The 220,483-nt window shown below is 25.4% G+C and overlaps 6 protein-coding genes and 1 long non-coding RNA gene across 8 annotated transcripts; 1 reads left to right on the forward strand and 6 right to left on the reverse strand.

Annotated features, from left to right (window-relative positions):
- Nucleotides 1-24,373: 24,373 nt before the first annotated feature.
- LOC122856713 (putative uncharacterized protein DDB_G0290521) lies at nucleotides 24,374-26,843 on the reverse strand. The gene is made up of 3 exons (XM_044158496.1): nucleotides 26,716-26,843; nucleotides 25,122-25,662; nucleotides 24,374-25,032 (listed from the first exon to the last, which is right to left on the reverse strand). Exons 2-3 carry the CDS (start codon nucleotides 25,618-25,620, stop codon nucleotides 24,956-24,958), a joined length of 576 nt encoding a protein of 191 aa, XP_044014431.1. The 5' UTR covers nucleotides 25,621-25,662; nucleotides 26,716-26,843; the 3' UTR covers nucleotides 24,374-24,955.
- Nucleotides 26,844-27,663: 820 nt separating this feature from the next.
- LOC122856714 lies at nucleotides 27,664-29,450 on the forward strand. Its single transcript, XM_044158497.1, has 4 exons — nucleotides 27,664-28,385; nucleotides 28,546-28,755; nucleotides 28,860-29,009; nucleotides 29,107-29,450. The coding sequence occupies exons 1-4, from the start codon at nucleotides 28,364-28,366 to the stop codon at nucleotides 29,202-29,204; spliced, it is 480 nt and encodes a 159-aa protein (XP_044014432.1). The 5' UTR covers nucleotides 27,664-28,363; the 3' UTR covers nucleotides 29,205-29,450.
- A 7,120-nt stretch (nucleotides 29,451-36,570) lies between these two features.
- Nucleotides 36,571-39,000, reverse strand: LOC122856715. 2 transcript variants are annotated; one of them, XM_044158499.1, is made up of 4 exons: nucleotides 38,253-39,000; nucleotides 38,039-38,157; nucleotides 37,886-37,948; nucleotides 37,618-37,638 (listed from the first exon to the last, which is right to left on the reverse strand). In XM_044158499.1, exons 1-2 carry the CDS (start codon nucleotides 38,923-38,925, stop codon nucleotides 38,141-38,143), a joined length of 690 nt encoding a protein of 229 aa, XP_044014434.1. In that variant the 5' UTR covers nucleotides 38,926-39,000; the 3' UTR covers nucleotides 37,618-37,638; nucleotides 37,886-37,948; nucleotides 38,039-38,140. The 2 variants fall into 2 exon arrangements, with proteins under 2 accessions (XP_044014433.1, XP_044014434.1); XM_044158498.1 differs by having other exon boundaries at nucleotides 36,571-37,638; nucleotides 37,886-38,157.
- A 1,054-nt stretch (nucleotides 39,001-40,054) lies between these two features.
- LOC122856717 lies at nucleotides 40,055-42,238 on the reverse strand. Its single transcript, XM_044158500.1, has 2 exons — nucleotides 40,339-42,238; nucleotides 40,055-40,256 (listed from the first exon to the last, which is right to left on the reverse strand). Exon 1 carries the CDS (start codon nucleotides 42,200-42,202, stop codon nucleotides 40,358-40,360), a length of 1,845 nt encoding a protein of 614 aa, XP_044014435.1. The 5' UTR covers nucleotides 42,203-42,238; the 3' UTR covers nucleotides 40,055-40,256; nucleotides 40,339-40,357.
- Nucleotides 42,239-46,585: 4,347 nt separating this feature from the next.
- On the reverse strand, nucleotides 46,586-48,133 carry LOC122856718. The gene is made up of 3 exons (XR_006374154.1): nucleotides 48,083-48,133; nucleotides 47,131-47,995; nucleotides 46,586-46,997 (listed from the first exon to the last, which is right to left on the reverse strand). It is a non-coding gene; the product is annotated as an uncharacterized LOC122856718 (long non-coding RNA).
- Nucleotides 48,134-48,616: 483 nt separating this feature from the next.
- Nucleotides 48,617-49,391, reverse strand: LOC122856719. The gene is made up of 2 exons (XM_044158501.1): nucleotides 49,267-49,391; nucleotides 48,617-49,193 (listed from the first exon to the last, which is right to left on the reverse strand). Exons 1-2 carry the CDS (start codon nucleotides 49,282-49,284, stop codon nucleotides 48,783-48,785), a joined length of 429 nt encoding a protein of 142 aa, XP_044014436.1. The 5' UTR covers nucleotides 49,285-49,391; the 3' UTR covers nucleotides 48,617-48,782.
- Nucleotides 49,392-75,773: 26,382 nt separating this feature from the next.
- Nucleotides 75,774-219,009, reverse strand: LOC122856720 (Krueppel-like factor 6). The gene is made up of 6 exons (XM_044158503.1): nucleotides 217,459-219,009; nucleotides 85,103-85,270; nucleotides 84,769-85,002; nucleotides 84,471-84,676; nucleotides 84,170-84,387; nucleotides 75,774-77,246 (listed from the first exon to the last, which is right to left on the reverse strand). Exons 1-6 carry the CDS (start codon nucleotides 217,558-217,560, stop codon nucleotides 77,071-77,073), a joined length of 1,104 nt encoding a protein of 367 aa, XP_044014438.1. The 5' UTR covers nucleotides 217,561-219,009; the 3' UTR covers nucleotides 75,774-77,070.
- Nucleotides 219,010-220,483: the final 1,474 nt, after the last annotated feature.

The raw sequence follows: 220,483 nt of genomic DNA on the forward strand, positions 1-220,483 counted from the left end.
TTTTAGTGATGTTTTTAAAATTTTTTATTGTATCGAGTTTATTGCTAAAAAAAAAAAAAAATAATAATAAAAATATAGTTTATATTTTTGTATATATCAAAAACAAAAGCAATGAGAAAAGAAAAGACATGGTACTATATTTTTTTATGGTAAAAGGGGGTTTTTAAAAGGTTGAAGAAAAAAAAAAAAAAAAAATGGGGAATGATATAGAACAAAATAAATGCAAGAAAAAGTAATCTCCCATTGCGAAACGATTTGAGTGTCATGAGACAAGAAATGAGCTTTTTTTTATATTTGTTGGCCGAGTTTTATGGAAGCCTTGCATTCGTACTTATCTTGGTTTTTTTCCACCCTCTCATTCCCCTGGATATCATCAAGTTACTTCTTTAGAGTTTCCAGATTTTTTTTCCAGTCTAAATCTTAGCTATTTTACTTTGTTCTTTTATCCCCTTTTTTACGAGCTTAAAAGGCCGCGAATTGTAAAGACACGCGACAAAATTTTTCAATAAAAAAAGTATAATAAAAATGAACAAAAAATAAAATAAAATAAACGAATTTAAGACAATAAACAATAGATAAAAATTACTTCAAGATTTGTCATTTATTTATTTTATTATTTATTTTTGCTACATTATTTTTAATTGAGATTACAAATAGATTATTATTTTTTGAATAAAAGCTTTTTTTTTTCATAAACGTTTAATATTAAATTGTGCTTTTAAAGCTCTTGGAAAATCATAAAATGAATTTATTAAGTTTGAGAATATTATGTATAAAAATAAAAGGTAAATTTAATTTTGTTATTATATGTAAATTACATGGTATACAGATGTCAGTGCCTTGACATTTAATTAATTCATAATTAAAAATTGTTGAAGGGTGAGTTCGATATATGAGAATAATAATAACACATATGTTTTGAAATTTAATTCAACACACGTGTATCATTTTCAAACACAACAAATATTATATACAAATAAAAAACAAAAAAAAAATAAAAATACTCCAGATGCTACAATATTGGATGTATAAGTTTTTTCTAAAAAAAAAACAAAAAAAAATTCGATAACTTTTATTTCTTTTTTTTTTTGTCAAAATTTTTATCTCAGCTACTTATTTTTATTTTTTTTTCTTGTCATGTTACACAGAGAAACTTTTGCAAAGACTTCTTCGTTTCGATACTCGTTTCATGTTTCTAGACAATAAACGCAAAGTCTGTCGCCATCTGCACACCCAAAAATTCGTATTGGATTGTTCAACGAAGAAGTACACTTCGTTGTGTATAAAAAAATAAAGAATATGTGTAAAAAAAAAAACGTTTTAACGCATTTGGTTGTAAATTGTTTCGCCAACTTGGCGCTGAACTTTCTCAGCTTTCTCTCAGCTTTTTGTATCAAATAGGTATGGGATTATCTGCATAGTTTTGGGACTATTTTAGTAAATTCTTGTTTTAATAGAATTAATAAAATTAGCCGTGATTTTTTTCTACAATTTTATACCACTAAAAATCAAAGTGCATCTGTTGAAAATTGAGTAAAAATTATGTTACCAGTTTTTTGTTTTTTTTTTCTATTTAATTTGTTTTGTTTTAAATATTTTTTTACGATTTATTAGCTAATTAATTATTGATATAATATTTATAAATTAATTTTAGATTAATAAAAATAATAATTGTTAAATAATCAAGTGAATAATAATTTTTTTCGATCGGAAATACAAGAAATTTCGAAATTCTTTTTTTGTAAGCTCAATCAGACTTTTTCGAGTTGATTTTTTAAGAAAATATAAAACGGATTTTTTACTCGGTCGATTTCGATACTAACTGTTGGATTGATGCGTAGTCGACTGCCATATAATATAAAAAAAAAAAAAAAAATGCAGAGTGCTTCGAGTGGATGGCTCAGTTAGATTTGATAGCCATTGCCAATAAAATGGTAGTTGAGGCATTTTCATTTTCCAATGCCACTCGATATCGAAGCTACAATTTTTTTTTCTTCTATTTTATTTCTTCAATTTCTGCATTTGTCGATAGACGATGTATTTAGCAGACTGTAAAATACGACTTTATATATATCAAAGCTTTTTTATTGTCGTCCAGTATGAATGATCGTAAATAATTTTTTTATAACTCGTATGAGTGCGTTTAAAATATAAAATGTAACAGAAAAATATTCTTCGTAAGAAAAAAAAGAAAATACATCTTTAAATCATATATATTTATTTATTTATTTAAGTGTCTAAAATAAGGGGCGAAAGTTAAGAGGGTCCGTGAAAGATTGACGGGTTTAAATGGCTACAAACTTTCTGCTCAATCTCAATTAACCCTGTAATAATTTCAAGGCTTGTTTTATTTTTAAAACAACATTTATTTTATCTCATTGTCTCTTTTTTTTTCTCTGTAATTATTGTGTAATTTTATTTATCATATACAATATTATTTTTATTTGATAACAATGTTTAAATTTATTATTATTTCAGTGAGAAAATTCACCGAGCTTTTAGTACTTATAAATATTGGTTTGGGTATTTCATGAATATGCAATTTGCCATGAGGAAAAGTTTTTCCTTTTTTTTTTTTTTTCAAGAGAAAAGTGATAAAGGAAGCTTGTGAGTATAATTTAGTTTTTCCGTTATCCTAAATACTTCAATTATCTAACGATTATATATCTTATCTCAAAATAAACTCAATTAATATGAACAAAAAAATTAATATAAAATAATAAATAAACTACATGTAAAATAAAATTTAAATAATAATAAAAATGATAATAAAAGTGACTAATTTGATCATAAAAAACTTTTACCCCAAAAATTTTCTCTCTTGAAAATGTCTTATCAAGTTTTGTACACACACAGACCACCGCATCTCACAATTTGGCCATTTGTTATATTTTAAGACTTAAAAGTTATGCGGTTGAAAAGTTTTTTCATCGATCTTGTTATTAATAAAAAAATAAAAATTATATAACGACTAAAATATTAATAATTTAAAAAATAAATAATAAAATATTCAACAAATTTAAAGTCATCGAAGAATTTAGCAATTTATTTTTTAAATTAAATAGATTTTTGTCTGTGTGTTTGTCAATGTTGGAGGATAAATAATGCAGTGAATAAAAAACAAAATAAATAAATAAAATAAAATAAAATAAAATAAAATATAAAAAAAAAAAGGGGGTTTAAAGTTAAGATATATAAAGTAAAATCGTAAGATGGTTGAGCAAAAAGCCTCTGCGAAAAAGCTCGCAAACACTCGATGTGTCCGGGTCAACCCTATCGACTCTCAATTCCTGGCCAATGACTTACCTATTGCATTTTTCTTTATCTTTTTATCCCTTTTACCATCTCAAGTCTCATGCCCGTCAATTGATTATTTAAGTCCTTTTCGACTATCTTTTTCAAAGCTACCTTACTCATTGGATTTAAAGCAAGTAAAAATTTCAATTTGTTTTTTTCTTTTTTTGCATCCCTTAAAAAAAAATACATTTCTTATTCCACTTTCTTGGTCTTGTGTATACTAACGTTGCCATCTTAAAGTCACTTTTATATCAACCTCGTAATCCTTTCCGCCTTCTCGATTCACTCTCGTATCTCGTATATTTGTAAATGCACTGATTCTCTATTCCGATTTAATTCATGAGAAAAAAAAATATAAAAAAAAAAAAAGATTAAAAGAATTGTTTTTTTTGGACTTTTTTTATCTACTCTGTTTTTATGTTGGTGTCAACTGTACTCATTCCTTTTTGAGTATAAAATAAATATAAAAAAAAGTAAAAAAAAAAATGTTGAAAAAAAAAACAATATGACGCGCCTGTTGGGGATGTAAAAAAAAAAAAAAAAAAGAAAAAAAAATTACGGTCGTCCACTCAAAAAGCTTTCTAACTTGGATACGACAGATGTCGTTGATTTTTGTTGTGAAAAAACACATATGTGCAACGATCAACTTTTTAATCGCTTGACAAATCGGTTATAATATTTTTTTTTCATAAAATTCGTTTATTTTTATTTTTAAATTTTTGATATATTGTTTCTCATTTATTTATTATTATTATTATTCTTCAAACAACATAGTAATGTAATTTTATATAATAATCCTTGAGTATTTTTCACTGAAAAAAAAAAAAAACTTTTGCTTTAGTTTGTTTGAGGCTGCGGGTGCTCTTCTCTAGAATTAATTTTGAAGCTTTCAATGTTAGAGCTACCACTTTACCACGCTTATCGTATCACTTAATACGAAAACGTATTGGACTTTCTAACCCCATACTCTTATTTTATTTGTCTCTCTTTCTCTTTTTATCTCTTGTTGTGTCTATCTGTCTTTATGTACACCCTTGTGTCTGTGGTAATAATCAAAGTACATGGTTAACAAGAAAATTTAACATTTTGCAAAGTGTGAATAATTACAGTTGACAATTTTACGGAGGTAGGATAGGTTAAAATTTGGGTAAAGGTGTTTTTTTTTTACATATAAATTATTATATTATATTAGTGTTTTATTATAATTTATTACAAAAAAAAAAAAAATAATAATGTTTGATAATATTTTAAATGATTCATCTTAATTCTACGAGTGTCTTTTCCAAGTCACCCGGGAGGTAAGACGTTTGACTCGTTTTTTTTAAAGTGGTTTCTCCAGTAGACCTATTCCACTATGTAATTACGCTTTTCGCAAGTCATAGCTGCAGCTATAACTAAATTTCGATTCGATTTTTTAGATTGCGCTTAGAGCAGCAAATCATCGCACTGCGCTCTCAGCTGCAAGTGTTCGTACTGCGCTTTTAGCTGCAAGTATACGCTTAAAAAAATAATGGGAAATAATACGGAAAATTTTACGAAGTAATCATTTATTATTTGATAGGACATTTTTTTTTTTCACTTTATTCACTATGCCACTATCGATCACTATGATTACTTTACGCTAATTTCGCACGTAGCTGCAAGTATTCGTACTGCGCTTATTACCGGAATTATTCATACTGCGCTTATAGCTGCAAGTACGAAGGGTTCAAAAATAAAAAAATTAACAAAATTAAAAAAAAAATCAACAACAAAATTAAAAAATAAATCAACAACAAAAAAAAACAAAAAAATCAACAACAAAAAAAACAAAAAAATCAACAAAAAAAAAATAAAAATTCAACAAAAAAAAAACAAAAAAATCAACAACAAAAAAAAACAAAAAATCAACAATAAAATAATAATTAAACAGTCACAGTTACCAATATTACCATTAACATATTGCCAATCGTTGAATGTATCACCTAGTCCCTCTGCATCTCCATCACTGACCAGCTGCTTCAGCAATCTTTCAAAATCGTCCCATGTCCTTTTAGCACTTCCTTCATTGACCACCTGCTTCAGAAATATTTTAGAAATTGTCCAACGTCCTCCCTGCATCTCCTCCGTTGGCAATCTGTTTCAGCAATCTCTGGAATCAGTTTTTCACGCAGTATTTAAAAACTTGACAAAATAAATTTTTTTTTTTGGAAAAGTGCGTAAAATGTCAATAAAAAAATCTTACATACTAACATACATCGCGATTGGAAAAGGGTAATAATTTATCTATTATAAATTATCACGATAGATCATAATACATCCTAATCACCCCTGTCTACTCGGTTTGAGATAGACAAGGTCGATCCATTTTGAATTTTACTCTACCGCCATTTATTTTGGCATCAAAATTTAATATGATCATTCAAAATGAATCTAAAAAAAATAATTTGGGAACGACGAGAAGTTTCAAAAAATTTAGAAACAATTTTTTGAAACTTCAAGGACATTAGAGCACTTTTCCGGGATGGGTTAAAAATTACAACTAGTCAGTCGTGATCCTGGCTTTTATTCACACTTTGTGGATCCTGACTAGAGGGACTTAGCTTATCACAGCAAACAGCAAGATGTTGTCCAGGTTATCTCCAATAATCCAATTAAAATATCCAGGTAAATTTCTCAGCAATAATCCATGAAGATAATTTCAAGTGAATGGCTCGTTCTAATCCAAAAAGGCACTTTTTACACTTATACACTTTTTTGAAGTAATCAATCACTATCGCGCACTATGATTACTTCACACTTGCATTATATTTAATATTTTATAGATTATTTTTTTATATTTTTTTTTAACCAACACTTCACTATTCGATTATTTAAACACTTTTTTTTATCATAAAAAACCACGAGGTTGTCTGCACGTGGCAGTTTCGATAATTTCTAACCTAACTGAACAAACGAAAAAATTTAAAACGATTTCACTTCGCAAACATCAGACAAACTAACCAAAACCGGAAAATTATTTTATTAATTAAATACGTTTTTTTTATACTTAAAAAAAAAATTTAAAACGCAAAAACTAAGACAAACTTACACAAAATCACAGAATTTATTTTATTAATTAAAAACTTAAACTTTTTTCATACCGAGCAACCACGAGGTAGTTTCTAAACTTTCTAACCTGACTAGACCAACCGGAGAATTTTAGAAGATGTTCACGCGGCACGAAATGAAGAAAAACTGACTAGAAATCGTCTAGAACTGCCCTTTATATACCATAGACGAAGACCAGCAATTTCTAGTTTCTATGTGCTTCACTGCGCCCTCTACAGATGAGTCACAGGATGTGAATGGCAGGTAAAAATTTGCTGAAACACGTTCGGCACAGATGTCCAGATGGAATAGAAAATTTGGACAACACATGGAGTCCAGGTAAAAAAAAAAAATGTTCAAGACAATTTTCTTGTCTTTGAAAAATAAAATTATTTAATTTATAAATTTATATTTTAAATAAAAAAAAAACTACTCTTGCTTTTTATATTTCTTCATAATAAAATAATATTAATATGAAAAATAATATATATTTTATTTTAATACCAAAACTTTAGCCATGAAAAATATTTAAAAAAAATAAATAAATGAAATAAAAATGAGCACTGTATATTATTTTTATTTTGAAAATATTTTGATAATTATTTTAAAAAAACTTGAAGGATTCAAAGATTAAAATAAGTTAACTTTTCTATATTTTTTTTTGATAATTTTTAGTGTTCTAATATAATTTTAAAGATGTGATTTCTAAGCCAAGTTATTTGCTAAATACCTATCTAAATCTTGTGACACATTGTAAAATCAGATATATGAGTTTTGTGTTTAAGGAGAATCTTGATAGTTTGGTTTAGGGTGGTAAAATTTCAACCACGATAGCTTCGTTAGTACTGTACTCAATGTACAAACACAATCCACTTTAACTAACCCATCTTATAGTATGCACAGTATCTATATACAACACAAAATTACGTGTCATATTTGAAGTGCGCTTTGTATTTTCTACACAAGACAACCTCACTTATATTACACTTGAAAATTTCATTGAGCTTTAATTTATCTTATCAAAACACATATCAACAAAGTGCTATGTATAAAATAATTAATTACATAATCATTCAAATTAAATGATCAGTATTTGAATAAAATTTTTTATTATTAAATTAATATTACAAAGATAAAATATACATTTTTAAAATAATATACATTTTTATATGCAACACTAAATTGCAATATTAAATGTTTCGTTTTTCTTTCTCACTGTCACATTTAAAATAAATATAAAAATAAAAAAAAATGTCACAATGAGTATTATAGCCCTTTTACCTTTCTTCTCTTCCCTCACACATTTGTCTCCTTTTCCTCCTCATCCTCACCTTCAAGCATCTATGTAATGAGATTATCGGATGATCCGGTAAGCTGTTTGGATGCCCTGTCTGTTGGAATATTCCAGTTCTCGAAGTCTGTGGATCCTAAAACGCTGGCCAAATTCATAGAAAGGGTGAGAAAAAAAGGGTTTGCTGGACTTTGCATGAATGGGCAGCCCAGCTGTATCAAAAAAAAAAAAATACAAAAACAATTAGTCACTCAGCAAAACATCACATAATAATATACATTGTATATAATATTTTTAAACATGTAATTTTAAATAACTCGCATGGTAAATAAAATCGAATACAATTTAATATATATTTTTCGTTCATAAATAGAATTTTGTTATAATAATCTTCTAAATATTATTATGTGTATTTATGTTATATAAGTTTTGTGATAAACCGTCATTGAATTCAGTATTTTTATTACATATATATCGAAAAAGGATTTTGTGCAATTTAATGCACAAAAGGATTGGAACATCACGTATACAGTTTGATAAATCCTAAAGTTTGTTGGAATGAGAATATATAGAGAAAATATAGAGGGGTGAGCTTGCAACGCATCGACGCCATCGATAACAAACGCCATCCAGTCGTATACGTATTTACAAGCTGCATAAATAAATGGAAATCGCTAACTGCTGTAACGCCCGAGTGCTTGCATTTCGTTTTTTTATTTTTTCTCAAATTTTGTCTCTTTTACTCATACACAAAATACCATATGCACTTATGCATTATTTTCAATTGAAAATTATACCTACATCATGTGCTTTTTCACATGTACAGTACAGCACAAAAAAAAAAACAAAAATAAATAAATTTGTGATATCTGATCAAGTACAAACAATCGGTAAAAATGTTTTTGATTTTCATCCAGCTATATTTATACATGATTATATATGATTGCCAACAGATTTTCCCATGATAATCATTTATACATATTGTCCATATCAAATATTTGCTTTATATATTGACAACAAATCTTGATTAATTTTACACGATAAAAATCGTTAAAAAAAATTGTTTTTTAATTATTTTATGATTATTAAAAAATAATTTATTTTGTGTATCAATATTAACATACTATTTCGAACATAAAATAAAAAAATTAGTCTAGTATTTTTTAAAATAATATATGTAAATTAAAGCTTTATAAAATTAAATTTTTAATAATATTTTTTACTTTGAAAATTAATTAATTCATTAATTTATATATTTAGATTATAAAATTAATTAATTTTTGTTATTTTGCATTGGTATAATATATATTAATATAATAAAAAATAAATTATGTATGCCGGACGCGTGTATCGCTTCTTTCTTTCTGGCACCTATATTCGAAATTTTGCTGAACGTTACGGGGTTGTTGAGGGGATGATTTTGAGGATAAAATATATTGGTAGTAACACGAGCAAGAGTTCCTCGAATAACGACACGGTCTGTCCAACCCACTATCCAATATTTATGATGCTCATTGTGCAACGATCATAAATTATCGTCTCAAATATTATAAATATAGTTCATCTGAATTTTCCTTTTTTTTTTTTCTATATTTCTCTTTCGGCTTTTAGATAGAAATAATTTTATGGATATGAAAATTTTCATGAATTTATTTATTTTTTTTTTTTATACTATGAAATATTATTGTTGATATGGTATACATATTTTTTTATTTTGTTTTTGATATTTGTAAATAGTTTTAAAACTGTAAAAAAAAAAATTGAGCTTTTTTTTTCTTTTTGATTTTAATGCATATTTTTTTTTTATATATGATAGAAGGGTTGAGCTTTTTTTATTTTAACTGTATTTTTTTCGTTTAAAATCACGTACGTACACTTTAGGCCTCGTGCCAAATACATAAAACACAACGTCTTAGACATACACATCTTTCGATTTTAGTTTTGAATTATCATTGATACACATTCAACACAGTATTCTTTTTTATTTTTTTGTATTATGCTCATGTTATTTTCTTGGCAATTTTAAGCTTTTTTATTTTTGTTTTTTACGATTTATTTTTTTACTGGCTTATGTTCTTCTGTTCATTGTAAATTTTTATTATCAATCTTTTAAATTCAACTCATATTTGTAAAATAAATAAAATGTAAAATTTTTAGTACTCAAATAAATTTTATTTGAATAAAAAAAAAAAAAAATATTATAAAATTGAATTATTTAGACTTTTGATAATTACAAATGTCTTGAATTTTTTTTTTATAATTATTAACTAATAAAAAACATAAATAAACATTTATTAAATTTAAATGTAAAATAAACTCTTAATTTCGATCATATTATATTATTTCATAGAATTTTTTTAAAAGCTCATGAGAAAATAAAATAATTATAAATTAAATTAAATTAATTTGCAAATATAAATCAATTATTATTAATTTTAATTATAAATTATTTATAATAATTAAATAGTCATTAATGCTTTCTAAACTTTCTTAATAGTTTTTTTTCATCAAATATATGTATTGTTATTATATGTCTTTTGTATTTACAATTCCGTGTGTATTAATTTCCAAAATATTTCCGAGATATATGTGTGTGTCTCTTTGGGATTTAATGGCTAACAGTTGAAAGCTCAAACTCAAAATTGCAATCTTAGCTGCACAGTAATCTAAACTTTCAGCTAAGTCAATATAGAATGTCGTATATAGAGAATCTTGCGTCGTGGTCTTTCGATTAATTTAAATTTTCATTAAAAAAATAAAGAAAATAAATTAAATATAATCAAACTTGAATAAATATCAAAATAAATACAAAATAAAAATTTAATTTTCATAAAATAAATTTACGTATTTACAATAAGTAAATATTTTATTTATTTCAATAAAAATTTCAAGTATTAAAGTAATGGTAATTTGACTAATTCGTATCTGATTAAATGGAAAATAATTTTTATTTTTCTTTATTACCTTTTACTTTTTATTCTAATTTTTTTATTGATTTTTTTATACCTTTTAAAGACAAGACAATTCAAAGATTTTCCATGAAAGCAAATTACCATGCAAACCGTAGAGTGAAATAATTTATTCGATGCCATCTTCTTGGATTTAGAGAGATCTTACCTTTTTTCTTGACTCTGATTTCTTTTATTCTTCCTGAGTGCTGTCTTTTCTTCTTTTTTTCTCATTTTAACTGGTACATTCGGGCCTTAGATTCGACGCTTGTCGAGAAAGTAAATGCAGAAAAAAAAAAAATAAATAAAAAAACAAACCATGGACTTGCTGATCTTAAATGAAAATGATTTCCCAAGGGTTGTGCACACGAATATAAGAAAAACTTGATGCGAGGGTATAAGCCTACAATGCTTTTTATATTTTTTTATTTATATATTTTTTTTTACCTGACATTCTTGAAATGAAACTAAATAAAATGTCACGTATAAATTAATGTATATTTTTTTTTGTAAATATCAAATAATATCTTCTTTACATTTTTTTTTATCTTTTATGTTCATTTATGATTTTTCATTCTTCCTCTGATCATTACTGATTGCCCTTGGGCAATCATTAAAATCTGTCGTTGAGTTATTTTATCGGAAACCACCTTGTGACGATAAAGATGTCTACAAAAGTGGCTGCGTTTATCGTCTTGACATCCTCCAACAAAAATACAGAAAAAAAAAATAACAATATCAATTTTTTTTTATCATTATTATCTCAACTGTATATACATCTATATTCTCGATATTTTTTTTTTCTTTTTTGCACATTATATTGGCTTCAAGGATCGTTAAACTGTAGAGATGTTTTTTTTTTTCCCTTGCATACACCACAACGATTTTTCTCGTTGAAATTTTCACTCGCTACTGTATAACGAGGCAAAAAAAAAATACATATTTAAAAAATTTAAAAAACAAAAATTACAGAAATAAAGAGCAAATGAAAAAACATATATAACTTTTGTATTTTTTTTTTTTTTTTTGGTATAAATAAATATTAAATTTTGACATGTTGATTCACGTCATGGCTCGTTTGAATTGAGTTAAATCTTTGGTCATGGAAGAATAAAAGAGAGAAGGTAAAGTGCCAGTAGTATAGAAAAATATAGGATCAGACATAAGCCCAACGCGTTTGTGGTCTTGGCTTTATATATCACGGATAAGAAAAGAAGAACTGACATTGTCATAAATCACATTCTGATATTTTTGTAGGCAGTCAAGCTTCGCTTGCGCATGTTGTCATATAAAAAGATAAAAAAATAGATGTAAAAAAAAATTGGCCAGGTTGACGCGCACACAAACATTGGGCAATTTATGATCATGATAGTACAATCCGTCACAAAATGTGGTCGAAATTGTTGACTTTATTTTTAGTATACATACATGTATATTTATATAAATTTATCATTTTTTTGTTTTTCAAAATAACATCACGATTTTATACTTGTCATAAAAATCGTTTCTTGAATTTACAGATAAAGACGTAATATACAGCTTTATCTTGACAATGATTAAGTGATTTTTTTTTCATCTATTTATTTATTTTTATGTTATTTAATATTTAAAGAATCAAAATTCAAGTAGATGTATTTTTTTTTCTTTTTATTTAATCGTGTATTATTGTAGAATGATAATGAGCTTAAAATATCTCGATTATTGTTTGTTTATGTATGCACCGGGATTTAAAATATTCCTTTAAATTGTTTTTGCCAAAAATATTTCGAGTATTTTCCACAATGGTGCACTCTTCAAGGTATGAGTTGAAATTGCACTTGAGCGCAATCACGTTCGAGTTTCATTGTTTGCTGTTTCAAACAATCGTATATACCCACATCGAATAATTAATGTTGACGTTGAATATATACACCTAATAATTATTAATGCTCAACCAATATTCATTCATACAATTTCAATTTTTTTTCAAACAATAACCATTCTACATATTTTCTAAAATTACCTTTATAAATTAATTTTTATCTTGATAATTTTAAACATATTTTTAGTTAAATAAATATCAAGGATATTTATCTTATCCTCTAGAGAAATAATAATTCAATAATGTTAAAACTTTTTTGCAATAAAAAAAAAATATATATAAGATGAATTAATAAATCAAAAAGTGTCGATAACAAGATCTGTCCTTTGATCTTTTATCCTTGTTTGATAATCTTATTAATATCCATTAAGAATATTGCATAAAGAGACTTACTACTTTAGAAATACAAAATTAAATTTTAAATAAAAAAAATAGAAGCAAAAATAAATTAAATAAATTAAATATATATTTATTAAATTTTATTAAACATCTGTATGTATTTTTTTTAAATATTTAAATTATACAAGGTATTTTATTTTTTTTCAGCATGTTCTTAGATTAAGTCTGTTGAAGTAATTCTAGTTAGTATTTTATAATTTAATTTAAGTAACATGACACATATGGAGATCGTGTATAATAGTTTGGATGTCACATGGCTTTAAAACCCTCAATTCAATGCTGATGAAGTAAATTTATATTACTGAAAACATCATGGTCTTACTGGTACATACACACACATTTAAATATTTTATATATACAATATTATAATTGTTGTCCCGTAAAATGATTTTCTTCATACTCGTTGACTCTTCATTAAATACTCAACAAATGTATACGAAATTTAATATATCACATTTATCTTGTTATTCAAATATTACATTTAATTGCTTGATTGTATTAATAATATATATAAATTAAAAAAATTAATTAAAATATTTTTATGTATATGCAATGTTTAGATATGTTTAGTTTTATTATACAAGCATCAATTAGACATAAGTAAATAGTGATATTAATTTGGGCATCTTAAGGTGGGAATTTCAAAGTCAATTTTAACTCAAATTGATTTTCAATGCATTTAAATTATATTAAAAATAAATATAAATTATATTAATAAATATATCTTGAATATTTAAAATTAAAAGCTCAAATTAAAATGGAATTTAAATATAAATTAAAATAAATTAAAAAATAAATAAATAATAGCTTAATAGCATACATAATTTATTAAAAAATATATAATTTTTTTATCTAAAATAATATGCAACTATCTTTGTGGTGTACTCGGTAATTAATTAAGATGTTCCCTTCGAAATATTCAGTCTTACCAAGAATGTAACCACAAGCACTTTGGGCAAACCAATATATTGCTAGATCGATATTATTCCTAGTCTTAACATGAAAATGTGCCTCAAGTAACCCAGATTTTAAATGACTAGTTATATTAATTTAACAGCTATTAATTAAACTAATTAACATGGTCAATGGTTACTTTTGAGGACCAATTATAGCCTCAATCAATCACATTAACAACTACGAGCTTTCATCTTAAAACAAATTTAAATACATGAATATTTTTAATATCTTTTTTTTTTTTAATAATATGATTGTTATTATTTTTTAGTATTGGAAAAAATAAATAAATATATGATATTATAAAATGTATGATAAAAAGTGCAAGCATGCATGTTATTTCGCTTCAACAAATACGACTGACATATCAAATATATTGCACAAGTCGAAAGATGTGTCGCATTTATTCACATGAATTTTTTTTTTTTTTTTTAATAGAAAAAAAAGCGTTACTTTCTTTTTTAAATGTTTTTTGTCTTTTTCGTTTTTTTTTTTTATTGTTTTTTATATTTTTCTATATGGCTTTTGTTTATTTAAAATTCTTCGGCAATAGGACTCTTTTTTATTTTGTCAAGAAGTTGAAGGATCACCTTGAAGGAGGCTTGATTTTATATTCAGTTCACAGAGGTGAAAAACGACTTGGCATCTAGACCATTTTAGAAAAGAAAAAAAAATATTATTTTCTTTTTTTTTTCTTTGAGCATTTGACTTCTTTGGCTGACAAACGTTTTTTCAAAATAAATACCAGGTAGTGCGTAAGTATACTATAAAAAAATAAAAAACAAAAATATATTTAATAATTTATCATGTTTTCATTCAATTTCTATCATTCAAAAGATAAAAAAATAAATATAAATTATGCAGAAGAATATTCTTTTCTTTTCAAAGTATTTGAGTTACCCGAACGATTGTGTTTCATGTTGAATGCAGAGTATTGCAATGTAAATATTTTAGGAAGTTTTGTCTGGAAGTCTGACTTTGTGATTTGGTATACAGTAACACTCTCAGATTGATCCACCATCTTAATAATATTTTTTATACCTTTTTACTTTTCTAGTTTAAAAATTTATATTAAAAAAAAAAAAAACATTTTGTTTACTAAAACTATTTATTTATATATAATAAATAGACGCTTAATAAATAAATAAAAAAAAAATAATTCATGAAGAAAAAATTGTGTGAGCTTTTACATGTTTATAGCAACATAATCATTTAATTTTTTTTTTATATTATAAATATTTTTCTAACGTTTGTAATATTTACAAAAAATAATATGTAAAAGCATGATTGAATAAGTCATGAGCATTAAATACATAAATAAATTTCTAATAAATATTTTTTAAAAACAAAAAACTTAGAGTGATTAATTGTTGTATTAAAAAAACTAAAAATTTTCAGTCTATGTTTTATATTATTAATGCAAATTGATGCCATGCACTCAGGCTGGTAGTTGCCTTATTAACAAGTGATCATACTATTATCAATGGGACATTTTGGCAAAGCCTTAAAAGTGTACATTCATATAAGATAACATGCCTCCTCCATTCCCGTTAATCATACTTTGATATTTCGTTAATAAACAATAGCCATTTTAATAAATAATTCATGTCTTCTTAATGAAAAACATAAACAACTTTATAAATTTATATTTATTTTATCAAATTTTTTGAGTTAAATATAAACTCAATTTTAAATTTTATTTATTTTTATTCTGTCATTGGTAATGTACTGAAAAATGTGGTTACACAATGTTACATTTTATGTGACTCCCATAACCTTCGTATTTTTCTTAAACATACACACCCTCATTTACTACCCCTTTCCAATCCGTTCATGCCTTCTATTATGTAGTATTTTTTTTTATTTTTTTTATTTTCTTACGTGACTCAATCTTACTTATACTTTGCTTCCTGCTTCCGGTCTCGACGAAAGACGAGGCACACCTGACTCCTCTAATCCATCAGTGTCCTAGAAGCTTATAACGTCTGAAGGTTTTACACCCTTCAACCCCTTTTTATTCCATTCATCTTCGCATATACACATCGCATCTTTCTCTTTGTCTTTGTTTGTCGTATTTTGTGAATTTATCAATGTACATCTGCAACTATTTCAAAACTTTTTACGTATGGTAGAGTGATAAGACTTTGAAGGACCAAAATTCAACAATAAATATACATTTTTTTCGCTTGACTTTTATACATTTTAAAAGCATTATTTTTGAATTTTTTATAAATTAAATACGTAAATATTTTTTTAGACAATTTTATGATTTATTTATCGAGTAAATTGAGCGATGAAAGAAGAGGAAAAAAAAGAGTGTAACTTATTTTACGTTGGCAGTAGATATAAGAAAAGTATAAAACGTGCGAGTCTTGCTGCGTTCATATAAATATATATACGTTAAAAAGCACGTAGGTAAGCGTTTATCCTGAAATATCCTTGGCCAGCTAACGGATATCTTACTGGTTTGGGTATATATAAAAACTCTAACAATCCAGTCACGTAAAGGACCGTCCAGCATTTTAACTCTATTTCCCTCTTCGTAACCAAAAAAATACAAAAAAAAAAATATAAAAAACCCTGCAATTTCGATTTCTCAAGATTTTACCTAACCATTGAGCATTTTTATTTATTTATTTTTTACTATGTGACTATTTTTATGTGAAAATATATATCAACAGTTTATCAATACCATCATTATTTACTTTTTTTAAAATATTAAATAAAAAAATTTTATTATCAAACGTGGCAAATATATTTTTATTTTTTTTTATTTAATATTTTAAACTAAATATTTTTATTATTATTATAGTCAGTTTATAAATAGTATTTTTATTGATTTTTTTAAATTTTTAAAAAATAATTTAGACGCTATGAAAAACAAAAGAATTGCAAAAAATATATCAGTAGAAATATCGCTATTTAGTCAGACATGAATTTTTTTTTATTTATCCACGTAATAAATATTTTAAATTAAATATATATATTTTTTTTTTGAACACTATTGTCAATATATTTATAAATCCATGTATAATTCAGTGATCCTGCGGGCCTTGATGTATTTTCCAGCAAAATGTCAGCAGTAAATTATTATTCTATCGTTCAATAACTTTTTTAAATTGTTTTTTTTATTTTTATAAAGTTGAATTATTATTCGAATTATATATTACAGTTAAAATTTCCATTAAATTGATTTTGAAATTAGAAGCTGAGAGCTTTAATTTACGTCTAATTATAAATTTTTTCTATGCTTTTTTCTCTTTGTTTGTTCTCTTTTAATTTTATCGTTGATATTTCTATATTCATCACTCGAATTCACGTACTTTGTACACTTTAAATCACCCCAGCAATGCAACATGAAGCAGTTTCGCGAGACTGGTCAAGTGTTCATTCCCGTCGCTTCATTCTCTCACAAATATCTGCTTTTAATTGATGACTACGAATTTCAAATACCCTTTCCAATACATAGGAATATATAGCATCTCACTCTGTTTTACCAATTTTACAAATTTCCATGTATTCATCTGTACGTCAATGATTGATCGACACTATTCCATCTCTGTGGTTTCCGACATTTGTATCACATATAGGCTTTCAAAATTCATCTCAAAATCTCATCAATACAAACCAAATTTATTATTTTTATTTTAAATAAATTCGATGAATTGTAGTTTTTAAAAATAATTAATCAAATTTATTTTAAAACCATTGTTATTTTATTTATATAATATAATAAATATATTTTTTTTCAATCGAAATTTAATTGACTATTATTTGTTGCTCATTTTAAAAAATGTAATGTATTTGCACTTGGTTGGTGTAAAAAAAAAAATGAGATTTAAATATTATTTGTTATTCAATTTCTCTATTTGTATATATTCTTTTTGTTGATTTTTCTTTTATCTATCTCTTTGCCACCCTTTAGCCTTAATCTATGGTGAACAAAGTGTATATGCACTTGCACTCAATAGCTCTTTTAACACTTATCTCAGTAACTCTTGTATAAATTACAAAATTCTTGTCTCAATGTTTCTTTGTCTATTTCATTCATCTATATATTTGTCTTTCTTTCTTTCTATTTTGTATATATATTCCTCTTGATCCAAAGTATCCACAAATGCATCGTTCATTCTCTTGAATATGAAGACGTGCATATAGCACTTATCGATTTTCGATCTGTGCATTGAAGCACAAGAAACGTTCTGTGATAATGCTACTATGGCTAATAACGTAAACGATAACTTAACTGCGCTCCATTCACTCTTGCAGACGAGTAGAATATTATGATCATCACTTTATACAAAATTTCTATTTATTGATTCACATATAATTTATTGAATTTTGAAATAATTTCAATTATTGATATCAATTTTCTAGTATTTAATTTTAATTTTTTATTGTTAAATTAATTTATGCTACTTGTATATATCTAATCAAGTAGATTTACTAATTACATATGTATATATTTATATTGTGTATTAACGTAAAGTACATATATATGTATATTTACAAATACAATCTTCTGTATATGATCAAAGACCCTCCAGTTTCAAACGAACCGCGTATTACAGATTAACGCGTAGTTCAATTACGTGTTAACTATCCGTTAAACCTCTTGTTCTAATGATTCAACTAACGACATTCATTAATGATTTGTATGTTGATTTCAAATTTCAATGACACTACATTATACCAATGTTTTTGTCAATGGTGTTTTTGAATTATCATCATCAATTCTCCAATTAATTTAATTCATAATTCAAAATATATATAATTTATTTAAACCATTAAATTATCTCAATAAATTTTTAAAATCTGTAATTTGTACATTTTTCATGTGCAAAAAATAACATCAAAGCTTTTTTTAATTTTTAAATTGCAAAATTAATTAAATATCGAAATTATTTTTGAATTAAAAAAATAAATAAATAACACAATTTTAAACGAGTTATTTTGTTAATTTAAATTTATTAAAAATTTTTAAAATAGATATTGAATTAATGTATTCTATCTATGATAAATAATTAATTTAAAAAAAATTAAATTTATTTATTTAAATCAATGGTGAATGTAAATTAGTGACCGCAATCAAACTGAACTCAATCTTGCTCATACAAATATAGATGAGTAAGTGAGTGAGCTTTTGATAGGGAGTTTAAGGGTAAAAGGGACAAGATATATATCTATATATAAATTGAAGATTGAAAGGGATGACTGGTTCATTCGCGTACCGCCCCTAGGATTCCGTTTTGTGGGCACAATAATTTGCCGTATATGCATACACTGGTATGAGAGATGAATTGATCGCGACGAGTAACTCGCGGTCTTAACATTAACACACGTACATTTATATATATGTGTAATTGTCTACATATATACATTCTCTGTAAGCATACTCTCTATCATTTTACATACATATCTCATTTACTCTCATGTTTGTGCTGAAGATCTATGGATTTATGCAAATTCAAGCAGTTAGAGTCCTGAGCAGCCTCTGTATGTTGAATAATGCGTTGATAAGATAGAATCCGGTGCTCATATGCTGGTATGCAACCTATCCCATTATTGATTTGTCACCCTTTGATACCACCTTCAACATCATCAACCCTCTATACAATATTGTTATCAATTAATCATCATCAAGATGTTATGGAATTTCAAATATTTCATTAAATTATACATATATTAATTTTAAAAATTTATTATCTATACTTTTTTTTTTTTTTATTTTGCTTTTAATTATATGCAAATATATTTATTTTTTTTATTTTTTTGTAAACAATAGTTCAAGTTGTTTGCATTTTTTTTCTTTTTTTTTTTCGACGCCTCGGTTGCTGATGGAACGAGCAGTTAATTAACATGAGTGTATACAACTCAAACAACTCTCTTTCCACTTTGAATTTATTTTTTCTCGTTTTCTTTTAATTAAGATGCTCTCTGATGGAATGAAAATTAAAAAAAAAAAAAGAAGTTAATGATAAAAATAAATAGATAAAAAAGTGGACTAACTAAAAAAATTATTATTATTTTTTTTGGTTTTGTATTATTAATTTAAAAGATTTATTTAAAAATTATTTTTTAATAATAGAAAAAAGAGAATATGTATATTGTAATTATAATAAAAAAAAAAATAGGTATGTATAATAAAGAAAAATATATTTTTTTAATTTAAAAAAATTATTTATATATTTTATTTTTTCAATTCAATGCTTGAATTTTTTATGGCGTGTAAATCAAGTTGAATGGAAACTCTATTACTCGGAAATGTACTGGGATTTTCACCTCCATTCACCTCGTCGTTTATTTTTTAACACTTGTTTTTTTTATTTTTATTTTTTTTTAACACTTTATTCCGAGAATTGACACGTAACGCAGGACTAACAAGGCTTTTCAATTAGAAAAATCGAAAACTGACACGCTTGCTAATGGAAAAAGAATAAAAAAAATTGTCAAAAACTAACAATCACAAAATAAGAGTTCAATATGTTTGGAATTATATATAAAATTGTAAATTTATTTAACCTGAATAAAAGTGTTAAAAAATTATTCAGTGGTATAAAATATACATAAAAAAAAATTCACACTATTTTAAATCAGCTAGATTGTAAAAATCTATATGGTTTTACAATCATAGAATTTTATAACTTTCAATTTGACGACCTACTTAATATCTAAAAACGATTCTCACAAAATGAGAATATTCTTTTTTTTTTTTTTTTCATACAGATTGGCTTACAAGATGGGTGTAAAAAATTTTAACTTCAAGACATTTCAATTTCTAAAAAATACATTTCATATATGACTGTGATATTTTTCTTTTTTTGAATTTTATTTTTATATATAAAATTTTTTTTTCATCATTTTTCTTTTCTTCAACAATGTAACACATTTTTTTTTTTTTTTTTACGATCTCAAACGTTTGCTGTAAAATCGTTAAGATGCATTTCACAATACGTCTTTACGTCAATTTTATGTTTTAAGCTGTGTATTTTAACAGCGAAAAAAAAAAGAAAAATATATGAATATTCCATGTGCAACGTGAATAAAAAAAATGAATAAAATAACTTGAAAAAAAAATTGTTAAAATATTTTGTTATTTATTTTTATTGTTAAAATAATTGGAGATAAATAAAATAGTATAGATAAAGTAATAAAAATTGATTATCATAGTATTTAATTTTGCCAAGACGGAAATTGAAAAAAATAAAAAGTTGACTTTTTTTTTGGCCACATTTGAAAATACACTTTGGCAAGATTTAAGCCAAGATGTTTACTCTTAACTCAAGGATTTTGTGATACAAAAAAATATACAGTTATAGTATAAAGCTTTGAAAACCGGAAATGCAGGTTGGATACGACTCGATTGGATGTCGTAAAGCAAAGACTTTGGTCTTGGTTCAATTAAAGCTCTGTGCAGCAAAAGTATTGAGCTTTGTTGCAACGTTCCTTGATTGAACTTACTGTACCATCCTGGATAACTCTGCAATCTTTTTTATTTTTATTTTTTTATATTTTTAGATTGTATATTTTTCACCTTCTATTTTCTCGATACGTGATATATACACTTCTCTCTACTTTTAACTCGTAAAAATACTTTACCAAATCTTGAGCTCCAATTCCACTTGCTATTTTTTATCATTTTTTTTCTTTTTAAATTAGCGATCTTCAGACTTTTTAAATTGCAGTGTCTTTTGATATTTATTTCACCTACAATATAGTGATTAAAAAAAAAATATTTATCTATTTATTAACAATTTATTAAATTGTAAATTTTAAACAATTAATATATCAAATTACCTTATTTTATTTCGATCAAATTGTTTTTTAAATATTATATTTAATTTTAAAATTTTAATTATTAATTATTTTTATTATTATTTATTTACTTTTCAAATATTATCCAAATGTAAATACATTTTAAATTCATCTCTGATATATTTTAATACAATTTATATTTATTTTTAAATATATTTTTTCTACCTCGAAAACATATAGGTACTTATTAATCCTTATTTTAAAATATAAAACTTTTGTAAAAATTACAACAATTAGTTATTAAATTAATCGTAATATATGTAATTGGTCTGGTCAGCAATGGGATAAGCTTCTTACGTTAATGCGCTTATTTAGAACACCCATATATGTTGTTGGAATACTGACGAGTTTAATTCTACAATAAAACAGGTGGCTTCAACCACATTGAAACATTAATCAAAAATATATTATCATATATTAATTTAAATAATTTAATAAACATATTTTTCAATAATTAATTTATCAAAACAAAGTTTAAATTTTGTTATTTATAATAGAAAAATTTCCATAGTTTGTATTTGAAAAAAAAAATTCTTTTAAATTAGTTTGAATGGCTATAAATTATAATTATTGATAAGATTAAATATTTGATATATAAAACAAGTTAACAAAGTTGGTTGATGGATAATTCTACTATGATTCAAGTACAAAGTCCATGTACCATGGGAGTTTGATAAACCTTTGTCATAGTAACGAGCTTGTTTTCGATAGTTTGTGGCTTGTAGTTATATCAAACTCATGTAAGAGTTAAAATATAACATAGAAGCACCCTGGAGAGACAAGCAACGTAATTAAGACGAGATACTGGATCAGTAAAATTTAACTCAATGTATCTAAGATAATGACCATGGATTGGCTTTAAATCTATCTTAAGCCAAATAGCTCAACACCTTTGTCAATAACATTAACAAATGACACTAAATAATTTTATTTCAACTATCCTAATATAAAAAGGACAAACATCATCGGTCTTCCGGACATTTGATTGGTCATTGTTTTTTTCTCACTTACTCTCATACAAATTTCTTTCTGTTTGCCTTTTTCTATTATTTTTTTATTTATTTCGTTAGCAACGAAAAAACAACAAAAAAAAGCGAGTAAACAAAATTTTTTTTGATATTTTTTTTTTTTAAATTGACATATTAAGCTAGCACAACTTTTTTAATAATTATTAGATCTTGATGCAATTAGGCTTAAAATTTTGGGCGAATTATGTGTTTTTTATGTGTGAAGAAATAAATTTAAAAGAAAATTTTTTTTCTATTTTTTACATTTTTTTTAAAAATTCAAATATTAAGCTAGCACAACTTTTTCAATAATCATCGGATCTTAATGCAATTGGGCTTGAAATTTTGTGCGAATTATGTGTTTTTTATGTGTGAAGAAATAAATTTGAAAAAAAATTTTTTTAAATATTTTCTATATTTTTTTTAAAAATTGACATATTAAGCTAGCACAACTTTTTTAATAATTATCGGATCTCGATGCAATTGAGCTTAAAATTTTGTGCGAATTATGTGTTTTCTATGTGTGAAGAAATAAATTTAAAAGAAAATTTTTTTTTTATTTTTTACATTTTTTTAAAAAATTCAAATATTAAGCTAGCACAACTTTCTCAATAATCATCGGATCTCGATGCAATCGGGCTTAAAATTTTGTGCGAATTATGTGTTTTTTATGTGTGAAGAAATAAATTTGAAAGAAAATTTTTTAAAATATTTTCTATATTTTTTTTAAAAATTGACATATTAAGCTAGCACAACTTTTTTAATAATCATCGAATTTCGATGCAATTGGGCTTAAAATTTTGTGCGAATTATGTGTTTTTTATGTGTGAAGTAATAAATTTGAAAGAAAATTTTTTTAAATATTTTTTATATTTTTTTTTTAAATTGACATATTAAGCTAGCACAACTTTTTTAATAATCATCGGATCTTAATGCAATTGGGCTCAAAATTTTGTGCGAATTATGTGTTTTTTATGTGTGGAGAAATAATTCAAAAACAAAATTTTTTTAAATATTTTTTATATTTTTTAAAAAAATTATATTAATTACATATTAAGCTAGCACAACTTTTTTAATAATTATCGGATCTCGATGCAATTGGGCTTAAAATTTTGTGCGAATTATGTGTTTTTTATGTGTGAAAAGATAAATTTGAAAGAAAATTTTTTTTTTTATTTTTTACATATTTTCTATATTTTTTTTAAAAATTGACATATTAAGCTAGCACAACTTTTTTAATAATCATCGGATATCGATGCAATTGGGCTTAAAATTTTGTGCGAATTATGTGTTTTTTATGTGTGAAGAAATAAATTTGAAAGAAAATTTTTTTAAATATTTTTTATATTTTTTTTAAAAATTGACATATTAAGCTAGCACAACTTTTTCAATAATCATCGGATCTTAATGCAATTGGGCTCAAAATTTTGTGCGAATTATGTGTTTTTTATGTGTGAAGAAATAATTCAAAAACAAAATTTTTTAAAATATTTTTTATATTTTTTTTTAAAATTGACATATTAAGGTAGCACAACTTTTTCAGTAAACATTCAATCTTGATGTTATTAGACTAAAAATTACGTGTGAATTATGTGTGATTTATGTGTAAATAAATAAATTTAAAAAATTTTTCGTCAATTTATTCATTCTTTTTTTTTTTTATGATAATACTTGTGTTTATAAAATCAATGAACAATGAACCTTTTAGAAGGTATAGATACAGGCGCGCGTAGCGCGCCAATGTGCTTGTTTATATATTATTTGAAGTATATTAATTTATTTTTTTCTTTTTTTAAACACATGACCTATTTTTTTTATGATGAAAGCTACTTTAATTAATACCAATCAACACTTGTTATTTGCCAAATACACCAGCCACTCAATTGTTCAATCGTCGCATTGCGGTAAAAGTCAACAAATCAAACAAAAAATACTCATTGATTTAGTGGAATAATAACATATTTATATTAATTATTTAAACGTACAAAAATATGCATCATTACAACTTTAAATAATAATGTTTAAATTAATTTTAAATCGTATATTCAAATATTCATGGAACATATTTACTGGAAATAATAATTATTAGTTATTTCTTTCTTTTTTTTTTTGGCTCAAAGTTACATAATATTTATTTAATACTTTGATTAATTAATTGAGCATTAATATAGATATATATTTTTTTGTGGGATAAAAATGTCAAGCTCAAATAATAATTAACTAGTGGCACTTGTGAAAATAAATCCTGGTTAAATAAATTTTACGTTTTTTGCAAATTCAATTAAAATTGAGTTGCTTGGTTATATTATTATTTTTAATCATTGAATAAGCGAAATATAAGTCCAAGAACAATAAGTCCCAATAGAACTCCAAACCATGCACCTCGTTTTCCTGAAAAATAATAAATGAAAGAAAATATGCAAAAATGATTTAATTTAGAATAAAAGAATTTAATACAATTTTATTTATAAATGACTCACCACTGCATCCAGTATTGCCTGTTGATACATGTCGAATAACATGAATTGTTTGTCCACCATCAACAGGAGGTGGTGCAATAACTTGTCCATATGTTTCACCAATATAACTTGCTGGTTGTGTTGTATAAGCTGATTGTTGAATTGGATAAGATGATTGTTGAATTGGATATGATGATTGTTGAATTGGATATGATGATTGTTGTGTAGGATACAATGGCTGTGTTGGATGAGATGCTTGAACTGGATAAGGTGCTTGTGTTGGATAAGGAGTTTGTGTTGGATATGGAGCTTGTGTTGGGTATGGAGTTTGTGTTGGGTATGGAGCTTGTGTTGGATAAGGAGCTGGTGTTGGATTTTGTGCCTGTACTGGATATGGTGCTTGTGCTGGATACTCTGTTGCATATGGTGCTGTTGCTGATTGATATTCAGCTGCTGTTGGATTTCTAACAGCTTGTTCATAACTTGGCAAGACTGTCTGCTGACCTGTTGGTGCCTGCATCTTGTTTATTTATTCACCTTCTTCTTCTTCTCGTAATAATATCTATAAAATATTAATTTAATTGAAAAAAAATAAATATATAAATAATAATCATACTTGATGGATATTAATAGTCCCAATAAATGATCCCAAATGATTAATGGACAACTTTGAATATTTAATTTTAATTGAAAAGGGGAATCGAAGGGATATTTAGTAATAGAAAAGGGAAAGAACATTTAATAATGAATAATGTGACACAGTCATTGTTTATTATTCTTCTGTTTTTTTCACGTACACGTTGTGCAGTTGAGCAAAAAAAAAATAAAATATATAAGACAAATTTTTATGAGCTTAAATAATAAGGTTCTATTTTTTTTTTCTTATTAATTTTATTGCCGAGTTTTTATGGGTTGAGGGGATTAGTGTATTTTTGGATATTGCTAAGGGGGTGGTAGATAATTTAAAGGGTGGAAAAGAGAAACATTCAGTTGTAACTAGAACAAACGTGCAACAGGTGTACAGGTGCTAGTCGATAAATTCAACATTGCCCAGCAAACAAAGAAACATTTTTATTTTATTTTTTAATGTTGATTTTATGATGATATATTTTATATGACAGTGTATATTGTTGTCATCATGTTTTTATTTATTTATTTTTGAAATTGATTGATTAAATATAAAAATAAATTTATCATTTTTATTTTATAAAAATTATGTTAAATTGATAAATGTATTTTTATAGTTTTACTTTGAATCACGTGATGAATTAGATTGACTGCTCAAAAAAAATTACAGTATGATTTATATTGATTTATATTTTAATCATTAATTTAGTGGTATTAAAAAATTATTTTCTAGACAACACAATGTCTATTGTGTTAAGTATTTAATAGTTTATAAATTATTTTTGTTGTTTGAAGTGATCAAAGTCATGTTCGCATGCACTTGAGTGGTGTAATCTCGGTCGATACAAATAGCAATGACGTAGTATCTGTCAAGCGATAAGAAAGTAAAATGAGATATGAATCATTGCAAATTTATAAAACTACAACAAAATTAAAATACTTAAGAATTAACAAGAGTTTGAATAATATAAATTATTAAAAAACTTACAGTGAGTATAATTATTTATTTTAATAATTTAATAATATTTGTTTATCAATCACAACAGCACAGTGTTTACAACTTTAACAAGTATTTGGTTGCAATGCAATGTTTAGGCTTAGCACCGGATGTGTGTGTGTTCACCAACATGAGAAGACAACTAACGCTAGCGCAATAAAATGAAACTAAAATTCAGTATTGCCAATGAAAATAAACATGGTTTCTAAAAATAAAAACCCGGGGAATTTTAAATCATTAATCAGTCCGATCGTCATTCCTAGACATAAAAATAATAATAATATATAACAGTAAAAAAAATATTGAATATAATTAATTTTAAATCAAGGCTAAATATTTATTTATATTATTTTTCGAATGACGATATTATTCAAGGCCACATTTTCATGCGCAGGTGTTAAATTATTAACACAAAAAAAAATATATATTAATCGTTAAATTATAATTAAAAAAATAATAAAATAAATAACTTTTAGAAAATTATTTTACAAATAATACAAATTATGTTTTCTTATTTGTACAAAATGAAAGTAAAAGATTAAATAAGTCATGCAGTTTGTATTATTTGTCAATTGAAGATAAAAAAAAAAAAGATAAAAAGAAAGTAAAAATCTTTTTAAATGTGCAAATTAAAAAGAGATGAGTTTTGGCGTCGCGATGCTTTGTCCCTCGTAATTACGTTGCCGGAGTGTAATACCCGACAATTACTCGCGGCGGTTGCCGTTAATTTTATCCCTAAAAATAAAGAGCTACTTTTTTTACGACGATTTTACTCCTTCTTCTATTGTACACTGAAAAATAAATTAAATAAATCCTTTAGTCTCATGATTTCTTTTTTATAAAAAAACAAAAAATAAAATCACATTTTTTTTTTTTTTAATTGGATTGTAAATTATTACTTTGTTTTTATGGCTGTTGAATAAATTCATAAGTTTTTTATTTATTGTTATTCAATATTTTTTTGCGTTAAAAAAATACTGAATATATGTGTATATTTTTTTTTTTAAACGAGAAAATTCTAGGTTGCTAATTATAAAGTGAGCGTCACATTTTTTTAATCTTTGTTTTTATGTATTTTTAATATTAAAATTCTCTCCATTCGATGATAATAGCGGGCAGTGTCAACAGTGTCAGCACATTAAGTTTGTAATCTTATTTGAAAAAAATTAAACAAAAAATATATTCTCAGTGAAATTAAATTTAGGATTATCAATTTGTGTAATTTTTTTTTTTTGTGTAAACTTTATTGAATGATTTATTTGACATATATTAAAAATAATCATGCAGATATTTTGTTTATTTTTATTTATATATTTTTAAAATTAAATTGATATATTATTTATACGTATATTGTGTGGAATCATTTAGTCGTAAATTAATAGTCGTTTGAAATCGCCTCACGGATTCAATGATGCGTGACCGTGGTGTTTTGTCCTGTTGAAAAAAAAAAAAACGGACGTGCCTTACCCAGTCGATTTTATGTTTACATTTTAATGTGAATAGTTTTAGAAGAGAGTAGTATCAAAGTTCAGTGTGTAAAGTACTAATCGAAACTACAGTCATTACTGAGAATAAAAATAGAAAAAAAAAAAAACTACTTGCTGGAGTGGAACGTGAAGAAATTATATAATAAATTAAAATGTCGCATAAAAATATTACAGGTAAGATTATGTATTATCTTGTTGATTTATTGATTGAAAAAAAAAATAAATTGATAATATTTTTATCGAACAGGATAAATATTTAAATGATAAATAAAATGTATTTTTATTTTTTAATGATAAGTATTTTAACTAATTGATTTTTTATATTATGATTTAGATTTTGAAAAATTATTTAATTCGGAAGAATTATCAGCAGCATTATCAGACACAAAAAAATCAGTGGATGATAATTTGAGTCGTCCAATTGATGGAGATGATTATTCAACAAGTTATATTGGCGCTAAAAAAAGTACATGGCCTTGTGATTCATTTCCGAATTTTAATTTTGAAAATGAAAAATCTAAATTTATAAAACCAGAAGAATCAAGTAAGTTGTTTTTATTTTTTAATCAAGTTAAAAATAGAATATTAAAGACTTGTTTCATATGAATGATTTATTTCTTCTTTTTATGTTTTTTGATTTTTGAAAAGAATTAATTGATAAGGAGAAAGCTGTGTGCATTTCATCAAACGAAAAATTTCCACAAAGTTATCAAAAAATGTTAAAAAATGATGCACTAGATAGAAGATACGCTAATGACTACTTGGAAAATAAGTGTGAACCCGAGACCTTTGCTAACAGTAATTAATTAAAGATAGAAAAAACAAAAAAATTAACATAATTATTTAATTAAAAATAATATTATTAATATAATAATTATTTTTTTTTATTTTTTAGATATTGGACCGTTCTGTTTTGTCGTTACAATGATTATTTTTTTAATGATTATTTCGCTTGTTGCAAAATTTGTTGTCAGTGGAACATTAAAAAAATAAAATTAATGATTATATAAAAAAAAAAAATATATAATACATCAATATACAGTTATAAATTTTTCATTTTATTAAAATATAATTTTTTATGCACTTTTATAAATAAGTTTATTTTTTATTAAACACAATGTACATTTATTTTTATTGAAAAAAAAAAAAACAAAAATGTTTATTTTTTAACTGGTTTTTATTGTAACCTCTGTTAAATTTTTAAATAAAAATAATACAGGAAGTAGGAGCTAAAATTGAGTACCAGACTTGAATAATTTATAATTTTTTTTTTAACATATAGCTTAAGTGAACAAAAAAAAAAAATATAAAAGAAGAGCTACTGCTCTTTTAAACTTTTTAATTATTACTTAAATTCATCACCATCATCTTGAGAAAAAAAAAAAAAAAAACTTCTTTTGATGCTTGACGAGAAAGCCTTTGAGTACCAGTGAATGATCCAGAGCTTTTACATCAAGAAAAAAAACAAAATTAATATCTTCACAGCTTTATAAAATTCTATCATTCAGTATCGTGGTTCAACTTGAAATTTTCTTTTTGTTTTGTCCAACAAAAAAAAAAATATAAATAACTGTTAATTTAAATTTTTTAAATTTATAATTTGAATTAATTTAAACTATCTTTATCGAAGAATTAATTAACTATGAGTGTGTATAAACGGATAGCATATTGAATAGTACTTCTTTCTCAATTTTCCCTCAAAACTTGTTACACTCCTCGTATATTTAATCATACATCACATAGATATAAATTTATATAGAGGTAGTTTTAACTCAACATTGCTTGTCTCGTTTGCCTCGATTATAACCAAAGAACAATCGTTCGATTGTCGTTATATATTGAATAGCTTGAACAGCACCAAACCTCACTATATACCTTTTCATCATAAACCCTTACAACCTAACTTCTCCATTTACAATCCAAAAAGGTACCCTTTAACTTGTTTCTAAAAGCTTGCATGTTAAACCTATAGTTTAACAGAACACCTGCTATTGAAACTTTTTATATAGAATTTTCATCAGCTTAGTTATAAGAACAATTATAAATAAATATATTTATTTTATATTTTTTAATCTAATTTTTCTAATTTCAGCTATTTTTATTTTTTTTACAATTGACAATTATATATTTCAGCCCTTAACTCCTATAATCAATTATTATTAATATAGATTAAAGAGCTATCCTCGGTATTTTTTTTTTATTAAATTGTCTATGATCTAAGCTAATTGAGGAAAAAAAATTATAATTTTTGAAATGGTCAAAGAGGGGTAGGGGGTGGATTTTAATTGTTTTTAATTTTTCTGACTATGATAGAGTTGAGCTATCCTTGTAATTTTTTTTCTATTAAATTTTTGGGGATCTAAGCTAGTTTAGAAAAAAAAATGGAAATTTTTGAAATGGTCGTAAGGTAGTGGATTTAACTGTTTTTAATGTTTCTGACTATGATGGAGTTGAGCTATCCTCGTAATTTTTTTTGTAATAAATTGTCTAAGATCTAAGCTAGTTTAGGAAAAAAAATGGAAATTTTTGAAATAGTCAAAGAGGGGCATATTTTATTTTTTTAAAATTTTTTCACATTCTACCCCTCTTTGACCATTTCAAAAATTCCTATTTTTTTTCCTAAACTAGTTTAGATCCTAGACAATTTATTACAAAAAAAATTACGAGGATAGCTCAACTCCATCATAGTCAGAAAAATTAAAAACAGTTAAAATCCACCCCCTACCCCTTTTTGACCATTTCAAAAATTTCCATTTTTTTTTCTAAACTAGCTTAGATCCCCAAAAATTTAATAGAAAAAAAATTACAAGGATAGCTCAACTCTATCACAGTCAAAAAAATTAAAAACAATTAAAATTCATTCCCTACCCCCTTTTAACCATTTCAAAAATTATAATTTTTTTTCCTCAGTTAGCTTAGATCATAGACAATTTAATAAAAAAAAAATTATGTGGATAGCTCAACTCTATCATAGTTGAAAAAATTATTTAGCCAACAACCTCTGAATTTGTTCTTTTTAAATACGATGTAACTTATTCAGCGTCGTAAAAGGTGAGAAAATAAGACCAATGTGTTAAAAGAAACGCCAGGGGAGCATCAGCACGAAAAACCGTTTGGAATATTGCCGCAAGGAGAATCAGAAAACGATATGAAATTTCAAGTTTGTATGTTTTTGTATGTATATATATATCTAGATGAATCTACATGAATGGTGTATGGCCAAATGATGTATCGGAAAAGCGACCATTGGCATTGCTGAGTTTTACCCGAGAAAAGCTTTTCACCCATTTTGTTGAATCGCATCAACGAACATAGCATACTTGCATGTGACTTGATATATAGCCAAAACGTCCCTTTGAATAAGCATCGGTGTGAAAATATTGCTCCCTCTGGGGCATCCGGTATTCCATCCTGCATCTTAAACTTTTTCACATACACTGTACAATATCTTTTCTACTGTCTTGGCATATACAAAAAATGAAAATATATATATCTATTTAAAATAGAAAAAATATATTGTAATATATCTGATTTGCATTTTATGTTTTTAGATTATTTCATTTATCATTTTAAATAGTATATATGATAAAAATATTTTTTAAATATTTATGAAAAATTTTTTACTCTTTTTTTTTTTTTACATATTTTCTTTTATTTTTATTTTCAACAAAGATATTTGAACAAGTATTTTTATTTATGTATTTTATTATAGTCTATAAAATTATTTAAAAAAAAAATTATTTAATATATTTATTTATCTTTGTAAAAATTATTTTTATAGAAGGAAAAAAAAGCACAAAATTTAAAGTAACGATTATTTTTATTTTTAAATTAAAATATATTTAAATTATATGCAATATATAAATAAATAATTTCAAATAAATATTAAAATTAAAAATTAAATTTACTCTTAAATAAAATTTAAATTAAATGTTAATAAAATTTTTATAAATACCAATTTAAGTTGATAAAAATAAAAATGACATAAAAAATTATCTGATAATATAAAATAATAATAATGAGATAAAGATGTTTGATAATTACTTAACGTTAATCAAGACTAAGATTTTGGTGTAATAACATTTTAGGGTTTGTTTCCCTATTATCATTGAAGTATATAACATCTTGAGAAGCCTCTATTCATGTGGTAGTTTGAAGATTCTTGTACGTTTAGTTTGGATACATAGTATGAGAAGGTTAAAGATTGCTTAAGTACAAGTTCGACGACCGCAATGACAATGATTCGGTTATCTTTATTCTCTTTTTCTGCGTGTATGTTTATATACGTACATGTATATACACATTGCAAAAGCACGAACGGCATCATTGAAGAGAAGTCTAATCTAATGGTCAGTCGTTCTTGGCAATTACCAAAGAAAGTGGCACACGCGAAATGTACTTGTTCAAATGTCTATGTATATATGTCTCATGAGAAAAATGGTTTGAGGTTTTATGTTGCACCAACTGTTTTTATTATTATTATTATTTTCTTTTTTTTTTTTCTTTTGCTTATTTTTTTTTATTTTCTATTGTCTTTGTGGAAAAACATTTAGACTGTTTGTGAAATTACAAACGGAAGCTTTTGGAGGGTAGAAAATTGTTGGTGGTTTTTTATTTTTTTAATCGAGATTCTAATAATCTGATTAATAAAGTTTCTTTTTATTGTATACTTTCTGTAAAATAAAAATTAAATTTAGGAAAAAAGATAAATGAATTTTTATGTTTCAGTTATTTTTAAAAAAATGATTTTTGTTTTTTATATATATATATATATTTTTTTTTTTTTGGATTTTAAGGGATGATAAGATAAGCACAAGATTTTTACTATTTATTTTTGTTACTTTGTAGAAAAAAATCTTAATTTTATTTATAAAAAAATTTCAAAGAGAATTTTAAAAAGTATTTTCTTATAAAAAATTTCTTTGGTATCAACTTCGTTATCAAAAGTTTGCATCAATGTCGGAAATCTTATCGACCTTTTTCGATTTTTTTTTTTTTTAAAGCTTTTTATGTAGTCCAGATAGTGCATTTTCTATATTCATTTACATTACGACTAAAAACATTGAAGAATAAAAGCACAAAAAAAAAAAATGTTAAATTAAATTTAAAATAAAAAACAAAAAAATAAAATAAATACCAATAACATAATTTAATATTTTATTTACATTTTAAAATAAATTCTATATGAAATTATTTATTTTATTTTTAAAAAATACTCTTAAATAAAAATTTTTTCAAAAGAAAAAAACGAAAATCCAAATAGACATAATGAGTCAACTGAAAACTGTCTTTTAAGATGTTTAAATTGAGTAAAAGTAGAAAATTTGATGTTTTTGTGTGTACTTGATGAGTGTATTTGAGTAAAAGTGCTTTTATCCACAGTAAGTCAGTCTTTTTGGATTATATTCCAGACGATGTTTGCTCGTCTTCGTCACGGTTTGAGTAATTTTGAAATAAATTTTCACCCTTCAATCCTCTAACCTATCTTTTCATCTCTTTTTAAACCCTCCTATTAACTCCCCATGGACAACATCAAAGACCACCCTCATACCCCAACAATTCATCTACACTCTCAATGCGCTGTTGCATTATGTAAACTATACATACTCAGGTTTACCTTGTTGTATGTCAGTACATTGGATAACTCGGCACATTTTGCCCTTCAGCATTTCAACCATGTAATTATACTCACGGCATATATAGTCGCGATTGTACAACAGGACTCCACTTTTATCTTCTTCTCTCTTTCTCTTTCTCTATCTTTCATTTGGTTTTCATTTTCATGTTTATATTTGTGAATATATAAACATGAATCTATATGCTTTTATATTTTTATAATGTTTATACCTTTATGTTAATTAATTTAATCATCAAATTTACTTACATATAGAGAAAAAAAAATTGTTTGACGTTAATCAACAGCTTGTCTATTTTAGTGGTATAATTGTGGACAAAGTGTTCAAAGTATTCAAAGTGTTTGTGGAATTATTTAACTATTATTATTTTTTCCTTTAAATAAATATAAAATTATTGATTGAGTTTTTGTTTTTTTTTTCTATTTTTTTAATCATGCTGCTGATTGAATTTTTAAAATAAAATTTATCAAAGACTTTTATTTGTTTGAATGACGACAAAATTGTGGACTAAAATATTTATAATTTTTTCAAATTGAAAAAATATTTACTCGGTTATTTTTCTTTAATCATTTGATTGAAAATACATTTCTTATGTGTGTGTAAAAATAAAAATAAAACAAGTAAATGAAAATGTCAAAGTCGTTGAGTTGTTGATAGAAAATAATTCACTCAGTATTTGCCAGGATATACAGATGAATTTAGCTGAGCATTTAGTGAACTTTAGCTTAATTTTGACTGAAGAAAAAATTTTATACTAAGATGAAAAGAATTTGGGTATGGCTTTAAAAATATTTTTGCTCATTCACAGTTTTGTCTGTATTTTTAGAAGCTATTTATTCTAATATTTGCCTCGTCGTGTTAACCTTTAAATTTGTTTGAAAAAAAAATAAAAATATTAAGGATATAAAAAGGCGTCTGAATATTTTGTTAGTAAAAACGTGAAAAAATATTTACACAACGAGATTTAAGATATACGACAACTTTAAATATAAACCATTTTTCCATCTTTTCATATCAACACTTTTAAATTCTGAATACTCCACAGCAACTTTGTATACCTGAAGAAAATATAAATAAAAAATGAAAATTTGTTCTGTTTGTACAAATCAAAAGAACATTTTTTTTATATTTTTATTTTATCATGTCTGGGTCAGAGTATTTTTATATTCATAGTAAATCCTCAAATAAAAAAACAGATTTACAAAGCACAAATCATAAAAATAAAATAAATAAATAAAATTTTCAAAAGTGTAAAATACAATGTGCATTCCACTTGTAGCTTTCGGCACATTTAATTAATTACACTCAATTTTTTTTTCCTCTCTTATTTATCTCTTGCACAAGAGTCATTGTCTCTCCCCAATTTAAAATTTCTTTCGAAATTATGACAGTTTTAAATTTTAATAATTATACAAGCTGAGTAGAAATTTTTTTATTTACAAAAATAAAAAATATACCTTCATTATTTTTACATTTTTAACTGATAAATGTCCTTACATTATTTTATTTTTTTTTTTTCAAGAGAGATTAGTACAGAAAGACGATTATAAACCATCCTGTTATAAAATATCCAACGACCCCTCAGTGAAATACAATCTCTTGATTGTTCTTTTCTTTTTTTTAATTTTTTCTTTTTCACTTGTTTTATTTTAGTACTAAGAAACACTTATTTTTAACTGCTATTTTCCCCTATTTTCTGATTCATCATCTGTCCATTGTATATACAACAACTCTTAAATGATAAAACATTTTCATTTATTATTGAAATGAATAAAATATTATACAATTGAATTGTAATAAATTGTGAAACAGGAAAATTATCAATTATTCTTGACAAATTATTTTGCCTTATTTGAATACATAATAAAAATATTTTCTAAAAATAAAAAATAGGATAAAAAAAATTATTCGATAGTATAGAATGCAGAGTGGTGAAGAATGAGGGTGAAAATATATATATAGGAATAGTGGTGTCTCTAATGAACTCATCGACAAACGCAGAGGGAAGGTTTTGCCCTGAAACGTCAGCCCCAATGAATGAATTTCGCACGTGCCTCTTACAATAATAAGTATTGGAATTTCGTAATGGAAGCCATCGATGGAATATCCGAGGCGTCAGTTTCAATACCACCAAACACTTTCTCACTTTTTTCTTATTTACTATATCTTTGTCTCAATCGAAAAATAAAAAAACAATAAATTGAATAATACAAAAAATAATCAACAAATTTCTTTGTCAATAAATTGTAAATAATAATCATTATCTTAACAATAATAATAACATAAAGAAACAAAAAAGGAAATAGATAAAATCTACAGAATTTGAATTGTTGAGGAAATAATTTTGAAAAGTACGTGCGTGCTTGGTTGAAATTATTGTGAACAATTTGGATAGAGGAAACGGAAGTGTGACTCTAGAATAGAGGGAACCACATCAATTGGCAGATGGATAAAGAGAAGGATAGAGGGTTTGATAGTTTGAGGGTAGATTGGCAAGAAGTGAAGTGGTGCAAAGAGAAAGAATTTGGTTGGTTGGTTCGTAATCAGTGGCATCGTGTACAGGGTAATGCGCATCATGTATAGGATTTGCACTCGGATCACGTCGTTATTTAACGAGATTACGTCGTTAACTGAGCGCAGGGGGTATGTGCACGACGAGAATCACTGTAGAAAAGCACATCCAGAGAGAGTCACTCTTCAACAATATGACATTGAGCTTATAAATTTCTTTTATTTTTTTATTTTTTTTTTTATATTTTATTCCAACTTTGTAACAATGTGAAATTTATCATAACTAAGTTAATTTATTTATTCAATTTATATTGTTAAATTAAAATTAAAAAAAAATATATATGAAAAATGAATATAAATATTTTTAAATTGACTGTATTAATTTGTGTCATGACGTATAATATGACAGTCATATTGATATTACTGTGAACAGAGAGAATAAATATTTTGGTCATAACTTTAATTGTCAAAAATAAATAAAAAATAAAATAGCTAGGATTTAATAATGTTGAGTAAGAGAAAATAGTTAGGGGAATGATTTTGGTTGGTGCAGAGACTCAAGGATTGACTTGAGTTGACTTGGGGGATAGACGATGAGTACACAGTCGTGGGGGATCTGTACACAGAGGTTTTGGGTGTCCTCAATAACCAAGAAGGACAAGCATTGTGTCTGGACTCTATAACAGAAGAAAGCCTCTCTTGTTGGCTTTAACTTTATATAAGCTCATTTTTTTTTTTTTTTTCTTTCATTACAATTATTTTGTTGACAATCAGCTTCTCTTTTTTGTTAAAATTTGTAATTATTATTATTTTATTTTTAAATTTATTTTTTAAATATTTCACGAAACACAAGTTGAATGTTTAATTTTTTTTAAACGTCAAAAAATAATGTAAGTGGATGCTTATTTTATGTAGAATTTAAAAAAAAATAAAATTATAAAAACAAGTGCGGTATAGAGGGTAGAGTGAAATATATATATAAAAAAAAAATTAGTCTGCGTGTCCGGAGTATTCACAATGCAAGACACTGAGCGTCGGACAGACAAGTTCTATTTCAATTCTACCCAAGTTAATTGGAATTGTTTGCCGCAGACACCGTTGGTGCCGTTTTGCGCGCACAGCTTCTTCAACAAGATTTTACCTCCTCATCTACCTCATCTACCCAACAAACAACCCAAGCATTTTGAGGTGGATGAAGACACTTGTTGTAGTAGTAGTAGTAGAGAGGTTATCATCATCAGAATTAATTTCCCTTTCTGTTTTCGTTAACAAAATGTGTTCTGGAAAAAATAGAGAAAAAAAAAATTATTTATTTTCTACCAATTTCTTTTTTTTTATACTCTGTTCTTCTTGAGAAAAATAAATTAAAAATATAAATATAAAATAAACCGCATATTAAAAATACGTATTTATTTTTATTCGTAGTTGTCATGAACGTAACATGTGATGATCCAGCCAAGATCTTTGGTGGCAAACATATCCATTGAAATTCTTCACGTAAGTCACTTTTTTTTTATTTTGACTCACCCTCAAACTGTGTGGTAAACTTTTATCACCATCAACGCTTGGTTGGCTCTTTTCCATCTAACACTTGTACAAAAAATAACATATATACATAAGTAAAAGTGGTGGGTATTTGTGGGTACAGTGTCGTTTATTCTTCTTGAAAAATATATATACAAAAACTACTCGTAAATTCAACGAACGGTGAAAGATCCGAGTGACTCAGTTGTCCTAGTGTATATCATCAGTAAGTGGAAAATGTTGTATTACTTTTTGGGTTTATGCACCAGCTAACCCTTTTAAAAAATAAATAAAATAACAATATGTTGACCAGTTTGTTATATTTTATTCCTTTTCTTGATGTGTAATTTATATATAATTTAATACAAACTCTGAGTCAAATAGAGGTAAAGTTTCTTCAACAATTCAATGGCACACATTGCCTCAATTCCATCTTGATTTGCCCAATAATAATGTCTATTTAAAACTGCATTATTTTTTATTTTAACACAAAAATCAATAAACAATGGTGATTTTAAAAGTTGAATTAAAATTTTAAAACTTTTTGAGCTAGTTAGCTTATCTCGTAATAAAAAATGTAATTCATCTTGAGGTAAAATTAATAATATTTTATTTATCATCACAGTTAAACCACCTGATGCAATGCATGAATTTGATTCTTCAAATTCTGGTAGCGATAGCCATGTATTAATTATTGTGTTATTTAAATTTTCTAAATTAACACCAAGATGTTGGAGAATTTTTAATAGCATCATTGTTTCAGGTATACTTTTAATTTCTTGAATTATAAATTTTTTTTGTTCATTTATAAAATTATAAGTTGTTGACATTTGTTTGTCATATTTAAAATAATCATCAAGTATTTTTTTTATTTCTAACATTGGTATTAATTCAATAATATTATTGAAATCTTTTTCGAGGCAAAAGTCATTGACATTTAGGTTATCAATGTCTTGGGAATTTTTTAAATCTGAATATTTATTAATTAAATATGCCACTAGGAAAAATGTTGTGATTACTGATCCAGCAATAATGTAGTTCATTTTTTTATTTATGCCAAAAAGGATTTATTTAGAATTTTGAATTTAAAAGAAATTTTTTTTTTTGTCAAATTAATGTCATGTTGGTTTTATTCAATCAACTGAACTAAGCAATTAAATGTTTGAATTTTATTTATTTATTTTTAATGTTTACAATATGCTCAAATACATTTTTTTTTTTTTTATAAATATTTTTAATAATTTATTATCAAGCTTATTTAATTTTTAATAATTTTTATAATATTCTAAAATATCTAGATACATTATTTCCATAAATATTTTTACAAGTGATACTCGTTGATATTTTTTTTTCTTAAATACCTTGTCACTTGACTTGAATAATTTTTTTATCAAGAAAAAATTTTTAAATAAATATTACAAGTATGTATAATTGTTTTTTAAATAATGTATTAAATTATACATGACTTAAATAATTTTTTCATGATAAAATACTTTTTTTAAATAAATATTTACATTTTTTTTTCTTAGAAAAATATATTTCTTATATTATTACTTTGTTGTAAAATTAAAAAAAAAATAGCTTAGCAATTAATTTATATTTTTCCAGAATTATGCATGGCTGATTCTGTGAAATTTGTTGGACAGCAATTATGATTTGGGCTATCACCATGATTAAAATTACAATTGATTGTAATTGCTCCTGCATTATACAAGACAATTATTACGACAAATTCTTCGATAACCATTACAGTTAATTATAATTGCTCCTAAGTTATACATTGATGAATACGTGACAGTTTTTAGTTGGTTATAGCTAAAAAATTTTCATGTTGATAATACGCAACAAATAAACAAAGTTAGAATATGGAAAGTTATACTTGATGCAATCAATTAATTTATTTGGGTATTAAATTTATTTGTTTAGGACCCATGAATTTTGTATATTCGAATATGTATTTAGTATTAAATACACCAACAACGTCAACACAATAATAAATTGCATAACAGTTGGTCCTGGAAATCTCAGCGTTTTTCACTTGAAAAAAAATATAGTGTATATAGATATTTTGGTTAAATACTTTTTAATTTAGGATTATTCATGAGGCTGTTGAATTTTAAAGTTAATTTATTTTAAAAAAATTAAATTTATTCATAAAAATTTTTGCTAGTTTATTTATATATTTATTAATTTATTTTAATTATTTTTTTATATTATAGAAATAATAATATTTACATTATCAAATTCAAGACATTTAATCTGTAGTGTTTATAATTTATTTATTTTTTTATAAAAAATTTCAACATCTGTAATAAAATTTCTCTTGAATAACTTGAATTTTTCCGATGAAAATTATCGTAACTCATAGCTTTTCCTGCAAAAATTTAAATAATTTTTAATCATATTAATAAACTAGTAATTTAAATTCAAATTTATTTATTTTTAAAAACACTTGCCCATTTTTGTAAAATCATTTTATAATACTTGACAATTTGGAACTTGAGGTAGCTCAATTTCTAAAATATCTGTTATCAAGTCAGAAATATGTTGAAGATTTATTCCATGTTTAGCAGCTTCACAGCAAAGTTCAATGAAGCTATTATTTTCTCCAAGAACATCAATCAAATGTTTAAATTCTGGTGACTTGAAACGATTGATAAAAAATTTAAATTCCTCTGAATTATTTAATTTTTCTTCATACTTTTTTTTAATTTCAGCGTATGGTAAAATTGCACGAACTTCATTTAACATACCCTGTACACCAGATTTTCTCAACATTAAAATTTCCGGTTTTGGATAAGCAGGTACATCAAGAATTTCATTAAACAAATTAATTGTTTTAAAAACATCAACACCAGATTCTTCAACAAACTTCAAAACATTATAAATATCCTTTTCATTTTGAAGTTTAACAAGAAGACCTTTAAATTCTTGTGATTTTAAATATTCAGCTGCTTCTTGTACTTCCCTGTCTTGTGCTAAATATCTCATTCCAATTTGTGCTACTTTAAGAACAGGTATAACTCCAAAGATATCCTTAATGTCATCTTCAACATTACGTAAGTAAATTTCTTCTCTCAACAATGGTGAAAAATTATCAACAATAAAACTATCAACTATTTCAAAAACTTCATCAATATCAACACCAAAATCTTCAAGTTCTGACACACTGTTTAATATTTTTTCATTAGCAAGAATTTTTTCAATGAATTCCTGGAATTTTGGTGATGTCAAACGTTCATGAAGATATGCAAATTGTTGATCTGTTTCAACTTTTTCATAGTACAATGCTTTGACATCATTAATTGGTATGACATTCAAGACATCCTTAAGAAGACCACTAACACCATATCCTGATTTAACAAAACGCCTAGATGGTACATACTGTGGTAGTCCAACGTACAAATGAAGTTCGTTTATAAGATCATAAACATCAACACCTGATTCATCTAGATACTGTAAAAATTCACGTACATCATAAATTTCTTCCAGGCTGCGAACTAAATCACGAAAATCTGGTGTTTTTGTGTATTCAAGGACTTCTTGAATACCTTCATCTTCAGCAACATATGTCAATGCAATTTCTTCAATTTTTTCAATTTGTATTACATCAAGAAAATCCTCAAATTCAATGTATAATGAACGTGTTAATTTAATTGGCTTTGATGGAAATTCAAGGCCAAACATTGTTGCTAATACATCAGCAACAGCTTCAACATTAATTCCAGCTTCTTTAACACGATTTAATATATTAATAACAACTTCATTTTCTAACATTGTGTTTACTATTTCTTGTAATTTACCACTTTGTAAACGTTCAACAAGTTTTTTAAAATCTTCTGATGTTTCAAGTTTTTCATAATACAGTGCTTTTATTTTCTCAACTGGTAGAACTGATTTAATATCTTGAATTAATCCATTTACACCACCTGTTATTTTTATCATTTTAGCTTTTGGTTTGTATGGTGGTAAATCAATCATATCATGAAATTTATTTAAAACTTTATAAACATCTAGACCAGATTCTTGAAGATATGCATAAAATTTAACAACATCATCCATTCCTTCAATTGTTTGTATGAGTTGTTTAAATTCATTACTTCCAATAAATTCAATTGCACTTTGTACTTCATCATCATGTTCAACGTATTCATAAAAAATTTCAGTTACTTTTTCTGTATCAATTAGTGCTAAAAAATCTTGAAGATCATCATGAAGTGAAAGATTTATTTGTAGAGAGCTTAAATTTTTTTTAATTGGTGTTGAATTTATTACAGCTGTTAGTCCGAAGACCAGCAACACTGCTAATGAAAACTTCATCTAAATAAAAATAATATTAATTAATATAATGAAATTTGGAATTTAATTTTTTTGATACTTACACTGAAGTAAATGAATATTTTATGTGAATTATTTTTGATGAGATTTTGTTTATATACTTTTTTAAAATGTGATGATTTGATAATTTAATTTAACGAAATTGATAAGATTACAGCAATCAGACATTGTTCGTAGAATTAATTTTTATTTATAGCTTTAGGTTTTTTTAATTTATTGCTTCCACAAATCGAATGAAATATTTATCAGTATATGATTTTAAAAAATAAATTGTCCATGAAATTTTGATTTAATCTGACAATTTAATACGAAATAAATATACTGATTAAATCTTATCTTTTTATTTTTTTTTTTTAATATTTCATTTCATTTTGTCGGAGAGAAATATATATTTTTTTTCTCTTCCTTTTTTACTTTTGTTTGAGTTATTGAATTCAAATCATTAGAACTTTATACTCTTGATTATTTCGATTTATATTTGTAAATAAAAATCGTCTTCGTTACGTTGAACAATCACGCTAAAGTTTTTTTCAAGATGAAGAAAGAAAATATTGAACGAGAATGTAAAGAGTCACCATTTGTTTTAAATGGCCCGCTCAATAAGTAAAAAGTGGAATAGCCGTTTCTCTATTTTCTGATGTTTGAGCAGGTGTTACTAACTTTGAAAAAGAACAAGACTTTAAAACTAGAGATTGCATTTTCTTTTTTAAATTTTTATTTCAAAAATTAATAAAAACAAAAATAAAGTTTAAAAAAATTTTATAATGCACTATATAATAATTAAATATCAAAGAAAAAAAATTGTAATTAAAATTGTTTAAAATTTAATAACTATACAATTTTAGTCAGTGTAGATTTTGACTTTACTTAAAAGTAATGAAAATGTCAAAATGTATATTACAGGACATCTTGTTGTTGAAGTATAACTTGTAAAATTTACAACTGAATTGTTCCATTTATATTTTCTTTATTAACTTGTTCTCTATTTAGTAAAATGACAAAGTAGAAAATATTCAAGTAAACTTTTATACTTGCTAAATTAACTAAAAGTAATTTAAAAAATAATTATATTTATCTTTTTTTTTTTTTAATATAATTCAATAACAATATTTACATTTATAATATCAATTATTATTGCTAATTTAATGACACTTTCATACGATGATTTCATTTAATCAAATATTTAAAATAAAATAGAAAAAAAAAAAAATTACGTTAAAAAAAGGTCATTGATCAAATGCACTAAAACATTTTGCATTTTTATTTTTAATTTCTCAATTTAATTACATCTTGATGTAATGACTTTTATGGAAATATTTTATTGCCTTTATTATTTTTCTTAGAGTCATGTTAAATTATTTTCTCGACTTCTGACAAGCAGATGAAGAAACTTTTTGGTTGCAACCTTCACGACCTCTTCTAGGGTTGTTTTTTTTTTTCTTTTTCTTATTTTTTTTTTTCTGATATTATAGTGGCACGTGGCAGTAACTGCCTCACCGTGTTGCTTGTGTCATTATACTCGCAATAGTCTGCACAATCATAGTACAAATTTCACATAGCGTGAAACACAAAAGATATGAAGAAATAAAGAGTCTTTCCATAAGAGTCATTTGGATTATTAAAAGGATTTCTTTTTTTTTTTTTTTATTATATTTTTCTCACATCAATGTTATTGTTGTCGTTTTTTTTTTTTATTTCATTCAATTGTTTTGCTTTTTTTTTACTTGAAATCTTATATATTTATTTTTGCTACTTTTATTTTTCTAATCAGAAATCTCAAGTGTGGACAAAGTTCGTTCAAGTAGAAAAAAAATGAAAAAAAAATTTTTGATATCAAGTTTTATCAATTCTATCTGATGATTGATTATCCAACGAAAGTTCTGGAAATTTATATATTTATTTTTTAATAATAAAAAATCTTGTATTATATTTTTTATAATAAAAGTAATTTTATTTGTTTTTAAATTTATTAGGAAAAAAAAAGGAGAAATTGTTTGCAATAAGGATGAATATTAGAATGTTGATATTAATGTCTAAATGTTTTGTGGTTTTTGAAGGAAGATGAGAGTTGATTTATAGAGACAATATGAAGTTTAAGAGGGATGGTGAATTACACTGGGAATTGAGGAAAAGAGACAACTGGGGACAGAGAAAATACCAATTGGTAGTTTGAGCTAATCAGTTTAGTTTTCTGTAACTATTTATGGAAACATAAATAATCACTTGACTGATATACACATAAATTGTCAACTTAAATCATCAACAAATTAATAAAATTATCTAAATTGTAAATTACAATATCTTAGATTTAAATTGTCAAGTAAATAATTATGGTTATCATTTTATTTTTATTTAATCAATCAAGCTGAGTCATATGTTTTTTATTGACTTGTTTTTGTCAATTGACACGTATTTAGATAATATTTGTGTAAAGATAAAATTTTATTGATCAAAATGCTAAACGTGTATTACAGTTTTTAATTTTTTAACTAAATTAAATTAATTTTTTAACTAAATTAAATTAATTTTTTGGTAACTTTATTAAAAATTCAATAGAAAAAGTATGACATAATTTTAAAAGTCACCTTTTTGATGTTCATCGTGTGATAGACAATGCATGCAAACTGTTTGAAGATTTATAGAATAATTTAGCTATGAAAAAAAAATGTGTGGTACCATAATGTTTAAAAAAAAAATAGCGATATTGAAATTTTTTAAATTGATAAGGACATAAAAAAATAAAACATGAAAAAAAAAAAAAAAATATGTTTATGCCAAAAATTTCGACCTTGATTTTATCTTGTTTGTCAAATAACATTGAACATTTTTAACTCTTCTAATTTATCACACATGTGTTTTTTTTTTTCTGCTAAATAATATTTAAAATTTTAATTTAAAATTGAAAAATTAATATATCATTAATTTTTTTAAACATTTAAATAAATAAACTGATTCATTTAATAATGTTAATATTTTTTTTATTGGTTCATTTATAAATTACAATATATTTTTTCATTAAATTTTATTTATAAAACCCTTCACCTTGAATTACATCAATTATAATTTTTTTTTCGACAAATTTTATTATTGAATTGCTTTAACAATTAATTGATACTTCTCCAGTATTATACATACTTGTTTTTGTAACAGTTTTAGGACAACAATTTTTACAACCACAATTAATAATAACATCTCCGGAATTATACATTGACGAATATGTTACTGTGTCAGGGCAACCTTCACAGTTGATAATAAAATCTCCGGAATTATACATGCTTGAAAAGGTAATGGTATCAGGACCCTTGTAGCAATTACGTATAAATGTCTCATTACTATAGATACTTGAATATGCTATGCCACCAGTACAATCAGATCCAGATGCCTGAGCTTTTATCAGACTTATTAATCCACATATTAACATCAAGGTTTTAATAAACTTCATCTAGAAAATAAATAAACACCAAACAATTATTTAGTATTAGTATTATCAAAATATACTCAGTTAATTTTAAAATTTCATCAATTTTTAACAATAAATATTTGTAAAAGCTCAATGTACTCTTTTATGGTTGTGATGAATTTTTAAACGTACCTTGTTGATGGTAAAATAATTAGAAAAAAATATTTCAGGCTCTTGAATTGATTTTTATTTTTAAAGTGTGTATTAAGAAGCTCAAGACCATAATGGCAATATAAAATGTAAGTGATACACTCAGAAAGAAAAGGGGGAATTAAAAAATTCCTATCCGACTATGACGTGACATGTTGATAAGGAATTTATGTTTTGTCAGTAGGGTAATGTGTATAATAATAAAAAAAATTACTAGGTTTCTATAGCGACCTCGAAAAACCAAGTCGACATACAAATATCCTGGCCTTGTATTATAACTTATAATATACACTTTAAATATGTTTTATTTTTAGCAGAAACTATAGTCATTTTATATTTATTTATACTATCTATTTTTTGTATATAAAGTAAGGCCTTGTGTTAACATTTCTGCATCGATAATTAGAATTTTCTTATCTTGTTATTATAAATTCGTTAAAAAACAACACATTATGATACCTATTAAAAAATAAAAGGAATCAAAACATTTATTTTAGATGAGTAATTGCGATAACGATTTAAAAAAAAATAAAAATTATGTACAACTTTGCATGTGAAAAATAAATACAAAAAAATTAGATTAAAAATAAATTTTAAATATTTTTAAATTATATATTAAATAATAAATACAAATTGAAATTATTTTATATTCATGGATTTTATTTTGCATGGTCATTTAAAAAATATATAAAATAGAAATAAAATATAAATTTAAAATTTGCATAAATATAATTTATAATTATTTTTATTGTAATTTAAATTTTAAATAAATTTCTTTATTTAGCAATCGGTATATTAACAATTGATTATAATTTCTCCAGTGTTATACATGCCATTTTCATCAACAATATTAGGACAACACTGTCTACAACTACAATTGATTATAACATTTCCAGAATTATACATTGACGTATACATAACTGTATGAGGACAGCCTCTACAATTAATAATAACATCAGCAGTATTAAACATACCGTTAAACTTAATGATTTTAGGACCTTTGTAACAGTTACGTATAAATGGGTCTTTATTGTACATGCTGGTATACGAAATTTCACCTGAACAATCAGCTCCGATCGCAACAAGTGTATTGTTTTCAATGAGAGTTGAATTTATCAAGTTGATTAATCCACAGATAATAACAGCCACTTGAATACTAAACTGCATCTTGATTAAAATAAATAAATAAAAATATTATACAAAAAATACAAGTTGTTAATTGTTTATAAAATTATTAATTTAAAGCCTGATAATTTTTACTTTCTTATGTTTAATTATTGATGTTTATTTTAAAGCTTACTTTTGTAGTGATGAAATAATTATTTATAAATAATAGTAGTAAAAGTTTAATGAAAATTATTAAATTACACAAATTAGGTGTCTTATTTGTGGCAACAGTGGATGATATAAAACGACTTAAATACCATTGTGACAATGCATTGACAAGTGTCATATTTATAAATATAAAATAAATACAGGAAGAGGGGATTTTCAAATTTCCAATGATAATATTACGCAATATATTGATAAGAAAGTTATACTTTATCAAGAAAATCAAAGTTTAAATAAAAATTACTTGTTTAAACAATCAACAATGACAGCAGCAATAAAAACAAATATAAAAAATAATGAGTGAAAATTTTTATTATCATTAATGTTAATTTTTGAACATTGTCTTAACAATTGATTGATATTTTTCCTGAATTAAACATGTTTGATTCTGTAACAGTCTCAGGGCAGCATTTACGATGATGATTATCATGACAGCTACATTGTATTCCAATTGCTCCTGAGTTATACATATTATTATAAGTAACGATATTAGGACAACATTTGTGATCGCGGCAAATTCTTGGGTTGTCATTACAATTGACAATAATACGTCCTGAATTGTACATAGACGAGTATCTGACGACTTCTGGGCAGTGGCTATTACGCTTACAATTGATAATGACATCTCCCGAATTAAACATTGATGTGAATGTTATAATTTCAGTGTCGTGATCACAGTCCATTACAACAGTGTTTGTATTATACATATTGGAGAAATTTAAAGCTCGACGACTAATATTTGATCTTGTTGTAAGTGTTTGATTTGCAACTGGTCCAGCATTTATCATACTGACAAGTCCACAGACAAACACCAATGTCTGGATTAACTGCATCTACAAAAAATAAAATAAAAAAAAGACATGCTTGTAAATATTGTATGTATTTATATTATATTTCTATTGAATTAAAATTATATTTACCTTATTTATATTTATCGTGAGTTAATAAAAGTATTAATAATTAATTAATTGTTTTTTTCTTTATGGTAGGAAAATATTTTCTAACAGTTCAATGACTGCTAATATAAAAAAAAACAGTTCAGACAAACAACAAGTGAATACGAAAAAACAAAAGAATTTCTTAATATTTATACTGCTTTGATGATAATCAACAAACAAAGTTAGAGAAAAACAGATTTGCTTTTTTTGTTTTTTGTAAATAATTTTAGATTGGACATTGAATTGTTGATTACATATTAATTTATTATCTTGAATTATTTAATTTTACGTGTCAATGTAATTACCACAGATAAAGCAAAATGGATAGAGACAAACAAAAAGAAAATATAACACCTTGGTTATATAACTGAGACAGAGAAACGATGAGGAAGTTTTATTTTTTTAATATGACATGTTCAATAACAAATAAGAAAAAAAATATATGTGTTGAAGGAATTTTATCGTGAACATATGTTTATGAAATACGACATAATTTTTAATATTACTGATAAAACATTTTTCATTTTAATTTATTATTATTTATTAATTATTATTAAATATTATATCGAATTACAATTTTCACTTTTTTTTTTTTTTAATACAGAAAAATTATTAATGATCCAGTGGAATAAATGAGTCTAGTTATTATTAAAAAATAATTGTTTTTAAATCTGTAAAGATTTTAACAATTGATTGATATTTTTCCAGAATTATGCATATTTGATTCTGTGTTGGTTTGAGGACAACAATTTCTACAGCCGCAATTTATTGTAATTGCTCCGGAGTTGTACATGTTAGATTTAGTAACAGTTTTAAGACAACAATTTTTACAACGACAATTTATTGTAATCGCTCCTGAATTGTACATATTTGAATAGGTAACAGTTTGAGGACAGCTTTTAGAATTAATAATAATTTCTCCTGAAGTATATATGTTTGAAAATGTTACTACAGGAGGACCAACTTCACAATCAACTACGTATTTTTTTGAACCATCCATGTTTGAAAGAGTTACACCAGCACTACAATCAGTTCCAGCACTAATCATACTGATAAGTTCACAGAATAACACTACTGTCATAATTAGCTTCATCTGCAAAAAAAAAATTATGACAAAAAAGATAATCAAAATTGTAGATATATAATGTTAATTCACATTCTTATACCCTATTTATATTTATCATGAGTTAATAACAATATTATTAATTTAAATAATGTTTTTTTTTTTTAATAAAAATATGTTGTGTCAGTTGCAGAGTTACTTAGTCAACTGCTGAGCTAATGAAGACTATTTAATTATAAATTACACTCTGATGACAATTAATAAAAAAAAAAAGCATTGTTGAATATTTATATGGTCTTGATGATAACAAAACAACAAAGTTCGTATAAAACATCTGTTTTTTTCTTAAACAATTTTCCAATTAAGCTGTTGCTTGTTAATTAAATATCATATAACACTTTTCAATGTCCTCATATTTTTTTATTTAACAAGTATTCTGAGATAAAGAAAAATAAATGAAAACGATAAAACAGTTTTTTTTTAAATTAATTTAACTAATTGATTGTTTATTAAAAATTATATTCAAATACAATTTTTCATTTTTATTTACAATAGTAAATTTATTGAGGATCCAAAGAAAATTGATGGATCATTTTATTTTTTAAACTTATAATAATTTTAACAGTTGAATTTTATTTCTCCAGTATTACGCATATCTGATTTTGTAACAGTTTGTGGACAGCAATCTTTACAAGCACAGTCAATTGTAATTGGTCCTGAGTTGTGCATATTTGAAAGAGTAACAGTTTTTGGACAGGTTTTTGATTTAACAGTAATTGCACCAAGATTACCCATGTTTGACATTGTAACAACATCAGGTCCTACATCACAGTCGATTAACACATCGTCGGTATTCATTGCACCTGAAAGAGTTACACCAGCAGTGCAATCAGTACCTGCACTTATCATGCTGATTAGTCCACAGACTATTGCTACTATTGGCATCAATTGCATCTGATAAAAGAAATTAAAAATACATATAAATTACATGAACAATAAATTTAAATTACATTAAAAATTAATTACATATTATATTTTTCAATTTTCATATTTTTCATCAATTAAAAAAAAATATAAAAAATTAATTTCTAAATCTAAATGTAATTTATTTTAAATAGAATTTAAATAAATTTAAAAAATAATTTATTTAATTTACCTTGTTATTGTTGATATTTACTAAAAATTTTTATAAAAAATATTTTGAATTTATTGTCAAATTGAGACAATAGGCAACTCTTGAAAGAATAATAACTTTATGCAACAATTTAGTCAAGTGAAGATGATACAAAAAAACATGCCTTTTATAGGTACTCTCGTTCTACTTTTTTATCAATTTTATTTTAAATATATAACATCGTTTTATACTGTTGACAGAACATAAGAGAACTTTCCGTTATTATTTAGCTTAAGCAAATAATTATTGTATAAAAAAAAAAAAGTTCTAAGTACACAAAAAAACAGATAAGCTTTTGCTGAAAAATTAAATAATCCAACATAAATACATTTTTTCAACTAATATTTTTACAAAATAATTTTTATTTTTAAATTTGATTATTATTTAAAAAAATAAAGATAAGCTGAGTAAATAATTTATTTTTACTTAATAATTACCATTAAAATATTTATGAATTTAAATATTAATTTTTTCAACGTCATTTAATTACATTTTAATTAAAAAAAAAAAAATAATAATAATTTTATAAATTTTATAATTTAATTGCAAAATAAAAAAACAAATAAATTTATTAAATTTCTATCAATTGAATGAAAATAATGATAAAATTAATTAATTTACAAATGAAATTATTTGTTATTCTTTTTTCCGAAATCCACTGTGTCATATAGAAACATTGAAATTCTATCATGTAGTCAGTTATAAACTTCCTTGTAAACATATATATAATTTTGGACATGGGCTATCGAAAGTTTAATGTATGCATGCCGGAAAGCCGACTCGTTTGCTTTTCCGGAAATTACTGTACGATGTAAAATAACGATGAGAGAAGGGTTTGAGGATAAAATGAAAAAGGGAAATGGTAGGGGACAACCGAGGCGTATCGAGGTAAAATGTGATTTTCAATGTGGTCGCCCGGGGAATTCCATACCATAAACTATATTATGTCCATCGATGGCTACTGAAAATTTTTCTCTTACTTATTTATATAAATTTTCTTATATATACATTCAAAGAAAACTTACAGCTTTTACTTTAAAAAAACTTTATTTAAAATATAAACTTGTATATCTTATATATTTTTTTATCTTTTTTCTTTTCAATTTTGTACTTTATATATATTTTATTTTCTTTTAAATTATACATAATGTCTCTTTCTCAATTCACCCTCTTGGAAATGAAGAAAAGGTCAAAAAGTTAGGGTTGGTTTTACAAAGATAACGTTAGAAAAGTGAAATAACTGTTGAAGAAAAAATAAAAAAAGAAGAAAAAATTATACACACTATGTTAAAGGATATCTCTAGACCGTTTCTACATTGACGTTAATTAATGTAACCCCCGAAAAGGTAATATGAGCATAATTACTTCCACAAGTGGGCACAACATAGCCCAAAAGTTTGCTCGTTATCGAAGAACAGGGAAAATATAAATGTCCATATATATACACTCAAGCAATCAATGCTTATAACCCTTCCAATATTCCCGTATTATCTATCAACATTTTTAAAATTGTCTACAAAACTTTGAATCATATTATTTAAATAATTTTTTCAATTAATTTTTTTTAATAAAAATAATATATTATTTCTATTTATTTATATAAATATTTTTAATTATCCATTTATTTAAAATTTATTATCATCATTCTGTATTATTTTTATTATTATTTGAAAATAATATTAGCATTATTCATCATTAACATAATTAAATTACGTAAAGTTAGACACATCATATATTTTGATAATAATTATGATTATTTTTGTCATGAAAAATAAAAAAAAAGATAATTATAAAAGTTTAAATCTAAAATGATGGAAGAGTGAGAAAGAAAAGTTGAATGTATGATAAAAAAAAAAAAGAAGAAGAAAAAAGATAAAAAATTGTGTTTGAGAATTATATAGAGATTTTATTTGGTTTATGGGAATAAAAAAAAAAAAAGAGAAGAGAAGGATGACAATGAAGGTTGGCAATTACGTTAGAATCCCTGGGGAGTGCGTTGAGACGGACTTTGAAATGACTCCAATGTTTCTTCATTGTCTCTGGAGGCTTTAGACAAGTCAGTCACGCATCTAGAAATTACATAAACACATTGGGTGCGACTGGTTGAGCGCCATTGGATTTTATATATGAAAAAGATAGAAAGAGAAAATATATAATGTTTGTAATGGTATACATAAAGAGAAAGAATGAAATTGTATAAATTGTTATAATTTTAGAAATAGGATGGTGGAAGTTTATTTGGCGACGAATGTATATGCAAGGGGTTGTATAAACCACTCGTCAACCGGATAGCATGACATTGAAATATAACCAAGTATGTTGCAACTGGGCTTTTCATTCTCCTGGGTACTCTATGTGGTCCTTGCTATTTTCATTGCACAAAATACTCTTTGTCTATGTCGTGTACTCTTCATTTACTAAAAGTACATACAACAATTTTATGTGTATATGAGATAACGAAAAATAATGTTTATTAAAAATTAAAAATAGCAGATGCTCTTTTTGTTTATATTTTTATTTTATCATGCTTTTTATTTTTTTTTTGTGTATTTTTTATATTGAGGATATTGTAAAAATTTACAGGAAAAATAATATAAATTTTATCCGAGAGATTAATTAAAAAGATCTTTTATTTTTTATTGATTTAACTGGGATTAACTTTAACGATATGAAAAAGTCATTGAAGAAAATTGTCCCTTGTGTACTTTATTATGTTTATTTATTTATTTAGTATTATTTTTACCACTCTATTTTTTTTATTCTTTATTTCTAACAAAAGTTTTATTTTTTTTTTCAAAATATATATAGGCCAAGTAAATTTACGATTCCCTGATGGTAAAAGATTTTTTTTTCTTCTCTTTTATTATCCTTTATTTTTTTTTTTTTTTTTATACATACAATATTTTTACTTCTTATTCTAAGCTCTTTTTGAAATATCTTTATTTTTATCTTGTCGTCATGTATTATTTTCGTTAACCTGAATTTAAAAAAAGTCACGTTGTAATTTTTTTTTTTTCATGTGTCAAGAACGTTGCAATGCATACCGATTTACTACATCAATTTTCGTACCTCACAAAAATCAAATAACAATGTAATAAAAAAATTCAAAAGCGATTAAAGTTTTATATTTGATTTAGATGAAAATTATTTACATGATAACCAAATTAATAAACAATTAGATAAATAATAAATTTAAATAATTTAAAAATTAATAAAAAATATAAAAACAAATTGATTATTCATAATAAAATTATGAAAAATAATATTTTCTACAAGTCAAATGATATGTGTATCAGTACATAAAACAACATCAACATTCAAAGCTTTTGAAATGATGTATATGATATTCTCAATGTCAGTCGTCCCCAAGGTGCGTTGAAGCATGTTTCTGGATGAGACAGTACGCGAACGAAAACATACAATATATACATATGTTAACCACTGACTAATATAGATATTCGAAAGGGTATTTCTACGTGTTATGCAAATTCAAGTAGTATACACAAGTAGTATAGCACTATATTCGTGGCGACATTCTATATACACATATATCTCTAAGCATAATATAACTAAATCTATGTGTATATCAATGACACATATACGATTGCATTTTGTGACTATAGTTACTAGTAAATTTATACGATAAATGAGATGGTGTATGTACCATTTCAAAGTGCATGTTTATGTTATATGACTATATGTGAAAATTCTGTATCGGCTTGATGGGTACAACGCATAATACTCTATGTCGTTTGATGAAAATTCACTTGGGGATGAGAAGATACACGTAATGTAAATAGATGCCATAAACAGGTGACGCATTTGGTAAAGACAGAAATGCAACTCAAAAAAAAATAAGATAAATAAAATAGTATTGAAAAAGCCACTCTTTTATTTACTTATTTATTTATTTATTTTTTTTTTTTGAATGATCGGTGTATTCGCTTCGATAAATCGACTGCTTCAAATACAACTTTTTCTATGTCCTTTCGTCTTTTCGCCTCAAGCAACATTCATCCTTGAAGATCAATTTGACTATCTTTAGACTGAACATACGCACACTTGAATAAATAAATTTTAAATTATTTAAAAAATAGATATCTATTTTGCTTTGTTAAATTTTTAATTTGAAATTTGTTTTTTTATATTTTTTCATTTTTGCGTTTTAAAAATATATCTGAGGTGGTTGTGTTTTTTATTTTTTAAATTTATTGTTATTATTGTTTTTAAGATTCTTTTGGTTCATTTTTTGATTTATTTTTTTGATGGTTTTTCTTGGTTTTTTTTTTCAGATTCATGGAGGATCTTCTTGAAAAAGTTTTGAAGTGAAAACATCCAATTAGGATGCAAAGAACGGAGTTACAAATTCCCGTATGGGTAAGAATCTACTTTCTATATATATTTTTTTTTATTTTTTATATTTTATCTTCTTTTATGAAATAAAGAAAGTCGTTTTTTTTATTTTATTTTCTTTTGTTAAGCTTCTTTTATTTTTGCGTTATTTTTTGCAAAGTTTTTATTCGATCCCCGAGAGTAGCTTCACCAGGAATAGAACTCGAATCAGTACCATCGGGAGTTGAAGAACTATTGCAATGTCAGTAGTGTAAGCAAACCTAAGATCTTTTTTTTTTTTTTCTTCATTCTTTATACTAAGAAAAAAATCACAAAGAAGAATAATTTTTTCACAATGTAGTTTACGACTATTTGATTGATATTTTGAATCTCATTGTTGGCTTTTGTTGGTCACTTTGCATGTGAAATTTACCTCAAGATAAATTCAACAATATAATCAATTTATATCACGTCACCAATTGAAAATTTTTCCAACAAAAAAAAGTTCTATTTAGTTGATAAATTTAACAGGTAATGAAGCACCCGGTCCAACTTTAAATCACTCTGTCAAATTAAATAAATTTATAGACTTCAAAGTCGTTCAATAATTTACATACGAGTTAACCAACAAAGCCAACAATAAAATTTACAAAAAAATAAATAATAATCATCTATTAACAATAATTAAAAAATACCTAAACTAAATTTAAATTAAATAAAAATGTTTTTAAAATTTTAAAAGTAAAGCATAATTTTATGGTGTATCAATAAATTGATAATTCTTTGATCAATACTGTCAATCAGTTGGAAGAATGTCTAGATTATTGATAATTTATGTGGATAAATAGACATGCTATGACGCGAGTGAATGCAATTGTCGATCATCCATGGAGTGAATTCATGTTTGTTGATTTGGGGTGGTATTTGTTTGAGGAAAGAGGAAGAGACGAGTGATGATATGTTGCCTGGAGGCAACGAGGCACATGACACTGTCCACGATCATCTAATTCAATGTTTTAAATATCTATAGTCAACAGTAGTTGTATGCGATAGGTAGATAAATTATTATTTTTTTTTATTCTTGTTTCTCATTCATTGTTTTTTTTTTAATATTGTAAATTTGAATTGAAGGTAATAATAGTCGATAATGTTCAACTGTAGTATTCAATAGATTTGTTTAAAATCATTGGGCTGACCCAAAAGGCTTATATCACGTCATACACAGTCAATTCGACATTCATTGTGAGGTTAGACATGGACATACTATTGGCACATTTAAAATCATCAATAAACCATCAAATTCAAATCAATAATAATCATTTTTTAATATCATTATTTATCTACTAAAATTGTAGTATTGAAAGCTTTTTTTTTTTTATTAGTTACTTTTTGTTTTAGTCTATTTAAAAAATACTTACAAATAAAATTCTTTTAAATTGAAATATGAAGAATGAAAGGATTTTAATAAAGCGTAAGAATTTTCGATGAGAATAAAAGTGTTTGAGAACAAAAAAAAAAATAAATATATATATTGTCTTTGTTGAGAAATAAAAAGAGAGCTTTTTTGCGATCAATGATAATTTTTTTTTTTTACTTTTTATTTGTACACCCAGATGTGTTCAAGTTTTTTTGTATTATTTATTTCTTTTTTGTTGTGTTATTTGGTGTGGAAACTAGATGTCGTAATGAGACACAAAAAAGTTTGCAAGATGAAAAATTCAAAGACCATTTAGAGTGATAATTTTTCATTATTATTAAATTTATTTTATTTAAAAGTTTTATTTAATTGCATTTGTAAAATTAGATTATAAATATTGTATAATATTTTTTTTAAATATTGTATTTCAATTGTGTTTTTTTTTTTTTTTTAAATTTGAATAAAACTTGAATGTTTGTAGCAAGTATTGACAATGGATAAGTGTCTGTTTTGGTGGTTTGTCTCGAGTGGTACTGACCAAAAGGGACAAGACCATTCTCAACTTGATTAACCCCCTTCAACAATAGGGTGTATTTCCGTACAACAAGGGTACCTCATTTTGTTCCCCTTGACAAACCGCTTGGCTACAAATGCTTTGTATAATTTCAGCATGAGCTACACACTGGCCTCTTGTGTTGGCTTGTCCATTCTCATCTCTCTTATCCACTTGTTAATTCTCTTTCTTTTCTTACTTCAATCAACAATTTCTAACAAGTGAAAAGTAAAGGTTGAATTTGAAGATTTTAACTTATTTCTTGATAATAAAATAAGATAATGGATGACAATATTGTCGATGCTTGTTGTGGTCTTGAAATTTAAACTCCTAAGGGCCTCTTCAAGTTACATTCAATGTCTGCAAGCTCTACTGAAAATGAGTTACTTTTGTCCATGACAGTTTTGTCCATTTCATCAACAATTTTACAACCATCAGTAATTTCAATCTTCTGTGTGGTTTTGTATCTCAACTGTAAACTTTATCGATATACACTGTTGTCGTTGACCCTCTAATTCAATTTCATTCAACTATTTTTTTTTTTTTAACTCTATCTCTTCTCAGTCTCTTTTTTTATCTATCAACTTTTTTAAAAAGACCACAGATTAAATCGACATGAAAAAAAAAATAAATTTAAAGATAAGTGACTCCTCAAATATCCAACAAATTTCTTGAACATAAATATTTTTTATTTACAAAAAAAATTATATAACATTGTATACAAGTTAGAATTTTTATTTATTTTTTTTTTCTTCTTTTATTTCATTGATAATATTATTTTTGTGCTTATCATTTAGGATTATTTTATATTGTTATATAAAGCTTGAAATTTAATAGATTGATGTTGATATTTGTGCAAAATCAATATGACAAGTATTTGAATTTTCAAATGGAGATAAATCACAGTAAATTACCTTTTCATGCTCATTCTGATAAAATAATGCTAATCATTGTTATTTGTTTACTCGTCTTAGTTTGTTTATATGATCGATTCAATGTTACTTCAAGTTCTTGGTTGTTAGTATATAGTTTCGAAATACCTCAAGTTAAATCTCATTTTGATATTAATGCTTTTCCTAAAATGGTAACCGATAGTTTACGATATAATATTAAACTTTGACCGTTTACATATCAGCTTTCATAACAAAAATAATTCAAGAATATTATACATAAATTTACATTTGCATTACTCAATTTTAGATCAGATAAATAAGTTTTAAACCCATTGACTCAAGCGTAAAGATCTGTATTATTTTTTTATCATAAAGACATTAGAAAATATCAAAATAAAATTTAAAAAAGGACAAGGTAGACACAATGAAGATTAAAAAATTATAATTTACATTATTAATAATAAAAAACAAAAGCAAATAAAAATTACCAATAAAAAGAAAACATAATTGTTTTAGTTACAATCTCATAAACTTTTTTTTTATTTTTACAGTTTAGCAGTCACAAAACCCCAAAGCTATTAACTTCTTACTGGTTACATTAAAAATAATTTTAATTGTCTATAATCTCCAACGCCTTTGGCTTCTTATTGGTAACTTGAAAATCATAATAATTTTTTGTATTTAAAGCATCACAAGGTAGAATTTTTTTTTTTAATATTTAAAAAGTAAGTAAACTTACAGTATGCAAATCAGTTTACATGAGTAGGGTTGTTTCATTTTTTATTTATATATTTTTTTTTATTCAACAAAAACAGTTTCTAACGTAAAGAACTGAACAGCCAGGTTGGCATGCAGAAATTCAATTTCCCGTCTGTACCAAACGGATGTCAACGTTACGTTGAAATTGTACAGGAGAAACTACTGTTAGCCAATATTTCTCATACTCTTTTTTTACTATTGTCAATGTATACCACCCCACAAAATAAAAATAATATAAATAACAATACAAAATATATAAAATAAATAAAATATTTTGAATTCACGAGCGAGAAAATCGACGCCAAACAATACTATAACACGAACAGGTAAAGAAACTTTGAAGCGTGATTTTGTGGTTGCATCAAAGGAAATTGGGAAAAACGATGTGTTTTGTTCACTACAATAAATAACATATATATATTCGTCTACAATAAAGCTTTAAAAGCAAAAAAAAAAAAATATTGTTACAATTTTTATTTTTAAATATTATTTTATTTGTCCTTCACTGATGGAAAATGTCACAAACATATGTTTTACAAAAAAAACTTGATACTTTTTTTATATTTATTTTTTTGTTTACAAATAAAAATGTAAAACTTGATATTTAAATGGATATTCATTGGAAATTTAACAGTGCAGAATATGCAATTACTGAGTAATAAAACAGCTCGTATTTTACAAATTATTACAATAATTATAATTTAAAATAATAACACTGATAATAACAATAATCGATACAATAAAAGCTCTCTTGACCTGATCCTCATCACTGTATCGATGCTTGTTTTTATTCAATGATAATTATATTTTTCTCTTATTCGCTCTTGTTTAAAATCCAATGAAAATACAAATGAAAAAATCAACTGAAGCATAACAAACAATAAACGAGCTTGATAAATATTTTCATAATTATATTTCAATTTATATATACAGTTTGCAGTTTGTATATAAAACATCATTTAAGCTCAATTTTCAAATATCAACAGTTATATATTTTATTCTCTGTCAATGTTGAATGAAAAGTTAAAAAATAAAATAAATAAAACAGATAAAATAGCAGAGATAAAATACAAGATTAAATGAAAGAAAAAAATAAAATTTATTTCTCATAAATACTAGATTAAATTTATGATACATTATTATGTTTAATTTTGCCAATATTTTCAACTCACTGACATGACGATTAAGAGAGAGAATCATTGTCAATTCTATCGTCCAAAATATAATATAAAAAAAAGAGCATTATGAAGTAGCAGAAATGTTGATATAAAGAATAAAATAATAATAGAATGAGTGGGCAAGGATGGGTTGAAGAAGATAGAGAAAGCCGTTTAGAGATTTTTTTTTTTTTTTCAACCCCCTTTCCATGGAAAAGTCTCAAGCTATATTTTTCTTACGCCTCAATGCTTACCGTGAGAGATCGCCATCCTTCTTTTCCACTTCTATCCATTTCTGGAAAATCCTTTTCAAGAGTAAAAATATAAAAATACATATATATTTTTTTCTCTCGGCATTGTGATAACAAATGAAAATAATAAAAAATAAAAAAAATTCACAACAGAAGAATAAAAATAATAACATACTTACAATTGCCAGTACCTATATTATTTTTTATTTTTTATTTTTTTAAGTACAGCTTTATGTAATTCGGAATAATAATAATATATACATACATGTATAAAATATATAAAACTTCAATTTTTTTATTGTATAAAATTTTTGTTGAATATAATAGTGCGCAGACGTTGCTTGTCTAATGTTTTTTGTACATTTTTGTTATATATTTTCGTGAGGATATACTGTTTCCTGTACAGCTTACTCTTTTTACCAAAACTTTCAATGCTTGTCTTCTTCTTTTACTTTACAGCATGACTGTAAGATCAGGCTGAAGTACTACCAGAAAAAAAACATATATATATTTATTTTTTCTATTACATTTTTGTTGTTACAATAATACTTTTCGTCATTATCATTATTTGTCTTGTTTTTTTTTCCTCTACAAAAGATGTTTAAAATAATATTTTTTCTTCAGCTGTTGTTATAAAAATAAAAGAAAAAAAATTAAGAAGTACTGAGAAATTGAAATGATAAAAATTATTATGAAAAAAGACTTGAGAAAAATTTATCAATTTCAGAAAATTCTTCGAGAAAAAAAATTAAGTATATTGAATAAATTGTTTTGAATTTTCTGGGAAATAAAAATATATATCAAAAATATTATTTCTTCAAAGGATAATAATGAATAATAATAAAAAATAAAATATAAAAATTTAATTTAATAAAATTCAAATTTTATTTATTTTTTTATTTTATATACTTTAAAAATTGTTTCTTTTTTTTATTTTATCGATATCACATTCTTTATATTTTTAATTTAACAATTTTGAAATATACATACCATTCAAAGATATCACAAGGTTAAACCAAAAACTCATATACCGTACTCAAATGTCTTTGAGGAATTTAATTCTAAAACTCACCTAGCAAATATGCGAGTACGCGTTACTCGATATATATTTTTTTTTTCTCCTTCAAATTCTAATACCAATTCCTCCAGTCTTTTTTATCGATTTACTTTTTTTACTTGCTCTTTTGCCATTCTATTCAACATTCCAAGCGTGAAAAGCACGGACTCCAGCTGTCAAGTGAAAAACTCAGATTATCAATTGAATAAAACTGAATTAAAAAAAATAAAATAAAACTAATAAATCATATTTAAATTAAAATAATATATACTTCAAAAAAAAAATGGTGCAAAAATGTGTCAAATAATTTTATTTTTATATAGTTTTTAATTAAAAAGAAATACAGGTGCAAGTTGAAAAGTATAGAAAAGTAATACTTGGTATATTGTATTAAAGAAAAGAAGATTTTCCAAAGGACCAAGTAGTATTGCAAAGCTATTTTATTGCTTCAATGTACAGCACACCACAACGTGACCGTACAGATTCTACTCACTATATTCTTTATACTATTTTATTTCTCTTTCTATTACCGTACATATACATATAATGTGTATTGGTTGTATATTTGTTTTTATTTTATTTTTAGTACGTTATACCAAGCGTACAACGACTAATGGACGTCTCCTTTTCCATCCCGCGGGCCTCTGCAATCTTGTTGTTCGACCGGCTGTAATCTAATACCCCACACAGTATAGTTATCCTCTTTCATACCAATACAAATATATATATATAGGATCTAACGAAAATTCAACACAGCACAAGGTCTCTTTGGGTTTCCTGTACTCCAAAGCCAAAACTCTCTACCTCTTTTTACTTGCCATTACTTGAACCCGATTTGTTTTGTAACCACTTCTCTCTGTACCTTTTCTACATCGATCTGTCTCACTGTCTACATTATATTTCTCTCTCCCTCTCTCACACTCATTTGCGATTGTAAATCTTGAAATATTCAATTCGCACAACAAATACAATCTCATTAAAGTTGGTATGGTCCATCATTGGTAATTTAATACTTACCCATGAGACTTTGTTTTGAGACAAAATAAATCATAATATAAAAAATTTATTGACTTGTTGCAATATCAGCAAATTGTTTGGCTCTTGTTAAATGTCAATTATCAATTAATTAATTAATTGTAAAGTTCTTTTATACAGTACACACAGAAATTCTCTTCTGGACAGCAAAAGAAAAATATCACTAGTTTAATTTATTAACAAAAAAAAAGATAATATAATAATTTACTAATTAAAATGAAATTAACAACATTAAATAACAAAATTCAGAAATGTATAAAAGTAAACAATAGGAGAATAAACTATGAGTACATTAAGTTTAGTAAAAATAATAAAAAATGTACGGATCAACGAAAAAACAAGCAGAACAAGTAGTATAAACCAGTATTTAGCCAGACATTTTCAATTTTACTTGATTTTAATTTTCATACTACAATTAATTGCAATGTTATGCTTGTTTATAATGGACTAAATTTGTTTTAAACTAAATTTCATCAAAATTCTATTACTTTTTATTTAATTTTATTATTTATTTATTTTTTTTACAAAATTCGCTTAAATGCATTTTAAAAAATAATAACACGATAAAAGTTTGATAAAATTTTACTGGCTCATTTGTAAAATTTTAAAAAGGTGAGATGGTTATTTCAGTGACCACCAGTATGATCAATAAAATTTTGAATAATAAATTGTGTACAGAGAGATTGTCCAGTAAGTTTTAAAAAAAAAAGATAAAAAAAAGTTCTTTTTAGATTTTTTTTGAATTGAATTTTTTTATTCAATAAACTTTTCAATATAGTAATAATTTTTTCAAGTTTTTAAAACTCTTTGAAACGTAACTCTTTTTATATTTTATTTTTCCATTCATTTTGGTTTTTTTAATATAAAAAAAAAAAAAATGATGAATGTGTGTTGGGTCATAATAACGACAAATAAACCGAAAAATTTATTGCTCAATTTGCATGAAGAAGGAGGTTTCAATATTCCAGGGTGGTTGTGAACCGTTGTTCTTTTTTTTATATTTATTTTTTTTAACCAACGTTTAGGTAGGGGTTAAAAGAAAGCATCCATAAGGCGCAAACTTGTATGCCGAAACATGGTTCCTATGTATATATGTATCATAAACATAACTTCCCCAGTAGTATGCCGGTGGTTTTTAGGTTGAAGAGAAAAAAAAAGAGAGAGAGAGAAAGTGGCAAGGGTCTTACATAATGCAAGGATATGTTGGTTGGACCGCATAAAAAATCCAGCTTATGGCACCCAAGGCACGTGAAACATGCCTCTGGACCAAGAGTCATCCTCCTTTTTTTCAACCCCAAATGTGTCTGAAGAGCTTGAAAGGAATGAAGGGATGAGGGGCTTTGGCACTAAAGAAAGTGGAAAGGAAAATTAATGCCAGTATAACTTGGCCACTGTTGAGTTATTAACATGATGTATGGATCTTGTAAAAATCAAATTTTTGTTTTTTTTTTATTCATACTATACAATTTAATGGTAATTTAAAATTATAAATAATTTTTTTTCCTTCCGATGATTACTTTATTATTAATTGAAATTTAATCATAATTTTTTTTTCGTATTATTTTAAGCTAACCATGTTGAATTGTGTGAGAGAAATAGATAGAATTTGTGTATTACATTATCTTTTTTTTTTAAAAAAAAAAAGATGTTACCAGTGTTTGAGGCCAATATTTCCTGGAGTAGACCAAGTGCGTAGTTCACATGGTCTATCCTAGATTATATTTTCCCCAAAGACCCCAAGACTGAAAATGATAAATCACTATATTCATCCATTAGTCCACATTTTTCGAAATATGTAGCTACTAACTTTCATTACACTAGATTTCATTGAGAGTTGAACCCGAGATCACAAGCACTGTAGTCAGGGCTCTTACCGAGTTAACCATCTGCTAACTCGATAAACTATGAGAAATAACCAAACTTTATATCTGATAGGAAAAAAAAAATTGTCATTGCATTAACTAAAAAACAAAGCATGTATTAAAATATATTTCAATTATTTAAAAAAATTTTTTTTCAGTTATAAGTAATTATCAATAGAAAAAATAAATTATTTTTGTTATAAATTGATTTTTAAAATCAATATTTCCGGTATTTTCAAACAAAGAATAAAATAATAATTTAAATTAAATATTATTTTTTTTTTATCAGACAAATAAATCAAACATATTATTTTTTTTTAATTGAATTTTTAAAAAAATTTTCATAAGCAGATAAAGATTCAGGAAAAAAAAAACAATTAATGGTATTTTTATCAGCAAAATCAATTGTTAATTTCATCTGGTGTAAATAAAATTAAACGACAAAATTCATAATGCATTTCAGGTATTTTTGTTTAAATTTTTGTTAATATTTTTTTACGATATTAAAAAATAATAATAAAAAAAGTCAAGGATACTTTTAAAATACAGTATCAGTTTGTCAATTTAAAAAAAAGAAAATAATAAATAAATAAAAAAAAAATAATCAATAAACATTTATTGTCTGCTTGTGACAGCCCTACAGTAGTTTAACAAAAAAAAAAAAGAAATTTATTTTTTTTAATAAAAAATTATAAATATTAAAAAAAAAGAAAATTATGTCATGAACGTGAACTGTAACCTCGAAACATTTGCATTTATAACACAAACATTCTATACAGTCTGTCGAGTGACACCAAAAACCATATTCGCTTTGCATAGTTTTCACATTGTACAGTTGCAAGCCGGCGAATTTTCACTGACACCTAAAGCAAAATTTGTTTCTCACATTATATATATTATCCTCTCTATCTTTTCACAGTACATACATATACCAAAAAGTTGCATAGGAGTCACTTGTTTTCACATTCATATTGCTCCTAAAATTTTACCTCAAAACATAACGTATACAAAATACCTAACTTTCCTGTATTTTATACTCCTTTTATTTTAACCCAAACACTTGACATGATAATATTTTAATAAATGAATAATTACATTACTAAAACTGTTATTAAAATTTTTAAAAACATTAAAAATTAATAATTCAATTACTTTATTTTTTATAATAAATTTAAAAAACAAATTAATAATAAGGTAATTAAATTATGTTGAGAAGAAAAAAATTAATAAAAAATTAAATGAATTATCCAAAGTCTTTTCATGGCATATCGAAATTAATTGCTACTAATTAGCGTTCCCATTTTATTTTTATATATTCACATTCAAACAAAAAAAATATATAAAAAAAAATAAATTGCATTAAAAAAAAAATTGTCATTCGTGAAGAATATATTAAAATAAAAAAAAAAAATAAAAATTACAATGTTATATAAAAAATTCGATGGAATACTGGTAGAAATAAAATTTAAAAAAAAAAAATATATATAACCTAATTGTATAATCGGAAAAAGGTACGTAATTTAAATGTAAAAATAATTGTTCCCATTGGATTTTATAGTCTCGTTAAATGTTATAACGAGATAGTACGAAGTGTAGATGAAAGTGATTAACAACCCAAACTAAAATTTCATCGAGTCGATATAATAATAAATTAACAAAGAAAATATATGTACAAAATAATGAATAAATAAATAAATAATTGGATTAATTAATTTAACAATTATTGAATTGAAAAATATTATTTCGAGGAATTATATATGAAAAATTAAAATATATTGTTTTATAAATTAATAGTGATGATATATTCAAATTGGCTTGTTCATAGCTTAACATGTTGTATAGTAAAGTCATAATTACCTTGGTGCCATTGCGACGTGTTATAGTGACTTGATAATGAATTAATTTATCCTTGAAATATAATACAAGCCTAACTATGACAGTCAAGGAAATTGTTGGCATTGTTAAATACAACCTGCGAATCATAACCGATGCAAAACAAAAAAATAATATTCTTTATTTTATTTTAAGGAAAATTAAGAGGTAGTGTACTTGTAAATAATCAAGAATATATATCTCTTTTCTTCTCTGTCTGAGAAATAAAAAAAAGAATATAAAAATAATGAAGAAAGAAACGAGTTTTGTTCGTGAAAAAAAAAAAAGGAAAAATCAAAAAGTAAACGCCAAGTTGGTTTGTCCGATACTTCCAATACATTAAACCAAGAATTTGTGACTACGACACACTCTACTATCGTCTGTAATGCTTGAAGAAAAGTATACGTATTCTAGATTAGCAAAATTGCATTTTACAGTTCTACGGGCATTCTTGGGGTACATAAATTTGCAAGAGTTTCGCACCCAACCGAGCAAACGTTTTTCTCTATTTTATTTTCACTCTTCGCTTTTTTTCTTTTCTTTTTTTTTTTCTCCATCCTATCACACCTACCTTCTCTTGTTTGATTTTTTTTTTTTCACGTAATATTTAACGACAAAATCGACATCTTTATGATCATTTTTTTTACATTGAATTTTTTTATTTTTTTAAATTCATTGTTATTTTTTATAAGACTGATTGCGTGACTTTGAATAATTTTTTATTTTAAAATATTTTATTTATAATTAAATATATAAATAAATTTAATTTAATTGTTGAATAAAAAATTGAATAAATAAATATGTAAATATTATTTTTATATGTAGCTGTTAATATTTATTTTTTTAACCAGTTATAAAAGGTTCATGATAATATCAAACAAAGTTGAGTAATCATATCTTTTTATTTTTTTTTTTTCTACTCCTTAAATTTATTTAGCCACACTGTTGGCAATTGGTGAATATGCCCCGGGCAATCTCAAAGTTTAACTGGTACACTTTCAATTGAGTCTGGTTACATCACTTATATACACGAACCGTCATTTTTTTAGTACCGAAAAAAGGTAAATAGAATAAAACTAGCCACATCAGTCAGACGTGTGTCTACCTGAGAAAAGCTCGCTTCCTCTTTCAACATGCAGCTAATATTTATTTTTTTTTTTTCTATTTACCCAAGTCAACTTGCCTTTTTTTTCTTTTCGTTTTTTATTTTTACTCTGCTGTCATGATACTTATTTTATTTTTTTTTTTCCATTTTTCATTGCAAGAAAATTACCAATTTTGCAGGCACGTCTCGTTGCTGTGGTCTTTTGCCACATACCCACGTTACGAACCTAGCATACAGTTTGATATTAACCCTCTTTTTTTTATTTTTTATTTTTCCTTCTATCACCTTTCATCCCTTCAATAAAACCCTTCTCAAACAACGACGATAATGATACGCGATCCAGGGTAAACCTTTTTGTGTCTGACGAAAATTAGTCTTTTCTACTTAATTTTAATTTTGTTTTTTGAAATTTTAGTATTCTATTTTAAATTTTGTTGTATTTTTTTAATATAATTATTATATCATTTATTTTTTAATGATAATTAATAAAAAAAAAAAATGTATAATATTTTTTAAATTTATCGTTAAAATTTTACTTGTTGGCTGTGGTTAATAACCTTTTTGTAATTTTCCAAACGTTCTTGTTTTTTCTCTTCCCTCTGGAATAAAGGTACATGAGTATATAGATACATTGAGTATGGATTTTACTTGTGTACGTATCTGCAATAATAATGAGACATCGCTTCTCTTAATTAAGAGGCAGTTGGGAATGCAAGACAAGTAAAGATAAAAAGAATTTAAAAAAAATTAAAAAATAAATTGTTAAAAAAGAAAAAGTTTAAATCTTTTCAAAACTTACTTGGTAAATTTATTGAAGTTTTTTTAAACGAATGTAGGGTTTAATATTTCAACGTGAGAGATTTTCTATATTAAAAAATGTTATATTTATTAAAAATAATAATATTTATTCATATCACATGTGTAAAAATAAAAATAATTTTTTAAACTTTAATCATTTATTTTAAACAAAATTATTACTTTGAATATTTTTTCTATAATTTTTTAAATAGCACAAGTTAAGAAAAAGATTTTCACTTTATTTTATTTATATTTTCTTAATCCAGACTGTTTTTCAACTGGTACAAATCCATTTTAGCCCATTTGACTTGCAAAAGCCGGATTATTGGTCAGTATTCAAGGTAACAGTAGTAGTTTAACACTCAAAATTCAAATTCTAGTTTGTATATACTTTTTTCAGTTGTTGTAAGAGATAGAGAGAGTAAGAAATATAATAGTGACTGTTATCATTGTCGTTGGTACAGTGGAAAACTAAAGTCAACGGGACCACTTAAGTTTATTTTGACTGGAAGCTTCGTATGTACTTAAGTGGCCGAACCAAAGACCTTGTCGACCTTTCAGTTTTCAAACTTTAACAACTAGCGTGGTTACAACTGGAACAAGGACCATCACAAAAAATTAACATCTTTAAAAAAAACCTGCAATTTTTCATTTTAAATTTTTAAATATAAATAAAATATTATTTTTCTATTCTTTTATTTTTTTATATATATAATTAAAATTCAAAAAAATGATACTAAAAATGTAATTTTTTTTTTCTTTTTTACAGATTTAAATAAAAAATTAAAACAACAGCATTAATGGCTTTTTTTTTATTTTGAATTACTTTTACTTAAAAATAGAAAAAAAAAAATTGATATAAATGTTAAAAATAAAAAATTTTACTATATATTTTAATGGTTTTGTGTATCAGTTGAGAAATTACAGGTCCTTGATGTATAGTATACTCGTAATAATTTCTCATAAAATGTTTTTATGATGACAAAATGTTGGGTTAGAAGTTTCAAAAGTGGTTGTATGTATATATATATAGGGGTCGTGGATAACCAGCAATAAAATCTCGGTAACAAACCGCGCATTTGTAATGCTTTTAAATGTGTCACAGGTAAATCAACTGTACTTGGTTTTCATTTATTATTTCAAACATGAGGGGTAAATCAAGTGGATGTTAAAGAGTCAAAAAGCTTGTTGAGAAAATAAATAAAAATAACATTTATAAAATCTACAAAAACATAATAATAAATTCAATAAAATCAAGACATTATTATTTTTTTCGTATTATCTTATCAACAGAAACGTACGTTTATTTTTCAATTTTTTTTTGGTTTTTTTTTTTTTTAAATCATCATTTTTACTGAGCAGAAATACAAGCTGTTCATTGAAAGATGTCGTTCACAAGTCATCATACAAGTTAATTTCCACTCTTAATTTTCAAACGTACATAAATTTCTTTCATTCAAATACATTTTAATTAATTTTATTTCTTTTCATCGTCAATGGAACTTAATTAATCTCAACTCAACCAGACCCTTTCGAGTTTGAAATTTTCATTTTTTTAAGATCAAAATTTTAAATCAATTTAGCCATACATTTACATATAATTACATAATGTTTTTAATTTCAATTTAGTAGTATACATACAGATGATTTACACATACATTACAGCTTAAAAAATAAATATATACTTAAATTTAATATATCTACTTGTGAATGATTAATGGAAAGTATTATTTTTCTGTTTTTTTCTTTTGTTAATTACAAGTTTTCTATTTAATCACTTATTTTTTTGTGTGGAAAAAAAATTATGTCATGTTTTATTCACTGAGTAAATATAAATGCATGATTTTTAGTTTTTTAAATTATTTTTGGTATCGTAATTCTACATGTTTTGAAATTTATACTTTTTTTTTTAACTAAATTTTATTTGTTATTATTTTTCTAATTTGTTTTAATAAACTAAATAAAAAAAAATAACAAAGCTAGAATGAAAATAACATTCTGAAATAATGTAGTTGTAAGTTGGTTTTTTTTTTAATCTTGTAAATTTTTTATTTTAGTTTGTTTCATTGTACGCTTTTGTTCATTTTCATGTTAATTTTTTTCTCTTTGTAATTTTATTTATTTATTCATCTAGTGTGTAGAAAATAATATTTTTTAAAAATCTTATTTTAACATAAAAATATAAATAAAACAATAAATTATTAAGTCGAAAGGGTGGGAGTTTTACGGAAGATTTTATCGTTATTATTTTGTTCCTTAAAATTACCTCACAATTTCATATTTTTTTTCAACAATCATACCATTTTATATTTGCTCGCCGTAGCACTAAATTAAGCATTTATTTACAAGCGCAGATATACAAATATTTTAAGGACGAAAAAATTTATTTTCAAATATTTTTGAAGAATTTGTCAATGACGTTTGTGTTTTTGTGTTTAAATTTTCATATATATATATATTTTTAAATTTTTTCTATGTTTAATTTAAATTCAAAATTTCTACAACTACAACATTTTCATTGATTTATTCATTCACAAAATTTGTACGATAATATAAAGTTATTATATAAATTAAATATCAATATATTTAGTTAATAAAACATTTTAATTTACAATTAAATTATTAATACACTGATGAATGTAATTTACATGAAGAAATAATTTTTAATTTATTAATCTAAACAAGATAAATTATAACATTTAATACTTGGAATATTTTTTTATCATTTTTTTGTATTTTTTTTTCATCATTTTCACATCATATTTTTTTTATTAAATCTATTTATACAGTAAGTTTGATTTTTTCACATCACCTTGTGATTTTTTCTTTCTGTTTAATTAGCTATTTTTTTTTGTACACATAGTATTCACATAAACATTCAAACGTTCTAAGTTCATTCTTGCATTTCATGCATCTTGTACCTTTGTCGGATGATCATCTTCAAATATAAGAAGTTATTTTTTATCGAGGTTAAACAAAAAATAAATAAATGAAAAAAAAAAAAAGATAGACAGAATAAAAAAGAGAAAATAATAAAGCTTGACTGGACACCATATCGACTAAGTGATTGATAGTACACTTTTTTTTTTTTTTTGCCCTTTTTATTTATTTCATTTTTTATTTTACAACTGTAGCTTTTTCGTTTAACTTTTTTTATATTTTCTTTTTTCTCTGTCAGTTACCCCTTTAAAGATGGGAGTTAAAAAAAAAGTGACCGATGAACCAAGTAAAGTATCTTGAACCCCCTGAGGTACACTCAAGAAAACAAGTGACATCGATTTTTCAAACAATTCATCTACTTATACTGATGGTCAATCTCACTGACTTTGAATCTTATGGGGTGTTTTGTGAATCGAGGGTTAAATGATGCCATAAAAGTAGGAAAAAATTTCTGCTACGGCAAGCGTCTTTTTTTTTTTTTCTTCATCTTTGCAATCACTGCTATCTCATTTTTTTTTTTAATTTTTTTTTTTTTTATCAAATTTATTCTCACACAAATATCTACTGATAATTTTTTCAAAAATTAACAATTTTTCTGAATTAATGATGATATAAATTCCCGGCTAATGTGTAATACTATTATTTATTTTTCATTTTTAGTGACATTTTATTTTTTTAACACGTAGCTCGTATAAAATCGCTAAAAAGTCTAGTCTAACACGTATTATCGATCCACTAGTTTTACTTTATTTTTTTTTTGTTTAATTTTTTTTTTAAATTTTTTTTTTGTTTTTTTTTTAAGAACTGAGATTTTTTTTTATATATTAATCTGAGGGATTTGAGCACAAATATCGATTAGGCTGGACTATATTTATCCATTGTTAAGGACCCTATACTTCGTACTCGAATGTATTTCATTCTTTTCCAAATTTTTTTTTGTTTATTTTCATATTTATTTTTTACAATACTTATTTTCATCTCGTGCTAAGATTAAAATGCGCACGTACCGTTTTTTTGACTTTCTATTTTCCTTTTTTTTTTTTTTAGTATTTATTATTTTTTTTTATTTTCCACTATTGGTACACGACGAATGCTCGCTTTACACGAATTTCGATTGCACGACGGCTTGATTTATCGAGTAATTTGGCTCGGGTATTTTTACCAATTTCAAGTAGAAAAAAATACCGTAAACGAGTGCAGATCGAAAATGTTTTAAAAATTGGTTTTTTCCATATATATATAATTTTTTTTTTTATTTTTTTTTTGGGTTTTATAAAAGAGCATTGTTAATTTTATTGCAAAATAATTTTTTTTTTATTTTAACAAGTGTTTGAGTTATCTGGTCATTATGTATTTATCCATTTTTATTAATTTTTTTTTTTTTTTTACTATTTTACGTTTCGTTGCACTTTTATTTTCCAATTTGTTTATTTAATTTTTTTGTATTTTGTTGTTATTGGTATTTTAACAAGTCTTAAATGCCAAAGGTCACTTTTAAAAAAAATATATCTGAAAAATTTATATATTTCATTGAATTCTCACACACAATAATTACACTCATATTTATTATTATTTTATAATTACGGAAATTTAATTATAGAATTATGACATTTAAAAAATAAAAAAGAAAATTGATTATATATTTTTATTTATATCAATCATTGTGAAAGCTAGTTTTCATCACTTTGTTTTACTAATCAGTCAATTAATGAATACTTTTATTTTTTTATTATTTTTTTTTCAAATAAATTTTTATCATTCAATCACAAACATACATCGATAACACACCGATCATATTTTTAAAATTTATTTTCAATTTCTCAATTTAAATAACATTTATAAGTGTCAAATTTTTTTTATTTTTTTAAACTGATGTTTAATTTTTTATCGTTTTTAAAACGTTCAGTTTTTTTTTTTTTAAATTCTCTTTATAAATGTTTAATATATATTTTCTTTTTTCTATTTAATCACCGTCATTTATGCTTTATAATTATATTTTTTTATTATTTTTATTTTCTATCTATCTAGACCATCTATCTATAAATTCTTCAATTGAATTTACTAAATCGTATATCAATTTTTTTCTTTTTTTTATATCACTTATCATTATCACACACTCATTGTACACATAATCGTATTATTTTCCGTATTATATTTATATTTTTGATTCAATTTTTACACTTTTCATCTCAATAATATTTACTGAAATTAATTTTCATTAATATAATATTTTTCTTCATTAAAATTACATTCTTTGTTAATTATTATTTAAATACTACATATATAATTAAATTTATTAAAAATCAATAATTTCAATTCACTGTTTTATTTATTTGTAAATTTTATACAATTAAATAAATTTTTTCATTTATATTTACCATCGCGACACGCCTTCTTGCATTTTTCGCGAAGAAAAAAAGCCAAATATAAATAAAAAAAAAAAATAATTTCTCCTTCAAAATAAAAAATAGTTCTATATAAAAAAATAAGCTCTAATAAAATTTGTAACATTTCAAAAGCTAAATAATAATAACGATATAATAAAAAAAAAAGAAATTTCTATAAAAATTTACACAACAAAAAAAGAAAAAAAAAAAAATTAAAAAAATAATAAATGAAAGCTGTCGTGGCCGGAAGTACCCAGCGACAATTTCCTGATTCCTTTGTTGAATCCGACATGTGCGAAGTCGGTTGGTCGAGCTTTTGAAAGCTTTACGTTGGAAAATCGCGTTTGTGGAAATTCAAGAGTGAGTTAGTGGTGGTAAAGAAAATATCCAGGGGTATTGCAAAAGGTGAAACTTGAGAGTCTGACAACTTGAAAAAATAATAATAAATAAAAAAAATAAATTATGATGGTTTGAGGGATATTTTATGTGTAAAAGGCGGCAAAAGAAACGCGAAACTTTACTATGATGAAAAATGTTCTTTGAGATGTTTTCGATTGGTAGAAATGACGAAATGTATTTACCGCTCGTTCATGAAAACTGAAAAAACATTGAAAAAGTGTAAAAAAAATAGCCAAAAGAGTTGAATTTTGCTTTATCGTTTTATTTTTTATAAAGCCTATTTTTCTTTTTAAATATTTTTTTACTTTTTCCATTAGTTTCTTGTATATTTTTTATTTTTCTTTTCTATTTCTTTCGACTACCGAGGATCGTTATTTTGACCTCACTTTACTTTTATATATTTTTTTTCCATGCTGACAAAAAATAATAGCCTTGTTTAATGCCTGGAAAATCCTTGGAACCATAAACTCATCGTCTTACACATGAAAACAATGAAAATTTTGGGTAAACTTTTTTTTTAATATCAAAAAAAAAATCCATTATTATCCATCTTATAATAAAATAATTTATTCAGAATGAATTTGCATGAAAAATTATTACAGTTGGCTAAATAATAATAGAAAAAAAAAAAATTAAAATTATTCTTAGTTATTAAATTTGGATGATGTAATTAATTAATTAACAATAAATAAATCAACAAAATAATTAAAATGTAGAATAAAATTTATTTTCTTATTTAAAAAAAAAAAAAAATTTGAACTTTTATTAAATAAAACAACAATAATAATTAAATAAAAAAACAGAAAAATCATCATTTTTTTTTATCGTTTATTTTTAGTTTTTTAATCTTTGCTTTACCGTAAATCGAATTAAATCGAATTACGCAAGAATACTTTTTTTTTTTAAATTTATATATATAATATATTTATATTCTTCTTAAAGTATATATATATTTATATATATAATAGCTCAATAATTTTTTAGCCAACCTATTACATATCGCAAATACAAACTGACTAAATTTTTTTTTTATTTTTTAAATTATTTCCGGTATACAGACTGCACATAAGCATCCATATACCATTTTTTAATTTTTTTTTTCCTTTTCATTTATTTGTTTTTTTTTTTTTTATTTTTTAGGGAGGAATAAAAAGTCATACAAAAAAAACTTTACACGTATATGGCATGAAATAATGCAAGAGAAACAAGAGAGTTAAAAATAGCAAGAAAAAAAAAATTTTAGATTAGAGATAAAATTAAATAAAAAATTTAATCGTACCAATTCAATTTTTTTTTTTCTATTTTCTATTTAATAATTTTCATATTGAACATTTTCCACGGCACAAATATAATTGTTTCAAAAAATTTTTAACTTTTTCATCCAGATGTTGTGAATATTCAAATTTAAATGCATTTTTGTTTTTGTGAATCAAATAAATTTCTATATAAATAAAAAAAAAATTAGGGCATGCAAATAATTTGTAAAAAAAACATGCCAATTTGGGAATTTAAAAAATCCATTTAACAATGATTATAATTTTTTTTTAATTTATAATTTTATTTATAAATGAATTTTCTATATAGCAATATGAAAACATTTAGTTGCACATTTATATATCATAATAAAAAAAAAATATATATGCCCTCAAAGAAAAAAAAAAAAATTAATTATAAAAAATTTTTCTAATATATTTCTATTAATTTTATTATGACATTTAATTTTAGTATTTTTTTTTACTAAGAAAATTGCAAGATGGCGTTTAACGCACGGTGTCTCAATATGGCTATCAAAAGATTTAATTTTTTTATTTTTCATTTTGAAATATTTTTATTATCTCATTGAGATCATTGAAATTCCTCACTTTTAAATTCCTCCTTTACTTATTTTTATTATTTTTTCCTCAATTCATTATACTTTGTTTTTTGTATTTTTTTTTTTTAAATTTTTCTCATTTTTTTTTTTTTTGTTTTTATCATTTAAACATTATTTTTGCAATTTTTTATCTTTTATATAATTTTATTAAATTAATTCTAAGGAGTGTTAAAGACTATTTAATAATTAAAATCGTGTGGAAACGTGGTAACAAATTAATGAAACATTGAAAAAATTGCACGATATATAAACTCAGCGGTTGCTCTGGTTTTCACCTTTGTTCATCAGTCATTCAGTGTCGATAATTATATTAATATATTTATTTAAAATGTACTTCTTTATCTATTTAACATCGACATTTACGTTTGACACCTCAACTAAACTTTCATACCAAGTTTGCGCAAAAAAAAAAAATATATATAAACACAAAAAACATTGCACTCTGGCAATAACATATCATTTATTAATTTTTATTTCACATACTATATATTTATTAATCATTCAATTATTTAACACACTCACAAATACTCATAATACATTTATTCACGTATTATATTTATTCATCACTTAATTAATTCTAAAAAATATGACGTTACGTTCTACAAGTTGTATCAATAAATTTATTTGGCCACTGAACATTTAAATTTTTAGTCCTTCCTTTATTTTGTTTATTTCATTTTGTAAATCATTCATTCATATATTTATTTTATATATATTATTCAATTGTTTAAAACCATTCTTACCTATTTTTTTTTTTTTTTTAATTTAATTTCCATCCAAGCTAGGGATTTGGAAGAATTCTTTATCTTTGTTCACGAGTTTTATCAACTAAAATATATAAACAAAAAGAACTCACTGATGATTTATTTACTTCATTTAATTTATCGACATATTCAGTTTATCTCTTGTGTGTTAAATCATTTAAGATTTTTTTTTTTTTTATATATATTTATATATATATTTTTGTTTTATTATTTTGCACGTTTACTTAATCTTAATTTCCCACTTGGCGAATTTAATTTACAAATTATAACATTAATATTAATAACAAAAAATATAAAATAAAAATAAATTAAAAAAAAAAAATATATATGGAACGACTGAGACCTCTTCTGCTCTTCATTATTACTTGGCTTTAATGCCATTTTTAAAATTATAATAATCATAATACATATCAATTCGTAGATTTATTATTTTTTTTTTTCTTTCTAATATCACTACGCATCTATTTATCCAATTTTTTTTTTTTTTCAATTTTCATTTTATCTAAAAAAATCCAATTTCCTAGAATTTTTTTGTATCGTTTTAATCAGCCTGGAAGATAAATTACATGGTTTTTTTTATTTTTGTTTTTTATTTTTTCTTTAATCATTATGTATTGATGGAAATTTTAAATCAAACAATTAGCACCGTAGATTCAGAAATCATTCTTTCAAGAATAATAAAAAAAATAAAAAAAACTGTTAAATATCTTCCAGGTTTGACAAAACAATACACAAATTAAACTTTAAATTTTCATTTTTACTAAAAAAATTTGCCTAATTTCAATACTAAAATCTTTTTTGTATATTTTTATCTTTTTTTTTTTCTAAATTTAGTTAATTTTTTGTCACTCATTGTTAGAATTTCTGCACAGTCTCAAATAACGAAGTCAAAAATTTCAACGTAATTTATTGGCAGTGATTGACATCCATTGTTCATTATTATTTTTTTTATTTATGAGTCTTACACACGTTAATGAAAATGAGAATGACAAAGTCAAGAGTATGAATTTTTTTGTCTTCATATATAAATTTATCGTTGATAAAAGAAAAAAAAAAAATATGTTGATGATGGCTTGGTATGCATTCTTATTATGTTTTATCTTTGTAAATGGAATTTTATTTTTATTTATTATTAATCAATATTCTACTGTATTTGTTCAATTCTTTGTTAAATTATTTTTTGTTTTTTATATTCTTTCATTCTTGTGTTTATTTAATTTGTTTGTTTATTTGTTTTTGTGCGTCCTTATGACAACAGGACAGGTAAATATGACTTAATTTAAACGTGTCTTTTCATATGAAGTGCAAGATGATCACTGCGTGAAAAACAACGATCACAATGTCGACATTTAAATGGTTTAGCTCCTGTATGTTTACGATAATGACGTGTTAATTCATCAGAACGTGCAAATCTCCATTCACAACCTTCCCAACTGCATTTATATGGTTTTTCACCTGAAACAAATAAAATGAAACAAAAAAATATGAAAATTATGATAAACAAATAGCAAAAAATCTACATATAATAATTAAAATATTTTTTATGATTAAATTTTGTTGCTTATTAATTTAATATATATATAATTATTTTATGAATATATTTTGAATGTGTTAAAATGGATAGTGTAAATCGTAAATAATCCATTTGAGTATTATGGAAGTTGGTTGACGTTGATGAGGTGACGGAAGCATTTGCGAGACAATACCGGGTCACCACCTGTGGCGCAATGTTGTCGAGCTTAACAAGTATCGAGCTGTCACCACCACAGACTAGTTTTACCAACGATTTTCATCCCCTTAAAAAAATTTTTATTTATAACCATTCTTTTATTATTTAACTCTTTGTCTTTTTTTATTTATTTATTTTTCTTCTAATTTGGCATTCATCACATCTTGAAAATAAATTACCCCTAAAATTTCATTGTCGTTTTATTTTGTAGTCATTGATTTACTAAGTCAATAATTTTTCTCAATTCTATTATCTTATTATACACATCACACATACAGCTGAAAAATGTATTCAACAAAATTACAAAATTCCGTACACAAAATAAATGGTAGCGAAACAAATATAAAAATTTTTAGTCATTTTATCTAGGACAAATTTAACGTGACTGACAACTCTTGTTTGTAAAAATAAAAAACACATGTAAAAATAAATATAAAACAGTATATATATGGAAAAAAACAAATGTACATAATAAATATATTTTTACGTTTATATAAACATAGAGAAAAAAAAGCTCAAATTTATGTAGCACTTTGTAAAAAAGGCGTAACACCACTAGCATATCCTATTGGCCTCTATATATATTTACACAAACTTCTTTACATCTTTGTATCGTATAAACGAACTGTCCTCGCTGTTTTTTATTTATATTTTTTTTCTACTTTTTCTATGCCACTTTCATCTCTTGGGGATGTGTGCATAGAACGACATCGACAAATCCAGGAAGAACGTGGTACAGCATAACCAAATTTTACCTCATTCACCAAGTCTTACTTCGTTTCTCTACTTCATACCTTTATTACTTCACTTCGTCTTTTCTCAATCTTTTTTGTGTGGGTGTGCGCTTTGCCACTTCTATTCAACGAACCAACCCCTATTTTTTTTTTTTTGGAAGTAGAAAATTCCTTGTGACTTTCCGGACGCATGAGAGTTTTACCGAGAAACGAATAAAGGGTCGAAAAGGTTGATGGTAAAAAGAGAGAAAAAAAGAGAGAGTATAGTGACGAAAAAGGATGAAGAAAAAGCGAGAGCTTATATCTACGAAAACCGTCACTTCTATCAAACACCCTCCTGCCCCTTTTTCCTCAGTTATTTGGTTCTCTTTTTACCCTTCGTCGTCGTGAAACTAGAGAAATGAGAACGACTTACAACGTGAGCTTCCTTCTTTTGGGGGTCCCCTTGGTGGCGTAGAATTACTACGGGACGACTCGTGCGAAAGGGGATTTATTTCTTCCAGGCAATGTAGAACTCTCTCGTTGGGTACTACGATAAAATAGCCAACCATCCTCTCAATCCTTTACTCTCTCTCTATCCTTGTTTTTTTTTTTTTACTCCAAAAAAATAGGAAGGAAAAAAAAAAAGAATCCTCTTTACTTCTACAACTATGTATCCGCCACGGTTCTTTTCACTTTGCGAGAAAAAAAAATATATATATGACTGTGTTTTTGAAAAAACCAGTGGTGCAAAATGGCCGCTACAATCATGAATTCAACTCTACTTTAGAATTTATATTTTTCCGTTTTTTGTGTGATGGGTATCTTTTCGTATATCTGTCTCATATTGTAAAGTTACTTTTTTAACTTGTAAACTAAAAAAAAATAAAATATATAAACAAATTTTATTTTTTTATAGTAAAAGTTTGAATATTTTATTTACTGTGATTTTATTTAAAAAGTTTTACATGTAAATTTTATTTCAATATATATTTTTCTTTGTATTGTTGTTGTTGTTTTTATTTTTTATTATAAATAATTCTATTAATTATTATTTTTAAAGTTTATGCGGATATGAAATGACAATATGCTGATGATAGGTAAGCCAAGAAGCGGATGTCACGAATTTGTATTCATATTGCGGAAGTAAAAAAAAAGTAGAGGTATATTTTTTGCTTATAGATATATCTTTTTTTATACATGTATGTAAGGTAATCAAAATGTGCATATATTCAACTTCAATATATGTATGTATATAAATAATATATGTATGAAATTGAGTTGCGTGACAGGCTTAGCATGCGCATATGTGAATTCCAAAAGCCCACGGGAACAATCTAAAAGAGTAAGAAATCTCTACCATCAAGGGTACAAAAAAATAAATAAAAGATAAAGGTAGATATATATGAAAAAAATGTACAACGCACGTCACGCATTTTATCGCTCCATAATGGAGAACCGACGCGTTTGGACCCCGTAATAAAGTCGGATTAAACAAGACGACGGTCTTTCTTCTTTCACAAAAAAAAAAAAAAAAAAAGCAAAAAGATAAACACTGGGGTAAAAAATAATGGCTAAATGCCCAGCAGCTAAAAAAAAAAAAAACTATAACGAGGAAAAGTAAAGGAAAAAAAAAAAGTCATCTAGCGACGAATATAATACCAAGCATGAAGAAAAATAAAAAAAACTTTATATAAAAATAATAATAAAAAAGATTAAATATGCTTGATATTTTGTTAAATAAATGCTGGTAATTATGTAGATATGATATATGAAGTTGTTGGGTATTTTAATTGGACGATGAAAATTCAAGTTTTAAGGGTGTCAGAGAACATTTATTTTGCTTAAAATGTGTTGATGTAATTGTACACCCAAGGTATGAATTTCCTTGATAAAATTAATGTAAACATACATTTATTATTTTGTTAATATATATAATTGAGAATTTTGATTCTTTTTTTTTTTTCATTTTGCTTTCTTGATTAAGTGTGATGATGTGTTTTTTTGGTATCTTGAATAATGGGGGACTATTAAAGTTGTTGTATATTGGTGTTTCGAAGGGATGTTGTTATTTTTTATTTAGAAAAATAACTTTTACAAATACTAAGCATCCGGCACGTTCGTATACTCAAGTAACAGACCAAGGGTGTGTATTGCGTCGATATGTCAGTACGTCGAGTCGAGGCAACGCGTGTTCTCGTCGTCTTTGCATTTTATTAAGTTTCAACGTCGTGACTTTTTTTTTTTTTTGCGATATAGGTTCTCTTTATTTTTTTTTCTTACTTACAGTGCCTACATCTTGCAAAAGCCATGCTTGACACGATCTACGTTATATACAAAAAAAAATATAAATAAAAAAAATAACACGGGAATTTATGGGAAAAGGTAGAAAGAAGGTTTCGACCAATATACTTTCTTTGCAAGAGAAATAAAAAACTACATAAAAGAATACAAAAAAAAAAAAAAAATAGAAGAGCCCGGACACGTTGCGTGTCTGCTAACGTTGCAAAAGATTTTCTAGCAATAAGTCAAGATTTATATTTAAAAAAAGGAAATAAAAAAAAAATATTAAATAAAATGTAAAATAAAAAAAAAAATTCTATATAAAAATAGAAAGATAATACATCAATGATCTTCAATATATTTTATAACAAACTCACGATCTTGAATTTCATGATAAATATCGTGTCTTAAAATTGATACTTAACGAACCAAAAAGAATAAAAGAAAAAAAAAAAATTGAAACACATTTAAAACCACCAAGTAAGTAGTATCCAAAGAGTTATTCAATATCTTTTTTATCTGTTTTTTCTTTTGAATCTATCAGTGTATGATTCTTGGAGTTTCAAAGATCCATTGAATGCCATAATAAGTACATATACATTTGAGGACCACAGATACGCTTGCGGTAAAGTTTTGTGGTCAAAAGGTAACACGAGATGGGGTTACTTCAATCAAACAACAAATGCACTTTGCTTCAAAGTGGCTTCTTATACTGTATATATATTTTATTTTATTTTTCACTCATCGTACAACATTGATTCGTGTGTTACTTCAACCGATCGTCATATCCACCAGTCTCCACTATTTTTTTTTTCTCCTCTATTTTTTTCTTTTCTGTTTTCTCCATGAAAATTTCATCTCACTCTCTTACATGTCTAAAAAATATAGTTAAAAAAGAAAGAGAAAAAAAAAAAAAAAAATGTCCACACGATGAGCTTTCGAACGGATCAAAGTCCTGCCATAGCAGTAAGCGAGAACAATGGCTCAGGGAATGGAATTCCAGAACGGAAAGTCCCTGTAATTGGAAATCTCTCTACCAATGCCATCGTGGGACTACTCTACCACCAATATAGAACATCTCTCACTCTCTCTTTCTCTTTTTCATACTATCACAATTTGTTCGTACGATCGATAATACCAATTCGCTTACTTTACTGAAGCTTTTTTTTCTCTTCTATCTCAAGCTAACAACCGACTTCTTGCTTACTTTTATTTTTTATTTTTTTTTATATATTTTATACTTTTTTTTTTTTTTTTTGTCAAACTAAACCAACTCAACTCATTCCAAGTCTTTTATGGATTTTTTTATTTTTTATTTCTCTACTCACATGATCGTTCAAGTGTTTGTTCATAGATCCCATGCGGAATTTCCAATGTTTGTTATACAAAGATGACCCTCAAGAATTTTTATTTGCTCAACAGTTTTAACCAACATTTTCAAATTGAAAAATATTCTCAATTTAATTATCATTTATCAAATATAATTGAGATTAAATAAAAATAATAATAAACATTAATTTATAATATCAAGTTTATATATATTTCAAGTTAACCGACAATAATAAAGTTGTATTTCAACATGACACTGTGTTGATGTGTCTTGAAAAGCTGTGTTGAAAGCACACTCAACACTATAATACCTGTTCCCTCTCACAACTAGTCAAACGATACGCTATATAGAATTAATTACCATGATGCGACAGCATTAACAGTATACACCAACGATGCGAAACTAATCTTACCCATGAAAATTCAAATATAAACATATATTTGACAAAGTATATTAGAACGTGTTAGTATAAACTTCATAGAGATATACAAAATCTTTTTGTAATTTAAGAAAATTCTATATATAGTGACCAAAAATTTGAGTATGATAATAGTAAAATTGTGAGGTAGTATGAGAATTCATAACATCGTAATAATCACCAGGATGAGCTTGGTATGCATAATACCCGGTTTCATAGTTAGCAGTTTTGCTTAACGATCCAGTTCAACACTAGAAGCAATCCAAGTACTTGAGATACATAGAGAATACGAATGTTAAAATGAGAAAGATATACAAGATATTGTAAGAGAGAAATTGAGAAGAAAGATAAAGTGATATTTAGAGTTGAGCACCAGTCATACCAGTCATACCACTACTACCATCATCATCACCATCACCACCACCACCTTCTACTATTGCTGTGTTCCCTTATTACCTGTCCTTGATGTCATGATACTGAATTTTGACTAGGTATATCGTTAGACATAATGGCTACATTTCCTACTTTGAAAACCAAACTTGCACTACTTTTACCTACTTTTTTTTTATCTTTATATCTTTTTTTTTTTTTTGCTTATTCAGTCTTCAGATATACCAGACACACAAATATGCTCAACACGCATATAGAATATTCTGTGGTACTTGAATTTAAAAATATAAAATAATAATAATAATGTCTTGGACAAAGAATGAGCAAAATTTTGTGCAAGGGTTGTGTTAATTACAACTCTACCACAACGACTGAGCCTTGACACCCTCAACATTTTTTTTTTTTTTTTATGTTCATTTTACTTTAATCTTTTTGTTTTTGTTTATGTCTAGTGTTTTCTCTAACACACGAGAATTTTCGTTTTGTAATATCATGTTTCAAGGCCTTTTTGGAAGGTCCTTTATCAACACCACAACACAAAGTTGACCACATCATCTGCTACTGACTCTTGGAAAATGGAATATTGAGAACGGTTATTTTGCTTCTATTTATTTTTTTTTTTTCACTATCCAAAAGGCTTCTGATATTTGATCGTTGCTTAACAACGTATAAAAATAAATAACAAATTAACAAAATAGGGAGATTAGCTTTGTTGTTGTTTTTTTTTTTACAAAAGCATTGATTTTAAATTTTTTATGACAAACAAAGAACTTTATAAAATTAAAAAAAAAATTAAATTAAATCAGTTTTATTGAACTACTTTCTGATTTTAATTTGGCATTAATGTATTTTTAAAAATAACTGTTATTTGAAAAGGTTAATGATGATGAAAATAGAAGCTTTTAATAATAAAAATTTTTTGTTAAAGTTTATTGGAACAATTTTAAGCTAAAATATTTAAAAAAAAAAAATGCTGTTTTATCTATAGAATAACATTTCAAAGATGTTGTATATAGTTCGTTTGCTAAATTCAGCTCTTGTGATTAATTATGCATTGTTATTTCCGCAATAAGGGTGATGTTGTGGCAAATTTGGATGTCGTATTCTCACACCATCTTGTTTATATCTCTCTCAATATCTATATATGTAAACAACAAAGACATCAACCCCTAATATTTCTTCCTTCAACAACAAGGACAGATAAAATCAAGCTGATGATGAGAATAAGATGATGTATATACTTTGAATTATAGAAAATGAAGAAAGACAGATAATAACAACTCAAGATGTTGTTGTGTATTATTCCCAAGGAAATAGTTGCGTTCCAAACCAATTATCCACATAATTGTCCTCATGTTTGTTAGTCAACCAAATATATCTGTCTTTATTTTATTTTTTATTAAAATTTATATCTTGCAATTTATTAATTTACAAACTTTCATGTTGATAATTATTATGATAAATGATAAACAAGAATAGAGATTTACTAAATTGAAAATTATATATAAAACTTACCCGTATGTGTTCTTTGATGTGCTTTGAGATGTGAACTTTTTGTGTAAACTTTTTTACAACCTGGAAACATACATTTATGTATTCTACGTTTTGTATCTTGTGGACTGTGTTCATGACTTCTTGCATGATGCCTATTTACAACTGCTGCTGTTACCGTCGTTGCTGTATGTTGTGTATTTGCAACATTTGGAAAACTATTTGCCGTTACCGAAATTAATCTGTATAATAAAAAAATTTTAATTAATATTCTTTTCATTTAATTGAATTTATATATATTTTTTTTTTTGATTGATTAACTAACCTGGCAACATTTTGACCATTACTAGCTGTAACCCTGACAATTGCACTTCTTCCACCAGTACCATGTAAATTTAAATTATGTACATCAAGCATTGAACTACCACTTGATGAATGACTTGAATTTGAATGACCCTGACCCGATTCGGGACTTGAGGGTGGTGTCAATATTTGGCCTTCACAGCCACTGTCTTCTTCTTCTTCAATTTCCTTTAAAAATTAAAAAAAAAAATTAATTAATTAATTAATTAATTAAAATAATCAAACTGTATATAAATAATAATTATTTTAATAAAATTTACTTCGTGTTCTTCATCTTCTTCAAGGTCTTCACTTAATTCTTTTTTAAGTGGTACCGTTCGGCATGAAAGTACAGGTGGTGAACTATCCCATGATAATGCTGAACACGCTGAACTTCCTGATGACATTGACAATGAATCCAATAAATCCCTATCCCGACCATTGTGAATGTGATCACCTGGACTAAATTTCATGTCTTCCAAACATAATGCATCTCTGTCATCAGACGTTGTGACCTTGAATTAATTAATTTACAATATTATTTATTTGAATTAATTAATAAAAATATATTTTAACTTAATTTTTTTTTGTTTTATTTTATTTTTTTGCAATTACCTCCATTTTTATTTGAGGTTCATACTGAGTGGTAGCTGTGCATGTTGTTGTCCATGATATTGGTGGTCTAAATAAATTCCACGGTGCTGTATCAAGCTCTGTAGGTAATTTTTTGTACGATTGTAGCTTGGGTTCATCTTTCAGGTACCTTTCCATTTCGTAGCAAGTCTGTAAATAAAAAAATTAAATACATTATTAGTTGTATTAAAATATATTATTTTTATCATTCAATTAAATATATTTATTATTTAGATAAAATATAAATTATATAAATTAATGATTATTTAAAAAAAAATTCTTGATTCTTTTTTTTTTTTTAAGTAATTTTCGTCGTGCTGCCACAAACGAGATTACGTTATTACGACTAACGTCTCACGTTTCACTGGCGTACCAAAGCCAACTTGGTGCTAATGAAAAATGGCTATTACGCTTCTTGTAAGTAGACTTTTTTTTTTATTTTTCGATCGAATTTCCAGTCTCAGATATCCCTATAGCTAACAATCTAACAATTTTTTTTATTTCTAACTATAAAAATTAAACGGAAATAATTTATAGAATTCGTTAACGCTTCTATGAATTTTTTTTTTTTTTGGTTTTTTTTTCTACACCCTGTAAATTTCTTGATTTTTAAACTTTTTTTTTTTCTTTTCTTTATAAACTTGGTGCAAAGAGTTTAAATGAAATTTTCATACGACCGGTTGAGCCTTAATGAAAATGTATGGAATGGTTTTGAAAACTAAGGCGACCAAACGGGCAATCATAATTGCAATTATGCTCGTTCGTCCCTGCAAAATTGGCAATCAAAGTTTTTCTAGGATAAAGGTAAAAAAAAAAAAAATGTATAAAATGACGAAAAAAAAAATTAAACAAAAAAGATTTTTTAAGTCATCAAAGGGATTAAATAAACTTTGACTAAAAAGAAAGTTTTTGATTTTATATTTTAATTAATATTTAAGTAATATTTTCGATTTCATTGTTTCAAAAAATTTCATAAATAATATAACAACAAAAAGCTTTGTAATTTTCATTATTCACAGTTTAAAAAAACTTTTTACTTGTTCCTTGTTTGTGCACTTGCCAATGTCATTATAAACTTGTAGAGTGCAAATATTTTTTATAGTTTTAAATATGCTGAAAGAACGCGTTATGAAAATTTTATGTGCGTCATTTGCGCCTTGAAAATTTCAAAATAATAATATAGAATATTAAAATATACAGGTAGTTTAATGAATTATAGAAATATTTTCATTGTTGCTTATTTTCAATTAACACAAATACAACAACACAAATGCAAAATAATTTATACATTTTATTTATATCTTTTAATTGAAAATTAATTCAATATTAATTTGTATTTATTTTCATTATTATTTATTATCAATTTAATTATTTTTTAAACAAGTAAAATATTTCTATATAATAATTCAAGTTTTTTTTAAAAAAACTCATTTTGTGATATCATGAAAAATATAATATCTAAAAAGGTTATAAAGACATTGCCATCAGAAGAGATTCAGCATTAAAAAAAATGAAAAAAAAAAATTATATATATATATACATTCATGGCACCTGTGGGCTCTTTCATTTCCACAATTTCTATCCTCACATTTTTCCATTCTCAACCCTTTTTTATTTTTTGTTTCCTCATTCAACTATCCTATTTCGCATCACGGATTTTTCAGTCGAGTACCTCGATTTTCTTCCATCTAAAAAACTCCATTTACCAGTAAAATTATTCTATATTTTGGTCTCTGTTGTTTTCGTAATATAAACGTTAAAATGACAAAAAAAAAAAATAAAAATAAATATGTGAATTTCATTTACAATTTATTTTTATTTTTAGTGTCATATATTTCAGCGTTATACTCCACTTGAAAAAGACTTTATAGTTTTCTGAAGTGTAAGATTTCACGTAATGTCAAATGATAAATCAAAAAAAAAAAAAAAAAAATGGATCAAGAATGAATCCACATACAAAAGAAAAAAAATTATTGCCAGCGTTAACGGTTTGGTGTTTGAGAAGGCTGAAAGACCTGGTGGATAACGACTATCACAGAGGATAAACCATTGACTCAAGTGATTCAAAGTGGAGAATATATATATGGCATAAAAAAAAAAATATTATCGGTTAGAAATTGTGGATGAGGTACGACTTGTGCAGTTGAGATGGCGCAATATGTAGCTACTGTGAATCCACGATAAAATATGATAAAATTTAAAAAATAAACTCCAAATAAAAGCCAAATATAATCAAAAAAAATTAATTTAAAAAAAGCTCAAGATAATTATCGCAAAAAATAATTTTTCTTAATTTTTTTTTTCCATCCTTTCTCTTGTCTAGTTATTTTATTATTTTTTATTTTAATCTAGATGAGCATTTAAGAATATAATAATAGAGTGTGAGAAATTTTTTTTTTATTTCTTTAAAAATTTTCTTGGATGAAAAGAGAATATATACAAGAGAATAAGTAGACGAATGAGAAGTTCAGTCGTAATTCCGGCTGACTGTCATTAACAGAGCTTTCACGTGGACTATGTTCAGTTTAAAATGAATGATAACCGGCTACTATTCTCTCACTCTCTCCTCTCTTTTTCTATCTTATATAATTTTTTTTTTTTTTATTCTCTAACTCTTCCTGTTCATCCAACTAACCATCGTCTTCCTTTTAAGGCTATTTTATTCTTTGACGCCATTTTAACTTGGATTTTTTTCTCTCAGTCAGACTCATATTCTTCCACTTGGTTCAATTTTTATCTTCTTTTTTTTATATATTATTTTATCTATATATCTATCCTTTTTTTTATGTTATTTTTCACCACCGCAATAGCATTGGCAATGCACTAAAAAAAGTAAAAAATAAAATTGAAAAAGGACACAGTAGTTATATGGGCATTTTGCCAGGCCGTTAAAGAGATTTCCCACAACTTTAAGGGCACCCGTAAAGCCACAAATTTATACATCTTTCATTTATTTTTTTGCCAAGTTCTTTTAGTGGATATCTTTTTTATTCAACAATTCACTCGTTTGGAATTTTTTTGTATTTTTTAATTAATCAATTTAATTTTTTATAGTTTAAAATAAAAAAATTTTTATATATTTTTTCTTTTATTAAAAAATATTTTAATGATGAAAAAGTTTGATAACAAAATTTATATTTAATAAGAAACGGAAATTGAGATATGATATATATCGTATAACAAAAAAGGGTCAATTTTCATGGATAATGATATTTTATACTTGGGTCGAGGTTTAGATAATTCATCTGACTTGTTAATTTTAATTTATTTCTGTTTATTCGTCTCTTTTTTTTTTCTCATATGTAAGACATTGTGTAAGACTATTGTATTCTTGTGGTAGTTATATCAATCATTTTTAGTCAGCCAATTATCTGATGATATCATACATACAATAAAAGTATAAAAAAATATAATTTTTATCATTAATCATCATCAAATTGAGTTGAACGAAAATAAAAAAAAATTAACAAATCAAAATTTATCTTTTTTTTGTTTTAAAATAATTTGATTATTAATTTTTTTTCTATTAATTTAATATTTTTTTTGAAAATTTTTATGTGATGGACATTTAGGGCTATTTTGTTCATCATCTGCACACAAAATCCTTCATCAATGTGGACAAACATGACATGGGCTTTGAATCTATCGCCCTTCTGTTACCCTTTACATTGACGTTGACATTTAATAAAAAAAATTAAATACTATCAAAGAGATAAAAAAAAAAAACATCTATGTTATGATTATTTAAAATAAAATTTCATCAATAAAAAAATGATGAATGATATAATATTCGACTTAATTTATATATATATTTAATTCCAAAAACAAATCATTTAATGTTTCTTTATTTAATAATCATGTTTCAACAAGTCAAAGTTTTTTTTTACTATAAATCATAGAGCAAATATTTTAGTCCAGTAGATTGTAAAATATGTATTTGTTGTATATCGTTTTATGTCATTTTGAGTGGCCCGATATAGGATAGAGTACTTTTAGTATTTACGATAAATTTTGTAAAACATAAATACATGTATACAATTTTGATATATTTTCAAGTAGTATATTCATTCCTCTTATGGAAGTGTAAAAATATTTATCTGTATGTTATTTTTGGCTGTCAATATTTCATAAATTTCATCCAAAATTTGTAGATAAAATAAATCTATATTGAATAGCCAAAAAACTTTGTATTTATTTTCAAAAAAAAAAAATAAATCCTTTAAATAATTAAAATGCTTAAATGAGCTTAATTTCTTTAATATATTTATGTAAAAAATAAATACTTAATAACTTGATAAATATTTATTTGTTGTAAAATAAGTCATTGATATATTTTTGAAAAAAAAAAAAAACTAAGTAACTTTGCAATGAACATATCAACACTGTCAGTTGCATTGAATTGCATGAGAATGGTTGTGGCATGGTCGAGTGAATAGATAGACATATTATGAATGTCATAGAGGCAACTGGATCAACTATATATATATTTTGTTGGAAGGCAAGAGTTAGAAGATATATAGACTAAAAAGCATAATATATATATTATATAAAAGCGTACGTGAAAATGTATTCGTGCACGTGCAAAACGCGTTGGCAAGCCTCAGTTGAGTGCACAAGAAAAGGGATGGTACAAGCAAGTAACGCGTTTAATGTATATATACCAAAGTGCACACGTTTCTGTGACGTGACATCCTATCTTGAGTATATGGTCTTCATGTAACTAAGGACTATGAGAAAAATAAAATATATATATATCTAGTTACACAAAGAGAAAGAGAAATAGAATGAGAGGATTTAACTATTGGCTCATTCTACTTGTAAAGGATCTTCATTAAACTATACCTTAGTATTAAGCTCTTGTACTAAGCTTGTACCTAAAATTTAACAATCTTAAGGTATTATTTATATATTTTATCAACTTGTCAGTGAATATAGCCTATAGGTGGTTCTATTTTCGACAATCACTGTGCTAATAATTTAATGAAACATGCTTTGACTCTATGTAGTATATTTTCTCTTGTATTTGTATTGTTTAAAAAAATATAGTATTTCATAGGGAGAATATGTGAAGTTGAAAATAATCATACTTAAAGCTTTATTATTTTATTTTATGATATTTTTTTTTTGTTAATGATAGAGTGTGGTTATTCAAAAATGTAAATTAAGAGGTTTATCATTCATAAAATATGCATCAAGAAGTGTATTTTAATGAGACACTTACTAAGTTTACACAATGGACACAACAATATATATTTTCTCCCTTCTATAATCGTTAAATTTTCGTCAAAAGGATCAAGTGGCCATCATTCATTATTATTCTCATACTTTTATATTATTTTTGTATATCATGTTGAGTTTTTGATGAACTCGTATATTTTCACACTTAATATGACGCATTAAATTGGTCAACACACACACTAATAAATTACCTCAAAAATTTATTAATAAATTTTTTTTTTTTATAAAAAAATTAATAAACTACTAGATGAACTTTTTGGCTTGTGTTAATTCTGATTTTTTCTCAGAAAATATTGAATCATACATCATGAAAAAAAATAAAATCTTAAAATGGGTTTTAAAAAATGAACTGTCAAGGGTTTATTATTTATTTTTCGAGTTTTTTAAAGTCATCAATCATTATCCTTTTTTTTTTTTTGGTTATATTTGAGTGTATGTTGCGAGTTAAATATAAATATAAGACTCAAGGGACAAGTGACCCAAAAAATAAAATGAAAAAAAAAAAAAAAAAAAATACATAAGCCTTACTGGAAAACTGGATCCGACAATTCACTCCATTTTTGTGGAGTCGTGTAAGTAACAAACAGCAAGTATATATATTTATAACATGAAGTTTTACTTTGTGTATGTTAACTGAATGATAAATTCGAATCTTGACTGAATTTAAAATGGTTCCTTCGTTATTCGTTAATTCAAGAAACACGAGATCAGTCTAGCTTTCGCACGCATTCCTTAAAATTGTCTTCACTAGACAACGTTTAAATGAATATATAATATAAAATATATACTGGCATGTTTATGTAATAATCAAAGAAACAACTTGCCTTTATTATTTAAAATAAAAATTATGTCTTTGCCCCAGTGAGAGACACATGAGCGTTTCACTTGAAAGCGTGAGACAAATGTGGCCTTGGTAACCATAAAGATAAATATTGAATAATATATGCGTCGTCAATATATGAGGGGCACCCTTCTACATGTGCCATTAATGACAAAATGAGATCAATATTTATATATGGGAAAATAATATTAACAATAATCAATTTAAATACCATAATTATAAATTTAAATAACATATTTTTTTATGAATTAATTAATTGTCCTTAAAAAATCATCCTTGTAAATTATTGCAATGTTATTTACAATCGATTAAATTTGATATTGATATTATTTTTTAAAATATAAATTACGAAATTATAACATGATAAATATATCGTGTATAATTATTTACAATGTCATTGTGAATGTGTTTATTGGTATTTGAAAAAATTTAAAAAATTACAAAACGAATAAATTAACAATTATGTAAATGTATTTATTATTTTTTTAATTTATTTATAGTCTGTAAAGTCGTTGAAAATTATGAGAATATAAAATATATCTATGTGTAATTATTATTGTAACACTGGTATTTGCAACGGATGTGTAAAATAGTCATTTGGGATAGTAGCAAAAAATAGAAGTGAAAAATATTTCTATTTTTTTTTTTGGTATACAGCATTAATTACCCGGCAAAGTACGGAAATAATTGAAAAAGAGTGAGATGAAAAAAGCTAAATAACTCTTGTGTATTTGTATTTTAAGAATGTTATTGTGTTTATTTTTTTTTTAATTTACTTTTTTATTTTTAGGGATGCTTGTGTGTTTAAAATGTGTGTGTATAGATTTGTTTGGGGGTTAGTTTGTATAAACAAATACATAGTTAAAGTCGATTCAAAGGCAATGGATAGTTTTCGATATCCGAGTCACGTGGAACCAGGAAACGGAACAATTAACGAGTTTCACTTGTTTCGTTAAATTACGATTGCCAGAGAAAAAAAGCTCGACTTGTTTTAGAAAAAAAAAAAAATACATATAAAATACACGAAAACAACACACGTACAGAGAAAATTTTCAACGACAATTTTTTCCTGAAATATGTTGGTTTATATATTAACTAATAAAAATGCAAAAAAAAAAAATTTACAGTATATCAGTTTCTTGGAAAAAAAAGCTGTATTATTTCTCTAACATTCTCTTTGTCTTAAAAAAATTTCGAAAATAAAAAAAGAGAACAAATAAAAGTAACAATGAAAATAATTTTTTTTATTTTTTTAAATTCTTTTTATCTGCTAAAAAAATTCAGACCTCAAACGTTCTTGCTCTTTCATCTGTATCGTTTTTTTTATTTATTCTTATGCATCCCGCACCAGCACCCTCCAACGAGCCAGCTCGTTAACGCTAGGAGCCAGGTTTAGTTACTCGCTTTTCTCTCTCCTGGACGATGCATTATTCAACCGGGTTGACTGTACGTTGCAAGACCAAACGCAGCGAGTTGGCTTACACTATAACTACCCTCTTTTTTTTTTTTATCATCCTCATTCCACCCCACCGAAAAATAAAAAAAAAATAAACAAATAATAAAAAAAACTTCATCCCTCTCGTCGCGTCGCTTTTGTGAATATTCTACTCTTTCCACAATCACCATGAGGATGAAAATTATTAGCTCACTGAAATAACGAAAACTACGGATTCATTTTCGCTTATTCATTTCATCTTTCTCTAAACCTAAAATCCCTTATTCCATTTTTTTTTTTCTTTTTTTCTTTTTCAGAGTATTCAAAAAGTTGTCATTTTCGAATGTATGAATTACAATTTAGTTGATTAAATTTTTTGTATATTATTTTAAATATAATTTAAAAAGTTTTTGTAATATCTGTAGATAAAAAAAAAAAAAATGCTACTAAAGTAATATTATTATTTGTCTTTGGCAACAATTCAAAATAATATTTATTCAAGGATTTTTTTTAATGAAATTTTTATATTTAATAATCAATAGTTAAATTTTATTCATAAAGTTTCTTTTGATGATTTTTCAAGAGCAATAAACATGATCAATTTAGCAGAAACAAAAGTAATCAACAAACATATATTATTTGATGGCTTTTGTGTCTCCCTTTATGATGAAAAAATTTTAAAAATAAAAATTTAAAGGGTGTTTTAAATTTGTATACATACTTGTGTATATATTTTGTTTTTTATTTTGAATATCCCAATTGAAGTCAAGTTTCTTGAGCGTGTTGCATTGGTAGTGGTTGGATGCTTTGAAAATGACTTTTGGTTGCTGATAGTGAAAACAGTGAATGAGTAAGTGAGAGAACGAGAGAAGCGTGTTGCAGATTGAGGGTATAAAGTGACTTGAGAGAAGAGAAAAATGAAGGAAAAAAAAAATATAAATTTCAAGAAGAAAGTGATGAAGAAACTAGATGGGGAAATGTAAGGGTTCTGACTTTGTTGCTGGAAGGTTTTACACGGCCAATCTTGCTTTGATGTCTTTCCCTTCAGGCCAAACGACCACCACACTGCAATGTCCTCCATAGGACTTTCAACGACACGTTTTTCACATATTACTGCCGAAGGGATTTTTTTTATTTTCTTTTTTTCTGTATGTTTTTGTGGGTTGAATGAAAGTACAAAGAAGAAACGAACAAAACAAAAATAAAAAAAAAAGATATCATATGAAAAAAAAATCCTGTTTTCAGTACCTTGATACATATATTCCTGAGACGACAATCTATATTTACCTCACGATGAATACGGAAAATGTAATCTGCAGAAATAAATAAAAAACAAAAAAGGCAACTGGTTTTTTAGCTTCAAGGCATCTTAAGTGTCAAAGGATCATTTGTTTACTCAAAAGATAAAAAATTTTTTCGTATTTTTAATATGAAATATTTAAGTACAACATTTGCCAACACATATGCAGCATATACAAAAAAATTTCAAAGGATATTTTGTGGTTTTAAATTAACGTGATGAAAATTAGATTAGAAAAAAAAAAAAAAAAAGGACATGTAGTTTGAAGGCAGTGGTAGATCGTAAAACCAGGATGAAACCTCTTGATATTATTTTGGCTAAATTCCAACTTTGTGTCATCGTGACTTAAGCCTTGAACTATTTACATCATCAGTATACTTTTGTTATTTAATTCTATTATTTGAATACCAAAATTATTAATAAAAAAAATTTAATTAATATAAAATATAGTTAAAATAAATAAATAAAATATGGAAAAAAGTTTTTCATACAGCTTTCATGAATAATTTGTGATTTTAATATGTCTCATGGGATAAAAATGTAAAAATTCATTGAACAAATTTTTATTTCTCGTCACGTGATGAAGCTTGAAATCGATATAATATATATTCCGAACAATCTTTGGTTATATTTGAGAATAATAATGTTGGCAATGCTGTGTATATATAATACAATGAATTCGCATTCTCAATTCCATCACAGTACCCATGTGTAATAGAAAGGGGTTGTCTTTCCCGGATTCATACACCTCCAGGCACAATGTGACAGTACAAATCAGAAGGGACGAGACAGAATAAAATAATAATAATAATAATAGTATTGTCTATCGAATGATCAATATCAAATTTTCCACAAAATCAATTTTGTCTTGTATTGACTAGTATTTACAAAACAACATGTATGTAATTACACTAGGGAATAAACTACAGACAGAAAGTAATTAAAAATAAAAAACAAATATTAATCAAAGTTTGGGAATTTATTTTTATAACAAATTGTATAGTTCTTTGTTGTTTTTTTTTGTTTTGTTATTTGTAATTCCATAAAGTCTTTGACATTGCTTGTCATCCGAGACACTGTAAAGATGTAAATTTTATACATCTGGTGATATCGTAAAATGTTGACGGGTATCACAAAATATAACTTTTTGAATTGGTTACTATTTCAAGAAGGATTGTAATAACCTTTCTCATTTGACATTGTAAAATCTTGTCTGTAACTATTTATACAAGAAAATGTCGTAAATTCAACACACAAAATATTATCTTAAATTTTAAAATAGACAACAAAAATTTTCATATAAAAAAAAGCTTTAAATATTATTATTATAATTTAAGTTTATCAAAGGTATACTTTTAAAATTAATTCAATGAAATATTATTCAAGAAAATTATATATATTTTAATGTTGAATTGAAAGGAAGAAAAAGCTGTATATATATTTTTTAATTATAGCTATATTTTAGTATGAAATGATAGGTTCAATTTGATTTAAAGAGAAATTTTTTAAATTAACATTATTCAAAAATATCTACAGGTTGTTGAGACATTGAATAAAATCCTTTGAATTAGGCAACTCAGTTTTCTTCACCCCTTGAACTTTATATCTTTTACGAATGCTTGAAAATTGCCTCTATTTTAGGCTGTTATCCTTTTCAAACTCCCCAAAATTGAATGATTAATCCAATATAGCCAATTTACTTTTCACCCTAATACTTTGTGTATATATTTTTATTTTTTATTTGTTAAAATTTACTTCTAAAATTGCCTGAAAATAAATAATTTTTCATTTGATAAATGAACTTGATTAAATTGGATTTAAAAAATTTTAATAAAATGTAATTCAATTTATGTTATTTTCATTTTTTTTTTTCGTCACGCGATATTTTAATTTATTTTCTTTTTATAATTTAAAATAGTTTTTTGAATTCTTGGGAGGTTGTAGCAACGTGTTTCTTCATTTTAAGAATTTTTTATTCCCCTTTATTTCAACCCTCGAAACTTTTACCGCACATCTATTTGAAATTCTTACTTACTACTCAGTCTGACATCAACAAACATCTTGATTATACCGTGAAAACCTTATGCTATACTTGCCAGACTTTCAAGTTCTACATAAGCCTTTACCAACAAATCATTCTATCTTTTACTTTATTTATTTATGTCTCATTTTAACAACTATTTTACTTAATATTTCATTTATCAAAACATTTTCTAAGGTGTGTATTTCTAGCAACTTCGATTCCTCTTTCAACATTTATTTCTTGCTTCACTTTTACTTTTATATTATTATTATTTTTATTATTCTACTTCTTCTTCTTGCATGCAAAATTAATACTTTTATATTTTGTGGAATAATTGAATACAAGTTTGCATAAAGTAAGGATGATTTATTCGTTTTTATTATTTCAGTGAATTTAAAATTTACAATGAATGCAAAAATAATTTTTAAATTGAGAATAATTAAAATTTTTAGCTTTTATTATTTCCTATTTTTTTTTACAACTATCAAATAGTATTATTATTTTTAAATTCTTATTTTTACGTTTAATCAGTCGAGGAATTTTTCGTTTTTTTTTTTTTTTCGTCGTCGTCTTACGGATTTTCTTACATCAGAGATTCATTCTTGTCTGCGAGAAAAAAAAAAATGTAAAAAAGCTCTAAAAGCGAGGGAAAAATTGAGGACGAAAGAAAAATAATATGAAAATAAAAAAAAAAAAAAAAAAAGAGAGTGCGAGAGAAGAGAAAAAAATAGTAGTGCTAAAAGTGATGGGATATCCCCGGGTGTAGCGACATGGCAGACAGGCTCTGGATGAATGAGTTCGTTAAAAAGCAACGTCGAGAAAGCAATCTGAATGACCAATCAGTTCAGCATACTATAGAACAAAATCACGTGCTAGACGAGCCGTGAAAAATCTGCCGAGCCAACATGTAAACGTAGATTTAAAAAAAAAAAAAAAGTTCAATGAAATACTTTTTTCCTCTATATTAAACTTTTTTTTTTTCATTTCAAATTATAAATGTTTACTTTAATAATTTTGTCGTAATAAAGCTGTCATTATTTATCAATTGTAATTTTTCATTTATTTTTTTAATTACTAAAATAATGGTGTTTAATAACTGGGGTATTTTGTAATTATCTCGTTAAACTATGTACAAAAACTCAATTATATTTTACGACTTTTAATAAAAATAAATGTAAGATTAAGATATTTTTGTTTTAAAATAAATTCTTTTTCTTCTTAAAATTTTATTTATTTATTTTTATTATTTCAAACAAGTGGAAAACATAACAAAGTTCAAGAAAAATATATAAAAAAAAATTTAAAAACGTAAAACACGTGGACCACTAACGAAAATTCCCCTCCAAGAATTGTGAAGCGAATTCATACTGTGTATAGTCTGTAATTTATTACAAGCTCTCATTACGTTTTATTTCATTTTTCCTCGTTAGCACACGACTGTATGTACCATGTGGCATTCCCCTCTTATTATATAAATATATATATACATTTTTTTTCCACCCTAGCGAGCCATTTCGTGTAGATTCAAACTTGTTTAGAGTGTTAACTCATTAAAAACAAAAAAAAAAAAGAAGATATTCAAAGTATTTTAAAATTATATTTTTTTTTGCATCAAACAACATTGAAAATTTGCATATATTTTATCAGTAATTAATTATTTTTTATGATTTAAAAATGCTTTTATTGATTGTGTAAATTTACCGCAAATTAATTTGAATTTTTGATGAACCACATTGATAATTCCTTCACGCAGGTGGCATTTGTATTCTCGATTATATCACATATATATTCAACATCAATATATATTTATTTTCATTCAAATTCCAATATATATATATATATATATATAAGTGAGCATATGCGTGAGATGAAATGGACTTGGATCGCGTCCGCGGAATGTGACCGCTGCCAGGCCTTCGGTTTCTCAATTCCAAAATTCCATTCTATCCCCAAGTCGACCCTATTTCCCCAAGCAATAATCTACTCAGTATCTCACCCTCAATACATATCCACATATCAACATATTCAGCATATATGTCTTCAACAAATTTCATCCTCAAGTCAACACGTCACTCGGAATATCCTTCAATTTCTAACAATTTCAAAAATTTCTAAGAATAATCGCAATAAAACAATTCATCCAAAAAAAAAACCAGCCAAAAAATTAAATTAACTATTTGTAAATAAATATTTATAATTTAATTTTAATTAATTAATTTTTAATTGTATTATTTAACAAACAAATATGTAATTTTAATCAGTTTCCATGAAAATTAAAATTCATAAATAAATATTTATATACACAGTCACAAGGGAATTAAAAAAAAAAAAAAAGAGATAAAAAATATTAAAATGAAAATACATTAGCACAACATTTGTAGAAATGTTTTCTCACGATGTTGCAAGCTACCAATTCAAAGTCGTATATTTAACACCTACATATACACTAGAAAAAATACGCTACTTGGTTGCTTTTATCCCTCTTTCATTTCTACCCCTATATTTTATTTTTATATGTATCAAAAAGTCTCAATTTTGTGTTGCACTATAGGTTTTACTCGTGAAAAAACTTTTCCAATGCATATAACATTCGTATAACAGTTTTTCACCGACAAAGTTAAATTACATAAAGTAACCTACAGCAAGTAACTATGACAGTGTAAATGAAAAAAAAAAAAAAATTAAATATTCCTCATTTTAATAGGACTTTCATCCTTACCAATTTCCGTCGTCTGTTTTATCCCTTAAAATATATATTTTTTTTTATTATCAAGTTTTTTTGTATACCTACATTTATATTCCCCCACAAAATGTAAACAACAGAGTGTTAAATTTAATTTTAAATCAATAACAATGATATAAAAAAAAAAAAAATGAATATTTTTTGTTATATTTATAAAGAAGAATGGTGGAGCTTCTGATAATTCAATTACTCAAGTGTGAAGAGTGGCAGTCACTATTGAATAAAAGGAGGCTTAAATTGTTGCGACCATAGCAACCAGTATAAAATAGTTGGTCTGAGTAAAGTGGGTGAAAAAGAGGGAGGAAAGGATATAAATTTTGTATATAGCTGTATAACGAAATGAAATTTCTCGCTTGGTTACCAACGAGGAATCGCATTAATTATCCCTCTTGCTTCGCGGCAGTCGCAGAAATTGCAACCGATATGTATTATATATATATTATAAAATATATATATGTGATCGTTAATTACTGTGGCATAAAGGCGGCAATGAGCATGTCCCGTACACGCACCGGCACATACGACTCGATTGCTATACACAAAGAACAGAAAATATCAAAAAAAAAAAAAACACATATCCTTGAAACACATGGTATAATTTTTTATTCTTTTTTTCTACAAGAAAATAATTACTTGTGATGATGGGTCGATTTGTCATTTGTTTAACTTTTTTTTTTGATAATAATAATAATAATTTATTTGTCAGTCTTTATTTTATTATCAAAAAAAAAAAAAGTGTTTTTTTTTTGTTTTTTTTTTCTAACAAAAATCCAATTTAAACACTGAAATAAATGATCAATAAATAGTGACGGTTTGTAGGTGGAAAAACATATAAATATTTAAAAAAAAAAAAAAAAAAATTAAAAGTTGAAAGGTAAAATGATGGGAATCGAAAGATTATGAAATGCCAATAAAGGTATTGGAAGTCAAGACTTCGCGAAAAGGTTCAAGTCCAATTTGTCGCATAACTCGACGACTAACCACCGCCTCTTTTTATTATTATTATTTTTTATTCTTGGTGCTTTTACCCAATTCAAAAATCTCATACTACTATACTTCTTTAGTAAACCTTGGAGCAAAATAGATTGGAGGTGGGTTAGATAGTACCTTTGGGGCTTAGATGATGGAACAAGTCATTCGACTGGTCTTTGTCAATGCAACCAAAGTCAATCGGTTTCTTTCACCCAGTACTAGTACTCTTTCATACCTTCGTTTATATCTCTTCGTCTTCACTTATTTATTTTCTTTCTCTCTTTCTCTTTTAACTCTCTTTAGATTCAAAAGATCTTAAATTTGCAGTCGATCGAGTTCCAATTCTCATTTTACTGTTCTCAACCACTCTCTAACCATCCCTTTATTAACTTTTTGTCATATTTTTTTTTTTTGAAATTACATTCAATATATTTCAATAGATTTAATAAATAAATTTTTTATTTAAAACTTTTTAATAATTCAATTATAAATTCACGAAAAAAAATTTTTTCAATTGTAAAAAAACAAAGCAAAGATTTAGGAAAAAATAATTGAAAAAATATATTGTTTATAAAGTAGGAAGTTTTTTTTTTTAATTTCATTAATAAATTAGTTCAAGTTATTAAATTAATTTATATATTTTTTTGAAATTAATAAAATTTTGTTAAGGATAAAAAAATAATTCTCATTGTCTCTAGTGTCACTTTGACTTTGTCAATTTAAAATGAATACTGTTTTTTTTATTTTTTATCCTTTCATCATTTCATTTCAAACTCATAACAAATTTATGAAAAATTTTCTAAGAAATAACAGAATATCAAAAGCCATTGACATGAAATATTAATCAGAAAATTTTTAATGTCATATTCATTTTAAATCCTTTAAAATGAGTTTTGAAATGTTCTGGGTAATACGAAAAGGTGTCCTCATGGTATTCAACTGAACAAAAGTTTGACTTGTCCAGTAAGGGTTTGAGATAATAAAAAAAATTAAAAAAAAATGTGTTCCAAGAGTGGATGAAACGTGCCAGCCAGTCTAAAAATTTAGAGGGAAAATATTTTGCGGACGACAGGAAGAAAGGAATCTCATTAATTTGCCAGTCATTTTGTCTTTTTTATTTTTCATCCTTCTCTCACTTCAAATAGTAAACGTCAAAAACTTTAGTCTCAGTATTCCAACGTCCAGTTTTCTTCACTCTCTACAAACTAAGTAAACCATTCGAAGGACCAAGTATCAAAATTCTACAATTTATGCAGAATGGTGTCTCTAAATTGAAAGTGGAAAATGAAATAAACTTTTTTTTTTAAATAAAAAAATTCTCAGACACTGAGAGATAAAAGTCGTTTGATATATATGTTTTTTTTTTTTTTTTCAATCATGATGATTTGAATACTTTTTTCATTAACCAATGGTACTTGAAAAACATCAAGCAAAGATAGCTCGAGGCACAAGGGTGTAAAATAAAAATAAACATAAATGTAATTACATTTTTTTTTTTTCTGATTTTTAATTTTATTTTTTTTATATATCAAAAAATAAAATGAATATCATGAATAAGATAAATTTAATTAATTTTGATTGAATAAAATGTGATTTTTTTTTTTTGTATAAAAAGAGGATAAATTTTTCCGTATAAATTTTGTAGTTATTTTAAACAAGTTTATATATATTTTGTCTTTTAAAATCAAACCCTTTAAACATTAGTAGTTTATTTTTAAATTCAGGCTACATTGAGCACGTTTATGTATCCACTCAAGTATAAATTCAATTCGTTTGTTCCACATGGAACATGAAAACTCAGCTTGGTCGCGTATTTTCAATTGTTTCAGTGTCGACACGCCAACATTTGCTCTCTCACTGTTCAAAATGATTGCACCCTTTTGTATTTTTTTTTTTTTTCATGTTATTTTTTTTATACTAACCTTAAGTATTAACCGACATCTTAAAAGCTTCACGTTGTGCTTCGTCGATTGCACGTGAAGAAAAACGTTTCTTTAAAATTTATAGACATAAAAAAGTAAAAAAATAAAAAAATAATATAAATTCCATCTTCATCTGACATGAATTATTATTATCTTAATATTCAAGAGGATAAAATATATATATATTTCAATTTTATGCATTTAAAAAGAGGAAAAAAAAATGAGATTGCAAAGTAATTGATAATAATGATTTTTACATAAGTAATATATATTTTTTTATTTCTGCTGATTAAATCATAGACACGTAACAGTGAAGATTTGCATCATCAGTGCAAAAGCCTCTTAAGAGAGAAAATTTAAATGGAAGTAGTGGTTTGTGTATATGTGTGTGTGTCTTTGGTCGTTGAATTTCATCCAGCCATTTTATCTTCAAGATGCGCGTGCAATTACGTCTGTTTACTCATAGTGTAGATGGAGGATATACCAAAGCAATCCTCCAGTTGGTTTCCATTAAGATTCCATCGAAAGAAGACGAGAGAACTCGACGATCGATTTTACTATCAAGATAGTCGGTCGCAGGTTGACGAGGGTCACGCGGAATTTTTTCCCTCTCTTTTTTTCTTATTATTATATTATTTTTCTTTCATCTTTTTTTTGCCAACTTTTTTTTTTATTCTACGATGATATTTTTATTTATTATTTTTTTTTTTTTTCTTTAGTTTATACATTTTTTTATGCTATGAAATTTCTTCGGCACTGTTGTAGATGCCATCGGTCATTGCTTGATTACATCTTACCACCTGTTCGAGTCTCTGACATCATATGAAACGGTACCCAATGATTACAAACCAGGAAATGATTATTTAAAAAAATATTTACAATTGTTCATTTGTATTATTCATCTTTTATATATTTTTTTTTCTCTCTCAATATTCAATGAATATATAATAATTCAAATTACATTTTCAATATGAGTAGACAAGAAAAAAAAATGAGATATTCCGGATTTGAAAAACTACCCTTAATAAGAGCTTTTTTCAAGTGCGTTCATGTAAAAATACATCAGTGCACTAGAAAAAAGAAAAAAATGAAAAATTATATCTCGACATTACATGCTATATTTCATGCTTGATTTTTTTTTAATTTTCATTTTTCAAATAGACGGAAATCAAAATAGAGAAAAAAAAACAAGTCAAGATTTTCATTCATTTTTTTATATATTTTTTTTTTTATTATGTAGCTTGGAATTCTTGAATTGAAGTAGATGTAATTGAAAAAAAAAATATGCATTTTTTTTTTCAAGCTGAATACAGAATAATAATATTTTTATTTATAAAATTTACTTAACTTTTAATCAACTGTATTATAATTATTATTTGAATTAAAAATAAAAAGTAAATATTAAAACTGATGTTTTAACAACATAATGAATAATTATGCTCATCTTTTGGACAAACTTTATCGTCATTGGCTTATATTCTCCAAGGTCTTCTTTACAAATTTGTAATAATGAAGCAGATTTTGTGTGTATGTCTGCTATTCATGCATACACTGTAAGGGTAAAATTCTTTATACATGTTAGCATTGGGTAAAGTGTATCAAAGGACTGAAAGGGGCCGTGTGTTTTTTTGAATTAGGCCGTGAATGAAAAGCCAGGCAACTCTCATTAAGATGTTATATATATAAAAAAAAAAAAAACATTTCATATACATTTGAACACATACGGTGAATGGACGGCTTGTTGCGCATCACCTTGGTTTGCTAAAATATTTTTCAACCGAGTTCTTGGATATATTTTTAAACTTTAATATCATTGAAATAACTTTGCTTCAACTAATAACTCATTTAACATTTTTTTTTTTCTTTTTATTTCATTAAGCTATTTCTATTTATTTTTATCATCTTCAAGTAATCAAAAAAATAAAATAAATAATTTTTTATTTCCCTCATTCGTCCATGGCTTAATTGAAATTCAATTTATAACAGATAAATTCTTATGAATATCTATTTTGATGAAAAAATAGATGAAAAAAAAAAATGTGAGTTACCCATTGAAAATAATAGTTTGAAAAAAAAACATGGATCGTTTTTTGGTGTGTTTGCAAAATTATGGATGAAATAAAATGCCAGACTACCGCATTCATAACAGTCCAAGAGATTCGTCAGAATAAATGTTTTTTTCGTTGAAGGTAAAGCTCACTTCCTCTACTGTCTTTTTCTATTTAAGTCGTTTAAAAAAAAAAATGGAATCACAACGAGTGCAGAATGGATTTCTTCAAGACACACAAGTAGGCACTTTCATTTTTCTATTCTTTGCTTTTTGTTATCTATATATCTTTCTCTCTTTTATCGTAATCTGTCGTCATGACGACCTCGAAGAAACGGCGCCTCAACTCTTGAATTATTTACGTCGACGTCTACTACCAATGTCGCGGACAGTTTCTATTTGACCTGAATTGCTTCACACAAAGATCAGGAAAAACAATTTAATGAAATAAAGTGGATGATATTGAAAAATAAAATGAAACAATTCCGCAAAAAAAAAAAAAAAATAAAAATGTAATTTTTCTTGTTTAGTTGAATTTTTAAAAATAAAAAAAAATATATTTATCAACAAAGGACATATTTAGGTTCAACGTGTGGCGCCAAGAAGCAAAAAAAAAAAATAAAAAATTGAATAAAAAAAAAAAAATGGAAAAATAGTTAAAGTAGAAAAGGGCCGACTTGGTCGATAAAATAAAAAAAGAAAGTACTGGCGCCCCGCGGCAGATTTACGTCGGCCTCGATAAACCTCCGAGATTATTAAGACAAAAAATAAAAATAAAGAAAAGATGTGGAGAAGACGCGCGTACTCTTAATCCAGTCGGAAGAGAAGCTTTATTTCGCAATGGACGATATATACATCTATCTCATGTATATATATATTTTCAAGCATGATGAAACAAGACGGGTTGGAAGTTGCCCGCACGTACGCGTTCTGAAACTTCGAGTGGATCTTTATGTCTTCTTTTTCTCGTCTTGTTTTGGATTAAATGTTTCGACTTTTATTTATATATAAAATTTTTTTTCCATTCCTACCTCTACTATCAATGTTTTTTTATTTTTATTTTTTCTTTTGTTTATAACTAGCAAAATATACAAGAATTATTTCATGTAACTGTGATGAAAATTTTCATGCGTATAAAAAATACCAAGTATAATCAGCTTAAGCTAAATTTTCCTTTGAAAGTATGGCAGTTTTAAATTTAATATACGAAAGAATGAAAAAGAAAAAAAAAAAAAAAACAACCTTCAAAAAGAATGAGATATATATATTTCATGTATGAAGTATATGAAAGGATAAAAATTTGTTGATGCATGACAGACAGAAGATATATTTGTGTTGAGTCTGTTAAGGCATTTTGCAACAATCTTTCCTCTGGCTACCATCCTTCAATGGCAATCCCAATCTACTTCCTACACAGCCCAAGCTTTACCCACAAACATCACAAGAGAGAAACTGTATAAGACAAGTTCTATGTATGTCTATATGTAGACACACATATATATCTTGTATAACGACGTCGTTATACGAGATATATATACAGACATCTTGGCCTCGACGGTTCACCTTCTATGCGCGCTGCGATTATAGCATACCACCCTGAGGCATGAGAGCCAAGTTGCATAGTAGTTGAGGCAAGAGAGAACATAGGGTTGTGGCTTCATAAGCTCCCAACCCCTTTGCATACCTTGCAATCCTTACTATATACATCATTCTCATCATTGCTATTTTCTCTGCATCTACAACTACTTCACCGCATGGTCCACAAGATTTATCACAATCATCAAGTTCTCAAAGAATTGTATATGTATACTGTCAACAATCACATGATGATATTAGACTATTGGAACCACATCAAGTCATACAGAAGAACATGTTAAACAAAGTGTAAATTTCATCATCAATTCAAGATTAACTATATACTTGTGTGATTCTGACTATTAATTGATTTATGCTTACAAGAATTGAGCAGTTGCTTTGATGAATTAACATTACAAAAATATTGAAGCATTAGAAGCATCAAAAAGCAAATTCCGATACACTGTAGTACGTCAATTTACCAATTATATTTTCCTTTCATAAGAGCTCCCCTTTGTCAATAAAATCTGGACACCTTATCCACTCTGTCATCAGACATATTACCAGAAATTCAATGATTTAGCGTATGGATTATACATATACCCTTTCGTGTCTCTCAAATTAACTATAATGGACATTCCAATTTGTATACATGTGAGTGGGTGGTTGGATATGTCTGTGTGTGTGTGTGATATCACTCGAATCAAATCCAGAAAGTATAGAGTGAGATAGATTGAGAGATGTGAGTGAATAAATAGATGGAAATGATATGAAGGTCGCATTTACACGGACTTGGAAAGTGCCCGTGCCGTGAAATTGAAAGCTGTCAGGGGGCTTGGTGTGGTTGCAGATCCATTCGTGGCTTCTTCCAATTTTACCTTCATGACATATGCGTCCTTCTAACAATTCTGACATACGCATGTCTCTGCTTGACATATTTCGTTCAACCCCTGCTAAATATAGGTATATAAATTTTACCCTAAAATTTAAAACCCGCTTCAATCATACGTTGATAATGTAGTTTTCCTTCATTAATAAATGCATTTACAAAAAAATAACGCAGACTCATGTGTTGCATCCCCAGTGAGTTGACTAAATGTAATTTCATCGGATGCATCATTCTATAAAGAGATGAAGGGACTACAGTTAACCCAGCTTGCTTTTGAATATTCAAAAGAGATAAAAATAATAAACTCATGAAGGAATGAGTGAGCAAGGTTATACTACTAGCTTTTCGATAGAGAACCACACGACAATGCCTTTAATCAACAATAATTCTAGTCGGGCTTTAGTTGACCATACTCTATAGCGTATCTTTTAAATATATATATATCCCTTCTACCTTTGCAGTGTTATGCCAAGCTTTCTATAAGTGGAAAGGGTGACTACTGATGGTACTGTTACCGGGTGCCCAAGAGCTTCCGGCGTGCGATCGTCGACTGGAAAATTAACACTGTCCGGATTCTCGTCCCTTGATAATAAACCATACACAGTCAACGTTTTACTTTTCTCTTTATTTTTTTTTTCACTAACCAAGATAGAAAATCATTTTTAAATTTTCAATTTTCATTTATTTAAGCTTCATTTTTTTAATTTATTCTTTGATTGTTCATAAATGATTTAATAACTATTTTTTTTTTTTTCAGATTGAAGAAAAATATATAAAAAAAAAAAAAAAAAAAACGATTTGATAGAACGCCTGGAGGAGCATTTATTAGATCAATTGAATTTTTTTTTTTTGTTATTTGTGATAAAAATAGAATAGGGTTTTAATGTGAAATTGATTGCCAGGGTAGGAAAGAAAGGCAAAGGGCTAGTCACTGGCAATCCCGGGGGTTGATATCCTATCACGAAATTCAATCGGCTAGCATACTACATAGAACGAAACATCTACTATGTGTATTTTCTCTTTTACCTTCTTTCTCTCTCTCTAACTCTCTGTCACTTTGTGATATAATAAATATATAGATACATGTATATATGTGAACTTTGTGCTTGTTATATAGTCAAGTAAATACGGCAAAGGTATACGCATCGTTGTGGGACGTATGGCATCATGGGGGCAATGGATTCGCGTGGGACATTATATATAAAAGCAGGAAAGCCAATGTTGTCCACAAGGGAAATACCATGGTTCGTCAACACTGCTGCTGTAACTAATGGATATTCCAATGGAATTGAGTGGAGAAATGTCCAGCTGTGGATTGCCCTCAATCTGTACAGTGACTCGATGGTTTTTTTTTTATTTTTTTTACTCCCTATGTTATCCTTCTGCAACAGCAGAAATCATTGATGTAAACATACACAAACACAAATAGAAATACAATTTTTAACAAACTTTCAATCCAATATTTTTAAATTTTTTTATATATAATCATTTTTGTATTTTGTGTTTTTCTGCTGTTGAGTAAAATGAAAAAAAAAAAAAATAAAAACAAGATTGCAAACGACAATGGAGTTTTGTTCAAGTTAACGATCTATCGTTTTGAGAACAGCAGGCGTACCCAGAAGCTGTCATCTTGAAAATAGACTGCACTTGCAACCAACCCCAACTGGGTGATCATTTTAATCGGGTTGTTACAAAACCCAACCCCTTAGTAATGTTCAACTTCTGTATGAAAAACACGCATTTCGCTTACCCTTCCATCGTTCCAATTTTCCTACGCTTGAAAAGTCTCTTTAACCCTCCATCTTTCTTGTGCTATAATTTTTTTTTGCTTTCCTTCTTCGTTTTTTTTTTTTTATACCGGTCTGATATCACAAGTCTGTGTACTACGAACCACCAAAAATTTTCGGACGAAAGAGCAAGATAGAGATGAAGTTTAAGGACAGAAAAGAGTTGGAAAGAGGGTGAATTAAAGTCTCCGGAACTCGTCGCTGGTTGCGATAGCCTGCATATATACCTGAAGTAATATCGTCTTCCTTGCAAACTTTTCCATGCTTAACTTATAACCACGTTTCTTTGGTCGACTCTGAACATACTTTTCATCTACTCTCTCCAGCTATAATATATTTTTTTTTTTTTCTATCCTGTCAGATTCAAATGGAAATTACAACTTTTTTTTTTTTGTTTATTTTTCATATAAAAATTTTATACAAAGGAAAAAACTGTCAACAATTTATTTGAATTTCAACTATGAATGCTTGGAAAATTGCATGTTAAAACCTGCGTGTTGAGAGTTTTTTTTTTTTAAATTATAATTTTCCATTTTGAATAGAATTTAAGGATGAAAAAAAAAAACAATGCATTGTGTCATATGCATTCGCTAAAGTTTTGATAAAAAAATAAAATAAATATGTATATTCAAAACAGAAAGTATCAACCTGGCTATCGTTTTAGTTCCCTTGAGATGCAACGTGATATCCAATAGTGTCTCGATATCCGTGAATATGCCGCTGGGATATCGTATGCACTGTGTGTTATAACGTTATATCGTTTCACAATCTATCTCACTTTCTCTCTCTTGGATTATCATTTTTTTATCTTTTGAAAAACGTCAAGAAATAAATAGTACGTGTATCGAATGTCAACATCACTTTATTCTCGTCGCGTAAATGCAAAAGACAGTAGCAATAAAATACAATCAACAAAATAATAATAATATTAAATTAGTTAAATAAAATTCATAAAACATAAACTGCTTAAAATAATTTACAACATATTATATAGTTTAAATGCAAATTAGTTAAAATATTTCATTGCAGTATATGGTTAACGTGTAATTTTTGTTTTATAAAATAGTGTACTTCAATCTATACCATGAAATCTTAAAAAGGGTTGGCATTGAAAGGGTTGAAGTACGACGCAATGGCGCCAGAACTTCCGCAAATTGCAGGTGTATAACGTGAAGTAGAAACGCAAGTCTATATTGATTCTCGTTACGACAAAACACGAGGGTTAAAAGCAATCTTTTTTTTAAAAAAAAAAAAAAACATTCTATTTTTAAATCTATTCACATTCGTGCTATGAAAATCCAAAAGTTTAAGGACTGCATTCATTAATTTCTTTCGCATACTTTTGTTAACAAGTACAAAAAAAAATTGGTATGAAAAAAAATATGTATCCATGTGTGTAAATGAGTATAAAAAAGATGGATAAATAATTGTTATTGAAATGAAGAAAAGAAAAAAAATTGTTTGTTAAAAAAAAATAAATGATAGAGTAGAACTTGCAGAATGTAAACAGAACGATACGGATCTATGGTATATAGTCGAATGGAAACCGACAAAAAGAAAACGCAAATGATTGCCTCGTAACGTCACTTAGGGGACACTTAAAAAGTTTTAAGTAGCTTTTTTTAGCTTCAAAATGATGAGTGGGCCATAGGGGGAATAGATGGCCAAGCTAAAAAATAAAAAAATAAAAATAAAATAAGGGTGAGTTAGACCCAAACTTGACGAGAAAAGTCGCAGCCTCGGGTGACTTTAACTTATAAATGATATAAGACCAAGTCGTGAAAGTTAGGATAAAAAAAAAATAACAAAAAGCAAAAGAACATCTTTTTTTTTTCATTTTCCCACCACTCGGTTTTTTGCCTTATTTCCTGACGCGAATGACTAAACGTCTTATAAGTTTAAAGAACTTGGAAAAAAAAAATAAAATATTGTCTAACCATGCAAGACTTTTTTCTACTCACGTTACGAAACGAATATAAAATACAAATTTAATATTTTTTTTTTTGCTAAATTGTCATATAAAATCAATAATAAATGTTGGATAAAAAATGTATTATTTTTAAAATAAATAAATTGTTATTAAAAAGAGAAAAATGAAAATATTTTCAACATCATCAAAATTTTTATAGTTATTTCAATATAAAATAGGGTTATGGTCAATGATGCGTTGTAGATTTTATATTATAGAAAATTCTGGTGGAATATTTACTAGACCTACCACAACATATTTAGAGAGAGAATCCCTTGAAGGATATTGGCATAGTGAACTCATATACAACACTCATGTATATGATCATCGATATTCCATAAACTCGCACATCTATCTCATCTCTCTTGCAAACAGAATGACATGATTGTTTGGCAGCATGAGAATCTACTCAAATTCTATAGCACTACATACACGTATGATCATTAATGAGAAATTCTCTTCTTCAATATTTTTCTCCCTTTATTTTCCACCCTTCGTATCTCTTCATTTTTTTTTTTTTTTTATCTCAAAATAAAAGTCAATATTAAAAATTAAATGTCAAGTTATTAACGAGTTTTTAAATACGTAAAAAAAATTTTTAAATAAAGAGATGCGCGAATAAAGAAAATATAAATTTGACATTTTATTTTCTTTTTAATTTTTCTAATTTAAAATGTGTCAATTTCATTAAAAAAAAAAAAAAAAATTAAAATTCTAAATTAACAATTTTGTAGAGAGTTATGTATTTTTAAATTTAAAAATATTTAATTTTTTTTGATTTACTGTATGTACTAGTAGCTCAAAGCTTTTTGTATATATTTCTTCGGACATAAACTTCCGTTTCCGTTTCTCAATTCGAACCTGTCAGGTATCCGTTTTGCTGTATCCACTCGCTAATTTCCGGCCGAGACTATTTCCCTTTCCCTAACTTCAATCCACTCCCTCTATATATATATTTTTTTTTCTTCTCTTTCTATCATTATCACCACCTTTGAAAACCCTTTTTGTTGTAACGAAGAGCTTCGAACTACCTTCCTTTAACAACAACGATTGATCGTGATCGTTGGCATGGACAACTGAGTGCAAATAAGGGCTTCAAGGGAATACAAATCGATTCTTCAAAGTAACCCTCGACTCAAGTTATTTATTGTCTTTGTGCTTGTAGCTTGATAACAATTCTATTTTTTTTTTTTTTTTTTCATACTATTTTTACATCTACTTACATTACACCTTTTTTTTCTTTAGAAAAAAATTTATTCTTCTTTGTTCGTAAAATGTAATTAAATCTTGCTGATAAGAGAAAAAAAAAGTTACTATCAGTAAAAAAATTTAGAAAAAGGAATAATCAATAAAAAGTATAAAGATATTATTTGAAAGAAAAATATTAAGGATCTTTTTTTTTGATAAAATGTTGTGTCTGATCTTAGTCAATTTAAATGCAACGAGTATGAATATACTTATCAACAAAAAACCATCATCAAAAGTGTATAAAAGATTTCGAAATGATAAAAAAAAAAAATCAACAAAACAAGTCAATACCCATATTCAGAGTCGTCTTTTTAAATGGTTAGAAAAGTGACTCTAAATAGAGTCAAGAAGATTTTACTGTCAATGAAAGCAACATGGTGTTGGTAACCAGGAATTTTATACACAGATAATATAGTCTTCACTAGTGTCTTGATGCCATCATATCCAGTTGCTTTAACGCATTTGTGAAAGTCGAAAATCTCATGGTGTGTGTCATACCTAGAGGGTATTTAACAAAGAACCAACATGAACATTTCTAGTCTTAGTGACACTTAACCTATCTAACTACCAACTTGAAAATTTACTCATTTATAAGTCTTTATTTTATCTTCTAACATTTCATAATCAAGCTGAAATAAAAAAAAAAAATAAAATACTATAAAGCAGTTATTTTATTTTCTTGTTGTTAATTAATTTTATTTTCATTTTATAAATTTTTTATTTCACGAAAGAGAATAATTAGCTAATGAGAAAATTAACTTTTCAACATTGAAAGAGCAACGATATTTTGGGATTTGTTGGAGGATTTTAAATGTTGCAGGAAGTGGGGGGGTTTTAAGGGTGTAGTAAGCTTTCGAATCTTCCGGATGATTTAACTCCAAGAAAATCCTTGGGGTTCACCACGCTCGAATAATTAGACCCTGAGACTAATCCTCGTGAGTCACCCTTGGTACTGTATATATAGGTTTGGTATCCGAGTGATACCGGCGTTTCTCCTGTGACCCGGAAGCTCATCTGTTATCGGTATACGATACCTATTTTGTTCACTTAAATTTTACACACATATATATTTTTTCCTATCTCTTTAACTCGTTACAAATACATCGATCAATCATTGAAACAATACCATGAAGAAGAAAATTCAAATTACAATTATCTATGACGATAACACTATTCAATGAGATTTAGAATTGAATATTGATTTTCTATAGCTCACGTGATTTTTAAAATCACCAATAATATCTATCGGTAGTTCACTTCATTCATACAGTCATCGGATATGTCTCGATTAATTAGAGAATTGATAAATTGAATTGCATTCAACTGTCACTTGATTCTTTGATGAATAATATTTTTGTCTAGAGCATTGATTGGATTGTGTGTTATTTACTTTTGGTTTTTTTTTTTTTTTTTATACTATTCAAAATCCCTTTTTGCCGAGATTTTAAAATGTTTTTTTATATACGTTTTTGGGAGTGATATTCTAACAGTGATGGGAAGATAATCCGTCAGTGTATTCGCATGAAAAATTCAACAAATTGCTGATGGAAGAAATTTAGAGTTGGAGAGAGATAAAAAAGTTGAGGGAAAATATATATAGGCTAGGGGATTGAAACAGACAGGTGTAGCCAACAAGGCACCAGTGTTGAATTCACTACGTGTACACGCGAAAAACACTATCTTTATTCTGTTGTTACTAATACTATCACAAGTCGTAGTTGTAGTAGTGTTACATCAAAATCCAGCTGATCAAAATTGCCTTGAGACTAAACCATTTGAGGCTATACCCAAAACGATAATCCACAAAATCTCTTCCATAATATTTTTATTATTTATACATGTATTTTTTTTTTATCCATTTTATTCTATATAAATTTTCAATGAAAAAAAATATAAAGTTTGTAATGTAATAGCTCTGTAAGATAATTTATTTATTTATTTATTTATTTATTTAGTTAATATATACATGCCCTTGACATTACGTACTTATGGGCTACATTGTAAATTAGCAATAATATTACATGTAAAAAATTTTTTAAATTGATTTAAATAGTAGAGTTAAGTTAACAATATTAAACCAAGACAATATTAATATTAAACAATTAAAGTTCCTTCTTCCTTCTCCATTTTTAATAAATATAAATGATAATTGACTTTGAAGCTGTCAATGGAATCAAGCGATGTTAGGCTAAGTGGTAAATGATTCCATAGACGTGCACCATACTCATATAGACTACATTCAAAGCCATGTGAACATGTGACTGTAAAAAGCAATTCATTAACACAAGGTCTCTGTCTCAAACCAACAACTGAATTATTTTTATATTTTATTTTTTCATTTAATAACAAATTACTACCAGACTTTAATGACTTGAAGAATAAACACCCAACAAAATAGTTCATTCTATTTCTAATAGATAGCCAACCCAAACTTAATCTATCATTTGATATATGATCCCTTTTCTTTTTCTTTAGAATAAACCTAACACAGGCATTAAATGCAACTTGTAGCCTAGACAGTTGCTTATTATTAATGTCGGTTAATGCAAGAAGTGAATAATCGAAGATTGGGGCAACTAGTGAGGAAATAAGTTTTCTTCTAAGGCTAACCGATGACAAAATATCTGTATTCATATAAAGCCTATGAAGGGATGCATATGATTGTGAACAAACATGAGACACTTGATGAGTCCATGATAGCGACTCATCAAGATGAATACCAAGATATTTAACAACTGCATTAAATTTTAATGAAGTGTTGTTAACAATGATATTTGGTATTTGTCTTGACTTTAGTTTATTAAGTAGATATTTTTTGCCAAACATAGTTGCTTGAGTCTTATTAGGATTAAGTTTTAATTGTCTCCTTGATGCCCAGTTAGTTATTGAGTTGATGTCCTTATTTATTTTAGCTATTGTTTGTGTAATATTATCCAATGAAGTATTAATATATATAACTAGGTCATCAGCAAAGAGTAAATGTTTTGAATGTTCTATCACTGAACCAATGTCATTAACATAAATCGAATATAACAGAGGCCCAAGCACCGAGCCCTGTGGTACACCAGATTTTACATGTAATGAAGAAGACATTACTCCATTAACAACTGTCTGCTGTGATCTGCCTGTTAAGTATGAAGTGAACCACTTTAATGCATCAGGTCCTACTCCATAATGACTGAGACCTTGTAAAAGAAAACCATGATCAACTGTATCAAATGCTTTACTAAAATCAAAAAATATTGCAATTGTAAGTTCTTGATTGTACATATTCAGCCTGATGTCATCTAGCAAGTAAGTAACTGCTGATAAAGTATTAGAATTGCTTTTAAAACCAGTTTGATACTTGTCTAGCAGATTCTCTTTATTTAGAAATGTTGAGAGTTGATCATGAACAATTCTTTCTAATAATTTTGACAAAATTGGTAACAAAACTATTCCACGAAAGTGAGCAGGCTCTTTAGGATGTGGTACTTTAGCTGCTGGTATTGATATAGCATTTTTCCATGCTACTGGAACATCACCTCTTATTAATAAAACATTAAATATACACATTAAATAAGGAATTAATCCTGACCCAAAGACCTTTAAATGCTTTAATGACACCCCATCAGAACCAACTGATGATGTAGTTACTTTTAACAATACACTTTTAATATCATTAAGATAATGATTTTTTATTTATATATTTTTTCTTTGTATTTGTTAAATTGTGATTTAGTCAAAGTAGATAAAAAATTGGTAAGATTGTTGTTAAGTTAAAAATAACAGCTAAGGGATGAACTGTAAATAGAAAAGTATGTGTAAAAAACAATTTTTATTTTTTTTTATAAAATGATGGGAATGAGTTGGTTGTAGACACACTACATAGAGTAGTTGATAAATTATTGTACAACTTGCAAAGTGAGAAAAATTACAGTGGGCTGGTCTACGTTTTCACCCATGCTCGAGACAACGGTTGTTTATGTCCTGTGGCCACATAACGGCTTGACGATGTTTACGACTGTGTGTGTGTGTTTTTATTTTATTTTTTGCACCCTTATTGCAATCCTGAATTTTACCCTCAATAGAGGTGCCCAACTTGCAATGAACATTGAGTTAAAAAGGTTGAATTACATTTGTGCTTTGTTAGCAGGTAGAAAATTCACAACTACAATCTACATACAATAATAGAAAAAAAAAAAATTAAAAATAGACAATGGAAAAAAATAAAAAAATAATAACGTTAACTGTATTTACACCCTTACTTTTATTTCTTGTTTTTATATAATTTTTTTTTTTTTTTTATTCAGCTTTGAAAATATGTTTTTATATCTGATAAATAATCGTCGTGCTTTTTTCTCTGGACTGAATCATTGAAACCAGGTTTTTTCTCGTTACATTAAAAATTCATTCAACCCACCAAGATTCAATTTTTTTTTTTCCTCGCTTTTTTTAATCTATATTTTATCCTTTTTTTATTATTATTATTTTCTAGACAAATTGAAAATCCTGTTAAATAAAAAAATGGAATATTTTAACTTTTAAATGTAACTGTGTGATATCAGGCTGTGCGAATTTGTGCCAAATTTTTCTAGCAGCGAATAGCAAAAAGAAATGAATTGTGGGTTATTATAGAGTCATTAGTATCGATTAGTCATTTTTGCTTTATTCATGTTGACGAAATTTTCACTGTTCTACCAGCTGTTTGCATTTCTTCATGTTAATTTTAGTAACACTGTTTGTAACAAAAAAATAAAAATAAAACAATTATAATTGTCATATAACAAGAGAATAATAAAAGCCATTATTTGAACTAAAATAATTAAATTGTAACTGTCATCAACATGTACCAAAAATTTTCTAAATTAATATTTTGTAATATAATTAAAATTTAATTGATTGCGATATAACATGTGAAAATATTACTTCCGGTTGTTCCATTGTGGTCATCAAATTTAAGTATAAAATATTTAATGTCTCTTAGTCATTTTAGACAATGAAAATTTTAATTTACTTTTTTTTTTTATATTTAAACATGTGGTTATTTCTCGGTTTTCATTTGCTTAAAAGCATCTGAACCCATCATGACAAATTTCATAGTTAATCGTATTAGGAATTACTTTATAATTCATTTTGAAAATCAAGTAAATACGAGAGAAATAAATATAATATATACATAAAGAATGAGTCAGTATATAAAACTAGATAAATTCAAAAAGGACTTAAAATTATATCATACAAAATTGTTGTTTAGTTAAAATAATAATTAATATTTTAAATATTATTTTTGAAAATATGCTTTTATTAAAAACAAATATATACTTGTCAATTTGTATAACCACAAAATCAGATAAGCTCACTTCAACCAAAAATTCTACACATTATAATATTCTGTTATTTATAAAAGGGTTTTCTGAAATGCAAGAGCTTTCACACACTCATTCTACCCTCAAATCCCACCTTGTTAAGTACCAAGCCAAACCCTCTTCTTGTTTAATTCAATTAACCCCTCTGGTATATGTCTCTAATGTTTCATTCTCTTTACTCAAATTTTAATACAGATTGACTACTTAAGAGCTACAAATAAGTTGAATAAAACAAAACGAAAAAAAACTCTATAATTTTATGTTTCTCAATTTTAAAATACGATTCCATTTTACCTTTTTTTTTTTTATCCTTATTCTTGATACACGATGTAAAATTTAGCTAAGTAGAAAATAGGAGAAAAAAAAAACTACGACCGCCATCTTGCAGGTGGTTAATAAAGTATATTTTTGAGTATGATATTTTCAAGGATGAAAAGACGAAAAGACTATCTTATCATGTTCATTTTACTTTTTTTTTTTAGGTTGATCGTGTGTGTTCATATATATGTAGAGCTTTAATACTGAGCTTCATGTGAGTACCTTGAATGTTGCATGAACCCTCAGGAGATGAACAAAATTTTAGACAAAGTATAAGAAAAAAAAAAAAAAATAGAGATAGTGTATTGAAAGTATAGGGATAAAGAAAGGATAAATGAAAAGTGATGTTGTAAATTTACAATAACTCGATTTAATCGAGGAAGACCGTTTTCATAGGGATAAATTTACACTAACGTGAGTATATCTCTTATTTTATTTTCATTTTTTTTTTTTAAATTTTTATTAACACCCCTTTATACTATGACTAGGCAAAGAAAAATTTAATACACTCGGAGAATGTATATCTATGTAATAAATTTCAAAAAAAAAAAATAATAATCAAGTTAAAATGGTAAAAAATAAAATAGTCTTAACTTGAAATGTCAATATTATTCTTCACCATTTTTCAAATATTTTTTATATAATAAAATGGTACATCTTTTGTGCATTAAATTTTTCACTAGAGACGTTTGATGAATTCAAGAAGAATTTACTTTTAGAATACAAATATTTCATTTCAATGTAAAAGATTCTTTGGAATGGAAGGAAAATACTTAAAGATTTTATCTTTTTTTGTAGAAAAAAAAAACAAGAGAGTATGACCAATGGAATTGGAAATCAAAGAGTTGAAAGATTGAAAATTTTCAATGTTTTTTTTTTTTACAATGCGTTTCTTTTTTACACTGCACAGGTTGATTTTTTTTTTTTGTTTTTCGTGTAATCGAACAAGACAAAAGAGAGTGAAAATGAAAATAAAACGATGGAGGAAAAAAAAGGAGAAAAATTGAGAAAATGCTGCCAGGAGCGAATTGAGAAAACCAAAGAGGAAACTCAATCATAGCCAGTGTTTAGTTGAGACTTTCTTCTTTTGGAATCCCACAGTATCCTCCCTATTTTCCAACTGGTCTGTATGCACACAAACGAATACCTCAAACAGAAGCTTCATCGTCCTTTTTTACTACTTATTTTATTTTTTGAAGTACACAGTTACTATGGTGATTCTTTGAGTTGATATTGCTTGCTAGCACCAGCCTAGAAATACCAAAATTACGACAGAGAAAAAAAATAAAAATTGCACACAAATATACACTCAAACATTTAGAAATAAAAAAAGATAAACCAATAGAGTTGTAGCATCATTTGGAAAACCCAGAGGCGATCTTTTTGTTGATCAAACAAAACTTTATGATATATCAAAGTTTTCGTAAATCAAATGAAAAATAAAAAAAAATATCTTAAAATAACATTTCAATCAATGTTCTTTTTTTTTCCTCATCAAATAACTAAATATCTAGACGAAATATACAACAAAAATATTAACAAGTAAGTAAAATAATTACTAGAAAATTAATTTGATTTTTTTATTTGAAGATTTAGTGAATTTTTTTTTTGATAAATTAATGATTAAATTTTAGGATTTTAATTAAGAACATGTCACGTTTTTTTATCCTACGAGATTTATTCTGGGAAAATAATTTGATGGATATTTAATTTAAGAATGATTTAACTAGGAAATTTATAATCCGGATATTTCAATCATCATCATATACATTCATTCGTGTTATAAATTCATTTCTGATAAAATAATATTAAAAATAAAAAATATTCTTGGATTTTAAACAATACAATTAAATAACAATTGTAATTTTAATTAACAAAGCTTTGTATGAACATTTAGAGACAATGATTATAGCTTGTAAAATGATACAACTGTTGTAAAGTTGTTCTTTGTATATTGTCTATTTAGCAGCAAGGTTGGCAAAAACCCATAATATCAAAGCCTGTAAATGCCACATAAGGATTTTACTAATCCAAAATTACTGTGCATATATGCCTCTACTTCTCTAATAATCCAGTTGAACATCAAATACAACTGAATTCAAAAAAAAGAGAACATAAAGAAACACAGGATAAAAAAAAAATTAAATTAGCCAAGGTTTTTTATTTTATTTTCATATTGAAAGATAAATTGTAAAAAAATATTTTTATACACAAAAAATGAAGAAAAAAACTTCAAGTTGTAAGGAGAATATTTTTTATCTTTCTATTTATTGTATTTTTTTTATCAACGTCTTTTTCTTCTGATGGTCTTGAAGCATTGAATTTTCAAAGAATAAAATTTTGCATACAGTATCGCGTTAGATATATAGAAATAAAAAAACGTCGTGTTTCTTGATAGTACACAAAAGATAAAAATGAAAAAAAATAAAAAAATTTCGTCGCCAAAGAAATAGAAAAAAAAAAATCTGTTTTAAAATAATTTTTACTATTTTTATTTTACAACTGATATAATTCTTGAAAAATAGTATCTTCAAGGTTATTCATGAGATTAATTTAAACTCAATACACTGAATTACCATTGAGCCATAAACTCGAGTGTCATAAATTTTCTCATTCAATAAAATAAATCCTCTTGATAATTTTTTTATAAAATATTATTTCACTTTATAAATTACAGCAATTTTTTTTTTTTTTTTGTTTATCACCATTGATGATTCATCAACGGAAATAAATGAGTCAAGTGTAAATGACTACGACAACTTTATGATAACATTAAAAAAAAAAAAAAAAAAAATTGTTGTGTTAAATTGAAATCGCCTTTGTAAACATGACCATTATTTTATATATTTTTTTATCAGCATTAACAGAATAGCCCCCGATTGACAATAACACAACTGTGATCATGAAAATTATAACGATCGGATGAACTCATAAACCAGTGACAAATAAATATAAAATATACATTTATCCAAAATGAAAAATTATTAATGTTTATATCGATGATACACATACCAACAAATTACCGGATCACGCTTGTCGAAATTTTAAATTTAATGATGTTCACCAATGCACACACAGTGTCAATTTAAATTTATTTATAAATTTTTTAAATTTTTTGTCAAAACAATAGCATCTCGATAAAGTAGATAAATTATTTATCACCCAATGACTATTAAAAAAAATTAAACATTAAATATAACGACACGTCAATGATAGAGTTAAAGCAGATATATAATTCATTTGAAAATATATAATCTGACGTATTTCAAATTTACAAATTGTCAGAGACAAAATAAACAGATATAGATTTTATTTATTAAAATACATGTATATATTTTTGTCAATGTTAATATTGTTGAATTAAACACAGTGAAATTGACACTCTCATTACTAAAAATACATAACGTAATGACTAAATAGATATCAATCGCGGAAATGACATGTATAAATTTACACACAAGCAAATATATAACGAAACATTTTTGATTGTTAGGGTGTGATAACGTCCAAGCAAATTCAAAAGAAAATAAACCGCGTGTTTCAAAATAAAAATGATAATAAAAAAATATATATATTCACTACTTTAATGTGTCTATAACCACCCTTTGTAAATTTTTTTTTTTTTTTTCAACATTTTGGGGATGTTGTATTAAGATAAAAATGCTAACGAATAAAAAAAAAAATAACCAGTATGTATGAATAAAATAGTGTATGAAGAAAAAAAAAAATTACCGGAAATGTCGTGTATAAATTGGTATGGAATTAGTTCGGTGAGAGCTTGTGGTTTCGTCTCGAATAATTGGATTTCCCTGAATGTTAATTTTTTTTTTTTTTTATAAATATACATACAGAGCAAAAAAAAAGAGGGAAGTAAATTGTAAATTTAACTTATCGTACCAATAAGCTCGTATTACAAATCTCCAAATTTCCCTTTCGATATTTTATCCAAAAAAAAAAAATATAATAATGCCTTTTCACACTTTTCAGCGAGCTAAAATTTTATTCCATTGAAAGTTTTTTTCTCCCTGTTATGATGTTATTTAGCTTGCTTTTTTTCCTCTGCTATTTTCCTCAGTACAATTTAATCCTTTTTTTTTTTTTTATTCGTTTCAAATATCCCCGTCGTTTTTACTTATTTTTGGATAATATATATTTATTAGTCGTATATTCAGTCACGACACAACTGAAGTTAATTTTTCACGCCTCGAGGCATCACTCACCCTTGTGTCAAATTACATTTTACCCATGAAAATTTACTCGTAAATGCGCATGCAATTCAAGATGATAAGATGAAAATTTTATATATAAATTTGTTATAATTTGAAGTACTGAGAAATATGAAGCCTAAAATTATTATTCAACTTTTTGTTTGTCATTTACATTCAAGTGTATATATGTATTGTATAACACATAAATGTAAACACTCTAACCCCTTGAAAGCAGTTTTTTTATTTTACATAGGGTAGTAATTTATATACTCGACTTTATGATTTTTTTTTTTTATTTTCCTTCGAAGTTGAGTCACAGTTGTGTCACATGCACTCGCGTGCCTTAAGCAACCCCCATTATGGTACTTGCAAAATACAAAAAAAAAAATGAAAAATAAACCCCTTCATAAGGTGAACAAAATGCCACGTGACCAACATGCACGCACGCGCTGACCCACCAGCTGACCAACAATTTTATCCGTAATGATGTTAAAAAGGAAAAAAAAAAAATAATAAGGAAAAAAAAATATAAAAATTTAATATGATTCATAATAATAATGACAATCAAAATTTTATGCTAAGTAGTTATGTGAATTAAATTATTTTTTCGTCAATTAAAAACAAACTTAAACGATGTAGGAAGACAAACAAAAAAAAAAAAATATAATAATATATTCAAGAGGATGAGTAACACGTACAACAACAGCAACTAATAATCCAAATTAAAAAATTATATTCGGTGAATCTGATAACATATGATAATACCTTATTAGTGATGGAGGTCTTTTTGGCATGTTTGTTACCTAAAGTACAATACTATTAATCACTGTCAGCTATATATTTTTTTTTATTTACTTTTATTTATTTATACACAATACACGCAAAGAAACATAAATATTTTATTATTATTTTTTCATCTTTTCACTCATTTCTTAAGCCCATAGCTAAATATAATATATATTTTTTTTTACCCTACGAGCTACGCGATAAGAGGTATATCTATATATAAATGGGTAGCTAAATTTTTTTATTTTTTTTGTTTCTTTTGCACTCTATCATTCGAGGTTCATTAGGTTGGGACGTGTCGTGGGTGACCATGTGTCATCAAACTGTTGGATCACAATCGAAAAAAGGATATAAAAAATATAAAAAAAAAATACAATAAAAAAAACTCGAGTGGAATAGAGAAATAAGAATTATGAACAAGTAGTTTAACTCAGGATTATTAAAATGAAAAAATTAATGATAAAAATTATATATTATTAATTTATCAGGATAAAAATATTATTGTTAAATGGAATATTTATTTATTTATCAAAAAATAAAAATCATTTTGATATCATGATGATTATTTTTTTATTTAAATATAAATTAACTGATTCAAAAAAATATTTATATACTAAATTTATTATTATTTTTTCTCTACCATAAGTTTCTAAAAGAAAAAAAAAAAAAAAAAAGGTATATAGCTTTGACTATTAATAATCATCTCTTGAATTTCTCATCCTAGTCACCTCGACCCTAAAGCTAGTTTGCATATTAACGATAAACCGATCCACCAGTTCCTCATTCATCCTCTATATGATGGACCCAAACAGCAGCAACACATAGAATGTCTACATCACTATATCCCTTTTCTCTCTCTACTGATTTCATCGAAATTTCTCTTTATCTAAAATCAAATTTTATCTCTTTTTAACTAATTCAAAATATCTCTTTAAAGTTGGCAAAAATCATAGACATATACGACAGCATCAACTTTTGAACTCACTGATGGCATATGTCACTGATTTTCCATTGGAGCGTCAAATTCCCTGCCAAACTTAAATCTCATGCCCTTCATTCAATGCACTTTAACCATCCTACTCTATATCCCTTTTCTCGGTTGCTATATTCAACAAAAGAACTAGTCAACCCTTGAATACATCTACACCGCACTTCGTTATACTACCCTTTAATATAATATAATGTATATATAAACCCATCACCCTCATACTGTGTACTTGTCACTCTTTAACATGCATTTTATAATTACAGATATGCAAAATATCAAAATCAAATAAACAAGTATTAAAAATAATAAAATAAAATTGTAAAAAAATTGTTATTTAAATAAATAAAATATTATAAGCATGTGCACATATTTATTTAAAATAAAGACTTTTTCTTTTTTATTTAAAAGCATAAAAAGTAAAAAATCCCAGTGAAAATCTCTTGGGAAAGCGAACAATTCGAGAATTATATATCACAGTGGATTGACAGCAGACAATAGAAATGGAGTAAAGGGGGTAAAAGAGGATGTATAAGAGTAGACACAATGTATATACAGAGGGATGATGATGCAGTTGGTATATAGTATATATAGACTATATATATATATGGAGAGAATTGCGTGAAGTTTTGAAGCGATTCCCGATCGATCTCCCGAGACTTAACTGGTGCGTCGAGTTTGCTAGTGAACCGAGGGATCACTCACAAACTCTGTTACATAATGTGTATATATAAAGTTTGTGATCCTGTCTCTTGTTCTCTCTTGAGGTGATAGACAGAGATAAAGATGTATTTAAATGAGACCAATTGTCAGTATGCATTTGCCTTCATTGGCCCCATGTGATCAGCAATGCTTGTCTCTCTAGAATGAGACAATGATAAAAGGCACATTGAAGCATTATTATCGACAAAATTACCCACTCGTATGATGGACCAAAGTGTATCAAAGCAAATGTTAACATATACAATTGTATTGTTCATTGTATACAACTCATTTTATTTTTTCCATGCAGAGATATGAAGTGATCATAAAAATTTATTATTATAATAGCAGGTAGTTTTTGATACTTGATGGATTGTCATTTTGAAAATTAATGTATGATAATATCATTATCAATATATTTAATCTATTGATATATGTTGATGGATTTTATATTTTATTTTATTTTATTTTATTTGAAAATAAATATATTTATATTCATTGTAAAAAAATATATTCAACAAGCATCATTTCTCATTTCCGTTTCTACTTATCGTGCCAGAAAAAAATAAAAAATAAGAAAAAGAAAAATCATGGTGAAATTATTCGCACCAGCCCTCTCAAAAGATCATTTTATATTTGAGTCACAGAAAAGAATCGTGGCTATAACGCCATATAAATATGAGAAAAATAAAATAAAAAATGCAAGAAAGAGAATATAAGTTAAGAAAAAAAAAAATTGAGAAATGAGAAAATTCATATACACGTGCCGGAAACAACGGAGGTATGGCCGGTCTATGATCGTTTACAGAATACTAATATTCACGCGACGTCCAGAAAAGAAATCTAGAAGGGACTTTTTACCATCACATCTATTTACCGTCTTTTTTTTTTTTTTTTTTTTTTTTGTTTTCAACCCTCGTATCTGTGCTTTCTCTCCTCCACGGATTTCATTTTTTTTTCTTTTTCACAACACACCATATTGGCGATTGGATAAAATTCAGAAGAAAAAATAAAAAAAATAGAGGGGATCATGCGTCTTTCTATATGAGATTTCCATTTTTATAAAGAGCCCATTTTCCCAATAACGAGAGACAACCCCTGCACCCTGTTCTTTCACAAAACCAATTTTTCTTCTCTCTTCTTCACCTTTCTGCCCATCAGTTTCGCACCCTCCAAAAAAAAAAAATATAAATAAAAAAGAAGGGGAATGAAATTTATCAAGCCTCTGGAATAATAATTGCTTCGTCGATGATAAAAATATACCCTGCTGTATATCTCACGATAACGAGGGTGCAAAAAAAATATAAAATAAATTTGTTGTTTATATTTAAAAAATAAATTTTAATTTTTTTCAAATTCATTAGTTTAAAATTTATTTATAAATATGCACAAACAATTTATTTTATAAATAGTTATAAATTTAAAAAATTTTGTTTAGAAGTATAGTTTATTTTTATTTTTGTATTTTTTCGTATAAATAAGGGTTGAAATGGCTTTTCTGCTGAATTTCATTGTGGACAGGTAGATATAAAATATAAAAAGTTGGTGAGTGAACAAAATAGTACGGTTTTTGTAGAGAGACTTTTCATGTTACGAAAGCAAAATATGGAGCTACCTTGTTTGCATGTCACTCGAGATTTTTCAGTACACGAGAAGTCAGTATATATGCATGTGTACATATATGTGTATCAGGGATGAAAGGTTCAAATAAAGAGACGAAAGAATGACACGCTAAAAAAAGGTGGTAGAAAGGAAACGGAAAAGCAAAAAAGGAAGTTACCCTCTACAGTGTTTGTATTTTCATCTCACTTTTTACAGTTTTTTTTTTTTGCAACATTTCTGTCATAAAACCCTGTCACATGTTACATATATATTTTTCTTCGTTTTGATTATATTTCTTTGTCTAAAAAATAAACGAGAAAATGCATAAAAAATCGACTGTTATTTTTCAATGTTTAAAATTATTATCAATCGAAAAGTTACAAAAGAGTTGAAGATAAAATAAAATATAAGTTAGTTTGGATAAAATCCAACTGGTTTTTTTTTTTGCAAATGGACACTAGCGACACGTGGTTATATGGATAACCGGATTTGTCACTGAAAATCCTCACATTGAATTGTCGAAATCTTTACCACAAAATCTTTACCTCAATCGTATATATGTCCTTTACGATATTCCAACAAATTTACGAAAATCCACTTTCTGCACTCTGGCCAAACTATCACATTTACTATTTTCATCTGCACTTTATATATCCCCATATAATATTATACATAAATACATGTATATCCGCTTGAGATTTATAAATTTTCACGATAAAAAGTTAAATATTATTTTACAAACACCGTCAATAAATTATTTAAATAAATTTTAACACAAAGAAATTCATATAAAACTCAATAAAATTGATTGAACCAAGCTTACATTAATTATTAAAAAAAGAAAAAAAATTTTTTACGATGCATAAAAAAGTAAGGAACAATGCAAAACTTTCATATTATGTCAGTGCACTTGGGGGCGAAAATTATTTGCGATATGAATTTACGACAAACAAACACCCACATGAAATGAACAAAAGAAAGAATGAAAAGTTAAAACACACAAAGTATACGTGTGCAGGTATATAATGTTTTTTTATTTTTTTTTTCTTCAATAAAATTTCTCATCTAAAGTATATAGCTGTAGATAAGAAAATCTGTGTGGTTGACTTAATAAACTTTAGTTAGAAGCCTCATGAAAAAATGAGCTAAAATGTTCACAATGATTTTTTTTTTTTCTCTTTTAAATTTCATGGTTTATTAGGGGTGACGAGCTTTTACCTTGGATAAAAGTGTCAAATGTATATTGTCCGTTATCAAAGGAGCAAAGAAGCAAAAAAAAAAAAAAATATTTAAGAGAAAATTGTGAGATAAAAAAAAAAAGGAGATATATGTTTAATAGAACAAAAAAGAATTGATGTTGGAAAATTGTTTGGCAATGTTAAAGCATGGGCCTTTAGCTTCTCTTATTGTTCTATTACAACTGGCTATTCACAAAACCCCCTTGATGAGGTATCGCATTACGAAAACCCCTGCGGCTTTTATTTGGCTGTTGTGGTTTGCCCCGAATTGTTGAAACAGGTGTTTTCCATTGGGACATATATATATATTTTTAATACACATATTTTCAAACAAGCATTAAACATTATAATTGATATTAATATCTAACCTCAAAATTTCATAATAATAAAAGTTTTAAAGTCTATTTTTATTTATTATAATTATTATCTCATTTATATTTATTTATTATTATATAGATAAAATAAATTTAATAGCGTGGGTAGCTGAGAGTAAAGATTGTACAAATACAAAGTATATTTACACTTTCTCAATTGAGTGTGACACAGTGGCAGAATATATACACGAGAAATAAATAAAATAATAAAACTAGAGTAAAAAGAAAAAAAAACAACTTGATAAATATATAAAAAAAATAAAAAAAAAAAACATGTTTATACATGAGATTGTATGTTGATGTTGATGGTATATATAAAATAAAATAGAGAAGAAAAAAAAATGATCTTCATTGGCCTGTGACGGTGAAACTTTGCGTAGTTTGTGTAACCACATGAAGTATGCATACCGAGAAGCAAGCCGTGAGGAACAAGAGAAGCAATGTTGCGGATGCTGATGTCGATGAGGTAAGTCAAGAGAGAAAGAGAAAAAAAAAAAAGAGAGAATTGTATATGGAAAATAAAATAGGGCAATGGACGGTAGCGCGCGCGCGTCTCACAAACTGATCAAAGTTTTCTCGATATATACACTGGGATTTAAGATTAGTTATTTATACGTGGTTTGCCGCATGTGCACCAACCGAAACGACCGAATTGGAGTTTGCCCTTGATGTAACTTTTGTTATTAACTTTACTGTACTAAAGAGTGAGAGAAAAAGACTATAAATGTTGTGGTCACATAATTTTCTTTACTTTTATTATTTTTTTTATCTTAAACTTTTTAGAAATTAGTTTATTTTTGTTTATGTTTTAATTATTTATCAACTATTAACAAAGTTGACCGGGCATTATGACGTCAATGAAAAAACAAACAGTCAATTTACATTTTTTTTTTTTTTTTTTGTTTTCAAGTACTTTGTTATGCCGAGTGAACGAAATAGTAAATGAGAAAAAGAGAGTAGTGGGGGAAAGTACTTGTGCAGCAGGCTTGATAACTTATTCAACCTACATTCAGCACAGTGGCGCTATATTCAGTACGTGCAATTTAAAAACACCCGATATATGAACACATGCCAGCACGAATGTGTCGATTGACAAAAAGAAAAAAAAATTATGATCTGGAATTTCAAGGTATTATCGAGATAATCAATAAAGAAAATTATTATTATTTTATTTATAAATTATGTTGTTTATTTATTGGAGAGAAATAGTGAAATTGAAGTATGTTAAAAAGTTTTTTATTTGGTTTTTTTTCGATCCATAAAATATGATGAAGTTGCAAAATTTTTGTTGAATGAAAATTCTGATATGAATTTTGTATTTTTTTTTTTTTTTTTTCATTTTATGTATTCGTTATGATGGTAGAGCAATTTTCTTTGGCTGTATGCTTATCATAGACATATCACCATCATGGGTTGGCGTCTTTTGTAAGTGCACTCACCTGAATATCGAAAACAATTTCAATTTGAAAAGTTTAAATATCCATGGAAGGGATTGAAAAAACGTTGGCAAGGTTATGACGTTGTTGAAGCGAAAAAGATACCGCAATCCGTTACGAGCATCCGGATTGCGGAACAGAATAAGTTGGATAAAATAAAAAATATATATAAGAAAAATGAAAGACAGCGAGAAAAAGATAAAGCAAGATGAAAAAAAGATGTTGAGGGGTCTCGAACTTTGAGAAAGGTATTTTGAATTTTCCTTTAATTTGAAATATAAGGATCCTTATACTGGTATCAAAACTCAAACTCTCAAAGACGCCGCAAGTTCTTCAGACTATTTTCATTTTTTTTTTCACCCCAAACCATCTACTTACTCCATCATCTTTTTTATATACTATATTTTTATTTTACGCTTTTGCACTTTCGTCTCTTTCACTGTTTTATGAAAAAAAAAAAAAATAATAATAACGTCACCAAGATTAACTTGAATAACAAAATATAAAAACAAAGTTAGTAAAATTTATTCGAAAGTTGAAAATGAAGTATTGATGAAAAAAGTACTTGACCATGGGATTTCAATGAGACTTTATTTGAAAAATATATTTTTGTTATTTTGAAAATAAAATCAAAACAACTGACAAAATATAAAACCACTTTATCGAATAAAAATATAAATTTAAAGGTTAAAAAAAAAAAAAAAAAGGAGAAAGAAATAAAGAAAATTGTAAAAAGTTTCAAGGATATTTTGTCGATGAAATATATCGAAGGGTCAGTATGGCGTCAAAATAAAAAACCACATATCCTTTCATCTTATTTCTTGAAAAAGAAATTTCATTTTCAACAAAACATCAGGGAATTGATAAAAATATAAATATAGGTATATAAAGTCGTAGTTTCAAAATACGATGTGTCTTGGAAAAGTAACAATCTCAGACTCTCCCAAGTCAAACTTTCATACACACAACTTGTCTATGGAGATGTGCATGTGGTTCTTAAACAACATCGTGGCTTCTCGCACAAGTTGAAACTTGAACTTCACTTTACAACGTACAACTTTCCAAATGATCGAGAAATTCAAAACGATAGCAACACAGACATATACACACTTCAAACCATAAAGCAAAGCAGCAAAAAAAATTAATAATAATATCCAAAAATAAAAAGCAGAATAACCATTTAAAAAGCTTAATGTTCTGTGACTGAAAAAATATCCTTGAAAAAGATACGAAAAGTATTATTCATTTTAAAAATAAATAAAAATAATTCAATAAAATTACAATACACAAAAAAAAAAAGAAATTAAACAATTTTTTTTTCTTTGTTTTTATGAGATGTCACGTTAATGTTTCATGGAATCGTTATATTTTAATTTCTTTGTTTAATGTTTTCTTTTTGAAGGGAAAAATAAAAAATAAAAAAATATTGCAAAGACAAAGGAGACGAATAATTAGAAAGGCTTGAGGAAAGAGCCGCAAAGCGGCTGGTTGAAGTGGTAGCCCTTATCCAACCCTTTCTTCAATATATATATACATTCTATTTTTTTTTTTCTTTATCTTATTTCTTTTTTAAAAATATATATCCAACTTTCTCTCTTTTTATCCACTTAAGTTAAAGTTAGACGAGAGAAGAAGCCTTCTTTTACTCTCGACTTTAAAGCGTCACAATTAAATTTAAATGGTTGATCGAGCGAATACGGCCGACTTTGCTATAGACTGCGCCCTAATCCGGACAAACACAATGACGAAGGGGTTGAACAAAAAATTAAATTTTTTTTTTATTGTGTTTTAGGGGGGAACTTGTTGACGAACAACCCCCTCTTTGTAAAACCAACTCCTACACATTTTTATTTATACAGGCTTTGACTCTTTTCTCCATTTTTTTTTAATAAAAAAACAGTATGAATTTTATTACAATACAAACTAACGCAGCGTCCCTCTTCCGGCGATATTAAACAGTTTGTTTAAATATTTAAAAATAAAAAAATTATGCAAAGATAAAAAGGGTACTAAAGGTGAGTCCATCCATCATATGTTAAATATAAAAAATAAAAATATACAGTCGCTTTTAATTGAATGACTCTAATGATCATTTGAATATTTTTTTTGTGTTTTATTATTGGCTTTATACACGTGCAACTGCACCTATTTAATAATTAAATAAAAAATAAATAACAATTGTAAAAATATTAATGAAAATTTTTATTTTTGAGTATATCGGTTAGTGTCCGACTTGAATATTCTCTGGATAAACGAGTCAGACGACAGAATAATATAAAAAATATCCGGTAATTACACGCGAGAATTATTTTTAGTATAACCGACACTGGACGACGGGATAGAAAGTTGAAAAAAAAAAAAATAGAGTAGAAAACTGGACACTAGAGATAAAAATAGCTGGAAAAAAAAAAAAAGGATAAAAATAAAATGAACATAAAATCTAGAAGCGAATAGAACAAGGAAAATCGGACTTGCGTAAAGTTAATTAAACGCGGATGGGTAAAATCGTCGTTTTCAGTTTGTTTGTAGATGTGATAGTATAGTTTTTTTTTTTTTAATTTAGCTTTTTTTCCTTTAAATTTTTTCTCTTGCTAAAAAACTTTGTGAGCTGTTTGTTTTATTTTTTTTTTAATAAAAATGTATTGTTTTTTTTTAAGTGACGATCAATGTGAGATTGATTGAAATATTTTCCATGATTTTTTGAAACATGATTAAATTGTTAAATAAAAATTTGACTGGCATTAGCAAAATGACATTTACTCTTGGGATCTGGTCATTTGGAAAATGGTGATTCTGATGTCGCACACACACACACTGTCCCTTTAATTAACTAGGATTTCATGTTGGTAAAAATAAAAAAAAAAACTGAAAAAGAAGGGAGGACAGTCAAAGAGGGGTAACGAGGGTGAAGAAAATAGACTGACGTAAGCCAGGGTTATCTAAATCTTCAATCAAACGATCATTTTGGTTGGGAAATGAACTCGGATATGGTCTCTGACTTTTTTGTCATACTGACCAGTCTCTGTATGCTGTCACATTACTCCCCTTTTTTTTTTCAACCACTATATACTCAAAGCACATATACCCACATGATGCTCAAATGCGAAGGGTCGTTCCACAAATATCATCGACAACGAAAAAAATAAATAATAATATAAAAAAAATTCTCAGTTGAATGTAACTTGTGTGTGTGAAAATTACTATGTTTATTATTTTTTATAGATACATAGAAAAAAAAAATATAAAACTTGGGGATAACTGATTTACTATTTTATCAGTGAATAAAAACTTGAACTGGGTCACTGATCCTTCCCTTGATTTGCGCTCTTTTTTTACTTTAATTTATTATAGTTTATTTTTTGATTATTATCATTTTAAAAGTCAGGACAATGTAATTTATCTGTTGAAAAAAAAGAGAATACAATTGTGGATATTTTTTTCTAGATGAGAATTTAAAAATTTTCATTGGAAGGATGATACAAGAGTCATGAGAAAAATAGAGCTTTAAAGATATATTTTTTAGATTTATATTGAATTTAGAATAGTTAAAATTTTTATCATGAACAAGAAATTGATTTGATTTAATTTAAATCGATAATGGTATATAACTCTGTCAAATTTTCGTGAGCATTGTTGAGTGTATATATATAGTCGTTTACCACTCGGTCACATCATCTTTCCTTCTTGTGTTAAACCATTGGCCAGCAAGAAAACCACGAACTGAGAAAGCACAGTTTGAAATGAAGGGATGAAATAACGGTTGGGTAGTTTAAAACGCTGACGTTGTATAGTAACCATTTGGTGAACGTTCACCGAATTCTAATGTCATCATGGCTGGTCTTCTACTTTGCTCCATTAGACACTGTACTACATAATACCGCCCTCTAGTTGAAGTAAAATATATACATCGTATATATTTTAGACAGTAGCATACAAACTACAAGGACAATCAAAAATTGCATCAAAGTACAAAAATAAAATTAGAAAAATCAAAAGAAACAAAAATTAAAAAAAAAGAAGTAAAAAATCCACAAAGAGAGAAACATTCGTGATGTTATGAAATATATATAAAATAAAAATAAAAAAAAAATATCAGAGGTGAGTTTGGCAGAGTCGAGTGTATTAATTTCCATAATTCATAAGGAATACGAGTTTAACGGCAAAGAGGCGGAGAAGGTCGAGGCAAAAATAAAAATTTATAAAAGGTAAAATGATGATGATGATGATGATGATGGAAGAGTTGTATGGTCAAAAATAATAAAAAATTAAAAGAAGGTATTATAAGTGGAGGTAATCCGCCTACATCTTATTGAGCCTATTCCACAAATTTGCTCCAGTCTTTGAGACATTTATCTAGTGAGCTTAAAATAGAAAAAAAAAATTTATAAGTTATAAAAATAGCAGAGTCAACAACACATTCCAGTGTATATTTATTTTTTATTTATCTTGTTGATAAATTCCATGAAAGAATTCATCTGACTTTAAATAAAATTACCCTTCATTTCCACAAATTTTAAATGATCTTATTCGTTTTTGATTTGTCAAATTCAATGAAGTCTGTATAGCTGATTTGCACCGGAGATGATCAACTCAGCTATGCTAGCTTATTCAAATGATGATAAATAATTTATTGAACCGTGGATAATCAAATCCTCCAGATTACATATAGAATGAAGAAAAATAAAAATGAAAAATATTTCTTGAATTTTATTTTTTCAGAGTCTCATCTTGTTATATCGACATTTTTTTTTCGTCGCATCATCATTCCCCTACGTTTAATGTTTCCTTTTTCATATCCTTTTTATATTTCCCGTCTCATTTTTACTTGTCATTCACAAGCTCAAATTGTGCAGAGATAAGAAAAGCAAATTTAAAGGTGTGAAAACTTCCGAGGAATATATATTAGCACGATTACACTCTTCAATCTACAATTTTCTGAATCATCCAGAATCATTCACACCATTGGACACCAATTTTCTATATCTTTTAAATCGACAAAATTTTTTACTCTTTTCTTTTTTTTCTACCTATTATTATTGTTTTTTATTGTTAAATAAAGTTGGGTAAAATAAAAAAAATAGAATGATAAATCTACGTTAATTTAGAAATATTTGTTTGAAATAAAATAAAAAATTTTATTCCACAAAATGTAGAAAGTGTAATTAAATCAGTGAGAAATTTTGTAGAATAATTCATTAGACAAGTACTCATTGGTTGGATACCGAGGTACGTTATCATTAATTCAATTTTATAAATTATTTTATGAAAATTTTTGTTAGCTTAAATTCATTTCACATTTGTTATTTTATTGTTCTTTTGATACTTGTCATATACATCTAACTAATGAATTTAAAATCTGTTTAAAAATAGAAAAAAGTACATCAACGTATTTCGAAAAATTCACAGGCAACCACAAAAGCAACAATTTTTTATTATAACAAAAACAAACATAATACACATACATGAAAATAAAAATAAAAGACATTAACGTAAATGAAAAAAAATTGCTAAAAGTTATATATATATGAAAGTTGAAGTTTCAAACATATATAGAATAAACAAAAAAAAAAAAAGCTACCCAACTTTTTTTTCTAAAAATTATAAAATATGTTTTTTTATTTGTTTTTATATGAACTTTAAAAAAAAAATTATTTATCACAAGTGAAAAAAAATTGTATACTTTAATAGTGACAAAAAAAAAAAAAATTTGCTATTTAAATTAATCATTTAAATGGATTTAATTACTCAAGATTTTCCGGTAATTAAAATAATAAAAAATTCATGTTTTTATATATTTCTACAACTGATGATTTATTGAAAATGTTTGTTGATAAAAATGGCATATTGCCAAAATATAAAAAAAGCTATGATAAAGGAGAGAAACATAAATATATTGTTGAGTTTTAAAAAAAATAAAAAGAGATGATAGTACGACAAAGTATTTTCTCTGTATGTGACAGAGTGCACTGTAAAATTCGATCGTTTACTGCAGTACCAAGAGTAAATTTACCATCACAAATAAAGCAGCATACAAGTGCAAATTTCATTTGGTATTAGTACTACCACAAGTATTCAAAAATTCTGTACATGAGCTATCATGACAAAAGCAAGAAGTAGTTGAGTCCAACATGTATATAAACTACTGAAAATTTAATTTATGATGACACAGAGATGACGAGATTTAACGATATATATTTATCTATCATTCTATTTTATTTTTTTTTATTTTTTGAATTTTTTTATCACTTGTGTATTTATGATTTTTATTTCAAAATGACGCATTGCGCTATTCTCAATATTCACATTTTCAACAAAATGAATAATAATTTTATTTTTCACCATTTGACTATTCATTAAAATTTAAAATTAATTTTAAAATCCTTTAATTAGTTTTTTTTTGTTTAAATTAATTTTTAAATTGTTAAGAAATTAATCTTTATATGTGCTACGTGTTAATTTTACATACATAAAAGATACGATTTAAAAAAGTGTAATTTTTTTTTTTTTTCAATACTTAATGTTGTTGGCTTTTTGTTGTTGAAATTTGATAATCTTTCATGACTGAGTTGATAAATAGAGATTTTAAGATGTCTTTTGTAAACTTTTCCAAACTCACCTGAAACAAAAAAGCAAAAAAAATCTTATTAGTAACTTGAAAGTATATATTTTTATTTTTATATTTTCATGACATTTTCTCAATACAAATTGGGGATGAAAAATTGAATTAAAAATAGCTGAAAAAAGAAAGTTGTATATAAAATAAATGTGATGAGACACGTTCAGCTGTGTTTTCAATCGAGTTTGAAACAAGTCCGAGTTGGTACTAATCATGTTATTTTAGTGAGAGGGCAAAATGTACAAAAGCAGGATAGAACAGTTACGAAAGATTTTATTGGTATTATTAGATTTTCCAGGATGTCTTGAAACTAAAATGAGGAAGGTACTTTGCCAAGGTAAAAGTCGAATATATATATATTTTTTTTTAGACAAAAGAGTCAAGTAAAAAGAGGTGATGATGATGGTGATGGTGATGATGATGGTAGTGGTTGTCTTTCAAAGACCATCAAGCTCACAAAAAATAAAAAAAGTATCCACACACACACTTGCACATGGAAAACTTTAATACTAAATTTTCCTCATTTTATACAAGCAAGTATTAAAAGTTATGTCTTTCAGTCAACTGAAAATTCACGACTGATAATATTCGTAAAAAATTATTATCTGTCACATTGTCCATATACCTTTAAATATCATACAAGTTTTATCATACATTTACCCTAAAAAACAACATATATAAATAAATTAAAAACTCAAAAGAAAATTTTTTTTTTTTATAGATATTTAAATAGTTATTAATTTAGAGAAAAAAAATACATAATTTAAATTATATTTTTAGTAAAGAATGAATTTTTTAATCAAGTAAGTTTTAATTTTTTTTTATTGTCAAATATATTTCAAAGCAAAATTCAATGACATATCAAAGTGAGAGGTATTGTTTCTCATTTCAAACTTCCAATTTCTCTTCTTTAAATTTTTTTTCATTCTTTTTACCTTCTTGCAAAATTTTCCTATACCATTAACAATTCTCATAAATATACGAGATGTCATCTTGCATTCTCAACGCAACACAATACGCTCGTCGAGTCGATGCCTCAACCGGAAGATACGCGTAGACATATATATATAATTTCGTGTCTAGTCAGACGTCGTTCAATTGCAAGCTTCCAAACTCCATACCTATTCGTACAACTTTTATTGGACTTTTGCAGCAGTCAAGCAGTGAATCCAATACTACCTCTGACATAAATTTAAATTTAAAAAATCAAAATAAAAAAAACTCCATCTATTTACTTGTTATATTTATATTAATATTTATTTATGGATAAAAATGGTGCTGCTTTTTTTTTTTTGCATTATTTAAATTGTCTATTGATCTGTGAAAGTTCATACATATATAAATTTTTTTGTTTTTATTTCATCAACGGAAATTCAAGTATGATGAGTCTATGTGTGAAATAAATAAAAATACACATGTATCCGGATTGATGAAAGCCTTGATATGTACAGTTTTTTTTGAAATTCTAATTTAAAAAATTTTTGCTTTTTTTATATACGCTGAAATTCACAACTAGCTGTATCAAGCTTTCAGGATATTTTGTTATGGATGTGGTGTTATCAGCAAAAAAAAAAAAATGACAAACAAAAAAAAAACGAGCAACGAGACTTGAATAAGCCTCGTGCGTGTTGACATACACATGAGGAATTTTTTATTTATTTTTTTTTATCATGATATCCTCGTGTTTTATCCATATCACTTTCTTCATCTCATCCCTCGATATTATACGTGTAAAAAGTGACAAAATTTTACCCTTTTTATATTTTATTTTAAATGATAATAAAATATAAAAATCAAGTAATACAAGAAGCAACTTTCCTTAATATTCTGTGTCATCATTTTCTGCAGAATATTTTTTTGTTATTGTTATATTTTTGAATAGTTTTATATACATATTTTTTATTCTGAATACGACCATTTTTTTGAGCTTAAGCTTATATTAAATTATTGATGGATCATATTGTACCTTCCTTTTTAAAATATAAAAATAATTCAAGAAAAAGGGAATTTTTTTTTAAATAATACCTGCATAATTGAAGTTTAATTTATTTTTTTTTTTTATTCATAATCTGCAATAATTTCTTATCGATATATAAAGCAGTATTAAATTTAAATTAGGAAGAATCCAAGCTTCATGTTAATAGACGAAGATAATTAAAAATGAAATGAAAAAATAAAAAATTTATCGTATTAATATTAGAAGCAAAAAGATTTGCATAATGAAAATTTTAATAATTTAAAAACCAGTTATTATAAAACTCTATAATATTTTTCATCTATGTCATTATATATCAAAGAAAAAAAAAATAATAATAATAGACTAATAACATTGTATATAAAAATAAATAAAAAATAAAAATTTGAAAAATAAATGAAATAAATTTATATGAATTTGCAAATATGAGTGAAAAGAAAATAAAAAAAAAAATAAAGAGTCAATGGGATTATAATACCAGTGAGGGTTTATATTCCCAGTCGATTAAAACCACGCTAATTTTACTCCCTCAGCAACCCCCCTTTGTACACCCCTATTAAAACTCCAAACCACCTGGTGTCGATGCACACCTCGTACATTCAAATTTTCTACGTCGTCCCGCGAACCACTAAAACCGATTAAAGTCTCACTAATTTCACATTCATCGAATATTTTTTATTAAAATTATAAATTTACATATTTTTTAATAAATAAAAAAATTATTATTTAAATAAAACAAAAATTATTCAAAGAAAAATTATCAAAAAAAAAAAATAAATTATTATTTTAAATAATATAGAAAAAATAATAAAAGCTCATGGTAATTTTAAAGATAAAAAAAAATATGATTAAAATGAGGGTAAATAGTGGATGAATGAATACCAATCTTTTACTTTGATAAATATATATATTTTAATAAAAATAAAAATACATTAAAGTTGGCTTTAGAAAATATTTCTCATTGCTTTTATTTTTATTTTTTTATTTTTGTTATTATTCAAGATTACATTCATTTATTTCTGAAAAGCATTCGTTACAAGTGTTTTTTTTTTTTTCTTTATTTTATTATTCTTTTCGTTATTATACTTTTTTTATTTTTCTTAGTCATTGAGAGAGAAGGAGAGAGAGAGAGAAAGAGAGAGCTGAATATTACTGTTGAACAAGAGGGAATGAAGGTTATGATAGCTGAATTGAAATGTTTATTTCGCGTAATATTTTGGGGTAGTAAAGTAAGAAAGAAAAAAAAAAATTGAATTGAATTGAAAAAAAAAAAAAGTTGCAAAAGCATGACTTTGTGTATTGATATCGTCGGGGGTTAATGGGCCAAGGAACAAGAGAAATGAAAGAAAGGTATTCATTGGTGTGTACAAATATTTTGAGGGTTGATAATATTTAAGGGGAATATAAATGTCGTATAGTAAATGCCTTTTACGTACTCACTCACGATATCACCCTAAAATAAAACATTATTTCGATAAACACCCTTTAGTCTGTGTATCACTTTCGATGATTCGATTTTATTGCTCGATTTACCCAACATGACTAAGGGCCTAAAATTCATTATTTATATTTTTTTTATCATCATTATTCGACTCATCTTAGCTCTCTTTAAATTTACAAAATAAAAAATAAATAAAAAGCTCATACAGGTGCTCGTAACAGAAACCATCATTGAATAAATTGAATTTATAAAAAAAAAAAATAAAGAAAAACATTTTTCATTATTATTTAATTGTTTAAAAAAATATTAAATATTTATTTTATATATTTTTTTGAATTAAATTATGATAAACTTGAATGTTAATAATATTTTGACAAACGTGGATTATTTAAAAGAGGGTTGATTTAAATGACGAAATAGGGTGTAAGAAAGATTGACACTTTTAAAAGATATGTCCAACAGGTAGTTTCAATATGACTTTTTACATTTTGTGGGTGAGTTGATGTTAATGTATAAATATGTGTGTCCATGTATATATCCAAGTAAAAAAAGGGTTAAATCTTTGACGAAAGAAGGGTGAATTATTGTGTTGATATATGTGTGCCTATTTGTAGATGTCGTATGGTCTCACTGGTCTCTTTGGACATACTCAACCAAGCAGCAAGGGGTTGATAAAAAAAAATACACAAAAAAATAAGTGATGTGATTCTTCATCATTGCCAACTTGAAAATTCTATACATTTATATATTATTGCAGTTTATGTGCCCTTTTTTATTTTACCATTTTTTTTTTTTTTACATATACCATGATAAAATCAACAAAAATATATACTAAAGTCGAGGCCAAGTTCGTTTGTTCAGCTGGTAAAAAAAATAAACTAAATTTAATTTTTCTACAACAGTTTTTATTTATTTTTTATATTATTTTTATCTTGTTCTCTCTCTATTTTTTTTTTTTTTCTGTGTCATTTAACATGTAGCCTGGAATAATTTATTTTCTTTTTATACTCAAATTTTATATTCTGCACTTTTCAACAAACCACATTGCAATTCGATTTGACAGTGTTCAAGTTGAAAAAAAATTTAAAAAAAAAACATTTCGAATTCATAGTTATATATTTCGATATCCACACAGCTGCAAAAGTCACTTGAGAATTTTTATATATAAAAAAAAAAGTAGCTAGAATTTGCTTTTTATTTTATATACTATTTTTTTTTTTTATCGAAATTGGACACACTGAAAATTCCAGTAGCAGTCAATATGGAATCTCGTTTGTCTGAACGACGAAACCACAAGATCCTTGGAGCCATTTGTTTGAAAATAGAAAGGACATCGTGGCACGTGCGATGAAGAAAGATGAATAGAAAATAAAAAATAGTATATAAATAATAAAATTGAATAAAAAAAATCAACACAAATACACAGAGAGACGAGGATGAAGCAAGCTATACAAAATAAAAAAAAAAGGACACTTAAAACTTCTGCAAAGCGAAAAAAAAAAAAAATTAAAAAAAACCAGTTTCATTCAATCGTAATTAAAAATAAATATAAAAAAAAATCTACAAGCTTACTCTCTCAACTGTACAATAATACTCTTATTTTATTTTTTTTATTTTTTAAAAAATTCTCTTTCAAAAATAATTAACTTTGTCTGACTCTGTTACGTAATATCTAGAAAGTAAATACAAAATAATTGTACATATTGAATATTAATAAATAATAATATATTCAAATAATAATAATAATATTTTTAAAATATGATGTTTACGCTTGTGGTTAAAGAGTCTGATAATATTTATTTGTGTGTAGATTATTCATTCAAAAGCCAGATAAAAATAATATTTAAAAAAAAAAAAAACCAGACACAAATTTTATGTATAAAATTCTTTTCTCAAAATAAAAAAATCTACAAAATAATATAAAATTTTTTACAAAAGCATACTCTTCATAGCCACAATTTCATCACTGAATTTTGGCCAAAAGGAAACGTCAAGTGGACAATCGAGTAATAGTCGTGGCATTTACATTTCCTGCCAGTTTGTACATTCATTTGCCGTGGGTTTTAAAATAACACACAAACATATATCGCAATGATACAATGATAAATAACTGTACCAATATACATACACACAAATGAAAGATAAAAAAAAAAAAAAGAGAGAGAGAGGGAGAGATGGATAAAGAGAATATCCAAGTTGCAAAAGAAATAAAAGAAAAATTTAAATTAAAGACAATATAATAAAGAGCGAGAGTTGAAGGTCTCTGTGTGTCTGTTGGTTTGTATTTATAAATGTTCATCCTCAGGAGGGTCTTTACGTGCTTCAGTACAACTTGAGATATATATATAAAAGGACCCTTTTTGAATTTAGATATTCTCAGCAGTGGACCCATCTCTTAACAAAGCATCACACACAAAAAGGGATTGCAGCAAAGTAGAGGACCACAGGGCCACGTCCGTTTGTTAATTAAGTTAACGACTGCTAAAGTACTTGTGGAATGACTACACACATTGTGTTAGAAATACAAGAATTTATATGTACACACAGACATTTTAAAATTGTGAAGAATATTTATCTGTCTGTATATTTTATATATGTATGTTGTTGTTGTTGTTAAAGTAAGTTCATCAAGCTCAAATGAATATAAGAATGTAACGTCTGTTTGATCTTGTTTATAAGTTTAAATGTGTTAACTAATACTACAACCAAAAAATATATATATATGTATAATTTCAAGTGATCGTAGCTCGTCCCACGGGTTCGTATTACCACATGCTTTTATTCGCAATACGCACACAAACCAACAAAATACAAAAATTTATTTTTAGAATGTGATTAGATATACCACGATGGACTGTGCGTGACGTGATGGTACACCACTGACGGCCAACTCGCATCATCATTATCATCATCATCATCATCATCAACATTATTTCCCTTCTTCAATCAACATTTTTTATCTTTTTTTTTTTTTTTTATATTATTTTTATTATTCGTGTCTCCTCGCTGTTGATTCTCGTTTTTTATTATTTTTATTATTTCTATACGTGCGTATACTACTCGACCTTTCTACTCGCCACATTCCTTTCCATTGAATACATATTTAAAAAAAAAAAAAAGAAGGGACAACTGAGAATTATAAAAGTGGTTATAGCTAAGTTATACAAGAATTCTTCTAATGCTTTAAAATTAAAGATAAATAATATTATACCAATACTATATTATCTATCAAATGGAATTTTTTATGATTTTTTTTTTTTTAAATGTTATTTATATATGATATTGTAAGCTAATTGATTTTCCGAGTTTTAAATATCATGGATTACATTATGTGTAGTGTAATATCCACTGACATTGACATATATACGTGATTAGATAAGAACATGTCTAGGATAATTGTTAGTTACCTATTCAACTAGTGCGAAATATACACTAATCAAGTAATCACTGACCTGCCTTTGGTTTCCTGTTATTCAATAATTCACGGTCGTTGATGAATTAATTTTAAATTAAAAATGAATCTATTAATTCTAAAGATACAATCGTACAAAAAAAAAAAAATAATAAAACACTATTTATGAATTAAAAAAAATACATAAAACTTGAATTAATAATTTTCATAATTTATGATAAACAAATAATTATTTAAATAGTGAAAAAAAAATATTGTTTCATTTTTTAAATTCTGTATTTAGTGTTGATTATATTGGAGGAAAAATAAGGTAAAAAATTATCATTATACAATTTGTAATTGTGAGATATGTACATGAACAAAATGAGTGATATTAAAAGCGTCAAAATTAGAGGAAAATATAATGTATATATATTGTTTTGAAATAGTTAGGATGGCGCCTATATATACAACGTGTTTCATTATTCAAGCTAGACCATTCGCTTTGTGGCTAGAACGATGCCGGATGGCTTCAGCCTTCTGTCCTATTATATGACCCGATAGACAACCTATCTCCAATAGACCGTTTACCCAGGCACTCACTTACGCACATCCACATAAACACACACACATCCAATACATTAGTTGAAAACGATTAACGTTTGAATACTAATTGATTTGTAAAATGAATTTTCAAAAATGGAAAAACTATTTTTTTTTTTTTTTCATATAAAAATTCCATCTAAAAATGAAATTCTATTTTAAATTTAATTTTCAATTTGATATTTCAAACAATAATTAATATTCATCATCATATAAATAATTTATTTTAATGTATTTTTTTTATATTAAAAAAAAAATGAGGTGTTTATAGTTGTATAAATGAAAATATCAAAAATATGAAATTTATTTATTTTTTATCGTTGCAATAATAATGCCGCAAGGCCAATTATAATTAGTTGGGGTCCAATATAATGATGCACATATATATACCCTTTATACATTTTAACTTCTCACACCAAGGGGTTGTATGTTATTATTAAAAATCATCACAGCATGATGTCGACATAGAAAATAAAAATAAAAAATTCCACAGTATTTTTTTTAATTATTATTATTTATAATATTTATTATTTCAAATATAAATTTATTTTTTTTTTATTTATTTGTGGTTGCTAGATAGTTTTACTGTGACGTTATTTTATGACACATTGGCCTTGATGATTTATGCATTTAAAAAATACAGAAATATTTTATATATATTTCTACATTTTGTATAATATTAAAATTGATTTTGTAGAAAATAAAATAAGAAAAATATCTATCGTATGTTGAGTTGGTATGTCGAGGTGAACAACGGTATTTGATATATTTGAACTGGTGTATGAAGGAATCACGGTGGTCAGTTACAAACGTCACACTGGCGTACCAATGTATTCAACTGAGAAATGCAACTTTAAATTATTTCCAACGTTCTTTGAGTTCTATATATATCAACGAAAATTGTCATCATACTCTACGACAACAAAGATGAATGTAAAATAAATAAAAACGTTGCCAATAAGTATGAGAGCCAAAGTCACAGCTGGTGAATGAGAAAATTGTCGGTGAATTTATCGAGGGTATAACCTTAACTTGATCAGTATATAATCATCAATTAATCAAGAACATTTAAAAAAACAAATAATAAAAAAAAAATTTCTATTGTTATTGTTATAAAATGATGAGCCATTGAAATAAATAGGCAATTTTGTATGAGCTCAATGTTGAGCACCAAAATTGTTGAACGACCATTCCAGATATATCCAATAGATATTCACATGGTTAACTGAAAACGATAGTACCTATATAAAATTCAACAACAGCACTATTCCAGAGTATATATTGAAAACCATTCTACCAAAATATATATATATTTTTTTTTTCTTTTATGATAACGTATATTCACCGGTGGCAAAAAGCTTAGGATCAATATCATTGTGTATGATACAAGATATATATTTATATACAAATAATAATAGAGAAAAAATATTATTTCAAGTTTTTAGTGGTTATGATGATGATGGTGGTGATGGTAGTGGTTGTATAGTGGTATGCACTCACTAGAATGGACCAAAACCACTGATCGTCGTGTTCTATTATCACATGATTCCCCACTGAGTCTCCGACAATTTACATTAAAAAATATAAAAAATCATAGTGAACAATTCGTATATGCCTCAAAACATTTATCCCTATATACATGTACACAAATAATAATAATAAAAGCTTCAGAATATGAGGTAAAAATTTGTATGAATTTAAAAATCTGACACCGAGATATTTCTGCGTCGATTCACATTTTTGAATTTTTTTTTTTTTTTAATTCTATGCTGCAACAGACACCTATGGATATTTTTATTTTTTTCATTTATTTTTAGCACAGTATATTATTTTCCTTTTTGGTTTTTGATGGCTTATACACAAAAAAAATACAACAGAAAACTAGATGAAGCCCTTCTTTTGTATTAATGGAACATGGTAAAAATTTTTTTTTGTTTATTTTGAAAAATAATAATGGATTGAGTAAGGGTATAATGCACAATGAATGAAACATAAAATAGAGGAAAAAAAAAAAACAGTCGATCGAGTCAATTCACTGTATTTTTTTTTTGGTTTTTATTTATTATTTTTTATTTACCCTTGATTTTTTTTTGTTATTTTTTATTTTGGAATTTCGATGTAGGCGCCAAAAATTCGCTGGCTAACAAATAACGATAAATCCATACGGTAAAAAACCGGGTAGAGCTGATTGTTTTTCATCCGGTTCTCGATATCCGCTCTGTGTTTGTGAGTGCGTGACAGTTGAGGCAAAAAAAAAAATATATAACCAAAAACAAAAATAGAAAAATAAAATAGCAAAAATGAATTCATACACGTGAAGGAATCATTTCATACAAATATAGCCACAAAATAAAAAAAACCCCTTCGAAAATTCGTATCATTTCGTATCAGTTTTTATTTATCATGATTATTAAAATGAAAAAAATGAAAAAAAAATTATTTCATTTAGAGAATTAGCAACGGTTCAATATGAATTTGTATATTGAAATTTTCAATATTTTTTTTTAATTTCTCATCACACACAGCTGTCGATAAAAAATAGAAATAAAAAAATTATTTTTTTAAAAATAAATAGTAACAACCGACCAGTTGAATTCATAAATTTATAAATACTTCATAATTTTATTAATAAGTATAAAGTTCTTTAGTAATATGAAAATCTTTTTTTTATTTTCATTTTTTACAAATGTTTATGAGAATATTCATTTGTATTACCATGATTAATTTATTTTGAAATTTGTGGTTTTTACGAGAGAAAGAATAATGAGAGTCTATAAATATAAATAAATTTTTGTTGAATGTTCATTCGTTGACTTTTACTCTTTCGTCAACGTCAATTTGACGTGTGTTCAGGCGAGTTTAGCACAGAGTCAACGAGGCTTCAGTGTCACCAGCTGTTGCCAATGTTGTCTCATTGACGCTACATGTTACATTTTATACCTCTTTCCTAAAAAATTCTTCAGTATTGTCCCTGACAGTCAACAGATTCAATCCTCCTATCTATCTACCGAACCCCTCTTGTATATCAACTATTTTCAAACTCTAATAACTTCATGGGAAATATATATATACATTCACAATGTTGCTAAACTTTTATTAATCAATTCTCTGGGTGTTTAACAACCCTACCATATTGTATATACATTTTTAAAATATAATTTATCATAAATTAATAATTTCATAAACAACATGATAGTTTTTTTATTTTTTTCATGGTTAAAAACTGCAAAATACCACAATGAAAAAATGATATATTAAAAGGAAAAAAATATGTGATAAAAAATGATTAAATTTGTCGGTTAAATGAATTTTTTTAAACGACAAAATTTTATATTTAGTTGAAAATAATAATGTCAGTGATGGTACGGATGTCGGAAAGTATGATAGTTACAAAGTGTCCAAGTGGTCACTTCATAAATGAACCGGCAATTTGTGAGTCGATTTGAGGATTCCCGTGTGGTCAACACGCAATCAAGCCGGATTCTCGTTATATATATTCTTATTCTCTCGAGTAAGAATATATATTGACACTTGGGAATTGAAAATTTAAATTATACATTAATATTTTAATTTTAAATTAATTCAAATATTGAATTATTAAAAAATTAAAATTATATATTAATTTAAATATTTTATTATAAAAACTATCGAGTATAGCTTTTTTTTTTTTATTATAATTTAAATCAATTTTAAAATTCATTCAACAATTTTTTCAAGTTTTTTATATAATAATAAAGCTGATAATATTGAGTGCTATGAAGGAGGTAAACACATTGGAAAAAAAGTTATAAATGGAAACGGCCAATGGCAAAATACTTTATTGGATACATTCAGACAAATCGTTATATTTCAACAACAGAAATTGAATCTTAATAAGAGCTCAAAAACTGTATTTTATATTTTTTCAATTTTATTTTTACGAGCATCAAAATATAACTTGACAAAAATATTTTCCTAAATTCTAATTAATTCATCAAATTGCCAAAAAGAAAATGATAAATCCATTGATTAAATATTTTTAAATTTTAAAACGTTATTAAAAAAAATTAATATCATCGCATGTAGATACAGTCGAGTTATTTCAATTCCAAGTTGAAATAAAAAAACCATAAAGTTATTAATCTAAAGATTTAATATCAAAAACAATAAAAAAAAAAAAAATTACAAACAACCCGTTACTTGATATACTATAATTGCGATTATTTTTTTTTTATAAAAATATTACTTAAATGGTTTATATTTGTAAAAATAACTTGTGTATATTCTCATAATTTTAAATGAACGGTATCAAGAGTAGTACTCGTATATAATAAACTCAACAGATAAGATTATTTGTAACTAGTAATAAAAAAAAATAAAAAACACAACAGATATAAAATATTGTAAAAGAGTAATGAACGAATTAAACTAATATATAATGAATCTCAAAAAGGCAACACTATCCTTTCTCAATAAATATATAATACATATTAAAAATTTAAAAATAAAAATCCATTTTACATGGAATAATTAACGGTAAGTTGCGAGGATCATCGTTTCGGTTGGCTTAGCACACAGCCACCGATTTTTTTTTTCATTTTTCTATAAAATATTTGATTAAACTTTTGATTAAAATTATTAATTAATAAAAAATAAATATGTATTCCTCATAACTGCATAAATTGAAAGCAAAAAAAAATTTTTTCGTTTGTAAATTACAAGTTATTTTGAAACATATTGAAAATATATTTGTTTAAAAAAAAAATTGGTTGATAAAGAAATGATAAAGGATATTTATATGAAATATAAATGATAAATGTTTATAATATTGAACATTAAGTGTTCAGTTTCATGCACATAAGCGGAAGGACGAATTTACCGATTATTCCCGGCAGCATTTGAGGTTTTTTATGCTCACAAAAGTGAGACGAAACAAGACGATTAATTGATGCGAGAGCGTGAACACGAAAGGAGGAATACATAATCTACCAATCAATGTATTTAATAAAATATCTATGCACTTACACACATGCACATGCACAAAATATAATTAAGTATATTTTACTTTAAATATACACTCGATGCGTATATAAAATTCAGTGCACAGAAAAACCCAACAATTTATAAATTTTTTATTATAAAAATAAACCTGTGTGGTTGTTATTTAAATTAAAGAACAAAATGCTATATAGAAAGCTTCTTTTAACCTTTTAAAAATACATCATGTGTATCGTTTGTAAAAATAATATGACTTTTCATTTCCTTTTTAATCAGAAGCAACTTGATAAATAAATTAAACTGATTTTGAATTAAATTCGAATCAATTAACACTTGTTTATAAATTTCGAGTGTTATAATTAGTATAATTATTTAATAAATTTGATATAGATAATTTTGGTTAGTTGTGTAATATTAATAATTAAACATCAAAGTATTTGTGGAATTTTGATTCGTCAAGATTGAATTAAATACCAGGGTTAAATTAAATCAAGTATTGCAAAGTTGAGGGATGATTTTTGGGTTAAGAAAATTTTTTAAAAACAAAAAAATACAAAATACATGTTATATGCGGATATTTAGTGTTACAAGTGAATTGGAGTAGTCAGAAATACCATTGGGAATTGAGATGAAGAGAATTTTCCATTTGTGTTTGAGAGATTTTGTGAAACCTCATTTTAAACCTCATCCTTTTGCCGGTATGTATATAGCTTGTGATGAGAGAGTAAAAATAGTTATGTATGTTCGAGATATGTGGAATAGAGAAGATGAAAAGATATCCATAGGTTAACCGGCAAAACCACAGTGTTGTACCAAAATCTAACGGGGTCCGCACGGACCGGAAAAGTAATCGGCGCTAATAAGAATCACAGGTAGGTATATATTTTATTTTATAAAAAAAAATATTCAATCGTCTATTACCGACATCTAAACCTTACCAAAATGATCCAATGAAATAAATTTGTGAATTGAAAAGGAGTATAGAGGACTAAAAAAATATTAATATTGAAACATTTTGATGCACGTTGACCGTTAATAAATGTAATAGTACACTAAGAGAAATAAAACAATGTTGATTATTGTGAAAAAGACAAATGTAGAGATGTTGCAATCAGAGAAGAGGAAGTGCAAAAAAAAAGAACAGCTCGTTTCGATAACAGAATGTACAATTGAAACTGTTGGATATAACGGCAATTCGACCTGGAGCAATTACAAGTAGTATAGCAAAAGCAAGCAATAATCCTTGAGCTATTGCTACAAAATTAAAGGGTAAAATAGAGTGAGAAAGAAAATAAAATATATATAAAAATAAGCAAAACAGAGTGAGAGAGAGAGAAAGTAGAAAAGGCTAATCGCCTTATCCGCGAATCTCAAAGCGACAATTTACAAGCCGAGGAGGCAATAAAGCCCCGGCAGTAAACGCCAGAGCTTCGCGACAAAACCCTGCCATAATTGTTCTGCACCCGCAAGGCTAAGCCAAGTAGATGTAAAAGTGAAGCAAGGGCTATATTCATACAACAACATAAAATTTAAAATAAAAAATCTCAACAAACTAATAATATTTAAGACAATAATGAGTACTTAAATTTTGTAACATAAAAAAACATTTATACTGTGATTATTATTATTTTTTTATATACATGTGTTATTTTTATTTTATTTTTTTTAATTTATAACATGTATTTCTTTATTTTTAATTCATAATAAAAAATAAAATACTAAAAAATATAATTGAATGTGAATTTTTAAAAAATAAATGAGAAAAAAAATTCCAGTAATTTTTATCGTTATTCTGATAATTAAAAATCTGACTGGCCAGATGAAAAGATAATACGTGAAAAAAACGCTTCACTTATTTCGATTAATTAATTTCTTTATTATTTCTTTTTTATATTAAATTTTTTTTTCACCCTTTTTTATATCTACTTTTTGCTAATCAGCTTGCTTTGTTAGCAAATTCCAATTTATTAATAAATTAATTCAAAATTATATCGAAAAAAAAAAAAGTACATAAGACTCTACACTAAAAACTTATCGATTAAATATTCAGATTCTTTTTCTTCTATGTGTTATATGAAATTAAAATAATTGTATAATCTAAATGTAGTATTTTAATAATTAACTAAATGACAATTTTAATCATAAAATCATGAATACAGCATATACTTATTAGCCGTTGATAAAATTTACGATTTAAACATAAGCTGTGTTTTCATATACATACAGCATCCCTTAATATAGAGCTATATGTATATAAATATATGTAGTTTATACGAGCATAAACAGAGGCCACGAAATTCGCAACTGTGGGAATTTTAATGTAGATTCAGCGTACCTTCCACGGCTTGTTAATTACGTATATATCCCATCGAGTAAAATGAGAGCTATATATACATATTAAAATATATGTGCTTGTGTATATAATATGGATGCATGCTTGCATGGAGAGATGAAAATGAAAGTGTATGAGAATATTTGTGTTTGATAATATTTTGTAAATTTTATATACGAGAAAATGAAAATACGATTATAGATTCAATCGATTTCTCCCTCAATGCATTTACCCCTTTATTTTATTTTATTTTTTTTTCATTTTTTTTCCATTATTTAATTCATTATTTTGATTAACTTTTTCATTATTTTTTTTATTATTATTATTGTTTTATTTATCCTCAAACTATGTGGTTAATAATATTATATAAAATTTTCAACCCTCTAAAATTTTCATTTATAAATCAATGCATGCAATATTGCATTTATAAATATAAAAATCACAGATTATCCCTCTTCGATAATATAAAATATTAATTATAATATTAATGAACGAAAAATTCATTAAAAAATTTAAATATAACAAAAAAAAAAAAAACTAATTTCTATATTGGATTTTCTAATTATAAGTTATTAATTTTTTAATTTTATATTTGTATTTAGTCAAGTGATTTTATATGTCAATCTTGAAAACATATCGAAAGGTCACGATAAAACATGTAAATAATTAAAAAAATATATAACTGTCATTGAAAAATATATATTTCATCTATTTTGTTTATAAAAAAATATAAAATAAACTGAGAGAAACATAAAAATAGAAAGAAAAATATTTAGAAATAAAAAATTTACACGTGGAATAAAGATGCTATCCATGTGCCTTTTTTTTAGCAAATAAATTCAAGTAAAAGCTCAGAAATGAATCAATAAACAAATAAATAAAATTTAATAATAATAATAATGATAATAGAGCTTTAAATTGATTTCAACGAAATAAAATTAAGCTCTATTGATTTTTTTTTTCGAGTAAATAATAAATAATAATGATAAATTATATTTGTGATATTTTATCAGCGATTCACTTGAGTTACTTTGTATATTTTTATTTTTATTTTTTTTGTATTTTTAATGTTGTTTATCTAGACTTGCTAGACGAGAGAATTTTTCGCAGTGACTGGATGTCTCGTGGGTACTGTGCGTTCTCATTTATGCTCAGGAGAGATGTGACCGTCTAAAAATGGAAATTGTGTCAGCCTAGTGTATACAAACTTATGGATCATTTTGTATATCATCTCACTTAATAACATATTATTATATTTGGAAAAAAAAAAACAAAAAATGTATTATTTTTTTTTACAAGTCTACGTGTGAAAGCTTCTCGCTTTTTTTATTTTTTTTATTATGTTTATCATATAAATTGTTTTATATTTTTCATGACAGAATTTAAAAAAACATGTTGTTGACAGTCTTAGTAGATCAATGAAACAAAAAATAAATTAATTGATGTGTGTTTTAGAAGAACACAGGTGCCATATGACATAACACTTGTCACTGAAAATTTTTCACATGCTTAACTAAAATATTATTCACATAAATCGATTGGTAATTTGCATTTTTATTGATAACTGTTTATCAATACAAATATATTCAAGTGAATAATGAAAGCGACACAAAAATACAAAAATTATATAAATTTATTTTTAATTTAAAACTAAAAGAATTTAATTTTTATTTTTTTTTAAGAAAAAAGAGATATTGTTTATTGTTATTATTATTGATTTGATAATTTAATTTTTTTTTTTTTTTTTATTAATTGTAAAAAGAAAAGATAAACTTAAAAAATTTCTATATCTTTTTTTTATCTTTCAATTTCACGCTTAGATTATAATTCTTTGAAACTTTTTTTTTTCTTTTAATTCAATATTTTTTTTTTTTTTGTTATCTCACTATGCCATAATCTAATGAAACAATATATATTTAATTTCTCAATATTATCAAATTCATGAGCTCATTGGATTTCATCAAGGCTAACAAAAAAAAAAAAAAATCTCATTAATCATTATATAATTTTTATCAATAAAACTCTCTAAAAATTTTTTTTATTTTGTCTTATTTATTTCACACACTAGCAGTAAAGTGTATATATAAACATAAAATTTTCCATTATAATTTGACAGTAAATTTACATTATACACTATCAAAAAAAAAAAAAATAAATTAAATTTTAAATTGAAAATTACAGAAAATACATGGTTATGTATGCCGTTACAATTCACACCTATGGTCTCAATCAATTATGCAAAATAAACAAAATATGTATTCTGAATTTTGATTGACAAAATTTTTGAATATTCATCAGATACTCCAGTATAATATAGTTGCATTAAAGGTACACAAGCATAAATACCAATTTTCAAATTACATTTTTTTATTGATCTAAAAATAATCAAATAAATATTCAGTAATTTATTGACCAATTACCTACAAGAGACAGCTGTTTGTATAATCAAAAAAATAGAGTCCTATCTTCAATATAATTAAAAGTAAAAAATAAATTTTAATCCATAAAGATTTGTCTGCTTATTTTTATCTTAAAACCCCAACCAATTTTCGTACAACTCTCGAACGAAACCAAGAAAAATATTGAAGTGAAAAAAAGAGCTTTAAAGCTCTTCTTAATTTGATTATAAATTTTAATTATAATTGGCATCAAATTTATCTGGCCAGTAAATTAATTTCATCATAAGGACATATTGTTTTAAGAATTTCTAAATTAGTCAGTGTCAAATTAATCCATGTTGATGGCACATGTTCATATTGATTACAAATTGAGTTACATTAAAAACGGATAGATGTAGTTAATGCGAGTAATTGTTGGACCACAAGAACTATCGATTCACTCAGGCTGTTACAGAATTACAACACTTGTTTAGAATCAAAGTTATCATGTTAAAATAAATATGGGAATATCTGACATAAAAGCGCGAAGTCGATTTCACCTTTATCCGACAAGTATATGATCCTCGAATATATATATGAGTGAGCTTAAGTTTAACCCTCGAATTTCATGCAAAATGACTATCCACTAACCATCTCAAGTATCGAAAATTGTAAAATAATATTCAATTTAATATGAAATTTATATATGTATATTGTCGGTGTAATATTCAGCAAGTAAAAAAATTTTTTAGTTGAATAATAAAATTTAAATAATGAAGAGTTAAAATGTAAAAAAATTAAAAATATTTTATATATTTCCATGAAAGCTGAATATTTTAATAAATTTTATTTTTTGGAATTTAAATTATCTTTTATTTTTAAATTTATTTTTTCATAAAAGTTTTAAAAATATTATTGAAAATCAATTATTCCATTGAATAAAATTAACTCATAAAAAAAAAATTGAATTAATAAATTATTTTCGAAAATATTTTCTCAGCAAATTTAGATATGTACGTTAAATTTAGGTGAATATATTTGTAGTAAATAAATAAAGGAAATGAAAAAGATAAAAAAAAAGTTGAATGAATGAATGAAAAAAACTATTGAAGCATCCGGTCAGATAAATTGAAGAGAGAACTGAAAGTATGTTTATACATATATAACGATGGTTTTGTGAATTCTATTCGCAGTAAAATAGAAATGAAAGAGAAACATAAAAAGGAGAGACATGATTCCCCCAGGACGTAGCACTAAAATTTGAATTTCTAATTGAACCAACCAGAGAGAAATCCAATTACTACCTCTCATTTCAATCCTCACTTTTGTCGACAGTACTTTTTTTTATTTTACAAATTCTTTTTTTTTTCAGATTATTCATTTTAAAATGATACAAGTTTGTGGCTAGCCGTTAATTATTCTATAAATTTTTTTTAATTAAATAAATAATCATTATATTAATTTTCAGAATTAAAAAAATATACAATAAAATTTATTCTCGTTTCATTTAGATAAAACGTATTTCCTTAAACTTTTAACCTCAAGTTTTTAAAATTTAGAAAATGAATGAATAGATTTTATTTTCTTAAAAATATATGACGAATCCAATTGGTAAAAAAATATATACAATTGCTTGTTAAATATATTTTTCCAAGTGTAAAATAAACTAGAGGGTTGTATAAAATATATACATGTAGTTGTAAATATGTATATAAAGTTTATCCGTGGTTCATTGCGAATGAAGGTTGAAAACGAGTAGTTGGAGGATACGATGAGGAAATCAAGTTCCTTGGGGGTGGTGTATAAAATGAGTGAGATGGAAAAACTCAGAAGCCAACAGGTGCCCGGTTGAGGTCTTCTTTCTTTTCTTCTTTATACTATTATATATATATTTATTAATCCATATCACTAGCTACAGTAGCTAGTATCAGCAAAAAATTTTATCATAAATAAAAATTTAAAAAAATTCAAAAATTGATTGCTATTTACTCCTTTCTATTTAACTAAAAAAATATACACACACATTGCAAAAATAATAACAATCAATATGAATAAAGAAATAGATAAAAAAAATAAAAATATTTAATTAAATATATTTTTTACAATTAAATTTATTATTTTTTTCAATTTTGTTTCTATTTTGATAAATGAAAAAATTAATTATATTTATCAAAGAATTTTTATTGATTTATAAAACTTATTATTTTGCCTTCGAAATATTAAATTCCTTGGGGAAATTATTAAAGCAATATAGTAATTTACTATGTATGTTTACGTAAATCAAATTTCTCAATAATAACTATTGGATATTTTAAAAGTTATAAATTTATATTATATTATACATTAATATCAAAATAAAGATGATGATGAGTCATATATTATTTACACAAGTGAATATTTTTTAAAAAACTAATTGATAAAAAAAATATTTATATATAAATTAGTATATACATATTTATTTACCATTATTACTCATCGATACCCATGTGCACATGTTTGTTAACAAAACAAAATGATTTTCCATCAACGTGTCACGTAAAGAAAATTAATAAAAAAAAAAAAAAAAAATTTAACGATTGAAAAAACAATAATAACTTCAATCAAATTGTGTATTTATAAAAAAGAAAAATATATTTATTTGATAGGTAAATGAAGGCAAGCGGTAAACCGTGGAAATGCAAGTGAAATTGAATTACAGAAATAGAGGGTGAAAAGTGGGTGGTAGGATTTAGTTATATGCGATTTTGTTAGCATAGTGTGTAGCCCTGTCGAGTTGATCGTTCACGCGAGTATATCCCTCTGAAACTATATACATTCGACAAACGGCTGTTGCATTTGGCCATCATATATATATATAAATACAAACTACAACATACTGGGTTCGATAAAGTGGCATTTGACAATATACACAAAGTCTATGTCTACACAAAACGATGACACAACACATTATTTGCTTTTGTCACAACAGAGAACGAAGAAATAAAATAGTAAAAAAAAAATAATGAAAAAAGTTTTATTTTATATAAATTTAACAATTGTTTGAGAATCAAATAAATCGCCATCAAGTCAAAGAAACAAAAAAATAAATAGACACATAAAAAAACTATTATATATAATTTTTTTTTTCTTTTAAATACTAATTTAATTTTTTTTTTTTAATTTTTAATTGTCAATTGATATAAAATATAAAATTAGCTAAATTAAGATATAATTTAACAAGTGTTTATAAATTTTCATTTCGCAATAATTGTTTATAATTTAATTGTTACTTTGTTATAAACAAAGAGAAAAAGTTCTCAACGTAAATTATAAATGGACAGTTTATTGGTTCAATGGCTCGTATAATTGATCAGTTTTTAAATAAAATTATCATCATAATGATCATTGTTTTCATTGATTTAATTTAAACTTTGTTTGATATTTTTAATAAATTATATTAATACAGAAATTGGATACTAAAAAAAGGTGCAATTTAAATTACACTTTGAATTATTAATTATTAATAAATTTCCAAGTTTTATTTGCTTGTTTTTTTTTTTTTTCTATTTTTTATTAGTCAATTATTAAACAGAATCTGTTGAATATCATAACAAAATTTGAAACCACTCGAGACACTTTGCAACCCTTGGAAGTATATAAAGAAAAAAAAAAAAAAGATATATCTTCGTGTAGTTTAAAAATATTATAGATATTTTTTTTTTGTAAATAAAATATACCCGTACGTTTACGTTTATTGTTATCTCATGTATTGGCAAAAAAAAAAAATAAAAAAAAAATTGGATAAAATGTTATCGGGATAATTTTTTTTCTTTTGCGTTTTTCTTTTTTTTTGCAACTGGGAAAATGATTGAATTTTGTAGATTTAACATGGGTCACGTAATCGTAGGATATTTTAGAATGAGGTAAATTTTTTTTTTCATTTTCTGATAGAGGCGTCAAAGAGTATCGAAAATGCTTTGTCAAAAACGATCGACACAAATGCCAAGAAGAGGATTTCACGCGCCCGTATAAACTCCCTTTTTTTTCTTTTCATCCCCTTGAGCAACCAACTACCCTCTTATACCCCCTTTTATTTTTTTTCCTCACCACGACAACTTCCGTATCCATCGAATTTATTTTTCCCTTCATTTTCTTTTGCAACATTGAAAAAAATAAAAAAATATAAAAAAAACTCCAAGAAAAATTCCTTTTAAACTTTTCTTTTGGTAAAAAAAAAATAAAAAAAAAAAATTTCCATTTCTACTACATCCCTCATCTTTGCTGACTGCTCTGTCTGAATTCACACAGATTTTCCTGAGAATAATATATCGAAAAAAAAGAATAAAAATTATCTATAAAATTACGTGATTTATTATTTAATAATATTATTTTTGAAAATTAAAAACACAAAAATTTTTTATAAATATTCATTGAAATTTACATGTCAAAGTTGATGAACATCGAATAAAATAATGTTCAATTTAAAATAATTTATATACAGTAAAAGTAAAATTATAAATTTTTATATTTTCATTTTGATATTGAAAGAACGCTATGCAATATGCATTTTAACAAGAGAAAAGAATATTTCAACCAACGTCAAGTGCCACCTACAACTGTATTATATATACTTTATTTTTATTTTATTATATTTCTATCTCAATTTTTTATAAATTTATTTATTTTTTTGTACCACGGTCCTTCTTCAGCTGTACAGTGAATTCTATAGATTTTTCAATCGTTCTCTCTCTCGTTGAGCAGAGACTCCTGCAAGTGCCATTCATACCTATCTACAAGCTTCCAATATATATACACCACGTGCACTTGAAATTTTTATTTTTTTATATTTTTCTTCATTCTTTACCCCCAAGCAACCCTACTTTTCTTTCGTCATATTATTTTATTTATTTCTTTTTTATATTCATTTTATTCCATATATATATTTTTTTTTTATTTTCATTTTCTTACTTTTTCTATTATCGTTCACTCCAGGCTGCAGACACAAAAGTCCCTGGATAACATACCAGAAATATATGTATGAATAAAAAAAAAATTTCTATCAATGTGTGTATCAATTTTTTGTTGAGACATGCATAGCCATTTGCAGACGAAAAAATAATAATAATAAATCCATGTAACACTTTTTTTTTTCTCTTCTTCATTATCTTTTTTATGTTTTTTTTTTTTTTTCTACTCTGTGCCTTGTGGCTGGACTCACACACTTAGATAGTACCTAAACCACCAAACAATAGCTCCAGTGTTCGACGAAAAAAACTTTTAGATGCTTGTTTCATTTTCTCTTTAGTATATAAATATATATCTGGTTATTCTCCAACCATTCTACTGTTATATCTCTTCTCATTTTATTTTTATTTTTATTTTTTTCACTTGCACAACTTTAAAACCCTTTACGTGATGCTTTTGCTCTTCAACTCGGCCTCTGTTCATCGCGTGACTGACCCTTGCTCTCCTTCTCTCTCTCACTCTTTTCTCTTCACCATTCCATTATCTCTTGAAACCCCCTTTACCTTCTCACTTGACTTCTGATAACGAGCAACAGAAACTCCTGGAAAGCTTCACTCGTGTGCACAACTTTTAGGCTTTTTAGTTTTATATATATATTTTATATTGTTTTTTTTTTTTTTATTTTACAGTCGAGAGAATAAATAATAATGAGATTTTAGTTTTAGAGTGGTAAAATATATTGAGTTAATTTGGGTTAAAAATTTGATAAATAACAGTTGTTATTAAATAGCAAAAATTAATTATAAAACATTATTTAAAAATTTAAATTTCATCAAGTTAATTTCCCTAATTTATCAGATTATAATTCAATTAGCAATTGGATGATTATATAACAGACTAGTGTTAATTGGATTCATTGATAATTTTATTTTATTTTTTTTGTTTTATTAATGATAAAAATAATCATCATTAATAATAATCCTCGATATAAAATACAAATACAAGAAATTTTCTTTTTTTTTTTAAATAGAAATAACAAGTATTATGTTATTTTAATATTTAAATAACAAAATTGATATTCATTTTTAATTAAAAATTCAATACAATAATGTTAATATTAGTTTTATAATACTAATTGCACTATAATAAACAAAAAAATGTAATGATAACAAAATAAATAAATTAATTCAGTAAAATAAATAAAACAAAAATTCAAATTAATTATTATTATTTTAATATTAATAAAACCCATTCACGAAATATAATTAATTCAAAAAAATATTAATTAATATCCAAAGCTTAAATAAATATTTATTTAACAAAAAAATCAACTCGTAAATTATTGTATTTAATTTTCCATTGTTATTTAATCCGAAAAAAGAAAAAAAAAAAAAAATATATGTCCTACTTATTAACAAGAGAAAAAATAAGTGTGCCATGAGAGACACACGCCATAGAAAGAGTGGCAAGTGATACAGGGTAAAAAAAAAAAATAATAATAAAAAAAATATGATATAAAAAACCATTGGGGTGAACAAATAGAAAAAAAATAAAATAATACATTGTAAAAAAACATGAAAAAGACCCTTGTAAATTTACACTCATACTGTTGAATTTTATATGCATGTGCACTTGCAATTCATAGCATAAAATGCAGTGTATACATTCGAAATAACATATATAAAAATTATAGAAAAAAATAAATATATTTCAACATGCAAAAACGAGACAATTTTGCGGTAAAAAGATATATATTACAACACTATGATGGAAATTCAATGCTGAGGAAGGCTCAGAATTCTTCTATACAATTTTACATGACTCTCTCCTCTCTTTCTGTCCCTCTCTTTGTCTCTTGTCTTTTTCTATGTATCATGACACTTCACTTCACTCATGGGTGTTCACTTACGCGCCGTAGAATAAAGTCAATGACCGACTCATTTGGAATTTTTCTTTCCATATACAACAAGCCAGTAGATATTGAAAAAAAAAAAAAAAAAATTCTTCCATCAAGCACAAAAGTATAAAAATAATAACTTCGACATACTCATGACAATGCATATTTTTTTTTTTTTTTTTTATTTATTTATTATATACTTTTATTATGGAAAATAATTTTAAAAATAAATTGAATATAAATAGAGCATTGAAGAAAGAAAAAAAAAATATATGTGTAAAAAAGTTTTAAATTTTTCAAACATGTAGTTTTCTCATGAGTATTCAAGACATAGAAAAGAATTTTTTTTTTTTGTATGGAAAATTTAATTTTTTGCCTGAAATCCCATATGTGAAATTGGAAGATTTTATTTTTTTTTTGTTTATTTTTTTTACACACGAAAAAATGGCAATCGAATTTTCATGAATATATTTATATTATTATATTTTTCAATGCCTATATCAAGTTTGTCTTCCTGTTTTCAGCTGAATACAAAATACACACAAAATGCATAATAAAAATGTATATGAAATATTTAGATTCATTTTTCTTCATTTATTATTTTTTATATTCTCTTATTTTTCCTTATTACTACTGTATATTATTTTCTTTATGTCACCATATATTACGAAACATATTTCGAAACAAAAAAAAGACAAAAAAAAAAAAGGCAACCACTTGTAAGAGACACATGTGGATATAGCTGTATGAATCCATGCACACAATTATGATGATAAAAAAATATATATCTTGGTAAAGAAAAGAAAAATAAATAAAAAAAAGCAGCAAGGATAAAAATTGTATAGAGGGTGGTAATATGGTATGCATTGAAGAAGAAAAACCTTAATACGATGTCTCATGGACACTGACGTAACATTTTGAAAAAAGCCTAAAAACACCTGCGACATACATTAAGGAGGATAGATGATGCCAGACTCAAGACGAACTGAACAATGTCAACTCTGGTATAAAAAATATACATTTAAAAAATAACGGATATAAAATATATATTCAACAATACAACACCTGAACCAGCCAAGAAATATTCAATGTCCAAGTCACGTTGTATATTTCAAAAAATAACTACACTAAATTCTTCAATTATTTATTTATAAACTTATTTTAAAAAATATCAAACATAAGCCATATAACAAATAGAAAATTAATCATGATTATTTAAACGAAAGACAGAACAATTAGTAATTGATTTTCAATGTGTAGATAAATTTCCAAATGAAAAAAAGGCTAAATTAAATTTTCTACACTGATTAATTGCATCAATTGATAACAATTGTTTAAACTTGATTTATAACCACAAAAAAAACTGAATAAAATAACTAAAAATATTTGTCAACGTTGCCTCACAATCATAGAGTCGTTTTAGTAAAAAAATAATAACAATAATATTTGAAATAACAAGGAAGAGACCCAAAATTTACTGATCATAGATTTAAATAATTCTTGGAATGGAAAAAAAAAATACATATAAACATCAAAATGAGTGGGAAAAAAATAAATAAGATTAGAATGAGATGAAAAATAAATACATGAAATAAAAAAAAAGGGGTTTAAGGTTACAACAGTTAAAAATTATTATTATTATATTTTTTTTTGTATAAATAAATTTGATAAAATGTGGCAACGTTGCTGGCAATCTGACCCTGTTACCACATACCCTCTTATTTTTCTTGTACCATATAACCCGAGCCCTTCATCATCAGTTGTTGTCCTTTTTTTTTTTTATTTTATTTTCTATCATTTTATTTTATCTAACTTGCTCAGATCAGCTGTCCTCCTTCATTGGAACCATGACCAATGATTGGCAGAATATCCTATCGTATTTATTCATGTGTGTATAGACAGATTTTAGATGGTTTTTATCGTATTTTAATTTTATACTGGATTTTTTTTTAGTCTTGTTTTAACACATGATATTCAAAAATTTATTATAATATTTATAATTTTAATGCAATTCGTGTTTTTAATACACATGGGGTTTACCGCAGATTCTACATGGTTGAATTTGTACTGGTATATAGTTGATCGATGGTCTGATCTTTGGGGTTTCATTTTTATATTTATATGTATATATATCTTGTTGCACTATGTCGATGTATATTTATGGATATTATTTTTATTTTTGTATCCATGGATAGGGTCCAACAAGATGATTCATCGTGACCATTGTAATCAATATTTCAATGAGAAAATATATTCTCTCAAATGCACTATATAAAATTTCGATTTGCAAAATTGAAAATGTTTTTTTTCTTTATTTTTTATTAGTTGTTTTAATAATTTCAAGATTGCAAATAATACCCTCATGATCTAAAGCTATTTTAAACGAATTAATTTTGTTATTTAATCAATAAAAAAAATTCTTCAATTGAATAATAAAAAATCAATAAATTTTGGGTGCAATGAATAAATAGAATTGTAATAAATAATCAATATTACATTGAATATATTATGTCAATTAATCAATCATAATTTAATTATAAAAAATAAATATTGATTATTACAAAATAAACATTACAAATAATTATTGAAGTAATTAATTTGTCTACCAAATAATGATAATTAATTACTAATGTAATTAAACATTTATAACTCATCAATCTCTAAAATAACTAATTTATAAACCACTCTGTCGCGAATCAGTAATTTTAATTAATTATAACTGTATGTAAACTAATTGGCATACTGGCTAATGTGTTTCTATTGTTTTTAGCTTGAATTTAAGTAAATTAAAGAAAGAAAAAAAAAATATTAATTATTTGTTTTCTTTGAGGAAAATTACTAGAGAAATGAGTAAAAAATATGAGTATTCAGTGGAAGGATAACGAAAGATTAATAATAAGGTAAAAAGGATGAAAAAAAAACACAAAAATTTTGAGTAAAGAAGAAGGGCTTGTTGTTGGCTGAAGCCACACAGAAGAGTATAGGGTATATGGTTCTTTACTTTTCTCCTCGAAAATATAAAAAGAAAAGGAGGATCTTTTTAGTGGTGTCTGCCTCTTGAGAAAAAGAGTCGTCTTCTTCCTCTCTCAGTAAGGACAAAAAGAAAAAAAATATATATAAAAGTGTAAGGAGTTTTTCTCCACGAGGGAATGAACGAATGAACGAGACATCAGCCCCACAGGGTTCTTTTCTTCGTTGGTAATTTTACTCAAACTTGGGTAAGAAAAAAGAAAGAAAAAAAAAAAAAAAACGAGAGTGAGAAACACGCGTTAGAAAAGTGTGGATGAATAAAAATAATATTTAATAAAAAAATTTATACTTTTATTTATATTTCATTTTTTATTTCGAAAGTATGAAAAATATTAGCGAAAGAAAAGTTGGAAAAAAGAAAATTACAAAGAATAGAGTTGTGGAGGATGAAGTGTAGTGAGTAAGGTAAATTTCCTGTTCAATTTCGTATCCAATGCACAGATGCTGCTGAAGTCTTAAATCAATTGCCGTTGAATTTTAGAAATAATTGAAAAAGACAAAAAGACAAATGTATATAATTATAAAATTTAAAAAAATTAATTTTACTAAATGCTCCACTCAACTTTATAATTAGCTGATGAAAATTTAAGTCACACTTTTATTGTTTTTGGTTTTTGTTGAATATTTTAATTTAACATACTAATTTTACTTTGACAAAGATTTTTCTTATTTTTTATTTATATATTTTTATCACTTTAAAGAACCACTCTTAAAACTTTTAACCAATACAAATGTCTTAAAGTTTTTCTTTTTGCATCTTTAAATTTCATTCAACATCACTTGGCACTTTCAATTTACAATTTTTGATTTTATAAATTTTTTATTTAAAAGCTTTATATCTAGATATTTTTTTAATCAATTATTGTTAAATAAAATTTTAGATTTTCTTTTGATTATTTTAATTATCAAATATTTTCATTGGCTAAAAAATACTTAAACATTAAAAATTAATGAAAAAAGTACTTGTAAAATTTAACTACTCAAGGTGACCCATAATTCCTTTTAAGAAACTTGACGAACACTTTTTCAATCATTAGTTTATTCAATAATGAAGTTAATTAAAACATAAGTCTATGTCATTAAAAATAAAATCTTTTTGATAATAACCAAATAATTTGTCAGCATCTTGGTAAATTTTTCAATACGTCACTCTTTTAAATTAAAAAAAAAAAAAAATATACTTTTTTTTCTGCATTACTCAACAAGTTCTTATGATGAATTTTACCTTCAGACTGAATTATGATCTACAATAAGTCAATATGATATATGTATATACATCAGCATGCCTATCAATAAAAATAAATTGTTCAATTTTGTAAAAAAAAATAAAATAATTCAAAAAAATTGTACAATTAGTCATCATCAAATTTTCTATAACAAGTCAGTCGCAAGTTTTTCTGGCTTTTTTTATTTTTTGCTATCGACATATATGAAACCAAATAAAATAAAAAATCACCTTGTTGATAAAGCAGAAAAAAAAATACAAGTAAAAGAAAAAAAAAAAAGAGTTGTTTGATTCAGAAAAATTTTATTTTTATTTATTTTGATAAAAATAAAAGTATATATAGCTGAAACCACACATATTTTCTTTTTTAATTTTATTATATGGTGTTAAAGTGATTCTAGAAGATCGTTAATTTTACCATTGGCGAATGTAATTAGTCTTGGTCACTGAGTAAAATCAGGCCTCACAATTTGGTTCTATCTTGGGCAATTCCAAATCGGGGTTCATATATACAACGAAGGGTCATCGATCACGTTCTAATTCTGGGGGATTTCTTACCCCTTGCTCTTGTGCCACCAGCTCATTCTTATTCTCATCCTTTTTTTTTTTCATTATTATATTTATTTTTACTCTTTCATTCTCGTGTTCAAGGCCTTGCAAAATCCCTTGAGCTGAGTAACCTTCCAACCAAAAATAAAAAAATACAGGAATGACTTTCAAAATACTAAGAAAAAAAATGAATAGCCTGGCTAAAGAACTTGTTATTATTTTCATTCTTCAAATTCAAAAAAAAAAAAAGGATGCCAATTTGATCCTACTTCATTTGATATAACTCATTCTATTATTGCAAAGTCGAGTGGTTGTTTTTTTTTTTTATTTCTTTTCTATCATTTTCAAAACTCATCTTTATCTATAAATTATTCATATAAAATTCTACTTTCATTCATAGCAATAATAAAAAAAAAATCACATTAGCAATTGAAATATTATTTTTTTCTATTTTCGAAAAATTAAACACAAAAAATTTTAATTAAATAATTAATTTGATCAATCTTCATTTGGAGTAATTAAAATATTTCAGATTATTTTTTTTTTTGTCAAAATACGAATCATTCCAAATTAAAATTCGAGTAATGACGTCATTGGTTTAAATCGATAAAATTTAATGGTTACTACAAGTGAAGATTTTGATTTTTATAAATTTACTCGTCATAATTTATTTTTAGTATTTTAAAATTGATAATATATTTTTGATCTTTTACATTTTCTCACTCACTCTTTCGCTATTTTTTTTTCTCTTAATATCTATTTAAATTTTATTTTTTATAGCATTTTTATACATATATATATTTTTTTTTTACTTATTATTTATGTTTCATCTTATCTTTCTCATTTTAGACTCTCAAGGGGAATCGACCTCTTGGTTACGTCATGAAACTGAACACCTGTACCAATCGATTGGATGGTGACCCTTTTCACCCAAATAGACAATGAAAAATATATGCTATCTTTAATATTCTTAAACTTTTTTCACGTGTACTTATAACCCCAAGAGACACTCATCAATAAAACAACAAAAGAAATAAACAAAATCAAATAAATAAATTTATTTTTACAACTCTCGTTTAATATTAAAAATCATCTTTTCTTTACAAGCAAAAAAAAAAAGCAGTATCCAAAATTGTTAGGTCAAGTCGAATTAAGAATTATGTCATCGATTTTATTTTATTTTTACCTACATTTTTTTTTATTTTTCTATCTTCATAACTTCTACTTGTTTTTGCTTAATAAATTAATCAAAATATACTTGTATTTTCAAGCTTATTGTTATATTAAACAATGTTAAAAAAATAAATAATAAACAGCTATTAAAACGAGTTTCATCTTGATGTAATTTTTATGAGCATTATTATCTAAAATTTGATTTTAATTTGTTGTTAAATGTGTGGTTTATATATTTTGGCATGTATGTGTGTTATTGAACAAGGTCGAATACGATCAGATTGGTTATAACTATCTAAATCGAGAATGATATATATAGTATTATCAAAGTAAATGAGAGGAATAGAGTGAACACCCTGACTGAGAGAACAAACAGGCCTTTCTCGATAAACGAAATTTATCACGAGCCGAGGCAAAGTCCGTACGTGACTATCTAAGCCATACCGGATAATTTAGAACGATATCTCGGGGGCATTAATTTCAGGAAATGGAAAGAGAATATATTTTTTTTCATGTGGGGGTTGATGATTAGACAGAGAGCAAGAGAATGAGATCAAAAAAAAAAAAAGGAAATAATACAGTTGAAAATTTAGAGATATAAATACGCATAGAATATATTTTCTTTCATAATACCTACCCCTAATCATGTATTTTCCAATTTTCGATTCTACCCTAACTTTCTATACGTGTATTTATCTATCTTTCTTTATACTGTGTTTATTCAATGATTTTTTTTCTCTTTTTTTCGACATCAGCAATTCATCCCGATTGCTCAAATATAATATCTCGGATATTCACCAATGCACAAACACAAAAACATATGAAAAAAAAAGAAGAACAACAAAATATGGGCTTATTCTAATTTTCCAGTTGATAAGACGCTTATGTCGTTTATGATATTATCATTGTTATTAATTTTATTTCTTCGAATTTAAGATAAGATATAGGTCTGCATAAAATACGTGTGTGGGTAATTTATCTGTGACAAATAAACTTGTGATGATATTGTGTGTGATCTAGTTACGGGTAAATAATATATAAAATAATAATACACGGAGAAAAATTTACATTTTTTTTTAATATAATACCATAGCAATTTTTGCGTTGTGTTACAGTAAGCTGGAACCATAAGAGCATCATATTAAATTTTGAGACAGGCCATAGCAATTTTCATTGAAAAACGCCACTTATTGGCCGTACGACCTTTCGCGATGTACCATAGTAATTCTTGCGATGGGCAAACGCAAAATTTATTATGTTTATAAACGCTCGTAAAAAAATATTGTAAAAAAACATTTCAAGCCTAGGATTTGAACCCCATATCATAGGGATACAAATCCTACGAGTTATCCGCTGCGCCACAACAACGTATCTGTAAGGGAAATATTATTTGTTTTACATTAACAATTTGAAAATAAGCAAAGTCACGCCTGCGCAGTCGACTAAAAAGTGGGGGCAGTTGACATTTCTGAGTCCTTCATCAATTTTGCTATGGCCCATTGTAATTTTAAATATGTTGCTTTGAATTTGTTAGTGACACCTACAGGAAATCCAAGAAAGTTATTAAAATTACTATGGTACATTGTAAATTTTCAGAGGATCATTTTAATCTTGTCCATAACAACAAAGTAAAATTTAGAAATAAACAAAGCAAAAAAAGAAAAAAATATTTTTTGCTATGGTGCAATGTAATTTTTAGACTGGATTATTTTAAATTTTAAATTTGGTTTCTGTAAAAATTTCTTTATGCGTTGTAATTTTTTCATCGGGGAATAGCAAAAAAAAACATGACAAAATCGCTATGGTACATTTTAATTTTTCAAGACTACAATTGTTTTTTTTCGTTGAAATGACAGTAAATTTTTTAATAATCATAATATGGTTCTATGGTAATGTAGCACCATAGTAATATTGAGTGAAAATTTTTCTCCGTGTAATGTTAAATAATTTTGACGTGAGTCAGCATCACACCTGCTGATGTTATCAAACATCAATTTGATTCATTGAACATAACATATGTCTATATGAATAAAAATATAAATATAAAAAAAAAAACAAAATTTTCAAGTTAGAAAATAAGACAGCCAATCTAGACTTGTATATGTATTTTTATTTTTTATTTAAGAGTGTACTCTTGAGACTTGGAAAAAAAAAAAAAAAAAACATGAATAAAAGAAACAGCATATTGCAGGTGTACAAGAAAAATATTGTGCACATCTTCACTTTGTAACTTTCATAGAATTGAATTGCTTGCCAATTTGAAACGAGGTCATGTATCGAAAGATGAGGAAAAAAAATAATAAAATAAACAAAATTGAAAGAAATTGAAAAATCAATGTTATTTTTAACAAAAAAAAAAGAAAAAAAAATTTAATAATATTATAAATTGAGTAAAAAATATAAAACTTTTCTATTTTTAAATTATTAAAATGTAATTTAAGTATTTTTTTTTTTTTAATAACAATAATTATTTTTAGTTGAATTTAATATGAAATAAATTAAGTAATATAATAAATAAAAGTAATAGAAAAATTTAAAATTAGTTAGTGTTAAATTTCAAGTGTATTTTATGTATATAGTTAAGCATGTTAATTGATTGTGGAAGTAGGTTAAGTGGCTCAATCAAATTTTCGATGACCAGATTGAAGGAGAAATGTTAGGGATGCTTTAAAGAAAGATTATTAAATTTTCAATAATTTCAAACATTAAAAAAATTTAAATAATAAAATCAAAATATTCTTGAAGTATAATTTTACATTTTGTTTTAATTTTTTTTCTTCAAAAATAACAAAGTATATTTTATTCTCCGTTAATTAATTTTCTCCTCACACAAAAATTGATTAATTTTAAATATCAATCAAGAGTTAAAAAGTTCTTTAAAATATATATTGTTACCTTGAAAAAAAAAACTTCTAAAATTGCATTTAAACTTTGTTTACCTATAATAAAACAATTCACATTTATATATTCCCAAATTCCACAGTGAATAGTCAAAACTGATTTCCCATTCTCATAAAATATACACACAAAACACTTGTATTTACCAATTTTGCATAAATATTAATCCTATAATTGGGCAAAACAATGTGATTTACAACTTTGTATAGTTATAAAAGTTGTGACATTATTCACAGCTTGATAAACAACCCCCATGAGGTGAACATGACGTCACTGATAATACAAAACCCATCTTTCAACTACCCCCACACAAAAAGCAAAGAAAAAAATAGTAATAATAATTTTGCATTATAATTATTTAAAAAATCTAAAAAAATTTATTATTATTGTCCATGAAAAATCATATGGATTACATTTATCATACATATATATAGAGATTTTTTTTACGACTATTTTGATAATATCAAGAAACGTGCTTGTCTTTTATATATATATATATGAAAATGCATAGAAAAACGGGAAGTAAAATGCCATTTCATAATTTCCGGTAGACATAAAAATATTTGTACCGACCATGATCCGGTTCTATGCATGCCTGAGCTCAAACTCAGCATTATAAAATACAAGAATAAATAAATATATACAACAAAAACCGTAATAAATACTCATGAACATTTTTTTTTAAATATTATATTTTTTTTCCTTTATCATAAATCTTAATTACTTGATATTAAATTTTTTTTTCTGTATTTTATAAAATAACATAATTATTATTTATTAAATTGAATAAAAAAATAATAATACATTTTAATATAATAATTATTAAATGTATTATTAGATAAAATAGTTTAGATATAATTTGTGAAATTTTAATTGATAAATATTTGAGAAATTTAAAAGTGTAATTTGTAATAACAGGAATAGTCTGGTTATGATGTATTAAACCACTTGAATACCATCAAATTCACATGAATACTATTATACTACATACTATAATACGTTGTAAATTTATATTTTAAAACGTGTATGAAAAAAAAGAAGAAAAATATCAACCTACCAACCTAGCGACCTAGCTTCCTACAGCAGCAACTCTTCCTGACTAAAGGAAGTGATGTCACGCTCATTGTAACATCCCGTATAAACTTTGTTGTCCGGTGTGCATTCCCACCATACATCACAGACAACTGCATTATTTTTTTTTTTAAATATATATATTATTTTGAGCCCTATTGTCCATCTACGATTTAATATTTGTGGCTTGAATAAATCAATTTTTTTTTAAACGTGATTTTATAAAATTTATATTCATATTATCATTGTTTCTATTTTTTTTTTAAATATTTTATTACCAAATTTTGTTGTAGTGGATGATAGACAATGCTTTGAAGATTCCTAAGTGTCAAAAAGATAATTAATTTCAAGTATTTATTACTTTTCCTTGAAACTTGAAATTACAATATCAACAAAACACATTTTGTAGACTTATTTAATTATGCCTGTAAGCCACATATGTATTATTTAAACAATATTATATTTATCATTATAAAATGACTATTTATAACTACCATAACATGAACAAACACATATGTTATAATTATATAGATAACCAAGTTAGAATTTAAACACCTGCATATATTTTAATATGCATGCGTAAGGTTGTTACAATCAACATTGCACATGTTACCAAAATCATGCTTGCTAACTTTGAATTTTCATTATAATTTATTTAAATATTTAATAAATTAATTATTATATTATTTAAAAATAATTTTTTTTTTTTAAAATTAAAATCATCATGACTATTTTTAATTCAAAATAAAAAACTTGAATGACTCAAAATAAAATCAACAAATCAATAAATAATAATAAAATGATTTTATAAATAATAAATTGCAATAAACTTCCGGCTAAAATAGTCATCATCGATGACTAACAACAATTCTGATATCATCGTCACGATTAAATAACTATCAAATGATTCATCATCATCAAACAACAACAACAACAAAAACACTAATAGATTATTTAAAAAAATAATAGTCAACGACATATGACATTTTTAATAATAAAAATAAAACTTTTACTATAGTTTGTTGGCAATATTTTTTTATTTAATTTTATTTTTATGATTTTATATGGCCTCGAGGGAATAACGCGTGGCCATTTTCACTGTCTACCCGCGCGTTTCAAGAGAAACCAAGGGGATTTTGTGTGTGTGCAAGAGAAAAAATAAAAAAAGAGGATAAATATGAATAGATAGACAAAGTACAAAGATAGAGATAAAGATAGTAAATGTCACTATAGGTAAAAGGGATGGTGGCGAGTAATTCAATTTATAATTGAGGGAAAACCAAACGGGACAAGAGTGGTGCCATCGTGTCTAGCCAGCAGTCTGTGTTGGCTCTTTTACCCCAACTACGTACGGGTCATTAGTACGTCGACGTATCGACCGTTGGTGTGCCAACTCTGTACTCTCTCCACCCTCTATATATCTCCTTCTTTTTCACCATCAACTCACCCTTGTGCCCCCTTTCTATTACCCCCCTTTTATAACCACCCACACTTTCATTTTATACCCTAACCATATACTCACGACAGTCATTAGGAAATACTCACTGAACTTCATCTATTCACTAGCAATTTTACTTTTTTTTTTTTTCTCTCTAAATAAATGTATTTATTTTTATTTATTATTTTCTAGTTTTCATAAATTTATCTGGCTACAAATATACGTTTATCTTTATGACTTTTTTCATATATTTTTTTTTTGGATATATCGTTTTTATTTTATTTTTTTTTTTATGTCTGGAAAAGATGACTAGTCTATGAAGACAAGTTGGACAAACAAAATATATGAAATTATGCGCATGCACGCCAAGCACGTGCAAACTAATCCACCTAGGTGTTAAATTTTCGCTCAAAGTTTCTCATGCTTTCTCTACAATATGAGTAAAGCCAAAGTAATCCATGTTTCTTTAAGGGTTAGGGAAAGAGAGACTAGGGTATAGAAAATATATATAAGGAAAAGAAAAAAAGTTGATATATATGATGAGGAAACCATGCACATCACGAATAAGCTTTATAGAGTCGATTAAGATCTCTTTGCTGATCCAAAAGTTTATATAATATACCTACATGAAGTTAAAGTGATAATAAAAAAATAAAAAATAGAAAAAAGTAATAATAGTGATGAAATAAAAATCGAACATTAAGTATTGCATTGAAGGTATTCTTGTTGAGCTCGCAACGATTGTCTAAAGTACTTGGTTTTTTTTTGTTCTTTCTTTTTAAGATTTTATTTTGCGATTTTTTCTACCGTACAGTTTGAAGATTTTACCCCGTTTAGTTCTAAGACAGTGGAGACAACGATATAGATCCTTATAAAATTTGTTCAATCGGCCGGTTAGTTGAAAGCCGATTTGATCGAATCTTTTGCCCAACTACCATGATGCATTTATCTATTTTTTATATTTCGTTTTTAACAATAGTATGAGTACTAAAATAAAATTTCAATAAATAATAATACTAACGATCACAAATGAAATTGAAAATAAATATATAAAAAATAATAAAATAGTAAATTAATTTTCAATTTGTTGAGAATATAATGAACGGCTAATCGAGTAATCAATTTGATCAAGCACCATGATATGAATGAACACATATGCTTGTGATATGAAAAGGGAAAACAAGATGACGAAGAGATCCCTTAACCTCATTGTGCATGGAGAAGAGAAGAAAAAATAAAATAAAAAAAATCACCGTTAAAAAAAAGCAGCAAAGATGTGGGAGCAAAAAGAAATTTCTTTTTTTTTTTTTTACTTTACTTTATAGTAGTCTCTCGTTCTTATAATTTTTTTTTCTCTTTTTCTCTTACAGTGTCGTACAATTTCTATTTTTTTTTATTCATTTTTTTTTGCAGGCCTTTCAGCAACTTCGACCGGGAGACACTTCTCGGGGTTACCATAGAGACGCGAGAGAGGCAGTAACACTGGCTTCAGAGGCCGTACGGATATAGATCCCCAGCGAGAAAAGCGAGGGTGCTCTATAGCATCAGCAGCAAGTTTTCATTCTTGTACATATATATAACTGAGTGTATTTATTTATCCAAAGGTAGACCATCTCCCGTGTGGTTACACTACCGTAACTATAACATTTCACTCTTTTTCCTTACTAACCAACATTATAAATTCACACACATATATTTTTAATAACCGAGAGAAAAAAAAAATCATAACAATAATAATATAAAAGAGATAAAGAAAGCAAGTTGGTTAAACTTTGTAGTCACGACACTTCCTGCCGTTGAGTATAAACGCCTCACACAAAAAATAAAAGAAAAAAAGCCCTTAACTCGAGGGAAAGATGATGGACCAGTGTGTAACAAACTAGCTCAACTGAAATGTGCAAAGTGACTTTATGTACATGTACATTTAGAATATGAAACATTTTTTTAAAATATAAAATTTTTTTTTCAGTTGCTACTTGTTATTTATGAACATGTATATATAGTATTATTATCATTTATATTTTTTTTGTTTATTTTATTTGATACTCGACAAACAAAACAATGCTAAACATGCAAACCTCATAGTAGTAGCAACAAGAACATTTTCATAAATAACACAAGAAGCAACGTTAAATCATGTAAACATCGTGTAAATTTGTTGCCCACGTGCCACCTTACAAACTCAACCAACTTACAAAACCACATATAACCCTTAACAAAACTAAAATGTAGTTTAAAGCACGTCACGATTATAATATTGTACATGCTTAAAATTTGGATAAACATTTTAGATACTAAATTTAAAGTTTATGGTAAATAAATTTTGACACGTTATTTGTTGAAAATAATGTTATTTAGAAAATTCATCGAGAATTATAAATTATAAATTGATAAACAATAAAATAATTAAGTGAAATGATTTATTGATATGAATAATTTGTGAATTAAATTTTTTTGATAGTTATTAGTTATTTGTATGTTAAATTATAAATTTTTAAGTGCAATAAGTTTTGTATAAATAACATGTCGTTAAGGTTCATATACACAAATAGTTTGTATGGCATTTTAAAACGCGTATATAGTACAAGTACGTGTGTAAAATTTTACCTTGGAATACCAGTTATAACCAGTGGTACATACAACGAAAATTTCAAGTGCCCACTTCGACAATTTCCCTGGTAAATTCAGTACGTGCACATTTTAGAGCTTGCATGAAAGAACCCTAACGAGATTACGATTTTCACGCAATGACTGTTTCTGAACTCGACAAAATTCTACACAATTACAATGTTAAATTAAAATTAAATAATATTTTTCAATTAAAATATACAAAAAGTTTAATGATAAATATGTCTTTGAGAATATTTATATTGTAATAGAAAAAATCTAAGAATAGTTCAGCTTGAATAATACCCATTGAGTCAATGACACAGTAGAAATAAAAAAAAAAAAATAAAATAGAAACTTTGTGGGACAAGGTGCTTAAGCGCGTTTCTTTCTCTCTGTTGTCATTGTCATAATGTAAATCGTTGTCTCGTCAGTTAATATACAAGAATATTAAAAATAAAAACGGTATATTTTTTTTTTTTTCTAAATAAAAGAAAAGTCAACAAAAGCCTATAACCTCAAAATTACTTTCACTTTGCAGATCTGCAAAAGAATCTGCATTTTTTTCAATAAATATCTACTTGCACCGACTCCGACCTTAAATCCGACTCTGCGTTTTTTTTATTTTGAAATATGGGTTCTAAGATTGGCCTAAATATGTGTAAATATTAAATGCAAAATAAAGATTATAGAAATTTTTTGTTTGACAAATGAATACTAATATTCTTGCAATGTTACATAAAATGTTCAAATCTATCAAGAGTATATATATATGTAAATAATATTCACAAGCAAAAAAAATAGAAAAAAAAAAATGCGAATCGATTAATCATTTTTGAAAATTGATATCCCATGTGTGCGACAGATTTATCATCATATGTCTGATGATAATAGAAAATACTAAATATAGCATATATATATTGATGCATATACATATATTCCAGCTGGTCAATTCCCATCGATATTATATTTTTTTTCTTCCTCGTCTAATTTACCTACTGTCTTACTCTATTTTTCCCTTATAGTCTACAGCACATTGGTCTGCAACCAGCCTCCCTATCGTTCCGCCATTTATATACTATTTTTCTTCAACACAAAACCCACCAGCATTAATTCAAACAGCTATTTCAATACCATGTTCTATATCAATCACACCAGTGCAATCAATCCACGTGCAGGATCCATTATACATATCATAACATCACCAACAATGACCGGTATATTAAAACTTTCCCTAAAAAAAAATAATATTCAAATCGTTTTACCGAATAATTCTTAATAATTCTTAATAATTGATAGTTTTTTGTATAGTTTTAAGCATTTTGCAGATATAATTAGTTATTTTTAGAAGAGTATATTAATATTTCTCTTGAGAAATTGCATTAAGCTAGTTGTAAACACGTAGATTGCTGTTATGTACCAAATGAAAGTTGGTTTGTTAAAATATCTAAATTTTCATTGTCTTTATCTCTCTCTCTCTTGGTATATTTTAGTCTCTGTCTTTATTTTTTTGTCTTCTATACCTCATACTCGCAATTCTCAACCATGATTTATGTTTAAGGATAGACTAGGGCACAGTACAATGGGAGAATAATGAAGGCTCGAAATTCGGACCCAGGATCTCGAGTTGAAGCTGTCCAGTCTCAGGAGGTTTGGCTTAGCAAATTAGAAAGAGAAATGAAACAAGCATGCGCTTAGGTTATACAAAACTACTACCAGTGTTCAGATGAATATGTATGGAGAATTTAGTGCATCTATATCTTTTAGATTTTGAACACACGGGGCTTCTCTCTCTCATTGCGATTACACAGCGGGTGCATGTGTATACACAGCAGTATAACTCTGTATAGAATATGCAGGGGCACAACAAAAAAAAAATAAAGAAAAGAGAAAGCAATGAAAAATGAGAGAGAGACACTCGATGAAAGCGGTACATACAATGTATATATTGCAACCACATGAAGCAAACCCCTGGTGCTTCTTCTTCTCATGGCTATTGTTATATAAAAAGGTCCACTACTATACTTGGTGGCGCTTCCTGAACATCATCAAGGGAGAAAAAAAAATTGGAAAAATATATATGAATTGCTACTATATAAATGTTGTTTGTTATGTTTTTCCAGGTTATTTTATTGTTTTCTTTTGTTTTGATAATAATTCTATGAAAAGTTACAAATGCAACTCACTGTTTTTAACAGGAATCTAATTTTTTTTTTTATTTATTTTTCTATTAAGAAGATAAAGAAGAAAAGAAACCTTGTTATTTGTAAAATCTTTAGAAAAATATATCTTTTAATAAAGATATACTTTTTTCACAAATAAAACAATGAAAATTAATTTGATATTATTTTCAAAGAAATCTTTGTATAAAATATTGAATAAAAGAAAAAAAAAAAAATTATATTTATATTAAACTAATTTAAGAATATTTAAATTTTATAAATTTGAAAATATTTTTCTTGTTTAAAAATGTATTAAGTAATTCAACAATTCGTCATGAGATATTTTTTTTTATTATTTTTTCTTTCTACTTTGGTTCTTGAAAGTTTATGATGAATAACCGATTGAAATTGATTTCCGTCTAGTCACTCGTTTAATTTTCATCTTATTTTATCATTAAGAATAATTCTTCTAAGCTTTTAATTTATTATGAATATTTTTCGATTGATCGATCTTTAGGGTTAATTAGAAATGAAAAGATTTGAGCTACCGAATATTTAGGTCAATCTTGAAAGAGTTCATTACGTGCTGTATATTTCAGTTGTTCTACTTTCTAGTCACTGTAAATTGATACGAAATTTTTACATGACTAGACTATCAGAAATAAAACAGAAGAAGAAGAAAAGATTGAAGGAAGTGCAGAAGAAAAATAAAGAAAAAAAAAAGAAAGAAGAATATCGAGAGGCATATGGAATAAAAATGGAGGATATAAAATGAAAATTAATCTATTATTTCAGAGAGGAGGGTGAAATATATATAGAGAAGAAATATTTAGGTCAATGAAACGAACACCGCGTTCAAAAAAAAAAAAATTACACGTGCTGATTATATTTTTTTCAGTTGTTCTAGGTGAGGAATACTTAAGGGTTCGAAAATAGACATAATTAACTGTAAAGTTACTTGATAAAAAGAAGAAAAAAAATTATAAAAAGAGAGGTAAAAGTATGAAGAATAGAATCAACGAGTGGCCAAAAACAAAATGAAAAAATAAAATAAATAAAAAGTAGTGTTGGTATATTATATATAAAAAGGGAGAAAAGAATGAGGCCAAAGTTTTTGGTCTCTGGAAATCGAATGAGAGTCGATTTACGGCCCGGATGGATTAGCAAAGTGGAAAACGAAATTGGAAGCAAGCTTACCCTTAACTTTATTCCATTTTACGACTTGTGTAACAACGTGTGTGTACATATAAAACTTATTCTTCATTGTTGTATTATTTTTTTTTTTTATTACCTTCTTCAAAAAATTTCTTCATTATTTTTGTTTTTTTTTTTTTTTGTTTTTATCATATTTTGCTTGTTTTTTTTTACTATTCTTTACTTAACTCGAATGAAGAAGTAGATAACAAAAAAATAATAAAATATCCAAGAGCTGGATTGTGATAGGAATCGGATCGTTTCACATTTGTTGGGTAAACTTTTCACGAGCAAGATATCCCCGAAGCGTGTTTATCGCCGGAAACCTTAGACACTCGTATTTGCCGGTAAAAGTGTTGAAGTATGGCCTATATCGCGAACAACTTGGAAAACAAAAAATAAAAAAAAAAATTGCGTAGGCTATTTTGCAAGTAAATATAATAGAAATAACAAGACTAAAAATTCAGAAGATAAGTTTTTACAATAAATAAATATAAAAATATTATAAATAAAGCTTAAAAAGTCGTTTTTTATTTTTTTCAAGTGGACAAAAGATATCTTGAAATTTAAGAGACAAATCAAGCGATAAACAAACTGACAATTTGCTCGACTTGATGGCAATAAAAACGAGTGTTTAATGCATTACAATTTTAACGAGAATACCTGAAATGACATTTTAAAAATGTCTTTATTTTAATATACATATTATATTTCATTTTATTATGATGCCAAGTATGTGAATTTTAAATTCATTGTTTATAATGTTCTATGAATATAAACAGCCTAACAACACACTTGACCATTCCATAATTTTCAAGCACTAAAATATCTCAATTCAAATATATACCCCCAAACACATAAAAAAAAATACATACAATTATAAATTTTAATTATCTTTTAAATTGAAATAAATGAAAATAAAATTTTCAAAATTAACAAAAAACTTTATAAACTTAATAAATTTAAATAAAAGTTTTTACAGGTAAATAACGAACACCCTTTGTTACTTAAAACAATAAACACAAATGACAATTTCAACTGATTTTGAATTGAAATACTACCTCTTCAATATCCAGAATAACTTTGTAAACTTAGTAACAAACTAAAATATATTTACCCGGCAGTATATTACACATAAACTAAATTGATTTAATGCAAAAAAAAAAAATGCATTAATATAAAAATTAAATAAATATTAAACAATTGAAAAAAACCAATAAAAACATAAATCCATTTTATCAATTTCTCATTCATTCGTCTACCTTTAATATCGCAAAATAATTATACATTAAAAGATTATCAAATGATTATACTGAGAAGAAAATAATACACATATATGATATGCTTATTGATAATGCTTTCTGCTAAGGCATATCTCGATTTGTACCTAGCACATGTATATAAATTTTATGTGTGTGTTTTCCCAATGGATACATCCGGTATATATTATTATCTGGGTAGGCGGTTTATAGCACAACTCGGGGTTATGGTTCTCGCGTTACATTTGCGTACATGACCTCTTCGTATTGCAATTCAACACAAACATTTTGTAAAACAGTTTACACACACACACTTAGCCTATTCATTGTGTTACATGTATATACATAAAAACTTTGCCAAATATATAATATAATGCATTCAAGCATTATACCCTCTTAGCCGAGAGCAAAAAAAAAAAAAACAATTTAAATATAAAACTCTGAAGAATATAAAAAAAAAAGTAAAAATAAAACTTCAAAATATGGAAAACGATGTAAGCCAGACACAAACTCTAATATGGTAAAAATAAAAAAATCTAGTTTAAGCGATAATATGGTTGCTCTATTTGTGCGCACTTAGTAGATCAACTTTTTTTTTTTTTTTTTTTCTGCTAAATTTTTAACCACTCGACAAGATAAATAATTTTTTTTTTTATCTTGATATTAAATTTTTTTTTTACAATATATTAATATAGTTTTTTTAATAAAAAAATTATGTGAGTCGATGGAATTTTTGAACTAAATAATAATTGATAAATAAATTTTGAAGGTTGAATAGTTTTTTTGATATAAATTAGTAAAAACTTTGACAAACATTATTTATGATGATAATTATTAACTCGTATAATATATCGTAACTTTAGGGGGTATAAGTTTTGACATTTCTATGTATTATTTTGGCAATTGGGAGGGATCCCTCAGTCTATTTAACAAACTTAATTTCCTCATTTCATCTCTTGTAATTTCTTTTTTCTTAATCTCTTTGTTTTTCTTCAGAACTTTTTTGTATTTACTGTTTTTTTTTTTATATCCTAATTTATTTATTCATTTTTTATTTATTTCACAAATCAGATTTACTTTTATTGTCCAACAAAATTGATTCAAAGCATTTTCGAAACGAGGATAATTAGAGTAATTGAAGGTTAGTCGAAAAAACAATATAGTATTCGTTTAATGACGATTTTATGTGAAAATTCAGGCGCCATGTGAATAAAAGAGTAAAAAAAAAACAACCGACAAAAAAAATAAATAGATAAAACTTGCATTTATGTCTAGCAGACATCTAAATCGATCTTGATTTTGATCTTGATGCTCGTCAATTTCTCAATACTGGCAGTTTGGGGTTGTTAAATCACCCCTTATATATGTCTTGTATTTTAAGTTGGCAATATATATATACACGAACAAGTATAAAGTGGTTGAGAAGGGAAAATAGTATAAAACTAACGGTCTTTCACGTACTCGTTAATTACCTGGCTTACCACAAAAACTTTTCGACAAACGACCCTCGGGAAAAGAGTTTTAAAAGAGGAGTGGTACCTTAATGGATCACTCGTAACACTTTTATACAACTAAACTATAAAATATAATATTTATTCTCTAATTTTTTTTTTTTAAATATATTTATTCAACTATTTTTTCGAAATAAAACAATTCAATTTTTTTTTTTCTACAAACAGAGTATAGAATAAATTTATTTAATGATTATATCACTTGTTTTGTTTTAATATAATTTTAATGGATTAAAAATAAATTTTAAAAAAAAATGATTTAAATGACAAATATTGAACATCAAAGTATCTCATTAATTTTCCCATTTATAATATACAACCGGAGGGATATTCAATTTCACAAATTCATGTATAGTGTATACAAACCTTAATGTTCATAAATACCAATAATGTGTATATATTGAAGATGTAAATGTGAGCATAAATGTGTGACCATGTGCAAATATATATTCGCATATATCCTTGGCACAGTATACATCATGCTTGCATGAACATAAGAGCAGTATAACGTAATAGTTGGATATCTCGTATTGAGGATGAATGGTTTCACGTTCTTGGTGACTTACGGGGACATTTAAGTTTTCCCTGGACGATACCTAGTATTTATCTACTTCTCTCTCTCTTTCTCTCTCTATACATCAGTATAATACTCTCATCTCTATCTAAAACCATTATTTTTATTCTACTTTTTTTTTCAAAAAATTTTAGATATCTTTTTCTCTACTCAGTCTGTCTCATCTGGATGGAGTTTGCTTTTGCAACGAGTCTACCAAACCCTGGGGCCAGAAATATACGGAGAAAAAATAAAAATAAAAATGCGATTCTGGAGCCAACTAAAAGTTGGAGAAACACGTCAGGGTTGGAGGAGAAATCGCTACAGTAATCCCCGGGTAATGCGCGATAAGTCTTCACGGTTTCGAAGAAATATAAGGATAGGGTAGAGCAATGTTTCTGGTTAAAAATCGTTTGTAACCTAGTTTTATTTTTTTACTTTTTAAATTTCACATGGGTGCTGATGTCGTATATATTGCCTTATTCGATATCAGATAAGTCATAATACATAAATTTATGTTTTTAGTTGGTAGAATTTTGTAATACCTCATTATTCTTTTTTTTTAAAGAGAAAAAGTAAAATAGATCTATTGATTCATTGTTTTATAATATTTTTATAACAATATATTATTTACCATTTAAATAAAATTTTTTCTTTTATTATTATAAATTAATTTGTCAAATATTTTTGTATATGAAATTCTTTTGAAAATTTTACCGATAGAATTATTTATATTTATTTCATTGTGATTCGTTGGAGGTTCATGATGAAGGTTCGTGATAAAATGTGTTTGAGTATTTATTGCGTGACAACGAGTCCTCGTGACAAATCACAGAGGCAAGTTCCGGTGTAATTCGCGTGTCAATATCATATTATTAAAAAAGTACAACGAAAAAAAAAAAAAAAAAAGAAATTTCATAAAGAGGGTTGAAGACGTCCAGGAATGAGTCAACAAGATGAAATTGAGAAAGCTTCATTACAATAAAATGACAAAGGCGATAAATTGATAAGAAAATTTTAAACGTATCGTCTGTGTCACGAAAGGAAGATAATTAATTTTATTATTATTATACCCATTTTAATAGAAATATAATTATCATTTTTATAAAATTTCATACCATAAAATGTAACAGCTTCAATCAGCAATTAAATTAAAAATAAATTATTCTCCTTCTTACCTGAAACACAAGGAAAAAAAAATTCAAATTAATTTCATATATAAATCAATTAACCAAATAATATTTTATCAAATAAAAAAAAAATATTTATGTCAAGGCTACATCAAAAATCTTTATACAATTGCAAATAAAATAATGAAAAAAAAGGGGGAACATGAAATAAACAAAATAAATAAATAAATAAATGGAAAAAAAAATTACATCGAACGAAGATAAATCCAGAACTGATAAAAGTACGATAAGATCAGTAAAACGAATTACACCTCGGTGATTGCCGTGGGTGTCGTGTACACTCACCATGTCACATCCAGTCATAAATGTGTATGTCAGTATACGTGTATACTAAAATACATAACTAACTTGCTATCACTGTCTAGACACACATGCATTTCATCATATATTAATAATTTTTAACTTTTACAATATTTATTATTATTTTTCTTTCTCAAATAAATTTATCTATCTCTCGCTCTCTCATACAATTTAATCACACTTCATCTTTGAAATGGAAAAAAAATATTTATAATCAATCAATATTAAACATAAATAAAAAAAAAAAAATTTGATACGCTGTTAATGAATTATTATTTTGCATTTTATTTATGTTTTTTTTTTGCTTTACTCAAGGTGATGAGTAAAATTGAGTTGAATGAATAAGACACACGTACACCAGGTACCGAATGAAATATGAAAATCTATATAAAATGTTGTTAAAAGAAAAAGTTAAGTGGTTGAAAAAAGAAGAGGAACAACAAATGTAGCAACAGTAAAAGGGATGAGTCAAACCGGTTTTGCTGTTGGAGTAAGTGGAACACAACATAGGACTGTATATAGGGAATCATCAGGCAATCATAACGATATTACCGATCAAATTTATAATATTGAAAGCCTATACATAAACTAGCGCGAAAATAAAATAATGAAAATAAATTTTATAACGCTGATAAAATTGCTAAAGGCTAAAAAGTGCAAAAGTGAGTTAAAACCTAAATGATCCAAAAGCAAATATAAATTTTATTTTACACTGATGACGTCAATCTACATGATGATAAAAAAAGTAAAAAGTACACAAAAATATATTCATTTTTTTCCATTTAACAACTTTAAATTAATGAGAATAAAAATATATATATAATTTTAATATTACATCGAAATAAAGTTATAAATTATTTATAATAAAAAAAAAAACTAAATGGAAATTTAAGAGAAACAAAATATTAACTGAATAATATTTTTTTTTTTTTAATTATAAATATATATATTTAGATGAGAATAACATTAAATGAAAATTTATTTTGATTGTTATTATTTCTCGTAGAAATGCGTGTGATAAAAAAAAATTAAAAAAAGGCTCGTATAAAAAGCCCAAGGATATAATTACGCAAGAGGTCCATTTACCATGAATAACAGTGATTATACCAGGCAAAGGAATCTAAAAAAAAAAAATTAGTTCTATTTTTTTTTTTGGGGTTTTATGTACAACAAAAGATATATGTCGATTAAAAAATAAAAAAATAAATAAATATAAATAATGGAAAAAAGGTATAATAAGAGATAAAAGAATGAAAAATGAAAAATTGTAAAAAAAAAAAAAAGATACAAAGGACAAAATAAAATAATAGAAATAAATTTGAGAGGAAAAATGGAATAAAAAAGTTTGTAACAATAACAAACAAGAGTTACGTTGGGTCTTTAATAAAGCATAGTGTCTGGTATGTACGCAAGACGATAATGCTAATTAAATACGAGTCCCAGTGACACTGGCGTGTGCAAAGTACTATATTCACTGTTCTCGTTCGCCTAACGAGGCCGGTAATTACGCGACGGCTTCATCTTCGCGAAACTCGCTGGCAAAAACCTTTCTCTATGTATATATATGACAGTGTTGAGCTATAACTCTTGCTACTTTCTACACATATACTCAAATATTTTCATGTATGCAATTTTTTTCCATTTTTTTTTTTTATATTTTAATTTCATAATCAAATCACAAAACTTTAGAGCATCGACTAAACTAATCTCTCTTCATTTTCATTTTCAAGAAAACTATATATGACATTTAAAATTAATTTTCTTGTATTATAATTTAATTATTTTTAATTAATTTTATTTTAATGTAAAATTTTTCTTCATTTTTAATTCATGAATTTTATTTATTTTTTCGTTTTGAAATATTTATTTATTTTCAATCGATAGTTCAAAGCTTTTATAATATTTATTAAGTAATATGATAAAATTTTGACGAAAAAAAAAAACTTTTATATCGTAGAGAATATTTTATATATATTTTTTTTTCTTTGTAAACAATAATTTGGATTTTGTTGCGTTGTTAGGCTGCAAGAGTGTTTGGCCAAAGGGTGCATATATCTATACAAAATGTATATACAAAAAAAGAAAAAAAAAAAAGCGAGATGTTGGGTAAAATGGGGATGTGAATCGTGCACGTTTGTACCATGCCGCGGGGGAAATGAAAATAAATGATAGCTCTCGTCGTAATTAATTTAACGCGCTCGAGAATGAAACTGGAAAGCTTCGTGTGCCTATTCTATATGCCCTGTCAACTTTTTTACATATACATACAATACAACACATAATATACTATTGCATATGTATTTTGTATATATATGAAATATTTTTATACAAAAATATCCTTCCCCTTCTTTGTATCAACCTGCAATTCGCCCCTAAAATAGCTCCTTCATTTATTACTTTGACGAACACACAACACATGCGTTTTCTATATATTTTAATTTATTTTTTCTTATTGTTTTTTTTTTTCTTTTCAATTTTCTAAAATTTATTTCATTTCATTACAGACAATTTATTACTTTTTCGTATTATCTGAAATTATCTATAACAATTAAAAAAAAATAATTAAAATTTCAAATAAAAAAATAGCTAAAAATATATAACAATTAGCATTAAAATTTAATAACTTAATGGAATATAAATTCCAAAAAATCAATTAACATTAAAATAAATAATTCAATATTATTTTTAAAAAAATTTAAAAACCATTATTAAACGTATAAAATAAAAATAAAAATATCTATAAATTCAATCGTTTCAAATAAAAATTTAATCAAATAAAAATATAAAAAAAAAATCATCAATTTACAAAATGAAAATAAAAATAAATTAATTAATCAAAAAAATAAATATAAATTACCCAATAAAACTACATAGAATATAAGTGAATTGAAAAATTCAAGAAAAAATCAAGGAATATATAGTGAGACAATTTGATACTATTTAGTATTATAAATACATATAAAAAGGTATAGTCAATATATGCTAACGATAACGAAGACTAACGTATATTATGTGTGTTAAAGTGTGCAAAGTGCTGAAAGAAAAGTAAGGTGATAACCATGCAGTATGCAAACACGCTACTACCTTTTATATAAAGCTTAATATGTATAAGAGAAGAGAATATAAACAATAAGGGATGAAAAGAATGAAAAAAAAAGAAAGAAAAAAATATATAAGCTTTAAACACAATATAAACTCAAACATTTTATACATAAAATACAAACTTAAATATCACCAGTCAAAGTTGAATGCATATTTGACCTTTTACCATCCCTAATTCATTCTCTTCTTTCACTCTCACCCTTACTCTCCCTCCCCCCTCTATTCCTCCCATACTTTCACCCTCTCAGTGACCCTTATTTCCTCCTCTTTGGTATTGCTGTAAATTGTCAAACATATGTGTGTTGTCAAGGTATTATATATAAGGGTAAATAAACGTTTTCATGTAGTCTGAACAGTAGTGAACGTATATGTACATATTATCACAAGATTTCTATACAATATTGTACGTTGTATATATATTTTGATTGTGTGTGAAAACTGGCTAGTAGTATCATGATTATGTTGTACTATATATATATTGTAACTATGTACGGGTATTACATCCAACACTTTATTGTGAGAGATGTTATTGAAGCTGCTTTAATGGCATCCATAGCCATGTTACCCGCACGAAAAACCAATTTTCACTTTTATAAATTTATATAAAAAAGAAAAAACTTTAAATCGTTCGAGACATTAAACTAATGTGTTTCTTACACTGTTAAATTTACAATACAAATTGTTGTATATATTATTAAGTTAATAATAGGGGATGATTTTATATCACAAAGTTTAAATAGAATGATTTTTTTTTTTATGTGATTTTATTGAATTTAAATTTTTATAATTTTTTTTACTTAAAAATCAATTGTACACACAATAGAGTGTCAAAAAATTGTTGTATTTTTTTTTTATTATTGTTATTGTATTTATAAAATATTAAAATGAAATTTGATATATAAAAAATAATATTTTTTTTTTTTTTCAATTTAAGAGCTATTGTTAATTTTTTTTTAATTTTTATTTCATGAATTATCCGATTCAACCCCTACACTTTACTCGCATTGGTTATCCTCTGTTCAGGAATGCGTTCATCCATCTGTGATTGTTCAAGAGGCACATTATACATATATATACAAACGGCTTTTCCACGCAAACACACAAAATTAATTTTCACAAGCATAGCATGAATATAATCGTTGGTAAATGTCGAAGAGAATAACCAATCGTTTGAATATACATCAAAATTTGTGTTATTATCATGTCTCTGTGTATATATAAATTCAAAGGTAACCAGGCATGATAACAGACGAAAATTTTAACCGAGAAAATACACTTATAAATTTATTACACTGACTAAATACCACAAATACAATAAACTATATGAAAATAATTAAACAATCTATATTTACCAGAAAAAAAAAAAAAGCTCAAATTTGATTTTATCGATAAAAAATAATTTCAGCAATATAAACAGAGTTAAAATAAAAAAATTATTATTGTTTTTTTTTATATATATTTTTTTTCTAGGTAAATTTGTTGGGTAATTCATGTGTACCATGAGCAATTGCGATGAAACACCACCCTAGCGTGTTTAACATCAATAAAAATGCCCCCCAACTGACGGCGGCGCCTCATGGGGAACAAAGGGGGTTGCAAAGAAAATGTCTGGATAAAATGTACAAAAAAAAAAAAATACATAAGGGATATATAGAAGTTTATGTAGTGAGGGATTGAAGTTTCACGACGTTAGGGTTGAAGGCGTAGAAAGACCACAGGTTATAGGTAGGCATACAAAATGTCTATGTGGTTCCGGGAATGTACTGGAATAATGATAGAGGAGGGTTACGATAAAGCCAGACTTGTACTAAGAAATGAGGGTTGAATATGCGACGCTTAACTATCTATTTCAAACTACCCTCTTTTATATATATAAATACATACATATATATTCCATGAAACAAACAAACAAAATATAATAAAAAAAAAAAAACAACAACTGTCTTGAAATAACATGTAAACTTCATGTTACTTTATGATGACGATGACTTCATCCTGCAGGTGCAATTGCATTTGCATTTTTTATGATTGTAATGAGAAAAAATATTTTTTTAAATTTAATTAACTAGATATATTTGGAGAGCTTTAAAAAGCTCAGAAGTAAAATCCATTTTCACATAGAGATATTGTTTTTTAATTAAATAATAATAGAATTAAGTTGTGATTTTTTTATTTCCATTTGAACAAATTGCAATATTGTATATAAAATTATTCCCAGGGATTTTGTGCGTGCTCTGAGGTCGCAATAGATATTATGAAATATATATTCGCAGTGAGACATGAAGGAGAATTAGATACATAGAGAGTTGGATGCGGTAAATGAGAGAATGAAAACGATAGATGAATAAAGAGAGTTAGATATATATATATGAATAATTCCTAAGAGAATAGAGTTAGCGAGAATGCGGTTTTGCGCCCCCTGCAGTTGGTTACGTTTGCTGAAACCAACGAGAAGAGAGAAGAGAGGATAGACTCTCGCGATCAATAACACGTGTGTCCTACGCATCTACACACGCACTTAATATACATGTGCACTCATACACTCATATTGAGCTTTTTTTTATTTATATTTTTTTTTCATTGCATGCGCATATATGAAGATTTTTTTTTTTAATTTTTTTTTTATGCTAACACACTTAGTGAGAAACTCCTTCCTATTTTATTTAAATTATTTTTTTTTTTATCTCTATTTCGACACGCAAGCGTATTAAAATTCTAAAGATTTTTTATTTTTAATTATCTTTAAAATATATTATACACACATACACAAACTTGAACTTGAAAAACTTTTAATTTTCTTTGGAATATTTAATAATATAAATAATTGAGATAAAAAAAGAAATATAATTAAATTTTTTTTTTCTTCACCAAATTAAAGCTGATTTAGATGGGGGTTGATTTTTTTTTTTTTTTTATTAATTTTTGCGGTGGAAAGAGAAGTTAAAACTTTGACAGATGAAATGTATAAACTTCTGTTAAAAATAAAAAACACGTAATTGTATAAATGGTTACAATATAGAAAATCCTTTTTACCCCTTTTTTGTATGGTCTTGTTAAGGGCCCCGAGGGTAGACTAAAGTTTTCGCTTTTTGCATTAAAATAAGGGTGTGATTTATACATAGCAGAAAATAAGACACAATATAATAAATAAGTGTGGTTAAAGTGTAAAAACAAAATTCTGATTAACGCCTAAATTTTATATCACTGCTTTTATGTATATTATTTTATTATAATTTTTTTTTCTTCATACACTTAACGTTACCAACACTTTTTATTATTTCTCGTACATTTATTTATGTTAACTTTATTATATTATTTTTTCCAATGTAGACTATATTCATATATATAAAAAAAACCCCTTTTCGACTCGCCAGTTTTACGCTGCAATTACGCCTAGAGGAATATACATTTTCACGACTGCGGTTAAGACTCATTGTCGGCAGCAAAAAAAATAAAAATAAACATACAGAGATATTGAATTTATAAAATACAAAAAAAAATTCAACTATTTTCATTCACCCCTCTAGAGTAATTGATTAAAAAATTTAATTTTTAAAAATACTCCAAAGAAAATTCAACAAATAAATTATAAAAACTTTCAAAGTATTAAATCAATGTTGACAAAATTTTTCAACAATTCATTAACATTATTTTATGCTAAAAAAATTAATGGATTTAACGTGTTTTCATTTATTATTATTATTATTTTTTATAGTTTAAATAATAAAAAATATAAATTGTAGGAAATAAAAATAAAATGGCATACGCATCGTTGGCGGTAGAAATATATGACCCATGACATGATAGAAACTATACAGTCAACCACACTTTGTTCACCGACTCTACCAGTTTTCTCGCTTACATTTTTTTTTTTTTCTCTTTTTATACTATGTCGTAGGTATTTTTTTTTTATTTTTATTGATGTATAACACTCTGTTCTGATCGAGTAACATTATCCCGTAATATTCAAAAACTTGTAATACACATTTACATGTTTTACAAGAAAAAAAAACGACAAATAGTAACTATCAAACATATATAACTTTTGAATGAGGTAGAGCTAGAGTATATTTTATTTTTATGGTTCTATCACTTTGCCAAAATACCTATCGATACATTGAAAATAAAGACATTTACTGTTATCCAACGATACAAATTTAACGATGGTACTTCCGAAGTACACTCACGTTTCCGGATGAAATTATTGTGGGTGGTATTTGTCGAAATTCAATTGTTATAAAAAAATAAAACTACAGAATAAATTTCATATTAATATTATAAATATTTACAACTGATATATAATTTATTTATCAAAAATAAAAAAAAAAAAAAAAAACTGTCAATAATTTTATATTCAAATTTGTAATTTAATTTGTGATTTATCTTGTCAAACTTTTTCATTTATTTTAATATTAGATAATTAGCTAAGCTGAGCTTTTAGGATATTAGGTTAATGTATTTACTAAAACATATTGTACGTATTTATCTTGACGACGATTATTCGTGATTTTGATTAGTTTGAAATTAGATGATAAAATATAACAAAATAAACTATCAATATACTTGATCAAACATGGATTATAATTTTGATGAAAAAGCTCTGATGACTAGACACACTCAGAATTCCAAAACCCAAATAAAAATAAAAAATATAAATAAAAAAAAAAAATGACTTGTCATGTATTCTCTATTTGGGAATGATTCAAGTGCCGCGAGGGTCGAACTGAGATTCGATCTCGTCTTCATCGACCCTTTTGTATACATCAACTTTAGAAATGCTTTATTTTTTTTTATATTTTTTTATTCTTTCGTACTGTGTATGTATGTAGGTATTTTTTTTTTTCTCTTTTATTGTTGAAACGCGCTTTGAAAATCGATGAAGATGAGAGGAGAGTTTACTGTATAATCCTGGTAGACTATAAAAATCATGATGGAGCCAAAGGTCAAGCACCAATTTATATTCTAAAATACAAAATATATATATATATATACGTTAATATATATTGCAATGAGACGTTACTTTGTTTTTGGTGAATTTTTCATTCATTTTTTTAATATTAATATTGCGTGCTTTGTGAAAATTCTTAAAAGAAAAAATATCTACTTGTTTTTTGTTGTTTTTAATTTATCCTTGCAGAAAAAATTCCAGTAGATAATAATAAATGTAAAATAATAACTATGTTAAATTGTTAAATAATAAATAAATTTTTTAAATGGCAAAAAAAAATAAATAAATAAAATGAAACTGAATACTCGATAGGACTTAAAATAAAGACGCTTTTGAGTCGAGTTGATCGCAGGTGGAATTGCCTGGACTTGGATAGCAAATTACGGGATTTAGAAGATCTAGTTTTACGTTGAGTCTTACTGTGTTATCCTGTTTGAGGTAGTTATGAACTCTGAAAAGATTTTAAAACGAAAAAAATAATAATAATAATAATAATCTCGTCAATTTTTTAAATGAAAAATAAAAAAAAAGGTATTCTTCAAAGAAATGAAAATATATATCAAGTTATTGTGAAATTTTAAAGATATGTATGATATTATTTGATAAAACAATTCGAAAAAAATTTAAAAGTAATAATAAAATATATTTTTAAACATAAATTATGTTTTTTAAAAAATAAAAATAATATATAGATTTTATTTGAACAATTCTTTTTCTTTAGTGTTCAATTTTGTGAAAATTTGAAAAGATTAACTGTCCAGTTTTACACATATACATTTAAAAAATATATATCACATGTATACATATAAGAAGACATCAACATCACATATATAACTAAAACGATTCACCCTAAATTTTTTTTTTTTAGTTGTTTTTTTTTTATTTTTCTCGCTCTCGTTTTAACAGTACTTTTACCATTTTCTTTGGCGTACTTGGCACGTTCACGAATTTACGATTTTACCAAAGTAGCCAACCACACACATTTAACATTTTATATAAATTTTATACAACCCACAAGTCAACTGAAACTTCGATTTACGACTCGATCGACCAGTCTGAATATCAGCTGACAAATAAAAATAAATTTAAATAAAAAAAAACTTTTGATTAATAATAATAAAAAAAATGTTATCAATAATAAAACCAACAAATCAAGTAAAATTTATAAAACAATTTTGTTATTTTCTACTGAATAATACATAAAATAAAAGCAAATGTCAAAAACATAATGTTTTTTTTAAACTCAGAGTATATTTTTGTAGAAAAAAATATAAAAATATATACAGAGATTTTGTCAAGCATAAGATAAACTATTTTTTTTTTATTTAAAAAATATTTGTGTAATTTTTTTTTTTTTCCAGTTTTTACCTCCCTTTCCTGATGTTGTCTTCTACAACTGAGAAACAGGAAGAGGAGGGCTCCAACTCTTCTGGCTGCACTGAAACGACCACACCGGATTCACAGTAACTGCCCTCAACACAAAAGTCACGGCCCCTCTGCCATCCTAACTTTTATAAATTATATTTTTCAAACTCTTTTTACATGAAAAAAAGAAAAAAACATTTTGAAAAACCCTCTTGATATATTTACTGATTTTATAAAAAAATTAAATAACCTCAAAGTATCAATCAACATTGTGTTATTTAAAAAAAAACATTTAATCAATTTATAATTTCATTACGTAGAATCGAGTGTCTGATTATAAAGATATAATTCAATATTTAATATGAGAATTGTGTTTATGATATGATTATACACACACGTTGATGAAAGCTGAGAAAGTTTCGCCTTTCATCGAAATAATAAAAAAACATTACGAACATAACAAACCACATAAATATAAACTTTAAAGTGTACCTGATCTTTAAACTCAATGGCATTTTTTGTATCATTATTGCTCACGTGACTGGAATTTTTTCCACAGTATTATTATAAATAATTTCAATTGTAAAATACACGCACAATACACAAATAATCTTTAATGAAAAAAAATTATAAATAAACAATAAAAGCTATTATTAAAATAAATTTTTCACAAAAGAAATTGTTTAAAAAAATAATTTTAAAAAATTTATTGTAAATAGATATTAATGAAGCATATATATAGATGTTTGGATGTATATAGTACTCGATTGCATTAGGATAAATAAATGTGAACGATGGAACCCTCTAAATCCCAGCTTATGAATGGATAATGTCTAGGGTCACGTGACCCATCGAATATTCTCGATCCTTTTACAGAGCTCAGTGCAGTACGCGTAACGAATTAAAATCGATGCACCGATTATTCGGATTGGCAAAACTAAAGTATATATATAAAAATAAAAAAAAATAAATTTCAAAAAGGGAGAGTAGAGTTGGGGTTGATGGTACTCTTCACTGCATACTAAAAATATTATTAATCTCGCTAAAATGATTGCAATGTAAATTATCAAGAGGGTTACAAAAATCAGTATCAATCAGTATTTTCAATCTCGTAATATTATAAAATTGAACAATAAATTTTACATCAACAAAATACATCGTATATTATGTTTTTTATTTATTATTAATATGAAAAACCTTTTAAACAATTTGTAAATTGATTAAAGTATTTTTAAATAAAAAAATTAATTTAAATAAATTACCCAAGATGTTAATTTAAATGGAATAAATATTTTAATATAATTAGATTTAAAAAAAAATATCTTTAATAATAAATTATTATTTATAAAAATATTTTTTTTTTTTATGTCAATATAGTTTTTAATTTAATTAAATATAATGTAATTATATAAAAGCTTTTAATGAAATCAATTTTTAAATGTATGTTAAATGAGTTAATAGAAAAAATAGAAAAATAATTGGATAAGAGAAAATAATTAGAAATTAATTTAAATTATTAACAAGAAGATAAATTGAAAAACAATTTTGATAACATTTTATTGTTTCAAATTGTTGGAGCATTAAAAAAAAGTAAAAAAAAAATAAATTAAATTGAGAAGTTTTAGAATATAATTTTAGCAAACAAATGTGAGTTACTGTTAAACTAAAAATCACCATAAATATCAAACTAAAATAATCACACTAACTCAGTGTGTCCAGCACGTACGTATTTTAAACACTCATACCTTAACAACCCTGATTATCATCATCATCATCATTATCATCATGATCATCATCATTATCATCACATTTTAGCAAACACATGAACCAACTACCAATTGTGCTTACGACAACCAACAACTACCCCACCAATTGTACCAGTACAACTTGTACATATGTGTCTGACAGTTCAACATGTTCATACATATATACATTGAAATATAATATATATTGTTCAGAAATGCCTTTCAGCTCAAAAACTACACAACACCTAACATCTAAAATTTTCCTATTATCTTATTTATTCATATACATATATACCTTGTATGATGACAAAAAGGCCATGTGAATTTCTAAAAGCTCATATAAACCAACAAGCAAGTTGTCTCAATCCATTATTTTATCTGAGGCATTATTTTGTTTGTATATATTTCTCATTCATACATGCATAATTACGACAAAATATACAAACTCTCAAAAAATAATAAAACAAAATTGTAGGAATAATAAAATTGTCGAGATATTTAAAAAAAAAAAAATCAACAAATTAACTAACTCATCATTTTGTTTTCTATATAAAAATTTAATTTTTTGTATTATTTTTTTCTTTCTTTAAAAATTTATAAACTCAGCTGATTTTTATTTATTTTTTTTTTTTATACAAAAAGATTCGCGTATTTTGCAAATTGAATATAAAAAAAAATAAAATATATATATTTTTTTTAAGTTATAGAATCAAATACCTTAGATGTTTCTGTTGAATAAGCAGCTTCGTGACTGTTGAATTCTTTTGAAAATTTGACGATACTGCAGTTTTATATATTTTTTTATATTTTTTATTTGAGAGAATTTATATTTCATGTAACAAAATAGTCGAGGACAAACGCACGTGCGCAGAAAAGGTAACATAATAAATCCACACACCCGGTTGTATTTATTTAGAAATTTTAGAAGAGTTGTAAAGCTCTATGTATTATTTTTTACAACATTTAAAAGATATAATAAATTTCGAAAAAAGCCAAATACCCTAAAAAACCCAGTGATAAATAAACAATGAAAAAAACAAAGAAAATAAAAGTAATTTCATCTGCTAATAGTAGAATCAAATTGAAGATAAAACTTTACGTATTGAAAGCTTTTTTTTATTGTCATTTCATTACACAATTTTTTTCCTATCAAAACAATTATTTTTAATATTTTTTATACCATTATTATTATTGTTTATTTTTCTATTATATTTTTTTTTAAAGTCTATTCTTTTATCCTCATCAAAATGTGATATTATATATATACTTGACGAAGTACTTTAACACGACAACTTGATCATAAAAATGCCAGTTTTAAATTACATAATATAATGTCATGTCCAAGTTTTGAAAAATGACTTTTCTTCTTGTTCTTTTGTTGATATACAATTTTCAAAAAATAAAATAACATTCAATTGGTCCAGAGACGAATGGAAAGTAATAAAAAAAAAATAAATAAAGTAAATTTCATTCAAGGAAATAATATAAAAATTGACAAATATATGTGTGTGTGTGGGGGGTGGGTGGGTATGTTTATTTTATTTGTATTTGTGATAGTTGAGAAAACGTGACCGCGGGACAGCTGACGCGATATCTTTTGGGCCAATCAATTTTATATCCAAGTCCGGCAATTTCGAAGATTGCTGCTACCCTCTCCTCCCAATGAAATCACCTTTTTTTTTTTTTCTTTTTCATCTCTTATTCTTCCAATTTATTTTTGTTTTTTTATTATCTAGTTACCAGCTATAAATAAAACCAACTATTCTGTATATCCACAAATTCAAACAGACATGAAAACGATAGATTTGAAAAAAAAAAAGAAATTGATAATAATCAAATAGTAAAATAAGAAAAAAAAAAATATTACAGAGAAAAATTATTAATATATAAATTTAGGAAAATAAAATACAGAAAAGCTATAGTTGAAATCAAAATGATAATAAGAAAATAAAATAATAAATTTATAAGTTTAGTGAAAGAGAAAAAATTTTATATAAAAGCTGATTCAACATGTTATTTCATATTTTATTTATTATTTTGTATCAATTTATTCAAATAAATTTCATGTATAAAATAAAAAATACGAATAACTAATCAAAAGACGAAATAAATAGACGAAAAAAAATTGTCATAATAAATTTTTAAAAGTATTTTTTATTATTAAATAATTGTATTATTTAAAAATAAAAAAAATTAGATTATTATATAAATTATTGTACGACACGTTTATTTATTAATTTTATTTTTTCATAAAAATATATCTGTTGATATTGTAATAAGGTGCGGGATAAGGTTAAATTGGCATAGTCAAGTACAAACGAGAATGTCTTAATTTACCAAGTAAATACATAAATGTATGTGGTGAATATAAAAAAAAGGAAAAAAAAAAAAATTGGTTTTACGATTGCAACTTATATCTTATCAAGAACAAACATCACGCGAATGATGCTTACAAGTATTTGCAATCAGGCATTCTTAAATCCCCTGACTTATGATCATAAATAAAATTCATATATACAAGTTACTTTATTATACACATATGCAATATTCATACATTTATATATACAATATATATATGACGGTGTATATCAATGCTAAGAAAAATTGACTGGATAGAAAACTAGACAAGTCAAAAATGAAAAAAAAATATTTTAGAGCAATCCGACAAAACGGCACCATCGACATTTTTATCCGGAAAAATTTTATGTGTATGTGTGTCCATCGTCAGAAAATAAAATTTCATATCAAAAAATATACACTATATAAAATCTACCGGTTTTTTTTTATTTTTTTCTATTTTATACGAAAATTTGACCTCGTCTAAAGTTTTATTATAAATTTATAAAACTTCAACACACTTGCTGTATGATCAAGCTGTCTTTCAACAAAAAAAAAATTATATTGCTTTATCATAATAATAAATTGATATGATAAAAATATTAAAAAATTATTTGGAAAAAAAAATAAATGTATTGTGGTATCAAATAAAAAATAAAAGATATCTGATAAATAGAAATAAAAAATTATAAAAATAGAAAATAAAAAAAAGCTCAATATATTTTATTTGAAATAAATATTATACTTTATATTTATAATAATTCTATTGAATCCAATAAAATTCTAAAAAATATTTAAAAAAATAATCCAGATAAATAAATTTATTTTTTAAATAAAATTAAAAAAATATCGAAGAATTTATATAATCGGATCTTTGAAAATCTTGTTTTAAAAAATATATATAAGTATATTTTCTAAATAATAAGACAAATAACAAGTGCAAAAATAATAACAACAATGTGTTAATAATAAAAATGCCACCTGTGGCTAAAGAAAATTAAAATTGACACGAAAAAAAATAAAAGTTCATTTGTCGCATGTGCATGTCACAAATGGCTACAAAACAATATGATAAAAAAAAAATTAAATAAAAAGTAAAGACATATAAAACTCGTTAGAAGATCATTAGACAGACATATATATTTTTTTTTGTCTTGCGTAAACATCAGGCAGTTACGTCATTTATCGCGCATTAAGAAAAGCCAAATGAAGACAAGAAATGCACGAGAGATAAATTGATTAAAAAAAATCAGCTAAAAATAATCGTCTATACTCGTTATAGACATGATAAAATAACCTTTATATTTATTAACTATTTACAAAAAAAAAAAACTCTTTATCACATCATAAAAAAATATTATATAAATAAAAATTTCATATGACAAAAAAAATATGCAATTTTATATAATAAAAAATTATTTAATATATATTTATATATCTGATATAAATAAATGAATAATATTTATATATTTTTATATATTATTTCATATGTATTACCTGCAAAACTAGGCTACGAACGATAACACTACTTTTCTTTGCATTAAGGTATGTTTATTGTGCTTCGTAAAGTTCCACATTTCTATTATCACAAATGCAATAAAGACGAGAGCAACATTTACACAATTATATACTTGAAAAAAATAAATAAATTAAAATACATAAAATACAAAACCACACACACATAATAAAATTGAGAATAAAAAAATATACCAAGAAATTGATAAGAAATATATATTTTTTTTTCTATTTGTATAAAAAAAAAAAAAAAAAGGGTAATTAAAAATTAAGACGTATTTTTTTGGGTAAATATTTTTTAAAATGTTTAGATGTATAAATAATATTTTAAATTATTTTGCAATGAGATTCATATTTTAAAATATATGTGTTATACCTGCCGGCAAAATTTAACTTTTGGTGATATCTAGTGCTTTTGCTTGTATCAAAAGATATACCCAATAAATGTGTGTGTAGTTACGCAACTTTGACGTCAAGTCAGAATAAGTTTATATAGATTTTATGATATGAGAATTATGTGTGTATGTGTGAGAGACAAAACTAACACATACATTTTATAATTCCATGTATGAAGAAGATGTGTACATGGTGTCTAAACTGGTTATGGAAAAGCATAAATGTGCTCTGAATTTAATTTTCTAAAATATTAAGATGAAAAATAAAATATATATTTAATAGTTTTAATTGGATATTTTTATATATCTTCATATAATTAAGCTACAAAAAGACAAAATAAATATATACTTCATTTTGAAAAAGAAAAAATAATATAAAATGTTAGTATGATTGAAATTTTATGATTTTTTTATTTATTTTTCTTCATGTATGCAGTGAAGTTGTTTGATGTTAAAAATTCATAAATATATAGATTTTTTTTAGAGAAGTTTTTTACGAGAAGACTTGTGTCATTTCAAAGATGAAGTTGCAATGCACCAAGAGGGAAATGAAAAATAAATGTAGAGAGAAAATTACTTGATGCCAACGGGGCCACATGTTTATAAAAGTCTTGACATTATATAATTTTTTTTTTCAAGTTTTTTTTTATTTTTAATATGAAAAGTTTGAAATTAAAAATAATAAATAAAAACAAATAGTATTTTAATTGATAATAATATATTTAAATATTATTTTTATATTTAATTGATTAAAAGGAAAAAAATTGTTTCAATTTTCAAAAACTTTAATTGAAGAATTTTGTAATTATTAAAATGATATATTAATTGAGCTTTTTTTTTTTTTTTATCATCAAGCTAACTATGGTCGAATTGTAAATGAAAAAAAAATAAATAAATAGTACTTTAATTGATTGGAAAATGTTTAAAATTTATTTTACATTTAATTGATCAAAAAAAAAAAAAAAAATTGATTTCAATTAATTTATAATTAACGTTATTAAATATAAATATACATTTTGAAAATTATCGGGCTTTATAATTTTTATTATATAAATATTTTAAATTGTTTTTAGAAATAGTAAAAATTGAGCTATTTTTTTTATCATTATCTAGGTAAATATCGTCATATTGTGCATGCACAATTGAAAAAAAAAAAAGAATAAAAAAATATACCTGAATGTAAAGTGAGTCATGCTATGTATATCATATCAACTCACTCATTCATATTTTCAATGGAAAATGAAAGTATGTGTACATAATACGCAAAAAACACATATACACAAGTATAAATATTTGACTGTGTATGTGTTATGATATTCGTATTTTTAATGCCATATTCATATACATGTGGAAATACATACAAGTTGCAAAAATGGTACGAGGCACTCAACTCGTAAAAAAAAATAAAAAAAAAAAAATACTTATATGTATTTTACACATACAAAGTCCAAGTACAAGACGAGACTTACTCAAGTCTACATACTGGAAAAGAAAGATACAGAAATAATAAAAATAAAATTTTATAAAAAAATATTTTAAATTTTTTATAAAAAGTAAGCATCAAAAAGCACTACTACCATATCATGTTACATATAAGCAGTGAAAATAACACTTCAGGATGTTACTTACAAACTATCTAGAGCGAGAAAAAAATATTTTTTTTCCTCTTCATTTTTACAAAATGCATCTAAAGCAGTGTTTATTTATATAAAAAATATTCAAAAGTGTTTTGTAAATATTTATAAATTTGATATGTTCAATTTAAAAAATATGCATCTATTTTTTTTTTTCATCAAAGAATGTAAGTGATGAAAAAAAAAAGTAAATTAAAAATGAATTAATTTGTCTTGCAAAAATATATCATTAAAAAAAAAATCTTCATTTGAAATCTCTCTTGAATAAAAAATATGAAAATTAAAATTTATATTTAAAAACAAATAATAATACCAACACGTTAGTAAAATACTTCAACTTCTGTCAACAGAAAAACCCTCGTATTTTTAAGGTTTAAAAAAGGAAGAAAAAAAAAAAAAAATGAGTAATTCGTTTTCCACCCTTGAAGGTGTTAATGTATCAGTACAGCGAGCTCATACAGTATATATATAATTTTTTTTTTAAGCATCGTTTTTATCCTTCCCTATCCGACACTCACTTTTTTATTCTCTTATCAAGAATGAGTGCAAAGTCTCTCCTACACACCCGAAGAGAAAGAGAGTAGTGTGATGAGAGTAACTGTTTATCAACTTTCCACCCTTCGCAGAATCAACCCTCATTGAACAACAACCCAACAGTCAACTTGCACTAACTCTCTCTCACTCTCTTGGTACACTTTTATATTTATAACAAATATATTTTTTTTTTTTTTTCTTATACAACCAACAAATACCACACATTCCATCGATCGTAGAAAAATAATACAAGCTCTATTTATCCCTCAAACTAAAGTCTTGCTGATATAATACAAAATGAAATTAGTCCGACAAATTTTTTTTTTCTTCCTTTTATTTTTACTTTCGGTTGGTTTTTATTCTTATTTTTTTTATGTATAACTTTATTTGTTCATGACGTGCCTTTTTATATCACACTTTCTCTCAGACCTTACGTGTTTTTGTCCATTTTTTTTTTACTTCTCTCCTTTACGATGTCCCTTTTTTTTTGTACCTTAATTTTTTTTTTATATTGTACCTTGAAAAACGTGCCAAAAAGCTTAGCTCGAGGCACATGTATCCTCAAAATACACACACGCACTTTGAAATATACTGTCAAACTAAAATTACTTGTTTAATATTTATTTCTTTTGTCTATAACATGTAAACTCCATCATCCACAAATAAAAAATAATAATAAAAAAAAAGTTAATAGTTTGATAAAGTTGTTTTTTTTTTTCTTTCAAATTTAATATGAATTATAAAAATATTAAAAAATTTTCATCGAATATATGTTATTTGATTTAAGGTCAATAAAAAAAAAAAAAATTTTCAATGGAAATAAAAGAATTATTGTATTTTTCTTCTTTATTTATTTATTATTATTTTTTTATTGATGGAATTGAATTTTTGAGGGGCGTTGAAATGAAAAAAAAAAAAAAAACTAATAAAAATCCTTAGATATTTTTTTATATAATATAAAGAAAAATGAAATAAATTGAAGAGACACGTATACGCTAGTGTGTCGTATGTTTTGGGTTTAGTGTATATCCTTTCGAGGCCTTTTGGATATAGGCATAGAAAGCATAAAATTCATGAAATATTAAGGCCCGAGTCCCAATGGAGTAGACAGTTCTCTTAAAGAGAAAAAATAAATATGAAAATAATAAAAAAAAATAAGAAAAAATGGACGTATGTCATGGCTTTTCAAGTCGTAACATCAAGATATTATTATTTTTATTATCAAATATTCTCTCTCATTCTCATATTCTCGTATGATCTTTTAACAATTTTCTTGTTATCTTATTTTATTGATATATCAATATATTTTTAAGTAATTTATTTATTTTATTGACAATAAATATAAATTAAATTTTTTCTTTGTAAACTATACAATATTTGAAATAATTTAGAGAAAAAAAATAATAATTTTTAGTCGAATATTGTCTCATCTTCTCTTATGATCACTTGATAAATTTTTCAACAATATAATTTAAATTTACAATTCAATATGTAAAAATAATGAAATTAATTTTTAATATTAATTGAATTTATAAAAAATGAATCTAAATTATCTCTAAACAACATTATCATTCGTATTATAATAATAATTTAATAATTATCAAGTTTGTGAAATAAAGTATGGATATATAAAATAGTTTTAAAAGATTAGTATAAATGCATTGTGAGAAAGTTGACAAGACACCTGGTGACATTATGTGAACTTAGTCAATGTGAAACAGTAATTTCAAGGGTCTTGAAAAGTACCATGGGAGTAAAATGAAATTATACTTGAAACAAACAGAAACGAGCTCTGGCAGTAACCTAGGTAGATAGAAGAGTTTTGGTAATCGCTAGAAATAGTCAAGTATTAAATTTACTTGAATCACTATACGTTCCTCCTCACTCATTTTTTTTATCTTAATTTTTTTTATATTTATTTTTCCCTTTCATGAATCTCTCACTCTCGCTAAAACACTTTGTACTATAATCTAAAAACACGTGGGTATATTTTTTTTTTTCTTCTTGGAGCATACATATATATTTTACTCCAGGGTAATATTTCAGTCTAGCACTATACTCCAAACAAAATAGGGGGATATTCTAAAATCCTTAAGAAAAAAAAATATAAAAAATAAACAAAATCCTAAAGCACATATCTCAAACAAAGAGCTTTTTTCTTTTTATCATAAATTTATTTTGTATATAAATAAAAAATATTTTATATATCAATATAGTCTAGTTGAAATTTATATTTTTTAATTTTGTTTTTTTAAATATATATAACATTTGTTTTTCTTTTTTAACAAATTATTTATTGCTATAAAAATATATTTTTATAAATCATTCACAGATGGCTTTTTTTGTTTAATTATTATTTTTAAATGGTTTTAATGAAAGACACAACAGAGAAAGAGAGAGAGTGATGTTAAAAGTGAAAAAATATGTTGAATTTTAAGTTGAAAAAAAAATGATAGTTCAGAAAAAAAAAAATAGAAAGAAATGACATGCATGTAAGGTTTTATTCGACAAGTTATATATTTTATATTTTTATATTTTTATTTTACAATTGTAGAGTTCACTTACTCAAACTTTTTTTTCCCTTAAACATTTCAAATATAGATTCAGTAAATTTAACCCCTACCTAGGTTCTTTTATACATCTAGTGCTATCGCAAGGGAATGGCTTGTCTTCTTACTCGATACTCAACAGACTCAATCGTTTTTTTTTTTTTTTTTTTCTATTTTTTCCCAATGGTTTTGATGAGGCAAAAGTACTTTGCTTTCGCCCACGGGGTTATCCATCAAACGAACACGATTCGACTCACGGCCCACAAAACCCAACCCCCATAGCTCATCGTGGAAAACTTGCTTCGATGGAAACTCTTCACGTGGAATTGCATATAAAAAGATAGAATATTTTTTTATCCAAAAAAAAAAACGATAAGAAAAACAAGTCGATAGAAAGAAAAAAATATAAAATAAAATTTATAAGATGAAAAAAACCCAGAAGAAAATGTATTCGACATTCGAATGAATATTCATCTTTTTTTTTTTTTATTATCATTTTTATTTCACGGATGAAAAGTAAAAAGAAAAAGTATTATTATTAAAATTGATTTTTTATATACTCTATTGTATGTTTACTTACATGAAAATGACATTAATTTTTCCTTCAATTTTTTATTCAAATTTCAATCAAATTTTTCATTCTTACCTGAAACAGAAAAAAAAAAAAGCAATTAGTATAAATTTTAATTTAAAAAAGGATTTATATGTAAAAAAAATAACTAGATTGGAAAAAAAATAATTTAGAGATAGAAATATATGTATTTTTTAATAAAATTTAATATTCAGTAAATTTTTTTTTTAATAAAATGGGCTCAAATGAGTTAACTCGCTCATGTGAATATTATTTTTTTTGAACCCTATGACTATTTTTATTATTTTTATCCCTATGAAATAAAAGTAGTAGTTTAGTCACTCGTATATATTTACGAATAGAGTATTTCATTCTTTTTTTTTTTTATGGCCGTGTGTGATACGCAATGAAAGTGGATAAAAAATGTAAAACAGAGTTACGACTTCCCTTCTCATTTGTCCTCGCCCTTGCTACGTCAAGCTTGACGGCTCCCACGAGGTGGACAAAACACCTCGAATAAAATATAAATATAAAAATTATTTCCCCGAGCATGACACACTCGAAATATCCAAAGAATTTTATGACTTGAATTTTTATTTAATTATATATTTAGGATAGAAATTTCATAGATCAATAATCTAAATATAAATTTATTGAAATTATGTATTAATTAGTTGTAATAGAATAATTAATAGTTGAATTTTTGTATATTTAAATTGCATATTATTATACAGAAATATTTAATTTTTATTTAACCATGTGTAAATTTTGTACAATATAAATTTGACTTTCCAATTAAGACACCTGCTGTCTCACCTGTGTGACTAATATCATAAATCCATATGCAATTTTACTCCAGTTGGTTTAAATATTTTTAAAACTATTCTAAAATTCAAATTGACATGAATGATATTTATCCAAACTATTAGAGCTTTTATTTTTTGTAAATTTAGAAATTTTTTTTGTGCACAGTTGGAATGAAAAGTATGTGTTTTATATATTATCGTTTGTAGATTGGGTTAAATATAAAAAATAACTAAATACGTTGTGTTATATGATTTTTATTTAATCTAATTTTTTTTTTATTTTTTTTTTCGCTCACGTATGTGTTACACAACTTTTGTTGCATATCACTGATAATCTCTGATAATGAATGCCAAACTGGAGCAATGTATGCACAGCAGAAGAGTGAAAAAAAAATAAAAAAAAAAACGCACACACACAGCCACAATGACCTCGTTAAAAAGGAAAAAAAAAAATTACTATAGTTAATTAAATTAACAATAAAAAATTGAATAATAAAAAGAAAAAAAAAAACCTTAATTTTTTATCGAAATTTTCACATTTTCTTGACACAATTAACTCATTCTTTTGTCCATTATATAAAAAATAAAAAAAATTACCGGACATAATTAAAATAAAAAATTGACAAATCATAAAAATTTTTATCCCACAAAATGTAATAATCATTATTCAAAAAATGAGGATAAAAAAAAAAAAAACATGACCTTCCATTATTATGAAAAATTATATTTTATTTCCCATAAATTAAAAATGATTTATATTTTTTTGTAAAATCACTGAATAATTTTGAATGAATTATACTCCAAATAATTTTCCGCAATTATAATTATTTTTCAAATATTTTATTATTCATTTAATAAAATAAATTTTGAAGTAACTTTTTTGTTTTTTAATTTTGTAAAATTTGATAATATATAATAATATTAACATAAAACGAAGCACGTATGCCAGTTACAGTAGTACGAGACTTAAATATTTTTATAATCAATTTAAAAAAAAAAATAATATATATACATTATACTGCACCACAAAATATCACCCTTAATATAACTTTAAAACACATAATCTCTAGTGGTGTTTGGCATAACGTTGGTTAAAACGTGGCGAACATCGATTATTCCCAATTATAATAACAAATGCAAATCAGGAATAACGACTTGTGAGTAAAAGCGATAAAGTTACCCTTGGGTACTCATTTGTATTACCTCTAGAATATGGAATATTCAACGTACACCGTAGTCACACATTTCAAACTACCATTTACAATTTATAGCTGCCTTTTTTAAAAAAAAAAATACTACTTCTGGATAATTATATTATTTATTAAATTTTGAACTTTTATTATCATCGAAACTTTTAATAAAATCACACGTAATAATTTTAAAATATTTTTTGTAGAAAAAAAATTACTTAAGTATTTTTTTTTTAATTTAATTTATTATTTTTTTTTTTAGAACAATAATTTATATGAATTTGTTTATAGTATTATGAATAAAAAATTCATAATAATAAATATTTTTCAATAAAAATTATTTTAAAAAATAAAAATATTTTTATTCATTAATTAAATTTCATTTTTGAATTTTTTTATTTTTTCAAAAATTCTCCTGAGAAAATGGATCTGTAGATATCCTTAAAATTTGTCAAGCAAATAGAGAAAAGCTCTAACTATTTTCAAAAAAATTTACATCATGATCCAAGCATTATTTATTGCAAAAAAAAAAAAATCGTCTTTTCGATATTTTGCTATTTTTAAAACGCAATCAATTTTCATCAAGAATGACAATTCAACTAAAAACGATACAACTAGTATTATTAAAATTGACATTTATAAAAAAATAATCAATTTTATATAAATTAATAAAAAAGTAATAGCTTTGTTTAATTTTTAAAAAAATAAATTGCAATTAAATTTGATATATTTGAAATTTAATATCCCGAGGGAATACAGGCAATATTACAGTGATTTGAAAATGAAAATAAAAAAATCAAAAAAGCCATATGTTTATGTAGACAATAAAATTGAATAGTATATTATATCATCCCTATGTTTTCATCACTATCACGAAATTTACAGCTATGTATCGATATTAGCGATTTCTTGTAGACTGGCGACATCAAGTCCAATGTGAATTTATTTACCTTAACGTAAATGTTTGTGTTTAATATATATAAAATATATATACACAATGTACAAAGATATCCTGTGTCTATGTATATTTATCTTTGTCTATTTTTTAACAATACATATGTGTTTTGGCACTAGGATAAAGGAAAAACCAAATAAATTCAAGAAAAAAAAAAGGAAATTTTCCAGAAGAAAAATAAAAATAAAAGAGTATAACAGAAAAATAAATAAAAAAAATATAATAATACAAAACTATAAGCTATTTTTTTCTCTCTTTTTCTGCTTTTGGATATGTATTTATTTTTTTTATTTATATTTGTAGTGTATATACCTTTTTCAAGCCTCGAGTATGCAAATCGAATCGAGCCTTTTCCGGCTGCCTGCAATTCTTTCTTTTTATCTCTTTAAAATTTCTTTTATTTTTTTCTTCTATTCTACATATCTTTCAAACATTATATCTTATCTTCAAACTTTTATACAATATTTTAACATTTATTTTATATTTTTTTAAACATTTTATTTAGCATTTTGTTCTTTGACATGTTGTCGTCTTAAAATGTCTCTTGTGAGTTTTATTTTTTGTTAAACTTAATCGTTTAAGCATCAAAAAAAGTGAATAAAAAAGGGATTGAAAATAAGATAATTTAAGGTAGCTTTTTGCATGATGATTTAAGAATAAATTGTACTAACCATCAGTATTATGAGGAGGTACTTTGGTAACGGTGAATTTTGAGTAATTCAAAAATATTAAAATGTATTTTAGCCATTGGCGAAATGCGAATTACGTATCAACATAAATACATAGTTATTGACGAGTATAAAACGTGATGATATAGTTAATATGACGAGACGATCGTCGACGAATGAACATGATGATGAGAGAATTAAAAATTGAAAAAGAAAAATAAATAAAATAATAAGTAAATTGGCAATGTGAGGAACTTTAGAAAGTCTTGAAGACGCGATCTTGGCCAAGGTTGATGCGAGAGTTGCATCGTTATGTATGTTTTTGTTACTCTTCCATATTTTTTTATTATTATTATTATTATTATATATCATGTGGATGATGTATTTGTGTTAGTAAGTATGCCACTCTTAATCGTGTTGACGTAATAGGAACACACACGTGTTTTGCCGGCAAGATCATACGTGATTAATCTTAACGACAAAATTGTTATTTTTTCATTTTTTTTTTTTAATGATTTAATGTATCTAGTTTGTAAAAACAATAACACAATTAATGACTGGAAAAAATCTATTAAAATGTTAGAGAAATTAGAGCAGCGAATATACGCTTGAATATATTTTATTTATTAAAAATTTTGGAAGTATTTTTATTGGAAAAAAAATTAATTAACTTGATTATTCGAGTAAATTTTTTACTCGTATTTTGGAATTAATAGGAAAAAAAAATTATACTATGACTGAAACGACGTTGTTAAGTCATTTATCCTTCGTTTTTAATTAGATAAAAAATATAATGCATTTTTGCTGTTAAAAAAAATTTATATAAATGAATTTTATAATTTTTTATCATGCCGACATTTAATTTAGACACTATCTATAAAAGAATTATATATACTTCAATATAATACATTCATTTTAAATACAAAGAACTTTAAAAAAGAAAAAAATTCAAAAAAATATTAACTTGAAAAAGAAATTTAATAATACATAAAAAAAAATTAAAAAACAGCAACGAAAAAGTAAAGAATACAAATGAATTTCTACAGAGATATTTAAAAAAAAAAAAAAATTAGAATATCTGAAAAAAAAAAAAAAAAATTTAAATAATAAATATCCATAGAAAAGAATAAGCGAAGAAAGCAGTAAAAAAAAAGGAGAAAAAAATTTTTTTTTTAAGAATGCAGAAACGTAGGAGAAAAAAATACATAAAAAAGAGTAAAAATAGATGAAAAGGGTTGAAAAGAAGAAATACTAAAATATGGAAATGTATAAAATTAAAAAAAATATATATATAAAATAATAAAAATAATAAAAAGAAAGGTCTGTGAAGCGGTTGGCATTGTTTTATAAACATAATTTGCACTATCGTATACAGAGCGAAACCCCGTAAATTGCAGCAGCCGGACTTATTGAGGAAAGGGATGAAATAATACAAGGGATAAAAAGAGAGAAAAAGAATTACAAAATAGAAGAATTAAAAAATTAAAAATAAAAAAAAAAAAATTGCTTGCGAGGATGAAGAATAAAGGGACTTACTTCTTGGTACACCTACATTTAAATATTTTTAATATGCAACGCACGGGCCAACTAACTAACCTACCCACCTACCCACTCACCTCCTATACACCCTCTTTCATCCCTTGTATTTTTCTCTCTTTCTCTCTCTTCATCTTTAAAACCCCCTTTCTCATTCACCACCACTACCATCTATTCCAAAAATCCTATTCTTCATCCCTTGTGTGTTTCATCGTCCTAACCAAATAACTCTCGCTCTGTTTCTTGCAATATATCATTGTACTGACGACGCCATTTTGTGTTTCCTTAGTACACACAAAGCATCTAATTTTATGAATAAATTATTTACATACATTTAATTTAAAGATTTATTCAAATTTTAAGAATAATATCATTTTTTAATTTATATTTAATTGTATTACTGTGTTTTACATTGAAATTTAAATTTTATATTATTAGCAAATAAATTATCTTCTGAAAAAATGTAGTTTTATTTTATTAAAATTTGACATTATGAAAATAATGTATTAACACGTGTACAAAATTATAATAAATAAATATTATCATTTATTTTAAAATTTACTTTTACATCTTTGATAAATTCAAATTTTAAAATTAATTTATTCAAAAAATTAATTAGTCATTGAATTTTGACGACTTGAAATTAGATAAAAGATCTTGAGAAAAATTTGCAATCGATATATTTTTTTACACGTGGATATTTTTTTTTTGGAGTAACTTGACCGAGATAAATATTTTACTGGAAAATATTGTGACCATGTCGTACGACATAACTGTTTTAAAATTAAATCTTTAAAAAAAACTACCAGGAGCACAAAAAACTAGTGGTTTTAGAATGAAAAAAAAAAAACAAGGTATATCAGTTGAGATGATATTATTTTTTTTACGTCTGGACAAGAGGGCTTGAGGGAATTCATTAAGGTATGAATAATGCGTCTACGATGCCAAGGACGCGGCTTGTTCATACTTTATATATTCACATATATAAATATAATATATGTGTGTGAGTGTTTATATATATATCAAAAATAAAAGCTAAATTATCAAGTACTTTATGTACATTAACGACGAAAAATAAGATAATAGAAAAAACTACATAAAATGCAAATGTATGTCTTTTCTAAAATTAAAGATAAAACGTTTTTTTATTTTAAAACTTGAAAAATTTTCAACACATCAAGTTTAAGATACGTTTTACCATGACATTCATAGTCATTTATTTTCATTGAATAACATAGTAAAACTCTGGAATTTATAAAACTTGTATATATTTAATATTAATATTTTTTTCTTCATTTTTCAAGGTGTAAAAAAATTTAAATGTAATAAATTTTAAATACATTTATCTATCATAATTTTAAAAAATATGTTAAATATATATTTTTTTCAATTTTATTTATGTAAAATACTTGAATTATTGTAAAAAATAAAAATTCAATACTTTTTAATTTAATTTTTGAATAATATACTTAAATTATATAATGAAAAATTTCTAAAATAAATTTCATACTTAACAAAGTAAGCAGGAAAATTAAATAGAGAATATAAAAAAAATTTTTTTTAATGTTAAAAAATAGAGTTTTAAAAGTATAACTTCCGGATATGATATAGCCAGCTGTGTTTCATCTTTTATACTGCATGTGTGTTTATAATTTTAATTTTTTTTATTTACAACAGTCAGTTGTTAGTGAAAGGGTTACTTTATAGTTTAATAAAACAATAATGAAAAAAAGTTTGAACATTTTCTATTTTATGTGTAAAATTTTGGAGTAGAATTTTGAGTATTTCATTGTGTGTTACTGAAAATAGACTATTTAACAAAGGGATAAATAAATATGTATATTTATGAACAATGACATTGCTAATGTATGGTATATATGTGTTGATGCCAAAGAGTTTTGTGGATGGTTTGAAGCTGAGAATTTCTGGCGCGTGTTTTGACGTATTTGGGTAACGCGCTTACACGCGTTTCGTCTGGCAACATCAGCTTCTAGACATCCGATGGATGCAAGCCACATGTCTCAGTATGTTTGCCAAAGGGCTTTCAGTAAATTTCTATACACTGGAATTACAACTGCCAAATATACCATACTACAGCATCATGAAAACGCCAGATGGAGTGAATACCTTAAAAATCTATATCTATCTCACTTTGGCATCAACATGAGTGATCTAAAATATTTCACAGAGGGTTAATATATCCCTACACGCATAAACATATATAACATGAAAAAAAATATATATATTTACTTGTTTTACAAAATAATATAAAACACGTATTTTCAATTTTTCCATTATCATCAATTTCAATATAAGAAAAACCATTTTTTTTCTTTTTTTCTCTTTATATTTAATTATTAGCATTTTGTTTTTTTTTTTACTTTTTATTACATGAAATATTGTATTAGTATTTTTGAGTACTCTTTTATCATGTTAATTAAATTTCAATTTTTAATATACACAAGAGTTAAAATTATATTAATTTTCTATTTTTAAATTATATGTGATAATAATGGTGAAAAGTTGAAGTACATCGATTATATTAAAAAATAAAAAGTAGGGTAAATAGATTTTTTTTTATATAAAGAACTACTTGCTTTAGGTGTTATTCTTTTTAATTTTTTTTTGTACAATATTTTTAAGTATTTTCTTTTTTATATCCTTTAGCAAGAGAGCAGCTTCGAGGCTTTTTAGCGTGCAGTCGTAACACAAACTTGAAGGCAGGAAGGAAGTGCATTAGCACAACCACCCTCTAACGCTCATCTACACTTCAACCCTCGATCTCCTACAACCCTCTACCTCCCCCCTATCTTTTCCATCATCATCGTTCACCTCATTTTCAAGTTACCCTCAATGTTTTTCTTCACCAACGCGCTAAAATTATCAACGTAACTAACTCGCGTCACTTGAAGAAACAAGAAAAATATTTTATCTATAAACACGTTAAAAAAAAAAAAAATCACTCCAAAAAAAATGCGTGTTATTTTGAAGTATATATATTTTTGATGTGTCTTTTTATAATTACTATTTTTTGGAGTAATTTAAATGACAAAAAAAAAATTATTTTACCGAAAGTTTTATAATTTTTTCACAATTTATTATTCAAGTATTATATGTATATTTTTTTATGAGAAAATTTTAACTGTTAACCGCATGAAATAATTTAATAAATAATAATAAAAAAATGGAAAAAAAGTTTCCAGGATTTATTTATCCTTTTTTTTTATTTCCACCGCAATTTCAACTAAACAATCAGTGAAAAACTGTGAATTCAAATAAAAAATTTTTTAAATAAAAAAAAAAAACAAAAAACATTGTTGAAAGTTATACTGTGAATGGAACGACCATGTCTGACAAACGAATTCATACATAAAGAAGTTTTTTATCTAAAAGTACTCAGGAAAAAACAAAAAAAACTGAGTAGCCAAAAGTAAAAAATAAAAATACGAGGAAACGCTAAAAATGTAAAATTAATTCTCAAACATATATATCAGCGTAAAAAAAAATTAATAAAAAAAAAAAAAAGACAAGTGTGTCAAGTGGTAAGTGCACACACACATTAAATGAAAAAAGTTTAAATATATTTTCATTCATTAATTCAAGTATAATTATATTTCGTTGATTCTTTCCAGTTAATGCACAAAGAATTCATAAATAATAAATACACGAAGAAGAAAACAACAATTAACAATATCGTGTGAACAGATCAGGCAATCATAAATTACATAACAAAACGAGAAAATCGATCTAAAGAAATCTCATAACCATTCACCAATGTCCTTGTGCAAAATTAACTCTTTAATCAAAAATAAACATCAAAATAAAAAATCAAATAGCACATCAATGATTTACGATACATTGTAAATTATTTTATTTAAAAAATAAACAATTTATATTTCTTTAAATATCAATAACCACTTGAATAATCACTATACTAATTTATTTTTCAAAATCAAAAAAAAAAAAAAAAAACTAGCCAATCAAAAAAAATGAAATTTGCATCAACAATTTTTCAGCTTAATGGCAATTTTAAAATAACAACAATAATAATTTTTTTTTCATTGAAATAAACATTCACGAAATACAGAAAAAAAAATAAAATAATAATCTATAATATGCAAGCAGCAAAAAAAAAAGTATATATATATAAAGTAAAAAAAAAAAAAAGCTTTCAAAAAGTCAGCAATTTTTTTTTTGAAAAATATATATATACAGCATCACACGTGTGTTTTTTTTGCATGCTATAGCGAGAATGAGAAACGTGGCCAGTGTGTTGCTATATACACTGTCAATGTGTGGCCAAATAACAGAGTCATGTGTGTATGTTGTGTATAAAATATATATGATGGAATTGCGAGCAAACGACGACCAGCAGCAGGGCCAAATGTGTATGACAAAGATGACGATAGACAACATCAATGTACGATAGACAGAGAGATAAAATTATACGAAACGAGGCCGACTCTCATGTACACTCACAAAACTTTGTGTATATATATGTATTTTATATATATAACCAGAGCAACCGATCAATATCAGTTTTCCAAGTTGCAGCATTTCGATTCCAGCCAGCCGCAAAAGTCTACCTTGCTGTTTTCTCTTTTACCCTCTCGTCTATACAACCCTCTCAAAGACAGTGCCTATACTATTTTTATTTATTTAATTTTTTTTTTTTTTTTTTTTTTTTTTATATTTTAAATTACATGCTTGCAAGAAAATGCAAGACATTTTTATTAAAAAAAAATTGGTTAAATGAAATTTAATATAATTGAAATATTATTTTTTTAAGTTTTATTATTGTTATTGGATTGTTTATAATTTAATTATTATTTTTAGAATATTCAGCAGTTGAGTCATTGAACTTGTGGATTTGTTTTTTTTTTATTTTATTTCAATTAAAAAAAATGCATTTTTCAAAGCAATACTTTAAAGTTTAAAAATAATTTTAAATGATTATTTATTTATTAATTGATTATTTTTTATTAATTCAAATAGCGTTTAATTATTTAACGGAAATGACATAACGGTCAGTGCAAAAAACCGGAAATGCGGTGTCCTTGAATAGAAAAAAAAAAAAGAAAAAAAAAATCAAAGAATGCAATAAATTAAAATTGTTTATGAAAAAAAAAAAATAAAATAATATTTTAAACCTTATCAATTAATTTCACAATAAAATATTTTTTTTATCGACAAAAAAATATAATAATTATTTTAATTATCAAAGCACAAAGTGTAAATTGTTTATCGCAAATAACTTATCATTATTGCCACTTATAAATAAATATATAGCAATGAGTAAAAAATTACTTGTGATCATTTCATTCATGAAAATTATCACTCTATTTAAGCATCTGAAAACTCTTTTATATAAATTTCTTTAAAATATAATTTAAAGTTTTGAATATGATTTTTTAACAGTCGAGACATTGATGATACGGTTTGACTCAGTCTGGACACTCACGTATACAATAAACAATAAACAATATATAAAATAAAAAGCAATTTTAAATGTGTGTATGTGTAACGGTTTGTCTGAGACGTGTCGTACAAGATTAAGACTGGTAGCCATTGAGAACAAACATACATTCAATAACTTTCAAATGAACGACAGCTTTCCAATCTAGCTCATTAACATCAATAATATTCAGCTTGTGAATATTATTTTTATTATTTGATGATTAAGTCACCAAGTGTTCTCAACCACTGACGAAAACAAATATTAAAAATAAAATGAAAATTCAAAATCAATACACATCAATTTAAAATAATAATTAAATGTGTTTTATTTTTTGTATATTTATTTTCGATAAACTACAATAGATAATTCAATACAATTGTTGTTAATTTGATTAACAATTGAAATTAAAAATAAAAAACAAATCATGAAACAATTGTAATGAATTTTCTTTGAAATCAGTGGAGACATTTAAAAAATAAAAGAGAGAATATAGCCTTAACAACATGAGTACGTATTTCGCACGAGTTTAAAGTACTTTGTGCTGTGAATTGTAATGGTCTAAGGTTTGAAATGAGTTGCTTTAATGTATTTACAGAGCTGAAAATCCATTAACACCTTCTAATGCTTGTTTTGTATATGAACATGTACAACAACAACATGAAAATCAAGAAGAGACAATGAAATGTAAAATTAAAATAAGACGTATGAAATAAATTAAGACAAAAATAAAAACAAATTAAATTAAATAGACAAGAAATATAATTCAGTTCAATGAGTCTGTTTATCATAACAATAGTCATCAATTTAATTATTAAAAATAATAATAATAATAATGTCTATTGTCTTGATGGAAAAAAAAAAAAATTCAAAAAGAAAAATAATGATAATTAAATGTTATAATAATAGAAAAATATATATATAATTGTAATGATGACTAAGACATGAAAAATTATAAAAAAAAAAAAAAAATTTTCTTTAGTAATAATAATTGTTATTATTATTTCTTTCATGTCTGGAACTTTGAGTTGACAGTTTGTGCGATTTCATTAATTTTTCCCAGCAACTGTCTGACAAGGCGAAACACAAGACGTCTCGAATAATGAAAGGGTGGCAAAAGGTTAAAGAAAAGAAAGAGGAACATATATATATACAAAAAAAAATTTGTAAAAAAAAATAAATAAATAAACTACAACAAAAAAAAAAAGAGATAAAGATAAGTTGACATGGAGCAATGGCTCCCTTGAAGTGGGATTAGCGAAAAAAAAAAAAAAAATGGAAAAAAATTAACAACCTTCCAGAAAGACAAAAAATAAGAAGATGATATAAATTTTAAAAAGTGTATGGTATAAACGGGAGAAAAGAAAAAGTTCAAGTTGGATTTTAATGTAATTGAATAAAAAAAAAAATGAGTAAAATTTTGAGCTGGATTCTATCAAAGACGACTGAATTATTATGATAAAAATTAAATTATATATATTGATACAAGAATACTGATAATATATCCCAAGTGCCAGAAGATGACGATTGACAGTAGTAGCAAAAGAAGCATTAACAAGCTCCAAAAAAAAAAAAAAACATTAAAGAGGGAAATGCGAATATAAAAAAATATATACATATATTTAAAAAAAATAATAATAAATATGAAAGAGGACCTTAACGAAGTGCAATTTAATACAGTCTGACCCTCAAGTAGTCGTGTCTCAACGGCCATCAGTTTGCATTTTATTTTTCTATCTTATTACATCTACCGACCATTAAAAAATTCTCCAAAATGAAATATTTATGAAATATATATATAAATTTAAACTTGAAAAAGAAAAAAAACAAGTATTCATCATAAGCCACGAGAGAATAATAATTATTTATATATTTTTTATATACATCCCAAGTTGATGAGGAAGTATACATACTCTGACAAAATTAAAAAAATATGTATATTATTTATTACTTAAATATATTTATACCCAGGGGTGATAAAGTTGAAAAAAAAAAAATTAAAAATTAAATTAATATAAAATGGAGTATTTAAAAGACATTTAAATATCAATAAAAAAATGGGTATTTAAATTTCTGTCCTTACCGAGAAAATACATCACAAAAGAGATCTTTTTTTTTCCAGAAAATAAAACTAGGTTAATCTTTTTGAGTAAACAAAGAAAAAAAAATAATGTTCAATGACAAAAAAGAAAAAAAAATGTTTTAATGATATAAATTCTAGAAAAAAAGAAACGACCCTATTCTTAGAAAAAAATTTATTGAATGAAATTAAAAATACTCAAAAAAACAATAACAAATTAATTTAATTATTATTTCATTAAATGTATATTTATTATTGAAAAATATAAATATACTTTAGGTCTAAAATAAGCTACAATTTTTTCACGATCGCGAATAAAATAATAATAATAAAAATAGCTTAAAAGGGTTGGTGTTTATATCTATATATCAGTGGGCTATTAAACTTCACCGACATCAATACATATATACATATATACATATAACACAACATGCTCTTCACATGGTTTTTTTTTTTACCCCACTTTTTCCCCACCCTTCACCCCTTTCAGAGCTACTCTATGTACAAAAAGTTGAGTACAATCTCAACTATAATACAAGTGCGCAGCAGGTGGCTCACGATTGACCCCGTATACTTTCATCCCTTATCCATGTGCTCATTTTGCGAGAACCAGAACATGATCCTACGTCTATCTCTTCACCCCTCTTACCTGCCTATAAACCCCCCTCACAACCCACCCCATCCCAACCAACCTCTACAATACATACACACATAACAAAAAGAAACTATATTTATATATTATTTCTACGAAAAAATAATAATAAAAAAAAAGAAAATGTAGAATAAAAAAAAAGGAAAAAAAAAATTCTTTATATACTCATGTTTAATTTAAAAATCTATATATAAAGAAAAATTCAAAGAATTATAACAAGTTGTCGGTAAATTTTATTTGTAGTTTTAGGATATAAATAGATTATATAAAATATGTCTTGTGTATATTTAACCCTAGAATATATAAACCAATAAAATTAAAAAAAAAATAATATAGAAACACAATAGCCTCAAGGCAAATTAAAAATTTTTTTTATGAATAAATTTTAATTGACAATTTATAATTAATTAAATGATAATGTTTTTTTATATTCAAGGTTAAAAATAGAGTAGAAATTTTTAATTGTAAAAAAAAATTTACTACAGTAGAAAATATAGTAATAATAAAAATATTTTTATATAATAATAGTTAACATGTGAAAGACAGAATGATGAGCATCTTTCGTTCACATCATGTACCATTGTATAAATGTACCATTGTTTTATCATTTCATTTCATTGGTTACGAGTGTGTAAGAAAGATGAAGAATGACGAAACGTTTTGTTGAAAAGAGACAACAATAAACTAGACTGTGACAAAAAAAAAGAAGTATAAATAAAAAAATAGAGAAAGAATGATGATGGAGGGGTTGAAAGGGGGATTAAAATAAAAAAATTATGTGTACGTGAATGTGAGGTAAGGGGGAAATAGAAAAGGGCAAATGAGAATGAACATCAACGAATGAGCAGGTGGAAAACATGTGCCTCAACACAGGTACATCAGTCGTCGTCGTCGTCGTATTTTTCAAGACAAAAGGGAGTTACGTCTACTCTACACTTCCTTCTTTCCATTCATTGAAATACTCAACACACACACACATATTTTACATAGACACCTTTCTGGCTTTTGTTAAATTTTATTCATTTTTTTTTTAGATTCAATATGTTGGTAAATTACACCACACATGATAACCATGATAAATAATATTTAAAAAATAATAATAAATGAAATTAAACTCCAAAAAAAAAATATTGAATTTGTTAAAATAATTTTATAATAAATTTGTTTGAGTTTGAAAATTGGAATAATAAAAATCATGATGATAATCGAGATAGAAAAATTAATCCTATTTTTTTTTTTTTTTGGTAGGGGAAGGGGTCTATGTATTTTTTCATTTTTTTATTATTATTTTAAAATTGAAACGAGTGTGTATGTGGCAGCGGTGAGCCACATCATCGTGGATCGCCAAAATGACGTCCGAATCCAATCTGGAAAATCCATATGGAACCGAGAACAAGTACTATATATAAATTATGGAAATAAAAAAAAAAAAAATTCTATAACCACGCACGTATACGAATATATTCGGTACTTTAATCAGACAATTTTTCAAGTGACATTTTTTGAATACTTAAATTTTTTTTTCAACTAATGAATATTCCATACAGACTAAAAAATAATAATAATATTTTTTGAATATTATATTGTAGAGAATGAAAATTCATGGAAATTATTTATTTTTTTTTGTGTTGAAAATATTTGTTGAATGATTCATAAAAAAATTTACAATAAAAATAATATTGACATAGATTATTAATGAGTTATCAATCTAAATTTTAACGACCCAAAAAAATATGAAAAAAAACAAGTCAATACGAAATTTTATTGACAGAATCAAAACAACAAATTATGAAATTTTTTGATTAATCAATTATCACTGTAAGAATAAATATATTTATATGTAAAAATAAATAAATTTCAAGTATTTAAATTAAACTACTTTTGGCTATTTTTAGGATTCAAAAATTATTACTTGTAATATTTTTAAAAAATTATATTTGCATGCATTTCATGGCTAAATTAAAAAAAAACAAAAAAAATAATATTCAAGAAGTATCGATACGATCATTTCAACATGCAAGACCGAATATGTGCATACACACACACTACCAGCATATATTAAACACACAGACGATAAAAAAATATTGAAACTATTGCGTAAAAAGAAACCGTCTGAAAATATCTCCTCACAACAAAACGTGTTTAAATATTTAAAATATTGACATTTTAATATATGACAAAAGAAATAATTAGAAAATATTTATTAATATATTTTTTCATTATTTATAATAAATGAAATATGCATTATTATTTTTAGAAAAACCTAGTTTGTTTTATTTTTTTCCACCATCATAAATAGATATAGCTATATATATTTTTTTATTTTAAATTGCAATGAATATAACGAGTCATATATAATGAGAATGTCAAACTAAAAAATAAATAAACAAAAGTGTCTAATACAAAAAAATATATTAATTTTCAATGATTTCTAAATAAATATTTTTTTAAAAAATTAACAAAATACAAAATAAAAACTTTCCACTTGAATAATAAATATTCACTTTGTCATCTAAGTTAAATATATTTTGTTGTTAAACTTTTAAATTATTTATATAATTTTTTTTTAAATTATTTATAATTAATTGATTGTTTATTTACCTGTTGCCAATGATCTTCAAGTGATGTCTGGGCTGAAAAGTATCCTGTATCTTGTATTCCCTCCAATTCTCTGAATATGTTCTCGCTTGGCAGGATATCCATGATTAAATAATTATTATTTATTTATTAATAAATATAAAAATCAATCAATCAACTAGTTTTATCTTCACGTCAAATAAATACATAAAAAAAATTATTAACATCAATTTTTTTTTCAATAGTAAAACATCACTTTAAACACAATTTTTTCGCTTTTCTTTTACTCCAATAACTCCAATTTTTTTTTTTGCTCAAATTTAATTAAAACAATTTCAAATTAAATGAATTTTTATATTTCAATAAATAAGAAACTAAATTAACAACAACAATAACAAGTACACAATAAACACAAACACGTGATAATTTTTTTTTTTTTAAATCAAAATTTCGCTGTCACCACCAAAATAACGTTGTGAAATCAAATGAAAAATAATATTATTATTATTATTTACTATTGAATAAAAATCAATAATTATTATATTCAATTTTTTGTTATATATATATTATTTTTAATGAAACACTTGATAATTATTTTCACATCACCGACACATTTGCACTTTAATTAAATCACAATGATAATTTGGTAAAAAAAAATGATGAAAATAATGAAAAATAAATGACAATGATAATTTAAATAATATAAATTATTTAAAAAACAATATTTAATAATTATTTATATATTTTTTTAAATGGTAATGTTTGATAAATTTATGTGACGTTCATTGACGTTTAACAATGTTACTAAATTCACGATAGTATCCATTATATATGCACATTTAAAAAAAAAATGTAAATACGGAATGCAATAACAATAATATTTTTAAAACAATATATTTGCCGCGTGGAGAAATAAAAAAGGAATAAAAAAAAACAAAAAAAAAAAAAGAAGCCGGCTGCCGGCAAAAACGACGCTCTCTTCTTCGACCCAGAAAATATATGCCACACAAACTCCAGAAATCGATATATTTATTTTTGTCCCAACAATATTTTCATGTTTTTTATTAAATCAAGAAAATTATAAAAATATATATTAATAAATATAATATTATTTATAATTTTAAAATCAAATTATTAACACGTAAAATTATAAAAAAATATTATCAGCATTATTGTGTTTTTTTTTAATGTAAGAAATTGGTTATTTTTTGTACACAATTGTTACTCCAATCACAATATTTTATGACACATTTTTCAAACACAAAAAATACACTCCGTTTGGTGGTTTTTTTTTTTTTTTTTCTACTGATCTTCTTTTGTTTTGCAGTAGAAAACGAGAGAGAGAGAGAAAAAAAAAAACAAAACACTATCGCACGCAGTTCACTATTTTTGATTAAAAACAAGCAAATTTACTCGCGATATAATTAAATTTGGCATTAATAATTGTGCATTCAAACAATAAATAAACTTGTTAAACAATATTTGTTGATTTTATTTTTTTTTAATGAAAATACCGGTTTTTATGATGATATTTTGACAGACGTACTCTTCCGCGCGAACGCCAAAGAGCGACTGAAATGTCGTTTCGGTTTTGCTTCGTGTGAGCTCGAGTTGTTATTAACTTGTGGGGGAATGAGCCGAACATTACCGAGCACCCGGGCAAGCGCACTTTTTTTTAAATTGAGTGGGGATAGTAAATGCGTGTGCCGGTTGCCGCATCACGTAATAGTGGCAGCACCTATTCGTTGTGTATTAATTTTTCAATTGTTTTTTTTTTTTTATTATTTTATGTGTCACACACCGGTCGCCAATGTTTACGACATAATAATATATATATTTTTTTTTCTTTCATTTTTTAAATGCATTTTATTTTTTACATAATTATTATTATTTTCCCACAATTATTGTTATTATTATTGGCATTTTGTATTTTATAATATTTATTGTTATTTTTTTATACTCTGATGACTTCATAGGAAGTATATTTAAATATTATTAATATTTTTTTTTTTTTTTATATTTTTAAATGATGCTGGAGTCATTGCAATTTCCTTCGTCTTATCATGTAAACGTGCCAGTTTTAGATAGTGAATAATAAAATAAATAATTAAAAGTTTTAAAAGAGATGAATCATATGATGATTTTCAAAAAGTTTTACGCTGTGAATAATAATTTTCGAGAAATACTAATAGGTTTTAGGATTAGATAAGATAAACAATATTAAACTAACAACGTAGTAGAAAATTAAAAATGTCTTTTGTTTAATGACGTTTGTTTAAATGGAAATAAATATTATCAATCAATTTTTCGATTGCTTTTTATTTCGTTGCAGTATTATTATCAAAATACTTGATTTGTTTTAAGAAATATTTATCCAATCATTTTGTAAATACTAAAAATATCATAACAATTTAAAAATGGAAAATATCACATTTTTTATATTGTTGAAATTATTTATTTATAAATCGTATGTGTATAATGCATGAATAATTTATTTATCATGTGATTATATTTCCTGTGACAATTGGTGAACATCACTGACTTCCGGAGTATAAAAAAGATCATGCACATAAGATAAAACTCAAAAGATTAAATATTGATTAAATAAAAATGAATAAATAATGAAAATAAATATTTTAAATAATTTTTAAATTTTCTTTTTTCATTATTATCATCCCTTATTTCTTGTAGATAAAAAAAAAAGTTGAAAAATAATTTTTAATTTTTCTTTTATCGGGTTAATATTGTCTGACCAATGACCATGTATGTCTACTTGAAATTTGCAAAATTTATTTTCCATTTAAAATTGAATAAATGATTATTTATTGTTAAAATAAAATATAAATAAATAAATTCTTCACTTGTAATCATAAATAAACCATTATTTCTTTAAAAAAAAATTTTTTATATACTTTTCTCTTTTGTGAACAATATATAAAATGTGAATGCAGAAGAAAATTAAAATTCTTACAAAGAGAAAGCATACACTTGATTTTGCAACAGTATGTCTTGTGCAATATTATTTATTTGTCTTGATTTTAGTGTCCAT

Source organism: Aphidius gifuensis, linkage group LG5 (genome assembly GCF_014905175.1).
Source record: "Aphidius gifuensis isolate YNYX2018 linkage group LG5, ASM1490517v1, whole genome shotgun sequence".
Classification (NCBI taxonomy): domain Eukaryota; kingdom Metazoa; phylum Arthropoda; class Insecta; order Hymenoptera; family Braconidae; genus Aphidius; species Aphidius gifuensis.

What these genes read in the sequence shown, in the direction of transcription:
- LOC122856720 (XM_044158503.1), bottom strand. Translation starts at nt 217,560, where the DNA reads ATGGATATCCTGCCAAGCGAGAACATATTCAGAGAATTGGAGGGAATA. An exon ending in TTGAAGATCATTGGCAACAG is followed by an intron (nt 85,271 to 217,458) that starts GTAAATAAACAA and finishes TTTTATTTACAG; the next exon opens with ACTTGCTACGAAATGGAAAG. An exon ending in AACCTCAAATAAAAATGGAG is followed by an intron (nt 85,003 to 85,102) that starts GTAATTGCAAAA and finishes AATTAATTCAAG; the next exon opens with GTCACAACGTCTGATGACAG.
- LOC122856713 (XM_044158496.1), bottom strand. Translation starts at nt 25,620, where the DNA reads ATGCAGGCACCAACAGGTCAGCAGACAGTCTTGCCAAGTTATGAACAA. An exon ending in AGGCAATACTGGATGCAGTG is followed by an intron (nt 25,033 to 25,121) that starts GTGAGTCATTTA and finishes ATTATTTTTCAG; the next exon opens with GAAAACGAGGTGCATGGTTT.
- LOC122856714 (XM_044158497.1), top strand. Translation starts at nt 28,364, where the DNA reads ATGTCGCATAAAAATATTACAG. An exon ending in TATAAAACCAGAAGAATCAA is followed by an intron (nt 28,756 to 28,859) that starts GTAAGTTGTTTT and finishes ATTTTTGAAAAG; the next exon opens with AATTAATTGATAAGGAGAAA. An exon ending in ACCCGAGACCTTTGCTAACA is followed by an intron (nt 29,010 to 29,106) that starts GTAATTAATTAA and finishes TTTATTTTTTAG; the next exon opens with ATATTGGACCGTTCTGTTTT.
- LOC122856717 (XM_044158500.1), bottom strand. Translation starts at nt 42,202, where the DNA reads ATGAAGTTTTCATTAGCAGTGTTGCTGGTCTTCGGACTAACAGCTGTA.
- LOC122856715 (XM_044158498.1), bottom strand. Translation starts at nt 38,925, where the DNA reads ATGAACTACATTATTGCTGGATCAGTAATCACAACATTTTTCCTAGTG.